The following is a 288,358-nucleotide window of genomic DNA, read 5'->3' as shown; positions in this document are numbered from 1 at the left end:
TTCAATACGAAAAAGTCGTACCGGCGACGAAAAAGTCGCGACAATTCGCAAAAAAGTCGCAACAGCGGCGAAAAAAACGCAAAAAATACGAAAAAGTCGCAAAATGTTCGTTTCCAATCCAATTTTTTCCCATTCGGATTCATGGATTAGTAAATGTTCCCCCTAGCGTATGGCGAATATTTTCGGCAAGCCTGCACCCAAATGAATGGAATACGCTCGGGTGCAGGCACATGTAGCCGATATCCGCCGAAAATATGAAGTCTCGGGGATATCAGCTATATGTGCCTGCACCCAAGCGTATTCCATTCATTCGGGTGCAGGCACAGGGTAGGATAAATTTACAGTAGCGGGGCGTATTATCGGCAAGAGTTTTTTGGCTTGCCGAGAGTGCCGCGTGGCATTAGGCTACAGCTATTACCATACTGGGCATTTCTCAGCCCAGCACACCAGGCTGTATCTTTGGGCATTTCCCAGCCATGAAAATGGGAGCAGCTGGAGGCGATCTCTGGTACTACTGACCCTACTTAAATAAGGTGGGCAATAAAGCACCCCAGGTGTCAGTAACCTGAGAGCAGAACAGCAGGTTTTGTAGGGAGGACCTGCCAAGTTGTTGACCGCTGCTAAAGTTTTTAGACCAATGCAGGATTTCATGCACAGACTGAATGAATTGGATGACTTAAAAGTAAGCATGCGATGGAGATAAGGGGCGAGGAAGGCAAATCAAAAATTGGGGGGGCATTTACTAACGTTGGTATTTTCAAAATTCATATTTTTTTGCCCAATACAGTGTTTTATGGAAAAAACACTGCGACAAATCCCAAACTAAAGTTTTTTCTGCATTTTTTAAAAATTCAGGCTGTTTTAAAGGAAAACTATAGTCCCAAACAATGTAGGTCTCTATAAAAATATATTGCATAAACAATCTCATATGTAAAACCCCTGCTTTATCTAAATAAAACATTTTCATAAAAATATACTTTTTTAGTAGTATGAAGTATTAAGTATTTAGTACTAATTAGAAAATTGCCATTTTAAGAATTATGGGCCTGGGATCATAGGATTCACAGTGCACACAAACAAGCCAAGGCACACATACATGCTAGGCCCCATCAGCCAATGAATGGACAAAGTCCTGCCTTTTGCTCCCACACTACTTCCTGTTACAGTTAGAGCTGCATTATTTCCTGTCAGCTGATCTCTGAGGGAGCACACAGCCCTAAATGGTGGCTCAAGGGAAAATATATAAAAGGGCAATATTTATTGATACTGTATATATATATTCCAGTTTGGTAAGATTCTTTAACAGGTAACTTAACATAATATAAACTATCTGTTGGTTAAGTATTCATTCTGGGGGTATAGTTTTCCTTTAATAAATCACTTGGCATTCATAGTTTTAGAGAAAATGAGCTTGTGGTTTTAAAATCCTCTAAAACCTGAGATGTATTAATGCTCAAGCCTTTGGGCTCTAGCAATTACTAAAACTCAAACTAAGACTCCCTTATAAGGATGACTTTTTTTCTCTGCAATAATAAAATGGTACCTTGTACTTGATCCCAATATAAAAAATCCTTATTGTTTTTTTAGTAGACCTAAAGTATGGAGACACCTTATCCGGAAAACCCCTGGCCCCAAGCATTCTGGATATCAGGTCTTATACATATATAGGTTTCCACTGGGCCTATGAGCACTGCACTCTGTGCCTTATATTGGAAGGCTATTAAAGGCAGCTATCACCCCTTAAGGTTGCTGCCCTAGGCACAGGCCCTCTGGTGCCTTTATACAAATACGTTCTAGGCCACAAGGTAGGAGTGCAAGGGCATGTATGGCATTGCAGAGCCCTAAACACAGTACCTGTTCAGGGCAGGGAATAAGTACAGGGCTCCCATGTGTCTATGGTGGAAGTCATCAGAGTCTTTTTAAGCTCAAAACCTCTTGTACTGAACAATAAATTAAGCTGTTCTTTAAAACATTGCACTTCAAATTCTATTTGCATCAGGCATCTGTTTATGATCATCGTGTACAACTGATCAACTGTTCTCTTTCTTTAGACATGGGACAAGAGGAAACAATGAGGCCAAAATGTCTCAGAAGGGTGAGAAGGTCCAAAGTAATAGTCATAATAGTCACAGTTGAAAGGATGCCTAGTATTAGGCAAAACTGGAGAAAGCAAACTACAGGTGTGGTCAACTTTAGTATTTACATAGTGTTATTATTGGACATTGTATTCAAGTCAACAGAAGCAGTAAACAATATCTCTGTGGTCCAAGCATTTCTAGATATGTTTCAATTCTACAACATCTATACACAGATATGCAGGGAGAAGTACCTTAGTAGGAAACCAATACATTTCAAAATGCTTTAAAACAAATATCACAGCTAACATTTGAAGGGAACTGACTAGAAAATCATCAGTGGTCTTGGAGACAAGAAGTGATATAACAGAAACCCATCAAGGTTTGATACTGAATTCCCTCTTGATGAACTGAAATGAATGATACATTCCCTTGGGGGTAAATGTCTTCTCTTGAAGATGTCTTTATTTCTGCACTGTACAAAACAAAGAGTAGTCATTCCCAACAATCCATGCAGGCCAGTAAATCCTAACAAAACATCCTCAAAAAGAGCCTGACGTGTTTCATACATAAGTTCATTTTATATGACACGAGGATTTTCTGAAAATGAGCTAATGACCAAGTGCACATAGACATTAGCAGTTAAATGAACATCACGTGCATTGAAAAGCACTTCTATTCAAGTCATACTGTCATGATTATATGGAAATTAAAAAGAATGTATCAGTATAACCAGGAATGAATAGTCACAGTCTTCTTTTACCAAAAAACTGCTCCAGCTGCCCGTGCCCAGCGTTTCTTATAAGACAAGATTCTTATATCAAAGAGCTGCTGTTGTTGTTCACCCTGGGGCACTGGGCATTGCAATCCTTCCACAGGCAGAAGTACAAATGCATGCAGTACTCCAGCCTATGGAGGGATGTTTGTGGACCCCAAAAGTCAGGGCCCCAAAAGATTGATATGCTGACATATTCTATCAAGATATAGTGAAATTGTTCATTAATTAGGGCCTTACTGGGCCCTCTCACTCTTGGGCCCAAGGCAACTGCTCTGTAGTTACACCCCTGCGAGACAAAATCACCTCTCTACTCATTAGGCACCACAATTTGGTTGAGTCTGATTAGTTGGTATGAACTATCAGACCTAATGAGACCTTATATTACATTACAGCACAATACTTATGGCACATTAATTTCCCAAGCTGTTGGATGATGATCATTCCTTTGTGCTGTAAGGCTCAGTTTTTCTTTCAATAGAAAATCAATGTTATCAAAGCTGCCAGTGTTCCATCACCTTTAGGCCTAACAGCTGTCTTCCTACTTAACTTTAACACATCATTTATTTATGTTCTTATGATTAGTCCCATTTTACTGCCTGTCTGTATGTTGCTTCTTCTAAATAAAATTTTATAAAACATTGTCAGTTCACAGCATTCTCACAGCATTCATAGGTCAATCACCTACTCATTTTCACCTCTGCCTCTTGTCATGTTAAATGTTTGCCACTTCAGTAATTATTTTGTTTTCAGTTGGAGTGGAAAAATAAAAACATAATTAGTATGAAAATTTTCTATCCATTTTGTATAATCATCTTAACTCCTCTTTTCTTTAAATACTGGTATGAAATGAGCTTTTATGGAGATGTGGGCTTAATAGGCACAGGCCCAGGCACAGATCCTTCTTGATGGGCAGGACAGGGCCCCACATGTTTTATTATGTGAGTGAACTGAAAAGTATATAAGCTTATGTGGAGGACTTATCCTGTTTACTGATAAAGATGTCCTCCCCAAAACAGCAATGATGATCTCACTGATGGGCCCATGCACAATTTGGAAACAGGCTACCCTCAAGGAGTAAAACTTAAAGAACTTGAAAAGAAATAAGGGGTCATTTACTTGAACTCATGCAAACTTCCAAATAATTAGATTAAAATACACTTTTTGCACTTTGGTGTAGATTCCCTTAGCGCCGCTCAGTCCTTCCTGCCTTCTATTCCAAACCGAGTGCAGTTACACCTATTGCAGGGGAACCCTCAGTTCCCTCAGTGCTGAGCAATAGGCAATAGGCCCAGTGTATTTGCATCTAAAGAATTAGCTGCACACATCACTTTTGCGCCTGAATATGGCGTCAACTGGACTGGAAAAATTTCAGCACAATTTACAGCAAGGTTCAACAGCAATTACATTAATATTGACACATTGCATAGGAGCAACACCGCCTTGCAACCATAACAATGCTGGAACTCTGGGAAAAATGCTGCATAATGGGAATAACATGGAAATTGCCCTCGAAATTGCACTTTGGTTATTGCACTCATGATCCTAAATGATCCCTATAATCTGAAGTAGACAGGAGGTTCAGACTAATCTCACTGGACCAACAGCAATGGCAGTAAATGGTAATGTTGAGCTCTTTATGTTGGGCTAATTAAAATGAGGCTGGCATTTCAGTCAAAAAAGTTATAGTAGATAGATGAAAGATCTGATTTTGCCCATTTATTAAAACAGCCCAAATGTAGGGCTCTGTTTGGCCCGCCAAGAAGAATCTGTGTGCCTCTGTCTTTTTTCTGCTGCAAAGGAATTTGATTTGTAGAGGCTTCTGGATGGCGAGCACCAGTGTTTTGTGGTGATTTTAAGTAGTGGCCATTCACAAGGTGCAATACAGGATGCAAAATATGGATGCTTCTTGCATACTTGCGCCATTCCCTGCCCTTTTCTCAATAGCAGGGGGACGCAGGATGCAATGCAGCCAGACTTATGGCACTGCAGGGTGCTCTCCTGTACACATGGAAATGCCCCTTTGGGTGCACAAGAAACCATAATACAGTGTAGCCCTACACATTTATATGCAGGCGAGACAATGACTTACAAACTGTCCTTACTTCATAAAACAGTTCCCCCTTCCCACAAGAAATAATAATAAGGTGGAAATTGTAGCAGTATTATAACTTTTTCTCCTGGGATGTCATTAATTACCGAATACTTGATGATCAATTTCAGCATTATAAATTAGAGCAATGTATATTAAATATTATAAAGGACACTGTGAGGTCATTTCGCCATCACAATGTTCTGCAGAGTCTCGCTGGGTATCGGCTGTTTGTGGAATTGCAGAGATGAAGCTGAAAGGCGCCCTCCATTAGCTGATTATACAAATTAATATCCAAAGTGTTTGGCTGCAGTTTTCCTGGAATTAACCTCTTCCCTGCTAAGCATTCATAAGATGGATTGATCTACCATTTACTGCAAATCACTTAGGAAAAGTGTCACCAGCTGGAAGTCATCCAGGCTTATCCTATTACTTGAGTCTAACTGTACATTGTATTCACAAAGGTTCAAATCATCCCATCCTTAGCTTCTGCTCATGTCATTATATTCAAGGCCTCTGTTCTGCATTCATAGTTAATGACAAGCACGAGGATTATGGGCCAAATTCAAGCAGATTCTTATCAAGTAGTCTATGGAGAAATCTGGAATTTAATTAGAAAGAAATATTTATTCATCAAATTGAATGTAGCCTTATATGAATTATGTGTTTTATACTTATACAGTATAAAAAAAATGTGTACTGCTTTTTACTTTCTTAATATTAACAACCAATTTTAGGGGGTAACGTTGTTTATTAAGGTGGCCATACATGGGCAGATTTTAGCTGCCGATTTGGGTCCTTTAACCGATTTGGCAGCTTATCTGCCCGTGTATGGGCACCCCCAGCGGTCGTACCTGACCAAGCTCTGGCCTAAAATTGGAAAGATCTCGATAGGCAACTTTGATTTTCTATCCAGTCAGAGACCACATTGGCTCGTTAATGAGGTCCTCTGTCCGACGGTACAGAAACAATGAAATTAGCCAGATATTGCCCACCTTAGGTCTTAGATCTTAAAGGAAAAGTAACACTAAAAATTTTTAACTAAAAAATCTATTCTACCCTGCCCCAATAATTGCCCTATCCTACAAACCATTTATTATTTTGAATGCTTTAGTACAAAATACCTGTTAAAAGTTGGCTTCAGGTCATTTGAAGAAAGGCGATACGGCGATGCAGGTGAACTATCAGGGGAAGCGTCCAGTATGCGGCTATCGATTGATCGAGCCTAGCCTTCCTTCTGTATAGGAAGGAGTCAGGCTAGGCTCGATCAATCGACCATGTGCCTTATTCTTCATATTCCATATTCTTCATTTCCCAGGGTGCCACAGCCATGTGACCTGTACTCTGACTTCAGTCACACTTTACTGCTGAGCTGCAAGTTGGAGTGATATCACCCCCCACCAGCAGCCAATCAGCAGAACAATGGGAAGGGAGCAAGATAGCAGCTCCCAGTAGGTATCAGAATAGCCCTCAATAGTAAGAAATCCAAGTCCGGCTTGGACTCCAGTTACATGGGAGTAGGAGAAACAATAGGTTACCTGAAAGCAGTTCTAATGTGTAGTGCTGGCTCCTTCTGAAAGCTCAGACTCAGGCACAATGCACTGAGATGGCGCCTACACACCAATATTACAGCTAAAAAAAATTCATTTGTTGGTTCAAGAATAAAATTTCAAATGGTAGAGTGAATTATTTGCTATGTAAACAGTATAATTTAGAAATAAAAATTATACCATAAAATCGTGACATTTTCCCTTAAAATTTTTATACCATGTTCCATACCACTTTATATTCCTTTTTCCCTTCCTCTACCTGTGTGTAAAATATTAAAATTATTAATTAAAAACACTTTAAAAAAATGGAAACACACACCCCTGAAAACGAGGCAGATAACTATAGAGGTTGCACAAAAAGATCTTTCTGACCCTCTGTAGCAAGATAGTTAAATAACTGGTGGTTGCCTCCTTTTCCTGATAGTTAATATTGGCCGTTCCCATTAATCATGTACTCACTAGAGACAAATTGAAACAGCCATGCTTCTTATATCTGTATGTGATAAATGGGAGAATAGTTCAACATTTATAAAATAGACAGAATAAAAACTCAGAATCCCATAAACATGAGTTATAGATACAAATGAACTAGTGGCTGCCAAGTGTGTTAAAAGCTGCCCATAATAACTTGCGGATTGTCACATAGTTTAGCTAAATGATACCCAGGCTTAAAAATTCCTGTGGACCTAAAGACCATAATTGGACTAATAGAAGAGCAAGTTTTTGTGCATTTTGTGCATGGGATCAGTTTCCACTCCGCACTCAGCGGCACTGAGTAATGATGTACAGCGCGATAAAAAAATCAACCCGCACCCAACCTTAACCTGCTTGTGTCCCATTTGCACCCAAACCTAAACCGGTAAGACTCAGTATTTATAGACCCAACCCACCCCTCTTTGATGTCATGAAAAGGGGCCGACATGCACGTGACGATCTATAAATACCAAAGTCTCAAAATGTAAGTGGGGCATAATATGGTCATGGGCATGGTGGGCCCATGGTAACATTCAGCCCAAACCCACCCGTTACCTGTCTGCAAAAGCTTTGTGGATGTGGCCTGAACCTGCCAAACCCATAGGTTTTCAGGCCGCTCCACACATCACTACCAGGGACCCAGAGATCTGCAGCAGAGCTGTCAACCTGACAGCACTGGTTTTTGGGGGTAATATTGAAATTTTTCACCTGATACCCGGAAGTGATGTCACAAATGCTTCTGGAAGTGACGTCACACACGAAAAATTCTACCTGCACATGTGCAAATGCACCAAATGACACCACCAAATGCTTATTGCACATGCAATAAGGCCTGTTAGTCTGACATCAGTAGTAGGAAAACTTTTGGAAGGGGTAATAAGGGATAGGGTACTTGAATACATTGCAGTTCACAATACTATTAGTTTGTGCCAGCATGGTTTTATGCGTAACAGATCTTGCCAGACTAATTTAGTCGCCTTTTATGAGGAGGTGAGCAGGAACCTTGATGCTGGAATGGCAGTTGATGTCATCTACTTGGACTTTGCTAAAGCGTTTGATACAGTACCTCACAGAAGGTTAATGATCAAATTAAGGAATATTGGCCTAGAACATAATATTTGTAATTGGATAGAGAACTGGCTGAAGGATAGAGTACAAAGAGTGGTGGTAAATGGAACATTTTCTAATTGGGCCAGTGTGGTTAGTGGAGTACCGCAGGGGTCAGTCCTTGGGCCTTTGCTTTTTAACTTGTTTATTAATGACCTGGAGGTGGGCATAGACAGTACTGTTTCTATTTTTGCTGATGACACTAAATTGTGCAAAACTATAAGTTCCATGCAGGATGCTGCCGCTTTGCAGAGCGATTTGACAAAATTAGATAACTGGGCAGCAAACTGGAAAATGAGGTTCAATGTTGATAAGTGCAAAGTTATGCACTTTGGTAGAAATAATATAAACGCGAACTATCTACTGAATGGTAGTGTGTTGGGGGTTTCCTTAATGGAGAAGGATCTAGGGGTTTTTGTTGATAACAAGTTGTCTAATGCCAGGCAGTGTCATTCTGTGGCTACTAAAGCAAATAAAGTGCTGTCTTGTATAAAAAAGGGCATTGACTCAAGGGATGAGAACATAATTTTGCCCCTTTATAGGTCCCTGGTAAGGCCTCACCTTGAGTATGCAGTGCAGTTTTGGGATCCAGTCCTTAAGAAGGATATTAATGAGCTGGAGAAAGTGCAGAGACTGCAACTAAACTGGTAAAGGGGATGGAAGATTTAAACTATGAGGTGAGACTGTCGAGGTTGGGGTTGTTTTCTCTGGAAAAGAGGCGCTTGCGAGGGGACATGATTACTCTGTACAAGTACATTAGAGGGGATTATAGGCAGTTGGGGGATGTTCTTTTTTCCCATAAAAACAATCAGCGCACCAGAGGTCACCCCTTTAGATTAGAGGAAAGGAGCTTCCATTTGAAGCAGCGTAGGTGGTTTTTCACGGTGAGGGCAGTGAGGCTGTGGAATGCCCTTCCTAGTGATGTGGTAATGGCAGATTCTGTTAATGCCTTTAAGAGGGGACTGGATGAGTTCTTGATCAATCAGAATATCCAAGGCTATTGTGATACTAATATCTACAGTTAGTATTAGTGGTTGTATATATAGTTTATGTATGTGAGTGTATAGATTGGTAGGTGTGGGTTAAGTGTGCTGGGTTTACTTGGATGGGTTGAACTTGATGGACACTGGTCTTTTTTCAACCCTATGTAACTATGTAACTATGCGTGCCTGAAATTCACCACAGGACCTTGTGAGACTTATAAAAAAAAATATGGGGAAAATGCTGCTGGGGGGCGGGAGAACGGGGGAGGTAACTCCCATAGAAATAGGTGGGGTTGACAGCTCTGCAGTTGAGATGAGGCGTTCTCTTCTTGTGCAAGTGTTAATATTTAAATCCCCTTGATATTGTTTAATTACTGTTCTCCCTTATTCTGTCAATTACATATTGCAACCAACTGACTCATTTATTCACTGTTTAAAAGTATTTGACATTTATAATGATTATAGGTTTGCAGACCAGAGAAACAGAACATAAGAGTGATTCATAAGAACAGATTTTTACTCTAGTTATTTAACCAGTACCAATCAGATGTTTGGGCTCATCATTCATTACCACATTATACCCGGTAATTAGCTGTTAGGTCAGTGGCCTGGGGAAATATTGCCTTTTTGTCTTTAGTTAAGTTTTCTTTAGGCTTGTCTCAATGCAATGCTGTGATATTTCCCACAACTCTGTAATGAATGTTTGTTTGAAATTGACAGAGAAGGCTCAAAATGGGGCATCCCATAACAACTGGACCAAACTGGGATATCCTTTTTACAACTGAAAGACCAAAATGAGATATCCCTTTAACAACTAAAGAAACAAAATGAGACATTACTTTAACTGAAGGACCGCCATTTAATAAGAGAAGGACCAAAAAGGTGCATCCCTTTTACAAATGATAACTTTTTAAAAGTAATAGGAAAGGGGTTGTCACTTATTATCAAGCAGGAAGTGAGGTTCACCTTAAAATATAAGCTGATGCTACAGGGCTGATTATTACATTCTGATGCTAATTGAGCTGGTTTTAGAGCTGCCATGTAATGTGAATCTGAATTTATTTTTAATCAGTCTTATGTTGTGCCATTTATATTCTATATATAGTATATTGTGCCATTTATATTCTATATATACAGTATATTGTGCCATTTATAGTCTATATATACAGTATATTGTGACATTTATATTCTATATATACAGTATATTGTGACATTTATATTCTATATATACAGTATAATGTGCCATTTATATGCTATATATACAGTATAATGTGCCATTTATATTCTATATATACAGTATAATGTGCCATTTATATTCTATATATACAGTATAATGTACCATTTATATTCTATTTATATTGTGCCATTTATATTCTATATATACAGTATAATGTGCCATTTATATTCTATATATACAGTATAATGTGCCATTTATATTCTATATATACAGTATATTGTGACATTTATATTCTATATATACAGTATAATGTGCCATTTATATTCTATATATACAGTATAATGTACCATTTATATTCTATTTATATTGTGCCATTTATATTCGATATATACAGTATAATGTACCATTTATATTCTATTTATATTGTGCCATTTATATTCTATATATACAGTATAATGTACCATTTATATTCTATTTATATTGTGCCATTTATATTCGATATATACATTATAATGTACCATTTATATTCTATTTATATTTTGCCATTTATATTCTATATATACAGTATATTGTGCCATTTATATTCTATATATACAGTATATTGTGACATTTATATGCTATATATACAGTATAATGTGCCATTTATATTCTATATATACAGTATAATGTGCCATTTATATTCTATATATACAGTATATTGTGACATTTATATTCTATATATACAGTATAATGTGCCATTTATATTCTATATATACAGTATATTGTGACATTTATATTCTATATATACAGTATACTGGGATATCCTTTTTACAACTGAAAGACCAAAATGAGACATACCTTTAACAACTAAAGAAACAAAATGAGACATTACTTTAACTGAAGGACCGCCATTTAATAAGAGAAGGACCAAAAAGGTGCATCCCTTTTACAAATGATAACTTTTTAAAAGTAATAGGAAAGGGGTTGTCACTTATTATCAAGCAGGAAGTGAGGTTCACCTTAAAATATAAGCTGATGCTACAGGGCTGATTATTACATTCTGATGCTAATTGAGCTGGTTTTAGAGCTGCCATGTAATGTGAATCTGAATTTATTTTTAATCAGTCTTATGTTGTGCCATTTATATTCTATATATAGTATATTGTGCCATTTATATTCTATATATACAGTATATTGTGCCATTTATATTCTATATATACAGTATATTGTGACATTTATATTCTATATATACAGTATAATGTGCCATTTATATTCTATATATACAGTAAAATGTGCCATTTATATTCTATATATACAGTATAATGTACCATTTATATTCTATATATACAGTATATTGTGCCATTTATATTCAATATATACAGTATATTGTGACATTTATATTCTATATATACAGTATAATGTGCCATTTATATTCTATATATACAGTATATTGTGCCATTTATATTCTATATATACAGTATATTGTGCCATTTATATTCAATATATACAGTATATTGTGACATTTATATTCTATATATACAGTATATTGTGACATTTATATTCAATATATACAGTATATTGTGACATTTATATTCTATATATACAGTATATTGTGACATTTATATTCAATATATACAGTATATTGTGACATTTATATTCTATATATACAGTATATTGTGCCATTTATATTCTATATATACAGTATATTGTGCCATTTATATTCTATATATACAGTATAATGTGCCATTTATATTCTATATATACAGTATAATGTGCCATTTATATTCTATATATACAGTATAATGTGCCATTTATATTCTATATATACAGTATATTGTGCCATTTATATTCTATATATACAGTATAATGTGCCATTTATATTCTATATATACAGTATAATGTGACATTTATATTCTATATATACAGTATAGTGTGAGTGGGTCCCTAAGCTCAGGTAAGTGACAAGAGCACAGAGCATGTGCAGGGAATCAGCAGAAAAGAAGATGGGGGGCTACTGGGGCATCTTTGGGGGCACAGATCTTTATTGTGGTTGCACGGGGCTGGTACAGAAACCTAAAACACAATGCACAACATTTCTAGCCTTCTGCTCTAGTTAAGCTTTAGTTCTCCTTTAAAAAAAAAATCATGGTGCTTATTAGGAACTTTATTCTTTTTGGTGTTTTGCTTGAGCTCATTAACTGCACGTAACTGTAACAGGAAGCGCATTGAGTCAGTTCCTGTATCAGTGTTACTTACCATACAGAAACATTTTATTATAAAGTAAATAACTACGGCACCATGTTTTATGTTACATTCCATGTATTCCGGTTCTCCCCCTCAAGTAGCCACACTGGGAATCACAAACTAAAGGGGGCCATACATGGGCCAAATTCACTACACTGACAGGCCTCCCCAACCAACACCTGGCCTGTAATTGGGCAGATCTTGAGCGGACAGGTTTGATTTTGTGCTCTGTTGCTTCTCAGACAAATATATGCACACTCATAAAAAATAGAAAATCTATTCAAGTACAAAAATACATCATAACAGATATAGATGTGTTTTTGTACTTGAATACATTTTCTATTTTTTATAACTGTGCAGATACTTTTTGTCCTTCTGGGTTATTTATGGAGTTGCTGAATGGGTCTTCTCCAGTGTTTTGTTTGTTACAATAGAAGGTGTGCGCTCTAACATTTTGCTATATTGCTTCTCAGAGAAATAGCTGAGGTACCTATTAGGTACAAGGATTGTGGCAGAATATTGTAAGAGCCAATATGTTGCAGCTTTATTGGGCAATGAACCCATGAGTTAATCAGTAATGGTATTTTAATGGAGAAATTGTATACTCCAATTTTTTATTTCATTATTTTTAAATATTTGTTTTTCTCTCTAAGCCAAAAACCAGACTCAAAAAAACATCCAAACAGCTGGATAGGGTGCCTTCTGGCTTAGAGAATCTACCAGCAGAGCCTGACAGGTTTAATTATTAACTGAGAAAGCTATATGCCAAATTAAAGGTGAATCCATATTGCTAATTGAATACATCATTCTCAATTAGATTGCTGCTCTAAATCTGAACATTGTGCCCTTTTAGCTGAGTCCACAGTCCCTGAAGTACAGAGAGATAAAGCTTTAGAGCCTTCATAATCTGCTTGCAAGAAGACTTATCCTGACAAATATATTCGCTGTTTTGGCTGGGGTATATTTGGCTACTCTTGTATTTGGCTGGGGTATATTTGGCTACTCGTGTATTTGGAAGAGGAGGTGCCACAGGAGAGAAATGCTTTCAATATATCGAATTGCAACTAGTCACTGTGTCGTCTTACTCTTCCAGTTTGCATTTAAGGGAGACTAAAACTGGATTTATTACCCTAGGAAAGTGGTACAAATTAAGGTAATTGTGCACCAGGTATTTACTAGTAATATGACAGTAACTCAATCATAGAGCCTTTGCTCAACTGTACCTATCCAGTGGGTGGGTTCTTGGGACCCATACAGTATATAATTGTTAAATCATAGCATCCCAGCACTTTCTACACTAAAAGAGAGACAATCTGGTTCTTATATTTAACCAATGGTAAACTGCTGATTAACCAAGGCCACCCCCTGAGCCCTTCTATAGTGCAGGATTCAAACAAGTCTTCCGGTAATAAATATGGAGGTACAATGACTTCTTTAGTAAGGCAGAATGAGCACACAAGGGTGGAAAACACATCTATGGGAACAGTGGGGAAAACGTAGCACAGAAGGTATACATAGTTATTTACATTATTTACAGGTGTGGGACCAAGTATGGAATTTCAAATTATGGAAAGACCCCTTATCTGAAAACCCCAGGTCCCCCATACCTGTAAATAGAATATATACCTTTTGTGCTAGGTTTTCCCTCATTTCCATGAATGTTCCGTATAATGGATCCCATACCTGCATTGTCCTTCCCCTACTTACATCATGAGTCTGCTCCCTCTATTGCTACACCACATGGGGGTCAGAAATGGCAGACAGAGGCCTGGGAAACGCTTTCTTTGCTGAAGGGCCAAGAGAGCTAATGTTATGTTAGTAGGTTCACTACTATCCCATTCTCTGTATAAACAAACCTAGGGCCCACCAACCCCTTCTCAATAAAGAACTTGACCATGAAAGTGAGGGATTATATAGTTAAAGGCATCATGATTTACAACTGGGTAACAAAAGCCTAGTTAACAACAACTTTTGATTCTCATATATGCGGTGATTAATTGTGGTTTTCTAACTATTCTCTTTTCTTTGCTATGAGTTATCGCTCAACTGGATGAGTAGCCATTAGCTCAGTTTCACTGCTTAATCTTTTAGTTGGTATTGGGAATATTCTAGGGTATACCTTGCAATAAGAATGGCCATATTTCATTGTAACATATAATACACTGCAAACTGTGACCCAAGAAAATCAATAGCACAGCATTGTAGTCATTAAAAATAAAAGCCGGATGTGTCTGTCTTTGTCTTCATAAGGAACAGAAGATTTAAAGAAGAATCATTTAATAGCTGAAAATGTATTCTGCCTACTTGTTTAATTCAAAAAACTATAATTTCTTGTTTTCTATAATGATCTTTGCTTTATTCATACCCCCATTGCTGTTATCAGGAGAGTTTGCATAAATAGAGATAATTGACCCTTCTGCTGCATGTGTTTTAGGCTTAGGGTGAAAACACACAGAGCTACTAGTAGCAGCTACTTTTTCAAGACTACTAAACTCCAGAAAATACCCTGCCATAGACAATAGTGAGAATTGCCTCTGCGAAAACACACACACAGGGACAATTATCAGTAAATGATCAGCACTGTCTTTTTTAGTAGCCGCAACAAGTAGCTGCTACTAGTAGCTCTGTGTGTCTTCACCCTTACAGTAGAGTTTATTTTACCAGAAATCTAAAGGGGGAATTGTTTATACTATGAATTTCTTTACAGGCGCTCTAATATTCATCTTTGATTCTAAATTTGCTGTTGCCTGGTTACCAGGGAAATTCATTCCTAGCAACCAGAATGCAGTTGAAATGCCTATTGCTGCAAACATAACTGTCTGCTGATGAAGTCTGGATGGAACTGAGTAGAAATGTTCCACAGAGCATGTCAGTGCTATATACAGTGCTTTATATTCAGACCCTCAACCATCTAATTTCACTAAATAAATCCTACAATGACATTTTTCTCCTCTGAATTTTGCTTAAAGGCACTGAAGCTCAAAAATACTTTTTTTCAACATGACATTATTATAACGTTATGAAAATAAACTAGATTTTTTTTTTTAAAAATGTATGTTAAGAAATGTGTGTTGAGTATTTCATAACTCCATATTGTGGAAGCAAAAACCAATCACAGTAATGGGGACACAACCACTTTACAATTCGTCTCCACCAGTCAGTCACTCACACCAATCATGGTTTCTGGATGAAAAGGTTACAGTTAAGTGATCATGAACTAAGACTAAAGCTGCCATACATGGTAAGATTCCCTCATTTGGCAAGGTCGTGAAACAAGTGGACCTTAACCTGATTTGGCCATTAATGCCGTGGGCAAAACTGGGATGATCCAATTGTTTAGCCCCTGAGAGGACTGTATCAATGTGCCAATGCTGTCCTTGTCTGATGGGATTTTTAAAATTGCCTGAGCTAAATCTGGACAATTTTCGGACAGAAATAAACCACAAATCGCCTCCTAATGGCTCCATACATTTCTCAATCAGTTGCCAACTCAGTATGGAGTGGCCAAGTCAGCAGCTGTTATGAGGCTGTGTATGGGCAACTCAGAGCTAAAGACACATGAGGGTTGATTCACTAAAGTGCTTAATTTTTATCGCACGCTTTTTTGCGGTAAAATAGACGCGTCAATTAGCGCGTGATTCACTACATTATTATAGCATGCGTTAATTTGCGTGCAACTGCGTGCGGTAATTTTAACGCATGCGTTAATTACTAATGCATGATTCACAAACACTTAGACGCACTAAATATCGCATTAGTCTATGCGAAAATTAACACCTACTTGAGGCAGGCGGTAATTATAGAAAAGTACAGTTAATGAGCTTTTGGCAATAAAATATGGACTTGCAGTGTTATTTATTCAAGTCTGTGTTGGCCCTAGAGTGATGTAGCCTCCAGTTTGCCGCATATAAATAGTAGCCACATATAAATAGTGCATATAAATAGTAGCATATAAATAGTAGCCGCATATAAATAGTGCATATAAATAGTAGCATATAAATAGTAGCCACATATAAATAGTGTATATAAATAGTAGCATATAAATAGTAGCCACATATAAATAGTGCATATAAATAGTAGCATATAAATAGTAGCCACATATAAATAGTGCATATAAATAGTAGCATATAAATAGTAGCCACATATAAATAGTGCATATAAATAGTAGCATATAAATAGTAGCATATAAATAGTAGCCGCATATAAATTGTGCATATAAATAGTAGCATATAAATAGTAGCTTATAAATAGTAGCATATAAATAGTGCATATAAATAGTAGCATATAAATAGTAGCCACATATAAATAGTGCATATAAATAGTAGAATATAAATAGTAGCATATAAATAGTAGCTTATAAATAGTAGCCGCATATAAATTGTGCATATAAATAGTAGCATATAAATAGTGCATATAAATAGTAGCATATAAATAGTAGCCACATATAAATAGTGCATATAAATAGTAGAATATAAATAGTAGCATATAAATAGTAGCCACATATAAATAGTAGCCGCATATAAATTGTGCATATAAATAGTAGCATATAAATAGTAGCTTATAAATAGTAGCATATAAATAGTGCATATAAATAGTAGCATATAAATAGTAGCTACATATAAATAGTGCATATAAATAGTAGAATATAAATAGTAGCATATAAATAGTAGCTTATAAATAGTAGCCGCATATAAATAGTAGCTGCATATAAATAGTAGCATATAAATATTTATATGCAGCTACTATTTATATGTGGCTACTATTTATATGTGGCTACTATTTATATGCGGCTACTATTTATATGCACTATTTATATGTGGTTACTATTTATATGCGGCTACTATTTATATGCGGCTACTATTTATATGCGGCTACTATTTATATGCACTATTTATATGTGGCTACTATTTATATGCGGCTACTATTTATATGCACTATTTATATGTGGCTACTATTTATATGCTACTATTTATACGCAGCGACTATTAGCGCACATAATTATAGGCATTAATTAGCGCGCATGTGGTAAATGGCAAATGCAGCATCGCGCGTAAATTAACGCAAGTATGCTTATAGTGAATTGAGCGTTAAGTGGCGAAAATTTAGACGCGATAAAATTTTTAACACACGCTATAAATAGCGCACGTTTTAATGCACTTTAGTGAATCAGCCCTATAGCCTTTTTTTCTGTGTGTTTTAAAATCACAATTACTTTCAGCAGTTTAAAAGTAAGTTCCAGAACTGGAAGTCTGAGAATGAAAACACTCAAATGCCTAATTGTTCTTTTACTTTCAGTTTAGGATTTGGCTCTATGGGAAGTGACAAGGGGTGATTTTAGGTGTTTTGGCAAACTAGGGCAGGTCATTTTTCCTAAATTTGACCCATGTGACATAGGCCTATTAATAACGTATAAGAAAAGGCAATACTTTGCCCACGCGATTCCTGCAGAGAAGTATGGAGAATCTGTGGCACTATTTGAAAATTTAACGCCAAATAAATATACAAAGGGCAGCTTTAAATGTGTTTTGTATTTTTGTAACATAAAATAAAGCAACATAAAAAATTGGTGTCTTAAAATGAAAATATTGTAGAAAAAAAGTTTAGTGCAGTATTAGTTATTCACTAAAATGAGAAAATAAGTCACGGTCCAAATATATTACAAGACACATATTTTAAGAATACAGCATAATAATTATACATCAAGGATGGCCACTCTGAGACCCTACAGTTCTTGTTCCTCTGCATCTCCCCCATAGCTCCCTGTGGTGCCGGCAGCAAGGAAACCACAGTGCCGGGGTGCAGTTCAGCAGACACAGAAATCCAGTCTCCCAAAATGAACCACACTCCCAAGGCTTATAGGTGCTTTAGGATTTATTGTACAGTCCAACATTTCAGCTGGATCCCCAGCCGGCTCCCAAAGCTGTGCCCCCTAATTGATTCCTTTGTTGTTTGCTCACTTGCCTAATTTACTATTATATCTTCTTTTAGAGTAAACAATGTAAATCACAAATGCATTCATGTAAATAATGGTCATTACCATTATTGACAAGACCATTGCCCTCTAGGGAAAGTGGCCGCCCCCTGGGTCATGACCCCTTAAGAGGTCAGGAAGGAGTAATAATGGGGTTGCAAATAATACTGGTGCTGGTTGTTTAGCTTTACATATGGTTTACATTTACAGGTATGGGATCTATTATCCAGAATGCTTGGGACCTGGGGTTTTCTGGATAAGTGATCTCGCCATAATGTGGCACACCATGCATAAAACATTTAATAATTCAAAAACACCAAAAATCTTGTTTTGCCATTGATAAAGATTTTTGCTTGCTTAGCCGCCATCAAGTACAATTGGAGGCTATTCGAAGTAGGAAAAAATACAGAAGTTATACAAATATGAATATTGATGAATAAGCCTCCATGTCTCCCTTTGAACTATAAGGGCTGTGACAGACGGGGAGATTCGTCGCCACTCAACAAATCTCCCTTGTCGCGGGCGACTAATCTCCCCAAAATGCCATCCCACCGGCTAGAATGTAAATCGCCGGTGGGATGGCATACGCGGCGCTGAAATCACCAAAGTTTCCTCTCAAGGCAACTTCCCGCGACTTTGCCAAATCGCGGTGCCACGTATGCCATCCCACCGGTGATTTACATTCTAGCCAGCGGGACGGCATTTCGGGGAGATTAGTCGCCCGCGACAAGGGAGATTTGTTGAGTGGCGACTAATCTCCCCGACTGTCACAGCCCTAATAGTAGTTTGCTGATCTCTTAAAGATGAGGCCAGACAAGAGACTTTCAAGCAGAGGCCTCCGAAAAGGAAGGGGGAGGTAGCTACATCAGATTCTATACTTATGGCTACAATAGTTGTGTTGGGAACACTGATGTTTGTATTTGTCTGTATTTCACTGAATACTCTTTTATTAATATAGTAGTTAATGGTCTACAATGTAAGGACAGAAATTTAGTAACTATGTATGCACGAATGTATATGTTTAGCTAACAAGGGTACACGGCATTCATCAGAGGGCAGTTCAATAAATGCAATGAATTGCTGTTATAGTAACCCTGGAGAGTATCCATGTCACAGATGGAAGGGTTTGTAGTCACAGTTGAAGTGCAGTGTGGGTAATCACAAGGCCATACACCTCGGCTGATTGATCAAATTGTTTATAGGTTACAACTGGCCAATCAGACATCATTTAAACATACAAGTAGACAACAAGCCTGGCAGTACCACTCTACTTGCAAATGTCTATTGGTAGAAGAACCTCGCACTACAGTAATTTGTATTATTACAGGGTGCACAAAGTGTAATGTATTGAATATAAGTCAAATAGTGAAAGGAACACAATTTCATTGGCACACCTGTAAAAATCTTAAAATATAACCTTTATTTTTTACTAACAAATAAAATATATCTTTAAAATTGGTAAAGCGAAAAGAAAAAAGAAAGAAAAATAAAATATAAAGTGACACACCCTAGATCTATCTATTGTACTAGGCTTCAATGCCTGTCAAAAGATTGGCAACTATTTTGCCGTTTTGTTAGTGTTGCTGTAAAATGTTTCATTAACGATTACAAGCAACTCATGTAGCGATTGTTAGAAATCTTTTATTGTTTCCAGAGATCACCATTCATGTCTTCGGGGAAATTTCTTTGCAATAGGGACAGTGGTTTTGAGGTAAGTATCATTAACAACCGTCAATGATTAAAATAAAACTTAGGTAGATGTATGGATCGGAAAGTGTGTCATTCGCAGCTGTTTCGACTTTGCTTATGGTTGTTGCTATTTAGTCGATTTCCTTATCAGCACTCAGTATAATTCAACATCTTGATCAATCCAGTTATTGATATGGACTGCAATTCCACTTCCCACCATTACAAATAGGTAAGTTTACATCTAACAATACTTTGACGGTGTGACCCGTCTTGGTGGTTGACTATAGTTATTGTTGCGTGTCAGTATGATCCTATATGTTTTCTGGGATGCTCTCTAGTGGCGACTTAAGGTAAGTATTTGGTATCACATCCGTCCGCCAATGAGGCTCTTAATATGTCACTTGCAGAGTTTAACTACTGCAAAGACTTCTAGATTTTCAACTAGATACAACCAATGAAACTCTTAATGTCACTTGCAGAGTCCAACTATTACAAAGACTTCTAGATTTTCAACTAGATATAAAATTAAATAGAATACGCTTCACGAGATATATTTACTTTCTAGGATTAATTATAGGTTCCCCCGTGCTTTAATTAGCTTTATTGCTCGCACCAAAATTATTGTACTGACATGATTATCCGGCGAGTCTCAATTAAAGCTCTCAAACAAATGGCCTTTGGGTCATTAATGGTCCAAACCGACCATATCTGGAACTTGTAGCGTTATATAGAAGTTTCCTTAGTACGCGGAATCCTCCATTCACTTAGTCATTATGACAAAAGTACTGCGCTCAACATTATTCGGGTAAGTCTCCCGCTACCGTTCCAGGGTATTACCCCGTCAGGAAAAATTCAACAGGAACATACGGTGCCCGTATCGCTGTGCTTGCAACTGCAATATTTCCTCAGCACAGGGAGAAACGAACTCCCTCGTTAATCAACCTTAGCCGTCCTTAATAAATACCCCGGCTTCATGTGGACATAAGCGAGCGCCTGTGCATATTCAATCCCTCGGCGACGGGTTAGTACAAATTCAAATTGTCCACAACGGATATTAACAAGAGGGGAAAGAGCCGGTGCCTACCACCTCAAAGTTTTTACCTCAGCACCGGCTTTCATAAGCAACAATTATTCGTTGCAATCACCTACCTCAATCCCTTGGCAACACGTTTGCACAAATACACATTGTCCACTGCGGATATCAACAGGCGGAAAAGAAAGCCGGTGCCTACCACCTCAGATTTTTTACCTCGGCAACCGGCTTTTTTATAAACAACAATTATTGATTGCGATTGCCTCTTTCATGTGCAGATAAGGAAGCGCCTATGCCTACTACCTCAATCCCTCGGCAACACGTTTGCACGAATACACATTGTCCACTGCGGATATCAAAAGGCGAAAAGAAAGCCGGTGCTTACCACCTCAGAGTTTTTACCTCAGCAACCGGCTTTCATAAACAGCAATTATTCGTTGCGATCAACACTGAACATTATCTAGAAATGCTGGCACCGATCAACTTAACCACGACTTCAAATACAAAGGAGGACCTGTGCCTACTACAACGGATTCTATACCTCGGCAAACCGGTTACCTTCGGTCACACATTGACCGATCACAAAAAGTCGCCTATACCTCCTAACCCAATTGTACTGCTCCCCAATTGGAACAGTAAACCTAAACTTAAAATATCACTTTGCCGCTACACGATCCGCTGTGCCTACTACCAGAAAGGTTATTACCTCGGCACAGAGATCTAGGGTGTGAGACGCCGACGCGCGTTTCGCTATTGCTTTTTCAAGGCGGGTCTTCTTGCTCTTTCTCTACTTGCAAAGGCAACCAAAGGTTTAATATAAAAATAGGAAAAAATAGGGAATCACAACAAGATTCACAAAGTTAAATGCTCTCCTGAAAGTGGCTGCACTCTTTAAAAAGAGGCGGTTGCCATTTTAGCAAGTGAGAAAATACCAAGCTATTGTATCTATGCTCTTGGTGCAATGCTGGACTAGCATTTTGGAGTTTGGAACAAATCTTTTCCCATACTGAGACAAGTTGGAGATGGGTTTATTTAAAACTTCCTCTGAAACTATGTAACATGATTCAGCTGATATACGGGTGCTAGCGGAAATGCCAAGCTAACCCACTCCCTGCCCTTCTGCGGAATTCTCCCAGTACCTGGTATTTACTTAACAGTTAATTAACAGGATTGTAGTACCTGAAAGGTTTAGTGAACTGTCAGAGAGGAGTCCCAAGGGCATTTTGTAGACAGCAAACTTTGGGATACCTTCTAGTTTCCTTCAGGTCAAAGTATGTCATTGTTCCATTGGATATGTGATCTATATCACCAGTGTTAATTTGACTGTTCCTTACACCCAAATAAATCTTAGTTGGGATACATTTTGGCTTTATGAGTTGTCACATATCTGCCATTAGGTGTTAGAAGGCAGGGAGCTGCAGTTCAGCAACATTTACCAAACAGAAATGTAACACAGCATAGCACTATTAAAGACAGTGTTCCTTTAATATAACTCATTTTAATCACTTAATTGGGAAATAAGACTGGACTGGAGTGCCCTCTTATTCTGTCCCTAGACAGTACCATAGACATGTACATGTTCAGAACATCTAGCATCTAACTTGAGAAATTACTCTTTATTAGGGAGTTCCACTGCCGCAGCACTGTTGTAGAGTATGGGGTGCTGTTTGTCCAATGCACATTTTGTCTACAAAAATACATTCTATATACAAAAAACAATCCCTACATGGAATTAATGTGTGGGTAAAGATACAGTATATTTCTAGTGAAGAATGAAAACAAAAATCAATTTTGTGCACAAAAGGATATTATTATATTACAAACTCCATTCTGTAAATTTTAACAAGCATTCTACCTCACAAATGTATAACATCTATACAACAAAATCAGTTAAGTGTAAAGTTACTTACAGCATGAATTATGTAAAACAAAACTTCGAAAACATATATAATGATAAAACTGAATACCATATTCCAGCTAGATTTTCATGACAAAATAGATACTTGTGACAGATAGCAAGATTCTATAGCACAGAATTAATTCTATCAACAAAATGAATATGCAGTTCATTTTGTTGTCTCACCACCTCCATGTCACCCATTTGCCCCTCAGGGTCCTACTCCCACTCCCTTAGCTTGAGCAAGAATCCTCTCAATATCAGGCCACACATCACCTATGCACTGGGGATGGTTCAGCCATGTGGGGCAGAGCTGGCAGTTTTTTTATCTTGTTAAATAAATCCTACAAACAAATCCTTATTTGTGTGTTTGTGTGTGTGTGTGGGGGGGCGGGGGCAAGGTCAACACTTTACAGAAACAATTCAAACAGTGGGAAAAAAGACCAGTAAATGGACTTCAGTTAAAACTTGCATGTAATTGGAAAATTAATATACTTGATTCTTATTGGTTCAGTAATTTGACTGGATATTTTATCAAAATTTTATCAAAAAGGATATTTTATCAGTTTTGATGAACTGAGTATTAATTTTCTTGATAGAATGAATTCTGTGCTACAGAATCTTCCTTTTTGTTGCAAGCATTTATTTTGTCATGAAAATCTATCTTGGAATAGGCTAGTCAGCTACCATTATATATTTTGTCAAAGTTTTGTTTTACAAAATGTATTCTGTAAAAAACTGGTTCTGCTGTATGGATGTTATACATTTGTGAGACAGAATGCTTGTTAAAATTTACAGGATGGAGTTTGTAATATAATAATATCCTTTTGTGCATAAAATTGATTTTATTCTCAGACATATGTATTTTGTACATTTGTTACCAGTGTATAGGGCCACACATTCATTCTGTGTACGGAGGATTGTTCTTTGTATACAGAATGTACTTTGGACAAACAGAGGAGTCATTTAGAAAATCCCTATTAAAAGGAAAGGTGATCTTAATTTTATATAGTTTTTATCTATAACAAAGGGTAAAGAATGAGTCTTATGAAATATAAAAGCAGTACACTATAACCATGTAAAGCTTAATGATATGGTATTGTAACCACTAAACATATTCGCCAAATAGTTTTTTGTAGAAAAAACAAAAGGACAGTGGGTGCTGAGTATCGGACATGGAAGAAGCATTCATTCTGCATGCATTCAGGAATGATAAATTGCTCTTGTCACATCTAATAACATCAGCTGGCTGGGATGTATGTCTTTAGATCATTGATTGTTCCTAGGAAAATACACCATCATTTGTTGGAATGGACAAAACAACTATTACTGCGGCCATATATTGTCATAGGCAGTATGGGGAAACGACTCTGCTGATAGTTATCATCCATAAGCAATATCCGCAATAAAAGAAGGTGCCAGAGGAGACTATAAAAATATTAAGAGATAGTTGGGTTGGCAGATTATATTTTGCTTTTGCATTGTCCTTTGAAAAAGGTTAAAAGAACAGCATTGGCTTTGTTACAAAAATAAACTTAGGACAGAACCTATTCTAAATATTTCATTTTTATGGACAGATGTAAATCCAAGGCTACAGCGATCTCAAGATCTACAGTTCAGTTTAGTATAGGTATGAGTATATACTTTTATATGTGTGAGTATATTGATGGGTTTGTATTTGTATGTGTGTATGTGTGTGTATATATAAATGTCTATTGACTTCAGTGCATTTGGCAAAAGAAACAAAATGCCTATTAACTCCAATGTGTTTGATAAAACTTTGCCTTTACGCAATTTTTTCCACGCTTTCACAAATGTTGCGGTTTGGCTCATCACTATCTATAATTCTCTTTTTGTCATTGCCTTTCACAAGTAATTGCATATATAAATGCATATTATGCTGGTTTTCCTAAATTCCACCCTCCACTTATTAGACATAGATTTTATATACAGCTGACTGCATTGGCAACCGCAGCTTCCGCCCACCACAACTCGCCACTCCTCTATCTCCTGGGGAGAAAGTGCCATAGACCAGCACTAAAGTTCTGTAGGATTTGCAGGAAAGGAAAAGTGACAGCTTGCATTTAATCCATGATATCTCTGTGGCTAGTCTGGATAAATACTTGTACTTTCTATGAATCTTGCCCTAAAGGGATAATATATTGCCTAAAACATGTTTGCTAGAAATTAGCCCATTAAATTGGACTTGTATTAACATTTCATTTTACTTATTGTTTTCATTTAAAAAAAAAAAAAAAAAGAACTAATTTCAAAGTTAAGCTATGTCTACTGAACTCTCCACCTCCCTTCCTTTATAAATTTGTTTAGAGCTCCCTAACTACCTTTACACAAACAAACCCCTCCCTTATGTTTTAAGGGGGGGTATGTCCCTTTATATAGAATTTTACTTTGCACTGGATTTTGTTTGCTGAAAATAATTTCATTCTAATGGTAAGTACAGGTATAGGACCCATTATCCAGAATGCTCGGGACTGACGGTATTCCAGATAAGGGGTCTTTCCGTAATTTGGATCTTCATACCTTAAGTCTACTAAAAAATCAATAAAACATTAATAATAGGATTATTTTGCATCCAGTAAGGATTAATTATATCTTAGTTGGGACAAACTGTTTTATTTTTACAGAGAAAAAAGAAAACAATTTTAAAAATCTGAATTATTTGATTAAAATGGAGTCTATGGGAGACATGCATTCCGTAATTCGGAGCTTTCTGGATATAGGGTTTCCAGATAACGGATCCCATACCTGTACTAATGATTTCATACAGAACTGTTTAATCAGTTTCATCCATTCAGTGATTTGTGTTACTAACAATCTGTAGTGGGCCCTTAGAGCTCACAAGGGAGCCTCAGCCTCAGAGAATCAATATACAGTATGTCTGCATGTACGTTGCAGTTTCTAAAACAGCTTTAAATGAACAACGGGTGAAACCATTAATGTAGAACAGCAATAGAAGCAATGGAAGGAACCATACAATCATGAAACAACTCCAGTACCATGACCAACAAGAAAGCCTTAAAGAAGTAAAAGCTTTAGGTCTCTACATGCAGATGCATATCTAAGGGGCAAATGGATCAATTCTTGTGCTTGAATTTTGAGCTAAAACTCAAACTCGAATTATAACTTCAAATCAAGTATTGGGTGGTTTGCCTTTAATGGAGAAGGAAAGGTAAAAACTAAGTAAGCTTTATCAGAAAGATCTATGTAAATACAGCCAGAAGTCCCAGAGTCCTCCATCAAAAGAAACACAGGATTTCTTGTCTTCTTTTTTGTATACATGTTCTTATGGTGTCTGACTTTCTCTCTCAGAATAATCCTTCATTACCAGGCTGAGTCTGTGCAGCTCCCTCCTCTCTCCTGCTCCCCTCTCCCATAAGAATTCATAAAACTCATTCCCTTCTCCCTTAGGGATGTGTTATCTGAGCAGTAATGTCTAGACTGCAAGCAGGAAGCTATGAAGATCAAGCTAAAATGGCAGCTGCAATTTTAAACAAACAGAGAAAGCTTCTAGGGCTCTTTACTCAGGTATGGTTATGCTTTCTGCTGAATAAATATAGCATTCTAGGTGGCACTAATGTGGCGAATCTATTGGCAGAAAAATGCCAAAATGACTTTCCTTCTCCTTTAAGTTAACTTTTAGTATGTTATAGAATGGGCAGTTCTAACCAACTTTTCAACTGGTCTTCATTATTCATTTGTTATAGTTTTTAATTATTTGCCTTTTTTTAAATGGGGGTCACTGACCCCAGCAGCCAAAAAATTATTGCTCTGTGAGGCAACGGTTTTATTGTTATTGTTACTTATTGTAACTTTCTTTTCTATTCAGGGCCTTTCCTATTCATATACCAGTTTCTCATCCAAATCACTCCCTAGTTGCTAAGGTAACTTGGATCCTAGCAACCAAATAGCTGCTGGAACTCCAAACTGAAGAGCTCCTGAACTAAAAATGATACAGGTATGGGACCCGTTATTCAGAATGCTTGGGACCAAGGGTATTCTGGATAAGGGGTCTTTCCGTAATTTGGATCTCCATACCTTAAATCTACTAAAAAATCAATAAAACATTAATCAAACCCAATAGGATTGTTTTGCATCCAATATGGATTATTTATATCTGAGTTGGGATCAAGTACAAGGCACTGTTTTATTATTACAGAGAAAAAGGAAATCCGTTTTAAAATTCTGAATTATTTGATTAAAATATCTATGGGAGATGGGCTTTCCGTAATTCGGAATTTTCTGGATAATGGGTTTCCGGATAAGGGGTCCCATACAGGTATTGTTAGTAATCCTATTAGCCAAACATAGATAATATAACAAATACATTTCCAATGTTCAGTTTAAAGTATCATTAAGGTATCATTGTGCTGTAGCAGCCCATCCTTTACTGCACTTTAACAGACATTACATTCACTAAATGGAAATACAGTTGCTAAGTAACCAGTTTTTGGTGAATAATTCGGCATTTTTATAAGTAACTTTGATGGTCCTAATTGCTTTTGAGATACAATGCATTTTCTTAAGTGTCTCTCTAAAATATTTATAAAGCTAAAGGTACATTTATGCGAGCCGGGGAAAACAGAGCCGCATTTTGAAAAAGTAGAGGCAAAGTAACAAGTCAAAGGAGTGTTAAACTTTAAAAACACATTTATATTTATATAATACGCATGGACCATGAATATCCTGTATATTTTATCCTTATAAATAGTGCTCGAGGATGTCATCAGTTGGTGATGTCATCAGTTATAACTGGTGCTTAGTGATGTAATTTCAGTGAAAAGTTGTGTATTATGATAAATAAAGTACTGCCTTTTGAAAAATATGAGGATATTCGAGTCCCCTCAGAATTCCAACATCTGTATAAAACCATTAAATGATCATGAAACATAAAAAGTCAAACTTTTTTCAATAAACACTTTGTTCTTTTCGCATTAAGTCCCTTCGTGTGCGGTTCTCTCTCTCTCTCTATATAGGATATTAAGACATTCTGTGCATTAAGCTACTAAGAAATATTCAAGCTGGTCAACTCCGTCAAAGTCAGCCCCACCCTCATTGCACAGCCTTGTTAAAGTTTAAAATTTAGTGGTGAGCGAATCTACACCATTTCACTCCGCCGAAAAATTAGCAAATCTTTCAAAAGATAATAAATAAAACTACTCTTCTTTTGACGCCACTACTATTTATTTTAACAACGCGACTATTTATTTTGATGCCACGACTATTTATTTTGGCGCCCGCAACTATTTTTTTTGACGCACGACTATTTATTTTGACGCCCACGACTGTTTATTTTGACGCGCGACTGTTTATTTTGACGCCCGCTACAATTTTCGAATTTTTCCGTGGCAAATTTTAGCATCTATTTCGAGAAACAATCCGCCAATGCTGAAACGCGTAAATTCTCTGCATATTCATGCCTCATTCCTCTCCTCACTAGTGGTAAGCACAACAACTGCAGACAGGCTAGCCAGATAGACGCATCTCTTTTAACCCTTTAAGTGCCAGCCGAATTCGTCATTTCGGTTCCCCCCAGTGCCAGACGTTTTTTAAGCATTTTGTACTCATTCACTTTAACAATGTTTTTTGGTAGGAAAACCTCCATGAAACTAGGGAAATTATATATCGTTTTTTTCGTCACTAATTGGGCTTCGACATACATACCAAATTTTATAACTTTTCTGGAGATATGATGTGTATTTTGGGTGAAATATGTAAAAAAAAAAAAATTATGAAAAATTTCTGTATATTTTAAGGTTTTTTTCCATAGAAAAGTTAATTTTACTCACTTTTTTTTATTGTTTGTAAAAGCCCTGATACTCCCAAGTCCAACGATACCAAATATGTGGTGGTACCCCACAGTTCCTGTCCAGAAGTAACCCCCAAACTAAAGCAATACTTAGTACAATATCACACCAGAACAAAGCGGAAAAGCGCTTGTAACAGTTAATGCAGCATAACTTATATGTAAATCTAAAATATCCCCTCATGTTTGGTATCTTTAGAAACTACAGACCTTCAGGTTTCTGGGTGCAATGTAGTTTTCACTCAAAAGCCAAATACCTTTTGTCAGTGCATTGTGAAATTTGGAACTTTTTATGACATTTTTTTTTTTTTTCTAAAACGTAAACTTGGACGCATGATCAAATGTGGATTTGACAAAAAAAAATCTCATAAAAATTTTCTAACAAAGGCATATTTGAAAGACAAACTTCTCCTGAATAAAATGATGCCCCATATGTATGGGTGCACATAAAGACATGGGCACCAAACACTCCAAAGCAGGGGCAATGCACAAGGGCAATTACAGCTAAAAATGTGGGGGCTGCGCTCTATGTGCACTTCCTGCAGTTTTTCAGTGTTAACCCCCCATACCTGTAAAATAAGCCCCACAAACTATATATTTCTGAAAAGTGCACACCATCAGCTATTCAGAGACGCCACTCTCCTCTTTCTACATGGAAAATTGCGGCCGCAGTCCCTTGCAGAAGTCGGTGCTTTGGTCAGAAATCAAGGAAAAAACAGATACAAACCTAGATTTCTCCCCAAAATCTCTATGGCAACTACCAAAAACTTACTAAACATCAATCTGCAAGTTCCCCTGAATAAAACGATACCCCATATGTATGGGTGCACATAAAGACGTGGCCACCAAATGCCCCAAAACAGGGGCAATGCATAATAATGGGGCTGCAATTTATGTGCACACCTCAAAGTTTTTCAGACAAAATTGCCCCTTAACTGTAAAAAAACCATATAAACTATACATTGATTAAAAATAGACAACTTCAGCTATTTAGAGACACCATTCTTGGTCTGAAAAAAAATATAAAGTTAGATTTCTCCCCAAAATCTCAACGGCAACTATCAAAAAACTTGCTCAGTATCAATTAGCAAGTTACCCTGAATAAAATTACACCCCATATGTCTGGTTGCACATAAGTACATGGCCGCCAAACCTGAAAATGCACTCTATGCACCCCTTGCAGTTTTTTACTTTACCCCCCCCCCCCAAATAAACCCCTAAATTGTACTTTACTCACCTATTTCTGTTTTGTGGAGCATCTTTGATTTGAGTTCCATCTTTCCTGTGGTGTTATGATACCAGTTTTTTGCTTCTTCCTACACTACTTTAGAAATGACAAAATCTGCACCACATTTAGAAGGATATTTGCCAAAAAATCCATAGTAATTTGGCCCATAAATGATGCAAATGTCCTTAGAAGTTGCACTAAAGGTTAGGAATTTAGGTGCCAACAATAAAGCTTGGGGCATTAGCATCAGAGATAAAATTATGTGCACCATTACGTGCCGTGCAGCAGTCACCAGTGGCACACCAGTATTACGCAAAGTATTTAGAGAGCCACTGCAACTTGTGTAACCTAACCAGAACATACAGTAGATATTCAATTTGTACTACAAGCACAAAAAACCATAATGTATCTGTCATCCTGTGCTCAAGAACCTTTGCAAAAAACTCAAGGCCTACACTTACAGTAGTTAAATGCTGCCCAGAAATACAAAGTAATATACAAAACTATGCACAGATAACTGCGCTGACAGGCAAGCTTTTGAGGTGCCAGTAAAAGGACTTGTGGCATCAGCTTTAGAGATAAAAACATCTCATTGATTCATCACACACCACAAGTTTTATCATGCGCCCTGTCAGTCACCCAGCACCTCAGTTCGCTATACCAACAGCACAATATAAGTCCTACCCCATAACCAAAGAAACACTGCAACTAGCCTGAATAACCATAGCTCAAACACAAAAATCTGAATGCCCAAGAACAAGTCTAAACAACCACAAGCTACAAGCACACTTTGTTTTTCTGACAACCTGTGCAAAAAACAAAATCACACACCATAAATCCCTACTTTACTAAAAAAAAAAAAACACTTTTGCCAATATGACACACCTTACCAAACTTTTCATCACATATATCTATAACCTAGTTATAAGTAAAGTACGGACCTGCCAGAATAGATAAACTCAATAAATAAAAAAACAGCGTCACTTTGCCAGCACAGCTAAGTTTGGAGTCCTGAAACCTTGTGCATAAAAACCTAGAACATGCCAAGTTCACTATTCTGATATGCTAAATCCTTATTCCACCAACAAACCCAGAGAACCATAACCTACCTATAAAAACACAAAATTCAAGTCCTCTCATAGTGTACCACAGTATGGTACACTTCAAAACATGGGTGGAAACACAAAGCAGGCTTGCTAGGACACTTGGGACAATAATACCGGACATCTCGCCTAACACCCTTGGAACGGCAAACCTTACATTTTCTCTGGGCATATGTTTTTTTAGCTGTTGGTGGAATTTGTGCTATAAAATGCTTACCCACCATTCGGGCAACATTGTCGTTACCTGGCATGTCAGGAACCTCCTCTACATCACCAAACAACAAGGCAGGGAGCAACTGCAGCAAATAATTGTAATAAGACAATCTGGGGCCTGGTACTGCCGCCTTGTAAACGACATAAGAATTATAAAGGGCCATTTGGATCATATAAATTGCTGCTTTTTTGTACCAGGCCCTGGTTTTTCGGGTGGCATTATAATAATGTTGTATTTGGTCGGATTTATCAACACCACCCATATGCTTACTATATTCTTTACTACACAGTGGCTTTGTTTTTGAGGGCCTACCGCCACTTCTGTGTTGGACAATCATGGTCTCATCGTGGATAGTAGTAAGCATAAAAACAACTTTGGTGTCTGAATATTTTATGGCCAAGAGCTCATTGCTTCTTAGAGCATGTACTTCTCCACGCTTCAGTTTCTTATCCAGCAATTCCCTGGGCAGTCCTTTGCGGTTACGGTTGACTGTGCCGCAGGCTGGGGTGTCCAAAGAATTTAGGGCTCTAAATAAAGGGATGCTTGTGTAAAAGTTATCCACGTATAAGTGGTAACCTCGGCCCAGCAGTGGAGTTATGAGCTCCCAAACAATTTTACCACTGGTAGTCAAGTCAGTGGGACAACCGGGGGGGTCCAAATTAGTGTCCTTTCCCTCATACAGCATGAAATAACTAGTGTAGCCCGTGCTGCTTTCACAGAGTTTGTAAAATTTCATCCCATAGCGAGAACGCTTACTTGGGATATATTGGCGAAATTTTAGGCGCCCTTTGAAGAGCAAAAGGGACTCATCAACACAGACATTTTGGGAGGGGGTGTAAACCTCTGCGAAGCGCTGAGACAGGCTATCTATAAGGGGCCTCAATTTATAAAGCCTGTCATAACCGGGCTCATTAGGGGCAACAGCCGTTGTGTTGTCGTTAAAGTGAAGAAACCGCAATAAAATTTGATAACGGTTTCTTGCCATAATGGCTGAAAAAAGAGGGATGGAAAGGACTGTATTGGTATCCCAGTAGGAAGCTAAAGAATTACGTTCTACGAGTCCCATTGCCAATGTAAGAGCCAGGAATCTTTTTATTTCGTTTATATTTGTGGGATACCATGCCTGGGCTCTTGAAAAACCCGGTAAAGGGTTGCTGGCAAGATACTGCTCAGCATACAAATTTGTGTAACGGACCATGTCCTGTAGGATGGCCTCTGTAATATAGAGATTAAAAAAATCTATAATTTCAAAATTAGTGGTGTCCACACTGAGGCCAGGGACTGCAGTGAAAGGGGGAATTTCAGGGACATAATTACAGGGAGGCCCCCACGCAGGCTCTCCAACTGCTGCATCAGTGCTACCCTCACCCTCTTCTACTTCCATGGGTACATCTTGGGCACTACCACCAGCCTCTGCCTCTTCAGCAGTAAGCGTGCCACCACTACTAACCTCTGCGCTAACCGTGTCACTATCGTCTATCTCTGATTCCTCAGTAGAGTGGTCAGATGGCACATACTCAGACCCAGAATCGCTAAATTCTTCTGAGCTGGAGTCCATGCAATACCTAGCAGCTTCCTCGGTGCTGTAAAACCGTTTGGCCATTGTGCCAGAAATATACCGACAACTGCAAATCTAGCAATCAGCAGGCAAAGTGAAAACAAGCAAGCAAAAAAAAAAAAAAAAAGCAGCAAGCAAGACAACACTTGTAATAGGAGAAGCTAGAAAAAAAAAACCTCACTGTAACCTTTTGATAAACTCAAGCCAGCAAGGGATGACAAGGAGTTAACCTTTGGCAATAGAAACTACTAGAACAATCTGAACTTAGCACCTCTGGATCTTTCTAGAACAACTGAAACCAAATGGAATAAAACCACTAAAAGCAATCAAAGAACAATAATTGCAATGAAATTGGTGGTCAGAGCCCTGGATCCACCAATGTCACTGCAAAAGCAACCTTTTAGGGGCACTAAATACACAATAAAGAACAATGCAAAGATAAAACACCATAAAATCAGTAAATTCAAATAAAACCACCCAAACCTACAAAAGAACAATAATTGCAATGAAATCGGTGGTCAGAGCCCTGGATCCACCAATGTCACTGCAAAAGCAACCTTTTAGGGGGCACTAAATACACAATAAAGAACAATGCAAAGATAAAACACCATAAAATCAGTAAATTCAAATAAAACTTCTCAAACCAACAGAAGAACAATTATTGCAATGAAATCAGTGGCCAGAGCCCTGGATCCACCAACGTCACTGCAAATTCAGCACCCAATAGCAATAAAAAAGTTACAGTGCAATAGAATAATTCAAAAACAGAAATCAATTATGAAAATGCAAAAAAAACACTAAAATGCAACCAAATAAATCAGATAATTATAGAGCAAGATCAGAAATAAAGTTTTAGTAAAAAAAAAGACTGCCAAAGAAAGCAAAGAAAGAAAGAAAAGAAAAGAAAGAAAGATTTTTTTTTTTTTTCTAAGTGTAAGTGTGTGTGTAAGTGTGTGTGTAAGTGTCTGTGTGTGCTTGGGAAAGTTGTAAATAAGTGTGTATGTGTGTAAAAGTGTAATAATGACAAAGATAGAAGAAGAAATGGGGAAAAAAAAAAAAATTTTTTAGACAGTTGAGATAGAAATAAGCAAAATAAACAGTGGTTAGAGAGTTGTAGTTCAGCTCACACAATGCAGACAGGCAATCAGGGCGACCAATCCAGCAGGAAGGCAGCAGGGGGGCTCCAGCAGTCACATGTGCGCAGCAGGAGTGAAGAGGCGACGCGGGGGCGGCGATATTTAAAGGGACAGCAGTGGACACGTCATCAATGCGTGTCCACTGCTGTCATTGGCTGAGGGACCGGATCGGTGCGGCTGGGCGACCGGATCGGTATGTATGTCTTCATTCGCTCGTTGCCTAGGGGGTTGTGAAGGCTTTACAAGCGCTGCGCTGCTTTAAAAGCGAGCGCAGCGCTTGTAAACCCGACAGTGCCATTGGACGTAGATTCTACGTCCCATGGCACTTTGGTCCCTTAGTGCCTTGGACGTAGAATCTACGTCCCATGGCACTTAAAGGGTTAAACCTGTATTTCTGAGAATCTGTGTAAATATTTTGTGTCTCCAGCAATGGAAATAATGCAGCCATAACCAACCTCAGAAAGTACATATAATATAGCATAAATATTTAAACAATATACACCATTCAAACTGTCCAATTCTTATTAATCAGTCTACAGCCTTCAGGGATTTGATATCACAGACCCCCAAAATAAACTGAATCCCATAGAAGGCTATGGGCAATGTTTACATTTTTCTCTGTTTATTTGATTGATATTTTGGGATATTATTTTAGAATGTATGTGAATTCTGAGACATCTCATAGAATAGGGGATAGAAATCCACAGAAGGGCATCAGTCCAGGAAAAGTCTTACAGACAAGATGATGTCATAAAGGCATAACTGTAAGTGAATGAAGCACAAAGGTAATGTTGCCATATATAGGGGCAGATTCATCAAAGTAAGAGTTCAAATCCCGAAATGGGTAAAATTCGGATTAGATACGATAATTTCTGATGATCGAAAATGTCATGAATATGTTTAAGAAAAAATCGTATTAGTCACGATACTATCGGATATAGTGATGATTTTGGAAGTCTCCCATAGGGCTCAATGGCACTCTGCAGCTCCAACCTGGCACAAGGAAAGTTACCCATAGGGCTCAATGGCACTCTGCAGCTCCAACCCGGCCCAAGGAAAGTCTCCCATAGGGCTCAATGGCACTCTGCAGCTCCAACCTGGTCCAAGGAAAGTCTCCCATAGGGCTCAATGGCACTCTGCAGCTCCAACCCGGCCCAAGGAAAGTCTCCCATAGGGCTCAATGGCACTCTGCAGCTCCAACCCAGCCCAAGGAAAGTCTCCCATAGGGCTCAATGGCACTCTGCAGCTCCAACCTGGCCCAAGGAAAGTCTCCCATAGGGCTCAATGGCACTCTGCAGCTCCAACCCGGCCCAAGGAAAGTCTCCCATAGGGCTCAATGGCACTCTGCAGCTCCAATCCGGCCCAAGGAAAGTCTCCCATAGGGCTCAATGGCACTCTGCAGCTCCAACCCAGCCCAAGGAAAGTCTCCCATAGGGCTCAATGGCACTCTGCAGCTCCAACCTGGCCCAAGGAAAGTCTCCCATAGGGCTCAATGGCACTCTGCAGCTCCAACCCGGCCCAAGGAAAGTCTCCCATAGGACTCAATGGCACTCTGCAGCTCCAACCTGGCCCAAGGAAAGTCTCCCATAGGGCTCAATGGCACTCTGCAGCTCCAACCCGGCCCAAGGAAAGTCTCCCATAGGGCTCAATGGCACTCTGCAGCTCCAACCTGGCCCAAGGAAAGTCACGATACCAAAGCTTGAATGATTCCGAAACTTTCGCACTCGGCGCGACAATACGATGAAAAAAGTTGCGCAAATTAACGATCGTAACATACTTTGATAAATATGCACCAAAGTATTTTAATATCTGAAAAGAAATTTCAAAAGTACAGAAATGTGTGTTTGAGGGGCTATACAGGTTACTGTACAAACAGGGTTTGGTGCGAATTTGTTATTTTAATATTGCTACAATATATTAGTTCATTTGAATGTAAAATATACTTAGCTCCCCATTTAGAATCTGGAAATTGGCTTTCGCTCAAAGGGAACATCTTTCAATAAATTATTTGAAAATCACATATCCAGATTAATGGGACAATGGAATCAAATTACAATTAGACAAGATTCACAAAAGTCAATGGATACCAATTCTATATTGCGGTGGACATTCAGCCGGTTACTATTTAGGAAGACATAAATAGCTGATTGTACAAATGTGTGTGTGTGAGAAACAACAATAGAGAATCAGAAGCAGAAAGGTTTGGCTACAATTCCACAGTAATTATTTATATATATATATTTGACCACCGTGATAAATCAAAATGAAGATATTTACCGTTATGCACAAAAATGAGCTTTGTGAAAGGGGTAATTCACCTTTAAGTTAACTTTTAGTACTAAACATATATAATTCCTCTATTACACATATATCAGTCCTCTCCTACACATATATCATTCCTCTACTACACATATATCATTCCTCTCCTACACATATATCATTCCTCTCCTACACATATATCATTCCTCTCCTACACATATATCAGTCCTCTCCTACACATATATCATTCCTCTCCTACACATATATCATTCCTCTCCTACACATATATCAGTCCTCTCCTACACATATATCATTCCTCTCCTACACATATATCATTCCTCTCCTACACATATATCAGTCCTCTCCTACACATATATCATTCCTCTCCTACACATATATCATTCCTCTCCTACACATATATCAGTCCTCTCCTACACATATATCATTCCTCTCCTACACATATATCATTCCTCTCCTACACAAATATCATTCCTCTCCTACACATATATCACTCCTCTCTTCTTTACATATATCAGTCCTCTCCTACACATATATCATTCCTCTCCTACACATATATCATTCCTCTCCTACACATATATCATTCCTCTCCTACACATATATCATTCCTCTCCTATACATATATCATTCCTCTCCTACACATATATCAGTCCTCTTCTACACATATATCATTCCTCTCCTACACATATATCATTCCTCTCCTACACATATATCAGTCCTCTTCTACACATATATCATTCCTCTCCTACACATATATCAGTCCTCTTCTACACATATATCATTCCTCTCCTACACATATATCAGTCCTCTTCTACACATATATCATTCCTCTCCTACACATATATCATTCCTCTCCTACACATATATCATTCCTCTCCTACACATATATCATTCCTCTCCTACACATATATCAGTCCTCTCCTACACATATATCATTCCTCTCCTACACATATATCATTCCTCTCCTACACATATATCATTCCTCTCCTACACATATATCATTCCTCTCCTACACATATATCATTCCTCTCCTACACATATATCAGTCCTCTTCTACACATATATCATTCCTCTCCTACACATATATCATTCCTCTCCTACACATATATCATTCCTCTTCTACACATATATCATTCCTCTCCTACACATATATCATTCCTCTCCTACACATATATCATTCCTCTCCTACACATATATCAGTCCTCTTCTACACATATATCATTCCTCTCCTACACATATATCATTCCTCTCCTACACATATATCATTCCTCTTCTACACATATATCATTCCTCTCCTACACATATATCATTCCTCTCCTACACATATATCATTCCTCTCCTACACATATATCATTCCTCTCCTACACATATATCATTCCTCTCCTACACATATATCAGTCCTCTTCTACACATATATCATTCCTCTCCTACACATATATCATTCCTCTCCTACACATATATCATTCCTCTCCTACACATATATCATTCCTCTACTACACATATATCATTCCTCTACTGCACATATTTCAGCCACTCATTCAAACTACTCCCTGGTTGCTAATGTAATATGAACCCTGGCAACCATATAACTGCTGAAATTTAAAAATAAGAATTGTTTGCTAAAAATGGCATGGCCTTCCTGTAATTAAGAGCTTTATGGATAATGGGTTTCTGGATAAGGGATCCCATACCTCAACTGAATTGTGGGATGGGAGGGGTAAATTTCAGTGCCACAAAGTCATCAGGGCCAGAGATACAAATTCAGGGTTCATTTCTGGATTAGACTAAGTCCCATCACATATGACTTTAAAGCTATGGGAAATTAAAGAGATTTTTTTAAATCGTATTATTGTTCTTAATTTTGGGTTCTGCTTTGGATTGGGTCCAGTATTGAACAACATTTTTTGTGGATAATTAGGTTTTTAGACACACCAAAAAGTATGGGTTTTTGTGCATCCCTACTATCACTCTCACGCTCTCTCTCTTTATATATATATACTGTATATATGTATATGTGTGTGTATTTGGTCTGGCATGAAGCTGTGATACCACTGACTGGCAAAACTTAGCAGACATGCTTGTGGGCAGCCCCTACACTGCCTTCCCCGTTCCCCGAGGCCAAGCTGGCCCTCTGCCGATGCTAAATGGTTACCTGCATGTTAAAGCAATGCTGCACACTGTGTTTTTGCAACTTGAAGGATGGTCGGAGAGTCACTGGCATTCTTGGCAAGTGCTAATTTTCAATCAAACACAAATAAAAGCCAATACTATGACTGCAAATAACTAATTCTAACACAAAAAGCGAGAGTTTTCATTGCACAAAGGGTAGAGAAGTGCAGACTTCACAGTGCAATAATGAGCGCTTGACTTTTTGAAAAGTAGTAATTTGTGGAATAAGTGGAGGCTGACAGACCAACAATGATTTGCTGCTTTCATTTCCCCAGAATTCCCTTTATATCATTGCTATCAAGCTGTGCATAATTAGGGGCTGCTTTAAATCAAATAACAAAGGCAGGGGTTTTTCACCACCAAAAGGACAATATAAGAACTATCATTTTTCAGTTGAATAAATGACCATAATCATGGTTAACACTTAGCACCTATGGTCTAGGTTTCCGAGGCTTTTTATGTGTAAATGAGCACCGTGATTAGAGCAACTGAGTTTCCTTTCTTTTTCAGTCACTTTTATGGAATCATTTTGAGGTTTTATACCGCTGTTTTATGCAATACTCAAATGGCATCAGAAAAAAAGCAACAGAACATTGGCTCATTTTATAATGTGTCGAAAGCTCTACGGCGCTATGAAAGAGCCCCTCTAAATCCTTTGCTATTGACAATATTTTAAGGAGAGCTAAGATGGCCATACGCATTATGATATTTTGTTCCCTAACGGCCAATTTTAGTGAGATCGGACGAATCCATCAAATTATCATAAGGTTAGTGAGTACCGAACAATCGTACATCTATCATACATCGGAAAATCAATCGGGCAGATTTGAACATTTTCTTCGTTAACAATTAAGTTTATCCATTGTTCAAATGTCTGCAGTGCCAAGCAGGCAGCTTCCCCCAGTTTCTTAGTTTGAACTAGACAATATCATTTCAAATGGTCGCTTTTGTTGATGGACAAATCATACTTTTAAATTATAATTTCAGGATAAGCTTGGTTCTGTGATAACGAAAAGATCTTTTAAAAATCGTAATGTGTATGGGCAGCTTTAAAGGGATTTTGTCATGGGAAAACATACTTTTTACATAATTCATCAGTCAATAGTACTCCTCCATTGAAATCCATTTTTCAAAACAAGCAAACAGATCACTTTTTATTTAATTTTTAAATGTTATGTGGGGCTAGCCATATGCTTCATTTCCCAGGGTGCCCTCAGCCATCTGACCTGTGCTCTGATAAACTTCAGTAACACTTTACTGCTGTGCTGCAAATTGGAGTGATATCCCCCCACTCCCTTTTCCCCAGCAGCCGATCAGCAGAACAATGGGAAGGGAGCAAGCTATCAGCTCCCTGACACTTGCATTGCTAAAAATGCTCCCATGCCCCACCTAGTGGTAGATATGATAACAGCACTCAATATTAAAAGTCCAAATCTGGCTCACTCAAATTATGACTCCTCCAGTTACATGGGAGTAGGAGAAACAATAGGTTACCTGAAAGCAGTTCTAATGTGTAGCGCTGGCTCAGGCACAATGCACTAAAATGGCACTGAGACACCAATATCACATCATCGCCATGTTTATTTCCCATAGTGCTGTGCTTTCATGGCATGAGACATACCTGCTTGTCCTGCGCAGAACCAGTTTTTGAAACCTGTACCTGACCTGTACCCATGGCCTACAACCCGCATTTTACTTCTTGGACCCGCTACCTGACCTGAACTGCAACTGCCTTATCCGTAGCCTGACCCTCGCTGAACACCATTAAACATTAAACACCATTATGTGCTGTTGCTGCAAACTAGAAGTGGCATCATCAGAAATGGGCGGGTTAATAATGCCTAAACAAGTAAAATATAGATTATATAGATAATATGAGAAATATAGATAAGACACACAACCCGCAGACCTGTATCTATGCCCATATCTGAAAATCCTACCTGCAACCCTCAGGGCTTTACTGTTCCCCCACAGGTACCCGACCCACTGCAGGACTCAGAACGTCACCTGAATGTCACATATTGGGCATCAGATACCTGGTTTTGAATTAGATGTTGGGGATGACATATAAAATGGTATTTGCTGAACACGGTTTTCTGTAGCGTGCTATCACCTCATTAATCTTTGGAAATCGTGTGAAATCTACAAATGAATTGCGCATACACCAAACACATGATTACATTCAAATCTGAAGTGTTGTTATTGATATAATTATTGAAGTGGTGAGGTTGCACTTATTGTAGGCAATATAAGCACATAAATATGCCTAATGCTGTTTTAGTTTACTCTAGGGAAAATCTTTCCCACCTGTGCTCCCTACCAAATATGTACTAAAAATGCCCCGGCTTATTATGAAGTTATTTATGTATATGTAAAGTAAGTCCATATAGACTGCAAACAATTGAATGTTAAAACGGTGCATAAGATGCCTCTGGGATAAATCAAAAGATTAGTATTTGCATCTTACCCAAAAAAACATTTCCCAGCCCATAGCTAATTTAGCGTAAGATCATTTTTTTCTCCAGGAATGGATTTGCGGAGAAATTATGTTTTTCAGCATCAGCATATTTTTCCGTAAACCTCAGCAATAATTTGCCACAAAAAAATTGCTGTGAAAAAAATGCCCATTTACTTCAATGCATTTGGAGTGAGAAAAAGACTTGAGAAACAGCACCCACTGAGTTCAATGTATTCTGTGAAGAAAAAATGCTGCAAAGAAAGCCTATTGACTTCAATACATTTTATACATTTTTCCAGATTTAGACTGAGGATAGGTGCGTGGTCTTGCCACAAATCCAGGCCTGCACATTTATCTGTCTTTAGTAGGGCATTAGTATAAATATATGGAGCAGGCCCAGGCTGGCAATCTGTGGGTTCTGCCAGAGGGGCTGCTGTAAGATGCCACAGACAGTCACTATTTATTGGGCTGTTTGGGCCTCTGTGTAGTTTGAATGCCAGGGCCTATTTTGAAATCTCCTTTATACTTACAAAACACAGAAAGCTGCTAAGAACTATACTGCTGTGAACCAAACAGTACTGTTGTATTTTTCCTCCTTTCTTCTCAGATTTTTGAACAAATCAGGAGCTATATTCAAAATATTTCTAGTATTTCACACCTCTGCTTTGACCTATTTCAATTTTATTACAGTTTAATTGCCTTCTTAAAGGTATTTGTAACTAATTTGTGCATTTCAGGCTTCTTTAACAGAAGTTCTCTCTACATGTAGCATCTATATTCCATCTAACTAAACCATTTTTTCAGGCCATCTTTGGCCACCCAAAAGTATTCAAAAAGTAGTGGAAATCCAGATAACTCTTAATATTATGGTTGGTATGAACTATAACACACAGCACCTACATATCCGTTGCTAGTATGTGTAGCTTTAGGATATAACAATACAACAACACGGTTTGTTTTGTGATGCTTTTTAATTATTATTCCTAATGTAACATTGTCAAAAATACCATTTTTCTCTTTGCCTGGGGAGCGCTGGCAGAATTTCGTGTAACACTGCGGTTGTTAGTTCCCCAGGCAGTGCATCTGAATGATGTGTGATGGCTACCGATTTGCCTTTCCATTTCTATACAATTCAGCTTGGGAAGGGAATTTAATAGATCAATTTCGGACCCCATGTGAAGAGTAATTCTCCTGGTGGGATTTTCATTACTCTGCAACCCCTTGTGGAGCATGTACTATACCACTTTAATATACAATAAACTTTTCCCCAAGCATCTGAAATAAAATTTTGCCTAGGTTACATGTTGCCAAAGGAATTCATTGTTGTGTGATCTTTTGTTCCAAAGGCTTCAGCTAGGGAAATGTCAGAGGGAGCATATTTGAGTGTTTTTAGGATCTTACTTAACCTTACGGTAATTTTTATGTGATATTCTGATTATTCATACGTACATAAGTACAGAGGGCAATGTACAATTTCAGATAAAAATTTGATTTCTTTTTTACCCATAATGCAGCATTTTTCCTGTGGGCATGTGCCATGCTGTGCCTGTGCAGTTGTGTCTGATGCATGTAAACAGAGACAATTGCACTTGCATTTTGATGCAAACTCGGTGTAAGTTACCTCTACCATTTTTAAAGTGGAGCAGGCATTCAAAATGGTGTTTGCAACCAATTTATTAGGCACAAGTTTTTTAGTGTGACGGCAAACGGTAATATTTGTCTCCCGTGGTTAAATCTGCGCTACTGCGGGCAACAAATCTCCCAAAAATGCCTTTCCCTTCACTAACATTAGAATCATTGCAAATAAATTGCATTACTCATGGCGATTCGGGTTACCCGTGGGAAAATGTGAAAAAAGGTATTTCCCTGCAGTGAAGCCAAATCACCGTAATTAATTGATTCCAATGTTAGTGAATGGAATAGCATTCTTGAGAGATTTGGAGCAGATTTACTGTGGGTGACAAATTTCATGTGCAATCACCCTTAAACTCAAAAAACACTGGGATCACCTGACTGCAGCTGGAAATGATGGGAGCTTCAATAAGGAGCTGGCCACTGCTCCTGTATAAACTATAGCAAAAAAGGTAAGTTGTTATCACCACTAAATTTTAAAGCATTAGACAGGGGTGCAATGAGGCTGTGACCACAAAATCCTTATAGACTACGTGTCAAACACAAGGCCCGCGGGCTGAATATGGCCTTCTGGCTGTTTTATGTGGCCCCTGATGACTTTAAACAAAACAAGAATTGAGAAAAGGGCAAGTGCAAAAAATGTCTTAATGTCCTGGATATGTTAATAATGGGTGAGTTAATTGGACTTCTTGTCTTTATATGAATTTTGTGGTCACAGCCTCATTGCACCCTGTCTAATTCTTTAAAATGTAATGGGAAGCACAACTTTCCCTTTTTTGCTATATGTATAATTGATAAAAATATAGAAGTGCTGAAAAAATCTGTTGCTCTTTTGCTAATAAGTTTATTTTTTATTTTAAAAGACGACGTGTTGGGAAGCTGGGAACACATACAAATGGAATGCACCTTCTGCTTTTGGAGTTCATCATTAATATTCCTTAGTGACGACCTGGGTACAGTTTGTTGCTGGGCTCTTTGATTTTGCAGAGGATGAAAAATGCTGCAGTTATGAGAGGAAGCACATACGGTGGCACTGTCAGAGAGGCCTAGTGCATTCGTTTGCAGAACGATTTCTCAGTAATAAACACAGAAGATAAATGCACTGCCTTGAAAAGTTACAGCACATTTTGACTCCTGCTTGAAATGAAATCTTTTGCTGCGTTTTGTTGTCTGAAGTCACGGATGTAACCCTGCCATGTTTTGTTTCACTTTTGGCTGATCATCTTTCTTAATGTATATGTAATATTTATTTTATGTAGATATTTGCAGAATAATATATATATATAAATATATATAGAGAGAAACTTTTCCTAAGGCTTGTTGGCAATAAGTTCATTTGTCATGGTTCTGTAGTTTATTTCATTCCACTTTGCTTCAGTATGTTACACTGTTGCTATATACAGTGTTATATATAAATATGGCACTGAACATTGCACCTTGCCAGGCACTATATCATATACTGTGCCACGCTGTCCTACAACTGTGCTTTGCATTCTGCACTGTAAATTCTACACGGAAATCTCATCGGCTTCTCTGCAAAGTGGAGGAATGTATTCAGCAGTTGCAGCTTGAGGCAATAGAGCCTACAGGGCCTGGGTAACTGCGTGTTCCTCTGTACATCTTCTGAAGGGCCCCAACATCCCAAAAGCAATTTAAAAACTAGAGAGGTTATTAAAATGCGGCGAGTAAAGTGACAAATAAATAGTGACGAAATAACCAATTTTTGGGCATTTTTCGCATTGTGTTGTGCCTGTGTAAAATGGTCGCAAGCCTCTGTGCTGCTGTGCGGAGCAAAGAGACCTGTGACTGAGCCTTGAATAAAGTGTTGTCTGCATTAGGTTAAGTTTATTCCAAGTGGTACAGACAGGGGGAAGCCCCTAGTTGCCCCCTTCTTACCCTCTAAATTGTGTGCCATTCAAGTGTACAAATTAGGGTGCATGAGGAGGTGCAGCTGCAAGTGGGCCCTGTCCTTACCGCTGCCCCACAGGGCCTCGTAACCCTGCTCTCTGCACAAAGTGCCCAGAACATCAGGAGGCACACAGGCTGCACTCTTGCCCTGGGAATTAAAAAGTTACCCTTTTTATTTTGAAAGGGGTATTTGTGAAAGGAAATGTAATTCTAAGCATAGTAACATAGTAAGTTGGGTTGAAAAAAGACATACGTCCATCACGTTCAACCATAATGCCTATATATAACCTGCCTAACTTCTAGTTGATCCAGAGAAAGGCAAAAAAACCCCATCTGAAGCCTCTCTAATTTGCCTCTCAATAATGTACCATTAACAACCACCCTCTGTACCCGATCCTGTAGCCAGTTTTCTATCCATGTGCAAACAACTTCATTGAGACCAATAGACCTTAGCTTAGAAAGCAGTCGTTTGTGGGGAACGGTATCAAATGCTTTGGCAAAATCCAAATAGATTATATCTACTGCATCCCCACTGTCCAGCTTCTTACTTACCTCATCATAAAAAGCAATTAAATTGGTCTGACATGACCTGTCCTTCATAAAGCCATGCTGATTACTGCTCATAATGGCATTCTCCACTACATAATTTTGAATGTGATCCCTTAACAAGCCTTCAAATAACTTGCCCACCACGGATGTCAAACTTACAGGCCTATAATTGCCAGGCTGAGATCCTACTCCCTTTTTAAATATGGGAATGACATTCGCCTTCTTCCAATCCCTAGGTACCATACCTGATGAGAGCGAGTCTGAGAATATCAGAAACAAGGGCCACTGCAATTCTGCCCCTAGCTCTCTCAGTACCCGAGGGTGTATTCCATCTGGCCCAGGTGCCTTGTTTACATTTATCTTGTGTAACCCTTTAAGCACCATATCCTGTGCCAACCACTGTGTAGTTGGAGCTGAGGCAACAGTGCAGCTATTGGGTGGGACTTGGCCCACTGGCTCCTCTACTGTATACACAGAAGAAAAGAACTGGTTAAGCACATCTGCCTTTTCTGTATCCGCTGTAACCATATTGTTACTATAACTCAATGGGGCCACACCCTCAACCTGCATCTTTTTACTATTAATATACTTAAAAAACTTTTGGGGGTTAGTCTTGGCCTCGGCCGCGATGCGCTCCTCATTTTCTATCTTTGCCTTCCGGATTGCTGTTTTACAACACTTCTTATAGTGTTTATAATCATTAAACGCAGCTACTGTCCCCTCTGACTTATATTTCTTAAAAGCTTTCCTTTTTTTCCCTATTAACTTCTTTACCTCAGAGTTAAGCCACATAGGGTGATTCTTAACACTTCTACTTTTTCTTATTAATGGAATAAATTAAGAACAGTAATGATTTAATATCATTTTAAATGACAACCATTTCTGCTCTGTGTTTTTATCAGAAAACATAATGCCCCAATCTATGCCCTGAAGCGCTGCCCTTAAAGTGGACCTGTCACCCAGACATAAAAAGCTGTATAATAAAAGTCCTTTTCAAATTAAACAAGAAACCCAAATTCATTTTTATATTAACACATCCAAACCCATTATAAAGGCATTTAAACATCACAGCTGTCAATCATATATTGCCTGCCCCGCCTCTATGCCTTAGGCGGGGCAGACAATAACTTTAGCTTTCCATTCAGCACTACCTAGATGTCACAGCACATCTCACTTTCCCCTCCCTCCTCATCATGTAATTGTGTAGCCAGTGCATGGGCCTGGGCATCAGGTCCCCCCATTCTGGCACAGAAACAAGATTTTGGCATAATACAAAGTTTACCTTCATACCAGTGTCCACAAAATGGTGCCTGCCTGCTTGCTTTGATTGAGTAATTCCAAGACAGAAGGAAACAAGATTTATATTATTTATATAGCGCAAGTAACATTTATTTTGCTTAAGTAATAATATAGAAAATAAATTGGAGTTATGACACCATGAAATTCTGAATCAACATATTGTTCCCTTAAAATGGTACATTTTCTCAGTTTAAACTTTTGTTCCGTGATTTATGTTCTATTCTGAATAAAATATTAGAAGTTGGCACCTCCACATCATTGCATTCAGTTTTTATTTACAATTTGTTTAGTGTCCCAACTTTTTTGGAATCCGGTTTGTAAATAGACAGACACATACAGCTTTCAATAGTCATTACAATTGCAAACGACTATACGACCATTGGAAAGTTGCTCAGAATTATATGTTGTTTTATTATACAAAAACAGTTTTTTTCAAATGGAGGAACCTTTTAACCCTTTTAGTGCCATGGGACGGAGATTCTACGTCCTGGGTAGCAAAGGACCAAAGTGCCACAGGACGTAGAATCTACGTCCTACAGCACTATCAGGTTTACAAGCGCTGCGCTCGCTTTTAAAGCAGCGCAGCGCTTGTAAACCCTTCACAACCCCCTAGGCAACGAGCAGAGACAGTCATACTCACCGATCCGGTCCCACGATCGCGTCGCCAGCCAATGACAGCAGTGGACACGCGATGATGACGTGTCCACTGCTGTCCCTTTAAATAGCGCCGCCTACTGTCGGCTCCTCATTCCTGCTGCGCACTTCGGACCTGATGGAGCTCCCCTGCTGCCTTCCTGCTGCCTTCCTGCCAGATTGGTCGCCCCTGATCGCCTGCCTGCCTTGGGTAAGCTGAACTACAACTCTCTACCACTGTTTATTTTGCTTATTTCGATCTCAACTGTCTAAAAATTTTTTTTTTTTTTTTTTTTCAATTTTTTCTTCTATCTTTGTCATTATTACACTTTTGTACACATACACACTTATTTACAACTTTCCCAAGCACACACAGACACTTACACACACACTTACACTTACACTTTTTTTTTTTTTTTTTTTTCTATCTTTCTTTTCTTTTCTTTCTTTCTTTGCTTTCTTTGGCAGTCTTTTTTTTTACTAAAACTTTATTTCTGATCTTGCTCTATAATTATCTGATTTATTTGGTTGCATTTTAGTGTTTTTTTGGCATTTTCATAATTGATTTCTGTTTTTTATTATTCTATTGCACTGTAACTTTTTTTATTGCTATTGGGTGCTGAATTTGCAGTGACGTTGGTGGATCCAGGGCTCTGACCACCAATTTCATTGCAATTATTGTTCTTCTGTTGGTTTAGGTGGTTTTATTGGATTTTACTGATTTTATGGTGTTTTATCTTTGCATTGTTCTTTATTGTGTGTTTAGTGCCCCCAAAAAGGTTGCTTTTGCAGTGACATTGGTGGATCCAGGGCTCTGACCACCGATTTCATTGCAATTATTGTTCTTTGATTGCTTTTAGTGGTTTTATTCCATTTTAACTTCATTTGATTTCAGTTGTTCTAGAAAGGCTAAGATTGTTCTGGTAGTTTCTATTGCCAAGGGTTAGGCTGATGCCACACATGGCGTAGGGCTGATTTTTTTCAGCAAGTGGAAAAACGCTTGCCGAAAATTCAGCCCTACGCCTGCTACTTGTGCCTGCACCCGAATGAATGGAATACGCTCGGGTGCAGGCACATGTAGCCGATATACGCATGAAAACGCGAGACTTTGCATTCTCACGCGTTTTCATGCGTATATCGGCTACATGTGCCTGCACCCGAGCGTATTCCATTCATTCGGGTGCAGGCAAAAAAAAAAGGGGTGCATAGAGTGCAGCCCCAATATTATGCATTTTCAGGTTTGGCGGCCATGTACTTATGTGCAACCAGACATAGGTATCGTTTTATTCAGGGGAACTTGCAGATTGATGTTTAGTAAGTTTTTGGTAGTTGCCATGGAAATTTTGGAGAGAAATCTAGGTTTGTATCTGGTTTTTCCTTGATTTCTGACCAAAGCGCTGACTTCTGCAAGGGACTGCGGCCACAATTTTCCATGTAGAAAGAGAAGAGTGGTGTCTCTGAATAGCTGAAGGTGTGCACTTTTCGTAAATATATAGTTTGCGGGGGTTATTTCACAGGTATGGGGGTGTTTAGACTAAATAACTGCAGGTAGAGCACATAGAGCACATACCCCCCTTATGCATTGCCCCTGTTTGGGGGCATTTGGTGGCCACGTCTTTATGTGCACCCATACATATGGGGTATCGTTTTATTCAGGGGAACTTGCAAATTGAGGTTTAGTAAGTTTTTGGTAGTTGCCATGGAGATTTTGGGGAGAAATCTAGGTTTTTATCTGGTTCTTCCTTGATTTCTGACCAAAATCTAGGTTTGTATCTGGTTTTTCCTTGATTTCTGACCAAAGCGCTGACTTCTGCGATGGACTGCAGCCACAATTTTCCATGTAGAAAGAGAAGAGTGGCGTCTCTGAATAGCAGAAGGTGTGCACTTTTCGTAAATATATTGATTGTGGGGGTTATCTCACAGGTAGGGGGGGTTAACACTGAAAAGCTGCAGGTAGTGCACATAGAGCGCAGCCCCCAAAATTTCAACTGAAATTGCCCTTATACATTGCCCCTGTTTTGGGGCATTTGGTGGCCACGTCTTTATGTGCACCCCTACATATGGGGTATTGTTTTATTCAGGGGAACTTGCAGATTGATGGTTAGTAAGTTTTTGGTAGTTGCCATGGAGATTTTGGGGAGAAATATAGGTTTGTATCTGGTTTTTCCTTGATTTCTGACCAAAGCGCTGACTACTGCAAGGGACTGCGGCCACAATTTTCCATGTAGAAAGAGAAGAGTGGTGTCTCTGAATAGCTGAAGGTGTGCACTTTTCGTAAATATATAGATTGTGGGGGTTATCTCACAGGTAGGGGGGGTTAACACTGAAAAACTGCAGGTAGTGCACATAGAGCGCAGCCCCCAAAATTTCAACTGAAATTGCCCTTATGCATTGCCCCTGTTTTGGGGCATTTGGTGGCCACGTCTTTATGTGCTCCCATACATATGGGGTATCGTTTTATTCAGGGGAACTTGCAGATTGATGGTTAGTAAGTTTTTGGTAGTTGCCATGGAGATTTTGGGGAGAAATATAGGTTTGTATCTGGTTTTTCCTTGATTTCTGACCAAAGCGCTGACTACTGCAAGGGACTGCGGCCACAATTTGTCATGTAGAAAGAGAAGAGTGGTGTCTCTGAATAGCTGAAGGTGTGCACTTTTTGTAAATATATAGTTTGCGGGGGTTATTTCACAGGTATGGGGGTGTTTAGACTATATAACTGCAGGTAGAGCACATAGAGCACAGCCCCCCCTTATGTATTGCCCCTGTTTGGGGGCATTTGGTGGCCACGTCTTTATGTGCACCCATACATATGGGGTATCGTTTTATTCAGGGGAACTTGCAGATTGATGGTTAGTAAGTTTTTGGTAGTTGCCATGGAGATTTTGGGGAGAAATCTAGGTTTTTTATCTGGTTTTTCCTTGATTTCTGACCAAAATCTAGGTTTGTATCTGGTTTTTCCTTGATTTCTGACCAAAGCGCTGACTTCTGCAAGGGACTGCGGCCACAATTTGTCATGTAGAAAGAGAAGAGTGGTGTCTCTGAATAGCTGAAGGTGTGCACTTTTTGTAAATATATAGTTTGCGGGGGTTATTTCACAGGTATGGGGGTGTTTAGACTATATAACTGCAGGTAGAGCACATAGAGCACAGCCCCCCCTTATGCATTGCCCCTGTTTGGTGGCCACGTCTTTATGTGCACCCATACATATGGGGTATCGTTTTATTCAGGGGAACTTGCAGATTGATGTTTAGTAAGTTTTTGGTAGTTGCCATGGAGATTTTGGGGAGAAATCTAGGTTTGTATCTGGTTTTTCCTTGATTTCTGACCAAAGCGCTGACTTCTGCAAGGGACTGGGGCCACAATTTTTCATGTAGAAAGAGAAGAGTGGTGTCTCTGAATAGCTGAAGGTGTGCACTTTTTGGAAATATATAGTTTGCGGGGGTTATTTCACAGGTATGGGGGTGTTTAGACTATATAACTGCAGGTAGAGCACATAGAGCACAGCCCCCCCTTATGCATTGCCCCTGTTTGGGGGCATTTGGTGGCCACGTCTTTATGTGCACCCATACATATGGGGTATCGTTTTATTCAGGGGAACTTGCAGATTGATGTTTAGTAAGTTTTTGGTAGTTGCCATGGAGATTTTGGGGAGAAATCTAGGTTTGTATCTGGTTTTTCCTTGATTTCTGACCAAAGCGCTGACTTCTGCAAGGGACTGCGGCCACAATTTTCCATGTAGAAAGAGAAGAGTGGTGTCTCTGAATAGCTGAAGGTGTGCACTTTTTGGAAATATATAGTTTGCGGGGGTTATTTCACAGGTATGGGGGTGTTTAGACTATATAACTGCAGGTAGATCACATAGAGCACAGCCCCCCCTTATGCATTGCCCCTGTTTGGGGGCATTTGGTGGCCACGTCTTTATGTGCACCCATACATATGGGGTATCGTTTTATTCAGGGGAACTTGCAAATTGAGGTTTAGTAAGTTTTTGGTAGTTGCCATGGAGATTTTGGGGAGAAATCTAGGTTTTTTATCTGGTTTTTCCTTGATTTCTGACCAAAATCTAGGTTTGTATCTGGTTTTTCCTTGATTTCTGACCAAAGCGCTGACTTCTGCAAGGGACTGCAGCCACAATTTTCCATGTAGAAAGAGAAGAGTGGTGTCTCTGAATAGCTGAAGGTGTGCACTTTTCGTAAATATATAGATTTTGGGGGTTATTTCACAGGTAGGGGGGGTTAACACTGAAAAACTGCAGGTAGTGCACATAGAGCGCAGCCCCCAAAATTTCAACTGAAATTGCCCTTATGCATTGCCCCTGTTTTGGGGCATTTGGTGGCCACGTCTTTATGTGCACCCATACATATGGGGTATCGTTTTATTCAGGGGAACTTGCAGATTGATGGTTAGTAAGATTTCGGTAGTTGCCATGGGGATTTTGGGGAGAAATCTAGGTTTGTATCTGGTTTTTCCTTGATTTCTGACCAAAGCGCTGACTTCTGCAAGGGACTGCGGCCACAATTTTCCATGTAGAAAGAGAAGAGTGGTGTCTCTGAATAGCTGAAGGTGTGCACTTTTCGTAAATATATAGATTGTGGGGGTTATCTCACAGGTAGGGGGGGTTAACACTGAAAAACTGCAGGTAGTGCACATAGAGCGCAGCCCCCAAAATTTCAACTGAAATTGCCCTTATGCATTGCCCCTGTTTGGGGGCATTTGGTGGCCACGTCTTTATGTGCACCCATACATATGGGGTATCGTTTTATTCAGGGGAACTTGCAGATTGATGTTTAGTAAGTTTTTGGTAGTTGCCATGGAGATTTTGGGGAGAAATCTAGGTTTGTATCTGTTTTTTTCCTTGATTTCTGACCAAAGCGCTGACTTCTGCAAGGGACTGCATCCACAATTTTCCATGTAGAAAGAGAAGAGTGGTGTCTCTGAATAGCTGAAATATATAGTTTGTGGGGGTTATTTCACAGGTAGGGGGGGTTAACACTGAAAAACTGCAGGTAGTGCACATAGAGCGCAGCCCCCAAATTTTTAGCTGTAATTGCCTTTATGCATTGCCCCTGCTTTGGAGTGTTTGGTGCCCATGTCTTTATGTGCACCCATACATATGGGGCATCATTTTATTCAGGAGAAGTTTGTCTTTCAAATTTGCCTTTGTTAGAAAATTTTTATGAGATTTTTTTTTGTCAAATCCACATTTGATCATGCGTCCAAGTTTACGTTTTAGAAAAAAAAAAAAATGTCAAAAAAAGCTCCAAATTGCACAATGCACTGACAAAAAGTATTTGGCTTTTGAGAGAAAACTACATTGCACCTAGAAACCTGAAGGTCTGTAGTTTCTAAAGATACCGAACATGAGGGGATATTTTAGATTTACATATAAGTTATGCTGCATCAACTGTTACAAGCGCTTTTCCGCTTTGTTCTGGTGTGATATTGTACTAAGTATTGCTTTAGTTTGGGGGTTACTTCTGGACAGGAACTGTGGGGTACCACCACATATTTGGTATCGTTGGACTTGGGAGTATCAGGGCTTTTACAAACGACAAAAAAAAGTGTGTAAAATTAACTTTTCTATGGAAAAAAACCTCAAAATATACAGAAATTTTTCATAATTTTTTTTTTTTTTTACATATTTCACCCAAAATACACATCATATCTCCAGAAAAGTTATAAAATTTGATATGTATGTCGAAGCCCAATTAGTGACGAAAAAAACGATATATAATTTCCCTAGTTTCATGGAGGTTTTCCTACCAAAAAACATTGTTAAAGTGAATGAGTACAAAATGCTTAAAAAACGTCTGGCACTGGGGGGAACCGAAATGACGAATTCGGCTGGCACTTAAAGGGTTAAATATGAAACAGAAGAGCTGCAGAGCAAAAATGTAAATAATTCAAACCCATTAACAATATGAAGAACATTTACAAATATGAAGACAAGTTGTAGCTGTCTGCTGTCTCTTTAATAATATAGCAAGTTAGGCAGAAATCAGACTTCAGCTATGTTCATACAAACAGAATAAATGTAAAAATGACTTAGCCCAGGAGATTTGGTATTGTTGTGAGTATTATGTGTTACTGTACTGTAGATGCTGATTGCACTTAAGTTACTCAGTGTTGTACAGGTATGGGATCTGTTATCTGGAAACACATTATCCAGAAAGTTCCAAAGTACAGGAAGGCCGTTTACTATAGAGTCAATTTTAAGCAAATTATTATCATTTTTAAAAATGATTTGCCTTTTTTCTGAAATAACAAAACAGTACCTTGAACTTGATGGTAACTGAGCTTCATGAATACATACTGGTGGCAGAACATATTGGATTTATTTATTGTTTAAATCATTTTTAGAAGACTAAAGGTATGGAGATCCAAATTACAGAATAACCCCTTAGCCAGAAAACCCCAGGTCCTGAGCATTCTGGAAATAGATCCTTTACTTGTTTATTGGAAACTAAGGGGCACATTTACTAATCCCCGAACGTCCGAAAAGTGTCCAAATGCGTTTTTTCGTAATGATCGGTATTTTGCGAATTGTCGCGAATTTTTCGAGCGCTCAATACGAAAAAGTCGCGACAATTCGCAAAAGTCGTAATGGCTATGCAAAAGTCGCGACAATTCACGAAAGTCATAATGGCTATGAAAAAGTCGCGACAATTCACGAAAGTAATAATAGCTATAAAAAAGTCGCAACAATTCACGAACGTCATAATGGCTATGAAAAAGTCGCAACAATTCACGAAATTTGTAATGGCAATGAAAAAGTCGCGACAATTCGCAACGGTTACGAAAAAGTCGCGACAATTTACGGAAAAGTCGTAACAGCGAAGAAAAAATCGCAAAAAATACAAAAAAGTCTCGCAAAATGTTTGTTTTACAATCCGAATTTTTCTCATTCGGATTCGTGGATTAGTAAATCAGCCCCTAACTGTTTTCTGTTTATAAAGTGTATTCAATCCCTCACATGAAATCAGATGAATGGGAAAATAAGGGCGCGTCGATTGCTTGGCACCTAAAGGCCAATATTTAGTAATGTTTTTTTATATCGCAGCAGCTCTCAAGGTTTACAGTTGTTTAGAGCCCCACTGGTTAAAGCAATTTTCCAATGGTAAACCTCCGTTATACAAGTACTAATGGTAACGCATTCTCTGTCCATTTTTAGTTTTTTTTTATGTGCTTTATATGCACCGGACCATTTTGTTCCTTTCTCAGTAGAACAGAGTGTAAACCTCAAAGTGATGGCTTTCCATTTGAATGTATTTATAGGGAAAGGACAGTAAGTGGGAGTGTGAGGCAGATCAGGGAAAGCTTAGATTTCAAGGTTATTGGCTTCCCCCAGTCGAGAAGCTAAGCATCTCACTGTGAAAGGGAACATTACAATCTGCGTGACGTGGGTATTCTAATGCCTAAAACATCTTGCTGTGCTTAATAGAATATATTTCATGAGATCACAGCGGTGACATCTTTACCCTAACCTTATGAGGAACATCAAAGAATATGTAATCCTCGTTTTCCCTCTCATTTTCTGGTAGACCCTGCTCATGCATGCAAGATAAAAGAGAAACTCCAAAAATAATATATTCGTGCTATATCAGGCATTGATGCTGGTTAATATAATAAATCTATGCAGTAGACGGTATCCCAAAGTCACAGCATTGCTTCTCACATAAAAGTATAAATATGTCTGATTCTGCTGAGCTGTAGATAAGACCAAATCAGCATTAGACTGACACATCCCTGTCTAATCTGTTTCCAAAGCCAGAATGTCTTTACTTGATGTCTAAAACGTCATTCTCCAACTCCAGATTCATCCTATGCCCTCATTACCAAGCACACTGCCTGATGGCTTCATTTACTGCTTAAATAGACTACAGAATGCCAGAATGTGACACAGACTTAAAGGACCCAGAGAGAAATATATAGGCCATTATATATATATATAATGGTGGTGGTAGATGGTGGTGGTAGATATTTGCTTTTGTTTTCTAACTTGTAGGTTGATTTTTTGCTATGGGCAACATCACTGGTGATGTTGGCTTCACACTATAATATAATGCAGTGCTGTCCAACTTCTGCGGTGCCGAGGGCCGGAATTTCTCTAGCATACATGGTGGAGGGCCGCTAATGGAAGCCAGTTTTGGCGACTCCCCTTTTTGAAACCACACCCACTTCAAACCACACCCATTTTGTCACAATGGTGGTAGCACAGCAAAATCCCAAATGCTTGGTGCTTACTGTGGGGATATCAACCATCATTCATATGTGAAAGAATTATGTCATATTAAGATATACCCTTAAATTCCATATGCCTCCTCCTCCCCTGGGGATAACAGAGCAACCCCCAGTACATAATTACACACCTTAGGGACCATTTAATGGCTATTTCCAACTGCTAACAAACTCCCACAAACTCCTGCCAGGTTCACCTCCCTCAAGCAGCATAGGGCAAGCAGAGTATGGCACACACAGGCAGCACTCTGCCTTTCCTATGCTGCCTGTGTGTGCCATACTCTGCCTGCCCTACCCTGCCTGTGTGTGCCATACTCTGCCTGCCCTACCTTGCCTGTGTGTGCCATACTCTGCCTACGCTACCCTGCCTGTGTGTGCCATACTCTGCCTGCCCTACCCTGCCTGTGTGTGCCATACTCTGCCTGCCCTACCCTGCCTGTGTGTGCCATACTCTGCCTGCCCTACCCTGACTGTGTGTGCCATACTCTACCTGCCCTATGCTGGCTGTATGTGCCATACTCTGCCTGCCCTATGCTGGCTGTATGTGCCATGCTCTGCCTGCCCTACCCTGCCTGTGTGTACCATACCTTCCCTGCCCTATGCTGCCTGTGTGTGCCATACTCTGCCTACCCTATGCTCCCTGTGTGTGCCATACTCTGCCTGCCCTACCCTGCCTGTGTGTACCATACCCTCCCTGCCCTATGCTCCCTGTGTGTGCCATACACACAGGCAGCATAGTCCAGGCAGTACCTACATAGCTACCTACAGTACCTATGTCTGAGGTGTGAAGAAGTGAACAATGGGGGTGATTACAACCTGAGCCTGAGGTGTAAACACTGCAGGGGGTGATCAATGCAGAAACTAAAAGGTGTGAACAACACAGGGGATTACATGTTTAAACAATACAGGGGGATTACAGCCTGAATCTGAGGTGAGAACCATGCAGGGGGGCAGTTAATCTCAGTACTGATACCATTTAAAGCTTACACAAGAGTAAGCCATCAAAGCAGCCAGACAGGTGGGGGGCCACACAGAGGGGGGTCACGGGCCGCCAGTTGGACAGCACTGATATAATGTATACATCAGATACAGTCATAGGTATAGCAGTATACTGTAACACCACTGGGGAGAGAGCTTGGTAGGTCAAGCTACATCTTTAAGTTACTGCTAGTGGTCCAGATCCCCTCCAGCAGAAATGGTTCAGGATGTGAAGCACAACATCCTGGTTCCCTCTTCAAAACTGCGGTCCTGTCACTTTAGGCTACTTACAGTATGCCTAAGGGAGAGCTACCCCCAGCTATAAATCATTTGGTGCAGCACAAGGACGCACTTTCTATCTTGTCTCGTGAATTTATGTACTTCTTACACAGCTAGTCCTGTAATCTGGCTAAATCTCATTCATAGTCTCTGTTCCCCAACTTTCACTAGAAGGGTTGTCCCTCTAGGGCAGAACTCAACTGGGCCTTGTTGACACCAGACTCCCCAGACACACCCTCCTGGAGAGAGGATGCAGGGCCACACAGTGCCACCCCTTCCCAAACACTATATTCAGGTGTGACAGGAAGTGGTCACTACATCTATGGGCCAATATCATAGATAAGTAAATGAAGTAACTTAGATACAATGACTTGTGTGCCTAGTAACTAAGGAAAATGAAACTAATAGGGATTTAGAGCCAGAGGGGCTATTAACCCTATGGCTCAATACATGTACATGTATATATGATCAACTGATTAATTTAGAGTTTGAAGTGTCAAGGTATAATAGTAAATAATAGTAAAGCACTGGAAACATTAAATGATTATTATGTTATATGATATATTATGAGAACTATATATATTTTTAGTAACACAAAGCTGCACAGCACAATGACTAGACATTACACTGAGATTTAAACTTATGTTTCTAAGGTTACGGCACATTAGGCATTCTGATTATCATTGATCAAAACAGTGGGGTGGTTGCTTATTTATGGCAAATGGAATTTGCACAAATAGTCTTCAGCAGGGGCCTGTTGTCTGAAAATGTAGCAGAGCAGGTGTATGGGTGGCAGTTGGGTGAGGGCAAATTTCAGTGTTTCTGAAGCCAATATAACACAACATGCAGCACATTTTTATTGATGATACTCAGCAGCAATGATAATGCCTTTTTGAGCCATAGATCTAAAAAAGTCAATAAACGGTCCATATTACAAGTATAGGTATCGGTACCTGTTATTCAGAACACTTGGGACTTGGGGTTTCTGGATAATTCGGATCTCCATACCTTAAGTCTACTAAAAATCATTTAAACATTAAATAAACCCAATAGGATTTTGTCTCCAATAAGGATTAATTATATCTTAGTTGGGATCAAGTACAGGCACTGTTTTATTATTACAGAGAAAAGGGAATCATTTAACCATTAAATAAACCCAATAGGGCTGTTCTGCCCCCAATAAGGGGTAATTATATCTTAGTTGGGATCAAGTACAAGGTACTGTTTTATTATTACAAAGACAAAGGAAATGTGTTTTAAATTTAAAATGGAGACTATAAGAATTGGCTTTCCTGCTTTCTGGATAACGGGTTGTCAGATAATGGATTCCATAAACATAGTATTATACAAGAAGCACAATGATGCAGCGGGTAGCACCGATGCCTTACAGAAATGGAGTTCTAGGTTTGATTCCAGCTGGCTTGCTATCTGCAGGTATTTTGTATATTCTTCCAGTGTCCGTATGGATTCCCTCAGGGTACTCTGGTGTTCTCCCACTGTCTGTCTATCTATCTATGTATCTATCTGTAGGGAGCTTATGTTGCCACAAAGCAAAACAAATTTAATTATTAGCCCTCCTTGGTTTGTTTTCAAAGGAAAAAAATGAAAAGAAAATTTAAAGCAAGGAAATTGGAAAAAGAGATTAACATTTGTTTCCCCTTGGCAGCTTGTGCTAGTACAGCCATTGCATTGCAATGTAACCATAGCCCATCATTTAGAGAATAGCTCTGCAGTGCTGCTGTATCAGTAGAAACATAAAAAACTGGCTCGCTAGACACAACAGGTTTATGAAGTCATTTATTCAAAATGGAACTGTTCAACTTTGCATGTACTCGCAGACATTAGCCTAAATGAATTGCCTTTCTCCTGCTGGAAATATATAATTATTTCTGCATTTTACTAAATGAGCTGCAGGAAATGAGAAAAGCCCTACAAATCAAGGTTCCCAGCATTAAACTTGTTGGTTAAGTCACTGAAGTAGGAAAAAGTGTTTTTAAAGTGATATTTCTGTAACTGGAGCTTTTGTCTATGGGACAGAAGAACAGCCTGGGCCATTGTGACCTCACCACAGATCCGGGCCTGTGTATGTGCACACACAGTGACACACGGGGAGGGGGGAGTGACAAGCGCAGGGGGGGAGTGACAAGCGCAGGGTGGGAGTGACAAGCAGAGGGTGGGAGTGACAAGCAGAGGGTGGGAGTGACAAGCGCAGGGTGGGAGTGACAAGCGCAGGGGGGAGTGACAAGCGCAGGGGGGAGTGATGAGTGCAGGGGGTTGTGACGGGCGCAGGGGGGAGTGACAAGTGCAGGGGGGAGTGACACAGGATGGGAGTGATGAGCACGGAGGGGGGAGTGGAGCAGGGGGTCGGGTGTTGGCACAGAGGCACCTAAAAAGGCTGGCACAAACATCTGCAGGGCCTGAGTTCACTCACCCAAGGTCAAAACTAGGGGTAGATGGCAAGAGGTAGCACCCCCTTACCATTATGCACTAGACACGCATCTCTTTTGCCTACCCCTAGTTCCAGCCCTGGCCAAAATAAAATCATTCTGTGAATAATGAGTATCTATTGGTGGCCACTGTAATCAGAAATTGTTTAGACTTGAAAAGAAAAAAGTCATATTAATTTTGTTGGTATTAATGAAACTGATTTATTCTTCCTTTTCCATAAACAGCACCAGCAGACTTTGTTTATTGCTGTAGATATTGCTATACAGGGAGCATGTCTCAGCTAAAGCAATTGCTACCTTCCTACATATAAATAAATCATTTTCATACATAGCCTTTCTTTGAGAAAGGCTGTGGATGCTGCCGAAACGTTAGATGTTGATTTGAATAAACACCTCTACATTTTCTGTAAGACCTGTGAGTGCGGACTCTCTCTACAGCTACTCCATCTATTATTTTGGGACTGCACCCAGGCTCCCTTGGACCTACTTATCCGTGAGTGCCTGTCTTCTTGCAACATACTGCTAAATATATACATATATATTTATCTTGGATGGGCAGGAATATTCTCAGTAACCAAGAGGAGACATTTGGCTCACTATCTAAGAAACAACTCCAGTCATTCTTATCATGCAGGCTGTTTGTTTGCTTTCAGCCTCAAGTATCATTATTAATAATTATTTATAATGTTTACAAGTTTTAAAGTAAAGGGAAGATATTAAACCAGTTCAAGGAGGAGATGTGAGCAAGGTGAGAGAATGTGGCAACAATAATAAGCTAAAAGTTGGTTTCTTTAATCCTAAAACAATTTTCCCAATTTTGGAATCTGACATTGTTTTTGATCAAGACTAATGAATGCAATTAGGTTTCCTGGTTTAAAGCTCTCAGCCATTCATTCAGCTCCTGATTGAAAACTTACTTCAATAAGTAAAACTATGAAAAATGATAGGGGCAAACAAGTCTGTAAATAGCCAAGTCGGGAAGTCCAAGGACTTAAAGTATTATAGAATCTCCTTAGTCATTACTTACAATTATTAGAAAAACATGAATAGGTCCTTGAACAGCCACACTGAAGTAATTACCAAGAGTACGAAATGTCGAAAGCACATTCTTAGCAATTACATATATTTATGAAATATATTATAAACAAACATGGGCAAAAGGCACAGGGGGGGATTGTAAACATTACAACATATTTTTAGTGGCAACTGGTAAAGTGATGGATGGAAGACCTCCCTCCCACAAGTACAGCTGTCGGCCATTTTACTTCTGACAAATCATCAGTGACATTTATATCTGCAAGCAGCACTTGTGCACTGTAAATAAAGAATGCAGGTTTACACAGGCAGAACATACGTTGATAAAAAGTCCTGCTTGGATTGAGCAATGCCATCTCTTCATTGGCTGCTAGACTGGAGGGTGTGTTTAGTAAACTGAATTGAGAAGAACTGAGCATGCCCAGTAAGCCAAGAGCCAAAGTCAGTTCCTAAAGGAAGGGGGCTGAGTGGGTTAGAGGAGGAAAAGGAATCCCAAGTAATTAAGGGGACGCTGCAGCCTTACTATTAACTTTTTAAAAACAGGATTGGTAGGTATTTAAAGATTTCAAAGAGGCTGTTCACTGATTACATTTTTGGTGGAAGGTTTACATGTCCTTTAAAGGAGAAGGAAAGGTAAAAACTCAGTAAGCTTTATCAGAAAGGTCTATGTAAATGCAGCCATAAGCACTCACAGAAAAAAAAACAACATGTCTGTTGGTTAGGCAAAAATGTGATCTATAAAGGCTGGAGTGGGCAGATGTCTAACATAATAGCCAGAACACTACTTCCTCCTTTACAGCTTTCTAACCTCTTAGTCAGTGACTGGGGGAGGGGAGGCACATGGGACATAACTGTTCAGTTAGTTTGTGAACTAACTTAAGAGTTATGTCCCATATGATTGTCTCACTGGTTACTGACCGCTAACAGTTTAGAGAGCTGTAAAGGAAGAAGTAGTATTCTGGCTATTATGTTACACATCCATTTACTCCAGCCTTTATAGATGACATCTTTGGCTGACTGACTATATTGAAATCAATTTTTATTCTGCGCAGACTAACTTTTTGGCCAGTTTCATTTTTTATACTGAACTGTTCCTTTAATGTAAGCAGCTGTTACTTTTGAGAGAGGGAAATTTACAAGTATGTTGGTGACCATAATTAACAACTGAAGGTGTTACCCATTTTATTGTGCTTAATCTGCTACTATTAAGTACAATAGTGGGCAAACAAACGCCCATTTGGAACTACTATCTAATGACTGTTGTAATGACTATACACCGAGTCCACTAAACCCCCCCCCCCCCCGTTACTTTTACAGAGCAGCAATATGCTGATCTAGCGTTAGCCCTAACAGTTTTGATGCCTAAAGACAAAAACAACATATATCAATAATTCATTAAAGGACTGTTGCCTTGTAACAATTAAAAGGCAATGTTGTTTTTTTCAGCATCATTTACAATTAACATCAACTTTAATTACCGAACATAAACTCTTGGTTATCTCTGTCTAACCTTTTCACTTAGGAGCTGAGTTTTGAAGATAAACTGTATGTGAAATGTCACTTATGCGGTTGGTTCAGCATGACCTTCTAACAGGGCTGCATTTATATAAAAAGATAAGATATGATGCTGATACGTTTTCACTATTCCCAATTTTCATATTTAAGGCTCTGGTTTTGTACACCGGCTTATCTGCAGGACAATATTGTATATATGACAGCCCAGTCTAGCTTTTTTGTATTTTGACAGATATCAGTCCAGCAAGATAATGACACTAATGCCTAAATATGTATTGAACATAGTCATTAAACTTTATAAACCGTTAAAGGAAAAGGAAAGGTAAAAACTAAGTAAGCTTTATCAGAAAGGTCTGTGTACCGTATTTTTCGCCCTATAAGACGCTCCGGAATATAAGACGCACCCAATTTTAAAGGAGGAAAATCTAGAAAAAAAAGATTCTGAACCAAATACTGTAGTAAAATATTTTATATCAACTGTATAAAGTTAATTGTCTCTGGGCTTGCACATAGTGAGGCTTCCCCCAGGGCCCCCCCCCCAAGCATCCTTCAGCTTCCCCCAGGGCCCCCCAAGTATCCTTCAGCTCCCCCAGGCCCCCCCAAGTATCCTTCAGCTTCCCCCAGGGTCCCCTCCAAGTATCCTTCAGTGTCCCCCAGGGCCTCCCCAAGTATCCTTCAGCTTCCCCCAGGGCCCCCCCCCCAAGTATCCTTCAGCTCCCCCAGGTCCCCCCCAAGTATCCTTCAGCTTCCCCCAGGGCCCCCCAAGTATCCTTCAGGTTCCCCCATGGCCCCCCCAAGTATCCTTCCGCATCCCCTAGGGCCTCCCCAAGTATCCTTCAGCTTCCCCCAGGGCCCCCCCAAGTATCCTTCAGCTTCCCCCAGGGCCCCCCCCAAGTATCCTTCAGCGTCCCCCAGGGCCTCCCCAAGTATCCTTCAGCTTCCCCCAGGGCCCCCCCAAGTATCCTTCAGCTTCCCCCAGGGCTCCCCCCAAGTATCCTTCAGCGTCCCCTAGGGCCTCCCCAAGTATCCTTCAGCTTCCCCCAGGGCCCCCCCAAGTATCCTTCAGCTTCCCCCAGGGCCCCCCCCAAGTATCCTTCAGCGTCCCCCAGGGCCTCCAAGCATCCTCCAGCTACCCCACGGCACCCCCAGCATTCTTCAGCTTCCCCCAGGGCCCCCAAGCACCTTCCATTTCCCCCCTAACCTCCCCCCAGCGGCCTCCAGCTCCCGTGATGTCTTCCTCTCTGTGCCGCGGCTCCCAGCTGCTTCTGTGCTTTTATAAGGTTGAGCCCTGTGCGTGTGACGTCAGTACGCACGCGCGCAACCTTATAAAAGCGAGGATGTAGCAGAGAGCCATGGCACATAGAGGAAGACGCAGAGAGCCGTATAAGGCGCACCAACTTTTCCCCCCCAGTTTTGGGGAAGAAAAAGTGCGTCTTATACGACGAAAAATACGGTAAATACAGCTATAAGCACTCACAGAAACGCTGCTCTGACTTCTCTGTCAGGATTTGTTGCCTGTTTGTTTTCCTGTGCCAGAGACACGCAGCTCTCTCCCCTCTCCTGCTTCCCCTTCCCTCAAGAATGCTAAGAAGAATCCCTTAGGAATGTGATATCTGAGCCAATCAGAAGGAAGCTTCCTCATATTCTTACAAACTGAGCATGTACAGGGGTCTTGGTCTTGGTGCAGGAGCGAGGCATTATGGGAACTTTCTTTACACAGTTCAGCATTTTTTTTTTCCTATGAGGCTTCTGATCATCTGAACAGGAGAAATATGGGGAGACTTAAGGGCACTATTGAGAGAACTGAAGGTATGCCTGCAGCTTGAGATTAACTCTTTATTAGCCTTTCCTTCTTCTTTAAAGATGACAGGTTGAAAGGTTACAAGCTACAGAGTCATATGTGAAGAGATAGAACAAAACATTTATAAGTTCATAGGAGCTGCCTAACCAGCTTGTTTCCTACACTACCCTTTAAAAATTATCTGTGCTTCTGAATAGACCGTAAACATCCATTTCCCTGGGGAGTGGGGCTGACAGTGTTGTTTTTCAGATGATTTTTTAGTGGTACAGCCACGTAAAGTTCCAGACATAGTTTATTTAGAAATTCAGGTTGTTGCATTCCAACATCTTTGTACGCACACATTTATGTCAAGCCTCAGTGAACCTATCCCTTTGGAATATAGGTACTAAGGGTGATGTACAAATGTTTTTTTTTTTACTCACTGTGCCTTAAATTTCTAAACAATTTAGGCACTACCCTTGTTGTAAAAAAAAGTTGTCCACTTAGTGGTGTAACATGCCCACCCGCAAAAAATTGTGTCCCCAACCACGATTGGAACCTAAGATGATGCATTGGATGATCATGGCCCCCTTCAACCCCTTGCGTTAGCACACCAACACTTGGTTGCCGGAAGACAGGCAAAATAATTGAACACAAATTTGATTTGAGTGAATGTGTAATATTACAAACAAAGGGGCAATTAACAGTAAAGTTCACCTAATTTTTACAGCATCATTGCATAGCCACCTAAAGGGGTTGTTCACCTATGAGTTAACTTTTAGCATGAGTTCCCCACACATATTTATTATCACATAGTTTGTTTGGAATTGGAAACAACCCACTGTATCAAACAATCAGATCCAGGCTCCTTGCCAGGTAACAGCCTCTCCAAGAGAGACCAATAAGGTTCTTATGCACTGGGATACCCTGTACATGAAGATAAACAAGGAGTTTGTAGGATGATAAAATATCTTTCTGTTGATATGTCACTTTCTTGCATTGTATCTTTTATCCACCCATTTAAGGAACTGTCACCTGTGTAATGTTTAATGGAATAAAGCAGCACAATGCACTCTATGTTTATTTTCTCTTCAAATGTGTTCCAAAGCCTAGAAGTTACAGAACATTCTATAATTTTCTTTAAACCAGAGTAGGTAACTTTACATTTTGCTCAAATTCACTTTAGTTTGGTTTATTCAGCGACAGCCTAATGCCTTATTTTATTGTCTGTATGAGCCCCTTGATTGCTATAGTTCTACTGTCACTGATGCCTTTGGGTGCTATATCTGTCACAAGGCAGAAACTACCTCTGTGAATGTTTATGTGTTCCAGCAACTCTCTACCAAGTATCTAGCCCACGGGATGTTTATTCCACGGTAACACTGTTTATTTTCCTATCTACCGTATATATTTATCCCAACTGTGTAACATGATGGAAAATGTAAAGTACTTTAGAAATATAATTGCAAGAATGGTTTCGAAGCTGGTAGCTAGATGAGGCAGCTTAATGGAATGGAAAGTGTATTCTATTGGCATGCAAGGTTTTAGTGGTCAGTTACTTTATAAAAAGCAGGGGGCAAAGTGCAAAAAAAAAGCCGCAGTCAGTCTTTTGTTTGCACACTGGGTTCTGCTCTTTTCATTGCAGAAACAGAGCACAGGGCCAAACCTCTTGCCCCACAAATACAACGCTCACTGCATTAATAAGTGCTGTTTTCATGAGGGGCAGGCATGTAGGCAACCCGGCCACCCACCCCCTAACTTGTCATTCAGATGCACAATTTAAGGAGGAGCAAAGGGTGCAGGCTGCATTGGGACCCTGTACATAACGCCTGCCTTATGGTAGATGGTAAGAACAAGGCTGCACCCCTGAAGCTGCTCCCTGCACTGCGTGCCGGATTTCTAATCCGGTGCTTGATTCTGCAGCAGGGCAATCTCCGGGAGCTAGGGTTTGTTAAGTGAGTGCTAAGGGGCACACTCTTGCATTCTGGGGTTATATAAATGACCCCTTTTATACTTTATAATTTGCCTTAAACAGAGAGTGAAAAGTTATTGTGTCTTAGCAGAATTTTCATCCTGTTATTCGTCAGCTGCTAATGGTAGCTTCCATAACACTTGCTTTGGTTAACGTGTACCCCAAAAACTTCTACAGAGCAGCACTTCAGCGCTCGCAGTTTTACTACTGTCTGTGGTAAATGCTTCTACAGCAGTGGTTCTTGGACATTTTAGCTTCAAGCCACCCTGTGTGGCCATAGATATAAAAGTATTACCGTATCAGCGCTCTTTATCCTCACTAAAAATCACCCTTACAGACCTTCAGATTGGGCTACCGTGATAGCAGATAGATATTGTATCATACCTTACCCCGGTTTGTGATCCACTGTATAGTTACACAAATACATGAATACAGAATATTGTACACATTAACCCACACCCAGGCTAGAACTGGAACTCTTTTGTAAAGGAAAAATAAATAGTGATTAGTGAAATTATTCAGCAGGCATGGAGCTGTGCTAACATGGTGCAATTGACTTCAATAAATTGTGCATGAAAAAAAAACCCAGCGAAAAAACACTTACTGAACAATGTATTTTTAGTGGGAAAAATATGCTGCGCAAAAAATGCCCAATGCCCAACATTTTTAGCAAAACTGGACAGATTTGCTCATCACTAGAAATAAATATAAGATAACTCTGTTACTGGCAACTGTACACATGCTATTGAATTGACTGATTCTCCAATCACTTTCAGTAAATCATGGCAATCGTATAGCATGTAGCACACATGGGCAACTATTACCCAAACAGCACACAATTCAGCATTTTGGGGCAATAACTGTTAATAACTGCCCCTTGTATACTTAACAATTTCAGTTTTCTATAAATGGAAGGTCATTTTGACATTCCTTCAGTATGAAAAAAAAGAACAAAAAACAAATCCATAAGTTTTTTTGCAAACTTTTATGTAGCTTAATACTGGGGGCTGGCCATGTCTTGTAGAAGCTCCATTCAAATCATCTTAATATAGAATATTAGTTGCAATACCACTTCTTACTAGTGTTAGCTAACAGCAATAAGACACAATACTTGAAATCTTTTGAATGAAACCACTCACACAAATAGCAGAGATCTCTCATTTTAGCAGTTGGAATATCTCTCCAACCAGTTTTCCCTTAACTCTTTCAGCTGTGCACATACATGTAAATACCATCTAGTAACATACAATATAACACCGGAATACAAAAAAAATAGCTTACAAACATATATTTTTGCTTATTAAAAGACAATACACAAAAAGAAAACATTTAGGTAGAACCCAGACGCGTACAGATGCCCGGCCTTACCAGCGCGCAAGAGTTAATGTTATTCTAAGCGGTGATTCTGTAGTGGATATTTTTTCTCTTTTTGCCCAGAATTACAGTATCACATGTAACTGGGAACAAAGGCTACAGGGAACAGAGTTTAATGGATTGTGATTACTGTTCTGGAACAGATTGAACCTCTTTATAGTCTATGAGAAGCTGATGTGAACTGAATTCAAACAAAAGAAACATAATGGATTTTACTGCAACTACTCTGCTGAAAAGGATGCAATCTCATAATTTTACAACTACAGTAGATATCAGAAGTAAGGTTACAGAGTAAAGAAAAGATGCATCTATTATATCTATGAAAAGGAGGTTTTGGAATTTCAATTAATCCTGAATCTTCTTCAGTTTAGTAATTAATCTTACGTGGAGCTAGCTGTGTGGTAATCTCACTATCAGTATCATTCAGTATTATTATTGCCGTTATTACTGTCTTGGTGACTTTCCAGAGTGGATTACGGCTTTAGTAAAACTGAAGTGCGTCTTCTTAATGTCTTCTTTGAATCTCAGCCAAGTCCTTTTATAGCATATTACACAGATTGCTTCAGTAATATATTTCTTACTCTGCCATCCTGCATCCCTGGCTCTGAAACAAGAATTTGCAGCTATTGGTCGTCGGAAGCTAGCCGCTATATAAATGCTTAGAGGAGGGCACACAGAATCTTAATGTGAGGCATAAATAACCTAAAGAGCTTTATTTTTGTCTGATTATTTACAGTCTTCAAATAAAGAAATACATTGCTCACATCACCAGTATTTAACTCCGTAAAACCCATAGCCAGAGTAAGATATGTATTAAAGTGAACAATGTTATTAAGTACCATGTAAAATAAAGACAAACACAGGGAAACTACAATGAATAAATACACTTATATTTTTATAGATTGCATCATCCTTTGAGAGTTTCCATTGAGAGGTTATTTGGCTCCGGAGAAGGACAAAAGTAAGAGTGGTGGAGGAATGAATGACATCCTGCTTATAGCTATAACACTGACTCCAGCCAGAGGGATGAGACCTTATTGAATTTCTTTATGTCTTCATGTGACCTTTATTTAGGGTATGACTTTACAGACTGTTTTGAGAAACCCCTATCCGATGTATTGTTACTCGTTTCCTGGCAGAGAATAACAATGAGCAAAATGTATTTTTGGCAGATTTTAGGGAAACCGCTGAGCCTGGAAACTCAGAATCCAAGGCAGAAGTGATAACAGTTGCGAGAATGTTGGGTTGTCTGATCAAGTAGTTATATTTGCAGACCAATATCAGGTTTCCTTGTCATAGAATAAAGTTTGATTGGACTGATAACTAATAGAATATTTTCATGAACAAATCTGTCCCTATAGGTGCTTTAATGTCATCTAGATTCAAACTCTGGTCTGTGACGTGACGGAGCTGCACTTCTCTGTTCAGCCACTAAAGGCTTTTCAACCTTATCCTTGTACAAAACTGTTATGGGCATTTGTGGTTTGATTTTGTTGCCTCCACCTCTTCTTTTAGATTAGCTGCTGGTAATTGTGTAATTATGGCCCATTATAAGCCTACCTCAAGCCACTCAGTTGGTTGATTATTAAAGAAGAAGTGAAGTTTAAATCAGAAGGAACATTTTGCCCCCCCCCCCCCCAGTGATTCAAATTGCTTACCTAATACCCTAGGCTGGTTCTCCTGTTCGCTAAGTCACTATGAGCAGGTGTTCATGGTCCCATTTTCTGGTGTTACTTGCACATAAACTACAGTCTGTCAATGTTCAGCCAGTCAATTCTGACATCAAAATAATGACAGTTATCAATGGCGTCCCCCCCAGTAGGTACGTGCACTCTTTGCCCTTCCTTTCTAGGCAGCAGTTAGGCTAATGCCAGATGAGGGGTAGGGCGGATATTTTCGGCAAGCGTAAAAGGCCTTGCTGAAAATTCCACCCTACACCTCCTACATGTGCCTGCACCTGAATGAATGAGATGTGCTCGGGTGCAGGCACATGTAGCCGATATACGCATGAAAACACAAGACTTTGCATTATCCCGTGTTTTTATGCTTATATCAGCTACATGTGCCAACACCTGAGCGTATCTCATTCATTGAGAATTTGTTTGTTAATGACTTTGGGGTTGACATTGGAATTTAGGATGAGAAGGTAATTTAATATGCAGTGTAGTGTTGGTGTCCTGAGCTCAAAAGGGACATTATTGAAGTACAAAGACAAACAACTTGAAGTTGATGATGGGTATAAAAAGTCTCAGTTATGAGGAAAGGCTGGCCAAGTTTGGATTTTTTATACTGGAGAAAAGGCACTTATGATTACTACATACTACATACATATCCACCAGTAGAATCCTCCTTCTGAAAGGAGGATTAGAAGAAAGGTGGTTCCATCTTAAAGGAGAAGGAAAGTCTCAATCACTAGTGGGTGCCAAATGTTAGGCACCCCCAGTAATTGTAATTACTTCCCTGACACCCTAAGCCAGTGCCAGTTAGTGTAAAAGCTGCATCGGGCCAGGGTGCTCTTCAGCAAGCACCAAAGAGTCATCCTCTTCCTGCTTCTTCTTTCTTAGTGCTGAGTGTACATGCGCAGTTGAGTGCAAAACCGAACTTTAACAGAAAAGCTGTATTTTTCACTATACTACATGTGTCTGCCCTGTGGGATTGAAGAAAGAAGAAGTGAAATAAGAGAATTGCTCCATGGTACTCACTGATCAGTACTCAGGGCCTGTTCAGTTTTGTGATAAAAGGAGCACCTGTCAGGGGTATCAGGTAAGTGATTACAATCACTGGGGGTGCCTAATATTTGGCACCCCCAGTGACTGAGACTTTCCTTCTCTTTAGATGTAATAAAGCTTTGTAGGCGAAAAATAGAAATCAATAACACACATTCCCGTAGAAAGTCCCCTGCCCAAAAAAGGCACACAGCAGTGCCAGGAGAAGACACCTGAACAGACTGCCCCTGGATCTGAGGGAAGCTTGGAAAACTCACAAAACGAATGTAAACTTACTCCAAAGTTGTAACGCAGAGTAACCAATTAGTATAATTTGCACTCGTATTATATTTGTACTCTGGGTAACTGGAGTTATGCTGAACAGCTGATGTTCTAAAAAGAAGCGGAGAGCCTACCAGAAATTTGCTGTTGCCTTGTCCAAACACTACATTTATTATGTTTTAATAATAGTTTTTCCTACAAGACAATTTGTTGCACAGATCATGCGGATCTTGTTTATCACATTCAAAGCCACATACAGAATTAACATTCTATCTGCTTCTGCATGGCAGATTCCATTTCAATTTGCATGCCATTAGTAACAAATGAGCTGGTAGCAAATTACTTGGCCAATATCTACAGTACCTTTTTCTCTAAGGACAAGCCTGTATGAATTTTAAAACCATGCTCTAAATCATGTTTTTATGTCTTGATTCTTATAAAGCAATGTACATACACCACATAACGCTTTGCCTGCTGTAATTTTGGTGTTTGAGATACAGGGGGATAAGGGCACAAGAAACTGACAAAGGGATAGAGCTTTAGCCTAATGACTTTATTATGATTATTTTCATTAAGAAGTATTTTTAAAGAATGAACTATTTTGTTGCACTGTGCAATAGGCTTATTCTCCATCCTAGAGACATACTATTTTGTTTACCACAAAGCCTGCATTTGAAAAAGTTTAACTGAGTATTTTATTTTTGATATAAAAATTGTTTACATTAAAGGACATGTAAACCCCACACACAAAAATTTAATCAGTGAACAGCCTCTTTGAAATCTTTCAATACCTGCCACTCTGGTTGTCCAGAGGTTAATAGTAAGGCCTTAATCACTTAGATGTCCTTCTCCTCCGGTAACCCACTCGCCCCCACCCCCTCAGGAATTTGCTTTGACTTCTGGCTTGTGGGCATGCTCAGTTGTTCTAAGGTCAGTTTATTAAACACGCCCCCCAGTCTAGCATCCAATGAAGAGATGGCATTGCTGGTACCCACAGAAACTCAGCTCTAGCTGTCTGCTTCGTTTTTTTTCTCCTAACTTTCTCTCCTGAGCTCAGCTCAAACAGAGCAGAGCTTTTATCAGACAGTTGTGCCTGTGTGAGCCTGTATTCTTGATGGAATGTATGCTGAATAAGGGTCTGTGTGTGTTTGTATGCTGTTTGCAGATTTAAATGTAACTGATTATGTATCAGAGGGAAAATGGCCACCAGGTGAAAGCTGCTATTTGCTTTAGGAAAATGTGATGGTGCTGGCTAACGGAGGGGATATATGCAGTACACATGATGCCATTTGGGTGGGGGAGACATGCCCAACTGATATACATTGTAGGCAAATGTAGGCTTTACATGTCCTTTAACTGTTTGTTTTTATGAATATTGTTTTATAGCACCAACACATTTCTGCAGTGCTTTACGCAAATTATTCATCAAACACCAGTTCCTGCCCCAGTGGAGCTTGCAGTCTAAGGTCCCTATCACATTCACACACAGTACAGTGAATTGTATCTTTTGCTATTTAACCTGCCTGTATATTATGAAGTAGAGCCGACATGGGAAAAACATACAAACTCCTTGTAGATAGTGAATCAAACCAGTGATGGAAGGCAGAAGTCTTACCCACGGAGCCACCATGCTCTTCTTTGAGTACTACATCCACTACTACTGGTAGTTTTTTAATTATTCACTTTTTGTTCCACAGCTCTTCAGTTTGGAATTTAACTGGTTGCTAGGGTCCAATTTACCTTTGTAACCAGGGAGTAGTTTGAGAGTGACTGATATATGAACAGCAGAGAGGCTGAATAGAAAGATAAGTAATAAAAAGTAAAAAGAACAATGAAAATGTAGCCTCGTGGGGCAATAGATTCTTGTCTGCTGGGGCCCATGTGAAAGCTGGAAAGAGTCAGAAGAAGGCAAATAATGAAGAAAACTGTAAACGATAAAAAATGAACACCAATTGAGAAGTTGCTTAGAACTGGTTATATAACATACTAAAAGTTAACTTAAAGGTGAAATACCCCTTTAAAGTGGACCTGTCACCCAGACATAAAAAGCTGAATAATAAAAGCCCTTTTCAAGTTAAACATGAAACCCAAATTCCTTTTTTTAAATAACACATCCATACCCTTTATAAGGACATTTAAAAATCCCAGCTGTCAATCATATATTGCCTGCCCCGCCTCTATGCCTTAGGCATAGAGGCGGGGCAGACAAAAGCTTTAGCTTTCCATTCAGCACTTCCTAGATGTCACTGCACTTCACACTTTTCCCCTCCCTCCCCATCACCTAATTGTGTAGCCAGCGCATGGGTATGGGCATCTGGTCCTAACAAGATTTTGGTGTGATGCAAAGCTTGCCTTACTAACAGTGCCCACAAAATGGCAGCTGCCTGCTTGCTGTGATTGAATAGTTCCAAGACTGAAGGCAACAAGATTTATACTATCTGTATAGTGTAAATAAGGTTTACTTGCTCGACTAGCATGATAGAAAAGAATTTGGAGTTTTTTCTCAGGGTGACAGGTCCCCTTTAACTGTTATCTGCACTGCAAAATGGGCTGTACAGCAGCATGGCTGCCCCTGATGTTATGAATAAAGCTTATCCACAGTATATAAATGATTTTCAGCTAGTGATTTATTTTCCCACCACAGTGAACACGGAGCCATAGCAGGCCTATATCAGCGCTAAAGCACTTGAGCATTTTGGTACCAGGCAGTTACATTACATGTTGTAGCAGGCAGCATGGGTAATGCTTTATGTTCAATAGTTTTAGGTGCAGAAACAGGTGGTAATGGAGGTCAAAATGTCCCATGTGCCTTTACCCTTAGGGATTATAACACAAACACACAATTTAGACAAGAGCAGGCTGTAAAAGTACATCCTATATAAAAGCATACAAAGCCCTTTCTTTTGTGTCTGGTTCTTTAAAGCCCTCAGAATTTGTACAGAACAGCATGCATTTGCCTCTGGCTTGTGTTCCCATCAAGTGCACTTGTGGTACAACTAGTTAATATCTGCCTGTAATGTAAGGATGTATTTTTTAGCTGTGCACCATGGACAGAATAATGAATGAATCCCCCGTGTCATGCAGACAAAAAGTAGTTTAAATGATGAGTGAATTCTTGTCACGGGGATCCTTGTTAGCTTGTTTACCATTGATATGAAGCTTGGAGAAGAATGAATGTTTCTGTAATATGAAATTGTATAAAATATTCATGGTTACACAATCTAGAAAGTTGTCTTATTTTGTGACACAGAATTGTACTGGGGTTACATGTGACATTGGCTTAAAGGAGAAGGAAAGGTAAAAACTTGATCAAAAAGGTCTATGTAAATACAGCCATTAGCACTCACAGAAACGCTGCACTGACCTCTATCAAAAGAAACACAGGATTTCTTGTCTCCTTTTTTGTAAACATGATGTTCCAGTGTCTAACTTCCTCTCTCAGAAAAATCTGCAAATAGGAAGCTATGAAGAACATGCTAAAACGGCAGCTGCTATCTTAAACAAACAGATGGAGCTTCTAGGTCTGATTACTCAGGTATGGTAATGCGTTCTGCAGAATAAATATATTGTTCTAGGTGGCATTAATGTGGCAAATCTATTGGCAGTAAAATGCCAAAATGACTTTCCTTCTCCTTTAAAACACTGATTTTCTTTTCTTTTCACATTCCATGCACTGAGAAATTTGTGTGAACACAACTTTGGTAGTGAATGTAAATTAGTCACACGGTGCTGTTGTGCCTGCAAGTGCTGGAGCCAGTTTAGGCACTGTGGTGCCATGGTTTGGGCTACTTTAAAACACTGTGTTAGAAGCACCCAGAATCACTTCCTGAGTCATTCCATAAAGAATACTCCTTTATTAGGAAACAACAAAGTGACTTATATCCTGTGAAGTTTATCTAATGTTAGTAGGCGAGTGCAGCTGAATGGGTTACAGGCAGCTAAGAGGATTTGGCAGCAATCAGAATTTCCCCCCATGCCAGGTTTAGGTTAGAAACAGCAAGTATAAATTTTTAAATGCAGATATTTGCTGTGGTCATGACCTCATTAGCGTTATTTATTAGATGTATTTGGCTCATTCTCAAGCTCAAATACTCCCACAATACACCCACTCTCTCTCAGATTTTGTGTACCATGCAGGCATAACACTCGTCAATAAACGAGGCTTAACTATTTAATGATGCATACGAGGCACAACAGCCCTTCTTGCTGAGATCCCCATCTCTATCAGGATGCGTTCTGCATGACTCATTATGATTAAAGCAAAGGCATTAAGACAATACAACATCTGAATTATAATAAGAGAGTGCTGCTGTTTCATTATCTGGTAGTGCTGCGACATGAACTTCCCGAACACAACAACTATTTGGCTATGATAACTACACATTTTAGAAGACTGTAAAAAGCTAAACACTTGCTCAAGTAACTGTAAAATACAAGTATGTTATTCAGAAAGCTTCAAAATACAGCAATGCCATTTCCTAGAGTGACCTTTTGGAACATCCTATTAAGAGGTGATTCAGACCCGCAAGCTGCCCTAAGGTGGCCTTGCTGATGCCATTCCCTCTCACACCCCATACTTACCTTATTTGAGCTTCTACAGGCATTTAGGGGCTGATTAACTAAAATCTGTTTTTTTTCTGGCCTTTAAAGAATGTCAATTTTTTTTTCTATGAGTAAAATTACTCTAAACAGCCTCCAGGATTACCTACCTTTGTCCCAGCATTCTCTCTGACCTGGTTCCTCAGTCAGAAGGTATTCTTTATCGTTGCTTCCTTGTGCAGAGTGAAGCCCCGCCCCCACTTCCTGTTCAGGTCTCTCATCAAAAAAAAAAAACGGCTAATGCACAGACTGTCTCCTGCTGCCTCCAGGCATGCGCAGAAGGCTCTCCACTCCGACAACCTTGTCGAATTGAAGAGAGAACTGCTGGGACAAAGGTAGGTAATTCTGGGGGCTGTTTAGAGTAATTTTACTCATAGAAAAAAAAAGTTTACTTTTTCTTTAAAGCTGTATAAACTCAACATTGTATAAATTTGAATTAAACTCTATCATTCGAAAATCCCGAATGTTTCGACCTGAAAGTATCATTAAAACTCGAAAAAACGGAGTTTAATCGGATGTTCGTTTCCATGAACCCTCTTTATTTTTCCCAGGAATTGCTCCAGCAGCCATTTTAGGAGCACTGGCAATCATTCTTGGAAAACAATAATGTGCTTAAGTTTCACTTGAAAGTGGGTGAAAAAGGAAACAGTGATGGGATTAACTTCCCCTTGAAAATGTGTGAAATTAGGTGATTAATTTTGAAACTTGGTGAAACAGAAAACAATAAGGGGTTTAACTTCCCCTTGAAATTGGGTGAAACAGAAAGCAATGACAGGAGCGTCCCTTATTCTGTTTGAACCTACTGGAATAATTGCTCATTTTGGGATTTATTTGATGTTTCTCTGTAGTAATACAGTACTTTGTAGTCAAAGCCAATGTGCAACTCAAAGTATAAAATTCCAGGAAATGAATGCCAGTACCAGCTGGGGTTGTTTTTTTTTAACAGTGTTTATTTATCATTTTAACCAGGAAAGGGTACAGAATAGAAGAGGGGGTAAGGGGATTAAGGATACATTGGTACAACATATAATAACAGGTACTGATCCAAAGCATATTAGTCCTGTACAGCAGTTGCAAATAGTTATGAAGTTTATTGGGTCACATCTGCATAGTCGGTCTTGTATTATACCCAGTAGGTACATACTAGTTTATTTAGGAAGTAGCTGTAATCCATTTATTCCAGATTTTATGGTACTTGTCCGGACAGCCCCTTGCCATGTATGTTAGTTGAATAAGTGGTAAATTCTCACAGGTAATTTCTCTCCAGTATTTAATGGAAGGGGGTTGTGCATCTAACCATCTCATAAAGATTGCCTTGCATAAAACAGCAGAGACCGCCATAGGTCTCTTTCTGCATTTTGTGGTACCAAATCATCTATTATACCAAGTAAGCAGACTGCTGGATTCATTATATTGGGGAAGGTTGTTTTGTCTTTTATATAGGTCATTACCTTGTCCCAGTATCTACTGATATGGGGACATGTCCACATCATGTGTAAATAGTTTGCATCTTGCTCCTGGCATTTGGGGCATTTAGATTTGGTAGTGTCGCCCATCCGAGCTGTATTGGGGTAATATGGAGTCAATGCATTACTCTGAACTGTATCAATCTATCTCTGGTTCGCTATAAGGAATTGATAGGCTTTCTGTATGCATTCTTTCCACTCCTCTATAGTGAGGGATGGGATGTCTGTCTGGTTTTTTCAGCTTTTTAGGTTGTTGTATACTAGATGATTAGGATGGAAGATTAAAAGACAATTTTGTTTATTATAATGACAAATCATGATTGTATAAAGACAATCAGTTGGATAATTAGTCTTTCAGTTTAAGGGCCCTTCTTAAAACATCCCTGCTGAGTAAACTGACAATTGCTGACTGTTTTTCAACAGCATCTTTATGAGAAATATTAATAAGAATTCAGGAAGCATACTCTGTAAGGCAACGTGCTTCAGTCTGTCAGAGGACAGAAATTATTCTTCACATCAGGACACCCCACCACTAGCTCCATAGGCATTCTCTCATAATAAATGTATAACTCCTTGTTCTATTCTCCCTTTATGAGTGTAAAGTTATGGTCATAAGAAAAATAAGCCTAGGGACCCAGGGACTACAAATATTAAGTAAAGCCCAAACTAGAAGCTAATTGAGGTAAACATCAGCGGCTATTGGCTATTTGCTGCTCTAGATATTGTTAGAACCATAGTAGGATGAGTGATAAACAAGGTTTTTATGCATCTGCAACATTATGAGAGTTTCTACTAAACGCTGAACTTAAACCCAAATGGCCCAGAAAAACAACACTGATGTAAGTCATCCAGAAAAAACATTTGAGTATCCAAAACCTTTTAATTATCCTGTTTGATAATTTTCAATCAGTTTGGAAAACCATTACAGTCTACAGTTAGACTTGTTTTTTTAGAATGGAAAAATCAGGTGAGACAATGACTTTCCTCTGTACATATGAGAACATAAGCCAGGGGTGCCCGGCCTTTACTGAGGTGGGGGGTCTACTTTAGCTATGCTAACCATTCCAGACCTAACACCAAAATGGTAGGTAGTTTTGTACCAGTTCATGAAATATATAACTTAGTATATGACAATGCATACTACTTAAATTAAACCTCTCTAAGACTGAATTGGTTCGCTTTCCCCCTTCCAACGCCAACGCTTTTTCTACATAAACATAGGAAATGTTTCTGCTCCACACAAATATCTTCCATAAATCATATTGAGGTCTTTAAAGAACTGTGGGGCTCTGTGACTTCTAGTTATGCCACTGCCATTGTACAACAGCTGCTTACATGCCTAAGTCTGTCACAGAATCCCAAAGCTGCCCCTTATCAGCCCTTTTTAGCAGGATTACAACCTTCCATTTCCCACAGCTTAATCCAGGGGGCCAGTTCATGGTCCCTCAGACTGTTGGGGGTCCGGACTATAGTCCTCAAGCTAAAGCAACATAATAAAATACTGGGAACACCCCAATGTGATTATACGGATATTGTTGCCTTTTTGTAATTTGGATATAAAAATAACTGGCCTGTTACACAGTTACTATTATTTTTATTATTACATATTTATAAAGCACCAGCATGTTCCATAGCACAGTATAATAGAATAAAACATATTAGACAAATTGCAAGTAATGGGAGATACAGAAGAGCCCTGCTTATTACAAGCTAATTTAGAACTGCCACCTTTTCTGGAAAAAGAAATACTTGTTGTAGGGACCCATAAGGTTAACATGCACCTATGGCTTTAAGCCCTACAACTTCCTTAGTCTGTGCTGTTACTGGCCAAAGATCCATGTATCAGTTTACAGTTTTGCATATGTGGCTTATTGGTTAACAGGGAGACCACTCCCTTGGCACTCTGATATAGTGTTTAGCAGGGGGATGGGTCTTCCTCTGGCTGCATCTGCTGACCCAGGTGGAAGTTCCACTGAGCCTGGGATCAACACGGCCCCAGTAAAGCCTTCAACCCTAGAGGCTGCATCTAACTCTAGTGAAGTCTAGGAAACAGGGACCCCGTGAATGAGGAATAGTAAGTGTGAGGATAATTTATAAAGAGCACTTTCTAGGAAAGTGAGACAATGAGATTAGCTAGAAAGAGCAGTTTCGGCTCCAACCAGGAGAGATTAGCTGGAAGTACTTCCCCTACAGGCACTGGTGCCTTAGAGCAGGACACTGTGAAGACGCAGGTATCAGGTCAGTTCCTATCCCTGATCCATAGTTGACTGTGAGGGATCCTTGGCTGCTAAGGGACACCCTGAGGATACAGATACTAGGCCAGGCTACTCTCCACAGGGAGGCTGTGCTGGTTGGTGGTCCTTACCTTCCCCAGCCTCGGCTGAGGTGGGCTATATGGGTGGACACCATATTTTTCTACCTTCTGTGCAATTACCTGATATCTCCTCTGTGGGAGTATATTGCTATTGCAACCCTGCATATCGATTGTCTCTGACAATAAACCAATTCTATTGTTCAACTACAAGAACCTTCTGGCGCCCATTTGTTACTCTGCACTGCACACAGTTCAGTGAGTTGTAGTTGCACTACACCACTGCTTCGTTTTGTCAGTTCCACTTAGCGAAGGCCCATCCTGAAGGATTAAGTCGTGTGTACCCCATGCTCTAACCCTACACTAGCCGTGCCATACCCCCCAACTGTCCAGCTTTAAGCGGGACAGTCCCGCTTTCTATAGCTCGTCCCGCTGTCTCGGATAGTTCCCTGAATGTCCCGCATTTCCGTAATAGATTACGGAAATGTGGGACATTCATAGAACGATCCGCGACAGCGGGATGAGAAGGTTTAAGCTGAGCGCTCCGACTCCTTGCGCTGCTTCTCTTCTTATGTGGCTCCTTCTCCGGCGGTCCCTGGCCCTTTTATAAGGTTGCGCCCGTGCGTAATGACGTCACACATACACACGGGCGCAACCTTATAAAAGGACCTGGGACTGCCGGAGAAGGAGCCGCATAAGAAGAGAAGCAGCGCAAGGAGTCGGAGCGCGTATGGGGGTGCTCTGTGTATGGGGTGCTCTGTGTATGGGGGGGTGCTCTGTGTATGGGGGGGTGTTCTGTGTATGGGGGGTGTTCTGTGTATGGGGGGGTGTTCTGTGTATGGGGGGGTGTTCTGTGTATGGGGGGTGCTCTGTGTATGGGGGGGTGTTCTGTGTATGGGGGGGTGTTCTGTGTATGGGGGGGTGTTCTGTGTATGGGGGGTGCTCTGTGTATGGGGGGGTGTTCTGGGTATGGGGGGTGCTCTGTGTATGGGGGGTGTTCTGTGTATGGGGGGTGCTCTGTGTATGGGGGGGTGCTCTGTGTATGGGGGGGGTGCTCTGTGTATGGGGGGGTGCTCTGTGTATGGGGGGGTGCTCTGTGTATGAAGGGCACTGTGTATGGGGGCACTGTGTATAAAGGGTACTGTGTATGGGGGGCTCTGTGTATGGGGGGGTTCTGTGTATGAAGGGCACTGTGTATGGGGGCACTGTGTATAAAGGGTACTGTGTATGGGGGGCACACTGTATGGGGGCACTGTGTATAAAGGGTACTGTGTATAAAGGGTACTGTGTATGAAGGGTACTGTGTATGGGGTGCACTGTGTATAAAGGGTACTGTGTATGGGGGGCACGCTGTATGGGGGGAACAGTGTATAAAGGGTACTGTGTATGGGGGGCACGCTGTATGGGGGGCACTGTGTATAAAGGGTACTGTGTATGGGGGGCACGCTGTATGGGGGGCACTGTGTATAAAGGGTACTGTGTATGGGGGGCACTGTGTATGGGGGGAACTGTGTATAAAGGGTACTGTGTATGGGGGGCTCTGTGTATAAAGGGTACTGTGTATGGGGGCACTGTGTATGGGGGGCTCTGTGTATGAGTCTCCCCTGTGTGGAGGGGCAAAACTGGTACATAGTTATAACTCACTTATAACTGACTGCCTTCTCTCTATATTTGTATTTATATGTAGGAGTTGCTATATTGTTTTCCTTAGGTAGTACAGTATGAGGGTATAGCACATTTGCATCTGATCCCACCATTTCAACTATATAAAAGGAGTATTTTTAGAAAACAATAGGGTGTGTTAATTGGGGCGTGGCCACAAAAGTGGGCGTGGTCAAAAAATTGCCGCGCTGTGCGGGCCAAATCTTTTTGTCCCTCTTTTCGGTTTTCAAATGTTGGGAGGTATGCCGTGCTGTTGGCTTGGTTACAGCCAAGAAGGGGTTACATTGTCTCTCTATATTATCTCTTGTCCCTATTAATAACCTTGCCATCAGGCATCATTTTTATTGGCCAGGCCGGTAAAAGCCAAGCCTGATGGCACCGTTAAGCAAAGCATACAATCTAAAACTTGATTCCCCCAAAGGCCCAACAATGTTACTATTTTACACAAAGCAGAGAATGGTTTCTTTTTGAATTGCGCCCCATACTAAATCTGGGTTTCTGCCTCAGGGCCCAATATGGTATAACTTTAATTCATTTCATTAACTATACACGGTCAATTGCACAATTGAATTCCATGGGATCACGGTAACCCGATTCTGGATCATTACTTATAAGTTAAAAATCACTGGTGTACAACTTTTACAGCAACTTTCTACCATATTCCCTAACTTTCTGAACATGGGATGTATACAAAACAGCGCTTTCCCAGTTACACAACGCTACTCGGCTCAGAGAAACAGCGCCTCAGTATTACTCCCGCCTTCCCCCTGGTTCCAAGCGCGTTAGTAGCGTTACCTAGGTTCCCCGGATATCCGGTAAATCCTAGCTGTCTACTCTATGGTATTTTAGTCACCGTGGAAACTACAGCCGCGGCGTCTAGAATCAACTGCTGCAAGTGAGACGGAGTGAGGCTTCAACCAACCGCCTCCTAGCTTTCAAAGAATACTAGCCAATCGGCATAAAGCTTGTTGCTGTACCGGTAGTTTGAAACTGACAGAACGCTGGAGCTGTCACACAGAGTTTGGAGGCAAGAGAAGAAAGGAGCAGCAAGGTGAGGCGGTCGCTGGGTATAGGCTCTATTTTATATATATGATTAATGAAGTCCCATTTTCACTCTGAGCCCCGCAGCCACTCAAGTTATCCCTGTGTGGGGCCCTTTAGCAGTATGTGAAGCCCCGGGAGTTGGAATTTAACAACAACAACAACTTGCCTGCTCTAAGCTGGAAACCTGATGTGTGTGTGTGTGTATATATATATATATATATATATACATACACACACACACACACACACACACACCATATATATATATATATATATATATACACACACACACCCCATATATATATATATATATATATATATATATATATAGAGAGAGAGAAAATAATCATCTGTGGCCAGCACACCCTTCAATGTTTCATCAAAAAAAAATTCGGTCCTTATTAGGACCTTTCTCAAGGATGAGATATATATAGTGTCAAAAAAGGGTAACAGGCACTCACGTCAAACAGAGTAAAGATGCCTGGGTGCAGTATATATATATATATATATATATATATATACACACACACACACACATACACATATATATATATATATATATATATATACACACACACACACATATATAGCAACAATGCCATGGTGTATTAAAACACGTTACGTCTCTATTTTCTTACCATCAGCTGCACAACTCTTAAAGGGCAAGTTTATCCTCAAGTTGTCAAACAGATTTGTGCTTAGTACAGGGACATACCATCACTAGAACAGGCTGACAGTGTCTTTGTGTACATGGTATACATGGTAGTCCTTGCTATGTAAAGTGCCCTGTACAGCTGGTCACATACCGCTGGCACCATGCCATCCCCTCCCCTCTCCTACCAGCCAATGGTTTGAACGAGAGACTGAAATAGGAGAGGGCCTGCATAGTAATATATAGTATAAGTAATTAAAACTAAAAAATAACAATAAAATTGTAGCCTCATAGAGCAACATTTTTTGGCTGCCGGGGTCAGTGACCCTAATTCTGAAGATGAAAAAAGGTAGAAGAGGAAGGCAAATAACTCAAAAACTATATATATATATATATATATATATATATATATATATATATATATATATATATAAAAAATAGATAATGAAAAGCAATGGCAAAGTTGCTAGGAAAGGGCATTCTATAACATACATATTGTTTTCCTGGCACATAGTGAATGGAAACCTCTAGCAGGAGGTTTAACCTGGGTTTCAAGTAGGGATACAGCAAAGTCAGGATTTGTTTTGGGATTTGGCTAGATCACAGCACTTTTTCCAGGATTTAGACAAATCCTTGATTGTTTAACAAAACTGAATCCAAATGCTCATATGGCAGTGAAGCTCTGAACAATTGAACTCTCCATTTTTCTGATTCGGCGCAGATTCAGTCTTATGTTTTGGTGTGGATTCAATTCAGTCTTTTGCTTTTGTATAGAATTTGGTATTGTGCTGAATACAAAAATTGTGCATTCTTCAGTGGATCCCTAATTTTTAAGGAAAACTATACCCCCAAACAATGTAGGTTTCTATAAAAATATATTACATAAACACGCTCATATGTAAAACCCTGCTTCATATAAATAAACCAATTTCCTAAAAATATAGTTTTTTTGGTAGTATGTGCTATGGTAATCCTAAATAGAAAACTGCTATTTTAAGAATAAGGGCCACCTCATGGGATCATAGGAATTGATCTAAAAGACCAGTATCGGCAGCTAGAATCGGCCTGTGTATGGCCACCTTTAGTTCGTGTGTATGCAGCAAAATTAAAGATGAACTAGAGGGGTGCAGTCTGTACATGAGGAAAGATCAGATCACAGTTAAGTTGTGCCATGCTACTCACCCCGGGCCACCCCAAACATCCAACATTTTGCTATGTTCTATCAGCTCAAGCATTCCATACTTTTAAAATACTGATTAATTAGGAGGCAGATCTCTAGATCACACATGCATTGCTTATCTACAGTTTACTTTTAAGGGCATATATACCATACATTTTTACAATGCACTAAACCATGTCAAATAATGTTAAATAGAAGGAAATGCTTTTATTTTAATACCTTTGGGTTCAAATATGTCCATAACTGCTTGAAAACTGTGCTCTACCCAGACCTTATGCCAACTTCCGGTTTAGACTTTTCAGTATGTGGCTGGGGCCTCTGGCCCTGATAGACTTAAATGACACAACCTCACCTACTTAAAGTGAAGTGAATATGCATAGAGTGGGTGGGGCTTAGTGATGTCACAAGCAGTCAGTTCCTGCTCTACTGGCTCCTTTAGCCCCCCCTTTTAGCAGCACAAGCAGAGAGACACAGAGGGAAGAAACCGGGAGGGGTTTTCCCTGCTGCTGCTGAGTAAAGCCTGTCAGTCAGTGCTGTGACCACTTTCTGTGGGAGACTGAAGCCACACTCCCACCTTTCATTTTGCTCTGGCTTCTGATTAAAGAGGTTGTGTGTGCAGCTCTCATATAATGACAATTTTAGGAGGTAAAATGCTTTCAAAACATCTTTCTTTCTGGATCATTTCACATTTTGAGGGAGGATGAATATTATAACTGAATATGAACTTTATATAAAATGTCTCCTTTAATAAATGTCTATGAGGGCCTGGGCCCCATATTAGAAATAAACACAGCAGTGGAGCAGGGCATAACCGTTTTACATTGGTGAGTAGGTCCCTCTTCAGTCAGTATGCTTCACTACTAGGTAACACATGGCCTGCAAAAAATTTATTCACATGAGCAAAAAGAAAGTTATGAAGTGTGATGTTTCCATGCAGATGTCTTCTGATGAGGAGTATCGTGAAAGTCCCATTTTGCCAAAAGATTCAGACCATGGCAGTTCAGTGTCCTCAGATCTTCAGGTAGGACAAAGGCATGTTTTAAAAAAAAAATTATAGCTTATTACATAGATTTCTAAAATTCCATTCACTGTAACCACAATTTTCAGTTCTTCTTTTACATTATTCTTCAGCAGTAGATTTTAAGGGTGATAATGACCAATGGATAGGTTACATGGCTCATACAGTCATTAAAATGAAACTCCAGCTTCCGAACCTACATTTGTTAAAGAGCCCCACACAACTAAGAAACCCCTAATATACCTATCACGGCAATCTGTTCCTTTAAAAAGTATGAATAAATACTATTTTTATATGCTGAAATCCAGCTGCAAAACAGTTCTTCTCTTTCTGCAACATTTGAAATCCTGGTAGGGGAGAAAGGACTAAAACACTGATGTTACATATAGTAACAACTTTCACTCCACAGCTTAAAGACAGCATGCCATATTTTTTTTTCCCCGATTTATTCCCATAGTGCATGCATCTTTTTAGGCGCAATGCGGGTGTTGAGTCGGAACCAGTTGTGCTGTATCCGATGCAACTGCTTCTGTTTGTCTGGCATAATTTTAGTTTTTCGCTTGCGCCTGTTCTAATGTTCGGTATGTAAGCGACATAAACCAGATCCTGTTGGTGCAAGTGGGCTGTGCCTAAAGGTGCAGCAGCACCTGATTTGGAACATAAGGCAAGAAGGACTGAGTGACACCAACTACAACTATACTTCAGCGCAGAGAGCGCATTTGGATGCATGTACCTTTAATGAAAGTGGTTTTAGGCGAAACTCACTGAGGTGAAAAGCACTATTTGCCCGCTGCATTTGCGGACGTAAATGATCCGCAGGCTATTGCACTGACCCCAATTTCTACCTGTCGCAGCACCAGGCAACCCTTCTTTTCCCAGGGATATTTTGTGCCTGTATTAGACTTACTTATGAACAGTATTGTAAAGTCAATAAATTGGCATCCCTTCATATTAAAACTGCTACCTAACTACATACCATCTGTATAGTAATTATACAGTCCTTCAGTTTACTGTTTTATATAAATTACAATATGGCTTTACGAAATAGCAACATTAGTTCATTATCTCTCTGACACCAAAAGCATTGATAATATTCTCCCAAACATAGAGATCTGATTAATAGCAAATCTGTGTTGTGATCTTATATAACACTCAGAATTAATTCTCATTTATGAGCAAGATTCAGTACTCGGGTAGCAGGGGAGATCCCAGCCGCTCCACAGGCCTCCCCACCCACCCACAACAGGGAACCACCAGGTATAATTTTTCCTGGCTGAGTTAAGCTGGCCATACACGCACCGATAATATTGTAGAAAACCTTGTTTCATACGATATTCGGTGCATGTATGGCAAGTTGGCGAGTCGACCGGTATCGCAGGAGGCTGCTGATATCGGTCGACTCGCCGATCGGCCAGGTCAAAAGATTTTGATCGGGCGCCCTCGGCAGAAGGAGGTAGAAATCCTATTGTTTCTACCTCCTTATCTGCCGTTTCAGCCCTGAAGGTTAGTGGCAGGTCTGATGATCTTTCGTGCGACCGATGGTCGCACGAAAGATCGCAGATCGCCACGTGTGTGGCCACCTTTAGTGCAGTTGGGTTGGCTAGTAACATCTTGCTTTGCTTCCATTGCCCTTCACTGTGCTAGCCAGCACAGACTTCAAGCAATGCCTTTTTCAGCCATGAAAAATTCTAGCTTTTGTTTCTAGCTAGCTGCTGTCTAGCTGCTGTTTGATGAGTGATGTGGTATGAGAGGGAGGCCCGTGGAGGGGCTGGGGTGCTTCTCAGGCTTTTGTTCTCTTTTAAGGTAAACTAAGGTTCCAGCAAATGTAGCCTGAAGCAATTCATTTGTGTGCAGTGATCTGTAGTCTCCTGTACGAAACCTTACGTGCCGTAACAATAATATACCACGTACTTGTTCCCATGTAAACCTTTTAATTAACAATAATTATGATTAAAATGTTATTTTTTTGTTTCCATATTGATGTTCTATGCAATTTTATTATCTAGCAATGTTTCAATGATTTTATTGCTTTTTTTTCTAAATGTGCTTGCTGTTGAAAACACTGTCTTTTCCTGTCTCTCTGTTTGCCTGATTAGAGAAACAATGTAGCCCAAATCAGCTCTTTTACCACCAAAGCTTTATTTCCAGCAATGCCTTGCAGGCGTCAGTTCACCTCTGGTCTATCAATTACAGAACAAGCAAAGTATTCTGGGAACAGGAGTTTTGGCTGGAGGAGAGCTGACTGTAGATGTTTCAGTAGTTTGTATGTTGGAAAGTTGCTTAGAATAACATTTCCCTCATTTTGCACAAATTACAAATCTTCTGTCTTCTAACCTTCTGTGCTGTATAATGTTATATTTAAATTCCAAAATTGTGGGTAATAAAGGCACCTATCTTTGGAATGTTGTTTCCCCTACCCAAGGTGTGGACTAAGCGTCAGAACTCTGGTTGGGGAAGACAATAGTTGGAGTTGTAAATGGTCCTCGCAATGCCGCCTGCACTAGTAGCACCTATTGGGGCACATGTGCATAATGATCAAGTGCTCTAGTTTGCTTATTATGTGCATGTGTGTGACATAAGATTTGGAGGCGCATCCACCTCCTATGTCACATACATACACATATGTGATCTGTGAGACTGAATCATTATACACGTATGTGTCACCAAAAATGCCACCCATGTCAGGAAGGATCTCCCTTAAAGAAACTATTGTTTCCCGACCCTGTTAGCCTACACCTCTTGTAGGGGAAACAAGTTTTCAGTGATAGGTGCCCTTTAACTCTATATAGGTTATAGCAAGGTAGTTTTCACTGAAGAGTGTAATTTACTGCCCCTTAGAGCTGACACACAGGGGCATTTACTAATGGTCAGTCATGAATTGGATTTTTTAGCTTTAAAACTCACCAGAAAAAATGTTGTGACTTTCCCAAGATTTACTATGCATCATCTTAAACTTGTGAAGATCTTGTAGAAGTCAATGGCAGATGTGCCATCCCTTTCCTGGAAGATCTTTCTTTGCTTCAAATCTTTAGAGGTTTTCATATTTTTTAAAACTGGCTTTTGTGCGACAATTCAAAAAAGCCATAGTTATCAAGCGACAAGTTGAAAGAGTTTCTGCTGCTTTCTCGGTTGAGATTTTTTTTATAAATTTCATACATTAGTGAGAGTTATAGTCAGAGTAAATCTGCCTCAACGTTTTCCGGTGACATCATACCTAATGCATCAGCTGCTAGGCCATCCCCCCTTTTGTGTGTAACCATAATTGATGTTTCAAGAAGGTATACCCTCCTCTAAATGAGACCAAGGACAGAGCTAGGGATAGGCCACAGTGCTCAGGCTGCAATGCTCAGAACAAAAAGTGGGTAAGGGGAAGCACCCAAATAGCGAGCGAAATACATACATCAGGGAAGGATGATAATGGGCTGTCATTCATCAGCAACCTCTCCGCTGTTTTTTCTGGCCCAACGATTAGGGATAGGAAACCAAAGGTCCCTTTTTAAAATTCTTAAGTTTATTCCAATTACCGTAGTTGTTTTTATTTTGTAGAGAATAGGTGGATCAATTTTATATATTATAATTTTTACTATTCTGTTTTAAAGCCAGCTGTTTCTTTTCCACCAAAGCTGTAGTATTTTAATTTCTCACTTTTGTAACTAATGTATCATATTATATAAGTTATTAACTGACACTTGTGTTCCTGTGAGTGCCTTACAAAGGTCATTCATGTAGCGATTTCCTTACACACTAACACAACCGTGTTATCTTAACAGGATGAATATGATGAGCTTCTCCGCTATGCAGTTGTAACCCCAAGGTTTGGCCCTCATTTCCTTGGGCAGAATCAGCTCATCACTGAACAAACTAGAATTGACAAGGTTTCAAGCCCAAAGGATCCAGTGCAAGATCAATCTCCAGGTAATCTGCACACAGGCTTTTACTCATGTGCATGTATGTAACAAATGTAAGTTCACTGGACTGTGAGTTAAAATGGTGATTTAAAGAGGATATAAACCTTCAAAACAGATCAGTGTACAATTGCTTAAAGAGAAAAGGCATTATAACTAGTGATGAGCGAATCATTCCCGTTTCGCTTCTTCATAAAATTCACGAAACTGCGAAAAATTTGCGAAATGCATTTGCCATGTGACTTTTTTGCGCATCCACAATTTTACTTCAGCGAAATTTCACAAAACAGTTCACCAATGGCGAAATTCAGAAATTCACTGCGAATCCATGCTGGTGAAAAAATTCACTCATCACTAATTATAACTGTAGAATTATATGGCTTTATGCCATTTATCAGTATACAGGTATGGGATCTGGTATCTGGAAACCTGTTATCCAGAAAGATCCAAATTACGGAAAGCCTGTCTCCCTTAGACTCCATTTTAATTAAATCAGATTTTTTAAATCGATTATCTTTTTCTCTGTAAAAATAAAACAGTGCTTTGTATTTGATCCAAACTAAAATATAATAAATCCTTAGTGGATGAAAAATAATCCTATTGAGTTTTATTGATTTTTTTTAATTGACTTAAGGTATGAAGGAAAGGAAAGACCCCTTATCCGGAATACCCTTGGTCCTGAGCATTCTCGATAACAGGTCCTATACTTGTATTAACTGTTACCAAGCAAAACTTTATGGTGCATAGCCCTTCATATAGAGTTGTACATTTCAAACACTACCTGCCCTACATTTGTGGGTCTGAGACATATATCTTTCTCTTCTGTAGAAGGGATCTACCTTCATATGCCAGCATAGCAAGGTCAAATTTTAAACATAAAAATCCTAGAAGGCTCGACAGTTTATATGGATCCTGTACCAGTAGCCAGAACAGTCTTTCCTACATAGTTACAATGTTGTGGCAGTAGCTTTTCTCGTTACCTGTTTAAAAGCAAACATCTTATTGGGTGGCTTCTCGTAGGCAAACATAGTATTGTTTATTACACATAGGGGTAAATCTGCTGAGCAGCTAAAATAAACTTCAAATAAGAGGAATTATACACTCTATAATCTATAAATAGTGCAGTAGTTATAAAAAGAGCAACTAGAACATTAAGATCATACATATAGGACACTATTTTCTGCTGTTACTGGACCTTAATAAAAAAGACCTAGCTAAATGCCACTGCCATCATACACCTTTTATGAATTGCTCTTTATTACTTTTAGCCAGTGTTAGCCCACATATGCCCACAGGCAAAGATAGATGCAGGAACTGTGAGTATTAAATTGTTTTATTTATATTGCTTAGAGCTTGATGTACACTAGGAAGCACATACCAGTTCTATGCAAAGCATAGTTTACATAATGCCTTATATTTGGCAGGTGTGTTTTTAGTATTTAAACTATTATTTATTTTTAAAAATGTTCACTGGGACTGTAGATTTCTGCTGGTGACGTTCTTTGCATTTGTTGGTTATTTCAGAATCATATTTCTTGAGCTGTTCCCATTACTCTTTTGCATTGTTGTTTTGTAGCAAGAAATAACTCAGAGGAAAATATTCCAGACTGTTCAGCAGTGAGCACTTCTCAGCGCAGGTCTCCATCAACAGCAAACGAGGAAGGTGAGGAAAAATGTAATTGAAAGTGCGTAGTTTGCTATAGGGCTCTGTAATCAGCTGATAGCATTTATTGGTCATCGGTTTAAACGCAAACATACATGTTTCACCATCATTTGTGTCTTCCCCAAGATTGTAACTTTTGCCAGTCAAAAACCACATGGCTTATCCTCCTTTATTTGTCCAGAAAAACATATGGGCAACCCCCTTTAAAATAAAAAATAAAATTCTGTCTACATTCAAAAGAAATGGTTTACCCATTGAACAATCTTTCATATAATAACTTTCTCAACCAGTTATTTTATACTATACCTCTTTCTTGCACTCGGTTTTTCACCACTACATTTTGTGAATATCTTGCCTCCAGCCCATCCTCACTGCGAAGGTTTCACAATTTGTTTTATGTAAGCACTTTATTGCAGATGCCTATGTACACCAGGTTATAATGTAGTATGTGTGCCTATTCTGCTGCTGAATATACATTTGATGTGATATACTGAAATAAGGTGAAAGTTGCCTTTATGTTACAACAAGGTATTTTATTGAGATTTCACCAACATAAAATATAGTTATGTTTAATAATAGCAAATAGTCATCACCAGGTTATCAGGCCTTACTGCTGAAAACTGTGCAATTAATTTTGGGAATATATGTTAATTTCTTCAAACTGCATGTTAATTGCAGAAAGGGTCATGTCGGAAAAGAAGAGCTTTCTGTCCGGCTTGGAGGCCTTCTCTCCCCTTCATTCTGAAGATCTTTCTCTTGGAGGCTCCACCTCTTCAGGCTCCCAGGTGCAGCAAGTCAGAGTAAAGGAGCTTCCAGTTCCTTCTGAAAATATGGACAAAGTGGAAGATGTGCTAGATCTATGGAGTGGCACTCTAAAGGTATAAACACAACTCCAAAATTGTTTTTTGTACTGCTCTTTCCGAAAAGAAAACCCTTTTATTAAACATGTAAAACCAACCTGCTTTTCCAAGTATATTTCAACTCTTTAAGGTATAATTCTGCCATTGTGCATGGAAATTGGCTATTCCTTTCTTATGGCTTAACAGCTGTGTTTTTGCAATGAATATATATAGATATGTAATGGCTGAATATGCATATCTTTAGGGTCTCTCTATCCTCAGATGTATCTGCAGAATTATTCTAACTATGGGGAAACCTATTTGTAGTGTTAAATGGATTTCAAATGCCTTTTCACCAGAAATTAATGTTGAAAACCTTTTCAGAAAAATGTTATCTGTGACATTATAGGCAGTAGGATTAGGAATTAAAATATACATAAAGTAGACATAACTGCACAGGACTAGAGGTTGTAGGGTTTTGGGGATTTTCAAATTAAACATGAAACCCAAATTCTTCTTTTTGGTAGCCAGTGCATGAGCCTAGGTCCCCCATTCTGGCACATACACAAGATGTTGGCATGATGCAAAGCTTACCTTAATAACTGTCCACAAAATGGTGCCTGTCTGCTTGCTGAAACAAGATTTGTTTTATTTATATATTGAAAGTGAAGTTTATTTTGCTTGACAAACACAATAGAAAATAATTTGAAATGATTTCTTAGGGTGACAGGTGCCCTTAAATGATTTACACATATCTCCTATTGGTTTAACTGAATTGGTCTCACATTCTAGTTCATATTTAGAACTGTGTAGATCTGTATGTTGTGCACCCCTATATCTGTTCTGCCCAGCTGATTAGACTGTGGATCAACCTACATTGTACCCAAAGTTATTCTCAGCGTATTATGTTCTGATGAAATTATTTAACCAGTGTTTTTGTGTATATAATGTTTTTTCCCCCAGACCAACATCATGGCGGAGTTAAGCAAGTGGAGACTTACCATAATTGAGCAACATAAACTGGAAATCAAAAATCAGAATGAAAAGCATGTTGAACAAATTTCACAGCTGAGCAACCAAATAGACAAATTGCAGGATCTTCTTCAGACATATGAAACATCCATACAGAGAAAAGACGAGGTAACACATTAATGGAGGTGGTGATACTTTGCACTAGTATGTGAATCTGTAACAAGATGTAGACCTCTCACTGATGTGTGCCGCTGACAAGAATTCAGCAGTCTGCTAATAGAGATGTGATCCACCGTTGGAGTACATTCTGCAGGCGTGCTACACCCCAGAACTAAACGTTTAAATAAATCACATTGATTTATGAAACAACAGGTGCAAAGTGTGGTCCAGATCCTTTACTACTAGCTTATGTCATCTAACTGCGGCAGCCAAATTGTCTGGCTTCTGTGGGGTTACTAGAGATTCCCCAGGCAGAGTTCTGCTCATGTTGTTAAATAACCCCAAAATCACCCTTGAAAACACATAATGTATATATGTGTGTGAAATGTAAGAAGAATTAAAATCTTGACACACATTAGGAGGAGGGGAGTTGGGTCACTACAATGCACAAATGATCAGGGGTGTGGCGACTAGTCAGGTGCAGCAATGGAAAATGTATCATTCTATACCCTAGCTGTAATACTGATTTATATGTGCTGCTATACATTATAGAAGTGGGTAAGATTGTAAAATTAAATAAAAAGACAGAAAGTCAATAGTAAGGGTCAATTATGTAAGCAAGATTGTTCTAGACCAGGGAACCCTTAACTTTTTTTTTTACTTGTGAGCCGCACTCTTCTTTGGGGATGTCAAATAAGGGCTGTGATTGGCTATTCGGTAGCCCCATGGCCTGCAGGAGGCTCTACTTTGAGTAAAAACGGCTTCTCTGTGCTTCTAAAACTTGCCTCTAGATCACTGGTTGGGGACCACTGTTCTAGACTATAGATGGTGTTTAATTCCTATATTTATCACTAGAGGGAGTGGAAGTGGAACTGATTATGTATTTCAAAAGACAAGGTATTCTTGAGCACAGAAGCAGAGGTATTGCCGGCAGTTTATATTTTATCACATGTATTAACATTTTCTTGACACGTGAAAAAAAAAAAAAGCTGATAAATATATTCATTAGAGACTAACCCCCCCCCCCCCCATATGTATTTTACCAGTCTAACATAAACTCTTATAGAATCTCAAATTCTCAGCCCATTATGATCACTGTTACATACCCCATTCACTTTTACAAGCTCTCCATTATACCATTAGTTGTTTGTCAAACTGGTAAAATATTGATGCAGAGCATTGGTTGTCCTTCTGTCTCCCCACCTAATGTAGTGTGGTGTTGCACGCTCACTCTTCAACTATTCCCACCAGCCTCCTCCATTGCTCTGGCCCATGGCTAAGCTGCTGGATAGACACACTTCCAGTCTCCCAATCAATAATAGTGTTACACTCATCTTTCTTTATTGTTTACCTGGAAGTATTTGAAAAACCTGAATAAAATATAAAACTTTGCCTGCAGTGTAGAAATCTAACATCCACCTGAACCCAGCAGCCTTGGAGCTGAGTTTGAGCCACAAACAGACAGTGCCTCTTTCTGTTTATAATCATATATGCAGTGTATATTTAGTGATATTGGAAAAGTGGAAGATTAGCATACTGTGCCTACTGTCTGCGTGGGTGCAGCAATAATTGCTGTGAGGCGCTACCACTGGGATTGATTAAGGCTAATGACAACTCTTTGTGGGCAATTTACATGCAGCCTGCAATTATCTCTTGAAATGTTATCTTATTTAAATGTATTGTATTTCTGGGGCATTTTTATTCTAGTCAGGGCTTACAATAAATGTCTTTTTGTTTTTTTCCAAAAGTTAAATTACAGAAAATTGTTTTGTTTAAGTAATTTGAAGCAATGTGTGGCCCCTAGGCTTGCTAGGCTTTCAGCTGCCTTTGCATTCGGTTCTTGTAGCGCAGCATCAAACTTAAAACTGGCAATCCCTGCACTGTGAGGGCATCATGAATGAACAGCATAAGTCAGGGGTTCATGATGCCTAGTGACCAGCCATCCATTTGTTCTTGGCATCAGAACTCAAAATTTTCCCTTATTAATCCTCTTTGATGGCCTAAATGTCTTCAGGCTTTGAATGGGTAAAGCTTAAAGATGCTTTATAATCAAAATGAGCTAAAATACAATATGGATGAAATGCCACATAGCATGAAGTCACCCTACTTTGTGCGGCAAGATCTTGCAGCTGATTGGTACTGGCAGTATCCTGAGCTCCCCTAACTCTATGTGCAGCAGAGGAGGGGGTATATTTAAGCACCAGGGCCCCCCTTTCCTCAGGAAGTGTAAGAGCCAAGGGGAGTTGCCTAATTTGGAGGGTCTGTTATTAAGGTGGAAATTATCTCAGGTGGGGGAAAGGCTCTTGCACTCATCCAAGCCCTTGTGATTGGTATCCCTGCTACAGTATATATCCTTCATGTCTTCAAAATGCCAGACTGGAAGCAGTGTGCTTAGTACAATTAGAATACCTATGCAAACCAAGCGTTACGGTCTCTGTATACAGGGTATGAGTAATAAAGGCATTGTTCCTCCTGTTGCTCTGCTTGGAGTTTGCTATTACAATGCAACACATGACATTGCCCAGGGTCACTGGCTGCATATTTATAAAGGCCAGCAATATGCTTTGCTCCTTTGGGTTTGTTGCCTTTTTTACACAAGACTAATGGAACTAATGGAAATAGATGCACAGACTGTCACTTTGACCCTCCTGTGAGTATGATGCGCACTTCATGGGCTCCATTGGTCTGCTTAGTCCTATGTCATTGGTAAACACTGAAACGTTGCTTCTTTCATGCACTTAGGGGCTGTTTTATCAAAATTTGAGTTTAGAGCTTAATACATAAAACCACGTATTTATCAAATTGTGAACTTTTCCCCCATTGATAAATATGTTTCTAAAAATCCCATAGGAATAAATAGAAAGTGGGTGAGCTTTCATATATTAAGCTCACAATAACTCACATTTATTCTGCCCCTTTTTGTCAAATCTACAGTCACAAATAAACTGCACTAATATACTACTACTAATGTTCTTTGCAGGTCATTTCTAACTTAACCCATGCTTTAGAGAAGCACAAGGAGAAAACAGAACTCATGAGAACATTTACACACTGGCGACTTCAGCTGACAGAAGCCAGACAAGAGGTAAACTTGTGTGTCTTTATTCTATATCATTGGGCTTGATTTGCGGCTGATTATCTGTATCACAATGTGCCTCAGAAATGTCATATATCAATAGTGTTCCAGTGGTTCTTACTTGGCATTAGTGGTAAGACAGAGATTTTGTAATAAAGAAAAAGCTATTTACTTCCTCAGCATCACAACTGGGTTCCCCATGAGCCCCACCCACTCTACCGTAGTAGAGCAGTTGTTTTAATCCATTCCTTTATAGGTGGGAGGTTAAGGCTTGATCCCTTTCTTACCCGCTCCTTGGCCAATGACTTGCCCAGAAAGAAACTGTAGAATTGTCTCTGAGGAAAGTGTATGACCAATGGACTTTCTGGTATCTCAATTTTGAGGTTTCAGAAGCTATGTGGTTGCTAAGGTCCAGTTTACCCTAGTAACCAGGCAGCGGCCTGAGTGGTAAACTGGATGATAAATGAGAAAGGGCCTGAATGGAAAGATAAGTGGTAAAAATAAAAATGGGGATTCACAATCTTGGGATTTGGCCAAATCATAGCACTTTTTGCAGGATTTGGATTCTGACGCATCCTAACGGGTTAGCTGATTAAAAACCTGAACACTTAGTCATGTGACTTAAAGGAATACTGTCATGAGAAAACATGTTTTTTCCCAAACACATCAGTTAGTAGAGATTCTCCAAAACACAAACAGATTATTTTATATTTAATTTTGAAATTTCACATGGGGCTAGCCATATTCTTCATTTCCCAGGGTGCCACAGCCATGTGACCTGTGCTCTGATAAACTTCACTCACACTTTACTGCTGCGCTGCAAGTTGGAGTAATATCCCCCCCCTCCCAGCAGCCAATCAGCAGAACAATTGGAAGGGAGCAAGATAGCAGCTCTCAGTAGATATCAGAATAGCACTTAATATTAAGAAAGTCCGGCTTGGGACTCCTCCAGTTACATGGGAGTAAGAGAAACAATAGGTTACCTGAAAGCAGTTCTAATGCGTAGCGCTGGCTCCTTCTGAAAGCTCAGCACTGAGATGGCGCCAATATTACAGCTAAAAAAAATACATTTGTTGGTTCAAGAATCATGACAGAATCCCTTTAAGCTCTGGGCAATTGAATGCAATCATTTTTGTTCCACTACACTGTAGGGACCATTTCCAAAGACCCTGTACCGAAGTTCAAGAGTATTAAGGGGCACAAAACATGTCCCTTATTGCACAGTCAGGGTGCACTACTCTATATCTGGCACAAGGTGCAAAGCACAACACCCAGTTGTACCCTCTGTACATAAGGGCTCCCTATCTTCTGAAAGAAAAAAGTTAGTGGACGTCTTCTTGCCCCCACCATCATGGATCCAGGCACTGCTGTATTTATGGGGGCGGCCACAGGTGTCTGTGCGTTTCGGAGCAAAGAGAACTGCGTTGATTCTTTTAGATTGGAAGGTTGGGTGCAAAGTGACAAAAATTTCAGATTGCTCCTGTTCTTTGCACTTTATACCATATATGCCATAAGTGCCCGTGTCATTTATCCATAAATTGAGTAATATTCTGTAGGCTCACTGACACGGATATGTTCATAGGATTATTCGCACAGCCTGGCAGATAGGCATTACAAGAGCACGCTGATGAAGAATGCATGGAAGGCCTGGCGCTCTGTCATTGAATCAAACTGGAAAGATAAAATAGAACAAGCCTGTCGGGCACGAGCTGAAGAAGTCTGTGTTGAATTGGCCAATGATTATGAATCCAAGCTGACTCAGGTGACTTTATAACCATTTTTCCTTTGTATATATATTTCTATGAATATTTATTAATCACCTTGTTTCTTATAAAAACATTATGTAAGTTCCAAAGAAAATAATGAATTACGACATTGCCCTTTAATTCAAAAACGGTATTTCTATTGCTCTAGGGGTAAATGTAATTGCTTTTGAAATTGCTATATACATATATGCCTTGCTATACTTTGCTGGGGGTTCTGACTTAAAACAATGTAGCTGCCTCACAGACCTGTAGCCATATGAGATGGTGCAAAATACTTACTAAAGGGGGCCATAAACAGGGCTGCAGATTTGGCCTTTTCAAAACAAAGCAGCATCTTATTGGCCCATATGTTATACCTGTGCAAATGATTACTGGCCAAATATCAACCAGATATTGATGCTGGTGGCCAAATCAGGTTAAGATCAGCTTGTCTGGAGACTTTACTAAACAATCAGATCTTATGAAGTATCTTAACACAAGTAATATCATTTCTAATTCAGAGCAAGTAACAGTCACTTACCTTGGGTCAGTCAAGTAAGAATAAGCTAGTAACCATCACTTACCTTGGGTCAGTCAAGTAAGAATAAGCTAGTAACCATCACTTACCTTGGGTCAGTCATGTAAGAATAATAGAAGCACATAGGTGACTGGTTGCTATGGGCTGGTTAGTTGTCATGGGATAATGCACTGGGGCACATTTAAATAGAATTAGTAAATAAGCCCCACAGTGCATTTGTGTCACTTCTCATAGCAACACATTAAGGTTTCTTGTCTTCTCTCCTTTTAGCTGAATGGCGCCCTTGGCGAAGCAAGAGCTGAAGTGCAGAGACTCCTGGCAGAAAGGGGGCAGTTTGAGGGCTCAATGAAAAAGGCCTTCATGCGTGGTGTCTGTGCTTTAAACATGGAAGCCATGTCTATGTTCCAAGGAAGAGAGAGTCGCATGGAGTATGGTCAGTAGTAGTGGCAGTATCTTGTGCTTGATCCCAACTAAGCTACAAATAATCATTATTGGAGGCAAAACAATCCTATTGGTTTAATTAAGGTTTACATGATCTTTTAGTAGACATAAGATCTAAATTCCAAAAAGACCCCTTATCTGGAAAACCCAAGGTGTCGAGTATTCTGGATAACAGGTCCCATACATGTACTCTCTTTATCTTGTAATGTACAGTCTGATAGAGGACTGGATGAAACCAAAATAACTGCAACTGTGCAAAATAAATACAGTATATATTTTATGTCAGTTTGCCTTTAGGCTGCTTGAAATCTGTCTGGAATCCATATTACTCCAGCACGCTTGTGTCATGTTCCACTATATTTCCCTAATTCCATCTTCAAATGTTATGTACATATAAACCCATTAATATACAACATAATGACAAACGTGCAGGTATGTGTACATTTTGTTATTATTCATGCAAAAGAAGTTTGGTCACAAGGTGGCGCTGTAGTGCAGACTACATGATTGTATGAATGGGTAAAGCACTTTCTTTTTTTACATTCAGCAGAGATGCAAGAACAGCAAATTGGACTTGAATTGTCCCTGTATCCTCTGTGTCCCATCTGTATTCTCTGTGTTCTACCCGTGTCCCATCCATATTCTTTGTGTTCTACCCGTGTCCTATCCGTATTCGCTGTGTTCTACCCGTGTCCCATCCGTATTCTCTGTGTTCTACCCGTGTCCCATCCGTTTTCTCTGTGTTCTACCCGTGTCCCATCCGTTTTCTTTGTGTTCTACCCGTGTCCCATCCGTTTTCTTTGTGTTCTACCCGTGTCCCTTCCGTATTCTCTGTGTTCTACCCGTGTCCCATCCGTTTTCTCTGTGTTCTACCCGTGTCCCTTCCGTATTCTCTGTGTTCTACCCTTGTCCCATCCGTTTTCTCTGTGTTCTACCCGTGTCCCATCCGTATCCTCTGTGTTCTATCTGTGTCCCATCCGCTGTATTGCCTTAACTTTCCAAAATGCATTGCTGGATGCAGTCACATTTATGCATTTCAGGGACTGTATCTTCCTGCCATAGGGCTGCCTGTTTCAGGGGAGATCTCAGAGGGAATCTTCCTTTTTGTCCTGGAATGAATGTGTAAATCCGTTTGTATTGGGGCTGGCGTTGCTGAATGCTCTTACTGATTAAATCACAATTTATGGGACACTCGTCGCTGCAGCTAAAAGTAAAAAGAGAGAAGAGTCAGGGACAGACTGAACTGGGGCCACAGACAGCACAAGGCTGAGGGAATTATGGGATGTAACTGGCAAGCCTTATCCAACTCCCTGCCATTATTCATGCATTAAGGTCAAATGTCCAACATTTTCCATGAAAACCATCTGCGGGTTTGATCTATTTATTTCTTTGTACAGCAGATCACCCACCCAGAAGAGAAGAACGGGACCCCAGCCCTTCAGTTACCTTCCAGAATCCCCCTGTTGGCACCACTCACCCCAGCACAACCTCTGCCCTGCACTCGCCGGTTACCTGTGAGCCAAATGTAAGTGTCACCGCTGGTTTGTATTCTGCATAATGCCGGTACCCACAGTGTTGGGATTGTGCCAGGAGACGTGTTGCTATGCACCTCTTCTGGGGCATTACTGCTTATCTGCAAATGTATTAGCCTTGCGTATAGTCAGCCAAAGGGGAATGGCAGAAGCGCCTCCTATTAAGTTTGGTATAAACTGCCTGGCACCTCAAATACAGGCCGTTCACTGGCAGATTTAGGCTGAGCGCTACTTACAATGTCGGCTGGTTCCCTTTGCAGTCAGTGGGAGAAATTAGGCGCAAATCGTGCTCTTCGACACTGACCCAGGCAGGGAAATGCCCACTGTGCCAGAACCCTATGGGGTTATGTAGTAAAAGGCACTGAGTTTGCCCAGGAGCAGTAACCCATAGCAACCAGTCAGGCCACCTGTTTAAAAGCAAACATCTTATTGGTTGCTATGGGTTAATGCTCCTGGGCAAACTTAGTGCCTTTTGATACAATTTTTTTTTTGTTTTTGTTTAGTTTATCCATGCCTTGACATGGCACGTGAGCTTACATATTTTGGCCAAAGTGTGGTACTAACACCTCATTTTTTGTAAAAATTATTTTTAAAGGCAAACTAAGTGCTGGCAATCCTTCTTTCTCTTTGTGTATAATTAATGGCTTTTTATCGTTTCTAGCAGCTGGTCAACTCCAGATTGTGGGCTAGACCGAGCGCTGGCACAATAGTGTGTTTCTAGCAGCTGGTCAACACTACAGCGTGGGTTAGACCGAGCGCTGGCGATTTCTTTCTGTGTTTTGTATCTTATTGGTTGCTATGGGTTAATGCTCCTGGGTAAATTTAGTGCCTTTTGATACAATTTTTTTTTTGTTTTTGTTTAGTTTATCCATGCCTTCGGCCAATCAAGTGTTTCCCAGTCTAAGGAAGATGTAAACACCCCAGCTGTCATCTCTTCTGTAACTTCAGCCTCAAGTGCATTACCAACCCAGAAGCTGGTAGGTCTCCTTACTCACTATGCACTGGAATATATGTTGTTCTGACCATTTTCATTAAAATATAAATGTAATATTTCTAAGCTGTAAGTAAATCAGTGCTTTCCCCTCACTCTGTCTCAGCCCATGACCAGAGTGGTCACATCGTGTCAGCAGAAGGCCGGAAAGACCATCACTGCACGGATTACAGCTCGGTCGGATCTGGCTCAGAGGAGCAGTAAGATTGGCAGTAACATCACCTCTATGGCTGTGAACCCACCAATGAGCTCTATTGTGGTTGAAAAGCATCACCCAGTCACACAGGTTGGCTCATTCCCATTGTCTCCATTTATATGAAATGTATCATTATTGTTTTCCTTTATATATAGCGCTCACAGATTTACTCACCATCACCTGCCCCAGCGGAGCTTACAGTCTCGTCTAAACTTACAAACTGGGGTCATTTTTATTAGGAGCCAAAAAACCTGTCTGTACTGTATGTTATTGGCGTGTGGGAGGAAAGTGGGGAACCCAGGGGGAATCCATGCAGACATGGGGAGAACATATAAACACCCTGCCGATAGCGCCGGGCCCCCAGCTGTCCCTGGTACTGGGTGTATCCAGCCCTGAAACTCACCAATAAAGCTCATAGTTTAACTTCTATGTAATGTCATTTATTTTGCTTTTGTTTCCTTAGCAAACCATCTCTCAGGCTGCTGCTGCTAAATACCCTCGGGCAGCGCTGCAAAGCACTGGTTCCATTGGTGGGAGGAGCAGCGGCCAGAGTGGAAGAGTATCACAAACGCACGCTGGAATTCACTCCATTAAAGTTGTCGACTGATTGGCTGGGAAGCTGAACGCAAGGAGCACAGAGAACACTATGATGCCAAAACCTGCAGGTTCCTGTGTACCAAGAACTAACCGGCCTATTGATTCCAGCTTCCATACACAGGTGGTATCATGTGTAGCGATGGCGTGCAGATCAGCGTGGTGCATGTACAGTATTTATACACACACATCTATATGTCAGTTTTCAGCTTGATTATTATCCCACAAATGTATCACTTGTGCCAATGACTGTCTATTCAATTCACCATTAATTGGATCAGGGCATCAATCAGAATGTAAATATTTATTTTTCAATTCTGTTTTGTAGCTTTTTTATGTAAATTTTAATAAAGAATGATTTTTGTATTTCTGCCTGAGGTCTCTTGTTCGTAAGTGGCGGTTCTGCCTGCAGCCATGATTATTATGATTAAAGGAACAGTAACACCAAAAAATGAAAGTGTATAAAAGTAACTAAAAAATAATGTGCTGCTGCCCTGCACTGGTAAAAGTTGTGTGTTTACTTCAGAAAGTCTACTATAATTTATATAAATAAGCTGCTGTGTAGCCATGGAGGCAGCCATCACTTATCAGTAGATACCCCGGCTGAGCGATGCTTCCCACCTCACACTGCACAACTGTCGCCCATGTACTCCATGCTTGTTCCGACTGATTATTATCCTGGTGGATCGAGAATTAGCAGTTATGATGGAAAATTCCCATTGGTTGGCCGCAAGAAAGTGGAGTTGCATTTCTATGGCTCCTCTTTCCTTCCCACTGTTCTGATTAGTTGGCCTGAATAAATGCAAAAGGCACCAAGAGCGTTTATGGCCCCTTGTGTGGTATCTGTGTGACCTCTGGGGGCTCTGGGGGCCAGCCGCCCATGTACAGCCACTTAAAGGGGACCTGGCACCCTTAAAAATAATTAAATTCTTTTCTTGTGTGCAAAATAAACGTTACTAACATTATATAAGTTATATAAATCTTGTTTCTTTTGGTCCTGAAACTTGATGACTAATTGGAAGGCATTATTTCTCCTTGTATTGTGTTCAAATAATTATCAAATAATAATAAAAGTATATTATAAGGATTCCAAAGTAAGACAGACTCTGCCCCAGGAGAATCCTCAGAGTTTGAGGCAAATTACAGAGGCTACAGAATGGGGTTTTGCCTTCCTCTGGATCAACCAGCAGTCAGGCAGGTTTCACTTAGGGGGTGATTTATCAGTGTTCAAGTTTGATATTTCATAATTCAAGGTTTTTTTGCTACTGTGCTGGTTACTGAGTTCTATATAATCTTAGCACTCAGTGTATTGAAATATATACAATTTGCACATTTAAATGACAAAAATGACTTTTTTTTTAAAAATATAGAACTTTATATATAAAAATACACAGACACAGTCCGAGAGTTTGTAGTCATATCAGCACATACAGCGCAGCCCATAGGCACAAAGACCAGGTGACCTGTAGGGCTAATAAACCGATGCTCAGAAGCTAACAATCATTCCAATGTAAAGGGAAAGAACATTGGGAACATGGCACCCTGTGCAGGGAATAATACAAGCGGTATCTGCTCACCCTGTGTATAAGCACAGCTAAACTGGGTCTTCTGTATATAACAGTCATGTTGCCAGGGAGGATACTGTACGGGGTAACCAAGATTTAGTTCTGGTCGGATTGTGTCTGGTTGCTGAAAAATATCTAAATTTGGTGATATTTTCCCAAAATGCAAATGATGCTGCTGCTGCTGCTGCACTCGTTCCTTTCATTACTGTGGGTTGGTGCCACTGGATCATGGCGGGCAGTAGATCCCATGAGAGGCTCGTTACGGTTGGGGGGGTGCAGGGACGGCAGCCTTCTGTCGCTGGATTCCTGCTTATGAAATGCAGCATTTCTTGGCCTCTGTGTTACTCCCATTGGTGCATTCTGCTCGGAAGTTTTCTGCAGGAAAAGTGCAATTGTCATTGTTCTTATATTGGGGGGAAATTTAAAGGGGCAGTGTTAAATGAACCTGTAGTATAAAGATTGGGGCTCATTTATCAACAATAGGCCAATTTACCCATGGACAGTAAACCATAGCAACCAATAAGTGATTAGCTTTTTTTGAGTAAAAACAGTAAAACGATAAATGCAACAATTTGGTTGATATGGGTTACTGGCCACGGGCAAATTTGCCCAGTGTTGATAAATGACCCTCAGTAATGTGTCACTGCCCCTTAGTCATCATCTGTCTGTCTATCTATTTATCCATAGGGGTTTAAATAATTACCTGCTGTCTCCTTGTGCCCCATTTCTACCAGAACCTCATAGAGAGCTTTAATCGGGTTTTCCTTGGCCAGCAGAACCCCATGGAGCCAGATGAGTAGCATCCTGTGACAGTGCTCTTTGTAGCTTTCTTTTCCTGTGAGAAACAGGGGGGGGGGGGGGGCTATTAGTGTTTGTATCATTTTATTGTAACACAGGGCAAAATGGCATTGTCATGCTGCCCACACTTGGTCCCACCCACTCATCCAACCCAGCAGCCTAATAAGTAGGTTCAGTTATTCCCATGGATATAAATTCAGCCCAGGGAAACAGAGGAAGAAAGGGTCCCTGGCAATGCAGGGGGCTGGAGCCCCTTTCTGAGGCAGCAAAACAATAAAAATGAGGGGCATCCAACCCACCACACTCAGCCTACCCCGGGCACCAGAGCTCAGCCCCACCCCTCGGCCCCTGATTGGCGCATGAGTAGAACTGTGTACTGTGTTTGCACTTATCTTGGGGGTTCAGGCACTCCCCCCAACTCTGCTGCCAGATTTAGTCAGTAAGTATCCAGCAGTAGCAGAGGAGGTTTTGTTATTTTTGCAAGTTTTAGCTCCCCATATAGGTATTTGAGGGCTGCCCTCTTAAAATTGCTGCCCTAGACAGGGACCTTGGGTGCTTATATGGTAAATACGACCCTGATCCCACCAATTATATCTAATATCTAATATATATATTTAATGCCTAAATGATTTTGTTCAGCATCATTTGTGCCTTTATATTGACTGACTATGGAGTCAGCTGGGCCTCATACAGCAATACAGGGGCAGATAAGTGAATATTACAGGTTCCAGGTACAATAAGGTGCGTGGGTGCCCATACCAGTCCACTGTTCCTCTATAGCTTTAATCTGAGCCTCTGTGAACTTCCAGCCCTGAGCCATCTTTTTCCATTCGTCCGGCTTGAGATGTTTATACGCCAGGTTCCAGAGCGCTGATCGGATCAGCCTGGTCTTGGAGGAGTGGTCCTGTTTAAATGTTAGAATCTCCTCCTGATCCCCCTGCTCGCTGTTCTCATTGGGCCCCTGAACAAAAGACAATAAGAGAGAATGCCAAGGATGTGCCATGGAAAGCCTGGCCCTGGATTCCATCCAATTAAATCACAACAATTCAGCCCTAATAGTGATCATAAGAAAAGAATGCGCTGTGTTGTGCACAGACTGCCGCAATAATGCAGCCTGGGTTTGGGAAAAAGGGAAAATAAAGGAATGCCTCATTTATTTAAAGGATAAGTAAACAATTAATGAGAGTGCTATTCTAAGCTCTTTTGCAATTTACATTCATTACATTACTTTCTTTTTCAAGATTTGAAGATATTAAGGGGAATGTGTACTGTTAATTTAAATAGATATTGTTACATTAGCGCCGCCTGCTGGTCGTTTTCTGACCGTGACATAGTTGCGAGGAAACAGTTCTTCTGGTTAGAAATTATGTGAGAAAAGTTATCTGAGGGTTTTTAATGTTTTTTCTACCCAGGAGAACATCAGATCCGCCCTTTCTTCTTCTGATCACTGTCAGAAACAGACCGGCAGTTGGCGTTGTTGTAACAAAAGGCATTCATATTAACAGCACACATTGACACATTGTTAAGGTTTACTTATCCTTTAATAGGCTACAAAGTCCAAATTTCATTACAAGGTTTTCACCCACAATTAAGTGTTTTTTCCTCAGTAAGAACTTCCATTACCAATACAGGATCTCCGTGAGTTGAGTTCCTATAACCAGTACCAGCTCACGTTATATCACATTCCCTATAGCATACCTCCCAACTGTCCGGATTTTGGCACAGAGCCCAGAATACTCAACACCTATTGTAACTAATAAGCTAAACAGGTCTCTTGGGGGAACTGAGACTTGCAGCTTAAAGGGCAATTTCACTTTCATTAGCAACACTGTAATTACACAGAAATGTGTTTAACATAACCTGGCAAATTGAGTAAAATGGGAGTGGCATTTAGGGGGTGTGGTCACACAAGTGGGTGTGGTCAAAACACTTTGCATTTTTCAAATGTTAGTAGGTATGTTATAGAAATTTCTCATTGAATGACCTGGCAAGCAGATTAGAGAAAAAGAACCCAATTTGCAACCTGCAGTGAATCCCCCTGCTACTGTCAGCACTTGTGCCCCTTACCTGTATCAGCCCATAGTATCTCTCTGCTTTGATAATCATATCCACGATAAGGATGTGGTTACTCCGAGCGGCAGTACCCAGGGCGGTTTTCTTTTGCTGCAGTGGGTAATAAATGCACCAATAAAGATGTTACTATGGCATTTAGCATTTATAGGAATCCTATGTTTATATAGGAACCGTGGGGGAGTCCTTGCCTGCTAGCTGATATTTGTGGGAGCAGTGTGATGCTGGCAGAACTCAGAACATTATAGGGTCACTTATCCCATGGGCAGAATTACAGCAGATAACCCCTACACAGGCAGAACAGGGCCCCCTGGTGGCCCGCATCCTCTGCTGCTCCTTAACTTTCATATCAGATGACAGGCAGGGGTGGCAGTGGGGGCGCCTATATGACTCCCCACTGACAAACGCAGTAAGTGCTATATTCATCACTATATTCTTCAGGGCAGCCCCAGAACTCGGTGCCTGAAACAGAGCATAGTGCATTTGGCACACTGCCTCAATGGGGGTATATAATTCCTAAAAATCAGTGGGTCTTTTTGCATCAGACAGATAGAATCATCTGAGCAAGGTACATGGAAGCTCCTATTTGAAGGAGGCTCTCAATGCTCTTTCCTTGTGCAGTTATCACATTTGCAACAATGGCCTATGGGGGTGAGCAGTTGTACCATGTTACCAGATCATCAGAAGAATTGGGTGCCCTTCTAAAAGCCTATTATTTTACATTCATTTAAACCCAATAAAATTATCTGCCACCCTTACAGCAGTGCATCATGGTAATAAACATCCGGTGACAATAGCAGAGGGACAACTTTATAAATGATCCCCACTATCCCTGGGGCTGGAACGCTCTCCTTGTAGCTCGACAGCTGTTGCAAACAAAGGGATGCTCCTATGCGGGTGCGATTTATTAAACCCAGATACATGACTCCCAACCCACATTTTTAACCAACTGGACCAACTACCGACCCAACTTATAACTGCTTACATAAAGACCCATGACCCCCACCCATAACTGCAAGTCCTACCCACAACCCAGAGGTTTTTCTGTGGGTACACGAGCCAATCAAGTATAAGAGATTGCAGTACCTTATCAGAGATTGTGAGATCACATCCCGCTATGAGGAGCTTTTCCACCAGCTCCGTGTTCTTATATTCAGCTGCCAGGTGCAGGGGGCTCTGTTGCCTCTACAGTTAAATAGAATAAAAATCACTAAATTGTTGTTCATTAAATAGAACCCTCTTTAAAGGAAATGTAAACTTTCAAAACAAATGAATGTAAAATTGCTCTTCTGAGCACTTTTGCAATTTACATTATTTTTTTTTCTAGTTTTCATGGTAGTAGGAGTTTGTGCAGTGCTCATATAATGAAACAACAGCGCCACCTGCTGCTCATTTCAGCCAACTAGACAGTCAGTAGGAATTAATTTAGTGCATGTATGTATGTATATCTTTATTAATAAAGCGCTACTTATGTACGCAGCGCTGTACAGTAGAATAAATTAATACAAACAGGGGGTTACAGATAATAATAGATAAATACAAAGTATAACAATAAATACAAGGTACAGTGGCAATAAGTTAAGTAAAAGAGACAAGAGGATGGAGGTCCCTGCCCCGTAGAGCTTACAACAGGAATGTCATGTGACCTTGCTGTGCTCAGCCAGTAAAGTTAGTGAGCGGTTAGTGTGACATTTCTCTGGTCAGTTCTAAGCAGAGCAACATCATGAGACTGAGTTTATTTTTCCATCTTGGCCTTTGATAAATCGTGCTCCCGGGTGTCTGCTGGGGGAAACACTGCATTGTGGGTAAAAAAATATAATTTTCATCATATACCTCAGGCTGCTGTAACGGCAGAGGCAATAAGGTACTTACTGCGTTTGTGGCGTTAATGTCGTACTTTCTCTCTAGCAGAATGTCAATGATTTCCATGTGGTTATTTAAGAGCGCGAGGTGGAAGGGGTTGTTTCTCTCCTGCAAAGATGAATTCCTATGTCAGACCAGCTGAGCTGTCCCAGTTCTGCCCCTTCCCCTTAAACACCCGCCATCAGTACCGGCAGTAAATTCCTTCAGTACACACAGGGACACACAGTTATATGGTTTCACACGTGGGTTTCAGGGCAGTCATTCTGCACCAAGGGGCATATTTATGAAATTTTGCCATGACATTGGCAATTGGCGATTAACTGGTGAACATTGGGTCTTTTTGCCTGGTGTAATTATGGCACGTTACGCCCTTGGTGATGTAATTATGATTTTACACGGTGATGCTGGGAATGGTTGCAGAATTAAACAAGGAGAAAACTTGCCCTTTCTTAAATATGCCCCTTTGTCATCTGAATGCTGGCAGTGAGAAACCATATATCCTGGCACACAGCGGCCCTTGGGGGAATGCTCACTGGTGGAACTGGGTGGCACTATTACAATGGAAACCAGACACACACAAACATAGGCTTTGCCTGAGATTCCCTATCATTGCCTTTTCTGGTCACTTCTACAGTCCAGCCATACAGGCTGTGCCCCATTCAGGGTTCATATATCTAGGCCTGGGTGTGAATGCACAGACGCACAGACATTTATAAAATAAGGATCCAGGGATCTCTTTACTGCTTTATCCACCAGTCAAGGGTTGGGGGACAATAATGTTCCTAGCACCTATTTTGTTCACATAGAAAGATAAGCTATGGCTTGGATTACTTCTTGAACAAACAGAATATCCAAGGCTACTGCGATACTAAGATCTACATAGATAGGTCAGTATACGCACAGTAATCAATGTGAGTGTATTGATAGATCTTTATAGTAAGATACATTTGCCCCTGGGATCATTTGCAGAAATTGTACTTAATCTACTTTGGGTTTTTTCAACCCAGATTAACTATGTAACTATATACAATGCATATGCCACACAGTAGACAAAAACAGTAGGAATTGTGTGCCGCTATCTGAGGTTTCAGTCTCCAGTGAGAACACAGTTAGTGGAGAAAAAAGTTCAGTATTCAGTATGAGGGACAACATGGCGGCACAGAGGTTAGAACTGCTATATTGTAGTGTCGCAGATTTAGCTCCAATTCCAGCCGTAGCATTATGTGGAAGAGTGGGTGTGTTCTCCCTATGCTTGGGTGTTTTACTCTAGGCCAGTGCTGTCCAACTTCTGTTGTACCGAGGGCCGGAATTTTTCCGACCTTCATGGTGGAGGGCCGATAATGGAAGCCAGTTTTGACCACTCCCCTTTTTGAAACCGCACCCACTTGAAACCACACCCATGTTGTCACATGACCATACCCATATTAATGGTTGTAGTACAGCAAAAACCTGCCATACTCTGCCTTCCCTACCCTGCCTGTGTGTGCCATACTCTGCCTTCCCTACCCTGCCTGTGTGTGCCATACTCTGCCTTCCGTACCCTGCCTGTGTGTGCCATACTCTGCCTTTCCTACCCTGCCTATGTGTGCCATACTCTGCCTTCCCTACCCTGCCTGTGTGTGCCATACTCTGCCTTTCCTACCCTGCCTGTGTGCCATACATTCACTGTGTGTGCCATTCTTGGCTGGTTTGTGCCATACTTGGTCTGTGTGTGCCATACTCTGTCTGCCCTACCCTGCCTGTGTGTGCCATACTCTGCCTTCCCTACCCTGCCTGCGTGTGCCATACTCTGCCTTTCCTACCCTGCCTGTGTGCCATACATTCACTGTGTTTGCCATTCTTGGCTGGTTTGTGCCATACTTGGCCTGTGTGTGCCATACTCTGCCTGTGTGCCATACTCTGCCTTCCCTACCCTGCCTGTGTGTGCCATACTCTGCTTGCCCTATGCTGCCTGTGTGTATGGCACACACAGGCAGCCTACAGTGACACAATGCTGGCACTGCTCCTACAGTCTGCAGAATAACTATATATTAAAAAAAAATTTAATTGCAGTACTACCTCAGTATATGTTCTTTTTGTAGTGTGCAGGGATTATTTGTGGGTTTCTACTGCTCCTGAGGTGTGAACAGGGGAACAATATGGGTGATTACAGCCTGAGCCTGAGGTGTGAACACTGCAGGGGGTGAACACTGCAGGGGGTGAACAATGCAGAGATTAAAAGGTGTGAACAACACAGGGGATTACATATTTAAACAATACAGCCTGATTACAGCCTGAATCTGAGGTGAGAACCATGCAGGGGGGGCAGTTAATCACAGTACTGATACCATTTGGAGCTTACACAAGAGTAAGCCATCAAAGCAGCCAGACAGGTGGGGGGCCACACAGAGGGGGGTCGCGGGCCGCCAGTTGGACAGCACTGCTCTAGGCTATTGGCTTCCCCCAACCCCAAAGATATACAGGCAGACCGGCTTGTGATAAAACTGCCCATAGTGTGTGAATGTGATAGGGAATTATATAAAATCTCAGGTTATGTTCTTTATACAAATAATGAATAATAATAATAATAATAATAAGATCATGCTGACACAAAGTGAAGGCCCCCACTGACAGACTGCACTGCCAAGCATCATGGTGTATCAGGTAATCTAGCTGACATTCAGAGCTGTTGTTCTGAAACTGCCACATTCCCTAGATTGTAAAGCAGGAAGAGAGGCATCTATCTGGTCCCAGCTTCAGGGGGAATTGGTTGCAAGCTAATAGAATGGCATCCAGCCAGTCATTCATCTCCCATGTGTCCTTGCATTCCTAGCTTTATTTATATAGTTATATAGAACTGGTTCCATCTACACAAGTACTCAATTATATCCCCTATTAAAAAGACATTATGCAGCTAATACCCAATCATAAGCTTTGTACCATGGGGCTATTGGTTATATTGTTCTTTGTATTGGGTATATTGTGACTTATTGACAGATAACTATAGAATGGGGTTTTTATGTGCATGGAGGACAATATCACAATAGGCTCTGGGTTATTGTCTGGGTTATTGCCCTCTTCATCTCTTGTATCGGTTATTGGTTGCTTTATATGTTACTCTGTATGTCCAATGTATGAAACCCACTTATTGTACAGCGTTGCGGAATATGTTGGCGCTTTATAAATAAATGTTAATAATAATAATTGCACACAATACAATTCATCACTGCAAAAGGAAGGTGACAAGACCAGGGCAGTACATGCCTACAGAAATCACGTGTTCCTCCGTTTGTGTTAGTAGCTTACTCTTGCACATAATGTGCCAATAAACAACTACATCACAATTTTCATTATTCTATAAACTTGTATTCGAGACAAGGCCAAGAATTTCATTGACAAGTCTAAACAACCAAAACAAAACAGAAAACTTCAATCCTGTGCCATAAACCTTGGCATGTCAGCTTTCCCATGGCATGTAGCTATGCTGGTACCAACCTCAAACCCAACCCACTCTGTAAGGCATAGGAACATTAACTGTTTTCACAATCCCTTTTTCAAACTTCAAAATAAATGTCTATGTTTAAAGCAGAAGAGAATGGATTCTTCCGGCACTGATCCGTACTTACATTAGGCTCGGGGTTGGACTCAATTGCATTGTTTAAGAGAAAGCTGACAAAGGAGGTGAAACCATTCTGTGCTGCAATGTGCAATGCACCATAGCCATCCTTCAAAGAGAGAATCAAATAAAAAATAACTCATAATTACAAGCATTCTTTATAATAACTTCTATTATTTATTTAATGAAAAGCCAGTGAATCAGCAGAACATACATGTGTTGTAGTGTTGATATTGCTTCCTTTATGCAATAGTAATTCTGCACAAGCCACGTGGCCTCCTCCAGCTGCCAGGTAGAACGGCGTTGCCCCACTCTAATTTAATACAGGAAAGAAACATAAACATTTTACAGTCTTTTATCTGTATGTGGTCAATTACATTCTATTGCTATTAATTTTAATCAAAGGAGATATTCACTGGACCAGGATTCTGTGGCACTTGGGTTTAAGTGATGTTGTGGGATAAAACTGTTGCATGTTATTGCTCAGATCATTTTACTTTAGTTGTTTGAGTAACAAACACATAGAAATGAAAGAAACCCAAGGGATACAAACAAATGATCACTCAGGCTTTACTAGAACTTGTAGAGGCACAAAATTATTGATGTGCCAGTCAGCAAAAAGTCAACTCGCACCTGACCCTAACCCGCCCGTGCCCAGCCTGGCAAGCCACCTCTGTTTATAGACCCATGCCAACCAGGCCCATCTCTCACATCACAAAAAAGACAAGGTGTGCCCATATAAATAGAGGCTTCGGGTGTTGGAAGCTGGGCACTATAAGGTAATGGGCAGGAAGGGCAGAAGGAAGAGCTAAAAAAAAAATTGTACAGGACAGCAGCCAATATTCCAATAAAAATAATTCTTTATTTGCTCAGCTTACATCAGAGCCATAATGCCTTACACGTTTTGGGTTCTACCACCCTTAATCAGGGGCACAAAGTAAGAGCTCAGCCCAAACCCACACAAACCTGCCACAACCCACACATCACTAGCACAGATCCCCCTGGGTGGTGGTTACTGCACCCCAGAGCCAGTAAGTGCTATTGCCAAGCAGTTACTGCTACAGCTGGCAGGCACACAAACTCTCTTTATTCTACATGTCAATAGCTGCTCTCCCTTCTTTCCTCTGTCACAGGGCAGATTAGCTGCCAACATCTAGTTTTATCTCTTCCTGTTAGTGCACATGTAGGCACAATTTATTGTAGTTTATTGAGTTGTATGACTCAGATTAGAATCTGGGAGCTTATGCAGTAGGTTTAAATACTTTAGTGGCCTCTTCTGTATTTACGGCTTCTCGGCAATAGATCTCATAATCAATAAAGGTTTTGTCTTGCTTTTGCTATCTATGTTTGTTTTTGCTCCAGGCCCTTATCTACTTATCTATGTTTTACCATTGGGGAAAATATTTTCTGCTTTAAATGTTCTATTCTAATTTTTAACTTTGGGCATGACACTTTATAGTTTTGTTTGTCATGCAATATAACCAAACAAAACCCTTGAACCTCATTTTACATTGAAGAGGAAAGGTGGCCATAAAAACTGAAAAAATATTACCAAAAGCTTTTATCCTGCTGCTGACTAAAAACAATGCCAAAAATATGACTGTTGATACCCTGGAAGGAACCTTATATGGAATAATAACTGGAGAAGTCAAATCTTATGGTGATCACAGCATACAATGAGATATGTATGCAATGGAATTTGCCAAGGAGAGACTGGTCCAGTGAAATGAATTCATTGGGGGGGGGGGGATATTTTCAGGATTTGATGGATTTTTTGCTTATGTTTCAAGACCACAATTGAAGTGTCCCGCTGACAATATTCTGGGGATAGGCAAAATTCAAGAAGTCAGTTGTTGGGGGGGGGGGGGGGCTGCAAATACCACAGGCAACACAGGCACAGACAAGCACAGGTAACCCCCCTGCACTATGGTACAGCCTGAAAAATGTCACAACTACGAACAGTATCCCACCCCCTAGTATTTGGTAAAAATGGAGAAATGTTGCATGTAGGTTCCCATATCTCTGCAGGGGCTGTGTGACCTACCTCATTTGGCTCATCTATTTCATTTTCTTTCCATATTTCCAGAAGAGTCTCAACAACACTGCTATGGCCATTTTTTGCTGCGTAGTGAAGAGCTGTGTTACCCTCCTGTGAAAGGCAAAATATAGAGAATAACAAAACATAGAAAGTTCAGTATTAGGAAGGAAAAGCATTAAATTGAATACTCGACCATCCAGTGATGCAACATTAAATTACAGCTAAATAATTTTAAAAAACGCCACCAGCCAAAGAGGAAACACAGCAATACAATGCCATCATTTTCTGAAATTGCCTTCTATTTTATACAGTGAGAATGGGAGGCACATTACACACTACAGCGAAACTGTCACCAGTATAAAGGAGATGTGTGCAAAGCTTTCTGCTTGTACTAGGGGCAAGGGACTAAGCAAGGAGAACTTTGCCGTGCATACATTTACCCAGTAGTCACAGCCATTTTTGGGAATTAATCCTAAAATACCTACCATTCTATAGGAGCTCTGATTAGGGCCTGAGCTATATTTATAAAAGTACCCAGGGGTTATACCTTGTCTTTTTCCAGAGTGAAGAGTTCAAACTCAATGAGTTTAGTAACCATGTCGATATGTCCCTTTTCAGCAGCCAAATGAAATGGTTTTCTTTTCTTCTGTAATATAAAAGGAGAAAATGTTGCTGTTGAAGCTGAATTCTATAATGTCCATAAAAGTAATCATTTACCCTGTGTACAATGCAATAACCAGAGCAGCAACTGTTGCACTTGCTCTGTGCCGTGCAGGGGATAATAAATACTTATATTAAATAAATACTAACGCTTATATTCCATTGTAACGACAAACAAAAAAAGTGTATTATCTCTGAGAAGACAGTGTTGATTTAGTTGACCATATGACCCTGAAGATGGACACCTAGGTCAGGGTGGGCATTTCCACAGACCTAACATTTAGGATTGGATTGCCGATGTTCTACCATGTTGGAAAGTTCCGTTGATGCACCGTGTTGGCCACTGTATGGTTAATTGGCAGATAAAGTGAAGAGGAGCCTCAATTTCTTTCTTTTTTCTACTGTTCTGATTGTTCAGACCTTTGGGGATACTGAACAGAACCACAGGAAAATGATAATATACATGTCATACACATGCATATACAGGTATATGATCCATTATCTGGAAACCTGTTATCCAGAAACCTCTGAATTATGGGAAAGCCATCTCCCTCAGACTCAATTTTAATCAAATAATTCACATTTTTGTAAAAAATGTCCTTTCTCTGTAATAATAAAACAGTAACTTGTACTTGATCCCAAGTAAGATATAATTAATCCTTATTGAAGGCAACACAATCCCATTGGGTTTAAATGATTTTTTAGTAGACTTAAATGAGACCCAAATTACAGAAAGATCCCTTACAGGAAAACCCCAGGTCCTGAGCATTCTGACCAACAGGTTCCATATCTGTATCTGTTTAGCCTGTGGGATGATATCATAGAGGACTGGCCTGTGAATACTAAGGATTTAGGAGAAACTGAATCTTGCAAAAATGCTGGAATTCAGCCTAATGCTGTACTTCTTTGGTGCAGCCCCAATATAATCTGCTGCCTTTTATTATTTCTTGTTCCCAGGGCTTTATTCAGGCCCAGACCATTGGCACTGGAACTCTGACCTCCATCAATAGTGGAAGCAAGGGGTACCCCACTTTCCTTCAAGTCCATCTCCAGAATGAGATTGCAGAAACTGGCACACACTCCTTTAGCCACTATAAAATAAGTATTTTATTGCAAAAGTCTAAAACAAAGTTTTAGACTTGCATTTCGTATTGAAAAATTTGCAATTATAGATATTTCTTCTATATAGACTATCCTAGGCATGGGCCTTTAGGTGCCTACATAGAAAATACAACCCTGATTGGTTCTTTATTGCTATGACTAGAGGTGCTGAACCTTGTACAGCCTTTGTAACTCTATTTTGCTCTGGGTAAATATGTTCTCTGAAACACACAGCACCCTGTTTTGTAGTTTTGACTTCTGGTTTAGCAGGTTTGAGTTACCCAGCCGTGAGAGAAGAACTTGCTGCACAACCCTGAGCCATTATGGCAGCATCTGTGTCGGAGCGGCACATCCAGTTCTGATTAAAGCCATGGCATATCCTGTGGGTTTACAGGCAGGGAGGGTTTCTTTTGGTGCAGTTCAAACAGAACAAGTAATATATTGTGTTGCCACATTTCTGGCTTCACATCAGTCACATTTATCTCAAACACTCCAGGCTTCCAATTCCACAGAACAGGGAGGAATTCGGTAGATAATAGGGCTTTAAATCAGGGTCTGCTGGTTCCAATGTCAGGTGGCTCCCTTGTGTCATCAAACAGGAGCCAAGAATGCAAAGTGTTGTCGTTAATTCCTAGGAAAGCTTTGGTTAATTGGATACATTTATACCCAGTCGCTGATCCACAATGGGAATAACAACTGCTGGGTGGTGCCTTAAAGGAAAATGTGATTAGAGTTAAATAGACAGTTTGGGGGGAATATTTAAGAAGCAGGTGTAACGTGCACCAATCAACATGCATAATTTTACCCAGAATTCCAATGCCGTTGTGGATTCTTGCATAAACGAAATACACAAGATGCTAAATTCGGATTTTAAAATGAATATAGATTTATTTCAACAGCATGGTACTAAAATATTTACACCTTATCAGCACATGATCAATCACATTCGGGGTTAATGCATAAACAAAGCATGTGGGGGGAGGGGTTAATGCATTGGGCAAAACAATACAGTGAATAAGATGCTGGATGGATTTGCTTGCTGGCTGGAATAATGCTGTTATAGTAGTAATATTGCACAGCATTCATCATTTTTTGCTTTGCTACAGTATCAGTTTTATATATATTTATGTTCACTTTGGACTAATTACATCAGGTTCCATATCAATTCCCCCATGTGAGAAAAAATCCAATAAGAAGAACATTCATAACAAGTAATATCTAGTTATAGTGCAGCCCTGGGTTGCTATAACTTAGCATGAAAGGTTAATAACAGATTTACTGGTGTATTATTGTCCCTGTAACCTTGCCGGGACATAGTGGTGCCTGTACTGCTGAGATAACAATACTCTTGTTTGATGGCCCATCTGCCTGAATCTCATGTTTCTTTATCGGCACTCAGATCCGGGTTATCTTATGTGGTGGTGCCCAGGCAAACAGGTCTGGCATAGCCACTACTACTATAGGCACCATCTCTCCCTACTATACCTGCTATCCCACAGCCACAGTCCCTTCCCAGAGGCTATTATCCCCCACTGCTACTATAGGCACCATCTCTCCCTACTATACCTGCTATCCCACAGCCACAGTCCCTTCCCAGAGGCTATTATCCCACTGCTACTATAGGCACCATCTCTCCCTACTATACCTGCTATCCCACAGCCACAGTCCCTTCCCAGAGGCTATTATCCCACTGCTACTATAGGCACCATCTCTCCCTACTATACCTGCTATCCCACAGCCCCAGTCCCTTCCCAGAGGCTATTATCCCCCCACTGCTACTATAGGCACTATCTCTCCCTACTATACCTGCTATCCCACAGCCACAGTCCCTTCCCAGAGGCTATTATCCCCCCCACTGCTACTATAGGCACCATCTCTCCCTACTATACCTGCTATCCCACAGCCACAGTCCCTTCCCAGAGGCTATTATCCCCCCACTGCTACTATAGGCACCATCTCTCCCTACTATACCTGCTATCCCACAGCCACAGTCCCTTCCCAGAGGCTATTATCCCCCCACTGCTACTATAGGCACCATCTCTCCCTACTATACCTGCTATCCCACAGTCACAGTCCCTTCCCAAAGGCTATTATCCCCCCACTGCTACTATAGGCACCATCTCTCCCTACTATACCTGCTATCCCACAGTCACAGTCCCTTCCCAAAGGCTATTATCCCCCCACTGCTACTATAGGCACCATCTCTCCCTACTATACCTGCTATCCCACAGTCACAGTCCCTTCCCAGAGGCTATTATCCCCCCCACTGCTACTATAGGCACCATCTCTCCCTACTATACCTGCTATCCCACAGCCCCAGTCCCTTCCCAGAGGCTTTTATCCCACTGCTACTATAGGCACCATCTCTCCCTACTATACCTGCTATCCCACAGCCACAGTCCCTTCCCAGAGGCTATTATCCCACTGCTACTATAGGCACCATCTCTCCCTACTATACCTGCTATCCCACAGCCACAGTCCCTTCCCAGAGGCTATTATCCCCCCACTACTACTATAGGCACCATCTTCCCCTACTATACCTGCTATCCCACAGCCACAGTCCCTTCCCAGAGGCTATTATCCCACTGCTACTATAGGCACCATCTCTCCCTACTATACCTGCTATCCCACAGCCACAGTCCCTTCCCAGAGGCTATTATCCCCCCACTGCTACTATAGGCACCATCTCTCCCTACTATACCTGCTATCCCACAGCCACAGTCCCTTCCCAGAGGCTATTATCCCCCCACTGCTACTATAGGCACCATCTCTCCCTACTATACCTGCTATCCCACAGCCACAGTCCCTTCCCAGAGGCTATTATCCCACTGCTACTATAGGCACCATCTCTCCCTACTATACCTGCTATCCCACAGCCACAGTCCCTTCCCAGAGGCTATTATCCCACTGCTACTATAGGCACCATCTCTCCCTACTATACCTGCTATCCCACAGCCACAGTCCCTTCCCAGAGGCTATTATCCCCCCACTGCTACTATAGGCACCATCTCTCCCTACTATACCTGCTGTCCCACAGCCACAGTCCCTTCCCAGAGGCTATTATCCCCCCACTGCTACTATAGGCACCATCTCTCCCTACTATACCTGCTATCCCACAGCCACAGTCCCTTCCCAGAGGCTATTATCCCCCCACTGCTACTATAGGCACCATCTCTCCCTACTATACCTGCTATCCCACAGCCACAGTCCCTTCCCAGAGACTATTATCCCCCCACTGCTACTATAGGCACCATCTTCCCCTACTATTCCTGCTATCCCACAGCCACAGTCCCTTCCCAGAGGCTATTATCCCCACTGCTACTATAGGCACCATCTTCCCCTACTATACCTGCTATTCCACAGCCACAGTCCCTTCCCAGAGGCTATTTTCCCACTGCTACTATAGGCACCATCTCTCCCTACTATACCTGCTATCCCACAGCCACAGTCCCTTCCCAGAGGCTATTATCCCCCCACTGCTACTATAGGCACCATCTCTCCCTACTATACCTGCTGTCCCACAGCCACAGTCCCTTCCCAGAGGCTATTATCCCCCCACTGCTACTATAGGCACCATCTCTCCCTACTATACCTGCTATCCCACAGCCACAGTCCCTTCCCAGAGGCTATTATCCCCCCACTGCTACTATAGGCACCATCTCTCCCTACTATACCTGCTATCCCACAGCCACAGTCCCTTCCCAGAGACTATTATCCCCCCACTGCTACTATAGGCACCATCTTCCCCTACTATTCCTGCTATCCCACAGCCACAGTCCCTTCCCAGAGGCTATTATCCCCACTGCTACTATAGGCACCATCTTCCCCTACTATACCTGCTATCCCACAGCCACAGTCCCTTCCCAGAGGCTATTATCCCCCCACTGCTACTATAGGCACCATCTCTCCCTACTATTCCTGCTATCCCACAGCCACAGTCCCTTCCCAGAGGCTATTATCCCCACTGCTACTATAGGCACCATCTTCCCCTACTATACCTGCTATCCCACAGCCACAGTCCCTTCCCAGAGACTATTATCCCCCCACTGCTACTATAGGCACCATCTCTCCCTACTATACCTGCTATCCCACAGCCACAGTCCCTTCCCAGAGGCTATTATCCCCCCACTGCTACTATAGGCACCATCTCTCCCTACTATACCTGCTATCCCACAGCCACAGTCCCTTCCCAGAGGCTATTATCCCTACTGCAACCCTTGAATACATATGGTGCCCAAAACCACTGAACATTCAGATAACAGTGAAAAATGAAATACCTTATCAAGAATATTTAAGTCTTTCAGCTGCAGATCTTTAATAAGATATTCCACAATGTCGTTCTTATCATTCTGAGCTGCAAAATGCAAGACATTCATTCCATCCTAAAAGAAAAAAAAGGCAAGCTTGGAATAAGTTATACATTTGACCAAATATGCATTTCTGTCTCTGTTGATAAAACAGTTACCCCATATGTAATAAAAGTCACTGGGGGTCATTTTTAAACACTGGGCAAATTTTCACCTTGGCAGTTACCCGTGGCAACCAATCAGATGTTTCATTTTATTGTTCTACTTGCAGCTCACTCAAAAAGCTTATCACTGATTGGTTGTTATGGGTTACTACCCAGGTGCAGATTTGCTCAGTGTTTATAAATGAGCCCCACTAATTTTGCCCAGTAGCAGTAACCCATAACAACCAATAATCACATGACCAGTAAGTCTACCTGCAATTCAGTGGAAATAGCTAGGAAATATCTTATTTATGCTCAGTTAAAATGAAAAACTGTAACTCAAACAGCATGAAAAGAACAAAACCATTTAATTTCCACGTAACGGTGCATTATTTAAGATGGTGCCTAAAAGAATTCATCCGTCTGTCACCGTCGTGCCCAGGTCTGTCTTTACATGGGATTTCTTTACAGTACTGTACAATTAATACTTAGGAAAGAGTGAAGATTACTAACCTGATTAGTAGCCTTTTGGCTGATCCCTGCTTTGATCAGCATTTGTACAATAGTCAGATCTGCAGACCATGCCGCCAGGTGAAGAACAGTCAGGCCATGCTATAAAGTATAAATTAGACAGAGAAACGGGTAGGTCTGTTATTAATATGAATTACTGCTGCATATTTAGTGAAAACACACATACTACCCTTAGGGGCACATTTACTAATCCACGAACGTCCGAAAGCATCCGAAAGCGTTTTTTTTCGTAATGATCGGTATTTTTACGATTTTTTTCGACGCTGTTGCGATTGTTTTGTGAATTTTCGCGACTTATTCGCCGCCGTCGCAAAAAATTCGGATTGGTTTTTCCACCGTTTACTATAGTGCAATACAAAAAATAGCGACGGCGACGAAATAATCATGCAAAATACGCTTAAGTCGCAACGGCGCCGAAAAAGTTGCGACAAATACTAAACAATCGCAACGGCGACAATCCGTTTTTTTCCCATTCGGGATTCGGATTCGAGGATTAGTAAATGTGCCCCTTAGTCTCCAAACCCCAAACATACTTTTGTGAAACACTGGCCTTCCCACAACCAAATAGAAATGTACCTTATCAGCAATATCTACTCGTGCTTTGTGGCTCAGGAGGAAGGACACGGCCTGCATTTTATTTGCAGCTACAGCAAAGTGAAGCGCTGTCCTGTTGAGCTGAGGAGGAGAGAGGGAAATTAGGGCTTCATATGTCCTACGTTATTCACATGTATCCACACATACTGTTATAATATGGCTATACAGTTATGGGACCTGTTATCCAGAATGATTGGGACCTGGGGTTTTCTGGATAAGGGATCATTCTGTAATCTGGATCTCTGTTCCTTAAGTAAAACTTAAAAATCAATTAAACATTAAATAAACTCAATGGGATTGCTTTGCCTCCAATAAGGACGAATGATATCTTAGTTGGCACCAAGTACAAGGTACTGTTTATTAGAAAGAAAAATTAAATTTTTAAAAATGAAAATGATTTGCTTATAATGGAGGCTACAGGAGATGGCCCTGTAATTCAGAACTTTCCAGATAATGGATCCCATACCCATACAGAGAACAAGCATATCAGTTATTCATTACACAACCATTTGCTGTGAATCTCTTGTTTCCCAATTATGTATTTTAAGTTAAAGACAAAAAAGTTTTGGAGAGCAACATAAGCATGAAGAAGGTTCCTGGAGGTACCAATGAAAGCCATAATTGGCTATTTGATGATCCCTATGTTTACTGGAAGCCTACACAAGGCTCTTTTTGGCAATTACACTGGGTTTTCATGTAACCAGAACTTGCCTCCTAACCAGAAATTAACAAATAAGCACCTGCTTTGAGGCCACTGGGAGCAACATCCAAGGGGTTGGGGAGCAACATGTTGCCCACGAGCCACTGGTTGGGGATCACTGCCATGCAGGCATCACTTGCTCCTGTGGCACTGGTGTGCACAATACTGTAGGAATGCCGGAACAGGGCCGGAACTAGGGGTAGGCAGAAGAGCCTCTCCTGCCTACCCCTAGTCCTCCTTCTTTGTCATTGCAGCCCGCCACTTGTCATTAGCGGTGGGGGCAATGACCCATCACATCGCACCCCCTGAACTGTGCATGCGCGCCAAAGCATGGGGAGGGTTGCCTAGGGTGCCCAGTCGACTTGGCCCGCCCCGGATGCCAAGGTGCCACCCCCTACATATACAGTAATGCTGAGGCACAACATGTAAAAAAGTACCCCAGAATTGTGGTATTAGGTGGTTGTTCTATAGCTGTTGGTGGAGATCTTTTTCTCAGGGAACCATTATTTTTTAAGGGAAATATATCAAGTTAAACAGATTTATACAAAGGGTTTGTTTACCCTGATGGCAGCATCGGCTCTGTTAGTATTACACATGGCACTTTTCAGTCCAAGGCGTTGGTGAGCAACGTTATGCTTGCGAGCCACTGGTTGGGGATTACTGGTCTTGGTATGGTAAAAGGAACATTCTGCCCTTCAGGTAGGCTTGCCAGGCAGACGGGGATGGATGATGTTGCAGATGGAGCTGGTATCAGGGGCGGGATGATGAAGTTTAGTGTTAGGCGGTAACGCGGGGGTTCTATGGCATGTCAGGCAGTGATTGGCTGGATTCCACATAAATTAAGCCAGAGTCCTCTCTGGATTTCAGACTGCAGACTGTGAAAACTGTAAACAGTGGGTGGGAGGATAATGTGCCAACAGCCCATTTATTGATGTACAGCTGATGGATATCAGGGGTAGCTGCACTTAATATAAATCTCCCATTTTCCCCTGATAGGTCAGAGCTGTTGTGAAGGGTTGGCAGCTGTTATTAAGTTACAACTTTCTGGTTAGAGATGCCTTATTTACATGCAGTTACTGGGCTACTCATTCTCCATCTCCAGCCCCGCTCAGATCTCTTCTTCCCTTCCACTACTGCTCCCAGCTCCTCACCCCTGTCCCTAGGCTCCATTATTATATCATTACAATTTAGTCATTCTGGGAAAGAGACATTTATAATTTACACTGAATATTCAACCTAATGCGCTTCTGTTTGGAATCCGTATGCATCTAGTGTTTGCATCATAAGCAGCACATGGGAGTTAATACTCCAGCATTACACACAGTATGTAGGATTAAATACTCTCCCAGCATCACATACAGTACATGGGATTTACTTCTGTCCCAGCATCACATACAGTACACGGGATTTACTTCTGCCCCAGCATCACATACAGTACACGGGATTTACTTCTGTCCCAGCATCACATACAGTACATGGGATTTACTTCTGCCCCAGCATCACATACAGTACATGGGATTTACTTCTGCCCCAGCATCACATACAGTACATGGGATTTACTTCTGCCCCAGCATCACATACAGTACATGGGATTTACTTCTGCCCCAGCATCACATACAGTACATCGGTACAGTACATCGGAATTGTTAATCTCACAAGATCACGCACAGTATATGGGATTTAATATTCTTTAAAACTCAAACATATTATTACTCTCCCAGCATAACACACAGTACAAAAGATTTAACACTCTCCTAGTAAAAAGGAACCGTATTACATACACAGCTTATACTCACATTATTCTTGGCATTAATGTTAGCTTTTTGTTCCAGCAGCCGAGTCATGGCTAGCACATCATCCTTTTTAGCAGCGTCATGAAAGGCCATTTCTTTATGCAGCACTGCAACAAATATTTACACATTATTAGGCAAAGCGTGTTTAATTCTCATTGCTAAATCAGAAAAACAACATATACTGAGTCAAGGTTTGTTCCTCCATTACCCAGGGTACCATCATGGAGCCCAGGCTAAAGGCAAGGCATTGAGATAAGACAGCTACCTACAAAGTAAAGAATCAGGGCTATTACATGCCAGAGGAAGAGCAGGATGGAATGGCAGTCAAAAGTTTAACACGCAGAGAACATAGAACCCAAGAACTCAGCCGGACGTTGCAATCCCAGGAAGAAATCTTGCTGCAGCCACACCCGAGATAACACATAGGTTTTACTTTAGCTTTGTGTTTGCTATACACAACTGGTCAGTTTCCTGTTGCCAAATATCCTTGTAAAGCTTTTTTAGCCATCTTGGTTATGGGTGAGAGGGTTTTTCTCAGGTTCTGGGGGTTTATAGCAAACTTGTCAGGCCAAGCAGACCAGGATTATAGTGTCTTTTACAGACTATGAGAAAACTTGAGATGTCCCTGCTGTGGGTTGTACCATCCAACCCCTCTTCCCCTGTGACATCAGTCTTCTAGTAAAACCTCCTCTGGCTCCTTGTTAGGGGTTTATATCTCCATAGGAGGGCCATGGGAAGTAAAGGAACAAGAGAAAATGTCAGGTTAAGGTGCCCAAAAATGGGTGGATATCTGCAGCCAGTTAAGCCTTTTTTGACCTCATTAGTTGCATATGAGCTTATGTATTCAACCGAAATCTATTTCTCATTTTCTGAAGGGTGGTTCTAAAATATATTGCAACTGTTCATTAAAGGAGAACTAAACCCTAAAAATGAATATGGATAGAAATGTCATATTTTTACTACACCAGCCTAAAGGTTCAGTATCTCTCTAACAGTAATGATCCAGGCCTTTACAGTTGTCACAGCAACTCCCCGTCTGGGATTTTGTAAGAAGTGTCAGTGACACTGCACATGCTCAGTGGGATCTGGGCAGCTGTTGAAGAACAGAGCTTAGGGGTTGTTGCAAATTATCAAGCAGAAAACAAGCTGATGCTACAGAACTGATTATTAAATTCTGATGCTAATTGCACTGGTTTCAGAGTTGCCATGTAATGTAAATCTGAATTAATTACTAATTTGCTTTGTATCATGACATTTATATTATATTTATTGTATATATACAGTATATTGTGACATTTATATTCTATATATACAGTATAATGTGACAGTTATATTCTATATGTAGGGGTTTACCAAAAATGGGCCCTTAGGACAGGAACCCCTAGGACAGGCCACAGGGTGGTGATAGTAAACAGGAACACTGGGATGACTGGGTTGTTAAACAGTTAACAGGGTGTATACCTGCAGTTCGGGATATGGCCACAGGGTGGTGCATAGGCCCATATAAGGGGATGCAGCCATGTGCTGGTGGTGAGACATTTTGGGGACTGCTCCAGTGAGGAGTACCCCAGGTATAGCTTCGTGTTAGAAGTTATATAATAGATTGCTCTAGGAGTAATATGTAGGACACCAGGAGTTTAGAATGGGCGGACATTGCCCCTCCAGGAGTGGAAGTGAGGTTAAGACCTCCTGGCATTACATCAGCCGGAGTGCAGGGCCATAAGTGGTTAGGTAGGTGGACAAGGTCACCGCTAACCCAGGAGGCTGGATCTGAGGGAGCTTAGGCGTGAGTACCGGAGTGGGCTGCCTGTGGTGATGCTGCCTAGCGTGAGTACCGGGAAGGGCCCCAAGAGGGGGTGCCTTCTGGCGTGAGTACCGGGGAGATCACCTAGAAGGAGACACTTGGCGTGAGTACCGTGAGTTGCCCAACAGGAGAAAGCTCTCAATGAGTAGTGAGGAGATAAAGCCCTGCATGCTGTGTATCAATAATATGTGCCACTCCTGGAGAGGTCCTGCCCTAATAAACTGATTCATCTAATTCATCATACTCCGTGTGTATCTGACTATTTCCTGCACAAGGATCACCTACCTGCCGGTAAGCTACTACCCCAGGGAGGGGCAAGGTACTGGGGGCTGTGTGTGGATCCCAGGCAGAGGTACTAGAGACTGTTAAGTTCCCAGGGGGTGGATTATAGTTCCACAACACCATCCCTGGGTGGAGGCACGCCTTTAAGGGAGAAATCCCTGTTAACCCCCATAGTAAGCGGGGGCTCAGGACTCCTGTAGCGCCAAGGATAGTGCTTCAGCAGGTAGTGCCACACAAGCATTTAACAGGTGGGCTACATATATATACAGTATATACTGCCATTTATATTCTATATATACAGTATAATGTGCCATTTATATTCTATATATACAGTATAATGTGCCATTTATATTCTATATATACAGTATAATGTGCCATTTATATTCTATATATACAGTATATTGTGACATTTATATTCTATATATACAGTATAATGTGCCATTTATATTCTATATATACAGTATATTGTGACATTTATATTCTATATATACAGTATAATGTGACATTTATATTCTATATATACAGTATAATGTGACATTTATATTCTATATATACAGTATAATGTGCCATTTATATTCTATATATACAGTATAATGTGAGTGGGCCCATAAGCTCAGGTAAGTGACAGCAGCGCAGAGCATGGGCAGGGAATCAGTAGAAAAGAAGATGGGGGGCTACTGGGGCATCTTTGGGGCACAGATCTTCCCTGCTAAAGGGACACTATCATTAAAGAATTATCTGGTGGCTTTGCATTGATATACAATAGATTAACCCAATACAGATCCCTTGGAGATTTCATAGTTGCATAGCTATCAAGGCTAGACCTGTTCTGACTAAACCTCATTCTAATGGTCCCTTCACTGACATAGACTGGAGTTGGTGCCTACCTTTCTCAGCTCTGGACATACAATTACTCTCAAAGGCATTTAAGAAAAATGCCTATACTGGGCAATAAACACTGCCATAAAGGAAATTCTTCACTAGTGGGGCTACCCTATCACATTCACACTTTTTGTTTTGCCAGGAGTCAGTTAACCTGCCTGTATGTTTTTGGAGTGTGGGGAGAATCCAAAGTACCCATATAAAACAAGCACATTCCTTTTATATAGTACCATAGCTGGAATCAAACCTAGGACCCCAGAATTGCAAGGTATCACTGCTAACCAGATCCACTAAACTACAAAGGATGAGTTCATTGAAATAATGGGGTGCCCCATTGTACCGTTGGGCAGCAGGTAGCTTGGAGCAGGCCTGCATGGCTATCACACTCTATAGAACCAGATATCGTGTTTAAATGTTACTTTATGTGTGAGTTATTCAAATAGGCAGAAACCTGTTCATCCAGAAAGACTGGGCAGTAATGTTATTTACAGTCTTGCCGAAGGCAGTCTTAGCTTGGGGGCTAAATTACTGAGCAAACTAAGGATCTGTCAGTTTCTTCTGAAGTGCTGTGGTTTGGATGTAAATGCAATTTCATATAAGAAATCTCCCTGGGGTAAGTGCATTCTTGGTTGTGTGAAATTTCCCGGCCTTCACATACTGAATAAACATCAGCAAACTGATCATAGTGCTGGGTCCTGCCTCTGCAAATCAAGTTGTGCCAGAAAAATGTGCCCAAACAACACATTCTGGATACCTGCTATATCGTTTCACAATAAACATTCAAAATACCAGTAAGAATACAAGGATTGTATATTTATACTCAGTATTTTAGTTTTTCTCAAGCAGCCTTTACATGGGATGCTCTATTTGGTAGCAGTTTGAGGGCATTTGTCCCCCTACAGATGTGCTCTGGATATGAGGTATTTGCTATATACCACTCTAATTACATATATGCCAAGGCTCTCTATGCACTAAACCATTTCTTTCTTAAAAGCAATACTGCTAGGGGTTAATCAACAGGGGGTGCAGGGAAAGTCTTACTAGTTGCACTATCATTTACATGTGCACTTGGTTTTGCCCCCTGTCCCAGCCAACATGCCTTTCCAGATAGGGTGCAGCAGTAGCAGAGGTGGAGGTTCATCTTTAGCTGTGCCATAATGTGAAATATGAAATATAGAGACCCTTGGCATACAAGCACCAAAAGAAAGGCACACCTGAATGGCTGGGAGGGGAGAGCAAGGTGGGTTCTTGTTAGAACAAATTTAGGAAAAATTGCAAATACACAGAAACATAGCAGTCTTGGTCCTTTTTATTTTGTGAAATAGTGTGAAGTGTGGAATTAGTACATTCAGCTGCACAAATATACAAACAATAAGAACTTAAGTGACCTCTGCCTGACAAATAAAATAGCCTAAACAAATCCATCACATAAATGTTTACATACACATATATAGTTATTATTAAACTATTTTTGGATAGAGGCCAATGTTCTTATTTAATGAGCTCCTTGCACTAAAATTTTGTCTTTTGAGCACTGCACCTTGAGCCCTGTGCAGTGTTAGTGAAAGGGACCCTTGTGTTAAACAGATGTTAAGTGCAGGACTCCCCATTCTGAATCATGCACAATTTAGAGGTGTTTTGGGGACACAGTCTGTGCTGCATACACAGTGAAGTGCAACTTTTTGTATGATGATGTCTGTAAAGCCTAGTGCTGTGCAGTAATTGCAGTGCAGAGGAGTGGTCTGGCCTAAGCATTGTACCTAAATGTAGATTGTGATATTCTAGTAGGGCCACACAAATAAAGCACTGGCCATACACACACACCAGGTCATCCTTATGGGTGCTATTGCTTATTTCATTTTTTGAAAATGTATAAACTAAGGCTTGGTTGCTGACCATATTAATATATGATTTGCTCTTTGTTGCATATTGGACACAGTTGCAGCAAATATTTTCTATTGGTGCCCATTGTACGGCATGTATAGCGCAAGGTGCTGAGGGAACCGTGGAGCTACCGCCTGGTTAATTTGGTGGTGGAACGCAATGCAGGAAGGACTGAGCGGTGCAGAGAGCAACTATACCAAGTGCAAGGAGTGCAAGTACCTCTCATGAAAGTGGTCTTTCATGAGAAACTGACAATTGCACTTGTGGACTTAAATGTGCCCTACATTATTCTGTTTTTCTTGTAAATATCTTCCCATGTTAACACCAGTTACACTGCACTCACACACTCCATGGCAACTAGTATGACTGGCTGGGCACTTAGCAAGGACCTTTCTCCTATTGCTGTACATATGATACTTGGGGACAGTTATGCTATGATGGGTGCCAGTGCAAAAAGGGTTGCAGCCCAAGGGGGAAAATACAGCGGCCAATGGTGCCCATACTGTTACTCATCTTTAACTACCAGTAGTTTCTGTTGAAACATTTCCTTTTGATGTATATATAAAATATTTTCTCTTCTTCAAAGGTTTATATATTACATAGATGTCAGGCTTGAAGAGAAAACACAAAGACACTATATCTGGTCCTATAACACCTTCTTCACATATAAACATTTTATGAGAAGGAAAAAATCCTTTCCAGTCCTGGGAATGAAGCAAAAAAGATGCCCGTAGCAGTGTTATGTGTATGCGGGTACAGATGTGCAGAACCACAACTAACTGCGTGTTCTACCATCCAATTCTAACACTGCTTCAAATGACCCTGACTTACACAGAGCCAGTAAGAGACATATCCTGGGCACACATCTCATTTCCCTGCCGGGTGGTGTTATTTTAAACAGCCAAAAAACACAAATCTGCAGGTTTTTGGTTTTATAGACTTTTAATGATCTGAGAATGCATAAAGAACATTTAGTTTATAAATGAAATTAAATCATTTTCAATGGTTTTAAAGTTATTTGTAATTGTAAGGTGTCTGGCTGCTGATATTCTCTGCACAACTGCAACATGTTGCAAACGCTCTGATTAACAGACCTGGAGCAGACCCCTATTACATAAACTGCATTCGGTAGTAATTACATTTATAAATAACTTTAATGAATCTATTTTGCTGAGGTATTCTACCTTTATGCAAAAAAACAACTTTGTGCACCAACCTGTTTAAGCATACCCTATTTAGTGCAAACATACACATATACACACACACACATATCCCTGAGCATATATATATATATACACTTACATATTTCATGGTGGTCTCCTGAGTCATTTTCAGTGACATTTCTATTGCGTACAGACTGTACGAGCCCAGTCACCGTATTCAGCACCTTCTGAGCATGGTTCTGCTTGCTTGGTTCTTCCTCCCCTGTTTCTGATGCCCACTGTTCTTGCTGGGCTGTTGCTTTTTTTCTCATAACCATTTTCATTGGCTGCCTCCTATTCCATGTACTAACAGGATCCTTCTCTTATTGCCGTCTTCTGGCCCTTGCATACCACTTAATCCTCCCAGTCCTGCTTCACTCTCTGATGTTGTCACCTTTGCCAGAAAACAAAACTACTACTGCTGCTCCCTATTCAGATTTTGTCCCAGAAGAGGGCTGGGCCACATACCTGACATTAATTGTTATCACTGTCACTTGCAGCCAGGCATGCCAGTGTAACTGTAGCTTGGGAGTTCCCTACAGGCACAAAGAGCTCCAAGTGACTCACAGGCAAGCCTAACTCCTTCTGTGATGTCAAATGTTCAACTGGTGTCCCTCTGGGTGTAAGCAGGTTAACTGGAAGCAAAAGGTGATAACATACAAATAGAATGTATACATAAAAATAACAGGAAAATAAAACCACCACACCTTGGCATTCTAAAGACGTATGTCTTTTTTCAACCCAACTAACTATGTTACTATGTTACTATGTAATCTTGCTGAGAACAGAAGGATATTCTAGGGTTGGAAATGTACCATAGGTGGGACAGGTAGTAACAGGGTCAGACCTGAACTAAACCAGTTTGAATCAAAGTCAACGTAAATGTTTAAAACTTTTATTTAAAAATTATATATTTTTATATATCATTCAGCACTGACAAGTACACATAAACACCCACTCCTCACTGATGCAACACTGGAGTTCCATTACTGTATATAAGGTAAGACCCCTGGCTGTTGGGAACCAGCTGCTTTCACCAAACCCATGCAAGAGGTCATTTCTTACACAATAATTCTTCATAGTGACTATATGGTGCCCGTTGTGATACCAGAAATGGACTTTAGTGGAGGGTGAGAAAATGCCTATGTAGATAGAATAATTCTATGTGGTCTTTCAGCTGTCATTGTCTTTAGGAGAAACAGCCATCTGCCCAGAAATACAAACAGAAAAATGAAGAGAGAGTCATATTGTCAGTTTGCCCATGATGAGCCCCATTTATACAGGCATTCCTGTCAGTACCTTGTGAATGATAAGAGCCATCCATGGCGTTCCCTACATTGCACACTCACAGTCAGGAGAACTTTTTGCATCTTATAATGGGGCACAATGGTCTGTGTGTAACCTCAGAAGATGGGAGAAGGAAAATTGTGCACTTTGGGCAAAAAACTGTGCCTTTTTTGTGCCCTAACTCCTTTAATGCTGGCAGGGTTGGACTGGGCTGGCGGGACATCAGGAAAAAACCCGGAATCGAACCCTGCTGGGCGCTCCGTGGTTCACAGGTCCCCCTTTCCCAATACGCCTAAGTATGCACTCTCGGGGGAGGGGGTTGGGTGGGCAGGAGACTCACTGGGGCTGCAGAGGCAGACAGACACGTAGAAATCCACATTTTCCGTCCTCAATACACGCTCCACCTGGACCCTTTTTGAATGAACTAGAGAACCCCACCCAGTGCTCTCAGGATCAAGGGACAAAAAAGGGGGAACAAAACAAAAAAACATTATCTCTCATCATTGTAACAAACGTTAAGCCCAGTCAGAACTGTTCTCTGTTCCCCTCCCAGCAGGGCTAATGCCAAATTCTCAGAAATGTGCTCAACATTCAGTAATACTGATGAGTAAAAAATAGTGAAAAATCCTTACAAAGTTCTATACCCAACCACTTGTGACCTTGACCCAGGCCCTAAAGCTCCATTACTAGAAAATATGGACCCCATTTCCCCAGCAGTAAAGTGGTCTCTAGAAACAGGCATATTTCCAGAAATACTTAAGGAAGCAATTATCAAGCCTTTACTAAAAAAAAAAAAATGCTCTCTGGACCCAGAGAACCTGGCCAACTACATACCAGTCTCAAACCCTCCCTTTCTAGGAAAAGTAATAGAAAAGGTTGCCACCAGGTTTGAAGCTAGACTCTTAAACAACAAAATGTATGACATGTCCCAGTCTGAATTTAGAAGGAGACACAGTACAGAATCTGCACCAGTCTGTATACTGAATGACCTGCTGACAGCTAGAGACAAGGGAGAGTGCTCCATCCTAATGCTTCTTGATCTCTCTGCTGCATTTGACACTGTAGACCAGGGATCCCCAGCGTTTTATACCCATGAGCCACATTCAAATGGAGAAAGAGTTGGAAAGCAACACAAGCATGAAAAAAGTTTGGGGGGTGCAAATAAGAGCTATAATTGGCTACTTAATAGCCCCTATGTGGACTGACAGCCTACAGAAGGCTCTGTTTGGCATTATACTTGGTTTTTATGCAACCAAAACTTGCCTCCTTACCAGAAATTAAAAAATGAGCCCCTGCTTTGAGCCATGTTGCTCCTGAACCACCGGTTGGGGATCACTGTAGACCAGTGCTGTCCAACTTCTGTGGTACTGAGGGCCGGAATTTTTCCGACCTACGTGGTGGAGGGCCGATAATGGAAGCCAGTTTTGACTACTCCCCTTTTTGAAACCGCACCCACTTGAAACCACACCCATGTTATCACATGACCATACCCATATTAATGGTTGTAGTACAGCAAAAACTTGCCATACTCTGCCTGCCCTACCCTGCCTGTGTGTGCCATACTCTGCCTTCCCTACCCTACCTGTGTGTGCCTACTCTGCCTTCCCTACCCTGCCTGTGTGCCATACTTGGCTGGTTTCTGCTATACTTGGCCTGTGTGTGCCATACTCTGCCTGTGTGTGCCATACTCTGCCTTCCCTACCCTGCCTGCATGTGCCATACTTTCACTGTGTTTGCCATTCTTGGCTGGTTTGTGCCATACTCTGCCTTGCCTACCCTGCCTGTGTGTACCATACTCTGCCTTCCCTACCCTGCCTGTGTGTGCCATATTCTGCTTGCCCTATGATGCCTGTGTGTGCCATACTCTGCCTGCCCTACCCTGCCTGTGTGTGCCATACTCTGCCTTCCCTACCCTGCCTGTGTGTGCCATACTCTGCTTGCCCTATGCTGCCTGTGTGTATGGCACACACAGGCAGCCTACAGTGACACAATGCTGGCACTGCTCCTACAGTCTGCACAATAACTATATATTAAAAAACTTTTTAATTGCAGTACCACCTCAGTATATGTTCTTTTTGTAGTGTGCAGGGATTATTTGTGGGTTTCTACTGCTCCTGAGGTGTGAACAGGGGAACAATGGGGGTGATTACAGCCTGAGCCTGAGGTGTGAACAGGGGAACAATATGGTTGATTACAGACTGAGCCTGAGGTGTGAACATTGCAGGGGGTGAACAATGTAGAGATTAAAAGGTGTGAACAACACAGTGGATTACATATTTAAACAATACAGAGGGATTACAGCCTGAATCTGAGGTGGAACCATGCAGGGGGCAGTTAATCATAGTACTGATACCATTTGATACCGCCAGTTGGACAGCACTGCTGTAGACCATAACATATTAATGGAATGGTTAAAGGAGAAGGAAAGGCTAATAAAGAGTTAATCTAAAGCTGCAGGCATACCTTCGGTTCTCTCAATAGTGCCCTTAAGCCTCCCCATATTTCACCTGTTCAGATGATCAGAAGCCAAACAAGCCAAACAAGAAAAAACGCTGAGCTGTGTAAAGAAGATTCCCATAATGCATCGTTCCTGCACAGACACCGGGACCAAGTGTACATGCTCAGTTAGTAAGACTAGGAGGCACATTTACAAAAGCACGAACGCACGAGCGTTCATGCGAATGCTCCGAGCGTATTTTCGCCGATTTTTTCGGGCGTCCACACGATTTTTTCGTACGGCGCACGACTTTTTCGGACGTTTGCACGGAAAAATCGGAAAGGCTTTACCGCTGTTTACAATTGTTCGGTACGAAAATTTCGTGACTTTCGTATCGCCAATACGATATTATCGTGACTAATACGATTTTTTCGTAAGCATTTTCGTGATATTTGCAATACGATTTTTTCCCATTCGTGATTCGGATTCGTGGATTAGTAAATGTGCCCCTATGAGTCAGCTTCCTGCTGATTGGCTCAGATCCACATTCCTAAGGGGGGGGGGGGAGTGAGTTCTTAGCATTCTTGAGGGAGGGGGGAGCAGGAGAGAGCAGAAAGCTGAAAGCTGCGTGACACAACTAATCTTTTTTCAGAACTCAGTGCAGCGTTTCTGTGAGTGCTTATGGCTGTATTTACATAGACCTTTCTGATAAAGCTTACTTAGTTTTTACCTTTCCTTCTCCTTTAAAAACATTCCGTGGTGCAGAAGGTACAGCGCTCAACTGGTTTCAATCCTTTTTGCCAGGTTGGTCACAAAACATAACAGCTGGATTACACTCATCAACCTCATTCCCATTAGTTTATGGGGTTCCACAGGGCTTCATCTTATCACCAACACTATTTGCCATATATATGCAGCCACTCAGAAGTATCATAAACCACCATCTCTTAATAATGAAGGCCATGTTTATCTGGAAGATCTTCTGATTCCCCACATGTCCTCTTCGTTCTTCATACTCAGGAATAGACAAGGTGCCCATAGTAGCACTAAAATCTTTTGGATCTTGTGTTTTCTGTCACTCTGCACACACAGTATGGAACTCTTTCCCATATGCAGTCCGAGAGGCATCGTCTCTGAATGTTTTTAAAAGAAGACTCAAGACATATCTGTTTACCCAGGCTTTTTGAATACAATACGAAGCAGATCTTCAATCAGTAATAAATGAAGCACTTTGAGTCCCACTGGAGAAAAATGCTATAAAATATTTATTATTATTATTATTATCTGTTTACATTATCAGGAATTTTGACTGAACTTTAAAGATATTACTTCGTTAGATAACAGGATAAGATATGAAAGTTAGAACTTTCCCTGGTTGGATTCATTCCAGTTCTATAGAGCCCAATATAAAGACAAAGTGAGTACAACCCTTAAAACAGATTTCTTAAGTATATTCTAAACAACTGAAACTTCAAACTGGAGAGCTCCTGAACTTAAAATTAAATAACTAAAAAAACTACAAATAAAAAATGAAGACCAATTGCAAACAGCACTCTCTACATCATGCTAAAAGATAATTCAAAGGTGAACAACCCCTTTAAATGAAGAATTATATGACTGTGTGTATTTTGGGGGTTGTCCTCAGTAAATGGAATGCGCCAAAGACCGTATAGTGGTTTAGAAATGTGAAAAACAAATAATCTATTGCTAAGCGAAGTGAGTTTTGTCTCCAAGTAAAACTGGATGAGCCAGAATTACAAGTTGAATGGAGAATGTCTCCTTATCTTGTCATGAAATTACACAAACACATAAAAGGGAATTCACAAAATGTTGCTAAAAATGTCAAATAAAATTGTCGTATTGGTGGCGACTCATTCACAGACCACTTTTTTGTTATTTTTCTGCCTCTACCAACAATTTTCAAAAAATGTTGTTTAAAAGTGGGCATAGCTATTTTGGTGTCACATGTACAACCTTTTTGAGAATCGTAACCACAACATTTTACAGACATTTTTTAACACCAAAATTTCTCCGCCATAAAGAAAATGTCAGGGGAAAATGTTGATAGGTTAATGTGGCTTAAGTCTGTATAGAGAAGGATTTTTGGTGCACAAAGAACATTTTCACAGAGCAATAACAATTGTTTACAGTGTATACAACACTTTTTAAAATTTGCCAGCATCACAACAAATCGATTAAACGATAAGACTCCTTTAGTGAATTTGTCATGCTTATGAAATTTTAAAAATTTTGCAACCGACACTTTAAAATTTATGTACTGACACTTTTGTGAATTCGCACCATCCTGTCCCGTGGTGTAGAGTAAAGGTGCCCATACACGTTAAGATCCGCTCACTTGGCGACATGGCCAAGCGAGTGGATCTTCTCCCGATATCCCCACCTACAGGTGGGCAATATCGGGAAACTGTAGGTTGATTCAATCACCCTGGGGCCAAACGATCGAATTCTAACGGCGGCAATGGCACAGTCGGTTCGGGGTCCGCATCAACAAGCCAATGCGGTCCCCAATCCGACTAAATCTTTTAACCTGCCTGATCGATATCTGCCCAATTTCAGGCCAGATATCGGTCGGGTATGGCCGTCGTTTCTGCCCCTACATGGGCCAATAAGCTGCCGAATCGGTCCAAGGGACCGATAACGGCAGCTACAATCGGCCTGTGTATGGCCACCTGGCCATATAGGAGAAGATTTAAACCGGCAATTTGCCCACTTCAGACTGGGCTAGCCATCAGTGTATAGGCCCTCCTCAACAGATATCTGGTGAAAATCAACCAATATCTATCAGGGCAGATTTAAAAATCCCATTGAGCAAGGACTGCATTGGCATGTTGAAGTAGTCCTCTCCCAATGGGCCTGCACAGATGTCCATTATTATCTGATTTTGTGCCCTGGAGCCAACTGATCAGCCCTTGTTTGGTACACCACGTAGGCAACCAAATCAGGTAAATATCTGCTTGTTTGGTGACCCTGCCAAATTAACTTGTTTACTGGCTGGTTTATCATTCAAGGTGGCCATACACCAGCATTCTTAACAACCACATTTCATGATATTCGAGAAAACTGCCCATTTGTAGGTTGGCTAATGTCTTCCTAAACCCACCATGGGACAGGGCTGTTTTTAGTGGTGGTGGGGCCTTTTTTATTTATGATCCGACCTACCCCTCCAGGTCCAGTTACTGCTCTACATCACCAAGTATTCCCTAGCTTGCATGCATGAGAATGTTTAATAACAGATTATATTCTCTACGGTCGTGCCAATGTTTCATTCCCACGGAAAGGGTTTATTTACTTTCAGTCAATGTATGGGATTTCCATTATGAGATGGTGATGAGTGATATCTAGCTAGATTTAAAAATAGTCTTGTTGCCTTTGAATAAAAGAAAGGCATTTGTAGGCTTGATAATATAATAAAATAATTGGGGGAATGTAATAAAACTCATTTGAATTACAATACAAACTTCATTAGACAGTTATAACATTGCATTAACATTGTGCAGAGCAAAAGTTTTAATACCTGCTTTAGGGTTGAAAATGTTTGTGCTAATTAGGGAAATCTTTGGCACTGGCAAATGCCAATGCTGGCAGGTGAGGCAGTAAAGGATCACTTACCCTATATTCAATAGGAAAAAAATACTCACATATATTTACACTTATATTTTCTTCTGTTAGAGAAAGATCAAGGCACACGTGTGACTGGCAGTCTATTTAGAAATTACCCAAGAATGTATCTTTTTTTCACAAGAAAGAGGTAAAGCAATCTGAAGAATCTATTAGTTTATGGGAAAACATTTATATAGTTAGGAAGTAAAAAATGTTATGCAAGCAGCTTAAAGAACTCTGATTTCCCTTGACATAACGCCATAATCCAGTAAAAATAAAAATAAAACATGCTGCTAAAAGCCCAGCTGGACTAAACAGTTTTTAGCACACACAGAGATGCTGTAAGCACAAACCCATCTGCCAAATAATCCAACATGTGATCCCTATGGGAACCTGAATGGAACTGAAGTTGACAGGAACGAGTGTAATGCAAGCGGAGCTTTGCCCCTGTGTGTTTATTAAAAGTGTAGCAACATGTACTTTGCTACACTTTCATTAAACACCCAGGGGCTAAGCCCCGTTTGCATTTCACTTGTTGTGCCAGTCAACTTTTACCAGTTCTGGTGAGGGTGCCGACCCTCTAGGCTGTGCACTGGGTTAAAGTTCCGAGGAGGCACGGGTGTGCAGGTGGAACTTCCTGGAACCTGAATGAAACTCACAGTTGTGTAATTAATTATAGACATGTAGAGATTCATCGTTTTAAAACAGGATGAATATAGAATCAATCCACAGAATGTCAAATGCATGAGCCTTATTTGGTCCCTGGAGATACACATGCCTGCCAGAGCCAGGGCTTCCACCTTTCCTTGAAAACAATACCAGCATTCCCATACATTTACTTTTCTTCCCTATTAATCACATTGGGATCAAGTATAATTTTTACTGGCCAGGCCAGTAAAATACCAGCCAGATGGCAACCTTAGCCAGAGCAAACAAATATAGTTTAAATGTGGTTAAACCAGAAAGAGAGAACGAGAAGAATGTTTCTAATTGCCCCACTGTATGCCAATTGTGATAGAGATGGCAAATAAGGAATAATGAACCTGTGTGATGAAACTATAAGTATATTACAAGTCATGAAGGCATTCCACATACACTACACAATACAATATATATAGGCACAAACCTGCTGGCAAGTTCATCAAATTCAGGTGACTACTAAAATCATATTTTAAAGTAAGAAGGGTAACATTATAACTTATAATATGTGTCTTTCAATGAGAAAAATAGAGAACAGAAGGAAAATATTTTTTATTTTGTTGTCTTAAAATGAATGCAGAATATTTTTAAAAATGTATTTCAATATCTGACCATAAAATACCATCCTGTAGGTTTCAACAATTACAAATAAGAAAAAATATACCAAATGAAGCCATTATATAAATAATTCCTTTAGACAACTATGCATCCTGGGCATGATAATAAAAATAGAATCTCTTACAAGGCGCATAGCTTCCCTCTGTACCATCTGCCTATCAGCAGCACAAACACATATAGCTGCAAACACAAATAAATTACATACATATATATTATTGTTACTTTCCCAGCATATAACTTTACAGATAGAACACAAATCTTCACTCTTTATCTAAAGCAATATAGGCAACAGGTTCTATGCCCATTTCCTATAGACTGTTTTACTAAACTCTGTATAAAGTCAATGGAGTTCAATAGGTGTTACCAATCCTTCAGCTTTTATTGGTTCCCCATATAACCAAAAAAAAAAACAATTTATATACCTCGTTTAATGGCTAGGAAAAAACAAATATTCATCGGGATCATGAACACCCTAAACTGTTTGGGGGCTGATATTTGGGTCCCAGGGGAACCCCTACGTTAAGAACCTGCTTTAAGGTCAAGAAATAGCTGATGATGATATTTAATGATATTTAAGGAATCTAGTGCAAAGCAGTTACAGATATAAGCATGACTAGCTATAAGTTACCCTGTTATAGTAATATCTAACGTAGAAGTTGCTTTCAATACCCAACTTCATTAGTTGTATTCTCTGCTTCAGGATGTCAGGGTCAGCACAACAGCTTGGGACAAAGAGCATGTGGCAGCAAATCACAATACAGCACAGTTATAAGTACCAATTGTCACTCCTTGCACTAGGAGTGAGAGCAGAATTAGACTCTCCCACTGTGATTCTGCCCCCCTTGTGGGGTTGAGCTAAGGTTTGCACTTTTTATTGCATTACTCCATATGAATTTTATTCATTGGAAGTTGTTGCCCTGCAAAATCTCCTGTTACTAAGTGTTTTCATCATTGCCATAATATTTACTGCACAATTTGGTTTCACGTTTAACTCCTCAAAGAGAAATTCAATCAGAAAACAAATATAGGTCCCAATTTCTGGTACAAACTTCCATAATTGGTATTTTATATACAAACACAATGTAAACAACATTTACATATTAATTACTATATAAAATAGTCTTGCATAATAAATTAAGTTTAATCAAATGCCTCGTCAATAGAGTCGCGGAAATTCTACTTGAAGAATCTGTCGATGGTGTTTTTGGAAGGGTTCGGCTTGGATTTCTTGGATACTGGATTCTGGTTCGTAGCTGCAGGCCTGGAAGAAAAATATGATTTATTTTGACATCTTAACTTGACAGCAACAATGCATTAAACCAGACGACCAAGAAACGCCATACAGGATAATCAATACCTTGGGTCTCCGTTCCATTTCATTTTCACCTATTATGTTTATGAAAGTCTTGTACCACTCAGAGTTACAGCACCTGGGCAGTCAGTCTAATACACATCCCCAATCAACTCTAAGCAGCTGCCTGGAAAGAGTATGTGGCCTAATTTCCATGGATTCACTGATCTGACAATTTTTCTGTAATGCTTTTCATTTCCTCACTAGAGTAGAATACTTTATGTTCTTGGACTATTGGTCATGGCATTATATCACATTTAGAATTGTGGTATGATTTCATTGATGATGGTCAGAAAGTAAGGACAAAGCACAATAGTCTCTGTCAGATGAGATGGATACTCTAAACACTGCAGGCATTGCTTTTCTGGTGCAAATGGAAAAAAGTAAGCTGCAGAATTCCATTCTTGTCCCAAGATGGGTGCTAAAGTAACATGGTACAACCATTTGATCAAAAAAGGGGTGGGCAGCGCAACTGCCAACTCTTCCCACTTTTGCCTCCTACAGAAAGTGTCGTATTAAAAGCAATCGGTTGACACCATCCAAACAAAAATATTTTAAACATCAGTGATAAAATTACCAACTAACATGCTGTCCTTTCCAGTCAGTCTGTGACATCAGTGGATGAGAACAGTAAGAGGCAGAGCTCTGAAAGTACTTCTTTTGCAAAGAAATAATAAAAGGGCCCTTGTCCTAACCGCCCTACCCTGTCAAACGATCCCTTAGGCACTTACTCTTGGAATAATTTGCAAGTGAGACTAATAAAACTGAAAAAGTTGAGCAAACGTAAAGACTAGAAAGGAATTACCTTTTTGTGCGTAATTTTGTATTAGTATTAGTACCACTACGTCCTCTTCCTGCGCTTCCTGTAACAAAAAGTAGCAGTCATTAACAATTAACTCATTGACAGTGCTGTTTGATGAGTTTAGTCTTATTGCAACTTCAAATAATCATTCAAACCCAGAAGCTCAAAGGTGCAGTACAGTGTGATTATTACAAAAGAGCTGGGCACACAGTAATAATTTCATTTAATTAAATCATGTCTAACAGATATAACTATGTTTGTGTCCAGCCTGGACCTCCAAAGGAGATTTCTAATTTGACCAATCACACATCAGGTTGTACAGTAGGATCAGTGTGATTGGCTTATTTCTGAGTACTGCCACACTGTATAATATACAGTCTAAAGCTGTGGCTAGTGCAACCTGATTAGCAGGCTTTGTAAGCTGATCCGTGTTTACAATCTGTACAAACATTTGGATTGCTCAAGCTGTCTGGCAATTGCAAATTAGTTTTGGATTAGCTCCTTATGAATTTTCAGTGAATCTGCTTTGCGGAACCATTATTTGCTGTTTATTTTTTACATTCTGTCTGTTCATTTCATAAGCATTGTGACCACACAGCCCAGCTTATAAAGCTAAACATACAGTATCTAGATGTTTCTTCCTGCTTGCTTCCATACACACAATCACACAATGTTATTCAGTATATCTGACTACTTCAAATTAGTGTAGAAATCCTATGAAAGAAACAGATTTGCTAAAGAAAGGTTTAAGTGTTTGTTAATAAGTCTCCAGATAAGTTTATGGATTTGCATGTGTTGAATAATGTGTTGAATGTGTGATTTATTGCATTAAACATTGGAAAATCTGAAAATGAAGTCAAATAAAGGAACATGGGGGAACAAATAGGGAATGTAAAAGCATCAAGAAGTACTTTTATGGCAAAATTCTAAAGCTCATGCAAAGTGTTCTGATAGATGTAAAAAAGGTTTATTTCTGGTGTCAGTATCTCTTTAAGAAATTTGTGATTAGCATAACCCTCAAAAACATGACGTTTAATAGAAATGGTCTGCGCTTACTGAAGCAGTCTTGATGCCTAAAGGTGGCCACACACGTGGCGATTTTAGATCGTACAATAAGCCACTAACCGTTCAGGGCTGAAACAGCAGATAAGGAGGTAGAAACAATAGGATTTCTACCTCCTTCTGCCGATTCAGCCCCGAAGACAGATTTTGCTCAGGCACCTTCTATGGCGCCCGATCAAAATCTTTAAACCGGCCCAATCGGCGAGTCGTTCGATATCAGCAGCATCCTGCGATATCCTACGAGGTTTCGTACGATATTATTGGTGCGTGTATGGCCAGCTTAAGTGTGCCACCCTGGACCAACCCCTGGGAACAGAAAAAATGACAAAACGGTAATGCTACAAGAAAAAGGACAAAGAATTGAAAACCAAACTAAACTGTAGAGCTCCAGTTGCTTGAAATAAGGTGCCCCTTTTGCACATTTATTAAAACGGCCCTATTAGGGTTACCACCTGTCCAATTATGAACCAGACAGTCCGGATTTTGGTAGGACCTGTCGGGTCAAAACTACCTCCCTGTTTTTCCCAATTTGGACAACTGGGCAGGATTCTCTAAGAATGATGCAGCAATTGGCCAATCGGTGATCACTGTGTCATAGCCCTATCCCTGCCACAGCATGGCCTGCCTCCCTGCCTGGACTTCCAGGGCAACCCTAGGCCCTATTCATTAAACTAATGCTGGAGGGGGTACATACTGCCTTTACGCTGCAGACTGCCCCTACTCTAAAGAGCAAAGCTTATGAGTTCTTACCTATATGGATAATAAGCCATAAAGATTTTATAATTTTGACCCTATGCTTAGCGTGTCAGTGCTACTCTAGAGCTTTAGTCATCCCAATCTGCCCAGCCATATTTCCATGACAGTGTGGTTTGTTTTGACTTATATTATTAATATTAATATATTAATAACAGTGACTATTTGTCAATTCCTGCCATTCTGTAAGTGATTCTTCTAAATGTCACTAGTGATTCCTCAACCTTTAGCTTTCTTCCTGTATATTGGATAAAGCTGTATTAATTAGCTATAAATAAGACTAAGATTCCGATTTAAAAAAAGGCCTTAATGATTACTTCATAATGACAGGAATTGAGTTTAGTATCCACAGCAAATGGGACTGTAAAGCTCACTCCTCTCTTCATTGCCTGTGTGGATTATTCATGCTTTGCCCAAAGGAACCAAACTATAAAATAAACAGCATTTCTGACCTTGGTAAATTACATATGTACCATGTGTTTCCCAATGATAACTTTCTAATGATCACTATGATGGACCAATTAAAAACACTGTCCTACACTTTAGCATTTCCTATATGGATCACAGATTTAAAAAAAAAAAAAAAAAAAACTAACTAATTAGATAGCAATCATGGAACAGAAGTAGAAAAAACTAAGCCTGGCCCCCTGTTCTCCTGCTGATCTGACTGACTACTCCAAGAAAATAAAAATGTAACTATAGTCGATGCTCCTCAGCCTGCATCCTCCAAATCCCACAATTCCCTGCACATGTAATGTCAATAAGGAAAGGAACATCCCAGTGCAATGCATTTTGGGTTATATAGTTCCTGTATGCTGTCTGTAAGCTATGGAGAAGTTAAGATTTGTGACATCAGTGTTTTAGTCCCTCCTCCCCTTCCAGGATTTTAAATAATGCAGATAGAGAAGAACTGTTTTGCAGCTGGATTTGAATCATACTTTTTGAAGGAACAGATTACAGTGTTAGGTATATTAGGGGTTTCTGTGTTGTGTGGGGCTCTCCAACAAATTTTGGTTCAGAAGCTGGAGTTCCGCTATAAATGACAATAACTCAAAAGCCTTTGTTGTCTATCAGGTAAAAGCACTGGTGCTTTCAACAATTGCCATTTAAACTGAATGGGGGTGATTTTCAACATTTCTCCCCTGCTCACAGAGCTACAAAACCTTTGGGCAACAAACAATTCACAGTCTCCCTGTGCGCCATTGCCCTTATAATTATTAACAGTTTCTGGCACTAGATAAAGCATGCAGTGAAAACAGTACAGTGAATTGCAATTAGGCATTGCTGCAACTCACTTGCTGTTCAGCTAATTTTATTTAGCCACAGACTAGTGATGAAGTTCAAACTTTTGGGGATTACCCTCCCTGCAACAAAGGGAGAAGGTTATCGCCCACAAAACATTGAGCTTGATCACATTTGGTCAAGAGACTTAAAGGAAAACTATACCCCAGAATGAATACTTAACCAACAGTTTATATTATGTTAAGTGACCTATTAGAATCTCACCAAACTGGAATATGTATATCAGTAAAATCCTTTCCCTTGAGCCGCCATTTAGTGATGGGCTGGGTGCTCCCTCAGAGATCACGTGACAGGAAATAATGCAGCTCTAACTGTAACAGGAAGTGGTGTGGGAGCAAAAGGCGGAACTCTGTCCATTCATTGGCTGATGGGGCCTAGCATGTACTGTATGTGTGCCTTGGCTTGTTTGTGTACACTGTGAATCCTATGATCCCAGGAGGTGGCCCTTAATTTTCTATTTAGCAGTGCCCAATAGCAAATACTACCAAAAAGTATATTTTTTTTACAAATGGTTTATTTAGATGGAGCAGGGTTTTACATATGAGCTTGTTTATGCAATATATTTTTTATAGAGACCTACAATGTTTGGGGGTATAGTTTTCCTTTAACACCTATAAAAGGCACTTTATATGTTTATTGCTAATGTTAAATCAAGAATACAATGTATTATCCTAAAATAAATTGATATTATCAGTCATAAATCAAGGACCAATATTTCTTTATTTTATTTACTCTAGTTATTTTCCTGAAATATTAAAGCTGGGGGTTAGTACAGGGGTTATTCCCCCGGCATTATCTAGTAGAACAATGTTAAAGTTAAGTACTCCTGTAAAGAATCAATGAATAAACAAGGAGGCATTATGTGATCCCTCTCATATCTAGGTGTGTTTTTCCGAATCGTATTTGCTTAAACCAGGTGACCCACTGAAATACAATGATATTATGTTTATGGGTGAAGCCTGTTTTAAAAATAAATGCTACCCGTGGGTGATTCATGCTGCTAGAAGTTTAAAAACAAAAAGTATAACATTTTCCTCACCCATTTATTTATACAGGTTATATTAAGGATTCTTATGGTCAGCAGAGGAATAATATCCACATAGCAGTGATCTCTCCTTGTAGAAGAGGTTATATGGTTCTGTCCTGAGTGGAAATATTTTTAGTGAAAGTAGTTATGGATACTATATGTCAGGGTATTCTGTAGCCATTAAATAAAGTGCCTGCTTACCACTATCACATTAGTATCTGTTATCAAAACATAAAAGGGAGTAACCCACTGAAAATGTTTCAACACTGTGCTTAAGAGCCGAAACCATTAGTCAAATGGCAATTTTACATTTAAATCCAACAAGTGCTGCATTAGTTTCTACTCCATATTTCAGCACATTAAGGGATGCTAATCTCATGTATACTTTAGTTACATTAACTGTCCACAAATTTCAATCAACCAATTACTCATCTTTTACTATATGGAAGTACTGGGAAAGCAAACAGTGCAAACAAATCTTATTTCTGAGCAGGGATGTTCTATTGAATGTCAGTCAGCAAAGACTTGGGGGTCCACAGGGTCAGACTGGGTCGGCAGAACACACTCCACACCCCTTCCTCTCGGTCACAGGCACAAGTACAAAGTAACAGGTAAAGCCTGTGGGGGATTGTTTGAGACTGGCCTGGAGGTGGGTTTCAGGAATTCGCAACTAAGGAAAAGTCTTGGTCATTTAGTCGGTGTCCAAACCCCCCTCTCTAATAGTCATCGCTCAGTGGCAGCAGTAAACTAAAGACCCCATATGCCATGGGGCAGGGCAGGTATAACAAGGACTGCAGAAAAAATTATTAACACAATAATATATATATCTATGCCTGTTATTTATATGGATGGTACATTATAGGAGCAAAAATGATTGTGACAACAGAACAATGCTTCTCTGCAAATGCACAGGCAGACTGATAGCAATATAGGCAGCTAGCTAAGAGGTGGCATACTGATTGCCATTGCTGCAGCAGGCTTGAAACTTCAAGACAACAATAACCTGCAACCAATAGTCATGAACAGATGGGGTTGTTCTTTGCCATCCTAAGGGAGGTCCAAGACACTGGAAGGCAGAACCCAGCCTGAAGGACATATAAAATATAGAGGTAAAAAGACTAAATCTTCTGTATTAGTGGATCAATGGACATTTCAAACACAAAATAACATAGAAGATACCCATCCAATATGGGGGACCCAAATTCGCTGCCTTGAACCTTTAGTTTGGGTAGTGGACAAACAGAAGGCCGGTCAGCAGGCACTTACAAAAAGGAAAGCCTGCTTTGAGTGCCTGTGCTCACTACAGGGGACAAGAACAACTTGTAGACAGCAAAAAAAAAGGTTAAAATTGTGTGGTAATCTGTGTGAAGCAATATGGCAGCTATGTGATGTGAAGGAATATTTCTGCAGACAATGAACTGAGCCCCATACTTTACTGAGTGAACTGATGATCTTATCTCCAGGCTATATTTACACATATATACTCACCATTTAATGTTCAATCTCCCTTTATCACTGGTTAATAATTCTTCCAAATACTGGAAGATTCTGCTTGTTCACAAAATTCTCGCCCTGCCCAGTGCTCCACTCCCTAGATTTTTTATAAGCTCAAATAAGCAAAGATTATTTGATCAGTGTGAAGAAAACAGTGACCTGACAGCCCTGCTCAGAAAGCTTCTTGCTACCTTGCTACACCCAAGCTGTTTCTTTAAGGGGTCAAAGCATGTTTAGTTCAGCAAGCATGTGAGAACCTGGATTATGCTGACACACAGGGGACCAAACTGTAGTAACTGGCACACACTCCTTTAGCCACTATAAAAACATGTCCTTTATTGAATAGGTCTAAAACACATTTGTCCTGATGCATTTCGTATTTAAAAAATACGTATTTTTTAATGCTGGTTACTACAGTTTTGTCTTACGTTACACCCTCAGCTAGGGGTTGGGGGCACTACACCTGGGCCACTATATCTCTCCAGTGAGTACATTTCTTCCCTTGATTTTGCCACAATTGATTGAAGTATTGGATTGGAGGCGGAGGGTCCGGGGTTTTCCCACCCGGACCAACTGTGTTATTGGGTGAGCTACAGTTTTGAAGTCTATGAGAGTGTTCTTCATGTGATGAGCCCAGGATTTATAGTCCCAGGCTACAATTAATTCACTGTCAGCACTCTTAAAAACTCCTCTTGAACTGTGCCACTCTTTGTTTTCCTTTATGTATAGACACACAGGGGACCCCAACATTTAGCCTTGTTCCTTAAACAGCTCCCACAAATAGATCAGTAATGCTACATAGCTGGCAGTAAACTTGTGTTCTTACTATTTGCAGTCTGCAACTGATAATGATCTCTAGCTGTTGTGGGTCACTGACCCTGGCAACCAAAAACAGTGTGACTGTGAAGGTTCCAATTTACAGGTATTCTTTGAGCTTTATTCTCTGGCAACCAGATAGCAGTCGACATTGCCAGTCTGAGAGTTGCAAAACAAAAATGTGCTGATTGAAAAAAATGATAATAGTCTTATAAAACTACTATCTATATCAGTTTTACTTTTAAGTTGATCTACCCCTTTTACAAATCTGATTTGGATGACAGCTTACACAGACTGTACTTATATTTGCGTACCATAAAATCTTTGTGTGCGACCTCTATGCACCACTAAGGGCTCTGGTACACGGGGAGATTAGTCGCCCGCGGCAAAACTCCCTGCTCGCGGGCGACTAATCTCCCCGAGTTGCCTTCCCCCTGCCATGGGCGTCCGCAGAAAATTTTCCAAGGGGGGGCAAGTAAGCTAGCATCATCCTGCAACAGATAAATATATATATATTTTTTTTTTTTTTTGCAGGATGATACTAGGGGAGGCTAAATATGGCCCATACACAGACTGACCTACAGCTAATGTGACACTTAGTGGATTCGCTGCTGACGTAAAAAGTTAACCTCCCAACTACCTCTTGCCGTTCCCACTGACTTCCAGGGATACTGTACAAAAGTGCGGGTGGGGGTGCTTTTTTTTTTACCCTAAAATGTTTAGTATTAGTAGTAAAAGTATTCATACGCGCACTTCTGTTAGGGGATCTGCAAACATTTGTGTTTGTGATCAGTTAGCTTAAAGGGGTAGTTCGCATTCGAATTCACTTTTATTTTTAATGGTTTTTCAGTTATTTAGCTTTTTGTTCAGCAGCTCTCCATTTGGTATTTCAGCAGCTATCTGGTTGCTAGGGTCTTATTTACCCTAGCAACCAGGTAGTGATTTAAACAAGAGATGGGAATATGAATAGTTAAGGGGCCTACTTGGAAAAATAAGTAATACAAAATTATAATAATAATAAAATTGTAGCCTCACAGAGCAATATTTTTTGGCCCCCATTTGAAATCTGTATAGAGGCAGAAGAGAAAGGCAAATTATTCAAAAAAATTAATTAGGAAGACCAATTGCAAAGTTGCTAGGAATAGGCCATTTTATAACATACTAAAGGTTAACTTAAAAGTGAACCACCCCTTTAGATGTGTTTATGTTAGTTTTATAGCAAGAAAGGCAGTGGGTACTGACTCCCCATTATATACAGTGAGACGCAGTCTGTATTTACAAACCCAGCACATTATATACAGTGAGAAGCAGTGGGTACAGATGGCAGATATTCAGGCCCTGGCACTATAACACTGGCACTGATACACAACATTGGCCCCACTGTAACTTACTATAAATGAACAAAACAATGACAAAAAAAAAAAAATAGTAAGTGCAAAAAACAACAACACATATATAAACACACAATGAGCTTTTTCAGAGGGAAAGAGTTAACTTACCCTCCATGTGTTAGGGTAGGGGATAGATTATATATTATTATAGATGTCAGGTCAGGCAAAAAACAATTTAATGTCAGCTAGTGATTCTTTAGAACTGTATAGTACCTGGGTATAGTGCCTGGGTATAGTGCCTGGGTATAGTGCCTGGGTATAGTGCCTGTGTATAGTGCCTGGGTATAGTGCCTGGGTATAGTGCCTGGGTATAGTGCCTGGGTATAGTGCCTGGGTATAGTGCCTGGGTATAGTGCCTGTGTATAGTGCCTGGGTATAGTGCCTGGGTATAGTGCCTGGGTATAGTGCCTGGGTATAGTGCCTGTGTATAGTACCTGTGTATAGTACCTGGGTATAGTGCCTGGGTATAGTGCCTGTGTATAGTGCCTGGGTATAGTGCCTGTGTATAGTGCCTGGGTATAGTGCCTGTGTATAGTGCCTGGGTATAGTGCCTGAGTATAGTGCCTGGGTATAGTACCTGGGTATAGTGCCTGGGTATAGTGCCTGGGTATAGTACCTGTGGGATGAAAACTGCAGCAAAAGTTGAGAGTTGGTTCTTAGGTAAAGTTACAGGGGCAGATTCTTCTTTTCAGTCTTTATTTCTGTTTCCAGTTTGCAAAATCTCCCGATCCCTGTGTGCATGTGTGCTCTGATTGGTCAATTTTACTGTCTGTCAAGGAAGCTGTGCTCTGATTGGAGAATCCACAAGAAGAAAGATCCAATCGGAGCACAGCAAAAACGGGCTCGAGGGGACTGCAGAAACGGAGTAAGGTTTTTGTTTTTTTTGCTACTTTTCCAGGGGGGGGCAAGTGCCCCCTCTTGCCCCCTTCTGTGGACGCCCATGCCCCCTGCCATCCCACCGGCGAACATGTAAGTCGCCGGCGGGATGGCAGACGCGGCGGCGCAATTTCGCGCAAATCGCCGAAAAAGACTTGCGAGGCTTTTTCGGCGATTTCCCGAAATCGCCCCGCCGCGACTAATCTCCCCGTGTACCAGAGCCCTAAATCAGAGACTAGCAATGAAAGGGAAGGCATTTTCATGACATTTTGTGCTAATTTTCTATGCTGGAATCTAATGCTTTAACTCAAGCAGTACAGACAACTACAGCTTTATTGCTCCCAGGATACAAGCCAGTAATGAAATTTTGATACTGTGCTTTTATTATCCTTTCTTTGATTATTCCCCAAGGCTACTATGATACAGACAAAAATAGATGTGACTTTTTGCTGCACATAGATTGTTGTTTTAAATGGAGAGGGAGAGTTACCTGTAACAAATAACATATAATACTCTTCACCAGTGATCCCCAACCAGTGGCTCGTGAGAAACATGTAGTTCCCCAACCCCTTGGCTGTTGCTCTCAGTGGCCTCAAAGCAGGTGCTCATTTTTGAATTCCTGGCTTGGAGGCAAGTGTTGCAAAAAATCCAGTGTAAAGCCTTCTACAGGCTTTCAGTCAAAATAGGGGCTACCAAATAGCCAAGTATAGCTCTTATTTGCACCCCCAGAAACATTTTTCATACTTGTGTTGCTCCTCAACACTTTTTCCATTTGAATGTGGCTCATGGGTATAAAAGGTTGGGGATCCCTGCTCTTCAGTATCAAAATCAAGCATTATTTTTTGATAAATTACACTACTGAAAATATTTATTGCAGGAGAAAAGTGAGAAAAGTAGCATTAGACAATGCACTGAAAAAGCTACCCATACATACACATTTTTTGGCTGCTTGAACCACCTTGCGCCTCTTTTGATACACCTCACGACATGTCTGAAAATTCTATCTGTATCATATTCAAGTGTTGGTGAATCAGCACATGCACAAGCAAAGAGGAAGCAGAGCTTACCTTTGCTGCCCTAGACAATCTTGGAACTATGGCCGAATGTTATGTGCTATAGAAAAATATGAGCAAAAGTTAGACCTGCAAGGTGGGGCTTGAAAGCAGTGGAAGCACTGCATTGAGATGCCAGAGCCCAAACACTAAACCAAACACAAGGGCAAACTTTTTCTGCTTCAAAAGTCACATAGACTAGGTCAGTATACAGATATATTCCGATAAAATGCAGGTCTGGAGGATTGCCAATGACACCATCAATATGTCCAATGTCCTTGAATATATTTGTTTGGCTATAGGTAGGGATCGCTTCTTCAATTAGTCTAAATTAAGGGTTCGAGTTTTAATACCTGTTTCTAATTGGCACTGTTATTACCTACATACTGACTGACTGCATACTGACTGGCAGAAGGAATGAGTGAGTTGAGTACAGGTGCTGGCGTGTTTCATATAATTTGACCACTTTCTAATTAATCTAGAACACTATAAAAGCTAAATTAAATAATAGATAAATAAAAGTTAGATATTGGAGCTCTCTAGAAGAACATTAAATCATCATGATCATAAGGCCTCAATGATTCTCTGTAGGCAGATGGTGGAGTACTCACCTGTGTGTTGAGAACTTGGTGTTGGGTGTTTTATAATCACTGTTTCCTCAGTAAGCTTTTCAATAATTCCTTTATTAAGGCACACATCTACATGTCTGTTAAATGCTGCAAGATCTGCTGTGTCTTGTCTTATGTTACAGACTGGACAAATAAAAGATTGTTCTTCACAGGGGGCAGCTGAACTTGGATGGGCCACTTCTGTATCGCTGAGGTTCACTTTACATTCTATTAGATTTTCTGCATAGATAGGCTCAGAAGCCATCTTGTACTCATTCTTTATACTTGTGGCAATAATTGAGTGATGGCTTTGGTCCATGTTTACGTTCATTTCAACATCTTCAACTGTTGTGGTTTCAGTATTATTAATACCAGAGTCATCAAATGCATCCAAAGGCCTTGTATGTCCTATTTGCTTCTTCGCACAAACATCAGCATTGTGTATGCCTTCACACTGGATTTCCATATCACCAACTTCATTCCTCATCATAACAGCACCTTCTTTATATGGACTTTCAAGCTCACTAGATATAGGTGATCGACTTAAACATTTGTCAATGTGCTTATTAAAGGATGCAAGATCCCAGTCGCTTTCTTTCAGAAAACATATTGGGCAAGTAAATTCTGGTTTTTGGCTCACATTTTCTAAGTCTAATGTTTCTGTTTTTCCTTCTGAGTCTGATATTGTTGCATCCTCACTTTTAACAAATCCACTACAAACTGCATGCTTTTCTTGTACCATATGTTCCCTGGCTGCTCGCTTCTGATTGAAAAAACTCTGTCTCTGAGGACCTGTGGCCAGTGCAGATGGATTTGCTTTATCAGACTGTCCCAATGAAGAAGAGCTTCCAGGCTTGCTTACATGCAGAAAACCAGTAATACTCTTCTGGTGATGTTTTTTCTCTTCTTCAGTTAAGAAACCTGACACTCGAACACCTAAAATCATGGATAAAAACAACATGAAAGCTAGCATGTCTGGCAATGAACTACGGTCAATTTCATCAAAAGCTTATTAACCTGCAGGTTCTTAGACTGTAGAAGGAAACAAAAGCATCTCTAGAAAACCCACACAAACACTTAGTTAACATGTGAATTCTATACAGACGGGCAGGATCAGAACCTACCGTAGCACCTTTGTGCTGCAAGTTAACCAGGCTAGCCACTGTGCAACCTGATTTTTACCAATACCTATTTACCAATAAATAGGTACTTATATAACTAAGCCCAGTGCTCCTCTGGAAACTTTTTTCTTTTTCAATGCATGATATGTGGAAGAGTGAGAACAAGAATCACATTTCATGTTCAATATGTATACTACTGTCATGGCTACCAGCCTTACATAACAACTTAGTAAACTTAGTATTCTAGTAAAGGACACACAACTTGTAGTCTATACAACTACAAGCACCCCCTAACACTTGGGACGTCCAACCTGTAGTCAACAACAGCTGGAAGTTCACCAGTTGGACATCCCTGATTTAAATTAGCTTAGATATTTTTTTTCTCAGCTTTGTTATCCAGATTTCCTTTATTTCTTAAATCTTATTTCTTATCAGAAAACTAAACTATTCTGGAACTCGGGATCCCAGGGGGTATATGTTTCCTCATACATGCATTAAAAATCATACATATGATGTTGTATACTAAAGTTTTGCCCTAGATAACAATTACCCATTAGCCTTAGCCGTAATGGCTCTGGCGATGCCAAATCAATTTCTGCTTTAAGAATTTCTTTAGCAACAGCAAAGATCTCCTCTTCTGTGGAAACTGTGGATCCAACCGTCAGGGCTCTGGTTCGTACCTCAAATTTAACATTTTTCAGTTTTATTGTCACAGTTTTACCCTATAAAAAATTGAGAGGTAAGTTACCGTACAGTTCTGTCATGGTTTCTATGAATGACTTTTAGCTGGCTAATAGGTTTCACTATAGCATAAGGATAGCTTAAAACATATTTCTAATTGCAGTATGCAGGGTCAGTGATGCAAGTGCTCACAAAATGATTGTCAGGCCACAGTAGCCTGATAAAAATATCTGTACTCTGTCACAAAGGGGTGTTTTAAAAGTGAATCGCCGGTGGAAAGGCATCCGCGATGCTTCCTCTTCCAAAGTTGCGCAAAGTTGCCTGCAGGAGAAAACTGGAAGAACAAAGTGACGCGTTTGCCTTTCCACCAACAATTTACTTTGTTGCCGGCAAGATTAGTCGCACGCGGTAGCAGAGATTTATCACAGGCAACTATTCTCTCTGTGGGGCATTAGACTTTGACTGCTGGGGTCAGTGACCCCCATTTCAAAGCTGGAAAGAGGCAGAAGAAGGCAAATAATTCAACAGTATAAAAAAGAAAAGTTAGCAAAACCAGGACATTCTGTAACATACTGAAATCTAACTTAAAGGTTAAAATCCTGTATGCTATTATCCGGAGATGAACTACTCCTTTAATTTGAGCTTAGTAGCTGTAACTTTCCCAAAAAAAAAAAAAAAAAAAATCAGTATTTGATTAGACAGCAGTTCCAGAGATTGAAAGAAGGAAATAGCTGTGGGCAAGAAAAAAAAACAGGAAATGGGAAGAAAATTTTTAGCACAAGCGTGTTCCTGGATCTGAATCTGGAAACACAACAATTCCACCCCTGTCAATAGAAAAATCTCAGTGGGAAACTCAGGCTTGCTTGCACTTTATAAACCAAGGCTCTTAGATAAATAGACTGAATGAGAGTAGGACGGCAGGGATCCAGGAGACCAAGCTTAGGCAAAAGCACAAGGGGCTACTAGAATTAAAACTTTAAAACTCTATAAACTTTATAATTTCAACAAAAAATCCAAATATTGGACGGGGATTTTGCTAATATAGGTATGGCATCAGTTATCTAGAAATCCGTTATCCAGAATGCTCTGAATTACAGGAAGGCCATGCAATTTTTAAAAATAATTTCTATTTTCTCTGTAATAATAAAACAGTACCTTGTACTTAACTACAATATAATTAATCCTCATTGGAGGCAAAACAATCTTATTGGATTTAATTAATGTTCAAATGCTTTTTTAGTAAACTTAAAGGAACAGTAACATCAAATAATTAAAGTGTTTTAAAGTAATTAAAATATAATGTACTGTTGCTCTGCAAAAAAATGGTGTTTTTGCTACAGAAAAGCTACTATATAAAGAAGCTGCTGTGTAGCCATGGGGGCAGCCATTTAAGCTGGAAAAAAGGAGAAAAGGCACAGGTTACATAGCAGATAACTAGTAGATAAACTCCAAATAATGGGCGTTTGTCTGTTATCTGCTAAGTAACCTGTGCCTTTTCTCCTTTGAATGGCTGCCCCCGGGGCTACACAGCAGCTTACTTATATAAACTATAGTAGTCTTTCTGAGGCAAACACACCAGTTGTAGCAATGCAGGGCAACAGTACATTATATTGTAATTACTCTTATACACTTTCATTTTTTGGTGTTACTGTTCCTTTAAGGTATGCAGTTCCAAATTACAGAAGGACCCCTTACACAGAAAACCCCAGGTCCCAAGCATTCTGAATAACAGGCCCCATACCTGTATGTTCAGCAATATCTGAAAATAATCAAATTTTTTTTAAAAAATGATAAATGCTATGAAACAGAATCATCACAGGCAGAAGCTTGTTCTTGGACTGCTAACACCAAAAAATGTAAATCATGCCAAAATTCCCAAAATTGGGAAAATTGGGATGATTTAGGCAATGCCTTTTACCCACCATGATCATTTATGCCAGAAAAAAAGAAATTAACCAAAAGTACGTTTTTAACATTATTATTGCTAACCATGCCAGCATGTTACCCTTGTTACTCAGAGTGGAAAAAATGGTTATTCAGAAAACACTGTAATAAAGTACTACCTTTGTCTAGTAATCTATAGCATTAAATGTGACATTTATCTGCTTATATTTTTATTGTAACTACACTTGATTACTAAAAGCTAATCATACATACCTTGAGCCCTTCCTTCTGTAGGTCCTGGGCGAGATCTCTGCAAAGCTCCTGGCACAGGCCATACTGCTCCTCAGAAGAACTAATTTCACTAAAGGTTCTGCAAAACACAATTTAGTCACAATGCAGCCTACAGCACTAAACATACGAATATGCTTTAGGTTCTTTTGTTATAGGAGCATTTAAAATTCCTGCATGCACTAAGGTGAGAACCTAAACACATCATCCATGAATATGAACTATACATTGATGCATGCTGGCATAACATGGCCCATTGTCACAGCCATTTTTCAAGTGCAGAAAACAGTCTTGCTCCTATATTTTAGTTATATAACTACTGACGCATGGGTCACTCAGGAGGAAATTCAAGAGACTTGAACATGTAAAGGTAAACAAAGGTCCAGGACCGGATGGCAGGACTGGCAAATGCTAATGTGGTTCCATTATTCAAAAAAAGATCCCTGAAAATTATAGGCCTTTTAGTCTGACATCAGTTGTAGGAAAGCTTTTGGAAGGGGTAATAAGGGGTAGGGTACTTGAATAAATTGCTAATCACAATACTATTAGTTTGTGCCAGCATGGTTTAATGTGTAACAGATCTTGCCAGACATAATTTAATTGCCTTTTATGATGAGGTGAGCAGGAACCTCGATGCTGGAATTGTAGTGGATGTCATCTACTTAGACTTTGCTACAGCGTTTGATACAGTACCTCACAGAAAGTTAATGATAATGATAAAGTTAATGACAAGGCTATTGTGATACTAAAATCTACAATTAGTATTGATGTTGTTATATATAGTTATGTATTTGAATGTATATATATTTATATATATATATATATATAGGTCAGTATAGGTTTGTGTGCCGGATTCACTTGGAACGGTTGAACTTCATGGTCTTTTTCAACCCATTGTAACTATGAATGTAGTTCTGATTAGTGATGGGCGAAATGTTTCGCCAGGCATGGATTTGCGGGGAATTTCCGCGTTTCGCCATTGGCGGATTGTTTCGTGAAACGGATGAAAAAATTTGCTGCACATCCAAAAATTGGCGCCTGCGTCAAAAGAATAGTTGCGCCCGACAAAATAATAGCCGCGGGCGACAAAAGAATAGCCGTGCGACAAAAGAATAATCTCAGGCCACAAATAATAGCCGTGCAACAAAAGAATAGCCACGCAACAAAAGAATAGCCGTGCAACAAAAGAATAGCCGTGCAACGAAAGAATAGCCGCTGTTTCGCGAATTTTCCGCCATTTCGTGAATCTTTTGAAAGATTCGCCAATTTTTTGGCGAAGCGAAACGGGACAGATTCGCTCATCACTAGTTCTGATTTTTAGCTTTGCCTGACAGCTTGTTAATAAATGTAATTAATCCTAGAGGAGCTTATTTAATGTTACATACCACCAAATAATTAGATCTTTACCTGCTTCTGTCCCCAACATGCTAGGCCAATAAGGGCTCATTAAAACATTCAGTCTTAGGGTCAACAGTGAGATCACATGGAGTGCTAGTGCAATAAAGTTGGCCACATTGGGTGGGGAAGCCATTTACCAGCTGAGCAATGTGTACTTTGACCCATACAGATACCTCAGTACATATAATGTAGTAGTAACATATTTAGTGATTACTTATCTTTACAGAACTAACCCTAGGTGTGAATGGGTGTTGCAGTAGCCTTTTGTGATAAACAAATCAAAGTGCCAAAGTCCACCAGTTAAGGCCTGTGAATATGTCATTTCTACAATGACAATGGTACACTGGGATAAGCAAGCTTTCCCCACCTTCCAGAGCCAGTGTCTTACCAGGGTTGCAACCCAGCCTAGCCAGTAAAACACCTGCCAAGGCCAGGGCCGGTATTACAAATTTATGCCAAAGTAGTTGTTGGTAAATTTGTAACCCCTGATCCACCCCAATCTTACCTGTTTTCTTCCCGGATTCACTGCATAACCCACCCTCCTACCTTCAATGTGTCTTACACATGGCAAATTGGCAACCTTATGTCTTACACAGGTTACCCATTTTTTTGAACTTGTGACAAGAAAAGAAGTTTTCCAACAATACCATATCCTTTGACTTTCTTTGGACATTATACCATGTTCTGATAATGCTGATTAAGCTATGCTTAAACTGGTAATTTTCTGGTGATACAGATATAATCTGCAAGATAGTGGCCTCTGTACTCATTTCCAGTCATGTCACTTTTTTCTGTTATTATTATTTTATAAGGTGTGTTCGGTGTCATAATGCTGCTGGACAGTAATATTGCTATTGGGAGTTTTTCTTTGAACATTATTTGCTAAGACCGCTATATATAGCGCTGTAATATTCTGCAGCCGTGTGCAGATTTTACATTGTTCTTATTAGTCCCCTGCCTAGTGGAGCTTACAATCTAAAGTCTCTATCATATTGATAGACACTAGAGGGTTTAGTTTATCAGGAGTCAAACAACCTGCATGTTTTTCAATCATGAATGTACAGTACAGAAAATTGATTAAGCAATCCATAATGTACATGTACGTGTCTATCTCTGGTGTTGCGTATAGCCTTCACCTATTTATATAAAGCCAAACAAGGAACATACAATAATAAGTGTATTATGGAGAACAAAATGTCTGAGTAATAACTGTAACATACCTTTCTGTACTCATGCTTTTTCTTTCTCCATCTCTAAAAAAAATACAAAGAATTGCAATAAGAAGTGAATACAGAGAAGCAGAGAAAATGCATTTTAAAGATCTGTAAAGAACAATAACTCTATTTTACTTGCAGGTACCATCGATAATACATCTGTGACTTTCAATACCTAGAAAAACTGAATTTAAGTTCCCCATGACAAAATGGTTTCCTTTTGATTTTTTCGGAACATTCCATAAGTCAACCGAATTGGATGTGCTGGAGAAAGAGGAAAAACTGGCATTTCAAAAGTTAAAGGGAAACTATACCCCTGAACACCCTGTACTTAATCCTAACTAAGATATAATTAATCCTTATTGGAGGCAAAAAAATTCTATTGGGTTTATCTAAGGTTCAAATATTTTTTTTTATTAGACAAAGTTTGGATATCCAAAATCCAAGTTCCCTTATCTTGAAAACCCCAGGTTTTGAGCATTCTGGATAACAAGTCCCATACCTGTAGTATGTGCTATTGGATAATCCAAAATAGAAAAACAGCCATTTTAAGTACTAAATGATACCCCCCTGGACTATACTGAACCACTGCATAATTGTTGTGCTTGCTGTAAAACTAAAAAAAAAATCTGTTGGCTAAGTATTCATAATGAAGTTGTAGTTTTCCTTTAAATCTTTTGTATTGTTCCAGTAAAGATGTAACCAGCTTTCTCTTGTAGATAGTGTACTGCCATGATACAACCTACCAAGTTAATAACAGCCTATAATAAAACCTATGGAGTTTGTTGAGAGGTTTGCCTACCTTTGCTACCCAAACTTTAAGCTGGGAATGTCGTTGCGATTACATATATTGGCTTACAATGGATGGAAGAATGTTAATCAATACATACTGTACATCAAGCACTGCCTTCCCAAGTAATAAAACAACAGAAAAGGAACACTATTTCTTACATATAATTCTCAGATAAATTATATAATGCACTCATCTGCATGTGTATTTTCACCCTTCTGCCAGTTCTAACACCTAGGCTATAGTTATTTATCAGTAGATTAGTCATAACTCGTGGGTAGCAAGAGAAATACTGGTGCTTTTACAGCCTCATTATAGTCTTTTCAGAACACAGTAATTATGGACCAGGAAAGCCACAATTAAGTAAAGTCATTAGGGTTGGGGTAAACATTGACATTACACTGGTTAAATAGTAATAGAATTGCCATTTTTGTTTTCCAGTTTTCTGGAAAGGAAATACCAGCCTTCCTGTATTTTTTTAAATTCTTCCCTAGTAATAACATTGGTATCAAGTATAGTTTTTAACCCCACCAGGGTCATAAATGCTGACCAGGTGGAAACCCTCATAGTAACAGGATCATTATGTACTACTGGTCAATTTGCATAGGTGACTTCTATTAGCAGTGCAATGATGGATGCCGGGGTATCAACCCTTTATCTGAGAATTCTTCAGTATATAGTACAGCTTTGTTTGAAGTCTTTACGTGATTTCAGGTCAAATTGGAATTGCATTATTCCTGTGATCAATCCTGACTAGAAAAGAAATGTGTCGAAAGAACTAGTTATTAAATCACACAGATGCAGTGCTAATAGTTTTTACAATTGGTTTCCATCATCATATCGGCTGACAGCTCACCCCAGTGGTTACATAAATCTACAGACAGATCTTTTACTGACCATTCACTTGACTAGTTTATGCAAGCAGGCAGAGCAATTATATATTGTTCTACAACAACAGCCCAGTTTCCAAGTGAATGCCCAATACTTCCTACAGAGCAGCTCAACACTTAAAGGAGAACTAAAAAAGTAGAGTAGAAATGTTGTACTTTATGTTTTGGGTTTCTGTACCGGCCCAAGGCAACCACAGCCCTGTAGAAGGGAAGATATGTGCCCCCAAAGATGCCCCAGCAGCTCCCCATCTTCTTTTCTACTGATTCACTGCATTGTCTGCGCCGCTGTCACTTACCTGAGCTTAGGGATCCACTCACAATATACTGTATACAAAAAATAAATGTCACAATATATGGCAGATTGGTTCAGTATATAAAAAATCCGTTCTCCTGTAAGCATTGTTATGGCTTTCAAAGTTACTGGATGTATTATACAGAAAAAATGTCTAAGTGAGTTATGTGGGATCATTTCTGTCTTTTTTGTGTGTGGAAACAACTATGTGTATTGTGTACATGTGTATATGTGTACTATGGTTGCTTTGCTTCAAAGAGTAGAGGTAGATATATGGGTAGTAAATCCAAACAGGGAAATGATGTACATTAGCAAAATATTCCTCTCCTTGCATTGGACTTGCACTGACATAGGACAAAGACGGATGAATGAAATCCTGTGAATACAGCACCAGCACACTCTTACCTTTCTACATGTGTTGAGCCAAGCCCCAGTGATATGTGCACAAAATTCTGCCAAGAAGTCTCAGAGAAGAGGAGTGAGAGCAGTGCCCTCTGCTGGTAGAGGTCTGTACAAGTTATAATTCCCAGAGCCTTCAACATTTTCTCTGTTACTTTGCCAATGCCAGGTACCTAGAATCCAAACATGCTGCCCTATGTTATTTACGGTTGATTTGTACATTTTGAAAGAGTAAATAGAATTTATAAGCAATTACAGGCTGGCATTTGTACGGTTATGTTTAGCATTCTGTGATCTCGTATCAGTGATTTGCAGACAAAATTTTATTTAGATGCTATCCCTGTGCATATCTATATACACAGCATGCAGCAAATGCAATGTGTTTGGCAAGAGAGAGGAGATAAGAGCCCAAGGTTTCTACAAAATATTTACATAAAGTTTTATTACTTTATCTATTGATGTATCGTTTTGTTGTGATAAAATAATAACCTGAATGCACATTTGATGAAAATTTCCACTAAGTAAAAAAAAAAAAAACCACATCGCTAAAACACCCAAAACCTCCCCTACTAACTCACATTGTAAGTCATTTACATGAAAGTCATTCTACAAGGTCTTTGCCTATGTACACTGGAGTCAAGGTTACACTACAGTTCTTTAAGCAAATCATATTTACTCTCTAATTATACAGATAGACTGAGGGCATACCAACTTCCAATATAAGCGAATTAATACCTTAGTTGCAGTACAAGTATTGACCGGTTATCCAACATGCTCAGGACCTGGGGAATGTTCCAAATAAGGAATCATTACATAATTCTGATCTCCATAAATCCAAAAGGATTGTTTTGCCTCCAATAAGGTTTAAAGGCATGGGCGTCCACAGAAGGGGGCAAGAGGGGGCACTTGCCCCCCTGGAAAAGTAGCAAAAAAAACCTCAGTCGGACTTCTGACTTGCCGGCTGCAGCATCTCCCCTGCACTTCCCACTCGTGACGTCAGAGGCAGCACCACCTACGGCCAGCAGACAGTCCAGCGGCAGCTGTCTGAGGAGGGTCCATAGGCGCTTACATGGCACAGGGTTATGTTGGGTTTGAGTGCAGCTGCTCAACCCTCATAAAATAAAACACTGTCTCCTGTGAATGTTTCCCGCACCGATGTTGTTTCCATACAGGTTGGAACTGGCCAGTGAGTCCAAACACAGGAATGTAATTTTAGAGGCGATCCCGGGATATTATTAGTTATATTATATATGTGCAACACTATATACTGTTCTACTCCAGTTGCCCTCTGTCTACATGTACATGTGCAGCACTATCGCTGCTCCTATCCATTTGCCCCGCTAAGAGAGAGCCTGCCCACCCCAAGCATTCCTACACATACACACTCCCATGCCTCCCCCCCAAATCCCAAACAAATGAAAGGGTGCCCCGCCTCTGGCCGCACAACTGGACGCATCACACCGGCCGCTCCCTGAAGCCCTTTTTGTAGCTCCTGTAGCCGCTCGGTACGACCCTCACACCCACCCCAGTTCCGTAAGCGCAGCTCCACTCGCAGCCCCTCTATCTGTACACATCTGCACCGTCCATGCCCCCTATTACTACAACCTTCACCTCAACTCCTCTCCCCGTTTCTCATGTGGCACTGTGAGGAGGCGGGCTTTTCCCTAGCAGGTACAGGCGCTGGACACGCCCCTAAGTGACTTTAAACTGTCCCCGCCCACATTCTGGTCACGTGACTGTGACATCACGACCTCCTGAAAGCCGCTCCAGTCTGGCACCCAGTGAGAGTTTACATCATGTATATATATATATTTATCTGTTGCAGGATGATGCTAGCTTACTTGCCCCCCATTGGAAAATTTTCTGCGGACGCCCATGTTTAAAGGGGTGGCTTATATGGCTTTCTCTTCAATAAACAAATATTTTTTTAATATTTTTCCCATGCACTGTAATACCATAAAGTGAAATATCATAAAGCCATAATTAAGGGCTTGCTTTAACCACTGAAGCAGTCTACCAAACATAAAATATATAGGGGACATGCACAGGAAGTGCCCGTACTACGTGTGATAAAAGATGCACATAACTGCATCAGTGGTAGAGAAGAAAAGGTAAAAATCACTGAGGGGGTGCCAAAAGAACCCCCAGCAATTGTAATCGCTCCTGTTAAGAAAACTGGATTTATTTAACGTTTAAATTATTATTTAGTATACTTAAAATATAAAGATCCAAATTACGGAAAGATCCCTTACCTATAAAACCCCAGGCCCCAAGAATTATGGATAATGGGTCCAATACCTGTACTGTTTTATTATTACAGAAAAAAAGAAAAAAATTTGAATTATTTCCTTAAAAGGAGTCTGTGGGAGATTTCCTTCCCATAATTCAGAACTTTCTGGCAGGGGCGGGCCAAGCCGACCAGGCACCCTAGGCAACCGGGTCAGCCACCTCGCCCCTGCACCTTCCGCTCCCCCTCGCGTTTCAGCGCGCATGCGCAGTTCCGGGGGAGGGAGGGGGCGGTGGCTACGCGATAGTTCATTGCCCCCACCGCGTATTGACAAGCGGCGGGGGCAATGAAAAAGGAGCTAGGGGTAGGCAGAAGAGGTTCCTGCCTGGCGCCCCCCCGTGTTTGCGCCCTAGGCAGCTGCCTCTTCTGCCTACCCCTAGTTCCGGCCCTGCTTTCTGGATAACAGGTTTCCGGGTAACATATTATATACCTGTGCCCAATTAGCTAGCTAAATGTGTGGGAGGCTTTGCTTTAGTTGTTAAGCACAGGGACCTCAAATATGTGCAAAATTGATAAAATACCAACCTTTCTAATTGGCAAGTCTTTGATGAAGTCCTTGATGGCTTGCTTGTCATTAAAAATCCTGTATTGTCCATTGGGCTTATTCTTATCACTGCAAACTTTTGCCAGCATCATATTTGGAGCAATGCCTTAAAGGAAAGAAAACCAAAAACTGCAAGGAAATAAGTATTTACTAGGTAATGGCACACAGGGTGATCCTGGGAGTTTTTTGCAGCAAAGTGGACATGCAACAAAGTATCAGGAATCACTTGCAGATCCCAGTGACTGTTCCAATGACAATCGACAAGCCTGCAATTATGACACTGTAATCAACAGGGACCAATTCTGGGCTTATACTAAGAAAGACTTATTAGTTTTCCTGGTAAGTATAAATGAGGCCAAACTGCTGCACCCACAGCACTGAATATAGCTGGCAGCATGCAATTAATATATGTGAGAGGAAGATATTGTGATCATGCACAGTGCTCCAGCATACACAGTATCTACATCTGAAGGTGACACTTCACTAAAAATAGCGAAGTTTGAAAAATGCAAGAGGGTATTTTTAAACCATAAACTGATCCCATAAGATTAATTTATTGCAAAATATCGAAATGAAACAATGGCTGGGACCTTGAAAGAAAGATTGTCTCGGAAATGTTCTTGCTGAGTGTAATACAAAAAGGCACTAAAGCATGAACTGAAATTGATGTAAGGCTACTGGCTCTTCATCCTGGTTACTGATAACAAGCATATTAGAAAGAATAAGCAGTCGCAGCACCAGCATTTGACAAGGTTAAACTAAAGAACAGCATTTTGTAGACAATAAGGAATAATGTTTTTTGCCGCTGCTGAGGTCCTGGGGTGTACTGTCGTGCTCAAAATGTCCTTCCTTTTTTGTTAGCTTCCCATTCACAGGAATAGGAAACATTGCACTTATTGACAAGAGAGGCATTTCTTACAAATGCTAAAGTTTTTGAGAGGTGCTCACCTGTTGCCACCAAGTCTTCACCATACATTGCTTTGCATTTATTTAAATGGAAAGCGAAACAAGTGGTGAAAGAAGTTTTGACTTTCACAGTTGTCCCTGACAGACCGATAGCAGTCAAGCCATTACATGTGATTTTAAAAGTGTTTGGTGGCAATTTCTTTCAAGGACAAGTAACACCAAAATGAAGTTCTGGGATTCTGTTAAAAACAACTTCTCAACAGGGATTGATATGGATAACCAAAGATACCATAATAAATAGGCATAACTGGCGGATATATTAGCTGCAAGGATCATAGCCTCTGGAAAGGGACTGTGCCGAGGTCGGCCTAATATCCGCGGGTTTACCCTCCTAGTAGCAGTGGGATAATAGCCTCTGAAGAGAGACTGTGGCAGTGGGATAGCAGGTATAGTAGGGAGAGATGGTGAGTAGAACAGTGAGTGTTAATAGTAACTAAGAAGAGACTGTGGCTGCAGGATAGCAGGTACAGTAGGAAGAGATGGTGCCTATAGTAGCAGTGGGGGGGATAATAGCCTCTAGGAAGGGACTATGGCTGTGGGATAGCAGGTATAGTAGGGAGAGATGGTGCCTATAGTAGCAGTGGGGATAATAGCCTCTGGGAAGAGACTGTGGCTGTGGGATAGCAGGTATAGTAGGGAGAGATGGTGCCTATAGTAGCAGTGGGGATAATAGCCTCTGGGAAGAGACTGTGGCTGTGGGATAGCAGGTATAGTAGGGAGAGATGGTGCCTATAGTAGCAGTGGGAATAATAGCCTCTGGGAAGGGACTGTGGCTGTGGGATAGCAGGTATAGTAGGGAGAGATGGTGCCTATAGTAGCAGTGGGGGGATAATAGCCTCTGGGAAGGGACTGTGGCTGTGGGATAGCAGGTATAGTAGGGAGAGATGGTGCCTATAGTAGCAGTGGGATAATAGCCTCTGGGAAGGGACTGTGTCTGTGGGATAGCAGGTATAGTAGGGAGAGATGGTGCCTATAGTAGCAGTGGGGGGATAATAGCCTCTGGGAAGGGACTGTGGCTGTGGGATAGCAGGTATAGTAGGGAGAGATTGTGCCTATAGTAGCAGTGGGATAATAGCCTCTGGGAAGGGACTGTGGCTGTGGGATAGCAGGTATAGTAGGGAGAGATAGTGCCTATAGTAGCAGTGGGATAATAGCCTCTGGGAAGGGACTGTGGCTGTCGGATAGCAGGTATAGTAGGGAGAGATGGTGCCTATAGTAGCAGTGGGATATTAGCCTCTGGGAAGGGACTGTGGCTGTGGGAAAGCAGGTATAGTAGGGAGAGATTGTGCCTATAGTAGCAGTGGGATAATAGCCTCTGGGAAGGGACTGGGGCTGTGGGATAGCAGGTATAGTAGGGAGAGATGGTGCCTATAGTAGCAGTGGGATAATAGCCTCTGGGAAGGGACTGTGGCTGTGGGATAGCTGGTATAGTAGGGAGATATGGTAAGTGGAACAGTGAGTGTTAATAGTAACTAAGAAGGGACTGTGGCTGTGAGAAAGAAGAAAGTACATTGTAGGGCAAGATGGCAGAAGTCAAGGGCCAAAGAACATGGAAGGGGAAAGTGCAATAGGTAATTGAATAAATGAACAGTTTAAGCTAGGGATATCTTTATTTTAAAACAGATCAGTGTTAAGTGAGTGGAAACTATGTAATGTTTAATAATATTACACAGTGTAGAAAAAGTTGATAATTTTTGAGAATGTTACAGCTGATAACTAATGCTTAATTACTTGCTTTGCATTTGTACTTCCTGTTTTTCATGTGACTTAAATCAGCTTCTATCAACTGACTTTAAGTCATGTTTAGTCATGCTTTATTGCATAAATGGACACAAAGGCCAAAAGTAATATGGAAGAATGCAGCATAATTACCGGAAGTGGGAAACAGCAGGTGACCCAAAGAAGAAATAGAATTTTGCAAACCGTTATAATGTTTCTTTCATGACCATCACATACCTAAAGGCTTCTATAAATCAATAATATGGCATTTAACTTTATTATAAAAGTGCAACAAAAAAAAAAAAAAACTAATTTCAAGACAAAACTGCATCCCTGGTTTAAAGCAGCATAGTTCCCAATTTAATCCAGTAATGAATAATGCACCCACAGTCTGCTGCACCCTATACCATCTGCCTTTTCACCTGCACACTATAGAGAAGCTCCCCATTGCCCTGGTGAAAGGACACTTCGCTTTTCTTGGTATCAGTAGTTGCCTTCCTTCTGTGTCTTATTAAAATGCACCACTTAATCTATGTTACTGTTAATAATGCGTATAGCTGTATTTAATTTAGTGCAATGTTTGTTCCCCTGTTGCACTCCTGCAATTCTGTAAAAATGTACAGAGCTGCATAGGCAGTTGCACTAAAGAACTAAGACATGCATACCTTTGACATGAATAAAAAGCATTAAACTGCGACAATGTACAGTATGAGTGGCCTAGGTTATAGGACAAATAAGTTCAAAACAAACTTTTCACTGTTATGTTTGCAGGGGTTGCTAGCAACCCAAAGCTATTTTCTATTAGTGGCCATCTACCTACTGTATCCTCTACTGCAGTGCTGTCCAACTTCTGTTGTACCGAGGGCCGGAATTTTACCGACCTACGTGGTGGAGGGCCGATAATGGAAGCCAGTTTTGACCACTCCCCTTTTTGAAACCGCACCCACTTGAAACCACACCCATGTTATCACATGACCATACCCATATTAATGGTTGTAGTACAGCAAAAACCTCCCATACTCTGCCTGCCCTACCCTGCCTGTGTGTGTGCCATACTCTGCCTGCCCTACCCTGCCTTTGTGTGTGCCATACTCTGCCTTCCCTACCCTGCCTGTGTGTGCCATACTCTGCCTGCCCTACCCTGCCTGCATGCCATACTTTCACTGTGTGTGCCATTCTTGGCTGGTTTGTGCCATACTTGGCCTGTGTGTGCCATACTCTGCCTGCCCTACCCTGCCTGTGTGTGCCATACTCTGCCTTCCCTACCCTGCCTGTGTGTCCATACTCTGCTTGCCCTATGCTGCCTGTGTGTATGGCACACACAGGCAGCCTATAGTGACACAATGCTGGCACTGCTCCTACAGTCTGCACAATAACTATATATTAAAAAACTTTTTAATTGCAGTACCACCTCAGTATATGTTCTTTTTGTAGTATGCAGGGATTATTTGTGGGTTTCTACTGCTCCTGAGGTGTGAACAGGGGAACAATGGGGGTGATTACAGCCTGAGCCTGAGGTGTGAACACTGCAGGGGGTGAACAATGCAGAGATTAAAAGGTGTGAACAACACAGGGGATTACATATTTAAACAATACAGCCTGATTACAGCCTGAATCTGAGGTGAGAACCATGCAGGGGGGCAGTTAATCACAGTACTGATACCATTTAAAGTTTACACAAGAGTAAGCCATCAAAGCAGCCAGATAGGTGGGGGGCCACACAGAGAGGCCCGCGGGCCGCCAGTTGGACAGCACTGCTCTACTGTATACTGTATCTTAACACCAGCCTTTCAAATCTTTCCACTGTCTTATTGTTTTCAGGTCATGCTCTTGCTGCCAGATGAATGCAAACATAATTAGACAATTGTTCTCCTGATACAATGAAAAATAAATACAGATACAGTTCAACAGTTTCCCTTTAACAACATTTAGCCTATTTTGGTTTTAGGTAACATATATGTTTAATGCATAATATTTTAATAAAGCACTGCACTCATATTTTAATAATTAAATGTTAAAGGAGAAGGAAAGGCTAGTAAAGAGTTAATCTCAAGCTGCAGGCATACCTTCAGTTCTCTTAATAGTGCCCTTAAGTCTCCCCATATTTCTTCTGTTCAGATGATCAGAGGCCTCATAGATAAAGGAAAAAAAATGCTGAGCTCTGTAAAGAAAGCTCCCATAATGCCTCACTCCTGCACCAAGACCCAGACCAGTGTACATGGGCAGTTAGTAAGACTATGAGAAAGCTTCCTGCTGATTGGCTCAGATCACAAATTCCTAAGGGGGGGAGTGAGTTCTTAGGATTCTTGAAGGAGGGGGGAGCAGAAGAGGGGAGAGAGAAGAGAGATGTGTGTCTCTGGCACAGGAAAACAAACAGACAACAAACCCTGTTTCTTTTGAAAGAGAACGCAGCGTAGCGTTTCTGTGAGTGCTTATGGCTGTATTTACTGTACTTTCTGATAAAGCTTACTTAGTTTTTACCTTTCCTTCTCCTTTAAATACTACCCTGTTCTATTTCTTTACATGGCCGTCAGACTATTCCAGTCAAGTCTGTGACTTCACAGGCTCAAATTAATACTAGCATATAACCTACTTGCAGTGCAAAAAAATTAACTATTATACAAGCAAAACATTTCCAATATAAGGTGCTATTCAGTCTGCTAAACTACAGAATTACATAAGAATGCTCTTTTATGTGTACTCTACACGTCTTTTCTTTCTACTTCAAAAGGTTTATATGATTAGATTTGTTTTCATCCCTTTTCAGCCAGTCTTTTCTTGAATCTTCGACCATATTTCTAACCATAATTTCTGCTTTGTACTAACTACAAACACATAGCCGAGATCTTGATCTCTGTGTTTAGACATATGCCTTACTATAATTCCTCTTATCTTTTAAGGACAAAAGAGTCACAACAATCCCAAAATAAAAGAAAATACAGGAATATCTTGCCTATCCAGTTTGATGTAAAGTTACTTTATAGCTCAAAGATTTTGGATACATTCCTGTGTACTACCTGGATGAGTCACCTCTATTCAGCTGGAAACCCCTAATAGTTTTTTGCTTCTGCTCAGCTAACTTAGTGGAAGAAACCCTGTGTGTGTGTGTGTGTGTGTGTGTGTGTGTGTGGTGTGTGTGTGTGTGTATAGTAGAACAGAGTGACCGCACTCACGGGAATTTTTCATAATCAAAAAAATAGAGATAACAAAAATCGAGTTACGTTGAGGTGAGGTTTTATTGATCCTACGTTTTGGATATATATAAATGATATAAGGCAACAGGCACTCACGTTAAAAAAGATATAGCATGCCTGGGTGCAGTGTCAGACAAATATCCACATGCAAATATATGAGCCGCACTCACAGGACTTAGTATGAAACAAAAAAAGAAAATGTATTAAAGCATATAGCTTTAATAGCTATATGCTTTAATAAATTTTCTTTTTTTGTGTCATACTAAGTCCTGTGAGTGCGGCTCATATATTTGCATGTGTATATATATATATATATATATATATATATATATATATATATATATATATATATATATAAATAGTCAGGTAAGTAAGTAAACCCAAAAGCCCTTTAATCCCTCTATGTCTCCTCTAACCCCTCTTCTTGAGGCAGATACCTCCTTTTTGTTCTAAAATAGTTACTTGAACCAATGCCTAGTTTTATGGTCTTTCTGCTGAATGGTTCTGTATATGCGATGTGGATACATGTACACATACATACCCGCACTTGCAGTCAATGTTGTTTTCTGTTCAATGCGAAACCTCATTTCCTTTACTGCTTCCTCAACTGATGTTCCAAACACGACCACATTCTCTAGAGATGGTTTTCTGTTCTCTTCAGTTGTGCCTAGCCCTGGTTGGCTGAAATTTTGGTCTGCTACAAAGGAAGGGCTGTCTTCAAAAAGTACTGGTGATGTACACTCTACTTGTTCTTGTTTACCTACAAGATTTTTTGCACCAACATATTATTACAAAAAAGGTCTTTAAGATTACAATAATAAAGAGATGTCCTAAAACCAGAATCACTTCTTCTCTTGTGTTTTATAAACATTGATAATTCTAACTAAAGAAATCAAGTCTAAAGACTCTTATTCAACCATAACCTAATTATGACAATGTAATTTCTGAAATTCTCATTTTGGCTGTTTATACTGCTATGCCACACAACTCACATTTAAATATAACCAGCCAAACTGGCTAAATGTTTCAACTTTAAGAATATGCGAATATGATATAATATAAAAGGTAAACACACTGCAGGTAGTAGTCAGAATTATAATGATAGTGGAAGGTGGATAGGATGTTAAGCAACACTGTTTGGGCACCTAAAAAATGTAATTGGGGTTGGTCCTCCACTTGAGGGTAATAAGAAATAGGCAATTTTGACTGCGTAGTCATCAAGCAGAAAAGATTGGTGCTAAAAAATTTCACGATAATCTATGGGAAATTCAGTGCCTGAAGCATATCTAGCAGTAACAGGTTGGCATCAGCTTACAAATGAGTGTTACAAGTAGTCTCTTGCTGCTATAGATACAGTATAGGACCTGTTATCCAGAATTCTCGGGTCTTTCCGTAATTTGGATCTCCATACCAAGTCTACTAAAAAATCAATAAAACAGTCATTAAAACCAATAGGAGTGTTCTGCCCCCAATAAGGATTATTTATATCTTAGTTGGGATCAATTACAAGGTAGTGTTTTATTATTACAGAGAAAAAGGAAATCAGTTTTAAAATTCGGAATTATTTGATTAAAATGGAGTATATCGGAGACGGGCTTTCCGTAATTCGGAGCTTTCTGGATAATGGTCTTCCGGATAAGGGATCCCATACCTGTACTTTATTGCATTTCTCATAGATTACTATGACAGGTGGAGAGGGGAGGTTTGACAGCTTAGGTATGCATATCGGACAAAAGATCTGCTCATTTGATGACTTTGCCAAAGAAGCAGGTCTTATAGCGTATGGCCAACTTAAGCAATATGTGCAATTAGCTCAGAACCTAAGTCAGAATCTAACCTGGTGGTGTCTATAGCAGAAAAATGCTCATAAGATACATCTAGCTGCCATCTGACTGCTAGGCCACTGCCAAAGCAAGCTCATCTCTTCCCTAGCAAAATACAGATTAAAGGGATATAAATATATACTCTGTACTGAGGCTAAAACTTTAATAAAATATAAAAAAGTGTACATTTAAAAACAGACTGAATCCCATGATATTATTTCATAGAAGTGTTTTTCTGTGGAACATTTCTAAAGATGTTCAAGAACTTTTTTGGGACTCCATAGAGCGTTATCAGACAGTTGTGTGTCCTGAACATCCAAGAATCTATTTTCCTGTTCTAGGAGGATCAGCATAAATCCTTTATTCTGTTTTTTTTACCTGGTAGAGGTTTGTTTCCCCCTGAGTTGTTAGTTCTGATCATAAATGTCCTCTTGTCCTCTGGCCAAGCCAGGCGCTCACTCAGATGATCTGTGATGTCCAGGTAAGCTTCATCAAGACTCATAGGTAAAAAATTTGGGTCATACTGGGCTAGAATTTCACGCACCTAAAAATAATAAACTACATTTAGGATGGTCCCCTAACAGAGTGTTGCTTCTGAGCAGATTTTCATGACAGTGCTTAGTTTATTTTTTACAATGAGTTGCTTATCACAAAATGTCAAGTTATTCTGTGAAATACCCTCACAAATTACATTACTCTTTCTGGGCAGAACACCAGTTTTATAGATATTTCTGGGCTTGCAGCTTTCAGAGTAATGCAAAAAGTAAATATAAGGGTAACTGACAGGCTGATGAGTTGTAATGTTATATGGCTTTAGTAAAGTGTCTTTGCTGACCCAGTGTTTTTGTGTGGTTTGGACTGTATATTAACCCTTTTTCTGCCAGCAAATTTTCCTTAGGTAAACTCCCGTACTGGGACTAAAGTCTACTCCTGGGACTAAAGTCTACTAGTGACTAATTAGTGACATTAGGCACAAAATAGCTCAATTAAAAAAAAGGGAGAAAGCATTAAAGAATTCTCTCTAATGAGGAAGCTGGGTTGGGCTTTTGATAATTTATTGGATGGCTTTAAAATGGGTTATAGGTCTATCTACCACACAGGGTAAACATAATAAAGATTATTAACTAAAATAAATACCAGGGTCTGTAGATTTTTTTTAACCTCCTCTCAGGCTAAATCAGGAAATGTCTTTAGGGGGCAGAGCAGCTTGTTCAGTGCAGCTATTTAGGGGTTTTAAATAAAACCTTGAGTATTAAAAGAAACGGTTATTCTAAGCTACATTACAATATACATAATATACTTCATATATATAATTAAATTAGCAAAAATGATGCACATTATATACTGTTTGCAATAGCTACTGGAAACAATACTGGCATGTACTTTTTCACACTGCTGCTTTTGGTTCTAGAAACAATACAGCAAAAGCCAGCTCTCCTCCAGGCAAATACCTGTAAATCCCTACAGTGCTTGCATGCTGCTTCACATGTCTGTTAATCAGCTAGCCTCTGCTACATTGTTTCAATGTTCAAAACCAGCAGTGCACAAAACAAAAAGCAACACAGAGGTACTTCTTTCAATAGCAGTTATATCAAGGTTGCTTTAGATGCTGTACTGCCATAACTCTTCCTCCAGTAGGTTGATTGTGAGTTTAAAGATTACTCAACTTCTTACTGCTCAGGTAAAGATAATTCAAATTCTATTTATTTACATTTTAATTTAATACTTATTAGGCACAGTGGTGCAGTAGGGAAGCTCATAACTGCAGGTGGCTTCTTATAAAATCAGAGTTTGTATTAAACCTCTGCTGCGGTAGGAACTGATGAAAATCTTTTTCAGACTAAAAAAAAAGAATAATATAATTTGCTTATTTGCCAAAGCAAGACTAGTGTCACATAATAACTAGTAATAACTGGCACTCAATTAGGAGGCTAGAACCAAAGCTACCATAGTGGCATTTAACTACCACAAAAGCAACCCTTTCCTCTACTGACCTTACATTTCCATTCCAAACTGCATTCTATTCTTCATTTCTGTAATTATTATACACAGAATCTAGCTATCTGTCCATCCATCCACTGCAATAATCTTAATGTGGGCACTTTTTTTTCTTCTTACTTTGTATTTGATAACAAAGCCTTCACTCTCAGATATTGCTTTGATCATTCTGTCCTTATCATATCCCTGCCATAATAACTGCCTCAAACTGCTCTCTTGAAAGCTCCATAATGTTCTCCTCCCCTGAAAAGAACAAGCAATTTAAATCTAACCAGGGTAATAATATAAATATAGACATAAGCACATTACATGTACTGTACTTTAAGGTAAAGTAGTTGTTTCCTGCCATTAAGAACAACAAATGGAAATGCTATTAGCAAAGGTAATATTTGGAGACTTGTCATACATACAATCAAGACCAGTTTAATTGCAGGGTATATTACAACAGCACATTGTGAGTCCCAGGTGGCAAGTGGCTTTCCAAGTAGATCAGCAATGACATGAGAAACCAGTGCAAAATGATTTTGATGTAGGAGTAAAACTAAAAGATGCAACATTTTGTGACTAATGACAAATTCTGTAGGTGTGTTCCCTGTATTGCAACATTGCAATTTAAATGGTCCATTCTTTTATACCGACTACTGTAATATGACCAAACATAGTGTGATTTTGAAATATAAAAATGCACCGATTATCATGTCCAAAAATCTGTGCTTCTTCCAAAGTGTAATGTATTTTACACAGTGAATTTAACATAAATGAGGAGACCTCTACTCATAATCAATGCATCCTTTTTATCTGTTCGTGCTCAAACATAGGGGTTGATTCACTAAAGGTCGATAAAACAAGCGCCCTTTACAGCATGCGTTAAAAATGTTATCGCTTCTTATTTTTTGGGACTTAACGCTCGATTCACTAAAAGGACAGGCGTCATAATTAAGATGCAATGTTTTTTGCGTTATTTAACTTGCGATGAGTGTTTTTCTTGCGTTAATTCCCGTCGCGTGCATTATTTCCCGCTGCGCACAATATATTTCGCACAATTTTACACACGTAACCATTACTTTCGGAAAACTACTGTTCTGAAAATGACCATTTCCCTGAAAACTGGAGGATGCATCACTCTAGGGCCAACACATACTTGAAAAAATCCCACTGCAAAGTCCATGTTGTGTTGCCAAAAGCTCAGGAACCACAATTTTCTTTAAGTACCGCCTACCAAGTAGGTGTTAATCTTCGCACAGACTAATGCGATATTTAGCGCGTTTAACGCTTCATATGTGTTTGTGACTCATGCGTTAGTATTATTTCTATGCGAGAATTAACGCAATGCGAGGTAATGCGTTTTTTTGCGCATGCGATATGCGTATTAACACATGCGTAATGACTTTGATGAACCGGGACTTAATTATCACATGCTTTTTAATGAAGAAAGCATGCGATAAGTGTTATCGACCTTTAGTGAATCGGCCCCATAGTGTCTATAATTTTTCTTTGGATAAGTATCCCCTTACTACTAGAGGTATTGGACCTGTTACCCAGAATGTATGGGATCTGGGGCTTTCCGGATAAGGGGTCTTTCCATAATGAGAGAGAGAGAGAAAAAGGGAGAAAAAGGGAGAGAGACACACACACACTAAGACAAGAAACTGACAAAAGAGAACAGGGAAAAAGTCACGGAAAATTTTCGAAACCTTTACATTTTTCGTATTGTCGCACAAAAGCCAGTGTCAAAAATCTGAAAACCAAAGCAAAGAAAAATCTTTCAGGGAAGGTAAGGGACATCTGTCACTGACTTTTACATGATCTTGACAAATTTTAGATGGAGTATTTATGGATTCCGAATTGTCTCAGTTTTGTCACATCTTGAAAGAGTCAGAACATTTTTTTCGGTGACTTTGAGCACTAAAAAAAATGGATGGGAAAAAAAATTTGACCATTAGTAAATGGCCCCCTAAGTCTTCTTTGAAAACAACTGAAATTCTCTATACTGCACTTATTTTAAAATATGGGCACTAACAAATTTTCAGGCAGGACCAAGACCTACAGGGGGTCAAGTCCAAGAAAGGTGAACATATAACAAGATGAGAAATTTAAGACTGGGTATATTTGCCAAAGAGTGAGATCCCACTGCTCCCTATTTATTTCTATTGGATTTTTAAAGATGTATATCTCAAAAGGGTAACCTCTCACTTGTACCCTGATAAATCTGCCCTCCAAAATCCAACAGAAATAAAAAAAAAGGAGTTAAAGGAGAACTATAGTTTCATCTCACTCTTTAAAATATAACCCATGACAAAAAATGTGTTACATGGGGATCTTGCTGATCAAAAATTAGCCCACAAAAGCACACAAAGCCAAACAAAACACTAGGGGGCCCATTTATCAAAGTACGATTGGAATACGAATTGGGTATGATTACAAAAAATTCATATTTTTTCTAACTTTTAGAACTGTGCGTATTTTCTACAATATTTTTGTTAATTTCCGCAACTTTTTCATACTTCACGACAGTTTGTGCAACAAAATCGTATTTGTCACAACAAGTATGAAAGTTTCGTAATTCATTCAAGCTTCGGTATCGTTACTTTCCTTAGGCCAGGTTGGAGCTGCAGAGTGCCATTGAGTCCTATGGGAGACTTTCCTTGGGCCAGGTTGGAGCTGCAGAGTGCCATTGAGCCCTATGGGAGACTTTCCTTGGGCCAGGGTGGAGCTGCAGAGTGCCATTGAGTCCTATGGGAGGCTTCCAAAATCATGCACTGAAGGTTCAAAGTCTGAAAGTTTTTCGCACCGTTTACGATCGTTTGGATACGAAAATTTCGGATCGTACCACAATATTTTCGGAACGTAACAATACAAATTTTCCTAACATTTACGCACATCAGAAATTATTGTTAAGAATACATATTGTCTGAATCTGGCCCTAGGTGAATCAGAAATGAAGTCCTTAGAACTATAATAACTACTTCTTGTTCTTATTACTGAATTGTAATAGAGGATGGTAAACTGGCCATACATACCTCCGAACTTACTGCTCGATATTTATCAAAGTTTGGTGGAACAATTTTGAGTGTGGGACACAACTTCTTGGCAATAAATCCTGGCATTGCAGCTCTTACACCAAACCTCCTTGCAAGATAGTTTGAGGTAGACTACATAAACAAAACAAAAGACATAATGTTGTAAAACAATGTATAGACATTTAAATCTTATTAGCAATATTTTAAATATTGCTTTCCTCAATTTAGTTTATTTTCATTTACCATTCTGTCAGCCATATTCTTCTCTATTCCTGTTTATTTTATTGCCCTTCCTTTAGAACATTTAAACAATAATATTTGTTTTAGCACACCTCTCTTCTATCCCTGTCTGTTGTCATCTGACTTTTGGCTGCCTTCTGTTCCGCTCTTTAACGTATTGATGCGTTTGCTCTTTTCTCACCTTACTTTTCTTCAGTTGTTTTTGTGTTCCCATTTATTAGCCATTGTTATGTCCTTCAATTACTTCTTCACTTGTGCTCTTTTTTTGCCCTTTTTTTACAACAAGGCAGCCCAACTATATTGTGTTTGCTGGCATTCTTGCCGATAAAAGGCAGTACAGTTAAGGAAGATCTTTGAACAGTTTCTTTTAATATGCGTCCACCAGATTGTTAGGGTTATATGGCAAAAACTGTCTGCCACTATTGCGCTTGGGCAATAGTCCTCTGACTACTTCCCACTGCTTTGAGTTTAACAAGGATTGTGTATAATTGATGAGACACAGATTAATTTAGAAAGCTTTCAGTTAAAGTGCCGGAACGTTTAAGCCAAAATTAGCAAATTACTAATTGTTCTCCTGCTTGATTCAGTTTTTAAGCAACTGCTGAAGAATCTGGGAAAGTACTGGCCAATTTTACTCATTGTGTGTGCAGCCAAAATGGTCAGTGATCTGCAGGTTTAGCTATAGGGCTTAACAGGCAACTTGGCCCATATGCACCCAGCTTTACAAGTTTTAGTCTGCTCAAACTTATATACGGTAATTACGAAGCTTGTGATTTGTAACTAACACAATAATGCCACATAATGCAAGGCTCTCGGTTTTATTCTGAAGCTCCTATTAGATCTAAACTCTGATGGATGCACCCAGAAGCCAATTTAGCCAAAAAGAATGATGACTGTTTGCACAGTAACGGCCCTCAGACCTTGTGTCTTGTAATTGGTTTCCATCTGTATGTCATAATGTTTGTATTATCCCCCAGTTCACTGTATAAAATCGAGAAATATGTTGGCCCTTTCTAAATAAAAAGGGCCATTTTTTTCTAAATAAATTAATCGCTCACAAGTGGTCAAAATGAACAAGTAAACTTCAGTATATATACCCCATAATCAATTAAAGAGAACAGATAACTAAGTGCAATATACGGTTCCACTACATTGTAGCTGAAGCACTGGAAGCAGCTCTCCTCCTTAACTGATTTGTTTTCTTTATAAATATATTTATTAATCCCAAAGTATCCACATTTACACCTTAGCCACTGAAACCAAAGAAAAATGCAATTACAACAGTTTAAAAGACAAAAGACATTTCTGTCTCTTACCAGCATGCTATTTGAGCCAACAGCCATTGGCTTGTCTTTCAGCTCTGGGCTGTCTCGCATTTCTACAGCTGCATAAAATGCATCCATATCAACATGGACAATAATACGGCTTAAATCACGGTTCCTTTCAAGTTCCAAGGCAAGTCTATCCACCTGTCAAATTCAGAATAGGATCATTGTTATTAACACCCCACATATTGCATATGTAATCTTAACAATATGTTATTGGATTATACTATTGAATACATTATAAATACATAAAAAAACATAACTGCCATGCTATAGATTTTTTGTCTCTAAACCAGATGTTTGTCTGATGGAGAGAAAGAGGCAGATGAAATACCATTCCACTGTCGGCAGACAATAGCATGGAGTGGCCTAGCAAGAGGAAAAGGTTATAGTTAACAGTCATAAGGATTATTAGTGGCAAACAGTGATCTTTATAGATTCCAATACAAATAAAATTTTACATGCAACTTAATCAGTCAGTTTGCTCTGATTTCATGTGTGGCTCAATTTAGTTTTCCCAATAAATGAATACTGTACTGTTATAACAATAGAGGAAGACTGTGGTAGCTTTAGGCCAGAGTAAAGGACTAAAAAGGCTAAAAGTCCAAAGTGAGTCAGCAGCATGTGCAATTTAAGTAAAACAAGCAAGAGAAAAATCCATGGTTAGACCCCTTATTATACATTAACTGCCAGGGTCGGACTGGGCCGCCGGGACACCGGGAAAAATCCCGGTGGGCCCCGGCTCTAAGGGGCCCCGGTGGCCCAGAGCTGACCCTTGCCGGTGCTCCCCCTGCCCGACTGTTACTCCCCTGATGCGTTAAATGTATGTGCTCGGGGGAGGACATCGGGTGGGGCCTTCACACCCCAGTCCGACCCTGTTAACAGCTACGTATATTCATTAGACAACTACAAAAAGACAATAAAAATTAAAGTATCAGGCCTAATTAAGTAGCACAGACAGAAAAAACAGCTAAAATACAGGGAGGAACGCATTTAAAATATAATGTATTGTTGCCCTGCACTGGTAAAAAAATGTGTGTTTGCTTTAGAAAGACTACTATAAGTTTATATAGACAAGCTGCTTTGTACCCATGGGGGTAGCCATTCAAAGCTTAAAAGGGAGAAAAGGCACAGGTTATCTAGCAGATAACAGACAAACTCTGAGAATACAATGGAATTCTATACAGATCATCTGGTATCTATGTAAACTGTGCCATTTAGCCCTGTCTCTACTTGAATGGCATGCCAATACAGCAAAATATTTATATAAACTATAGTAGTCTACACATCATTTTTACCAGTGCTGGGTAACAGTAGATTAAATGTTACTTTTAAACACTTTTATTCTTTGGTGTCATTGTGCCTTTAAAATGTGTGTGAGATGAGCCGATTCTTACAAGGGGGGTGCATGGCATATACTGCTCAGTGACAAAGAAGATCAGGAAAAAAGGTTAGGTGGCTAGTCTAAACCTTAATAACAGAAATAGAAAGTATGACCTGCTTATAAGCAATGTGAAATACAAATCTGCCCGGGGAGTCTTCGTTTCACATTAACATCAGGAGGAGATGCCGTGGTTCCTCTGATACTTGTCATTGCTTTGTAACTACACCTGGCAAAGGGCAGCTGCTGCTCCTCAAAGACATAGCCAAAGATAATGCCAAGTTGTTTTTATACTAAGCAAACAGATTACCTCATTAGACTTGTTTTATACATTTCATGCATTCCAGGACAAGCGCATGATGTCCAACAGTCTCATGCTTTGCTTAGAAAAGCTCCTGACACAGGCATGACCACAAACTGATGACTGCCCATTAAAAATCTTTAAGAAGGTTGAGTGAGATCCAAAATAAGCCCTTCAGCTTTAACTTTAATATTATTGTGCAAAAAGCTGGTCATTTAAGGAAACCACATAGAAAGCCATTGTCCCAAATTCCTATTGACACCCTTTATGCCACATAATTACAAGGTTTGTTCCAAAACAAATAACAAAGGGTTTAAAGTGTTGGGTAAAATAACAAAATGTATTACTTCTAGTACATTCCATATTACAGGACACAACAAGCATTTCTTGTAGCAACCTAGTTTGTTACTTTCTCACATATATAACGTTTAAATATAGAAGGGATGCTGTCTCCCATCTCTCATCAACTTATGTGCTACTGTGCAAAACAATTTTAAGGGCCTGCAGAAATTTATATTAACTATTTAATATTAAAATAATAGCCTCTATAAATGAAAGTGAAAGTACAGGCATGGGACCTGTTATCCAGAATGCTTGAAACCTGGGGTCTTCTGGATAGGGGATCTCTCTGTAATTTGGCTCTGCATACTTTGAGTCTACCAAAAATTAATTTAAACATTAAATAAACCCAATAGAACTATTTTGCCTTCAATAAGGATAAATTATATCTTTGTTGGGATCAAATACAAAGTTTTATTGTTACAGAGGAAATCATTCCTAAAAATTAGAATTATTTGTTTAAAATGGAGTCTATAGGAGATGGCTTTCTGGATAATGGGTTTCCGGATACAGGTTCCTATACCTGTATAAAAAGTATGTTAAGTATGGAAGACAGGGTAAACCTTTTGTGTCTTTACCATCTTTCTGGATTGCCAAATGGACAGATAATTGACCAATTTAAAATCATGTAGTGGGTGAAATTGGCTGATAAAACACCCCTTCAATACTTTGGTGGTCACCCGGGGGGGGGCAGAGAGAACAGCAGAATTCAAATTTTTAAAAGGTTTAACAGAACTGCAAGAACTACAAAAAAAAAGTATTTGGACAGCTTTTTAAATGGAGCAATATAGAAGAATTAAAATAGAATACAGAATAGAACTCATCATATTACTAAAGCCCCACTCAAATCATCAGTGGGTTAATAGAGTGCATACCCACTATCAAATGCCATGAATCCAGGAATTAAGATAAGAAATTAAACAGCAGAAAAAAAGGCCATTTATCTTTAAAGATAGGTGATCAATAGCAGGTAAAACACAGTATACGGTGGTGCTTGAAGGCTCTGTGTTTAATAGCATTTTAATTTCTAGAACCCTAGAGCTCCAGAATTAAACAGCAGATAATTAGAACCACAAAGGGCTCCAGGACTAAAGGTGGCCATACACCTTCAGATCCGCTCGCTTGGCGATGTCGCCAAGCGAGCGGATCTTCTCCCAATATCCCCCACCTATAGGTTGGCGATATCTGGCGAATCCAGGCTAATTCGTCCTTTGGCCCTGGGGCCAAACGATCGAATTAAAACGACGGTCCCCGATTCGACTACATTTTTTAACCTGTCCGATCGATATCTGGCTGATTTCAGGTCAGATATCGGTCGGGCAGGCCCATTGTTGGTACCCCTACATGGGCCGATTAGCTGCTGAATCTGTCTAAGGGACCGATAATGGCAGCTAGAATCGGCCCGTGTATGGCCACCATATACAGACCTATAGAAAGTAATTGTGCTACCACAACAGTCTTTATTGTGACTCACAGGCCTTAAATGTAAAAGTGATCCAATCAACTTGACATCAATTTGACCACACACACTTGAAAAAATCCAGATGTACATGTATTTGCTATGAAAATATAGGAAAGATACAAAATCTTGTGGAATGACTGCTAAATATGGTACATGGCCCAACCAGTTGGTATGCTCAGAAAAACACCCCCCAAATTTAAAATGACCAGTGTCATTACGTTCATAACGGCAAGACTGGGCCCAGGGAATTTTAAACAGAGACTACAGCCATTGTTGATGTTGAAGAATCTTTATCATGGACCAGCTTAGCAAACAATAGCTGAGTTTATAGGCCTATTTTATGGGACACTCTCAAGAGTCAAAAAAAATATGTAAACAATTGTATTTTGCAATCTTCTTGTGTTGTTAAAAAAAAAGTGAATTCTAAACAGGCAAAAATAATACATTATCATGCCACACAAATATTTGACTGCCAGAGTCCTCTCTATTAGAAGTGTAGTGATTAAAATACTGGATGTGAAATAGTAATTCCCAAGCACTATTCACCTCATTCTTGTTTCTAAAAGGTAAATCGAGGCAAGCACCGTTGTGCTAATGCACTTTTACCTTTTGCAATCCAGCAGCGCTTTGTTCTATTGCCACTTAGAGCAGCAGTTACACTAAAAAGTTAAACATTTTATTTGCATTTGGTTGTTTGTACTTGGAAGTCTGATAGCGAAGAACATATGTACAAAAAGAAGAAAATAAATTCTGTATTTCTATTTAATAGAGGACTCAGTGCAGCTATTCTGTGAGTGCTTTTGGCTGTATTTACATAGACCTTTCTGATAAAGCTTACTTAGTTTTTACATTTCCTTCTACTTTAAGTTATGCTCGTACTTTTAGGTGAGCATTTTTAAGAAAAAAATGTCATCCAAGGAAACTGGATCCCAGAGGTGACGTGTTCAGACGCACTAAGCGGATATATAGGCACTGAGACACAAAACTATGCATTTTTGTGTTTGTAAGTGCAGAGGAACAGATGAGTGGATGGGAGTGCATTGGCTTCTCTCCTCCTGTGGGGAAAATGCAGGTGGAGATAAGCTAAGCCTGCACCTCATGTGCCCTTAGCCTTATAATTAGGAAGGAATTGTCAGGAAGTCTTAGCTATTTCTGATGCGTCAGAAAACAAGGTAGCACTATTAAAGTTTCCGTAAAAATTAAATGATAATAAAGTAGGGATATATGCATGATAATAGTAAAAAGTATAAAGTGCCTTAATATGATTTCCAAATTAGTAAGTAGCCCTGGAAGGCTTTAGACAGATCAAGGTTGTTCAGAAAAAGGCCCACAGGCCAAGTTTAGACCTCCAAGAAATTGATATGCCCCTCAGCCTACCCAATGACCATGGGGACTCTTTTGCATCATATTATTATTTGATTACAAAAAGACCCAGTAAAGTGGATAATTAATTCAATATATATCAAAATTGTAAATCAGTGTGACAGATGTAAAAATACCTGAATCTGAGCTTTCTTTATTTGTTGGTCTGTCAGCTGAGATTTTTGTTGCATCAGCTTTTCAATACGCTGATTAACTTGCTGGTCTTTCTTCAGTTCGTTGTCATAAAATCTTGAGCCCTGTAGTGTAGTGATACTCTCATTAGGTTAGCATGCATAAGGCTTAATATGATCTATAACGTGCTATTCCATTCCAAAAATATTGGTGCTTGGTTTCCTGGTGTAGTTATTCTTCCTAAAGATCACCCTGCTCAACAGCACAGAGATTGCCAGAGAATTTCTTTACTGCACTGGCCCAGGATGACAGAGAGGATCATTGGTAAGAACAAAACAGAAAAGGAGTTGGAACTATCTGCAGAACCTACCAGGTTTGCAATAAGAATGACTGAGTGTTCCCTAACAAACCGACGCCACCAGCTTAAAAATAAGATTTTATGGGTAGCAAGAAACATATCTATACTTACAGTATGTATCTTTACAAACCTAAGCATCCATTTATACTTATATAGTAGCGTTATCAGGAAGACAGTTGTGCCTGTAAAGGAAACCTGTGAATCTTGGTAAAGACACAATTAAAACAACATATTTATAGTTCTTCCACTTACTTTGGTTGCATCCATTATGATCTTATTGATTTTTTCCTTATCCAGCCCTTCCATCCCAGCTTTGTTGTCATTGAGACCCATCCTAAACTGAAAGGCTTCCTTGCTGGGAGCAAGCGCTGCTTCTTGCTTGTTATCCATTTTGCAGATTTGTAGCTCATAACCTGGAATCAGAGTTGCAATAAATATGAGACGGTCCTCTCTTTCATGATATTATTTCAAATATCATTTTAAAATTCTAACATATTAAATACTTTATTTTTAGTTAGATGTACCTCTTAGATTACTTAGCAAGCTGTTTTATTACAATATAAACTTCAAATATGGGATCTGTTATGCAGAAAGCTCCAATTTACTGAAAATCCATCTCCCACAGTTCATTTTAATTAAATAAATCAGAATTTTAAAACATATTTCCCTTTTTTTATAACAATACAGTACATTGTACTTGATTCAAAATAAGATATAATTAATCATTATTGGGGAAAAACAATGCAGTTGGGTTTATTTCGTGCTTAAATGATTTCCAGCAGGCTTAAATTATGGAGGTTCAAATTAACAAAAGACCCATTTTCCAGAAAACCAAAGGTCCCAAGCATTCTGAGGAACTTTTCTCTTCCCCAGTTCATAACTTGTATTACCAAAAACTTCAATAAACATAGAATTGCTAACAATAGGACATTAAGAGAAAAACCAGCAGAGCACTAATTCGAAACAGAGATTATATTCATTTTAAACTAAGAGGCAAATGGGCATCATTTCCCTGAACATCATTATGCAGCATTTGCATTCAAATCCCCATATAGCTGTTTGTGGTTCCCCTTTGGTAACAAAGCATTGCATTTGCTTTTAATGTACATGAAACAAAGTTCAAGCACTGCTAAAACCCTGCAATGCTAATGTGATGCTTCACAGCACAAACGGTATGAGCTGCAGGCAACACATTGCCAAATGGAGAAAAAGGCAACGGAGCAGGTTTCCATCTAATCAAGGTACAAAAAAGGAAGAGGAAGCTTGTTGGCAGAAAACATAAAAATTACATTTAAAAGAAAAGAATTTTACTCTTTAACTTTCATTTTTAAAAAAAGTTCTTAATTAAATAGTAAGAAAACGTGGGCACATAAAAATGAGGTCTCTACAGAGTATGGCAAGTACGCGCAGCAGTGCACACACCTGCAGCAAATTAAACTGAAAGGGTGTAAACTTTTTTTTTTTTGCCCAGTAAAAGAAAGAAAATTCTAAGTAACTTTCCCAAAGTTAGTTGTAAAATTTGCAATTGCTGTTTTTAGACTGTAAGCTCTGTCTCTTGGTTTTCTCTGCACTGCTGGTTCTGACTATTGCACAAGCTGGTTGATTAACAGATCTATGAACAATCATGCAACACATTCTGGAAAACAAAGTAATTTATAGAGGGAATTTGATTTCTGCTATGTTGTTTGAAGGGTCAGAATATTGATTCAACTTTTAATAACTTTTAATAACTTTTACATGAATGTAATAATGGAAAGTTGCCTATAATTACATTTTCTTTCATTTTGCAACATTTTACTTTTGGGTTTACATCCTGTTGTTAAAGTATTTTTTCCAGCTCTAAACAGCACAATTCAGTATCTGTCTTTATAAAGTGTTTATAGAAAGAATATACAGTAAATGCAGTGAGGAAACTGGTATTCACAACTTATTTCAATAGAAAAAGGGATGTGGCCATGTGTGTTAGATGCTTTAATGTATTTTCAGTTTAAAATACAACTTTCTAACTGGTGCAACCAAGACAACATGGATACATAACTCACCCCTTTAGATTGAGTGTGACCGACCTGCCATAACTAAACACAGTCACCTATATAGCGACAACTGCAATGCCTAGTGATACCATCCTTGCTGGTATTGACCTGAACTTGACTTGACACCATTCCAATGTCAGTATATCAAACACTGTTTTGTATTTTATTGTCCTGTGATGTTGTAAAATCAATAAAAAATTACCTTTAAAAAAAATACAACTTTCTTTGGTGGTAATAAAGTAGGGAAGCACTAAATTCAGGCTTCAGCTGAATCCAAATCCTACAAAAAAAATCGGGTTTAACCGAGTTATGAACCAAATCTTAAGCTGGCCATACACATAGTGATAAAATCATACAAAACCTAGTTTTGCATGATTTTGGGACCATGTGCGGACTCCAAATTTTCTTCCCGCTAGTTTTCGTACCAAAGCGATCATTCTTTTAGTCAATCGGTCAGGTTAGAAACTTCCAGCTAACGAAAAAATCTATGCATGTATTGTGTATCGGACGATATCCTTGGGGAACCTACAATGGAAGTCCATTTCGTACGATTGGTGTCTGACAACTATTTCATGTTCAGAACATCCTCCTATTTTTATTTTAAAGGGGACATGTCACCCAGACATAAAAAGCTATCTAATCAAGGTCCTTTTTAAGTTAAACATGAAACACAAATTATTTTTTTATAACACATTCATACCCATTATAAAGGCATTTTTAAAATCCCAGATGTTAAACATATATTGCCTGCTCCGCCTCTATGCCTTAGGGGGGCAGACAATAACTTTAGCTTTTTTTCAGCACTTCCTAGATGCAGTGCACATCTCACATTTCCCCTCCCTCCTCATCATCATCTAATTGTGTAGCCAGTGTATGGGTATGGGCATCTGGTCCCCCATTTAGGCACATAAACAAGATTTCTGCATGATAAATAGCTTGCCTTACTAAAAGTTCCCACAAAATGGCAGCTGCCTGCTTGCTGTGATTGAATAATTCCAAGACTGAAAGAAACAAGATTTATATAATTTAGTGTAAGTGAAGTTTATTTTGCTCAACTAACATGACAGAAAATAATTTGGAGTTATTTCTTAGGGTGACAGTTCCCCTTTAAATGCTTTATCCTACAATTTCAGTCCGAATGTTAGTTTCAGATTGTTGCATTTAAACATATGACCAATATCTGAACGTTCCTCGGAAGAAGACTAAAATCTGAACATGTAAGGCCACCTTTAGATTCCACCTACAGTATATTGCCTTCATTTAAGACTCAAAATCCTGACTCCAAACCTTATGGGCTCTTACACACAGGCATTTCTCTCTGCATTACCCTGCAGTAGATCTCTCTGCAGGGGAACATAGGAAAAAAAACCCTACACATGGGATTGTGATTAAGTCCAGTCAAAGTGATTTTTTTTCATTCTTTCTTTTGTCTTAAGAAAAATCTATTTTTTATGAGCATGATTACTTCTCAGAGACACCAGCTGGACTAAAACCTCTGTACCTGCTAACCAGTATTTAAACCCCAGACGACTACCTGAGAATTAATCACATGGATCCACTAAGCAACAAATTGCATGCATCAGATTGAAAGCAAATGCATTGTTACAAACAATAGCTTTTCAATGGGTTGATCGAAACGCGTAGACGTTTTTGTGTAAATAAATATTTTCTTTTTTCCCAAATACCGTGAGTGCTTTCTTAAGGAGGATATGTTAAGTTGTGGTTAGCACCCGGTTTATACTTTTTTGTTTTGGTGAGTGCCGATTTTGGGACTATATATATATATATATATATATATATATATATATATATATATTATATATATATATATATATATACAGGCCATTCTAATTCTGGGATTCAACCTCAAGACCCAAGAGCCTGTACAGAATTATCCCCACTTGACTTACCTCCATTTTAATTAATATTGTCTACTGAAAAAGAGAAATGCACTGTATTAAAAAAAAATCATGGGGTTCCACCTTAAACAAAATAGGGACCCAATCTTAGGTCCCAACCCATCCCTGGTCTAAACAAAACAGAATTAATTTAACATGCAACTAAATCATGTTACATGCCCTGAAAGTGACATATTGCAGGCTGACTTTTAACGGAAGTCCCTTGAGTAGCCCTAATTCATTCAGTGTAATATTTATTTTTACTACAAAAAAAACAAGCAAAGGGCTCTGAGAATGGCTGCGTATTTCCATCCTTTTGTGACCCTGAGGGGAACATATTCTGGCCTGCTTTTCCTGCTCGGTTTCCTGACACAGCACCTAAACTATGCCTTTTCTTAGTACAGGTACCTGTAACAAGGACTTGTTATCCAGAACGCTTGAGACCTGGGGTCTTCCAGATAAGGGATCTTTGGGTCTCCATAATTAGACCTAATAGGATTGTGTTGCATCCAATTACTATTAAAACTGTCTTAGATTGGATTAAGTAAAGTATTGTCTTATTATTGCAGATAAAAAGTTCAATTTTTTGATTAAAATGGAGTCTATGGGAGGAGGCCTACTGTCATTTGGAGCGTACCTGTACTTCATTCCACAGGGATGTATTTGATTTTTGCAGCTATAGTAATAATTTCCTTTTCAAAATGTAAAAAGATTTGTAGCCAATGCACAGCTACACTGCAGGGTAAGATGTTCAAGAAGCAGAATCAGATGTCAGAATAATTGAGACAGCTCATGTGGATTTCCAGAGAAGCCCAGCAGTCAAATCTGTTAGAGTCAGCCTGGGTGCATAGTTTTGCCAAGAATGATTTCTAAGTACAGACACACAAGAAATTTAACTTATGACTTGAAAAGAAGATATTTACAGTGGTGTGAAAAACTATTTGCCCCCTTCCTGATTTCTTATTCTTTTGCATGTTTGTCACACTTAAATGTTTCTGCTCATCAAAAACCATTAACTATTAGTCAAAGATAACATAATTGAACACAAAATGCAGTTTTTAAATGAAGGTTTACGTTATTAAGGGAGAAAAAAAACTCCAAATCTACATGGCCCTGTGTGAAAAAGTGATTGCCCCCCTTGTTACAAAATAACTTAACTGTGGTTTATCAATTTCAATTTTCAATTTCAATATCAATTTCTGTAGTCACCCCCAGGCCTGATTACTGCCACACCTGTTTCAATCAAGAAATCACTTAAATAGGAGCTACCTGACACAGAGAAGTAGACCAAAAGCACCTTAAAAGCTAGACATCATGCCAAGATCCAAAGAAATTCAGGAACAAATGAGAACAAAAGTAATTGAGATCTATCAGTCTGGTAAAGGTTATAAAGCCATTTCTAAAGCTTTGGGACTCCAGCGAACCACAGTGAGAGCCATTATCCACAAATGGCAAAAACATGGAACAGTGGTGAACCTTCCCAGGAGTGGCCGGCCAACCAAAATTACCCCAAGAGCGCAGAGACAACTCATCCGAGAGGCCACAAAAGACCCCAGGACAACATCTAAAGAACTGCAGGCCTCACTTGCCTCAATTAAGGTCAGTGTTCACGACTCCACCATAAGAAAGAGACTGGGCAAAAACGGCAAAACCACTTTTAAGCAAAAAGAACATTATGGCTCGTCTCAATTTTGCTAAAAAACATCTCAATGATTGCCAAGACTTTTGAGAAAATACCTTGTGGACCGACGAGACAAAAGTTGAACTTTTTGGAAGGTGCGTGTCCCGTTACATCTGGCGTAAAAGTAACACAGCATTTCAGAAAAAGAACATCATACCAACAGTAAAATATGGTGGTGGTAGTGTGATGGTCTGGGGTTGTTTTGCTGCTTCAGGACCTGGAAGGCTTGCTGTGATAGATGGAACCATGAATTCTACTGTCTACCAAAAAATCCTGAAGGAGAATGTCCGGCCATCTGTTCGTCAACTCAAGCTGAAGCGATCTTGGGTGCTGCAGCAGGACAATGACCCAAAACACACCAGCAAATCCACCTCTGAATGGCTGAAGAAAAACAAAATGAAGACTTTGGAGTGGCCTAGTCAAAGTCCTGACCTGAATCCTATTGAGATGTTGTGGCATGACCTTAAAAAGGCGGTTCATGCTAGAAAACCCTCAAATAAAGCTGAATTACAACAATTCTGCAAAGATGAGTGGGCCAAAATTCCTCCAGAGCGCTGTAAAAGACTCGTTGCAAGTTATCGCAAACGCTTGATTGCAGTTATTGCTGCGAAGGGTGGCCCAACCAGTTATTAGGTTCAGGGGGCAATTACTTTTTCACACAGGGCCATGTAGGTTTGGATTTTTTTTCTCCCTAAATAATAAAAACCCTCATTTAAAAATTGCATTTTGTGTTTACTTGTGTTATCTTTGACTAATAGTTAAATGTGTTTGATGATCAGAAACATTTTGTGTGACAAACATGCAAAAGAATAAGAAATCAGGAAGGGGGCAAATAGTTTTTCACACCACTGTATGTTTTACAACTACATAAAATTGACTTAGTTTTGCCAAACTAGGAGGCTCAAAGCAGTGGATCAAGCCCACTTAAAGAACCAGTCAGGATGAAATTCGAAGGAGAACTGATTTGTACTGAACCTCAAATCTATTAAAGCTATAAAAGAGGTTCTTACAACAGTACTGGTTGTTAACTGGGGTTAAACCAAACCAAAAAAGTCTTAAAAACTCTTGCCTAGCCCTGCTTCTGCCTGTACAAACCACCAACTCCTAAGACCCCTTATCTAGCAAACCCCAGGTCCCAAGCATTCTGAATAACATGTCCCATACCTGTTTTGCAACTAAACATTACAAACTGATTATTCTGAGGTCACAAAGAAACTGCATGGGCGATACAAATATTATGTTTGGACCAAGAGAAAAGAGCAAAAATATGGGCACTGACCCGGCATTAAAATAGTTAAACATTTATTGGGGAAAGTGTAAAAGTTGCCAAGTAAAAAATCAGCAGTGGAAAATATCTCAGTATTAAAACAATGGCAAGAGAAGGTTATGTACAGCATGAAGGGAAATACACAAGGTTTAAACACAACAAAACCCAGATGGGAGCTTAAGATTGCTTACAAAAATAGGGCCCATCCATCAGAACACAAACACAGAGCAATATAACACCGTAATGAGTAAAAGCCAACCTGAGCAGGAGATATAAACAAAGCTTTTAGCCAAAGTGCTCAGCCTGTACAGTTTTATAAACATACATATCCTCTGCTTGAATGCCAGGAAAGCGAGTGCGATCCACATGTCCCCTGCACTTGACTCCCATCAGCTGAGACCTTGAAATGGTTTATGCTGCACTAATGAACTATTAGTATCCCCATTCGATTATTATTAAGTATCCATAATAAGCAACATGCTGGATCAATAACTTTGCAGGTGCAATTTCCTAATATAAATCATTTTTTATACAGTGGCATTCCTTTACAGTTAAAGTTCAAGTACCCCACAGCAATAATATTTTGGACCCCCCAATATTTGTGAAGATGACCTTTATTTTCAAACATATATTGAAAAGTCAATATTTAGGGCAAGAATCATGTATCCAGGAGAAAGCTTGCCTCTGTGCAGTCTATAATTATATACAAACACTCCTGTACAAATCCACACTCACAAGACTCACACTCACAGAATCTAAAAGGTGAGTTGAGAAAAAAACCTAATGATATGGAAGGATCCCCAGAAACTTTAGGTTTGTTTTTAAATAAATCACCTTTTTCATTCTTAAGTCCTGTAAGTGCAGATCTCTATAGTGTATATAAACATATACTGAAAAACAGTCAGGTTCCCACTTGCCTCTCTACACTCCTAAACACCCCAACTTCTGGGTCTGCTGTCCTTACTGTTATATCTCTGGGGGCCCGTTTTGGAACCCATCATGTAATTGCCTCAAACTGCAATGTACCTGAAAGGTTATCTTTTAAGTGCAAGGATAAGGACATCCAAGGCAGATCCCCCACCGACAGTACCCCAGTACCCACCAAACTCGGCCTCTAAGCCACCTGGAGCAGATTTCAGGCCTAAAGATAGGATCCGCAACACATACCCTTTGCCTAAAAATGACACTCAGTACTGGTTAGCCTTCCCTGTGAATGGGGTATCAGACAGAAATAGACCATTTAGCCCAGAGGTGACTTATAATATTAGAGCTAACCCCTCTTTGGCTGCATTAATCCTGAGGCACGTGGACAAGACAGACCAGCCCAGCCACCAATAGTTAAATTATTAGAATTGAGTCTCTCATCTGTGTAGATGGAAGAACAGAATGTAACTGTTTGGGACTGTGCACTGAGGTTATATTGTGTATGAAACCCCTTGTGAACATCAGAAAAACAACAACCTACCCCCACAACGCTGTCTTTATTGAGGGATTTCTGCAGGTACCCAAACTCCTACAGGACCCAAGCCTATCCTGCACTCTGAAAAAATCATTCTGTAAACCCCAGGCAAGTTATTTTCTTCAAAGCGGGTATTTTCAAAGGATAACATCTGTAACTAAACTCAGAGCCCCACCTCCCCTACGCCTTACTAATAAAAGATTATTCTTGGAATAGCAATAGAAAGAACAGCGTCTGCAAGCTTTTCCTGCAAAATGAAATGCTAGTGATCTGGGCACTGATACCACTACATCCTTCCAATTCACCTAAATTCAATATTTTAAGCATATCATATAACTGAAAATCCGTTCCCAAAACATAGAATACGAAGGATAAAACATGTATCCTATTTAATATTGAAATGTAAACACATCTCCGCTTTCAGGAGGCAAAGGGTTCTGGCAGGCTACAGCAGACTACATGGAAAATAAAGAGGCACATGTGCATATGCAGTTACAAAGTCACCCAAACTATCTTCATAGACTACTAGTGCTGATAAAAGGAGAAATTAAACTTTCCTACTTTCCTTAATAAAAGAAACTTATTTTAAAGTTATTTGTAAATAAAACAGTACTACAGTCTCTGTAGTAATAAAACAGTGCCTTGTAATTGATCCCAACTAAGATATAATTAATCCTTTTTGGATAAAAAAAACATCTTATTGAGTTTAATTAATGTTTTATTGATTTTTTTTAGTAGACTTACTAATGGGTCCTATACCTGTACCTTGTACTTGATCCCAAATAAGGTATAACCAGTCCTTATTGGAGGCAAAACAACACTATTGGGTTTATTTAACATTTGTATGATTTTTAGTAGACTTAAGTTATGGAGATCCAATTTGTGTAAAGACTCCCTTATCCAGAAAACCCCAGGACCCAAGCATTCTGCATAACAGGTCCCATACCTGTAGTATGAATAGTCAGGAATAAGAGAAGAGTGGATTGTATGACACTGCTTTCATTAGCAAATGCTGTTTCAAATAACTTTAAAACCACAGGAAAATGTTTAATGATTGTATATTGGAAAGCTGCTTAGAATTACATTTACATAGTTACATAGGGTTGAAAAAAGACCATTGTCCATCAAGTTCAACCCATCCGAGTAAACCCAGCACACAACCTATACTAACCAATCTATACACTCACATACATAAACTATATACATACAACCAGTAATACTAACTGTAGATATTAGTATCACAATAGCCCTGGATATTCTGCTTGTTCAAAAACTCATCCAGGCCCCTCTTAAAGGCATTAACAGAGTCTGCCATTACCACATCACAAGGAAGGGCATTCCACAGCCTCACTGCCCTCACCGTGAAAAACCACCTACGCTGCTTCAAATGGAAGCTCTGTTCCTCTAATCTATAGGGGTGACCTCTGGTGCGCTGATTGTTTTTATGGGAAAAAAGAACATCCCCCAACTGCCTATAATCCCCTCTAATGTACTTGTACAGAGTAATCATGTCCCCTCGCAAGCGCCTCTTTTCCAGAGAAAACAATCCCAACCTCGACAGTCTAACCTCATAGCTTAAATCTTCCATCCCCTTTACCAGTTTAGTTGCACGTCTCTGCACTCTCTCCAGTTCATTAATATCTTTCTTAAGGACTGGAGCCCAAAACTGCACTGCATACTCAAGGTGAGGCCTTACCAGGGACCTATAAAGCGGCATAAATATGTTCTCATCCCTTGAGTCAATGCCCTTTTTTATACAAGACAGCACTTTGTTTGCTGTAGTAGCCACAGAATGACACTGCCTGGAATTGGACAACTTGTGATCTACAAAAACCCCTAGATCCTTCTCCATTAAGGAAACCCCCAACACACTACCATTCAGTAGATAGTTTGCGTTTATATTATTCCTACCAAAGTGCATAACTTTGCACTTGTCAACATTGAACCTCATTTTCCAGTTAGCTGCCCAGTTTTCCAATTTTGTCAAATCGCTCTGCAAAGCGGCAGCATCCTGCATGGAACTTATAGTTTTGCACAATTTAGTGTCATCAGCAAAAATAGAAACAGTACTGTCTATGCCCACCTCCAGGTCATTAATAAACAAGTTAAAAAGCAAAGGACCAAGGACTGACCCCTGCGGTACTCCACTAACCACACTGGCCCAATTAGAAAATGTTCCATTTACCACCACTCTTTGTACTCTATCCTTCAGCCAGTTTTCTATCCAATTACAAATATTATGTTCTAGGCCAATATTCCTCAATTTGATCATTAACCTTCTGTGAGGTACTGTATCAAACGCTTTAGCAAAATCTAAGTAGATGACATCAACTGCCATTCCAGCATCAAGGTTCCTGCTCACCTCCTCATAAAAGGCAACTAAATTAGTCTGGCAAGATCTGTTACGCATAAAACCATGCTGGCACAAACTAATAGTATTGTGAACTGCAATGTATTCAACTATCCTATCCCTTATTACCCCTTCCAGAAGCTTTCCTACTACTGATGTCAGACTAACAGGCCACATTATCTTTCATTATGCAAAAAAACTGTTTTATGCTTTAGATATTCTCCAGATCAGTTTAACAGTTTATGGATTTTCTCTTTGCACCAGGCAACAAGGAAGAAGAAACAAGGAAGAAATTTAATGCAACTAAATAATAATTATTCATTTCTTATCTCACTTTGTACATCCCAATTTAAGCATTAAATGTATTTCAAACTGCCATGTTTCCATCAACAGAAAAATGCTATTATGACATTAGAGTAATGTTTCACTGAATGTTCTATGCCACTCTTTGCCACCTACCATTCAGATAAAAACACAACATTTTAGTAAATTTGCCCAATAAGCAGATCTGATCATGTAAAAAGCAGATATACTCATGTATGGCCATATTTACTGCAACATTGCTGCAAAGCCTCAGAAGGGCAAATAAAACCACCAGCCTAAAGGCACCTATACATATATAAATCTGGTCATTTGGCAAGCAGTGCTATGGAACAATTTTGGGTACCTGGAGACAGAGGTACCATAAACTGAGGGGTCGGAGTCGAAGGATTTATGTACCGACTCCAAAGCCCTGTTGGCATCACCAAACAAGCAGATCTTTGCCCAATTTGCCCACCCGTATGAAGGGTCACACTGGACTGGACTGATAAGCTGACTCATTGGGAAAGGACTGCATCAACAGGCTGATGTGGTCCCCACCCTACAATATTTTTAAACCTCTCCAATAGATATCCATACTATTCTCAGCCACATTGGCTTGGCAAGCCTTCAGAAGGAGTCTGTACACAAGCCAATAAGCTCCTGACTTTTGGTACGTTTTATTGGCCTGTGCATGGCCACCTCTGTAGTGTCTGGATATTGTTGAAAGGAAAATGCATTCAAATGTACACCACACATAAAACAGCATTCCATGAATAAAACCCCCCTCCAATGTGTTCCTGGCTATGTACACTGTATGCCTTTCAATAAGTAATGGCTATTTTCTTTACTTCCGTACAAAGTAACATAGTCTAGATTGAAAAAAGACAAAAGACCATTAAATTCATTCTTCCTAAAAGATTCTGCAAACGATACATTTATCTTGAGATTAACAGCAAAGATGTTTCCAAATTTCAGAAAAAGAAAATACTAATTTTCACAATACCTGTACTTGCAATTTCTCTTAACAGACCTAAGAAGAAGTAAAATAACCAAAGCATGGAAGGCAGCTGATTTCTGCTTCATTTTATGTGATCAGACAAGCAGTTACAGGGGTGGTTCACCTTGATGTTAACTTTTAGCACATTACAGAATGGCCTATTCGTTTTTCATTTTTGTAAGTTTTTGAGTTATTTGCCTTCCTCTTCCTCCTTTTTCTAGCTTTCAAATGGGGGTTACTTGCAGCCAAAAATACTATGGCTCTGTGAGGCTACAACTGTATTGTTACTGTTAATTTTTATTACTTACCGATCTCTTCAGTCGCCCTACTATTTATATTTCAGTCTTTCATTCAAGCCACTGCCTGGTTACTAAGTTATATTGGACCCTAACAACCAGTTACAAACCAGAGAGCTGTTGAACAAAAAGCTAAATTATTTAAAAAACATAAAAATAATTACACATACAGATATCTTGAAATCACCAAGTATTTGTAAGTAACATATATTGGAAATTTGTTTAGAATTACGTTTTTTTAATTATGCAAAAACAAACACAGATTTGTGTGGACATCTTTCTAAAAGCTCTTTTTAACCTTTCTATCATGCCTTGTGACTGTGGATACAGTGACCACTTTTCTATTGGGCACAGAATTCATCAAATTTCAATAAATCTTGTACAAAGCACTTCGGAACCATAATTTGTTTATTCAAATTGAAAAAATGGCATTAATTGTGTCACATGACTCACGAGGGTTCATAATCATATAGGGCTGAATACTTAAAATTCTGCAAATCACCTAACTCTTGTCCTGTATTTGGTGCATCCTACTTTTATCTCTCTTCATTCCTTACAAGTTATGACAAAGCACACTTGTTAATGCAACACATGGGGGCTGATTTATCAAAGTCCGAATTTCGGGCAGCAAAAATTTTGTATTAGATATGAAAATTTCAGATTGCATTGTGGTCGTACAAAAATATCATGGTGCGATCCGACAGTTCTGAAATTTTCGTATCCGAACGATCGTAAAAAGGCGCAAATAAACTTTCTGACTGAACCTTCTGTGCATGTTTTTGGAAACCTCCCATAGGACTCAATGACACTCTGCAGCTCCAACCTGGCCCAAGGAAAGCCTCCCATAGGGCTCAATGGCACTCTGCATCTCCAACCTGGCCCAAGGAAAGTCTCCCATAGGGCTGAATGGCACTCTGCAGCTCCAACCCGGCCCAAGGAAAGTCTCCCATAGGGCTCAATGGCACTCTGCAGCTCCAACCCGGCCCAAGGAAAGCCTCCCATAGGGCTCAATGGCACTCTGCAGCTCCAACCTGGCCCAAGGAAAGTCTCCCATAGGGCTCAATGGCACTCTGCAGCTCCAACCCGGCCCAAGGAAAGTCTCCCATAGGGCTCAATGGCACTCTGCAGCTCCAACCCGGCCCAAGGAAAGCCTCCCATAGGGCTCAATGGCACTCTGCAGCTCCAACCCGGCCCAAGGAAAGCCTCCCATAGGGCTCAATGGCACTCTGCAGCTCCAACCCGGCCCAAGGAAAGCCTCCCATAGGGCTCAATGGCACTCTGCAGCTCCAACCTGGCCCAAGGAAAGTCTCCCATAGGGCTCAATGGCACTCTGCAGCTCCAACCCGGCCCAAGGAAAGTCTCCCATAGGGCTCAGTGGCACTCTGCAGCTCCAACCCGGCCCAAGGAAAGCCTCCCATAGGGCTCAATGGCACTCTGCAGCTCCAACCTGGCCCAAGGAAAGTTACAATACTGAAGCTTTAATGAATCCAAAACTTTCGAACGCTTTGCGACAAATACGATTATGTTGCACAAATTGTCGCAAAGCACGAAAAAGCAGATAATGAAAAAAATCGCAGAAAATAGACACAGTTCTAAAACTTCTTTTAATCGTACATTGATAAATGGACCCCATGGTGTTAAAGAAGAAGGAAAGGCTAAGTCACTTGGGGGTGCCAAAATGTTAGGCACCCCCAAGTGACTTTAATCGCTTACCTTTTACCCCGGGGTAGCTGAGAGCGCTTCCTTTTTCCTTGTTCGTGCGCATGCGTAGTTTAGCAAAATTTTAACAACAAAGTCAGCTTTTCACTCTAATACACAGGCGCCGGTCCAGGGACTTTGACGGCAGAGTGAACACGGAAGAAGGAAGTGCTCAGTGCAGGTACCCCGGGCTGGTGCTGTTTTCTCCTAACAGGGGCACCAGCCCGGGGTAAAAGGTATGCGATTAAAGTCAATGGGGTGCCTAACATTATGGCACCCCCAAGTGACTTAGCCTTTCCTTCTCCTTTAAGGGTACTTTTTGGATGCTAATTATCATGTTTTTACCCCAAAATTCCAAGAAGCATATACCTTTTGTAAATTGTGTTAATGTGTAAAAAAATTTCAGTCAATATTAGCACGCTGCTCTTATGGCTGCACAAACAGATTAGTGGCATTCAATCAAGGGGGATTGCTGAGTTGATTGTATGACTTTATAGCATAATGCTTTATATTATATGCTTTATATTATAATGCTATATATGTAATTTTTTTTTTTTCATATTTCCCTGGTACATCATAAAAGATATTTATACACAGTGAAAAAAGACTAGCAACCAGAGGACTTAATGTCTGTATTATGTGAACATGTATGTACAATCAATTTATATAATTCAAACCTTTTCTTGCAAATGAATGTACAGACCAACCCGCCTCAAAGCAAATAAAATAACACTGCCACTGCATTCAAAACCGGGTTCCACTAAACACAGAAAAACTCATATACATGTAAACAGCAGGAGCAAGTACAGACATGTCACATCATGCAGCTGTCACTTGTGCAGAAATCATTGAAAGCATTTCCACTCACACAGGCAGCGCTTCTGCTCACCAAATGTGAGCTTTCAAATCCTGTGTGAGGCCCTTTCATTTCTTTCACTTACCAACTATGGCTCAAGCCTCAATAGACAGAAAATAATCTCACTTTCTTTTTCCCTCCTCCATTCAAGCAACGTTCCGTCTTCCTCAGTCGGCTACAGCCGGCCCCTCTCTACTTCCTGGAACTTGGTTCTAACTCGGAGAAGCCAGTTCCGCCATCTTTGTGGAGGGAATACCTATCAACCCTACTTCGCAAACAAAGTGAATTTAAACGCAATGATACCTGAGTGAAGTTGGCATTTGGTGCTCAAAGCAGAAAAATAAAGTGTGCTACAGCATAAGCTGTCAGTTGCATGCAAATACAAGATACTTTTATATTTTTACAAGCAAAAAAGTAAATCTGTCAAATGTGAAGAATTATTATCATCATCATCATCAGTTAATTATAATGTGCCAGCAAATAATGCAGCACTTCACAATAAATGTAAACAAATAGAAACAAGGATTATTTGTATTAACATATGGGAAATTATAAAAAAAGAAATAAGGGAAATGGCAATGCTAGACAAAGCCTCTATCAAAAATCTTGGGGCTCCTTACAAGTTATTTGTCTGCAGTGCTGGGCTTAAAGGAGACATATCCTATAAAAATTATGAATGTACCAGTGAATTATACTCCTCCAGATATAGAAGGAATGTGCTTTAAAAAGTTGTTTTTCTGACTGATTTATTGAGAAATTCCACCAAAACCCCACTAGTCCCGCCCATCTGTTCCACTTCCTGCTGGCTGAATTCTCTGAATGTGCAAGGGAGCCGGGGCCCTCAGTACACTGCACTGTAGGATAGGAACCAATCAGCAGCTAGGCTGACCTGATAGGGAACTGAAGTCTGGCTGTGCTTGTGTGACTGCAGGGCTGTGATTGGCTCTCCCCCTCCTACTTTGCTTCTGGCAGGGACCGTTAGGACACACCCACTCTTCATTTCACACTGGATAGAGAAGTGATACGATCTATAGGGAGCTCCAATAAAGGGGCCATTTTTACAGAGAGGATTAATTTTTAGAACAAAGGGAAAACAGCACCGTGTCACGGTCGGCACCCTAAACCAGAACAGATGCCAAGTTCCCTTGTCTCGGCTTCACCAGTATTGTGACCGCCTTTGGCTTCGGGAGGAGCCCTCAGCTACTCAGATGCCACCTGGACTTAACGAGAGAAACAAGGCAGGAGTTCTGGCAAGCAAAGGGGCACGACTGTAGTTAAAGTCAATTAGGCCGAAGATCACGGTACAAAAGGATGAGGCAAGTTCGTAGTCAGGCAGGCTGGGTCGGGGCAGGCAGTAAGAAGGATCGTCAGACAGGCAAGGGTCAAACCGGATAATCAAAACAGCAGGACGAGACGAAATCGGAGTCAAAGTACAAGCCGAGGTCAGAAATGGATTATCAGAATAGTCAGGAGCAAGCCGGGTCAAAAACACAGGAAGGCAACAAGCAGGACACAGGAACGAAATGCACAAGGCTCAGGAAAGCACCAGGATCAAAATCCTATCACGGGCAATGAAAAAGTAAACAGAAGCCCTTTAAATATTCAAACTTCGCGCCATTGCGTTATGACGTCAGCGCGAATGCGCCTATAAACCACTGCGGTGCGCGCGCGGCGCGCACTAGGAAGTAGCCGGCACCAGGGAAGGGCAGCGTGGCGGGCGTCCCCGCCGATGGCAGCGCGGCGGGCGTCCCCGTCGCGCCGGTAAGCCTGCTTTTATTACATTACCCCCCTCTCTAGGAGGGGCCACTGGACCCCTAGGTTTCCCAGGAAACCTTGAATGAAACTGTTTCCTGAGGCGATCAGCCTTGATGTCCTCAACTGAGACCCAAGAGTTCTCCTCAGGGCCAAAGCCTTTCCACCTGGTGAGATATTGCAACTTACCTCTCACCAGGCGGGAGTCGAGGAACTCCTGGATTTCATACTCGGGCTGACCTTCAACCAACACTGGGGGAGGAACGGACAGACAACGAGTATTAGAAGCAGGTTTTAAAAGAGAAACATGAAAGGTATTAGCAATCCTGAAATTAGGAGGTAATTGAAGACGGACAGAAGATGGGTTAATTATTGAAATGATGGGATATGGACCAATGAACCTGGGACCCAGTTTGGGAGAGGGAACCTTCAACTTAATGTTCTTGGTTGATAACCACACTAAATCCCCCACCTTGTACTGGGGAGCCTCCCTACGGGATTTGTCAGCGGCTTTTTTCTGGGCTAGAGAGGCTGCAGACAACGAGTCATGAACTATTGACCATATCTCAGAAAATTTTAAGACGGAGGAATTGGCAGAAGGTACAGGAGAATTAGAACCGGAAAAAGAAAATGCTTTGGGGTGCAAGCCATAAACGACAAAAAACGGAGACCTCCCTGAGGAGGAATGGGTAGCATTATTATATGCGAATTCTGCCCAGGGAAGCAGTTCAGACCAAGTGGACTGGTTATCGGATACATAGCATCTGAGATACTGTTCAAGGGACTGGTTAACCCTTTCAGTTTGACCGTTAGTTTGAGGGTGATAGGCAGATGAAAAAGACAATTCAGTACCAACCAATGAACAGAAAGCACGCCAAAATTTTGAAATAAACTGAACCCCCCTGTCAGAAACAATGTTTTCAGGAAACCCATGAAACTTAAAAATGTGAGTAATGAACAGGTCCGCTAGTGTTTTAGCAGAAGGGAGTTGTGGAAGAGCAATAAAATGAGCCATCTTACTGAACCTATCGACCACTACCCAAATCACCGTTTTACCCTGCGAAGGGGGTAATTCCACAATAAAGTCCATGGAAATATGAGACCATGGTTTCTCCGGAATGGGTAAGGGGTTTAACAGACCCTGGGATCGCAGATGACACATCTTAGACCTTTGGCAGACTGGACAAGAATTAACAAAAATCTTAGCATCCTGTTTACATGATGGCCACCAAACATGACGGGACAACAAAGAAATGGTTTTTGCAACACCTGGATGGCCTGCTGCTTTTGAATCATGAACCTCTCTTAATACTTGTTCCCTAAGTTCTTCAGGGACAAACCATTTACCTGATGGGGTTTCAACAGGAGCAGAAGATTGTAAGGGAGACAATAAGGAGGAAAGATCGGACCCCAGGCTTGCAACAATAATTTCCCTGGGAATGATGGGAGTACACTCACTAGCGTCAGAGGAAACAGAATTGAAACTCCTAGAGAGTGCATCTGCCTTGATATTTTTTGAACCCGGCCTGAAAGTTAGGGAAAAATTGAACCTTGAAAAGAATAAAGCCCACCTGGCTTGTCTTGGGTTCAAGCGTTTAGCAGACTCAACATAAAGTAAATTTTTATGATCGGTATAGACCGTCACTGGATGCTTGGCACCTTCTAGCAGGTGGCGCCATTCCTCAAAGGCCAACTTAACGGCCAACAACTCCCTGTTCCCAATATCGTAATTTACCTCTGCGGGCAAAAATTTTTTAGAAAAAAAGGCACAGGGATGCAATTTGTTGGTTATCGGGTGTCTTTGAGAAAGAACTGCCCCAGTTCCTACTTCAGAGGCGTCTACTTCTACAATGAAGGGGAGTGCAGAATCAGGGTATTTAAGAAAAGAGGCAGAGCTGAATTTTCTTTTGAGGGTTTCGAAAGCTTGTACCGCCTCAGGAGACCACATGCTGGGATCAGCGCCCTTCTTAGTTAGATTCGTGATGGGGGCTACAATAAGAGAAAAATTCTTAATAAATTGACGATAATAATTGGCAAAACCAAGAAACCTTTGTATTGCACGTAATGAGAGAGGTTGTGCCCACTCCAGTACCGCTTTTACCTTACCAGGGTCCATTTCTAGACCTTTACTGGAAATAATAAACCACAAAAACTGAACCGACGAGACTTCAAAGGTACATTTTTCTAGTTTTGCATACAGGTTATTTTCCCTTAGCCTCTTTAAGACTTCACAAACATGGTTACGGTGTTCCTTGAGATTAGAAGAGAAAATAAGGATATCGTCAAGGTAGACTACTACGAATACCCCCAGTAAATCACGGAAAATGTCATTGACAAATTCCTGAAAAACTGCTGGAGCGTTACAGAGCCCAAAGGGCATTACTAAATATTCGTAGTGACCGTCCCTGGTGTTAAATGCAGTTTTCCACTCATCCCCTTCTCTAATACGAATGAGATTGTATGCCCCTCTCAGATCGAGCTTGGTATAGACTTTGGCCCCCTTGACCTGATCGAACAACTCGGAAATTAGAGGAAGGGGATATCGGTTTTTTACAGTGACCTTATTTAAACCTCTGTAATCAATACAAGGACGAAGACTACCATCCTTCTTACCCACAAAGAAAAAACCCGCCCCTGCAGGAGAACTAGAGGACCGGATAAAACCCCTTTCGAGGTTTTCCTGGATATATTCCTTCATAGACTGAGATTCAGGTAGAGAAAGAGGATATGTGCGACCCCGAGGAAGAGAGGCACCTGGAATCAGATCAATGGGACAGTCATACTGTCTGTGTGGAGGTAAGGTCTCGGCAGCTTTTTTGGAAAAAACATCAGAAAAAGCCGAATAGGCTGCAGGTAAACCCTCAAGTGAGGTGGTCGCAATAACAGGAGGAATACAAACACCCCTACAATTATCACCCCATTGAGTGACCTCCCCTGTAACCCAGTTAATTAGGGGGTTGTGAGCCTGGAGCCAGGGTAACCCCAAAATGAGAGGAGAAGAGGCACCTTCAATGAGAAAAAGGGTTACCTCCTCACTATGAAAATCATTAACACATAAAGATAAGAAGATGGTTTTCTTATTTACCACCCCAGAACCTAGAGGCCTCTTGTCCACCGCTAAAAGTCTCATGGGAACCTCCAGAGGGACCACCGGGATGCCATGACTGGCTGCGAATGTGGCATCTAAAAAATTACCCTCAGCCCCAGAATCCACAAAAGCGGACAAGTTTATAGAGCCCGAAGGCCAGTTCAGTTTGACTGGTAACAAAACTTTAGAGGCTAATTGGGGAGAGGATACGCCTGCACCCAAATGAAGCTCCCCCTCTTCATTTAGGCTGGGGCATTTCCCGGCCTCTTAGCGCAGTGTTTGAGAATATGACCCTTATCTCCACAATATATACATAGCCCAAGGGACCGTCTGCGACTCTTCTCCTCGGGAGAGAGATGGAATAAGCCCATTTGCATAGGTTCTTCCTGAGAAGGAGACACAGAGGAAGCAGACGAATTAGCATTGGCCCCAAAATCTGGTTTCACATGAGTAACCCCAGAAAAATTAGCATGACCCCTCTCACTCCTTCTCTCCCTCTGCCTCCTATCAATCTGGATGACTAGGGACATGAGATCATCTAGACTGGACGACAAGGGGTAATTCACCAGGCTATCTTTAATGGAGTCAGATAGCCCGACACGGAACTGACTGCACAGGGCCGCATCGTTCCACTCAGTCTCTCCCGCCCACCGGCGGAATTCTGTGCAATATACCTCTACCTCCCGTCTCCCTTGGCGCAGTTTACGAATCGCCGAATCGGCTGATGATGCACGATCTGGGTCATCGTAAAGAACTGCCATCGTATCAAAGAATACATCAAGGGAAAAACGGGCAGGATCAGAGGGAGGCAGTCTAAGAGCCCAAACTTGGGGATCCCCCACTAGGAGGGTCATAACGAATTTTACTTTTTCCACACCAGAAGGGAAAGAATGAGGGAAAAAGCTAAGATACAATTTACATGCTTCTTTGAAGACGAAAAATTTGGACCTGTCCCCAGAGAATTTCTCTGGAAATGCAATTTTGGGCTCTTGGGGCCTGCAAGTATTACCCCCCAAAACGAACGAACCCACAGGAGGGGAAGGACTAGGAATTGGCTGCTGCTGTGAAGCTTGCGGGGTCTCCAGCTGGCGGGTTAAGTTGTGAAAACCCTGCAGGAGATAATTTTGCTTTTGTTTCTGATCCTCCAAGCGCTGTAGCAGGGCAGTAAGAAGCGCTTCGGTAGTAGTAGATGGAGTGGGAGGAGCAGCAGCGGACTCAACGTGATCTTGGTCCTCCATGGCCCGTGATAATGTCACGGTCGGCACCCTAAACCAGAACAGATGCCAAGTTCCCTTGTCTCGGCTCGGCTTCACCAGTATTGTGACCGCCTTTGGCTTCGGGAGGAGCCCTCAGCTACTCAGATGCCACCTGGACTTAACGAGAGAAACAAGGCAGGAGTTCTGGCAAGCAAAGGGGCACGACTGTAGTTAAAGTCAATTAGGCCGAAGATCACGGTACAAAAGGATGAGGCAAGTTCGTAGTCAGGCAGGCTGGGTCGGGGCAGGCAGTAAGAAGGATCGTCAGACAGGCAAGGGTCAAACCGGATAATCAAAACAGCAGGACGAGACGAAATCGGAGTCAAAGTACAAGCCGAGGTCAGAAATGGATTATCAGAATAGTCAGGAGCAAGCCGGGTCAAAAACACAGGAAGGCAACAAGCAGGACACAGGAACGAAATGCACAAGGCTCAGGAAAGCACCAGGATCAAAATCCTATCACGGGCAATGAAAAAGTAAACAGAAGCCCTTTAAATATTCAAACTTCGCGCCATTGCGCGCTGACGTCATAACGTCAACGCGAATGCGCCTATAAACCACTGCGGTGCGCGCGCGGCGCGCACTAGGAAGTAGCCGGCACCAGGGAAGGGCAGCGTGGCGGGCGTCCCCGCCGATGGCGGCGCGGCGGGCGTCCCCGTCGCGCCGGTAAGCCTGCTTTTATTACACACCGTATATTATTCATAATTGCCTACAAAATTAGCTGTTTTCCCATTTATCCAATATGTCTCCTTTAAGGTTGATGGTGCACAAGGTAAGCTCCGCTTCCAATTACCTGAATACCCTCTCCTGGTGCTCATCTTCTCAGCACGTGTCTCCTTGGCACGACTTCTAGGCCCAATTACTAGTCATCCAGTAATGAAAAGTTAATAGCTCATAAAGAACAAGATCTGCCTCTTGAAACTTGTAGTTAAATTCAGTGGCAGAAATGAGGGGGGAAGAAGTGTACCTCCTCATTTGGTGATTTGCAAGTTATGTAAGTCTGTACTATTTGGCCAGACTCTTTCGGGTCAAAATTTGACCAGGACCTTGATTTCCCCTGATGGCAGCCCTGCATTTATATATCCAAATAAATAGTTGGCTAGTGTAGCCAGAGGTGCATCTAGGTTTGCTGTGTGAGGCAGCTGAACCAATGCAGCCCTTAGTGCTTACCTACAGTTTGCATACATGGGCAAGGGAGTTTATATGCTAGTGTAGAGAAAGCAACAGTGCTCCCTGCACAAAAATAGATGCATTTCTGGCAAAAAAAAATGGACATTTTCATCTTTAAGGTAACATGTTTGTGTAGAGACATCATTTATTCCAGAAATATAGTGGATGGAACAATTGCTTGCATGCTTCTTTTGCCTTATTAAAAGGGCAGTGTACCCCCTTGTTCAACAAGAGTTCAGTAAATACGGTTTGTGCTGATCATACTTTTTGCTATTGTTTTATTAATGAAAAATCTGTAGTTTTGTTACTTCTTTAACTAAACAGAGCAAATGGGGAAATTTAATTAGATTACCAGAGCAAAGATAATGCCCTTGCAAGAGAAACACTACTACGTGTGGTCAAAATAATTATCTTCAACAAATCTTCAAAAAATTATTTTTTTGGATATTATTTATAACATATCTATAATATGTCAACATATTCCACAGCACTTTACAGTAAAAGGATTTATGCATCAAACATACATTCACATTACATACAAACACTGATTAAAAAAGGAGTTAAAGAGGGATCTGATGGTGCTGCAAAATAGATACTAGCAAGTAAAATTAAGTCCCAATGCATAAAACCTAATATGCTGATCAGCTACTTTTTTTGAAAATACTAATACTACAACAAACAAACTTTATCACCTATACCAGTTTAAATAAAATTTTTAACTTTAGATATCATATGAAGGGTCAGTAAAACCATAAAGTGAATATATGTTAGATACATAAATTCTAACTCCTCCTCCTTCCTACTGTGTCTCATACCACATGGCACTTATATATATATATATATATACATATATGTATTTATTGTATTTATTTATTATATCACTTGTCCTCCCTGTGTGTAATTTTGTATTCTGTAAGACTGTACAGCGCTGCGTACCCTTGTAGCGCTTTATAAATAAAGTTATACATACATACATACATACAGGTATGGCATCCCTTAACCAAACACCTATTATCCAGAACGCTCTAAATTATAGGAAGACCATCTATCATAGAGTTCATTATATGCAAATAATTCTTACTTTTAAAAATTATTTTCTATTTGTCTTTAATAATATATCACCCACCTTAGGTAGGCATTTTGGTGAAAATGAGCAGATAGCTACCTTAACTTTTGTCAGATACAATATGGTTCATTACCAAAGGGGACAAGGAGAAAAATGAAAAACAGGCACAAAAATCACCCTCTTTTATGCACTTTGTACCTTGACCTAAGTGGTGCACCCTGAAGTGTAATTCTTTGTACTGTTAGAATGAAGAGCAAAGAGTTGCACTTATTTTATGTACAGTGCTGCCTGTGTTTTGCAATCACCTGAAATGCCCCCTAGCTTGTGCAGCATTCAGAAATTGAAAACTGTGGACTTCTGTACTTAATTCCTGGGTTTCTGTGAGTTGGATTTTGAACCTTGCACAAGAATATTTTAGTGTTTTATTTATTAATTTTTTAACATCTCACAAAGTACAACAGAATATATCAGTAAGAAAAGTGAAAAATTAATTAGGAAAGTTGAACATGCATTGAGAAGGCAAAATGGAATGTGGTGATTGCACAGGTGCAGATATAGAGGGGGCTGGGGTTTGATACAGGTACCTACTGGTTCCAGGCCACCAAGGGGAATCTGCTGCATAGAAATTATGCTACTGTATGCACCTAAATCTAATGCACGCTTGCACCTGCTACAGCCAAGGTCCTGTATGGATTCTATAGGGGGCAGGTTTGTGTCCTTTAGCACTTCAGCACTTGTGTCTGTAGCATTGATAAATTTGTGCAGCACCACTTGCTTTGCTGGATTCCCTTCTACAGGCACTGATAAATGCCTATTACAGTCTCATCCCTAGTCAGAGATATATTTCTGTCCAGCACTGCCCCAATCTGGACCTCCTACTCGTCACCCCCTTAGAGAACATCTGAGGGTAATCTTATTTTCTAAAAGCTTTTTATATATATAGGTAACATCGGGCCACCCTCGGGTACCCAGCACACGGGCCTCTGTTGCCTGTGTATAAATATGGACCTGTCCCTTTTCTTCTAGGTGAACACAAATTGAAAATGGATTTATGACATTTTTGTAACCCCTATTTGGCTGCATGGGCGTCCGCAGAAAATTTTCCAAGGGGGGGCAAGTAAGCTAGCATCATCCTGCAACAGATAAATATATATATATATATTTTTTTTTGCAGGATGATACTAGGGGAGGCTAAATATGGCCCATACACAGACTGACCTACGGCTAATGTGACACTTAGTGGATTCACTGCTGACGTAAAAAGTTAACCTCCCAACTACCTCTTGCCGTTCCCACTGACTCCCAGGGATACTGTACAAAAGTGCGGGTGGGGGTGCTTTTTTTTTTTACCCTAAAATGTTTAGTATTAGTAGTAAAAGTATTCATACGCGCACTTCTGTTAGGGGATCTGCAAACATTTGTGTTTGGGATCAGTTAGCTTAAAGGGGTAGTTCGCATTCGAATTCACTTTTATTTTTAATGGTTTTTCAGTTATTTAGCTTTTTGTTCAGCAGCTCTCCATTTGGTATTTCAGCAGCTATCTGGTTGCTAGGGTCTTATTTACCCTAGCAACCAGGTAGTGATTTAAACAAGAGATGGGAATATGAATAGTTAAGGGGCCTACTTGGAAAAATAAGTAATACAAAATTATAATAATAATAAAATTGTAGCCTCGCAGAGCAATATTTTTTGGCCCCCATTTGAAATCTGTATAGAGGCAGAAGAGAAAGGCAAATTATTCAAAAAAATTAATTAGGAAGACAAATTGCAAAGTTGCTAGGAATAGGCCATTTTATAACATACTAAAGGTTAACTTAAAAGTGAACCACCCCTTTAGATGTGTTTATGTTAGTTTTATAGCAAGAAAGGCAGTGGGTACTGACTCCCCATTATATACAGTGAGATGCAGTCCGTATTTACAAACCCAGCACATTATATGCCATGAGCATGGGCGTCCGCAGAAAATTTTCCAAGGGGGGGCAAGTAAGCTAGCATCATCCTGCAACAGATAAATATATATATATATATTTTTTTTTGCAGGATGATACTAGGGGAGGCTAAATATGGCCCATACACAGACTGACCTACGGCTAATGTGACACTTAGTGGATTCACTGCTGACGTAAAAAGTTAACCTCCCAACTACCTCTTGCCGTTCCCACTGACTCCCAGGGATACTGTACAAAAGTGCGGGTGGGGGTGCTTTTTTTTTTTACCCTAAAATGTTTAGTATTAGTAGTAAAAGTATTCATACGCGCACTTCTGTTAGGGGATCTGCAAACATTTGTGTTTGGGATCAGTTAGCTTAAAGGGGTAGTTCGCATTCGAATTCACTTTTATTTTTAATGGTTTTTCAGTTATTTAGCTTTTTGTTCAGCAGCTCTCCATTTGGTATTTCAGCAGCTATCTGGTTGCTAGGGTCTTATTTACCCTAGCAACCAGGTAGTGATTTAAACAAGAGATGGGAATATGAATAGTTAAGGGGCCTACTTGGAAAAATAAGTAATACAAAATTATAATAATAATAAAATTGTAGCCTCGCAGAGCAATATTTTTTGGCCCCCATTTGAAATCTGTATAGAGGCAGAAGAGAAAGGCAAATTATTCAAAAAAATTAATTAGGAAGACCAATTGCAAAGTTGCTAGGAATAGGCCATTTTATAACATACTAAAGGTTAACTTAAAAGTGAACCACCCCTTTAGATGTGTTTATGTTAGTTTTATAGCAAGAAAGGCAGTGGGTACTGACTCCCCATTATATACAGTGAGATGCAGTCCGTATTTACAAACCCAGCACATTATATGCCATGAGGAGCAGTGGGTACTGATGGCAGATATTCAGGCCCTGGCACTATAACACTGGCACGGATACACAACATTGGCCCCACTGTAACTTACTATAAATGAACAAAACAATGACAAAAAAAAAAATAGTAAGTGCAAAAAACAACAACACATTTATAAACTCACAATGAGCTTTTTCAGAGGGAAAGAGTTAACTTACCCTCCATGTGTTAGGGTAGGGGATAGATTATAAATTAAACAATTTAATGTCAGCTAGTGATTCTTTAGAACTGTATAGTACCTGTGGGATGAAAACTGCAGCAAAAGTTGAGAGTTGGTTCTCAGGTAAAGTTACAGCTGCAGATTCATCTTTTCAGTCTTTATTTCTGTTTCCAGTTTGCAAAATCTCCCGATCCCTGTGTGCATCTGTGCTCTGATTGGTCAATTTTACTGTCTGTCAAGGAAGCTGTGCTCTGATTGGTGAATCCACAAGAAGAAAGATCCAATCGGAGCACAGCAAAAACGGGCTTGAGGGGAAAGTGCAGAAACGGAGTAAGGTTTTTGTTTTTTTTGCTACTTTTCCAGGGGGGGGCAAGTGCCCCCTCTTGCCCCCTTCTGTGGACGCCCATGTTTGGCTGTAAAACAGTCAAAGCACGGCTAGTATAGGTTTAGAGCATGGGGTACATGCAATTCAATCCTTCAGGATGGGCCTTCGCAAAATGGAAGTAACCAGCAGAACCAGGGGTGTACTGTAACTAAAACTCACTGTAGCTGTGTGCAGTGCAATTACCAATAATGGATGCCAGAAGGTTCTTGCAGTTGAACAATAGAACTGATTCATTGTCAAAGACAATCAATGTGCAGGGTTATTGCAATATACTCACATATGATACACATATGATATTACTCCCTGAGGACAGCAAAGAGAGGATGCACACCGGTTTATCCCACCTCCTTTAGAGTCTGGGCAGGGTAAATGCACCTGGTCAGCTTGGCCTCCCTTTGGAAGCAGTCAGGATAGACACCTCAGTCCTCAGGTTCAATACCTCTAACTTTAAGAGTCCTACAGTCAACTGTGGATCAGGGTTTAGATACTGCCTGTCTCCTAAGTCTTAACCGTAGCCATATGCTGAGGCAACAGTGCCTGTATGGAAGGGTACTTCCAGCTACTTTCCTTGGTGGAGCCAAAACTGCTCTTGCTTCCTTCCCTCTCCATCTCACTTTCCTAGAAAGTGCTCGACAAGAGTAACTATCGAACTGATCCTCGTTCACGGGGTCCCTGTCCCGACTTCACTAGAGTAGGTGATGAGGGTAAATTATAGCTTTACTGGGGCCCTGTTGATCCCAGGCTCAGTGCACCTTCCACCTGAGACACAGAGGCAGCCAAAGAGGAAGACCCACCCCTTCGCTAAACTCTATATTAGAGTGCAAAGGGAGTGGTCAACCAAATAACCAATAAGTCATAAGTGCAAAAGATGAACTAAATACATGGGTCTTTGCCCAGTAACAGCATAAACTAAGGAAGTTGTAGGGTTTTAAGCCATAGGGGCATGCTAAGCTTATGGGTCCCTACATTTTTAAGTGACTTTTTAAAAGTAATTTACATTGAAGTATTAGTATTATAGTTTTATTAGTTTTAAAGAGGCAGTACATCTCAAGACATACATAATATTCTAAGAAACACATATTGAATTTTTTTGTATTCTTGTCTTAACACACTCAGTTCTGGAACGTAACCCCTTCTTCCCCGCTACTGTCCAAGGCAACTCTGGAACACGCTACAGCCATTGATTCATACCCCCCAACTGTCCCGCTTTTTGCGGGACAGTCCCGGTTTTTACAGCGCGTCCCGCTGTCCCGGATTGTTCAATGAATGTCCCGCATTACGGATGCACCTGGTGCAATTGGGGGGCTCTGTGTATGGGGGCATTGTATGGGGGGACACTGTGTAAGGAGGGCTACTGTGTATGGGGGGGCACTGTGTATGGGGGGCACTGTCTATGGGGGTGCTGTCTATGGGCACTATTTTAAAAATGGGGTGTGGCAATTGGGGCGTGGTCACAAAGTGGGCGTGGTCAAAAAATTGGAAACATTGAAGCTTCATTGGCACTTTGTTATTTGCTAGTGACACAGACTCTTCTTCACTGGCGTTCCATTTTCTTTAATCATGCAAAAAAAAAAAACAGTTCTTCCCCCTTAAAACATTTGCTCATTAGAAATCGATGTAGAAGCAGCCCTGCGCAAGTGACGCAGACGCAGAGTTCCGCGCCCAAAATGAAGATGGAGCGTTGCCTAACAACGTAACAGGTGCTTGAGGAGGCGGAGTCTGACACGTCAATGTAAACATTCGAAGCCCATGCCTTCCTGGAGGAGCCTGTTTGGCATGGGCGTGGTTCCGACCATAGGTGACAGCCTACTATCCCCGCCTTCATTTGGGGCGGTAACCTCTCAGAAGGAAGATGGTGGGTTTGTGAGCTCGGCGGTTGGTCTCCTCTGTGCCGTGCAGTCGGTGTCTATACATCCGGGTCCCTTACACGTCGCTTTTCCCCACATCGTTGGGTGTGTGCCAGGTAGAGCCGTGCGAGTGAAAGCTCCTTCTCCTATCCCGCCGGTGCCTTGCCGTGTCCCCGCTCATGTCGGATAATCAGAGCTGGAATTCCTCGGGCTCAGAGGAAGACCTGGAGACTGAGTCCGGGCCGCCGGTTGAGAGGTGCGGTGTCCTGTCTAAGGTAAGCCAGTTTGTAGCAGCCTTATCCGATTCAGTTCTTCTGGATGGTGTCAGGCAGCGCTCACTGCTCTACTTCTGGGGCTGCTGGGAGTTGCAGGTCTCTCAACACTTGTAGAAGCGAATCAGAGAAACCTTTTCCTCAACACAAGTCATCGCTGTGTTTGTCATTAGTACGCTGGGCTAGGGAGTCAGGCTCACAGGTTGCCAGTCCCTTGTTAGCGTTTCTAGTGACAACATTTTGGGATCCCTTTCTCTAGTCAGCACCTACTAACCTTGTCCAAATCACTCTGGAGAGTGAGAAGTAGTAGTTCAAACTTTTGTTTTTGGCCTTTTATTTGATCATGACCCATTATATGTGTGTATAATGTATATGCTACTTGCAGACTTTACATTACATAAACATTTATTTATAAAGCGCCAACATATTCCGCAACGCTGTACAATAAGTGGGTTTCATACATTGGACATACAGAGTAACATATAAAGCAATCAATAACCGATACAAGAGGTGAAGAGAGCCCTGCCCAAAAGAGCTTACAATCTACGACTTCCAGCTGTTTCCAGAGGACAACTCCCAGCATCTTGTGACAGCTACAGTGGGAGTAAGGAGCAGAGCTGCTGCTGCAGACTGAACAGATACATGTATTTATTTCTGTCTTGCTGCTTTAACTGATCGACTTTTGGCCTTCCAGAGAACAAGCATCTGCATACATGTACTGTGATATAAAAGCTGCAGCTATATAGAAATGCTTGTTTAACCCTTACTGGTTAGATTATTTTGGGGCAAACAAACTCATCTTGTACTGACCTGTATTTCAACCCCTTGGTTAATGGTGTTTCCATTTTACATAAACCTGTGTAAATTTGCTTGAGGCCATTAGTATAGGAAGTAACCCAATGCTACCTAGCCATTAGTGCAATCATGGGTGAATCTATTATTGTGTGTGTGTAATATGTGTGTGTGTCACCAGTTAGATATGTGCTGCTTTGTGGGATGCAGGGTAGGGCTGATAGGTCATTTTCCCAGTGCTTTACATTTCCCTTGGGAGACAAAGGTTGATAAAAGCTCAAAGTGCAGGTTAGGTTGTGTTATGCTGTACTTTTGTTGCACACCAGCAAATGTAAAACACAAACATGAAAATTTTACCTGGGGGTACCAAATAAGGGCTATTTACGAACCCCTATGTGTACTAGCTCTACAGTGCAATACACCACACCTGGCTTGTATGCACCCAAAACTTGCCTTCAGGTCAAAAATCCAAATAAAAAAAGCAGCTTTGAAGCCACTGGGAGCAACATCCAAGGGGTTGGTGAGTAACATATTTCTCCCAAACCACTGGTTGGGGATCACTGATGTAGAGAGTGATATTCTGAGATTTCATTTTTTATTATTTAGTTTTTTTTTTTTAGCAGCTCTCCAGTGTGAAATTCCTGCAATTCCAATTTACCCTAGAAACCAGGTTGTGGTTTGAATGAAAGACTGGAATATGATTGTAAAGAGAATAGAAACATAAGTAATACAAACTGACAATAAAAATGTTGTGTCACAGAGAAATAGTTCTGCTGGGGTCAGAGGCCCTCTCTAACAAATGAACAAAAGTTGCTAAAATGTGATCAATCTATAAAATACTGAAAGTTAACTTCAATGTGAACTACCACTTCAAGGCAATTCTTTGCTTTCTTTCCAAGAATGTAAATCCTGCAGTAGATAAATGCCTTGCTTGTCACCACTCAGACTGTGATCAATAGCAGAGCATTAGAAATGCAGGCTTTCTGTTACTAAGGTTCTGTTTCTGAACCTGCTGCTAGCCCTGGAGTGTAAATAAACAATACAGAAGCGCTCCTACACAGAGATAGGAGATGTTAGTGACCACTTTTTTTCGAATGCATATGCAAAGTGCGGGCGTAATGTTTCAGGGCATCGCGTGCCATCTGTTTTGGATTGCATGCTGTAGATAGGTGGTTAATACTTAGTATAATTGCTCCCTGTGTTGCAGGGTGTCTGTGAGCAGCAGTTATGTATGGGGTCCAGGAAAGAGAACGAGGGCTGTCTCGTATATCTGTCCATATGCTGTTTTCCATGATATACAATTAAAACCTATAGCAAGTACGAGTATTTTGAAATAAAGCTTTTTTATTATATCTGCTTGGTGCAGACCCCCATTGCACAGAGCTGTTGGGTGAACCTCACTGGTTTCTCCGTTAGATGCTGCTTAGGGTGTGGAAGACTCGCTGGGTGATTAAAAATGCCCATGTCTCAGGGGAGATGTTTAGTTCAGAGTTATTGCACAATGATACTAAGGCTATAAAAATGTATTCCCTGTTTACAGGGGAATAAAGTGACTTTAAATCTTATATACGTAGTATATAATGTCAATATTGTCCATTAACACACAACCACTTTAGTACACATTGGGTTTGTAGTGTGCCAGTAGTTCTATAACAGCTTGACGGCCACAGGTTTACATACTTTTACCATAGCCCCAAGATTTAAGGCTTGTGTTTAAAATGTGTATTTTCTTAAAGGAGAAGGAAAGGTACAATCATTGGGATGTTCAGCACCCCCAGTGATTGTAATCACTTACCTGATAACCCAGAATGGTTGTTAGCAGAAAACTGCACTAGCCCGGGGTACCTGTGAGTGATCCTCTTCTTTCTTCTGTCTATGGGCCGGTTGTGTATGCGCAGTATAATGAAAAGCTGAACATTAACAAAAAAGTCAGCCTTTTCACTCTACCACACATGCGTCTGCCCTGGGATAGCGAAAAAAAAAGATGAAAGGAAGAGGGTCGCTTGTTCACAGGTACCCCTGGCTGGTACAGGTTTCTGGTAACAGGGAGCTCAGGCTTTTAATTAAACTTCCAATGTAATAGTGACTGGTGCTTTATACTGGTTTCATTGAGGTTGTTTGTGTATTTAAACTGCCAAGGCTTATTTTGAAACATTGTACCCACTACTGCGGGTATCCCCCAACCTATTTGTACCAGTGAGCCACATATAAATATAAAAAAAAAAAGTTGGAGAGCAGCACAAGTTCCTGGGGTTGCCAAATTTGGGCTGTAATTGGCTGGTGGACTGGTAGCCTACATAGCCTACAAGAGGTTCTTTGCAATACACCTGGTTTTTATGTAACTAAAACTTGCCTTCAAGGCGGGAATTTAAAAAAGGGCACCTAATCTGAGGCCACTGGGAGCAACTTCCATGAGGTTGGGGATGTTGCTCCTGAGCCATTGATACGGGGAGTTTCTAACCATAAAGAGAGTTTAGGGGGCAAATTATATCTTATAATCATGAATCACGTGATACAAGTGACATTAATGAACACTAGTTATAAAAAGCATTAATATCCATTAAAATAGTGCTTGGGGATGCAGTGACTTATAATTGTCACTTTGGAGTTCCATGAGCTGCATAAATACATTCAGCCTGTTGCCTTGTACCTATCTATGGTCCTGGAACTCCTCTGTGGCTGCTTATGTCTTGCCGGGGGTGCTTCTACCATAAGATCAGTTGAGAAAAAAGCCACTTGTGGTGACTTTAAGAGATGAATTTCCGTTTTTAAAACAGAAATTAGTCTTTGCTAGTTCTTTTGTGGCACAAGTAGCAGATCCAAATATTGCTGCTCGGGGAACAAATATTATCCTGCCACCTACATTTGTGGATGTATCTACAGCAGGGATCCCCAACCTTTTATACCTGTGAGCCACATTTAAATGGAGAAAGAGTTGGGGAGCAACACAAGCATGAACAATGTTCATGGGGGTGCCAGTAAGAGCTATAATTGGCTACTTAATAGCCCCTGTGTTGACTGGCGGCCTAAAGAAGGCTCTGTTTGGCATTATACTTGGTTTTTATGCAACCAAAACTTGCCTCCAAGCCAGAAATTCAAAAATAGGCACCTACTGAGGCCACGGGGAGCATCATCCAAGGGGTTGGGGAGCAACATGTGGATCACTGATCTACAAGGTTAAGAAACCTAGATGATACCTGGTTACCACCTTGTCTCTTAGTATAAATCCCAGCTCTGTCGTAGTCTTATTCCCGCCCCACCCATTTCCTTCTTAAACTCACTTAGTCACCTACAAACTAACTAATACAGATGGGCTGCAGCTTCAGTGCCCTTTCTCTACCTGTTTGGCATGTTCTGAACTAAGAACACAATGTTTTATAAAGATATGATTTATAGTATTGCCCATTTTAAAATGACTGTACTGTAAAACATGTATTTCAAACAGTTTGTTAGGGGCCATTGTTGCTTGGTATGGAGAAGTTTTCGGCCCCACCTTATGCAATTGTCTAGTGTCCTAATAACTATTCAAGGAACTTGGCATGATGAAATACATTGGGGAAAGACTTGCAACACATCCATACACACTTCCTTTATCCACTGTACATACCGGTTTCTCCCCCTTCCCTTTACCTAGACAAATAGTGACTCCTTTGAGTAGTTCTGACTTTGTTCTGTGCAGGGTGTATTAGACACATTCAGGAGCCATGCTGAATGGATATTATAGGCTTATTGTGCTAGGAAATGCACAGACCCTTCCCTTTCACAGTTGGAAATAATCAGCTGTCCTCTGTTCTCTCTGGAATGTGTCAAGCCCACTAGGGTGTGTCTGTGATACTGTAATGCAAGATCATTTAGTATACAAAAAAAGCTGCTTTATTTTATATATGGTGGGAATCTTTTTGCTCTGTACATGGTCCATCGCTAACTGTCCTATAGAAAATATATATAGTTCCTTGCAAAAGAATTCTGCCACTTGAACTTTCTTCTCAGTTTACTGCATAACCAGGGCTGTGGAGTCGACACATAAACCCTTCAAATCCGACTCCACATCTCCAGGTACCTAAAATTGCTTCCAGCTCCACAAACCTGACTCCACAGCCCTGCCAGGGGCTTGTTTACATTACATTAACATATTATTGTAAAGGCCCTCTGATTTTTATCCCCTGTCTGTGCAATTATTGGAAGACCCCTGTTATGAATTAATGCCGAAACAATAAATTATAATAGAACAGCTCTTTATTTCAGCCATCACAATTGCAAGGACATTCGGCAGTTGCACTGGAGAATGAATGGTGCTGGACCCTGCAAAAAATAATAGTTGTCACAATTCACTGCACATTTGTTCTCTGGATAGGAACTATTCTATTATGCAAACTGTATATAAAATTAACTTGTTATAAAGTGCTTCCATGGGACTATATAGAATCAAAAGCAGCTTATAATTGCCAGGCTTTTCATATCCTTTAATATTTTGTAGATCAATTTTTGTAGGAAATAACTGTCCCTTTTTAAAAGAAAATCCCCTAAACTATAGTGAATGTTTAATGATTATTTCTCACAAGTAGGTTACTATTTTTCTTATAGATTTTCCGGCACCATTTTTTATTTGCCAACTGTTTGGACAGCAGTTTCTCCTTATGGCATCGCTGATTGCTGATTCTTACTCTCACTTCTTATTTCTACGAAAAGCATAGCTGTTCATTTTATTTCTGTCGAATGCATTGGATTTAGATGTCGCCCTTTCTGAAACTTGTGGGAATGTGGATTTGTGTGTATTTATATATTGCAGTCCCTATAAAAAGCCCTATTTTTGGCAGTCTGCAGGAATGCAGTCCTTACTAAACCCTACCATATTGTATATCTTTTTTTTTTTTTTTTAATCTTTGAGTCTTATAGAAAGTTATGTTAAACTGTTCTGCCAAGACACACTTCCCTGGGGGCTTATACAAAAACAACTGTACTGCACATGATAAAATAAATAACACTGCTTTCCGCCCTAGCTAACTTGGCTCTCAGAAGTCTTCTCTCCTCAATCCTTGCTGAAATTGTATTTACTAGACACTATTTTAGTTGCACCCATTTGTATATTAAAATGTGCTTTGTATGGGGGCTATAAATCCAAAAATACAATTTTGCCTAATAGAAAAAATAGCATTTTATGTCTCCCCAATAGTGACTGCTCCACACTGTGCAAGAGTTCCTTTCCCCCATAGGATGAAAGTGCTGAGCAACATTTTCTGGACTGTTGGAAGGAGAGTGAGCTTTGGGAATCATGGGCCATATAGCCACGTGCCTTTCAGCCATAAGGCTTTCCTTGTTATATGGCAACCACAAGGTTGTACGCTCCCTGAGGCCAGTCAATAAGGCATTATAGGAAAGTACAGACATTCTGTTGTGTTTGGTTCTGCAACACAAGGCAATGAGATGATCAGTGCAGCAGTTATGAAACAAATACAATAATATGTGTTAAAACATGGTTTTATCGTCTCTCACACCCTTAAGCCACAAGCAATGTGATTCCCTTAAACTAAATGATCAGATCTGAGTTACAGAATCTCGTTGTCTTTTAGTCATATTTTTGCCCAAAACCAAACACCACACAGACTGTTGCCCAAAGTGGTATAGCTTAACTAAACATTTTTGCAGTCAGTATTTGCCAGGCATTCAGTCATGCCGCCCAAGTTGGAGTACTTTTTTTTCCTGAGGTTCCTGTATATCCTATACCATGTGTTTGCATCTAATTAATCCTGAGGGGGAAAAATAGAATTTTTGCAGATTTTATGCCCCACTAGAAATCCAGTGGCTCCACAACTTGTTAACAGTGTAGTTTACCCCTGGACATTAATGTGTTCAAAGTTTGACATGCAAAAATTAAAGGTGTGGGTCACCTTTTAAGATACATTTTAGTATCCTAGTAACTTTGCATTTGGTCTTCATTAATTATTTTTTATCATTTTTGAATTATTTGCCATCTTTGTCTAAAACTTTCCTGCTTTCACATAGGGGTCACTGACCCCGCTTGCCCAAAATTTTTTTGCTTTTTGAGGCTACTATTTTATTTTTATTGTTACTTTTTATTCCTTATCTTTCTAATAAGTCCTTCCCTTATTCATATTCCAGTCTTTCATTTACCCCACTGCCTGGTTTCTAATGTAAACAAGACCCTAGCAACCAGATAGCTGCTGAAATTCCAAACTGGAGACCTGCTAAACATAAAGTGAATAACTGAAATACTACAAAAAAAAAAAAGACCAATTGCAAATTGTCTCAGAATATCGATGACTGCATTATACTAAAAGTTAATTTTAAGTTGAACTACCCTTTTAGGGCTTTGGCACACGGGGAGATTAGTTGCCTCGCGAGGCAACTTCGGCGATTTGCCGAAATCGCCTGCGCAACGTGTGCCATCCCACCGGCGACTTACATTTTCGCCGGTGGGATGGTAGTTCGGGGAGATTAGTCGCCCGTGACAAGGGAGATTTGTCACGGGCGACTAATCTCCCTATGTGCCAGAGCCCTTAAAACTTGTATTTTCATTGGTAGGTCATCACCCTTGCTACTATAAACAAAATATTGGATATGTGTAACTATAAAAGATAAGGGTTCAGCACATCCCATACAGCCCTAGTGTGACCCCCACAGTCAGATCTGCTTCTCTGATGCATACTGTTCTAATTCCTATCAATATGATATTTAATATCTTTTGGAATGGGGATGTTCACCTTTATATTAACGTTTAGCATTTTGGCAACAGACCTATTCTAAGGAAAATTTCAGTAATTCTTGTATATTGTTTTTTTTATACATTTTAGTGTTTTAGTTCTGCCTCGTTCACCCTGCAACCTTAAGGGCTCTGGTACACGGGGAGATTAGTCGCCCGCGGCAAAACTCCCTGCTCGCGGGCGACTAATCTCCCCGAGTTGCCTTCCCTCTGCCATCCCACCGGCGAACATGTAAGTCGCCGGCGGGATGGCAGACGCGGCGGCGCGATTTCGCACAAATCGCCGAAAAAGACTCGCGAGGCTTTTTCGGCGATTTCCCGAAATCGCCTCGCCGCGTCTGCCATCCCGCCGGCGACTTACATGTTCGCCGGTGGGATGGCAGAGGGAAGGCAACTCGGGGAGATTAGTCGCCCGCGAGCAGGGAGTTTTGCCGCGGGCGACTAATCTCCCCGTGTACCAGAGCCCTTAATGTTCTCTAGTTATTGGGATCGCTAACCTCAGCAACCGAAAAACAGATCAATTGTTGGCCACTGGACGATAAAAACTGCCCCTCCAGATAACCAGATAGAAAATAAGCTATACATGAGAAGCAAGGACCGAAATTAGTGCATTGTCCTCTTCCGACTAGTCTGCGTAGGCCCACAGTATGGTACGATCGCTTGCTCAGGAGCTGAATGATCGTATCGGCTTGATTTGGCCCAGCCTAAGGCTTGCCAGATGAATGGCACAATACATGTATGGCTAATGCAAGACGGCATGAGCCCCGGTGCTGGCACACTGAGCAGATTTCAGCACTGAAATGCATACTTATGGGGTTTGGTTTCAATATCTGCTCCATGTGCCTACACCCAGGCTGCTCCGGGTGCAGGTACGGGGAATGGCTGATGCCAGTGTAGGGGCTGATTCTAGACCTGCATTTATCTGCAGGCTAAAAATCAATCCTGTATGGCATTAGCCTATGCCCAGCTTTAGGTTTCATTTTTAATTTAAAAAAAACAAAACAGCAAATTGTCTGCTTCATACTTAATTACTAGTTGAATTATCCCTTTAAAGCTCTGTAGGTACATTGTTGTCATAGGGCCCTTAGGAGAAGACCATTTCAGAACTGCATTTTGCAAGTTCTCGTTCATGGTCATTTATAAAGAGATGTCTGAACAGAAATAGAGGCTGTGGGTCAGCAGGGGCAAGGCAGCTTTAAAGATATGGAACCTTGGAATGTGGAAGGACTAACAGCTTGCAATCCAGTAATTCACCAGGCTGGGGTGTGCAGACAAAACTTGCTGGGGTCTTGTTTACTTGCTAATTATGGCAGTCAGGGAATGTAGGTAACATTATATGTAAGAAATAATTTTTTAGAAAAATTCCCACATTCCCATGGTATCAATTGACTACTACAATTCCCAGCATCCTGAACGTTGGGCAGCCTTGCTCTAGTTGCTCTGGCTTTAGATGCAAGTACTCTATAAAGCAATGATATTCAAGACCATTATAAATGTTTTATCCATACTATATTAGTATGTGGTCACTTACACAGACCTTATTTCCTTATTTTAATTCTCTCTCATAAATATGTAATTTTTTGCTGCTTGATATATATCATAATTACTTTTTTTTTCTTTTTAAATCCCTTTAGTGGACCAACTATATTCATGGCTGGCAGGATCGATGGGTAGTCTTGAAAAACAACACATTAAGCTACTACAAATCAGAGGATGAGACAGAATATGGCTGCAGGGGATCCATTTGCCTTAGCAAAGCTGTTATCACGGTAAGCTTCAGATATTCTGATGACTTCTACATTTTATTATCAACTTATTTAACCTGGAGTTGAATCATAATTCACATAAGGTGCGTGTTTGGATCCATTAATCAATACTTGAAGCTGTGATACCTGCCAAGTTTCTCTTTCATTCCCTCAAATGAAACCATGGCATCCAGGTTGTTGTAGTTGTACCTACAACTTGTTTGCCAGGGTAATTAATCCAGCTGAGTATTGCCAAATTTGCCCACATGCAGTGGCCCGTGTTTCACTAGTGTGACTGAAGGAATTTTAATCCTGGACTGATCCATAGAAGAGAAGTTTTTTTGAGGCATTGTATGTATGGCTAAACTGAACATTATTGTTATTGTATAGACCTTCTGTGCATATAGCCATGTGTACAAATTTAATACAGAATGCATACTATGAGAGTGTGCATTTACGTTTGCAAGTGCAGTGAAATTTGGGGTGCAGTGGCCATGTTTTTTCCCCATAATGCAGTATATTTCCCAGAATACCATCAATAATTGCAGACGCAAACAGGTGATTCTCTTGATGCAGTTCTGCACTGGGTGCAACTACGATTGTACTTTGCCGTAAATGGTATGCATTTATACTGTATATTTTCTATGTTTGCCTAGCTTCATTTCCGTGTTCACTGGTGTCATTTCTGGGGTCCTGTGTGCAAATGACTTGTGCACCCTATTTGTTTGGTGCAAGGACACTGAGGGAACCCTGGAGCTACCTTCTCTGCTCCGGAGGGTTCCACTGAATTAATAGACACAGTAGTGCTCCATTTGGGATGGAAGGCATTAATAAAAGTGCTTTTATATGCAACTGACTGTGGTGAAAAGTGCAAGTTGCTCCCTACACTTGCAGACAAACAAATAAGGAAAGCTGACAATATTTTCTCTTTATTTTGCCTAGTTACGTATTGAGGCAAGCTCTTTATGGCATGTGTATGTAAGTGAGAATTTGGGGCCCTTCAGCACTTATATTCTGAAAGAGTTATTCAGTACAACAGTATCCGTGTAGCTCCCAGTTGTATGAGCACAAATGACTCTGGCTGTATATAATCAGTGATGTCTCTCCATGAAACTGTGTATTCAGAACATTGATTTGTGACCTTGAACGTTGCTGCCAGAATGAATTGTGAATTCCTAGGCAGTTATACCAGTATGTATCTCGCTGAAGATTTTTCTGTGAGATGTGCCGGTTCACCTTCAGTTAGAATAACCAGCTGGCAATTATGGCCTTCTCTGCGAAGCTTGTAGCAGTTAGAAAGAATGAGTTCTGTATTATAGTTCAGAGATACTGTAAACTGTGCCTAACTGTATAGTCCAGACATCACAATTGGGCATTCTTTATTTGTATTCAGTTAATAGGCTAGATAATAGACTATTATTATAAATGTGATAAATGTAACAATAAATGTAACCATAAAATTGTAGCCTTTGTGAGGCTACAATTTTATTGTTACTTTTTATTACTTATCTACAGTACCTATTTAGTCCCTCTGTTAAACTCTCCAAACTGGACTGAACAGAAAGCTCAATAACTGAAAAACCATTTAAAAAAAAAAAAGACCAATTGCAAACGCTTAAGTCTCTTAATATCACTGTTAACATCATACTAAAAGTTAACTAAAAGACGAACTACCCTTTTAATTTAATTTCTAGAGGCAGGTTTATGAACTCCAAGACATTTTTACAATAGTTGCAGCTCGGCAGAATATTACCAACCTTCCTACAGAACTAACTTAAGCTCACCAGCTGAATTCGGTTTAATGTTTATGTTGCTCCCCAACTTTTTTTTTTTTTTTTTACATTTTAATGAGGCAGATAAAAATTGTGTCTGGACTAGATCTTCACAATGGTAGGTAAGGGGGCCCAGAAGTGTTTATTTTGCTGGGGATCAGGAACCAGGAAGTTACATCCCTGCTCAATGGATTTGTATCTAATCCACTGTACAGTGCGAGGTGTAGAGAGTAGTTATAGGCAACTGAAATAACTAGGGGTCCTACAGGATTCTGGGGAATGAAGCCAACCCATTTGAAATAGAGAACTGCATTTTCCTCTATTCCCTTCACAGCCTAATTCGTTTCAGACTCCTTTAAGCAGTCTCTCTCATACTCGCTGTGTGGATTGCCGCGCACGTTTGCTTTCCAAGTAGTATGCTGGAAACAGGACTTTTTCCTGTGCAACCCTTGGATTCATTTATTGGCTTGTATCCTGAACCGAGATGTTTCCATTGTGCTTCTAACATCCTCTTTTGCTCTTAAGGAAAATCATACGATACTTTAGAAAATGGGTGTTTGACTCCATAATTGTTACCATGTGCCGAGGCACACAGTTAGCACATGCGTGACCCTGCATCTAGGGCTAAGATTAAATGAATCGCACATTTATCTGTTAATAAAAATAAACCACTTCATTATTGCAGTTTTGGAGGTTATAGGAATGCTTCAAATGAAAACACAATTGCTAGGCTATGTTATTAATCAGAGTCTCAGCTTTCTATGGGGGGTGGGGGGGGTCTTGCACGCTGGAATATCAATTAACTGAATAATTATGTAGTGGACCTCTGTTTGGTTGAGCTTGTTCCTGGAGCACAGTATCTTTGTGTGAAACGTGGGTGGCATAGTGCAGACCCAAGCTACAACTTTTTATATACACCAATTATCCATTTAAAATAAGTATTTCTGGGTTTTTACCCCTAGTAATTCTTCAAAATGCCAATCTATAAAAAGAGAAATTTGGATATAAATGGTTTCTTCGCAGGAGAGACTAAGCTGGTCTAAGCTAGTGAACCTGCAAATAAGACCTTCTATAACATACTAAAAATTAATGTAAAGGTGAAAATGACTTGCTGCCTTCTGCCCTTCCCAAAGCCAGTAAAGTACTTTATAAAAGTGGGAACAGAAGAAAGAAAGGAACCTCTTTTGAGAAAACACTGCAAATCCAATTCCACTACCCTTAAAATACCCGCCCTACTTCGTAGGAACCTTTGGATTTCTATCCTACTGGACTTTATATCTGGAGCAACAAGTACCTCTGCACAGCTTGTTTTCATTGTATTAGTATTGCTGTAAATCATTATATTGTCTGATTTAGGGATAATCATGTAAATAATAAATTGTAGGCGGTGGGGGGTGGATTTTAGGGAGAGCGGGGCACTTGTTCAGAAGGAAATGTGACAGAGCTTCCATAGCACCGTGATAGAGAAGATCAGCACCAAATATTTCATCCATAATATTTAATAAAATGTATTCAAGTTAAAATTGTCTGTTCCTTAAAATTAAATATTTAGTGAAAGTAGAATCATAATGATCTACTCTAGACAACACGACAACCCATATTTAGGTGCTAAACAACAGGTCAGGAATCCAGGGGGCTAAAACAGACTCTTAAGTAAGCAGCATTACATGTATGTATGTATTTATATAGTACTGCTTATGTATGCATCGCTGTACAGCAGATCAATAATTTAGTACAACAGGGGGTTATTACAATAACAGATAAATACAAAATATGATAATACAAATAAATAGGTATGGTTGCATAAGTTAAATTTCAAAGAGACAAGAGGATGAAAGGTCCCTGCCCCGTAGAGCTTACAATCTAAATGGGAGGTTACTTACAGACACAAAAAGGAGAGTAATTAGTGCTATGGATTACAGTGGGTGACACTGCAATATAAATGCTAGTTCCCAGATCAGGGGCTGTGCGAGTGCTCCAAGAGGGAGTCTTTAAGTTTAGTTTTAAAAAGTCTGAGGGAGGATTCTCTCCGGAGGAAATCAGGGAGGGCATTCCAAATGTAAGGGGCAGCAAGGCAGAAAGGTTTAAAGGAAAACTATACCCTCAACCAATGTAGGTCTCTATACAATATATATTATATAAACAAGCTCATATGTAAAACCCTGCTTCATCTAAATAAACCATTTTCATAAAAATATACTTTTTCTTTTTTTTTCTTTTTTAGTAGTATGTGCTATTGGGTACTCCTAAATAGAAATTTGCCATTTTAAGTATTAAGGGCCATTGCTAAATGGTGGGTCAGGGGTAAAGGATGTAAAAGGGCAATATTTACTGAAATATATATCAGCTTGAGATTATGTAGGTCACTTAATATAATATAAGGTATCTGTTGGTTAAATATTAATTCTGGGGGTATAGTTTTCCTTTAAGGTGGGAAACGGCAGTAGTAGTGGGAGGTGCAACCAGTCGGTTGCTCTGTGAGGAGTGGAGGGGGTTGGCCAGGAACGTATGTAGTGAGGCACAGAGAAATGGAGGGCTTTGAAGGTTTTTGTAAATAATTCTCTGTTTTTATGGGAAGCCATGATAAAGACTTTAGCAGTGAAAGGGCCTGAACTCTCCTTGATGAGAGGAGGAGAATTCTGGCTGCAGTATTTAATATAGACTGCAAGGGGGAAAGATGGGAGTTACGGAGGCCAGTTAGCAGCAGGTTACAGTAGTCTAGTCGGGATAGGATGAGAGCATGCATGAGCATCCTAGCTGTTAAATGTAGTTGCCGCTGTAGTTGCCAGTGTGTTTTGGCATAAATTCTGATTTCTTTGAGCATTACCAGCTGTCCTTAGGCAGCTAAAAGTTATTTTACTGTCTTGTCTTATCCACATTCCTGGGGCTCACACAATCCTCCCTTGGTGTCTTCAGTTTACAGATTTTAGGCAGTAACACTCCATTCCTAATCCTGAAAAGTAAATATTTTCTTAAGGTCATTTGTCATAATTGTGGCTGCTAATTTTATGAAACTGTAGGCACATGACACAAGTCTCTGATAGATAACTACCTTGGATTGGTTGTGAAACTGTCTGCCTGATTTGTGTTGAATTTGACACTATCTTTGCCTTGCAAACATCCTCCATTCCGTATCCCTGCTGGGTGTGTTAGGAGTCAGAACATTTTCCATTACCGTCATTTGTAATGTAAACCTTAGCTCGGCTTTTCTTTCCTACACACTTATCTTGTTTCGCCATAACTAAGCCTCTAGTATTTGCACTTGCCCGTTGGGCCATTTTTTGTGTTACAGTATCTTGGCTTATGCAGTGACATGGTGCATATATACATAGCAACAAATGATTAGGCTTAGAATTTTCTAAAAGCACATATTTGGTTGCTATGAGTTACTGCACAACAACAAACTTAAATGTGTGTTTATGAATTTCACCATAAATATCATCTTTGTTTGGGAATTCCAGTACGAAAATAACAATGGAAGTTTATTAAAGCTCTGAGTGGAGCTTTAAAATTCTAAAAGCTCTAAACTCCCTGCTATACTCTCAAATGCGTATTGATTGGTTTATTGGTTTTTATCAATAAGCCATTAATGTACTTGTATTGTGGGGCAACCCCCTCAAACTCAAGGTGAACATACAAACTGCATGCAGTTACTATCCATGTAACAATCGAACTTGGGGCTACAGAATTGCAGTGCTAAATTTTGGCCCCCATACTGTGCATTGCTTCTCTAGAAGCCACATGCCATTAGCCTACAGAACCATTAACGAACGAAGGAACTCCAAGCGCACCGGATGAAGAAGTTTGCTAAAAGCCGGTCTTTATTGTTCCATTTAAAATCAAAGCGCCTACAGAAACATTAAAGGGCAGTAACAGCAAAAGTGAATGAACTTCATGTGCATCTAAATTTGGGTTTTATGTTTAATTTAACCCTGTATTGAATGATAAGCAAACAAGGGTGAGTTCCAGGGGTGCCCAGGCCCCTGCTAAACAAAGGAAGCAATGCATTCAGAGCAATACTTAGCTCTTAATTCCATAAATTTGCATCCAAAAGTGCTACTCTTTGTGGAAAAAGCAGTGCTCTATGCCCATTTATTGCCTATAGATTTCTTTTCCAATAGCCCATAGCAACCAGTATTTCTCAAAAAAAATTATAGCAAACTGCACTACACTAGTTAAAGGCAACACCTAATCAGTGGGGTAGTTTAATAGGCGAAAACAAACATTTTCCATTTCAGTATACGACCCATATTGTTCCTCTTAAATAAGACGATTGATGGATAGTTGGCTGTTATTGTCAGTGGAAACTTTTAAGATTAGAGTGACAGAAACCGACTCGGTCTCTCATTGCTTGATGAGTTTGTTTGTTTTTTTTGTATTGTGGAATGTGGTAAAACCCTTCTACCTTAATCATCTTTAGACATTCTGTTATAGTAATTATAAAATACAAAAAAAAAGTTTATGGTTTGTCCTATATTATCTCTATGGGTAGGCATTATCAGTTTATATCAAGGAAATGCTGAGCAAGCAGAAAAGTCAATACTTTGTTTTGTTTGTATTTTTAAGTGCGACAGATGTTAGGCACAGACTCACTTTTCAGCTTTCCTTTTGTTAACTGTTTTTGATTTAGAATCATGAATTTTTTTCAGTTTCAGGAAGGAAATGCATGCTGTTGGGTGTTTAAATACAACGAGTAGACGTTGACACAAGATGGGATTGATGCTGGCCATGTTTAAAGATAGAACAAAGCTTCCTGTTAGATATGTTATGGAAGCACCCCACAGAGACTGCAGAATGTCTGATAGGGAAACGGTGGCTTTCCAGCTGCTGCCCCTGCACCACTCCCATCCAAGGTAATTCAGCCCAGATGCTGAGGATTCTGGAATTTGTACATCAGCAGATTTGCCCTTCTCTCTTACCAGGTTTTATAAATCAAAGGCATAGTGCGGAATTCTTGGACAATTAAGATAAATTTTTTTTTTTTTAAACTTTAAAATTAACTGCCATATTTTTCTGCTGTCACTCTCAGCCATATTAATGACTATAAGGGCGTCTTTGTAAACTATTCTGCAGCAGCCATCGCACATTTGCTTTTTGTTAGGTTCAAGGCAGTCATACACAGACTAGTCTTCAGTTGTTTGTTTGCCCTTGGTGTGAGCATACAATGCAGCGAGACACAGTGATGTGCAGGTTGCACTGGTTTAATGGTACGGCTGATGTTGCTTTCAAGTGAAGCTGGCCATACATGTGAAGATCCACTTTCAAAGGAGCAGATCTTTCACAATATGCCCACCTTGAGAAGGACAATATTGGGCCGAACCAATCGTTTGGCAACAATTGAATCATAATTTGCGATATACAGGCGGTTGGATTGCGGACCACATTAATGTGCCTACTGCGCATGCTTGGGATGTTATTCTGGAGGCTGTATAGAGTAATTTTAGAGAGAGAATATATTAGGTTTACTTATTCTTTAAGGTCCAAGGAAAAATGGTGACCCCCGCTTCCTGTTACTGTTAGAGCCTGTATTAGTTCCTGTCAGATGACACACAGATCATCAAAATAATGGTGGGCCAAAGTAAATGGTGCTTAAGGGAAATATGTGTATGCCAATGACATAGTATTATTTGATTGGATACCTGTTAGGATTTAGTTATGATTTTGTTGAGAACATATAGTTCTTCTTAAACTTAAGCCGCAAACAACATCAGAAATAATTTTTACTTGAAGCACGGGCAGGCTATTATTGCATAACTACATAAACATATTAATATGCTGTTTCTTCATTAATTTCCCCATCCGGAGTGTAAGTGCTGCTAGCCGCACCTCCGGTGGGTGAAACAAATTTTACATGATAGTTACCCTTTAAGAAACATTTTGCATTTTATATCCCCAAAGCTGCTTATATAAGACATGGTTTTGTACATAAATGCAGTGGAATTATCAGAGGAGTTAAACATCTATGCAATGAAGAGTACATTGTGTCTCACGTGCCGCTGGAGTTATAAAGTGCAGGTTCTTTACTACAAGAGAACTTAAAATGTGCTCAATGCCTTAGAAGTGACACGTCCTTAGTGATTCACATGATCGTTTTGCAATATTTCCTCCGTGCTCAACTTTGTATCATTGCCATGTGTTTGTTTTCCCTGAACCTTTAATCTGCTTAGAAATTTCTTAATGGCAGTCTATCAGTAGTAAGGAACATTTTATCAGAAAGCTTTGGTTGTTCTATGACAAATGGGTAAGCTTCACAGAATGTGTCCTTCACAGGTGGCAACAAGTGCCCTGCTGACAAAGGCAAATATGCCATTGCTTTGCTATGCATTGTGGGGCGTGTGTCCGTATAAGTGACATTTTTTTTCCCTGGCTGTGTAGGTAAATAAGTGATTGAGGTGCACTCAGCGGGTGTCTTGTCTTCTGTTGAAAGCCCTATAATTCTGATATTTCTGCTCTGAATTGCACCCTGCCCCTCTGTGTAGCTCTGCTCTAATTGCTTTGTGTGTGGGAAAATTGGTACAGACAGCAGCACCTTGTCCGGTAGGAGACTGCACTTGGCTGGACTTAGCACATTTGTCTCAAGCCTGGGGGAAGAGACGTTTGTAGATGTTTGTAAATGAGACCGTGGTGGTGTTACACTACAGGAGTAGGGGGTAGAGTGCCCAACTTGGTGCAATGTTTGTTACCCTGTATTGGGTGCATGTGTTGTTTTGCATCACCTGCCTGTTTTAAATAAAATACATTTTCCCACAAATATATTTTCTGGCAATCATGTGGCAAGTGTCCCTTTGTTTCAAAGTTTCAGGGTTTGTTTTTTTATAGTTAACTTTTCTCTGGTTCTGACTCTTGAACAGCATTGAAGAATGTATTTTTCCTTTAGGTCTGTTAATAAGCTGCCTTCTGCTATATTTTAGGGCCTCGGTGGACAATATATCTGACAAGTTTGATAATCTGATTGCTGAGGTCCTTTCTAAACTTGGCTGCACATGGCACATACTACTTAAAGGAGACATATCCTATAAAAATGATGAATGTACCAGGGAATTATACTCCTCTAGATATAGAAGGATTGTGCTTAAAAAGTTGTGTTTCTGACTGATTTTTTGAGAAATTCCACAAAACCCCCACTAGCCCCGCCCATCTGTGCCACTTCCTGCTGGCTGAATTCTCTGGATGAGCTGGGGAGCCGGCGGCCCTCCATACCCTGCACTGTAGGATAGGAACCAATCAGCAGCTAGGCTGACCTGATAGGGAACTGAAGCCTCTCTGTGCTTGTGTGAGTGCAGGGCTGTGATTGGCTCTCCCCCTCCTACTGTGTATCTGGCAGGGACCGTTAGGACACGCCCACTCTCCATTTCACACTGGAGGGAGAAGTGAGAGGATCTATAGGGAGCTCCAATAAAGGGGCCATTTTTACAGAGAGAATTTATTTTTAGCACAAAGTGAAACCAGCACCGGATATTATTCATAATTGCCTACAAAATTAGCGTTGCTCCCCATTTATCCAATATGTCTCCTTTAAGAAGTATATTTTGTGAAAATGTTTTATTTAGATTAGCTGTTTTAAGCAATATGTTTGCATAGAGACCTACATTGTTCAGGGGTATAGTTTCCCTTTACGTGAGCCAAAGGGTTTCTTCCCTGTGGCTATTCAGTGTAAAAGGAATTTGCCAGGAAATGTACTTTGAACTCTGTAGGCAGAATCTTGATGCACTTGTGTGTCATCATGAACACTCAGTCTGTCTTGGTTAGCACAGTGACAGTGGGGGTAATGCAAATTTGCTTGTGGCACTAAACCATGGCAACCAATCAAATATGCATTCATTGTTCTACCTGCAGCTGGCTGTAAAAAGATGATTGGTTGCTATGGGTTACTGCCCACGGGCAAATTTGCCTAGTGTTGAGAAATAAACCCCAATGTCTTTTTTTGCTCCTCTGCTTCTTCTCACTGTTGGTAAATGAGCCAGATATTTGCAGCATGCTGTCTTTACTAGGGGCCAAAGTCGACAATAAATATCATACCCAAAAGCAATGCTCTGATTCAAAGGACCCTTCCACCATCATCCCATTCGGAAAGGACAGTTTCAATGGGCAATTGGAGTCCTAGCCCAGTAGGACTGGTGGCATATAGCTAAAATGTGTTTGTGCTCTAACACTAAAATGTTTGAACATCACCAATGACCCTTAGAGACCAATCAGATTTTTCCTATTTAAGTGTTAAGTGTTAATTCTCTAAATCATATGTGTCACAGGACCAGGGCCAGACATTGCATGTATTTGTGTATAACCCTGTGTGTGATAAGCTGCAAGGATTTAATTGCTTATGGTAAACCTCTTGTGTGAAATTGCCCTTAATAGTCTATTGTTAAGAGTCTGGGTTAGAATATAATTGGATTGCCCAGTCATGGAAGGAAACAAGAGCTTAGATTTTTTCTTTTTTTTATTTGCAGGAAGAAATAACTTAGGTTGCTATTGAAATAAACTGCTTCTTCATTCCAGTAAGTGCCAGCTGCATTTATAGGAAGATTGGTCAATTCTGTGATGATATTGAGATTTGAGATATTCCTGGAATACAAAGAATCCTTCCTTTAACAGCTAGCTGACTCAAGTGTTGAATCAAGTATTGAGTCAATATTTGCCTCAGCAGTTAATAGGTACCAGTGCTACAAAGGCAGGTTCTTTGGCAAAACCAAAAACATAGATTACACGATGGATAAATATATTACTTTATGCAAGGGGCCAAAGCAACAGATCCTCCAATCAATATCTGCTCTGGATTACCAGATATGTTTTGGGATGACTTTAAACACCAGGACTGCAGTTTTCTCTACAGAAAAACAAACACAGTGTGTGGCAGATTGGCATAGGTGTACAGTCTTCCCACTCTGTTAAACCTGTTCTAATGAGACTGCAGAAGTTGGGCAGGATTTGAGGTGGGAGCAGAGTGGGACAGGGACTGATCTGAAGGATGACCCGTCTCTGTAAAGTGCTGCATACTATGTCAGCTCTGTATAAATTAAGGGTAAAAAGACATGAATTGGCAAAAGAATATTTCAAGTGGTGTGTGTAAAAAAAAAAAAAAACAAAACAAAACGTGGATCTGCATCATATGAGTAAGCTGTAAAGCTGTTAAACCTGTTCTCCAGAGAGTGAATTATAGGACAGCCATCTCTCATAGATCTTGTACTTGATCCTAACTAAGATATAATTAATCTTTATTAGATGCAAATCTGGGTTTATTTAATGTTTATTTTTTAAGTTACTGGAAGAGGCTGGAACAGGCACTTGTTTCTTACAGTATATGGATATTGTTTCCCCTTAAATCTACAGAGCAAGCAGCGTTGAAACACACACTCTATTTAAATATTAAATACAAGTACTGTATGTAGCTTTTAGATAATGATAACCAGTGATCTTATGTTCTGCATATTAGCACATATTCTGGTGACAGTCACCTGTTAACTTTTTAAACATGTATAGTCAGTGTAGTGCTTGACCAATAGTGCCTTATATTGTTTCTTATTCTCAACGTGCAGCACTTCTCTCCTGCTTAATTGCTGAAATTGTAGCAATCTTTATACAATCTACAATGTACCAGTGCTTTCTAACCACACTAAATATAGATCCTGTCTGACACCCATCATTAGCTACAGCCTCTAGAGACCTTAATTTGTTGAGAGATGAAAGCCCTGCTGTAAAGCATCCCAGGAAGCACCCCTAATCCTATTTTTTCTGTTTGTTTGCAGAATTGATTTGTTTTATTGATGTACTATACCATTTCTTACTAAACGATGGACATGGTTCTCATTTAAACAGCTCTTTACATATCCTTATTCTTGTTTTTCTTAAATTAATGTAAATTAAAAAACCAATTGTGGTTTCCTGTAGGCTAGAATGAACTGTCTAATAGGCTTGAGTTCTCTTTCTGTTCGGAGCCTGTGTGCTGGCTGGGTGGCAGTACTATTCTGATGCACTGAAATAGCTGTGCTTTATTGAAATGACAGGAGCCTGATTTGACCCCAACAAGAGCAGGGTGTGACAGTGCAGACTGGTCTGAATTACACAGTCTGAACCTACAGTTCAATGTGTATTTTGTTAAAAGACTAGATAATATTATTTTTACAGAAGCCCATAGCAAAATGCTTTATACATGTATAGTAATTAGTAAAAGTAGTATTTTTTTTCTGTAGCAAACACACCAATTTTGGCAGGGCATGGCACGGGTATGGCTGCCTTTCTGCAGCTCCTGTTCGGCAGGTGAAATTTTCATACCCAGTCCCAAACCGTCTGATATCTATAATATGTAGGTTTTGGTCTGGGTCAGGGGGCCACCATACACATACCAATAAGCGTTTTACATGAAAGTCTTACATTTGCCAGCTAAAGTAACAATGTATGTTAAATGAGCTCTCTTCCTGGCGCAACAATTATACTTTGCACACTTCTGATGTTCTGCTTTTTGACTGGTCTGTTAATCACAAAACATGCAAGTTAATAGGAGCCTTGGCTGCACAGTTACTAATACAGTGTTGCAATGGTATGAGAAGTCAGGGAAAAGAGAGGAGGACTGGATAGAAACTGCTTTTAGTTGCAAGTACATTTGGAATGATTTGTTTTTATTAGAATGCTCCGTAGAATTACGGTTTAATTTAATTCTTCAGCATTCATAAAAATAAAGAAGTTTCCTCTAAGCTCCTTTGTGTGCACATACTAATTTTGAGGCCAACACACACACAAACTGTGGTTAACACAAATATTTTTGTATGTAAACACAAGGTTTTGCATTTATTCTGCATTTCACAGTGTAAAATGTGCACACAAAAGAAATTGTTTGTGAACATCAGGCCCAGACTGGGGTTCAAATAGACCCTGGCATTTCTAGTAAACAGAGGCCCAAACAGCCCCCCACTAAATAGTGACTGTCTATGGAATGCTATAGCAGCCCCTCTGGCATTTGGCAGAACCCACAGATTGCCAGTCTGTGCCTGGTGCATAAAGCCAAGAAGGAATTAGAGTGAAAATTTAGATACCCCCTTTATAAGAAAATTACCTTCAGAATGGCCACTTAAAGTGATACTAAATTGACAATTTTAGTGACTCTTAAAAATGACTTTTCAAGATATTCATGTACATTAAAGTTTCCATATAGGTCATGTTGATCATTTTTCCACTGATAGACCTACATTGTTCAGGGGGATAGCTTCCTTTTGAAGGAGACCTATTGGATAAATGGAATAAACCCCTAATTTTAAAGGCAATTGTGAATAATATACAGTGCTGGTTTCACTTTGGGCTAAAAATGAATCCTATCTGTAAAAATGGCCTCTTTATTGGAGCTTCCTATAGATCCTATCAGTCCTCAGTCCTTGTTTCAAATGAAGGGTGGGCATATCCTAACAGTCCATGCCAGAAGCACAGTAGGAGGGGGATAGCCAATCACAGCCCTGCATTCACACAAGCAAAGACATTCTTCAGTTCCCTATCAGGTCAGCCTAGCTGCTGATTGGTTCCTATCCTACAGTACAGTATAGTGAGAGCTGCCGGCTCCCCAGCTCATCTAGAGAACTCAGCCTGCAGGAAGTGGAACAGATGGGGGGACTAGTTTTTTAAGCACAATCCTATATCTAAAAGAGTATAATTCACTTATATGATATGTCTCCTTTAAATGCCTCCTTGGAGCTGCTTGAATACAAGAAAAATATTTAGTGAGTGCCAGCTGAAATTTGTTTTTGTTAAAGGTAATAGCTAATGCAGCCATAAGAGCCCACAATTGACTGCCTGCATGCTGTAACCTGCAAGGAACCATTTAACCTTTTGCACTGAGGCGCCTGCAAGCCAAAATAAACAGATCAGTGCCGTGGGAGCTGAGACTGTGCAGACTGGTGGGGATCAAATGAATATTAGAGCATTAGGAAAGTGTACGTATAGGTAAGCTTGCAGCAAGCACACATTTCACTAGTAGGCTTCACTCAGCAGCCCAAAAGGTACATTGTTGACTGTTTTCTTTAATCTTGGTATGATTGCTGTTTATTTCTGCATTTTTTGTTTAGTTTTAAACTAAAAAACCAATTCACAGCTAGGGATGCTGGGAGCTCTACTTTATCATATATAAAGTTTCCCAAAGCATTTTCAGTCATCGGGTCTTCTGTTAACCAGAACCTTTCTATATGTATAGTCGTCATTTTACGCAGAACCATAATAGGCTTCTTTTCATACTTCTTACCCACAATCCACTGCTCAGTGTGAGACCATTTAGAACCCTCTTAAGCTTTCTCTGAAGGGTTAGAAGTACATTGTGTTGAGCAAATGTGTTCCTTTGTGGAGACAAATGTGTTCTCTGTCTGCCTTTCAGATATATTCAGTGTGTGTGTGGGAAGATAACGTTGAGACTTAATGTCATAGTGTAGAATATCATTGGGTGTTTCATTTTTTTTTCAATATACATAGTGTGTGTATGTGTAGAGACAGGCTCAGTTGAGATCTCCAGAACTCTCTACCTGGTGCAATTCCTTCAGCATATATGGTGCACATCAGCGGGTTTTCCCCCTGCATTTATTACATTTGTATCAGTTCTTAAGTAGAACTAGAACCTTTCTCAGACTTAAAAGGAAACTCTGGCTTCTGAACCAAAATTTGTTGAAGGGCCCCACAAAACACAGAAACCCATAATATACCAATCTCTGTAATCTGTTTTTTCAAAAAGTATAAATAAATAACCATTTTCTTCTCTTTCTGCATCATTTGAAATTATGGATGCACCGAACCCCCGAATCCACCCCAAGGTATTAGGCCGAATACCAAACTGAATTCTAATTAGCATATGCATATACTTATTGTACAGCGCTGCGGAATATGTTGGCGCTTTATAAATAAATGTTAATAATTTAGGGTTAAAAGGGTTAAAAGTTGGAAGTGAAATTTTTTCAATTAGCATATGCTGATTTATTCCATTCGGCCAGGACCATGGATTCGGTCGGATCTGAACCCTCCTGAAAAAGGCTGAATAACGAGCAGAATCCTGGATTCAGTGCATCCCTATTTGAAATCCTGGCAGAGGTGCAGGGGCTAAAACATTGACGTTACAAATTGTAACAACTTTTCCTCAGCTTACAGACAGCATGCAGGAACTACATAACCCACAATGCATTGCACTGGGATGTTCCTTTCCTTATTGACATTTCGTGTGCAGGGGATTGTGGGATTGGGAGGATACAGGCTGAAGGCAGGCTGAAGGCAGGCTGAGGACAGGCGACTACTGTTACATTTTATTTGCATCTCCAAGCAGTCAGCCAGATCAGCAGGGGAACAGGGGACGGGGCTTAGGGAACTGTTCTAAACTATATTATTACATTAAAAATCTTGAAAAGGCTGCATATTTTTTTTAATTGATGTATATTGCAAAGTTGCTTAAAATTATATTTAATTTTCAAAAAGCTCAAGTTTGGGTGGAGTTCACTTTTTAATATAGGATGCAAACCCCAAAATAACTTGTCATATGAAAGAAATGTAATTGTAAGCTACTTCCAAATATACATTAGTTACATCTTTTCAATAAATTTTATGTTATTTGTAAATATATTGAAAGCATTGTCTGCCTATATTCTGGTAGCTCTGCTGTTTAAAACAATGCAGCCAACAGCTAAACAGACCTGTGGAAAAGAATGCAAGGGAAATTCTGTTTCAAGATGCACAACCGCCAGTGCAAAAAGGGGACACAGATACTGCTTTCAATTGCAAGCACATTTTGAAATGTTTTAAGCTTTATTGGGAAGCTGTTTATAATTACAGTTTTTGCGTTTACATCCCATCTAAGGCAGTGATGAAAACACCTACTAATCTGGCACTTTGGAAGCTTTGGAGCTTTCCCCAGATCAGCCTTTGCTCATTACAAATGTTTTATGATGTATTTTTGCAAGTGATATGAGTATGGGTCCAAGAGGCAAGTGCAGGTAGGGCACCAAGCAACTGGGAAGAGCAGCAGGAGTGGAATATGGCCGCTTTAAGTCACCATCCATATAGCATGCTGTGTGATGGGCAGAAGGCCTTCAGATAATGGTTCATTGGGCTGTGCCTTTGGCTTCTCAGCATCTGAAGAGAAAACACAGCCCAGTGTGCTGTTTCCTTTGGAGCAGAAAGCGCTAGTACTGTGCAATGTTCGTACTCTTCTGTGTGTGTGTGTGTGGAATATTTTATACTGTGCTAGTCTGTAATCTTGACGCTGTTTGGCAGAGTGTGATTTCCCCCCCCCCTTATTTCAATGAATATGCCTAAAGCTCCATGAACAGCTTTACCCTTTATTAGGGTGAAGAGACACGAGCTACTTAGTAGCAGTTACTTGTCACAGCTACTAAATGCCAGAAAATACCCCGCCGTAGACAATACTGAGAATTGCCTCTGCTAAAACACACGTAGAGACAATTATCCGTAAATGCTCAACATTGTCTATTTTAGTAGCCACGACAAGTAGCTGCTACTAGTAGCTCCATGTGTCTTTGCCCTTAAGGCCTCTGGCACACGGGGAGATTAGTCGCCCGCAACAAATCTCCCTTGTCACGGGCGACTAATCTCCCCAAACTACCATCCCACCGGTGAAAATGTAAGTCGCCGGTGGAATGGCACACGCTGAGCAGGCGATTTCGGCAAATCGCCGAAGTTGCCTAACAGGGGGCCACTTATCTCCCCGTGTACCAGAGCCCTAAAGGAGAAGTAAAGGTAAACGCTAAGTAAGCATCAGAAAGGTCTATGTAAATAAAGCCATAAGCACTCATCAAAAGAAACACAAGATTTCTTGTCTCATTTCTTGTGAACATGCTCTTTGGTATCAGACTTCCTCACCTTAAGGGCTCCTTCAGGTTTGGGGCTTGAGTCTGCTCAGTTCTCTCTTCTCTTCCTCTTCCCCTCCCTTCTCCTATTCCCTCCTTCTTTAGGGTGAAGACACACAGAGCTACTAGTAGCAACTACTTGTCACGGCTACAAAAAAAACCAATGCTTTTTACTGATAAATGTCTCTGTGTGTTTTAGCAGAGGCAATTCTCAGTATTGTCCATGGCAGGGTATTTCTGGTGTTTAGTAGCCATGAAAAAGTAGCTACTACTAGTAGCTCAATGTGTCTTCACCCTTAGGAATATGTGATCTGACCTTCCTGCTGCAGAATGGCTATAACTGCAGCAGGAAGCTACCAAGACCAAGCTAAAATGGAAGCTTCTATGGCTCTTTACTCATGTATGGTAAAGCTTTCTGCTGAATAAATATAGCGTTCTAGGTGGCATTAATGTGGCGAATCTATTGGCAGTAAAATTCCAAAATGACTTTCCTTCTCCTTTTAAGGTATACACATGAACTTGAAAATATTGTTGATTGGATTTCTGTTCTCTCTCTTTTAGCCTCATGAATTTGATGAGTGCCGTTTCGATATCAGTGTTAATGACAGTGTGTGGTATCTCCGTGCTCAAGACCCAGATCATCGGCAAAGATGGATAGATTCAATTGAACAACACAAGGTAAAGCTGGAGTGCAGCTGTGCTGTCATGGGAAGTGTGAGATTGCATGTTTCTCATAGGAACCAAGTGCTTGTCACATGGTGGATATCTTGATTGTTTTGGAATGTGTTTTTTGGAAGCCTAAAGTATTACCCCATGAGAAGAGGTTTTTGAAAGGTTGATGTTAACATACCCAGTGGGGAATTGCCTTTCATTAAATGCATTGGGATTTGCTGGGAGTCACTGTGTACCCACTATCATCAGTCAAAATGCATCAGAATGCATTATTAGGGGATAATCACTTGTACATGGTGACTGGTACTAATTGACAGGGGACACTTTAAAGATGAACTTTCATTGATATAAAAAGCACACAAACTGTAATGTATACAGTTTTCGTTAATAGGTTTATGGTTCTACTTCTTTACCCTATCATTGTTTCCTACTGCAACGCAACCATGTTGTGTGTCGGCAGTACTACAAATTTCTGACTTTTGGTACAACCAGCCAGTTAGAGCAGGGAAAATCTGTCAGCGACTCACAGCCAAGTGTGTTGGTTTCAGCTGGTAAGAAACATGTTTGGTTGAGTAACTTGCAAATAAATGATTTCCCCCTACAGTGGCATATATAAATTAAGACTCCTTCTGAAACATTGCTACATATTGGCCTGGATGTCAAAATCTGCTTTGCCAGATAACCAGGTTGAGAAACAGCCCTGTGCAGCATTAACCTTAAATTAACTTTTTTATGTATAATTGTAAGATTGTCAATTGTTGTCTGAAACCTGGGCCATCCCATTCCATCCCTGTATACCTTTCTCATCTATAAGTGAGCATGTATGTGATTTGTACAGTTACAGTTGTGGAGTTTATCATACCATGTTCCTAGCCTGAGGGTATATTTGAGAATGTGTCACAGAATATGTAGCCGAGAGGTGTGATTTAACTGACACCAGTTTGCAACTATTAGAGTGATGTGCAAATAATTAGTGCATGCATGCTAAAACCATGTGTAAAAAATCACAAGCTCGTTATGACTTAGAATATATTAAATACAGGAGGCTTATAATGGAGGCTTTTAGTTATAGATATATTGACTGGATCAATAATGTGGCCAGCAGTACTAATAGAAACATATTTATAAACATGCTGTGACACAGATTGCCACAGGTTGTTGAGGAGCTGATTTGATCAGAAATAATGCTATATTGGATTTACTGATAACAATCCACAGCCAATCACAAATGTACATGTATTTAAACATATGACTAATAGCAGCCATAATTTTAAAACTTTTAATATTTGTTGACCCAATGTAAATTTTAGAAAAGTAAGCTTTAGCATCTTAAAATAATTACTAGATTGTGACAAGGAGTTTTCAGTTAAAAACACAGAACCGAAATAGATGTCATTTAAAATTATATTAAACCATTACCTAAATGTATTCCCCTAGAAAAAGTATTTTATGAAAACACATAAATGTGTATTTTATGAAAACTGTATATATAATTTATTCAGGACAAAACATGGCACAATAAAGGGGATATTTGAGCATGATCGTATTCTTCTAAATCTGTGTGCTGAACAAATTATAATTTGACTTCACTGTGGCATGTAAATGATTATAGGAACGTATTTTCATTTTAAAATATGGCAAGAAGACCCTAGTACAGCAGTTAATAATCAGTAAATAAGTCACAAAGAGCAAAGGTCTATTACTGTTTGTCACAGCCACATTATTCTCTGGTCAGGTCTTTGGGAATCAGACTGCTGCTTACCAAACGGAGAAACATTTTAAAGGAAACATTCAGAACAAATACTAAATTGACAGACAGATTGTTTATATGATATGTGACCAATTAAATTAATCTTGTCAAATTTGTATGGACATATCCGTGAATGTTGCCCTTTTACTGCAAGTTACCATTTTTTTGGGTTGCTATATATGTATCCTAGTAACCTGATGCTTTAAGAGAATTATTGCAATATTTACTTACCAGTTGTATATGTTGAATGATGTTGGTTCTCAATAACATTTTAGTCTGTATTAGAGATATATATTTGATGTTGTGTAATCTCCATTGTTGTTTTGATATTAAGGAGATTGTATTATGAATGATATTATGGAACGCACTGAATTCCATTTAACATCAGATATAGGTATATATATATATAAGTGCGCGAGGCGTATTTTCGCAGTGCACAAAATAGCGCTCCTGGGTAAAGGGGCAAAATATATTCTACAGTGAGTGATTTTTTTTTCTGCCCCCTTTTTTTTAATTTTTCCCCCTGATGAAGACCCTTTATGGGTTTAAATGCATTGGGCTATACTTGTTGTGATATGTTTTTTGTATTGAATCAATTTCTTCTTTTTTTTTTTATTTATTGGTTTTGAGTGTGCTGATACTTTTTGCTCCCTGTTTGCTCCCTCAACTGATCACCTGACATGATGTAATGCAGGTTCTAACAGAAACAGGTTGAATTGTTGAAGTAAAAGGCACAGCTCTGTCTATTCATTGGCTGATGTAACCTAGCATGTATGTGTGCGCTTGGTTTGTGTGTGAGCACAGTACCTCCTACAAGCCAGAGATTTTAGTACATAGCAGTTTTACAGTGGCATATCAGTTCAAGTAGGGGTACTGCCACTAATAACAGGTTTGGTGGATGTCCCTGTGCAAATAACCAGAATAGAAAAGATACTGTGCTGGAGATATCTAGATGTGGCGTGGTGCTGCTGAATCTTCTGAATCATTTACTGAATGCCCGTAGTGGACCTGGCAGAACAGTGCCTGTCGGGATGTGCTAGAAGCAGAAACCTTGTGTGACAATCCATTACTTGTTACATTCCCACTCTAAAATCACTCAGCATGGAGGCGTTCCACTGCCTGCACTGCTGTAATGCTGCTCTCCACTGCCTGTTTCTCTTTCAGCAGTTCTTCAGTTAGCTGAGACTGCCAGGTTTGACTTTGAAGTGGTGTAGAAAAAATAAACAGTGTAGTGTTGGGCTAAAGGTTGTGCTCCAGGATTCTCATGGAAGTGATAGAGAGTGTTCAAACCCTCCTTCCAAAGTGCAGTGTCTTACTGCCCTCAATACATTAGACCTGCTGCTGTGCTGAATGGTTTAGTGCTAATGCATGAAGCACTATGACAAAAATTTATAGAAAATTACCAGTATTCTACTAAGATATTCTTGAAGAAACACATTCATGCTGGCTTTATTCATTGAATGTGGCGCCACCAATTTGCCTTGTGCTGCATTCTTAATAGTGTAAACTCAGTACCTGGCAGTGATTGGCACAGGGCTGTAGTCCCGCTTTTTCCATTACTATTAAATGTAATAAATGTAATGTGCAGCAAAGTGAAGTGACTGCTTACCTTTAGATATTAAAGGAAATGTAAACTCAAAAAATTCTGCCTAATGGAATAAAATGCATTTCTAAGCAACTCTCTCTTTTATCAATGGGTAAATGTATCTTCTGTCTTTTTCTTGCCTCTGTTCTGGTATTTCTGATTTTATAGCAAAGGTCTTGTGATTAACAGAATTGTGAAGAAGCATACAAGGCAGAGACAGTACCAGCAGTGCAGGAACAGATAGATACTGCTTTTGGTTGTAATTAAAATAATATTAATTGGATGCTACTAATGTATATTGAATAGTTTAACATTTTAATTTGACATTTTTTTGTTTTAGTTTTACATGGCACATGGTTATATAATTACATAGGGTTGAAAAAAGACCAGAGTCCATCAAGTTCAACCCATCCAAGTAAACCCAGCACACACAACCCACACCTACCAATCTATAGACTCGCATACATAAACTATATATACAACCACTAATACTAACTGTAGATATTAGTATCACAATAGCCTTGGATATTCTGATTGTTCAAGAACTCATCCAGGCCCCTCTTAAAGGCATTAACAGCATAATGGTGCATTTTGTCCACAGCTATAATTCAGCAAAAAAATGACATGTAACAAAATATGCCCATTTCCAGCACAAACTATTGTCGGTGGAGGATACTGAGCTGCCAGAGTGGATTTTACCTATTTGGCAAACCATGCAGATTTGGCTAAGGAGCACACAGTCATTTATGTTCAGATTTTTGCAACAACCCCCCCCCACAATATTAGGCGTGACACTAGTCTGTGTGTATGTGTGTGTAGATCTGTCCTTTTTGTTGTTGTGTGTGTAGCCCTGTCCTTTGTTGTGAACATTTTCATGACAAGTTTTTATCCCTGCCTAGTAAGTATAACACAAATGTGTGTTAATAGATTTAACTCTGTGCTAATCTCTCTAATCCATGTAATCCATGCCACAGATGCACAATCTGGTTTGCTCAATTACTCACTTTATACACTGGATGTTTACATCTAATCTGTCTATAGACTGTAAACCGTGACACAATTTGCACACTTCCCTCCGAAAAATGCATTTTATTAGCTTGTGTTGGTGGAAAATGTGCATTTGTGCTAATTTAGAAGACCTGTTAATTGAAAACATCAACAAGGACATTCTGAGGATACGCAGAACATATCTGTGCATTATTGGCTATGGGATTCCCATTCTATGCACAAATCTGTGACTGGAGCTAATGATGAGTTTAGCTATATCTGTTGACCCCCCCCCCCCCTTCCTGTAGGAAATCCCTTGTACATGAGTGACTGTACTAAAAGGAATGTATATTCACTATCGGTGTGCCCCACATGACTAATGAGTAGTGTGTGGAGTGGGGAGTGTTGAGCAATGAGAGTTGTGAGTCTGTCAGTAAGAGAGCAGAGTTTCCTGCCCGTGACTCAGTGTGCCCATGGCCCTAGCGAGGGCAAAAGCATTGCTCACTTTCACATGTTTTTTTATTTTGCAACAGTTGCTAAGGTATAATTCACTATTTTGGGAAACAGTGACACAGAAATCTTTTCCCTCTGCTTGGGGTGGGTTAAGTATCATTGCATTAAAGAGTCAGTATTGCCAAATAATGAAAGGGTTTGCTGTGCTTTGATATATAATGTGCTATTACTTTGCACTGTGTGTATGCTGCAGAGGCTGGAATCTAGTTGATATAGATAAAATGCTGTGCAGCCATTAAGGTTAAAATAGGGCTGAAATTAGGGTGATTAGTAATTACACTTCTGCCTCTACCGGCAACTAACCTCCCCGAATATTCCTTTCCAGCAAAGTAACTTGTCGGTGGAAAGGCATATGCGTTGCTTCAGTTTCCAAGTTTTCTCCTGCAGGCAAATTTGCGTGACTTTGTAAAACTAAGTGATGCGTATGCCTTTCCACCAGCGATTCACTTTATTGCCGGTGGAAAGGCATTTCAGGGAAATAGTCGCCCATGGTATCTGAGGTTAAATGCGGGCAATTCATTTCTCTGTGGGCCATTGCCCTTAGGGAAAGAGTTCACATAGGAAATAACAGGTAAGCTCTGCAGAATACAATGCTTTAATACTTAATCAGTGGGTTAAATGTAAGTCAAATTAGTCTGTTTGAGGCATTCCCCACCCTAGAGTTGTTCATGTCTGGCTATTTACTGTTTCTGCTATGCTGGCTCATTTCTGGTTTGTATTGAGAAACCCAATTGCTGCTATACTGCAACCCCCCTACAAGGATACGCAGAGCTGTACAATCTTACAGTATGCACAATTACACACAGGGAGGACAAGTGTTATAATAACTACAATAAATAAATATAAATGCACAGATTGTGCCACATGGTAAGAGAGACAGTAGAAAGGAGGTCCCTACAGGATACATCTTCTCTTCTGTGCTTAAGAGAAGAGGTTGTGCATTGGAAATTATCCAGTAGTATTGTTGGGAAGCAGTGGTGGCTGCTGCCCATCTTTAAACCCCTTAGTGGGTATCTGCCTTGCCCCTTATCTATATGTTTATGAGTTTGCACCCAAGCTTGTAAACAGTAGAAATTTAGTTTTACTTTCACTCTTTACACTGTTAAAAAAAAAATGCTGAAATCTTTACTGATATCCCACATTATAAACAGGTACCCAGTCTTCCTGCTTCGGCTTATAGAAGCTGCAGTGGTTAGGGCTTAAGGTTCGAATTCAGCCAGAGGAATAGTTGTCTCATTCCGCACTATAGTTCTTCTTTAAAAACCAGGGGCATCAAAACCAGGCACTGTCAGTAGGAATAAGGGACAGCTGGTTTGTGTTGTGGATAATCGTAATGGTTTGCAGAGCTTCTATGTTAATGTCCAGGACCTAATAAAGTTGCTGGCTGCCAGTCACTTAGCAGTGCTGTTCTAAATATCCCCTAGTGTTGCATGCATAGTGCGTCATTCCTTTTTCAGACTTCATGGGTTTAATCAGCTTTCCTAGTGAACATCCGATCCTGCCTGGCTTTCTTGTGCATGGCACCCTAATGAGCACCCCAGCTAGCAGATGCTGCCAGCTCTTAATCATGCGAGAAGGTATTTGTCAGCAATTACTTGTTTACACCTGCCTGCTAAAGGCCATGCATCTCCAAATATTTGGCACAATAATACTATGTATTTCCCAGTGCCCTTTCATCTTTGCTGTATGGTTCATAGTTGATAAAAGACACATGCCCACCCATACGCCCAAATAAACTCTAACTTACCAGAAATCCCAGACTGGAAAGACAGGAAGTTTTAGCATTGCCCTTCATGTCAGTGTTTCTTTCAGGTAAGTTTTGGAGAACTTTTAAAAGTTGTTGTTGAGGCCAAAACCAGCCACACTGTTAGTTCTTACTATCTTGCACACAATCAGAACTTATTGATGCTGATAACACTCCTCTCTCTAACTATGAAGACCTTAAAGAGGTGCCATCTGAGCATGCTCACTGCCTGCTCCAATTAAAATTAATCATCCATGTGCAGTAGTCACCTCTTTGAGGTCATCATAGTTGTAGAGAGAAGGAGGGCTCGGAAAGCAAAAGGGCATGGAGCTCCATGCTGTGGAAGTAACAAAAAGAGCTGTAGTTGAACTGGCTGTACTAGAGAAATAAAATAAATCTGGATGCAGGAAAAATGGTATGTTCTGGGTCTGTACATAGTAATTTGCTGACAGAGCTGCTACTATATGTGTTACTTGAAGTTCTTAAACCTGACTGTTTTGCCAACCTGGCTGTCTCTCCTCAGCCTGTCTGTTATAGTTTCTAAAGCCCCTTTATAGAGGAATGTACCTATGGTTGCTACCTCACCCCTTTAATACCGGCCACATATTGAATCCACATCCTGCATGGCTAATTAGAAATTAATTTAAATGCTTGTTGCATGGCTGCACATAAATCAGTTCAGTCTGCCTCTAAATGTATTGCTAATTAGCTATGAAGGATGTAGAATCAATATATGGGCAGTATTAAAGGAGAAGGAAAGGCTAAGTCACTTGGGGGTGCTAAAATTTTAAACAGGAGCAGCCCGGGATACCTGGAGCGATGCGCTTCTTCCTTCCTGCTTTGTTTTGCTGCGACTAACACAATAGGCGCATGTGCAGTAGAGTGAAAAGCCGACTTCTCTGTTAAAGTTCCACTATTCACTCTACTGCGCATGCACGTGTGATCGATCAGGAAGGAGGAAGCGCTACAGGTACCCGGGCTGGTGCTGTTCTCTCTGAACAGGGGCACCAGCCCGGGGTAAAAGGTATGCAATTCAAGTCACTTGGGGGTGCCTAACATTCTGGCACCCCCAAGTGACTTAGCCTTTCCTTCTCTTTTAAAGGTATGAGATGATAACCCTAAACATGGGGGATCAGATGTGTAATGTAAAAGCTTCAGGCAAATACTAAGACAATGTTATGATAAAAAAAAGTGTTAGTCTCTGGTGCCAGTATCTCTTTAAGGAACAAGGAAAGCCTGATTCACTAGTGCAGACTTAAATCCAAATATTTGACTCATGCATCTAAATCTGCCATGGGATGACTGGGAAGGTAAGATGGCAAGGCTGTGCCCCCCCCCCCCCAAAGTTAGCATGTACCCGTAGATAAAAAGGTAGCGATTGGATTCACTGGGAAGGGGTGCCCCACTGAATCAAGCTTTTCCTATTCTCTAAACTTTTTTACCATTCTACCTGGCCTCCTCCTGGCCAGAATAGCAGAGGGCACCCCTGTAGCACATTTGTGATATTAGCACCGCTAATTACAAATGTAAAATGTCGAATTTTACTTGCACCCCCCACCACCACCACCATTTCCCTTACATAACTGATTGGCTGCTCTGGTGACTGGGCAGCTGTAAAAATCTCCAGTTCAGTCTTCAGTGCAGATGTGGGTGACATACAGCCCTAAGCCTGGGCCTTTGTGGCCTACCCACAGATTTGAGCCTGATTATTATTAACACATATTTATAAAATGCCAACATATTCTGCAACATTGTAAATACATACATTAAACATACAAGAATACATACAAAAACAACCAATAAGCAATATGAGAGATAAAGGGCCCCTGTCCAAGAGATTACATTACATTATGTTCCCTTTAATATTATTGTTTTGTCCTCTCAATCTGCCTCTCTGGGAGACAATATGATGCTCCTGGCAATAAAAGCATTAATAAATCACAGCATGGTATGTATATATGTATATCTTTATTTATAAAGTGCTACTTATGTACGCAGCGCTGTACAGTAGAAATTGTCTCACATATATCATTGTCTGCATGCATGTTCCACCTGAACTGAGTGACTTAAAAAGTAAAAGCCCAATTTTGTATGAACAAATGATTGTAATTAAATTTCTCGGATTAATGAAACTGGTTTGGTTTGTATTAGGGAAGGGTTACTTTTGGTCTTTGACCAACAATAACCTTTGGTGTAAGAGCATGCTCTCCTCTCTTCTAGCTCCCTCTAGTGCTCCATTGGGGCTTTCACTCTTCATTATTTAGTCTTCTGCAAACATAAATAATTCATGTGTAATTCTGCATTAAGGAGAGCATTTTAAGTGATTCTTAGCACTTATATCCACTTGTGTGAACCAATTACAGTTGCAATTATTATTTATAATAATGTGTGCCGCTTTATTAGCAATGAGCTATCGGTTCATTAGGTTATCTCCTATCCATTTCCTAATCACTTTTATTTTTCAACCAATAGGCAGTAAAATATGAGGGAATAATAGTTATTGCCAAGCTTACTTTCACAGAAGCTGGCAGTGCTAGGGCTCACAATTATTTAGGCATAGCATATAATCAGTAATGCAAAAGCTACTTCCAGCAGAATTTATATTACTGACCAATTCTCTGATTTTACTGAATTACAAATCCGGAACTGAAGGCTTGTTATCTATGAATCCTGCATCGTGTGAGGTACCAGATGAATGCCTGCAAAGTGGGCAGTCTGTGGGCATCCAAATGAGGGAGCTGGGCAATAGCAATAAAGCTTTAAAAAAAAAAAAAAAAAAAAAAAAAAAGTGCTTCCTGACAATGCACCCTGTTATTAGTATCACTTTTGTTCTCTCGACCAAGTGGTATGACTTCCTGTTCCCCTTGTCGGTCGGTCTAAGTGATTAAGGAGATGCTGCAGCCATACTATTGACCTCTGGACAACCAGAGTGGCAGGTATTGAAAGATTTCAAAGAGGCTGTTCACTGATTACATTTTTGTGTGTGGGGTTTACATGTCCTTTAAGAACAGCAGCGATAATACAGAAATATGATGTTTGATATATATTTCATTTGATACTCTAAAGGGTTGTTTGGTTAAAGTATGTACCCGCTTTGGTCTATGTGACATTCTTCCAACTGAATTTCTGCGGGCTGTTTGGCATTGCTGGGTGAAGCTTGTACTCTCATTTGCTCTGAAATCAGGGCTTTATAGAACAACTTTTTTGTTCTTGAGCAGTTCCAGTGTTAGTCATTCAATGGCATAATGAAGCCAAACAAAAGGCCAAACTAACATTCAGTTTTCTGTGGCTATAAAGAGGTTCTTTTGCAGTAAGTATTTCACTGTATGTTGGACCACTCATTCTTCTTTGCCTTCTAGATGACCCATCACTGCTTACAAAAAGCAGCCCCACGGCACCATGCCACCACCATACTCCACTGTAGATATGATATTTTATATAGAATGGGCAGTGTTAGACTTGTACCACATAGATCACTTTGCGTACCTTCAGGCAGTTTAATTGACCTTTCATCTTTTCCTCATCTCAAAGACGTGATTGCACTAAACCAGTGTCCAACAGAATTTTTGGGGTTCAAGCTCTCTTTGAGGTCCAAAATATGGGCAGCTCTCCCATACAGAAATATGTAAATGTTGTATCAGCAATGATTTGAAAATATCTGGGGCAAAATGTATTCCCCCCCCCTACAAATTTCACCCACTTTATTAACAGGAAAATCTTGTAATAAAGGTGCTTCCCACCCCAATTTCTGCTCAGGAACCCCATAGTGGGTAACCCCCCAGTATTGTGCTAGGGTGTTGTGGTGTTCATACCATATGAATAGGTATTTGGGGGTGGTTGCTGCTGCGTGAGTGTTAATGCTTATGCACTTGGTGTTCAGCTCAGATGACAATCATTCTTTAAGTCAGTGTGCTGTCTGATGTGTCCAGTCTGACCATCTGTTTGGCCGTGTGTCCGGATGGATTGCAGCCTCGCGGCATCTGCTGGCTCGGGGTGTGTCATGTTGTGCAGCTGCCAAGAGAAGCACAGCTGTTGGAGCACATTCCCGCCAGCCCTGTTAGGCAAACTGCTCGCTCTTATTTCTCTTCAGAGAGCTGGGGCTTTCCTTTAGCAGCTGAACTATGTAATGCATCTGCTCCGCTCTCTCCGGGTTGGCCATGAATAATGGAGTAATATGCCCTGATTTGAGAGGGACACTGGGCGCTGTGTCACTGACTCTGCAGCAAAGTCACCTCATCTTTAGGGGTGGCTTACAGCCCTCCAAGTGCTTGTGATTTACAGCTTGGCTGTTAGGGGATGCTGGGAGCTGTTGTTCATGAGTCCATGTAGCGTTACAGTTCTACAGTACTATACATATCTTTAATGTGAGGATTTTTTTTCCCACCATCTGTCATGCCTGTAAAACTGTGTGAAAGTATGGACAATACTTTCACCCCCAAATCAGGGTCTGTGCTAATCTCTTTTTATTTATCTATAATTCTGCAGACTAGACCTGGTTGATTAGGAGTTATATAGTACATGGGCTAGTCTCTCCACTGGCTCAGATGCACATTTTTCTGCCTTAATCTGCCTGTCATTTCTAAATGTCATTGAATCAAATGACAGGCTGAATTGGTGCATTCAGGATCTTCTCCACTAGCAGAAAAACACCAGAGGACAATAGGTGTGCCATAGGCACCTATATCCAGTATGCAGAGGTGGCCAGACCAGAATCACAGAGACCATTAAACATGGAAGGGCACTGGATTAAAATGATTTAGCCTGGGAATAACTGCTTTACATTGGGAGTCATACAGCAGCTTAGTGCATTTCAAAACTGATTGTAGGCCCTGGACATTGTTCAGCCCAAGCCCCACTCCTTTAACATGATGCTGGGCCCCTTTTACCTATGGGCTTAGGGCAACTGTTCAGGCAATATGTAAATCCTCCGCTAATAGCCGCAATATACAGTACATAAAAAAAAAAAACAAAATGAAATTCACAATAAAAGGCTAATTAGTAATTTATAGGTAATTTAGATTCACATTACATGACAACTCAGAAGCCTGCTTTAGGATTTAACAATCTGCCATGGAGGATTAGATTCTATGACAAACAAACATCAATATCTACTAAATAATTTCTCATGACGCTTAGGTTTAGTTCGCTACTCACCAGAGCACAGTGAGCATGTGCGGTGTCACTGACACAAGGATGGCCTCACAGGATCCAAGATGGTGAGCTCCTGTGGAGAATTTTAAATGCCTGGATCATAACTATTATAAAAAAGCTGCTGAGCTGGTATGTTAATATAAAAGTCAGCATATTCATTAGTTAGTTAGTTATTCTGTAATTGAAGGTAAACAGAGTTAAGATGCCATTCATAGCTTGCTAAAAGCCTATCGGGTGAAAACCTTTCTTATGCAAAATATTATTTACTTGCATGTGTTGGTCACACTGATTGTAACCTTTAAATGCCATAACATATTTTCACTATAAGGTAAGACAACGAGACAAACACAAGCCCTATTCTAAATTTAGTCCAGGAGTTCGGCCTGTTTGATTGTAACTTACGAATGTCTATTGAAAATGTCTTGCCATACCTCTGTTTGTGCTAAAATTAAATTTTTAGGAGAAATTCCCAGTTTTTACATTTTTAGGAAATATTAACAAATATGTTTATTAAATGTTACATTTCGATTACTCTTAAAAATTCTGTCTTCCCATTAAGCTTTATAAGCTAAATGGTTTATTCCCCCCCCCCCCCACCACATTGTTATGATACTGCCATTTGAAACAGCAGAGAGAAATAAACAAGGCCACTAAGTGCGTTGCAGAATCGACACCATCGGTTTGTGGAGAAAAGTGGTAAATAATCTAGGAGCGAGGAGTTTCCCATGAGCCTCTGCCTGAACATTATTGACCCGTTTCAAGCTGACAGGTTGAGCGAATGGTGTGTGTTTCACTCGTGTCCTCAGATTCATCCTTTTCGAGACTAATTTTTCTATATCGCCGACGAGGAGCTGAAAGAGCTGTTTGGGATTCATGTGCATCTTTCCATCTCTCTTATCTCTCTGACAGTCCTGAAGGAAAGGGAAAGCAGATGGATCAGGCATGGATCGCAAAAGTGCTGGAGAAGGTGACGCAGTGCAGCAGGTCTAAGGCTGCCCCGTGAATATTAGCACCGGGCTGGTAATGGCCAGCCCCTCACTCATGCTTTAATATGCATATCTGAACTTACTCAGAGTCGCCAGAACTGTATTCTGGCTTGCGAGGAGTTAAGTAAGGCTATGGTTGCAGAGAGCAAGGTTTGCTGTAGTGTCACGGCATGGTGTATGTCTGAATCCAATTGGTAATGATGACGGGCAAGGGTAGCAGCAGTCGTCTCTGCCATACATGTTCCAGTACTGTGTAGTGTTTGTTGTGCGCTGTCTTTTCTTTGTGACCAGTTCATTTTTTTTTTTTTTTTTTTTTTTTTTTTTGCTATTTCCAGAATGATGTCTTTCCAGATCGGCTGTTGCCACTTAAGGGAGTGGTCAGTTTAGCTTCAGGCTAATCTATTAAGAGTGTGCTCTTGTGGTTACATAGATAGTAGGGGCAGAACCAAGTGGAGTGAAAGAGAGAGCTCATTGTAAGTCATTTATTCCTGTAACGTATCTGGTTGGAATGAAGGTTCCGTGGCACAGCAGGGCACTCCATGGTGGGCTCATCACTAGCCTGCAGAACTATAAGCCTCCATCTTAGCAACAGTGAATGCACAATATCTGTCTGTATGTTTCTTGCTGTCATTTCCATAAAAGCAGTGTAGGGTGCTAGTTCAGCACTTGGGTGCTTGTGTCACTCCTGCCTATACAATGGAATAAATGATTTTCTGGTCTTTCTCTCTCGGGCCGTGAGTAATTCTACAGGTTGAGTGTTGTATATAAACATTGTAATGCTATATTTGCTGCCAGACGTAAGACTGTGGGATGATTGGGTGTTGTGTTGCAGATCGATATTGTCAGCGGTTGTCCCCATATAGCTACAAGGCTGATCGTATGTTCTGTGTTACGTCAGTTACTGTAATGCATCTCACAGCCCATGTAGGAACACTCGCTTTAGAAAAACTTCTAAACACAACATGGAATCATTCCATTACTGTTCCCATTGGATAAGTAAGGGGCAAATATTTTCATCTTATTTTTGGTGTTTTCCTGCAGGGAAGAAATTCATCTGTGAAAAATTGTTGCCTTCACATGGCCAGAGCTTTAAAGTCACATGAAATTGAGGGTTTGGTTTTGCTAAATCCTACTGAAAGTGCTAGGAATCCTGGTCTGAATCATGGGTTTGGCATATCCCCAGAATTTGGTTCTATTACTATTACTGTGTTAATTTTGTGTTAATTTTTTAGTTAAAAAATCCGATTAAGGTTTACTCATTCTCACAAAAAAATGTGAATTTTTCTCAGCTAAATTCGTAGTGTAAATTTGCTACAGTTTTGCCATAGATTATAATTGTTACCACTGGGGATGCACAAAATACAAGCAGTTTCTTACGATTTAGATTTCACAAAAGAAATTCCTGGCCAACCAAAATCCCAAACCCTTATATCATGAATAGAAAGCACTTGACTTGGAAGTACAAGTTTCTTTCTTTTCTTTATATGATGCCATTTTTTGGCTTTTTCAGTTCAGACCTTTTGATAAATGTGCCATTTGTGGAAATTAGTTAGTTTCAAAATTATATATAAACCTAAAAAAATGGACTTTAAATAGATCCCTCCCCTAAAATGTATACAATATTTTCCTGATTTTATTTTGTGGCTAATACAAAGTTGTGAGGTTACTGCTAAAGGCTGATGAACAGCTAGGGAACATGTAATGTTAATAAGTAGGCAAATGGCATACTCAGATCATTGTCCAACTACAACTCTCACCATCATGCTCACAGCTTTCTTTGAAGTTGTAGGTAGCCAACATCTGGATGTGCACATACCCACACTGTAATAGTTTTCCTTCCATGATTCCCTAGCTGACAGCCAGTGTGCATCTGTGTGTGGCTTATGGCCCAGTTGGACGGCTGCCGTAGAGCTCTCCTTCCTGCAGCCCGTGCTTACTTCAGCTTCTTATTATAGAAGTGACCTCAGCTGCTGCTCGCACAGTGATGCTGGGAATGTCTCATGGCTCCGGCACAGGCCTTTGCTCTTAGAAAGAATATGACTAGAGTGTTCAACACGCCTGGTTACATACAGTAAGGATGTGCAGTTACATAGTAAGTTGGGTTGAAAAAAGACATATGTCCATCAAGTTCAACCATAATGCCTATATAAGTTGTCTTTGTTATAAGCTGGGGGTTTGGTGAGACAAGAAGAAGGGGGTCCAATTTATATTGGATGTTTGAGTAACCTCCCATCATACAGGGCTGCGTTTGAAAACATGAGGACCAATACAACCAAATGGCCACCACAGTGGTAACCAGTGCAGCAGGCATTAGATGTACTACATTCACCCACAGAAGTCAAAAGGCAACTTTGTCTATATTGTGTTATTGGCCAACTTGGTGCAAGATTTAGTTGTCTACACAGTGTCTGCCTAAAGGTGCTTAGAATGACAAGATAGACATGCATTAAGGCTTTTGATCCTATTTAGGCCAGTTTGCCTAACACTAAGCTTCCTAATTACAGTGCAGTGCCCTTCTCTGAGCCTATAATGCCTTTTAACAGAGGGTTTTAGCTTGCAGTGAAGGTTACACAGTATCACACACCTTCTCAATTGTTAAATCCGGGCAATCATGGCCAAACCCTTGAATTACCCAGACTTGCACCAGAGCCTTTTGGGAACCTTTCACATAGGAGCAGCTTGCCTTCTGCTCAGAATTTTTAGAATGTGTTAGAATGTTTTACAATGTAAGTCACCGGTGGGATGGCAAGGCGAGGCAACTTCGGCAATTTGCCGAAATCGCCTGCGCAGCGTGTGCCATCCCACCGGCGACTTACATTATTGCCGGTGGGATGGCAATTCGGGGAGATTAGTCGCCCGCGAACAGGGAGATTTGTCGCGGGCGAATAATCTCCCCGTGTGCCAGAGCCCTTAAAGGTCAATCGCTTGTTAGAATCCCTATGCATTATTCTTACAATTGGACTCCTCATTTTTACTTTCAAAGTCTGGCAGAGGTAATTAGGTAAGGTTGGCAAAGGTAGTCTTATTCAAAGTCCCAGCCTCAAGTTCATAGGTGCCGCAGACCCTGAAACTGCTGGGCTGCCTTCCTGGTTCCTTTAAATAATACCTAGGGGCTTTTTCTGTAGCCTTGCTAAATAATTTCAGCCTTTGGCTGCCAATCCACATGCATTGTGTAGGTCAGTAATCTCACATGCTTTGGTTACAAAATGTTAGGAGTGGCAGTGGCGCTGCCATTTTCCCCATCCCTGTCCTGATGATAAAATATCTGTTTATCGAATTTGCTCCAAAATCTTATTTCACAGAATAATATATTGTAATACTGTGTTATGAGTAATATGGTAAAAAGACAACATATTGAATATTATAGGCTCCTAGTAGTGCAGGCATGTGTAAAACTGCACTGTACATTGTTATTAAGCAGCTGGCAGCCTAATGTGCCATCCAGTAGATACATATGGGCACATACCGCATTATTACTCATTTTTTCTTACTATTTTGAACATGTTATATTTGTGTTTCTAATGCTTCTTCTCCTAGCTCAGTCAGCTAAATGTATTCTGTAAGGGAAAGGGATAGTGATTAAGTTGGCTTTGATAGATAAATGATATGTAGAACTCAGTCATTTATAGAGATTTATATCTTGCTAACAGAAAAAAGAAACTGTCAGTGGCGCAAAGGAAGTGAGCACATAGGAGATGGAATAACGTTCTGTAAATCCTTCAGGCTCTCATGGTGACACAACTACTTCAGCCTGCATATTGCCAAACTTTATTCCTCAGATTTCATATGTTAGATATCAGTTGTTAACTGGTTGCCAAATTTTTTCAATGAACCATAACAAACCAACCAAAACAAGAATGGTGTCTTCATTTCCTACAGATCATCACAAGAGGGCAGTGCAAAACACATTATATACATTCAGCATACTAGCTTCATATTACCATTACTTTTGGAAGTATTGCTTGTGAAACGTTTGTCCATACCTCTCAGAATTTTCCTGTGGTGGAGGGAGGAAGCAGTCCTTCAGGGTGATTCTATTTCAGTTTTATTATCTGTCCAAAGAGCCCATACCTTATTAAATTTTTTAGGGCATCCCCATCGCATTTATTTGAGTTTATATAGTGATATAGATTTCTCTAACTGTTCCCAACCTTGCAGTGTCGGTTCCCCTCTAGACTTCCTGTGTATTACTTTTACTTAACAAGGTATGTTGAGCTTGTATTGGGGTTAATTTCTGTACTCGATTGAGCAGCTACACCCTAGGTTCTATCAGTAGAGCAATGTCAGTCTTTTCTAGGATCAGTTGTGTAGCATCTTCCCAAAAGACATGAATTCTAGGGCATTCCCATACTATATAGAAGAAATCTTCCTGGGAATATTGACAATGTGGTCAGTTCTGATCTATGGTTGGGATTAATCTGTGTAATCTTTCAGGGCTGAAATATACCCAGTGAAAGTAATTAAGGACTTCAGTCATGGCAACATGTCTCAATTGTAAGTTTCTAAAGAACACTGGGGAGTGAGAATTTTTGTTTAAGGTCCAGAAATGTCAGTAGGTTACCCTCAGTTATGACATCTGCTGTGCACTTTGTTATAACTTGCCCACATTTGTGGACCTGGGATTTCTGTCAAGTGTTGCAAGCAGGGGTTACACCACAGTGGGGTAAATTCTGAACAGTATTGCTGTAGTCTAGGGTAGAATTGTAGTGTAGTTTGCCAGGGCCACACTGTTGCCTTCATCAGGGGGGAGGCTTTAGTAGTGTATGAGGTGCCCCTATATACTGTATGAGCAGGGCATTTTAATGGGCGAGGACAGACGGGGTGATTAGTCACCACAATTTATTTTTGACTAATTTTTGTGCAAAATGTACTGCGCAGGACTAGTCCCCACAACTTTTGAGGTGGGCAATTAGTGACTGCGAATGAATTTTAAAAATCGCGGCAACTAATCGCCCCATCTGTTTTCACCCTAATTTGCTGCCTTGATAACTGTTATCTTTTTGTTTCCCAGCTAAGCATCACCCTGGAATATATGGGTAGTAATATAGTTAATTGGAATGTGCTTCAGACCTATGATATAGTTAAGAACATATCTGATATGTTGTAAACTGCAAATGAAACTGATCAGTGCTGTGAAATAGAAGGCATTAGCCAGGGGCTGCATCGTGCAGCTGCAATAAGCAGCCAGTCCTTATCTTTAGTTATTGGAAGTTGAACTTTGTGAGTGGAAGACAAGGAACTATGTAAGACCTGGGTACAGTGAGGGATAACAACATATATAATTACAATTGATGATTTGTGCTGTTGAGAAGAGTAACGAGGTGAAACGTTTTCAAGAAAAACTCAGAAAAGTCCAGTTGTTTTAGACTTAATTCTACTAGATACTGTATATCATGACCTGGATGAATGAGAATCTTCATAGACACGTTGAGAAGAGTACATTTCCTTTACTAATGTCTGTTTTCTTTCTTTTGTGTAGTCTGAATCTGGCTATGGATCAGAATCCAGTTTACGGCGGCATGGCTCAATGGTGTCCCTCGTGTCTGGGGCAAGTGGTTACTCTGCCACATCCACGTCATCATTTAAGGTTAGTAATGTATATTATACAACATACATAAACAGTTGTAAATAAGAATTGCAGCCTATTTTATCTGTATTTGTGTGTAACACAGACTGAACCTTGTGCATTCTTTTAGGTGCAGTAACTAAGCCAAAAGTTAATAGCCAATTAGATAGTGTGATATTTGTTTCATATGCAGCATCATTTTTTAAAGGAAAACAATACCCCCAGATTGAATACTTAACATAATACAAACTATCTGTAGGTTAAGTGACTTATTACATCCTATTGCCCTTTTACATCCTTTGATTCACCACTTAGTGATGGGCTGTGTGCTCCCTCAGAGATCACCTGACAGGAAGTGATGCAGCTCTAACTGTAACAGGAAGTAGTGTGGGAGCAAAAGGCAGAACTCTGTCCATTAATTGACTGATGTGGCCTAGCATGTATGTGTGCCTTGGCTTGTTTGTGTGCACTGTGAATCCTTTGATCCCAGGAGGTGGCCCATAATTCCTAAAATGGCAATTTTCTATTTAGGATTACACAATAGCACATACTACTAAAAAAAGTATATTTATATGATAATGGTTTATTTAGATAAAGCAGGGGTTTTACTTATGAGCTTGTTTATGCAATATATTTTTATAGAGACCTACAATGTTTGGGGGTATAGTTTTTCTTTAAAGGAAATAAAGACAAAAAGTTGTACGTTGCCCTTTTTGGCTAAGGTGCTGTGCATCAATACAGTTGAGGAATGGAAAAGGGGCCACTGCTCATCACTGCATCAGACAATTCTGATAGTGTATAGCCACCTAATAGCTATGGGTTTGTGCAGATAGATTAGCTATGTTAGTAAATCAGCCCCAGCATTCATCCTTTAATGTATTAATCTAATCTGTATACTGACAGCATGTGTTCTTGTTTTATATAGAAAGGACACAGCCTGCGGGAGAAACTGGCGGAAATGGAGACTTTCCGAGACATCCTATGCAGACAGGTTGACACGCTGCAGAAATATTTTGATGCGTGTGCAGATGCAGTTTCCAAAGATGAGCTTGAAAGGGATAAAGGTAATGTATGTTACTGGGAAATCAATAACCCCCATCATTTGGAATGGCAATATATAAAAAGCGAAAAGCACCGCTAATTGATTGACTTTTGAGCGCTCCGTTCCATCCTGTTGAGAGATTCATGCACATTTGCTTTAAGAACTCTTGCGATACAGTACTTTGCTATGCAGGTGATTGAAATTTCAGCTCAATTCAAGTTCTCCTTTAGTCAAGCTGCCAAAATATCTGGCTCTGGGATAAAACGGTGAAAACAGATGTCAGTATTAAGTTGTACTGCTTTGGCTAAAGTTGCTGTATGCATTGCTATGGAATATTTCTCTAAAAGTAGTATGTAGTCAGCTTGTGGCTTCCTGGCCATTACTGTAGTGACCAGAGTCCATAGCCAGCTGTTTTAGCTCTCAAAGAATTGTGGTAGATGCTAGAGCTTTTAATGTTGGTTTAAAATCAAGTTTTACCTATAACTTGTCAAGCTTGTGCTGTATAATAACCTTTGTTCAAAAGATTAGGCCAACACACGCCCTGTTCTCCTCCAATCGTCGCCCAGGGCTTAGCTGGTGGGATCAGCAGCCCTCCCTCAGTAGTCACAAAGTATAAAGCTGGCTGACCAATTATTTGATATAAGGGGTCTGTCCCTGAAACAAAATGCAGGAGCACTACTACCATTACGTGATAGCATATTCCCTTGTCTGACATGGGACATGCATACATTTAGGGTTAGACAGATGTGCAAAACAGCAGGATTCCTTTTATTGCTGAAGCTTACACTGTAGCTGATAAACCTGGGTATAATAACAGGCATTTTGTTTTGTTCATTAGTTGAAGACGATGAAGATGATTTTCTTCATAGCCATCCCAATGGAGATTACATTCATAGCAGTATTGGGAGTAAAGATAAATGTAAGTTGTTCACTTTATTTATAACAAATTTATTGTCAAGATGCTGCATTGCTTGTCATATCAAATGTTCTTTAAAGGGGTGGTTTACCTTTTAGTACATTATAGAATAGCCAATTCTTAGCAACTTTAAGTTGGTCTTCATTTTTTAATATATTTTTTTAAGAGTTTATTTGCTTTTTTCTTCTGATTCTTTCCAGCTTTCTAATGAGGGTCACTGACTGCATTAGTCAAAAAATTGAGGCTGCAAATTTTTTTTTTTTTTTAACTTTCCATTCAGATCCTCTCCTATTTATATTCCTGTTTTTATTCACATCACTGCCTTGGACGCTAGCAAAGAGCTGCTGAAATTCCTGCTCAGCAAAAAGCAGAATATTAAAAAAAACACAAATAAAAAATGAAGACCATTTGCAGAATATTGCTCAGTATTTTAAAGGTGAACAACACCTTTTAAAGGGGTTGTTCACCTTTAAGTTAACTTTTAGTATTAGGCCAGGGTCACATGGAGTAGATTGTTCTCTTTCCTAAAAATGCAGGCAGAGTAAAACTGATCCATATTCATGTAGCTCAATTGAAAGGCACAGTGTTGGCCAGTATGGAGCTACACTGAGCAAATATAGGATTTGTGTTTTTTAGGCCGATATCTGTCTCAGAGTAGCCCAATGCAGACCAATGCCGTGCCTGTCAGTAGAGATAAAGAAAGGAATACATAAAGCCGGATCCACTTTCCTCCACCTGTGTACAGGCAGAGAAAAGCAGACATTCGCTCTCTGTGCCCCTGGCATTGCTGTTCTGAGATCATTAGCATTAGGTCTTTATTTTCTATTTGTTTAGCTTTTGTTCAGCATCTCTCCAGTTTGGAATTTCAGCAGCTATCTGGTTGCTAGGGTCCAACTAATCCTAGAAACCACATTGGCCTACCAGGTGTGCTGTCCACCCACTTGTTGCATACAAGGGAAGGGCAAGGGGCCACACAGAAAGACCTCTTTCTTATTGTTCCAATCGTTTGACAGCAGAAAGTGAAAAGAAGCTGTGGCTTCTCTTCACTTTATCTGCTCTTGCACCATGAACTGGATGACATGATACATCAGCAAATTAAATTTTCAAGACCTGTCCTATTCCTGAACCGACCTATATCTACTGAGCATGGTTATTGGTCTGGATCAATGCGCTGCGCATCGTTTCAATATTATTAGTTTGTGTATGGCCTGCTTTAGAAGACTGCCAAAATTAAAACCCCTCAGGGCTGACTTATAGACTAAATGAAACTAATTGCTGAATGTTATTGGTAAATTAGGCCTTCTCTTCATTGATCCAAATTACAGTACAGGGCAAGGCTGCCTGCTATACCTAGCCTGTTGATTATTTAAAGCATAATAAAAAGTCAGATTCAGAGACACTTCCAAGTTAGGAATATTGCTCACTTTTCCCTGGGCCAGTTTTCCTGTTCTGTTAAAAAGTAAAAAAAATAAATGCAAAATAAGACACCATCCAGGAGACTTTCCATCTCAGTGCTGGTATTTCAGTTTTTCAGGGGTCTCAGGCACAATACGTAGACACATGCATTCTGTAGAACAGAAGTGACCTATTGTCTTTTTGTAAGGGCAAGCAGAGAAATACATTGTACATTCATGGTGTAAAGAAGTGTTCTGCTCCACTCGCTGGAGCCACAGTACAGAAGCACACAATACTAAAAGGTGACAGTCAGAGATTCAATCTACATTCTCTAAGGCCTATTCTGTGTAGGAAGATATCATTTTTATTATAATGTAAGTAGAAAAGGAATGTATAAGACACAAAATATCTCCAGAATATATAGTACATAATGTTTTATTATCAATCTCTGCTGTTTTTCACTCATTAATGTTCCCAGTTATAATGTATCTTAGAATTGAAAGATCATCATGTGTTTGTATCTGGTATTTTAGTATTCCAGCACGTGTCTCCAAAGGGCATTAATGGCATTGACTTTAAAGGAGAAGCCATCACATTTAAAGCTACCACTGCAGGAATATTGGCTACTTTGTCGCACTGCATTGATCTCATGGTGAAGCGGGAGGACAGCTGGCAGAAACGGCTTGATAAGGTGAGATGGTGGCATTATCCTGTGGTCTCTAAAGGCAGCTTAGGCTTTATAGAATTCACTGCAGCTTATATACCGCAAATTATTAGACTTTATATTGGACCTAAATGCTCCAATTGGAGCTTGCATGCTAAAGCCTTTTTCAAATTCACACAACAGATGCAATGACAAGGCACACTTTTGTCAGGAGCCAGTGAACCTGTCGGCATGTAATGGGCCAATATTACTACTGTTACCAGGAAAAAAAATCCTGTGCCTTGAAACATTTACTCAAAGGACTACAAATGCAAGTCAGCCCAACAACAGAGGTCACCTTATGGCCTGAAATGTAGCTGTATGCATAGTTCAGCCCCAGACCTATGGATAGGTATTCTTAACTCTAAGCAGGACTAAACAACTATCTAAATTAACTATCAAGTAAATTTGTTTAGGGTTATATTCCATCTCGTTCAGTATAAGCCATATTTTTGCCAGAATTTTAACAGTATGTAAGTTGGATATTTTGTTATCTGTGACTGATTATATTGTGCATTATTTACTATAAGAATATGTTCCTCTGAACATATGTAACACTGATAGCCAATGTTCCTAACCAGCAGCCTCTAACATTACATTATTCCTTTAAGGAAATCGAGAAGAGGAGGCGAGTAGAGGAAGCCTATAAGAATGCAATGACTGAACTCAAAAAGAAATCTCATTTTGGTGGACCAGATTATGAGGTATGGGATCAAACGGTGTGTTTTTATGTTGTGTGACCCAAATTGCTCCTTGGTCTCTGTCACTAAGTTACAACTCTCAGAACTCTTTTATGGCATAGTGAAATAACTACATGTTGCCTATGCATACCTGCCATTATTCCTGGCCAGTCCTGTCATTTCCCATCCAAAAGCTTACCCGCTGTCAGGCAGGCTATACCTCTTTTGGGTCTGTACATCAGAATTGTTCTTTACCATCTGCAGACGATATATGATGTTATAATTTCTATAAATTTATTATATTGACACTTTACAGAATTGTAATGGTGAAATATAACTTGTTTTTAAATAAGGTCTGCCCTATAAATAATGCATAGTTGTTTTACTTCTTACTGCATTTATATATAATATGAATGAGTAGTATAACTGTCCCTAAATCAATTTCTAGGTTGCAAAGCTGATTTCCCCAACTCAATTTAAGATTTTAGGTACCCTGAGAGAAAGGTTAACAGACTGAGCTAGGTTTACCATGAAAACTAGTTCATTGTATAAAAATCAGGTTTAAGATAATATCCTATTCTATGGCTACCAATAAACCTTGTTGTTTAAAGGGGCAGTATACACCCCTTTTTTGACATAAGGGCAACAAATAAAGCTTGTTCTGAGCATACATTTTGCCTACTGCTTTAAAAAAAAAATCTATTTTTTTCATTTTAGCTAAACAGGGCAAAATTTTAAATTCAGATTAAAGTCCAGTTCTCCTAACTGTTATGAGCATGATTAAAACAAATTGGCAGTCAACTGAGAAGCCCTTTGTATAAACAACCCCTTCCCTTAGCTGCATCCTGTTGTGGTTTTAGCAGAGGGCCAACATGAAGTTACTGATACACTGTGACCCCACATTGATCTACTTATCCCTTTCTATAAAGTTGCTATGCACAATGGACACACACATAGCATATACATAAGCATGACTGGGACATTATACAAGTAAGTGCCAAATAGAAAAATCCATACAACAGACTGCTAAATTTTAGTTTTATTAATACTAGACTAGTATTGTTTACCCTGTTGTTGTTTAACCTTGTTGTTTATAGGGGCAGTATACATCCCTTTTTTGTCATAAGGACAACGAATAAAGCTTGTTCTGAGCATACATTTTGCCTACTGCTTTAAAAAAAAAAATTCTACTTTTTTCATTTTAGCTAAACAGGGCAAAATTTGAAATTCAGATTAAAGTCCAGTTCTCCTTATTGTTATGAGCATGATTAAAACAAAATTGGCAGTCAACTGAGAAGCCCTCTGTATAAACAACCCCCTTCCCATAGCTGCATCCTGTTGTGGTTTTAGCAGAGGGCTAACATGAAGTTACTGATACACTGTGACCCCACATTGATCTACTTATCCCTTTCTATAAAGTTGCTATGCACAATGGACACACACATAGCATATACATAAGCATGTTTGGGACATTATATGAGTAAGTGCCAAATAGAAAAATCCATACAACAGACTGCTAAATTTTAGTTTTTTTTAATACTAGACTAGTATTGTTTACCCTGTGACTAGTAACCATTGATAGATGTTTTTCACCTCTGCGCATGGTCGTGAAAAAATATTGTCAACTTTTTATTAAATTATTAAATAATGAAAACCAAACAAAACGAAATCTCTTTAAGCCCCATTATCAGTTAACATGAGATGAAACCAATGTCCCATGTGACACAGTGCAGCTTTCCTTATTACTTGGTTGTTTTTGTTATTTTGCAAATTAGCAGAGTTTTTTCTTGTTTGCTGTAGTTCTTTGTGCGGTGCTGGTTGTCAGGGCAGTGCCTTATAAACTCAAGTGCCTGTGACACGAGTGCTTGGAATCCTGTTTGTGTGTAGCAGTTCATAGAGGGAGCAGCAGTGTGTGAGCACGGGGTTGTTATAGAAATGAACATACTTGACCCAGTAGCTGGTATTCCTGTTGTTCCTAGCAAGGTTGCACGGCTCTTGCTTTCCTGAAAAAGCAAATGTGTCAGGGATAACTATCGGACTGCTAGTGTGTTTGGTTCTGGGAAAAAAATTCTATTAATTGACCGCTGAGGAGGCAGAAGTGCAGAATCTGAATCAATGAATTTCCTTCCTTGGCTAAAGCTCCATTCTAGCAAAAGATTAGCCAAGCGAGAAAAGCTTCCCCCACTGCAGGACAGAAAGGTCAGTACTGGAATAGATGGTGGCAGTACCTTTATTTTGAGGAGAAAATCCAAAGTTTATACTTTTTCATTAGACTCTCTGTGTGGCAGCAGAACTTGTTTCTACATTGTAAAGTTGATTATTTCTGATTTTTTATACCTGTTTATTAAACCGTATGTGCCTTGGGGTGCAGACCACTTCAGAAATGCAAGGTGGCTGTGATGTTACTGCTGATGATGCCATTACTGACAGCTAAAATAGACAATTTGGCATCAAAATTGCATCAGTCAGTAAAAACAATAAAATTGGTATTTCTCTTTGACCAGTCCCTGTTCTTCTCTTACCATATTAATAAACCTGCCACTTTTTTCCTCCACAGTATTGCCTCGATGCCCCCCTTTATTTATCTAGTAACAGCTAAAAGACAAAAGTTGGCCAAACATGCACTGATATTATCATAAAATTCTACCTTCTGGAGCACTAAAACATCATTTTGTCTAATCCTGCACTTAAGGACCAATGCCCATACCTTCGGCTGGTGAGATATTTGTAGAACAGAATCATGAGTCTGGTGTAGCAGGCAAAAACTTGGCACTTACCACCGATATTACCTTTCCTTTATTACCTTTTCCTTTTACCTTACCTTATTCCTTTCTCTAAATTTTGGCTGCCAGCAGTTGGAGAGCTGTGGTTCTGACAACTGGCAAGTACATATTCATGGTGCACTGTGTATATGTATGTGGTAGCTGGATTGTAAGGTATTATTTCAAAAAGTCCACAGGGCTCATTTATGAGCGCAAAGGGACAGCGCTACATGCTAAAAGGAATGCAGAATTGTGGGCTTCAAACGTTCATCCACTTGTAACACCCATACCTGAAGTAACTGAAGTACCTAAAGGACACAGGTTTTGACTAATGTTGTGCCTATTCCTACTATTATAGTTCTATTATACAGTACACTGTTATGCAATGGGGTGGTGTTGTATACAGTGTATTGGCTTACATGACCCATATCAGCTCATGTTGCGTGCATTCATAAACTTATTTTCCTATTTATGCTTTTTAATAGGAAGGCCCCAACAGCCTGATAAATGAAGAAGAATTCTTTGATGCGGTTGAAGCTGCTCTGGACAGACAAGATAAAATTGAGCAGGTATTTATTAAATCCAGTCTCCATTATGTATTTATTTTATACATAGTATAACATCCATCAGGTTTAATGTTTTATGCCTGTAAACCTGCCTAACTGCTAGCTGATCCAGAGGAAGGCAAAGTAACCCTTCTGAAGCCTTTCTAATTTGCCTCAGGGGGGGGAAAAATTCCTTCCTGACTCAATGGCAATAGGACCAGTCCCTGGATCAACTTGTACTATTAACTATTTCCCATAACCCTGTATTCCCTCACTTGCTAAAAAGCCATCCAACCCCTTCTTGAAGTTATATAATGTATCAGCCAGTACGACTGCTTAAGGAAGGGAATTCCACACTTCACAGTAAAAAAACCCTTTTCTGGATATTTAGACGGATACTTCATTCTTCTAATCTGAGTGGGTGCCCTCGTGTAAGTTGGAAGGACCTACTGGTAAAGCATTGGAGAGATTATTATGAGATCCCCCTTATATATTTATACATATTTATCACATCACTTCTTAAGCCCCTTTTCTCCAGTGTTTAGAACCCCAACTTGCCCAGTCTTTTCCCTTAATTTTCCATACCTCTTACCAGCTTAGTTGCCCTTCTCTGGACCATCTCTAACTCAATAATACTCTGTTTGAGCACTGGAGACCAAAACTGCACGGCATTTTCTAGATGGGGCCTTACCAGTGCTCTGTAAAGTGGAAGAATAAAACCCTTCTTGCCCCGAATTGATGCCCCTTTTAATACAACACAAAACCTTGTTTGCCCTTGCAGCTGCTGCCTGGCATTGCTTGCTACAGCCAAGTTTATTATCTACAAGGACTCCAAGGTCCTTCTCCATTATGGATTTGCCTAGTGCAGTCCCATTAAGGGTATAAGTGGCTTGCATAATTTTACATTGGAGGTGCAGGACCATACATTTATCCACATTAAATCTCATTTGCCACTTAGCTGCCCAGATTGCCAGTTGGTCAAGTTCTTGCTGCAAGGATGCCACATCCTAGATAGAATTGATTGGGCTGCAGAGTTTTTTGTAATTTGCAAACACTGATACATTGCTTATAATATCCCTAAATCATTAATAAACAAGTTAAATAAAAGTAGACCCAATACAGAACCCTAAGGGATCCCACTGAGAACCTTACTCCAAGTAGAGAATGTACCATTAACAACTGCCCTCTGTATCTGATCCTGTAGCAAGTTTCTATATATGTGCAAATGGCTTCACTAAGACCAACAGAAAGCAGTCATTTGTGGGGCACTGTATCCAATGCTTTGGCAGAATTTTCTGGTGTTTTGCAGCTGTGACAAGTAGCTGCTACTAAGTAGCTCTGTGTGTCTTCATTCTTATGTACCTTGTCCTGCTTCAACCACTTGTCCATAGCCAAGCCAAAAGAACAGCTATCTGGTGGGTTTCGGCACTCTGGCTCTTCTATTGTATACACTAGAAAAGAAAAGAACTGATTTAGCACATTTGCCTTTTCCTCTGCCACAATGCGCTCCTCATTTTCTATCTTTTCCAGACTGCTGTTATAGTGTTTATATTCATAAAATGCAGCTTCTGTCCCCTCTGACTTTTATTTATTAAATGCTTTCCTTTTTCCCTTGGGTCTGTGGTATTTTCTGGGAAAAAAACCCTGCCCTGCTCTATCAGTAGTGTTTTGAGCCATGTCCTATAAGTCTTGTCCATTTCCTTTGCACAGTGTGTGCTGTGCATGGTTACTGAGAGAGGGTGAATTATTCTAATTTTTCTTGCAAATGTTCGATATAATATTTAATTATGTAATTATTTTACCTTTAAAGATCAGTTCTTCCTGCAGTTATATGGAACCACAATGAGGTCCAGTGTCACCCCCTCATATGCCAATGCCTTTGTTTGGCCTAGTGGAGATATATCAACAATATTTTTGTGTTATGACAGGGTGATGCGTAGTCCCTATCGCGTTCCACAAAAGACTGGAAGCTATGCTATTTCTTTTACGTTATCATACGATATCCAGTGATCCTACTGATCGTAATCAAGTTTTACATTATCTTAGTAATCATCCACCACATATTTAAAAAATATGTCCTTTAGTGAGACCAGATAATATTGGAAGTGACCCACAAGCGAAGGAAAGACAACCGCTAGTTTGTGTTAATGTTTACGTGTCAAAGTTAATGTGTCAAAAGTTTCATGCAAGAGGTTATCCAAACAATGTTACAGAACAAGCACCAAAGAGACTGAGCAAGATAAATAAGAAAAAGGACAAAAACAGGCGTATCCCTTTTGTAACACAGTATACATTTGATGCTATTATTATGGATTTAATATACTTTGCTGCAGAGTGCTGCCTATTCTTGTTTATGGACTTTATACATATGTGTGTGTATGTGTGTGTATATATATATATATCATGTCATAATAACCTGGTATTTGTTTTCATTTCCAAGTCTCAGAGTGAAAAGGGCAGATCACACTGGCCATCTTCTCTTCCTTCAACTGAAGCATACACAACTGCCGGCAGTCACAGATTTGTTCAAGCTGTAAGTGATATTTTATTTACTCTTTCTGTAGAACCCTATAGCTCCATCCTATGGTTCAGCTATTGCTATACTACAACTTTCAGCATGAGAAAGACTGTTAGGTGTCGCCCTGGATTTGTAGTTTAGCTGGAGAGCCACAGGTTCAAGAAGACTTGTTCAGTTGGCCAAGGCATAAGAGGCACAAGAACTATGAGTATAGGCAAGGCAACAGGACTCATTGTGCCCATTTATTAATTATGGGATAAACAATACCAGCACAGTTAGCAATAGCAACAACTAACAGTTTCGAGCAGACTGTTTAATCATGTGAGCCAATAAAGCACCTGTTTTGGCTAGTTAAGTCTCTTGTATGAATTATGTTTCTTTGTATCAAGAATAACTCCCCATGGTATAATCCTGTGAGGTGACATAAGGGCATCACTTTTTCCTTCATTTCTCTATTACCCTTTGTTCTCTTATCTGTTGCTTAGAGCATATGTAGTTCCCTGTCTCTTCTCATCACCCTGTTTTTCTTTGTCTTTGTGGTAGCCCCCTAGTTGTCCACCTCCCACTGATCTAGTCAGTTCCTCTGATGAACACAGATTCAGGATCCAGGTACTGTATTCCTGTTAGGAGTAAAGGCTCCGTTTTAACCCTATATCCTTAGCTCAAATGACATGATGGAACAGATAATACCAAACTATTAACAACCCTAATATGAAGTAACTGACTGGAAAGGCAAAAAAATCAAATGCATATGGTAGTGCAGTTCTACGAAACCAGTCGGTTTATAGAAATTGGGATAGCAAACTTCTGAAATGTGCACCTTTTCTTTGTCCTCACATGGTGACAACTCGCATGAAATGGTAGAAATGCATTTACACTGAATAGTTTACTAATATACGTTTTTTTCTGCATCAAATACTTTTTAGAGTTTTTCAAAAGAACTAAAGGCTAAAGTTGAATACGGCTAGAAAAGCTGTATGTTATACTGTATCAGCCCAGGGGTTCAGCAGCTGTATAAAGTATGTAATCCATGCCTTCAGATTATCCATGGGCACTGAACATGCCCAGTGTGCTCTGTGTTATTGTTGACAGCACAGAGCATGTGATGAGAATCACAAAGTATATGGGGAACTCCTAGGGGCATATTCAGAGGCACAGACCTTCACTACTAAAGGGCTCTCAGGCTGGTACAGGAGCATAATGTGCAGCATGTCTAGACCGTACCTTTTGTTGAGCTTTTATTTCCTGTAAATCAACTTGTTTCTGTTTGGCCTGCAGCATGTTTCGCATCTGATAATACATGGTGTCTCACTTGTGTGATCGTGTTGATCGAATCTGTGCATTTTGTATCCGTCATCAACCTTTTCTATTTTAAAGGTCGAAGAAATGGTACAGAACCACATGACTTATTCTCTGCAAGATGTCGGAGGGGATGCCAACTGGCAGCTGGTTGTTGAAGAGGGGGAAATGAAGGTAAGGTCCAGGAGATAATGCACTCTGATTCTGGAGCGAATGGGCCCTGCCAGGCTCAGGCTGGCAGTCTGTGGGTTCTGGCAAATGGCAGAGGGGCTGCTGTAAGAAGCCATAGACAGTGAGATGTGCAGTACATGTTCTTATGTCGCTTACTTGGTGTTCCCTAAAAGGTCTATAGGAGAGAAGTGGAAGAGAATGGAATTGTCCTAGATCCCCTGAAAGCTACACATTCTGTGAAAGGGGTGACCGGCCACGAGGTCTGCCAGCACTTCTGGAATGTAGATGTGCGCAATGACTGGGAAAGTAAGGCAGCTCACACTTATTCTTCCTCAGCAATCCCGTTTCTTAACTATATAACTTTTAAATATTATCTTCTGATTTTGTTTTGCAGCGACCATTGAAAATTTCCATGTTGTTGAAAAGTTATCACCAAATGCAATCATCGTATACCAAACGCACAAGGTAATAAAATGTAATGTAGCATTCTCCAGATACGGCATTGGCACATGTGTCTGCACTTTACCCTGGTGTCTTCTGTCAGCTATAAAATGCTTTGTATTTCTGATATATAGGGAATAATATACTGCCTTTTGTAAAATATAAGGATATAATAAATGAGCCATTAAAATCCTGTAAATTATATCCTTTTAAACAGTGATTGATGATATCCGCATTTATATCATCATTTTACATCGGTGCTTAGTGATGTAATTTATTTTACATGATTAACTGCAAATTGTGTATATATAATAAATAATGCACCCCCTGTTAAAAAGAAATACGAGCATATTAGAAGTCACCTCAAAATTCTATGGCTTCAGCCTTAATTTTGATATGGTCATGGAACTCCTCCTGGGCTGCCAACTCAATGCAGTGTTCTGTTGAAAATAAAGGTGAATTTGAAGAGCTGTCACTTCCCCAGCTGACCATTTTAGAGACTGACCTTCTACCTGCCAGTGAGCTTTTGTACCTCTAGGCTCATATGGTAATATGAAAACAGTTCCAATGTGTAGCGCTGGCTCCTTCTGAAAGCTCAGGCACAATGCACTGAGATGGCGCCTACACACTAGTATTACAGCTGAAAATACATTTTAATGGCAGAGGGAATTATTCACTACGTAAACAGTGTAACTCAGAAATAAAAAGTATCCCATAAAAATCATGACAGTATCCCTTTAAAAAGAAAATCCCAGCTTATTTTGTACTGATATAGGCACTACTTATGGTAAATGCCAGTATTACTTAAATGATACTGAAGTTGCCCTTTTGCATCAGGGGCAAAGGTTCTATGCTATAAGGCAGAGGTACCCATACTGTCAGTCTGGCCCACCAAGGGGAGGCCTAAAGCAATGTGTGGGACAGAGGTCGGCCTGATACCAGGTATGGTATCTGGGGTAACAGTTAATAGGGTGGTCCCCCAAATACTCAGCGCTTCTTGGTGGAGTTCTTTGAAACCAAATCTTCAGTATAGTAGAAACTGTGTGATCGTGTGCTGCCTCCTCATAAGAACAACCCTCCCTTTTTAGATGGGTCTCAGATGTGTGTAATCGTGTTGATGGAAGCGCATGGAATTAGAGAAAAACAAAAGCAAAACTAGTGCAATACGTACAAAACTTTCTTTGTGACTAAAACGCTAAAAGATTTTTAGCGTTCTAATTTGGTGCAAAATGTGCAAATATATTAAGTGAATCGAACAATCAAAAGTGCTTATATATCAGCCCAATGCAGTGTAGTGCTTATATATCAGCCCAATGGTATCTGGGATGAATGATTATTTTTATGTTCTGGGTATTCCTGGAAGCCCACCCAGAAGGGCAGTTAGAGTCGGGGTGACATGCATTTTCTGTCCTGTATATTCTTAGAACTATAGAACTTTGACTGACACTAATGCATCTGTAACCCTTTCTTATATTGGTAACCTTATTATAAAGCAAGTGATCCCTTGAGCAAATGCTGACCCTCAAAGGGATTTAAAGCGGACCTGTCACCTCCCATGTGTTTTTAAAAAAAAACATATTAATGTAATCCGCATCTAAAAAGGACTTCTAATCCCCCTCTGTTACCTATGAAAGATTATCCATTGACGAAAAAGCCACCATTGCTTTGACGTACCGACGATGAAGGCGCCATCTTTATCTTCCATCTTCTACCCTCAAATCTCGCGCATGCACAGTACACAGTTCATAGACGCCCGATACAGAGGTCGTGCTCATTAGAGATATGCGCGTGTACTGCACAGTCACATGTGCGCGTTCCACTGAAAACTGCGCGAGATTAACAAAATGAACTACGGGGGTTGAAAGGAGCAGTGACGTTTACTATTAGAAGACGCCTCTATGCCTAAGGCATAGAGGCGGAGCTAATTGCATTTGATTGACAGCACTTAAAAATGAGAAGCTATATCTTAGAAAATATGCTACAACAAGAAAAAAAAAAAAAAAAGCGATGGTTTACTGGAATGTCCATTCTACCTATAGGCGATTTTTAAGGTAAGGGTGACAGGTCCGCTTTAAACCAAAAAGCCTAAATAGCGCTGCTACAGGGTGTGGAAAAGTAACATTTTGCCAATTTGTCACTATTTAGGTATTAAGCCAAATGAATTAAAAAATGGCTAACCAGCTGCTTGGTGCGTGCATTGGGCCCCAGAACTCCACAAGTATCATTCTAAAAGTTAATTTAAAGGTCAACTACCCATTTAATAGAGGGACCTTTTTCTGTTTGTAGAGAGTTTGGCCTGCTTCCCAGCGTGATGTGTTGTATTTATCTGCTATTCGGATGGTACCAGCTGCCAGCGAGAATGAAATGGACACTTGGATTGTCTGCAACTTCTCAGTTGACCATGACAACGCTCCCGTAAGTAATGGATTACATAACTCTAATTAAATCATTATTAGACAAACAGAGTGTGTGTCTGCCAGAAATTCACTGCTCATGTCCAGCGCATACAAATGGCCAGTATGCGGCATGTCACAACTTGCCTGTGTATCATCACAAGGTCTGGACCTGCAATCTGTGGGTTCTGGCAAATGCCAGAGGGGCTGCTGTAAGATGCCACAGACTCACTATTTATTGGGCTGGTGGGGGCTCAAAATGCCCAGAGGTCTAGGTTTAATATATAACATATATTGCACAAAGTAATCTCTAAATATTGAGCATCAAAACCATGTGAGCATCCCTTTATAGATGCGTTTTGACTTCAGGACACACCTATGCTGGGTCGCTCACACTCTTTTGGTGCAAGTGCAGTACCGAGTTGGAGACGCTATGGAGTTGAACTTGCATTAAGCACTAAGCTTTGTGAGATGTGCAATATTTTAGAGATGACTTTGTGAGTGTAATATATTATATAAATAAAGTTTTTAAATGTATTTGCACATGCCTCTTTTATTGTTCCTGAGATTAAGGAGGATTACTCTATATCTCCTCTTTGTACAGAGTGCTGTGTTCATTAAGTCTGTTTGTATAATGAGGCACTGAATTTAGAGTGGAGATTATTTTTTTAACTTCACCAAGACCTCTTTACCTTCTCTGGCTATTTTGAGTTGCACTAGTGGTGTGATAATTGATTTTCTTGGTGGACTTGCAAACACTTTTTGGGTCTCTCAAAGAGTGAGTGTTTCACAGAGGGGATGAATTGTGTATGCTACAATATATTTTATTATTCTTGTTTTTCCACATGGCCCCTTGTGGAGTTTTCCAGTTGCACATATTTTGACTTTGCCTACCTGTTATTATAGTACTGGCAGTGTCCCCCATGATGGTATGATGCTCCCACCTGATGGTGCCTAAATTCAGACAAGCCACGCTTGGGTTACACAAACCCAATTATATAAAGTCAATGGTGCTGTATTAGAGCCATTCCTGATGGATGGTGATTGGATAGGTAGCGGTTACAGGGAGTCCTGCATTGTGTTTATTAGAGCGACAATGAAGCATTACTGCAGTGTAAAGGCAACTTGCCTGTAGGGTTGTGCGGGCTTTGCTTGCTGCAATGTGAAAACTTAAATCATGGGGACCTTATATTTTTAGCCCAACTCTGTTCCTAACCACTGTAATTAGCAGATTGACTTGATTCCTCATTTTTCAGCAAATCTAGCACACACCCTTATATTCTAATACCTGCATTATGTGTATATTTTTCAGCTAAACCGATGTGTTCGTGCCAAAATCAATATTGCGATGATCTGTCAGACTCTGGTTAGCCCACCGGAAGGAAATAAAGAAATCAGCAGAGATAATATTCAGTGCAAAATAACATATGTTGCTAATGGTAAGCGGGCCTTGCAGATCTCCATTGCCTACACTGGCATACATTGAGCTAGTAATGTGATACTTCAGGAATGGGATCCATTATCCAGAAAGCTCCAAATTATTTGGAAGCCCATCTCCTAGAGACTCCTAATAACTCAGATTTTTAAAAACAAGTTCCTTTTTCTCCGTAATTATAAAACAGTACCTTGTACTTGATTCCCACTAATATATAATTGATCTTTATTGGAGACCGAACAATCCTATTGGGTCATTTAATGTTTAAATTGTTTTAAAGTAGAATTAAAGTATAGTGATCCAAATTATGGAAAGTTCCCTAATCCAGAAAACCCCAGGTCCCATGCATTCTGGTAACAGGCGCCATACCTGTATATTCTGCCTTACTGCCTTAGCAGTAAGGCTTCCCCCAAACAATGTAGGTAAAACTATATTGCCTATACAAGTTCATATGTATCTAAATAAACCATTTTCATAAAAATAAACTCTTTTTAGTAGTAGGTGCCATTGGGTAATCCTAAATAGAAAATTGCCATTTTAAGAATTAAAATTAAGGGCCGCCTCCTGGGATCATAGGATTCACAGTGCACACAAACAAACCACATACATGTTATGTCACATCAGCCAATGAATGGACAGAATTCTGTCTTTTGCTCCCACACTACTTCCTGTTACAGTTAGAGCTACATTATTTCCTGTCAGCTGATCTCTGAGGGAGCACACAGCCCATCACTAAATGGTGGCTCAAGGGAAAGGATGTAAAAGGGAAATATTTACTGATATTTACAGTCATCCTGTTCTTAGCATAGCCATTCAGATTTATGAACACTTAATGTATAGCCCTGGTCATTAATACCTTTTAGCTTTCCCTTTGAATAAAATATATGTTTAAAATGTCCTTTATAGGCTAATTGCAGTTTTACCCTTCTGCTTTCAGTCAATCCAGGAGGATGGGCTCCTGCCTCTGTACTTCGGGCAGTAGCAAAACGGGAGTATCCTAAATTTCTGAAACGCTTTACATCATATGTGCAAGAGAAAACCGCTGGCAAGTCTATTCTTTTCTAGCTGCTGCCTGGTAAGATTCGGCTTCATGCGCATTTTCAATTGATTTGAAGTTACTGGATTCTTTATAATTTAAAGTTTAGTCAAAATAAACAACCGAAATTATTGGTCGTTTTATTTGTTACATTGGTTGTTTTATCTCTAAATAAATAATATTGCATCCTACTAAGGTAGTTCATCTCCTTTAGCTGTTAAAAAACAGGGCTGGTTCTGTAAGATTTGGTTATTAAATAGATTTTCATGTAGTTTAGGTGATTAGAAGGCACAGAATTTGAATGCACTTTATTTAGCCCTGTAAGTAAGTTGTACCCTATAAGTCGATCTAGGTTTGTAACTTTAAATGCTGTAATAGGTTACAGGCTGATTTATAACATTCGAATGCTGTGATAGGCTAAAATATGGTCTACCAATGTAAACCCTTTTCACTAAAAAATGTTTACAGGTATGGGATCCTTTATCTGGACACCCATTATCCAGAAAGCTACAAATTGCAGGAAGGCCATCTCCTATAGATTTCCTTTTAAGCATATAATTACAAGTACCTTGTAACTGATCCTAACTAAGATATAATTAATCCTTATTGTTGGGTTTATTTATGTTCAAAAAGTATTTGTTTTTCTTTTACAAAACTTAAAGTAGAGAGATCTGGAGAAAATGATCAGAAAAAGCCAGTACCAAATCGGCTTTAGGGCTCTGGCACACGGGGAGATTAGTCGCCCGCGACAAATCTCCCTGTTCGCGGGCGACTAATCTCCCCATGTTGCAGTCAGTTGCCATCCCACCGGCGAACATGTAAGTCGCCGGTGGGATGGTACACGCTGCACAGGCGATTTCAGCAAATCACCGAAGTTGCCATCCCACCGGCGACTTACATGTTTGCCGGTGGGATGGCAACACGGGGAGATTAGTCTCCCGCGAACAGGGAGATTTGTCGCGGGCGACTAATCTCGCCGTGTGCCAGAGCCCTTACTGTGCGCACTCATTATTGCTGATCAGTTAAAAACTCAGGTTGAGGGTTTTGTTCTCCTTTAAACTGACTCCTGCAGAATGAGCTTTGCCACATGATACCTCCCAAGGTGATGTGTCTGGATTCTCTGTAAATATTGTAGTGGCAATTAAAATCATAGGAATACCCAGTGAATCTCTTTGACTTGACACAGAAGCACCACTAGGGGCCCCTGGACCCATGATTATATTATATTATTAAGCATTCCCCATTACAGTCAGTAGGACCTATCCACGTTGGCATTCAAAATTCCTGGTGACTATAGGGTGTGTTTTAAAATATTAGCCTTTATCCACTTTCTAATGATGTTGTGTTGATTGCAGTGAAATGAAGGCGGTATGAACATTCCACACTGGATGGGAGCGTATCAGATAACATGGAATCTACAGCCTTTACCAACTTCCTACAGTTAAAGCCCTTCCATTTTAGTAGGAGTTTCAGTACCCTCTGCTGCTCTGACGTTTAGTTTCATCATTGGAGGGTGGAGACTTACAAAGGAGTGAACATCAAACACTAGATAGGGGGTTTTGTTTTTTATTTTTTAACCCCTTGTCACCGAATATGTATGTAGTTCTAACGTAATGTACGGCTACAAGTACCGCTCTGTGTCCTTTATACCCCCCCTGCTTGCTTGCTTTTATGGCTCATGGGAGAACAAGTCTCACAAATACAAATGGGTTGAGGCTTTAACATTGTTTTCTTTTGTAAGTGAAACCTGTTCATGTACAGGCCAATAATAAAAATGACTAATAAAGCCATAATATTTTTAGTTTTGTGCATATAAAGAGCAGGACCCCCCAAGCGCACACTATGCTCTTTCTGCACAAAACTCGTCAGCCATTTCATTAAAAAACAAAGGTAACTGTTTAGCAGAAAGTTCCTTGTTTATCTTTCTGTAAAAAAACAGAAAAGAAATGTTTTTAGCTGGCTTCTTGCTAGTTCTTTCCGTGGTTCTGTAAGACTTCTCATTAATATCTGAGGGCTGTTATAATCTTTGGCTATGCCTTTCCTGGTGTCTCTCCTATGAAGACGTGACGTCTGACGGAGGAAATAAAAAAAAAAAAAAACTAAGAAAGCTTTATTTTTTCCAGAAATCTATATATTTCTATTGTATTTTTAGTTGTGTTAATAAAGTGGAGAAAAATTGTGTTCTTTGACACGATCCAGAGATTCCAAGATTGGTTCTTGAGGAGATGGCAATTTACTTTGGTTGGACTAGTGTGTCTTTGGGTTCGGAGGTTCAAAATTGACAAGGCCCAAGGCTTCATCCATTGGTGTGAGGAACATGAATCTGTCCCATAAAGCTGGAGTGGGTTATAGAAATGTAGTTTGGGATGTGAGTATTTAGTGAATATAAAGACTGCATACCCTCAATGAGGAATAGGCAACCTTCTGCTCTGCAGACTTTGTACAAGATGTTGCCTGCTCCCACACTAGAATACTTAATATATGGTTGCTTGGGGGTGTTTTGTTTTTGCTTTATAAGGCTATGAGTGGGTTATGGTTTGTACTGGATAAGGAAGTGTCCTGTTCTGTAGCTCAATGTATCCCAAGGGAATTGCTGCAGAGCTTCCCACCAAGGTAGCTTTCTCTTGGAAGCCTTTTAGTCCAGGGTGTGTTTATCATGGCTCCCAAATCACATGGTCACCATATAATCATGGTGCAGCCTTGCCTTTAGTATGACATTCCTAGTACGGAGCCAGTGCTCACCTCTGGATTTTACGCCAATTGTTTTTGCAAATGCCATGTTATTATACAGTAGGAAATTTGGCCCAAACAAATACTGAGCAGATTTACTGTTAAATATTTATAATTGTGTCACATCCATAACAATAAAAAAAAGTCTATATTTGTTTTAGTAGAAGTCGCCGTCCACATTCAAATAAAATACATCCATGTCTTGTACATCCAATATTAAAGATTTACAAATATATATATATATATATCAAATTGTAGTATACCAAATGGATATGTTATAAAAAGCTATATTGAAACACAGATGTATATAATCAGAATTTTGTGTACAAATGTCCCAACATTTTTGGAAGATGAAACGACTACCTACCTACGGATCTGTTGCCTTGGGCTTTGTTTGCGCATTGGCTTGTACAAAGGGCCAGACGATGATTCTCATTGAAATATCCATTTCTTGTCGTCGAGCGGAATACTCAACAATGCACTTTTTTTTTTTTTTTTTTTTAATTTGTCTTGCCATTAAATAAGCTCTGTCATTGGTCGTTAGCTGTAGTGCCTCAGTGGTAACGAGCATCTAAGTAGACACAGAAAGCAATCACTACATCAGAAGCGTTTTAGAAAAATGAGTTTATTTTAATATTTAATACAAAAGGTTTCAGGGTTTTTTTTTGTTTTTTTTTAATTCGTTCTCCTAAAATATATTAAAAAACCACTAAAAATTAAAATAAAAAAAAAAAGATCCACAGAGGTTGAATGTTGGCCGTTTGATTACTTTTGTAAACACGTTAAGAACCTTTTCTTGGCTCTTGCTTCCAAAGAAGCCGGTGACTTTTATCCAACGTTGCTCTCCTGCCCGGCGCTGAGAAGGCTACACGAAAAGCTTTATTTTGCAAAGGTCTATGGAACGTTTACAAACAAGAGAAAAACTGTAAATCTTAATATCATTAGTTGCATTTGCACTAAATGTGATGTACTTTTGTTATTCTGTAAATAAAATGTATTACACTAAGGAATCTTTGCTTCTGTAATTGTCTCCTTTTGCAATTCTCTCTGGTGGTTGATGCTCATGAGTTTGTGCTCCCTCCATAGATCACTTCCACACTTTTGGACCTGTTGGTACCGTCTTTTGAGTGGGACTTGGTTCTGCAGTTTGGGGAAACATTAATGTGTCTTAAAGTACATGGAAAACACAATGATACATAATCCACAGTATTTTCAGTAGAAACCCATATATAGCTGCACATAAATGGAGTTAGGCACTCGGAAAACCAAGTAGGTTACCAAAAAAGAGGTTAAAAATGTTATTGTAACAACTCTGTTGCATTTTGTGCTCCACTAACCCATAGGCTCATAGAGTCTGAAACACGTAAGGCAATAGAATTGTTTCAATAACGTTTTTTTGTTTAATCTTCCTTTGATGACCTACATGGTTTTCTGATTGCCCAACTCCATCTATGTGTTGTTATATATGCGTCTTATATGTGTATATATATATATGTCTTAAAGGACCAACAGTGCCAAAATGGGTGGAATGAAAATGATAACGGTGAAAAAAACGATTTTCTTTACATTCCAAGCCCCCAAAAATTCCTCCATGTAATACAATGGACGGTTGTGTAGGATTTAAGACAACTGTTCTACCTGGGGAGGATTTTGTCTCCTCATGATATCAAATATCTCATAGTTTTATGAAATTAACAAATCTGTGTGAAAGTCTGTGACATTAAGGAGACTGTGCGTGGGCTGTCAATGTACCATCTGGGCCCATGGGCTGCTAGCCCTATCCTTATGGCCTTACAGGGCCCTGATGTGGGTTGCGCATCCTGCCACGCCTACCTCACGCCTCAGAATAACATACTAGGTAGGAGTGAGAGGGAAGGACACCTACATTCCTCCCCCCAGCCACCCCTTTACAATTGAGCATGTACCCCATGTAACGCACGTTGCACTCAATTCTCAGCACAGTCTGTGGGTCTATGTGCTCCGAAATGGAACACAGAGGCCTGTGGCTATTTAGAGAACAGGAATTTGAGAGAGCTTTTAACTCCTGCTAACCCGGTGGGCAAGTACATAATGACAACTGGAAATAGTTCCCAGAACTGTGGGGTGTTTAAATGTAGGAGTTGTGTGCAGCACGTTGATTGTTGGCGACAGATTGTATCACCCCTACACTGGCAAATCTTATTCTGTCAGACAGAGAATAACATGCCTGTCACAAAATGTAGTCTGTTATAAAATGCCCGTGTGGGTTGTCGTGGAAAAACTAAAAGACAATTAAGCGTTTGGATCCGCCTGCAAAGATCCACAATACGGGCAGCACTGGATACCAATTACGACAAAAAGAAGGTGAAAAAAAACAAGATATCTCAAAGCAACTGATTGCACAACATTGGGTGAATGCAAAACATTCTATTTCATCATTTAAAATGTTTAAATTCATTTAAATGGATGCCAATAGACTGTGTGTTTCCTGCAGGGGTGGGGATGTAAACTGGTTGCTTTTACACAAGGAGGCCTTCTGGACTTGTGAATTGGGATGTGTGGCCCCTAGGGGACTCCGTACTATGCTCCAGTCGAACTGCTTCTTGACAGAAGGATGATGCTTCTAATGTTGTATATTTTGCTCCAATAGGGTATACCCAGTTAAAGTAATCCATTTGTTGTGTGTTATGCGTAACATTAGTTAGGAATGTCACTAATCGGTTAACCTTAGCAGAAACTTTAAATATCGGTCACAGGGTAGAATTTATATGGCTACAATTGGTTTTAAACGTTTAATTGTGCAGAACTAATATTTTAATAATATTATATCACTGAGATATAAAATGAGTGTAATTGACCTAATTGCACTGGAACTGCACTTTACCACTGGAATGTTTTTTTAAAAAAATATTTATATTCTATGATGATCAATGTTAGTTGGTATTTGGCCATATGGGGTAACTGAATTTATGTATATGTACCTTGAAAAAGATCCCAAAGGGGTACATAAAATTGAGATTTTTGAACCATAAGACCCTTGGTGATGGCTGTGATATATAATATATATATATATATATATATATATATATATATATATATATATATATATATAATCTCAAAATAAAACAGCCAGCACCAAGGGTCTTTGTGTTTCAAAAAATCTCTTGTGCATTATAATTGCATGTACAACCGACGTTTCGGTCCCTTTTGGGACCTTTTTCAAGGTGCAAATACATACAGCAATAGCCTCCTCCCATGAATCCAGGGAGGGCCAGTGACATCATATGCACATTAACCCCATAGTGACCATTAATACCATATACCAATTATATATTGTATAAAAGTGCATTCATACTTCATAATAAATCTGTTGCACATATTCAATACCCCAATCTAGTTAAAACTGCAACGATATTAAACAGCATACATGTGTATAAAATTGCCCCCACATCTATAAATACTCGTGCAACATTGTATATTATGTGAACGTTATGTGAACCATATAAAGTGCAATTTTGCTAAAATAGTAAAATTTTTAATTTTCAGCAAAATTTTTTTATCCTTGAGAAAGGTCCTAATGAGGACCGAAACATTGGTTTTAACAATATATCTACAATAAAAAAAATTTGATAAAACATTGAAGGGTGTGCTGGCCACAGATGATTATTTTCTATATATATATATATATATATATAACAGTTCAAACGTTAGGCACTCACGAAAATTAAGTCATCCAATGCCTGGGTGCAGTCCTCCAAAATCTCAAGGTAGATAAATGCACAAACGACCCCCTTCACTCAGTAAAATAAAATAAATTATCAATAAATAATTATATTTAATATTTATTAAAAGTACAACATGACTGATGATTCAGCTGTGTCAATAGCCGGAACGTCAGTCATGTTGTACTTTTAATAAATCATATTTATTTTTTCATAAGTCCTGAGCGAAGCGGGCCATTTGTGTATTTATATATAAATATATACAGTATGTAATCTAGTGTATATGTGTATCTTCCCACACACATTTACTGAGGCACCACTAGATGGCAGGATTGTAAAATACATTAATGTGTTATTTAATGGTTTGTAGGGAGCCCTGTTATGCTAATAATCTGAGCACTCACACCACAATCCCAGAGGTTAAAAACGTAAAACTTTTTTATTTAGTTGCATTTGGAGGCACAGAGATTCTAGAGATTCATTGGGCTTAAAGCCTGTGCCAAGTTATGTGTGTGGGAACTGGTTTTGGTGATGGTGTCAGGACCTCAGATCTTTGCAGTGAGGCAAAGCAAAGTGGTCATATGGTGGGGTGTGGGTAGCCGGTATGTAGGCTCCAGCCATGTCTGATCCTGTGTTTGCTTCTCTTAATCAGCTGTGGGCATTGACAAGAAACATCCCTGAGCTGGGCACAGAACTAGACTGGCAATCGGGATTCTGGCAAATGCCAGAGGGGCTGCTATAATATGCCATAGACCAGTGATCCCCCAACCAGTGGCTCAGAGGCAACATGTTGCTCACCAACCCCTTGGATGTTGCTCCCAGTTGCCTCAAAGTAGGTGCTTATTTTTGAATTTCTGGTTTGGAGGCAAGTGTTGGAAGCACAGAGACAGTTTTACTCCAAGCAGGGCCTCCTGCGGGCTACCAGGGGCCACCAAATAGCCAATCACAGCCCTTATTTGGCATCCTTAGGGAAGTTTTTTCATGCTTGTGTGGCTCCCCAACACTTTTTACATCTGAGTGCGGCTCACCAGTAAAAAAAGGTTGTGCATCCCTGCCATAGACAGTCACTATTTATTGGGCTGGTGGTGGTTTTTTGGGCCTCTTTGTTCATAAAATGTCAGGGAATATTTTGAATCCCAGTCTGGCCCTGGCTGGGCACAAACTGAGCACCGGCAGTGCCACCTACTGAGTCTGTATTTGTATTGAGGAGAGTGTGTTCTGGCTATTGTACTTTTGTGTGTGTGATAGGTTGGAGCTTGTCTGTGGTGTGTACTGCCAGAACATGCAGTTCCAGTACTGCCATTTGTTTGGACTGAGCAGTATTTCAGGGCAGTACCGCCCATGGCAGAATGGTTGCTTCCAAGAAGATGTACCATACTGAATTAATCTCTGCGTAAGGGCATAACAAATAGCACAAAGCCAAGCATTCCAATAATCTTCCTCTCTAATGAAATAGGAGATTAAATAAAATGTGTTTAATAACAGCTCCCAATAGCCATAATTAAAATGCCAATATGTAATAAAGCACAAGGCTCCCTGGGGCTTATTAGATGATGTGTTCCATAAACATACAAAAGTGTTAACCTAATGGAAAGCATTCTTCTAATACTGAGACAGAAATGACATATATAAACCAGACACAGGTATTTATTCATCCATAGCCTTTTGTATATTTGTGTTATTATAGTACATGGATATCAGTTGGGATTGGCAGGTCACTATATACATACAGTAAGATAAGCACAGAGAGACATTGTCTGGATGGCAGTATATGTTGGTCCAAAACCTGTAGATATAGTTCAGCATTGATGGTGCCGTCCCAGATGTGCAAGCTCCCCGCGTTATGTGCACTAATGCGCAGGGTCACCACCAGAAATCACGGGGCCCCATATGACTTACACAGTACAAAAGCCAGACAGACATGAGCGCTAAACAGAAAATAAAACACTTGTTTTAGGATTATTAAGCCTAGCATCACTTAAACAGCCTTCTAAGCCTCTGTAGCTTCTTCTCTTCCTCCGTCCTGCTCAGCGACATCCTGCTCCAGCAATGGCTCGCTTCTTTCTGAATTGGGGCCACAGGTCCCGGATGTCATATGCGCAACAAACTAGATTGTCTGCTGGCCACCAATGAATTTTAACATGGAAAAAGGTGAGATAGATGTGCCCATATTAGATTGATTAGCCCGGCTAATCAAGGATGTGCAGCACAGCCAGCCAGCCACCCCCCCTTAAAACTAGAAATCAACCAGGCCTTGGACAACTCTCCCCCCTGAAGGCAGCCCTGGTAATGCACCCCCATACCACAATGGATGTTGCAGCAACCAACTTTGTTTCCAGGCATTGGTTTCAAGAAGTGTTGCTGAGCCCCTGCACTGCTTTTCACTACAGAATCACTGGATGGGCTGAAGCTCATGGCCTCCTATTATTGGCCTTCACCCTTGCGTACATAGATTTCTCTGGATACTCCTAATCTTTTAATTATATTATGTACTGCAAATGCTAAAATATCCAAATCCTCCAGATTTAAAGGACAAGGAAAGGCTAAGTCACTTAGGGGTGCCAAAAGAAGGAAAGGCTAATAAAGAGTTAATCTCAAGCTGCAGGCATACCTTCAGTTGTCTTAATAGTGCCCTTAAGTCTCCCCATATTTCTCCTGTTCAGATGATCAGAAGCCAAACAGAAGAAAAAATGCTGAGCTGGGTAGAGGATTCCCATAATGCATCGCTCCTGCACTGACACTACGACCAGATCCTTAGATTGTACATACGCACACATCAGGAGCGTCTGGCTTGGCTTATGCTTTTCAGCCCATACAGACACGCTGGACAAGATGGCGGCGCCGTTCACTGAAACAAGTATGTAAGTTCTAGTATGTGTATCTCTGTAAATCTTTCATTAGGCAAGCCAGGAATATAGCATTTTTACACAGCAATAGTAGTACTATTTAATAGTGTGCTTAATAGGTTTTGACTTTCCTTGTCCTTTAATTGCTCACCTTGTACCCCCGGCTGGTGCCCCTGTTAGGAGAAAACAGCCTAACATTTTGGCACCCCCAAGTGACTTTGCCTTTTCTTCTCCTTTAAGATGAGGAACGTTATTCTTAAATTGTTGCAATATTTGCCCCACCATGCAGTGTTTCACAGAGTGGAGTACCCCTCCCTATTAGTGATAAGCAAATAAAGCAATAACATTTCACAGTTTTACACATTTGCTATGTTGTCTTTGTACTATTTGCAATTAAATATAGGGTTTATATGATTTGTATATCATCCCATTCTCTTTTAATTTGCATTTTACAGTGTCCTACTGCTTTTCATTAGATTAGAGTACTGCGATCAACACCATCAGGCCAGCTCATTATTAAGCTTATTGCATGACAGTTTCATGCCACAGGTTGTTGGGGAGCCAACCAGAAATGATGCTGTACTGCAGGGGTGGGCAAACTATGGCCCGCGGGCCACATCCGGCCCGTTGGCCTTTTTAATCTGGCCCGACTCCGGGTCCCTTTAAATAATTTCTGGGCCCTGATTGGTTGCGCTTCGTGCGTGCTGTATACGCAGGGGGTGCAACCATAAAAAAGGATGCAGCGGGGAGCCGCAGGTCGGGGAGATGGAGGATGCTGAGGGGGTGGGGTAGCTGGTGGGAGGACGTTGGCCCAGCCTGGCCCGCCTGTGAGTCAATGTGGCCCCCGAGCCAAAAACTTTGCCCACCCCTGCTGTACTGGATCTAGAGACCCAGAATGTAAAGCAACCGTGCAAGTAGTGGAACCCCTGGGTAATAGTGGCCATAATGTTATCTCATTTAATGTCTGGTGCAGAAAGCAAATATACACTGGGGCAACAAAGGTCATAGATTGGGGTGTTATATTTTCCACTAAAAAAACAGAACAGAAATGGTTGTCATTTAAAACCATTATAAATCATTACTGTTCCCAATCAATAAGGAAGTTAATACAAAAGAAGAGGGAAGCACTTAAACTACAAGTCAGTATGGACAGAAGATGCTTTTTAGTACAAATCCAGCTACACATACAACTACAAATCCAAGTACAAAAATAAAAAATGATTGGTGAACTTTGTATAAAATACTTGCGAAAAAAAGCTTTAGTTCCTAGTTGTTGCTCTGTGCTGCAACCAAATACAATTGTAGAAATCCAAAAAATAGGAAAAACACTACCCACAATAAATGTTTTGCAGTAAACCTGCTGAAGCTTTTTTCCTATTTTTTGGATTTCTACAACTACAAATCCAAGTGTTGTAAAATGGAAATCAGGAAGGCAAAGATAGAAAATGAGTAACTGATTGTGGCACAGGCTAGGGCTAACCCCCACAGTTGTATATAGCATATTAGTATATATAGAATGTTAATAATAAAAAAAATAAGGCAAAGGGAGAAGGAATAGATCTATGGTGATGCCAATCCATACTATGTTAACACAGTGAGATGGTTACATTGATGTTTTCATTATGGGATAGGAAAGTGGAGGATCTCTGTGGTTTTCTGCATTTGATTAATGATAATCTATATGAGATAGTTTAGAACATGATTTATAGTCAATTAACTTTCCGGACCTGACATTTTATACAGAGGGAAATCAAATGTGTTCCAAATTGTGTAGGAAAGAGGTTGCATGGAATACATTTAATAGAATGGACTCATTTCATACGATAAAATCAATGTGCTCAGTTAGTGAGAATTTATAGAACTTGTTCAATGCACAGGGAGGGGTTATAAGCTTAATGATCTTATGGCAGCACTACACAAAGTAAGTGAATTTAAAAAAAAGTCAATAAGAAAGAAAATGATAGAAAAAATAGAAAAATCTAATAAAGAAGAAGGATTTTAAGCAGAGGATGTGAGATGTATATACCCTCTAGCGCTCAGTCAGTTCATTTTAACTTTTATCAAAGTTACCTTTTATGACTGACCAATTCTTGATAATACTGCTACACAATTGGCCCATTGGAGCGGGACAGGCCAGACTGGCAATCTGTGGGTTCTGGCAAATGCCAGAGGGGTTGCTGTAAGATCCAATAGACAGTCACTATTTATTTGGCTGTTTGGGTCTCTGTGTACTTGGAATGCCAGGGCCTATTCTGAATTTCAGTCTGGACCTGGAGTGGCATAATATTGTTCATAATATAGGGAAGTTATTATTACATATATATACATCAGTTTTCATTATGAAAGGAATATGTATTTAAACATGTTAGTTATAACTGAAGCCTTGACTTTGTAGTTATTCATTGATTGGCTTATTAATAGGAGGGGTGTAATTATGTATATATTCAATTATGCATTAGTGGGCTGATTAATTAGGCTGTTGGTATTATGGGTATGGGTGAGCAGGCAGGCAGCAGGGACCCTAGAGGGGGTGTGCGGGCTCCTGGGGTCTTTCCAGTGGCCCTTGCACACCCCAGCATGTATGTATCATAATAAAGGGGCACTATCTTGTTAAGAGGAAGAGAGATGATGCTTTCAATTTTATATATATATATATATATATATATATATATATATATATATATATGTTTGGTAAGGACCAGCACAATCAAATATAAAAACAACAAATTACCTTTATTTCACATACCACTTTTGTTTCCTATTGGAGATGAGTGCAGACACATTTTCTTTGATATATATATTAGGGATGCACCGAATCCCGGATTCGGTTTGGGATTTGGCCGAATCCGGGTTTTTTTTTCATGGATTCTGTGTCGCCTGAATCTGTGGTCCCAGGCAACCGAATCTGAATCCTAATTAGCATGTGCCAATTAGCATTCAGAAAGGGTTAAATTGTCAGGTGAAAATTTTTTTTAACCCCTTCCAATCCTAGTTACCACATGTTAATTAGGATTCGGTTCGGGATTCGGCCGAATCCTTCAGAGTGGGTTCGTGGGTTCAGCAAACTCAAAAAAGTGGGTTTGGTGCATCCCTAATATATATATATATATATATATATATATATATATATATATATATATATATATATATATATATATATGTATAATATGTGTGTGTGTGTGTGTGAACTAAGGACACAATACAATTTGTTCTAGCTTAACACCCTGCAGGGGAAAACAAAACTAAGCTGCTTTAAATGAGAAAAAATTTAATTAATATAAGTAATTAAGCAGATGATTACAAAGTGATTACTTTGAGGAAGCACCTGAGAAACATCTAATCTCTGTTTATGTGTTTAGCTAATTTGGCTGCTGCTACTGCTGAGCTTTATACAGTATCTTTCCTATTACTGAATTATTGAAATTATAAATAGCTGTAAAATCTTCAGAAGCGGACAAAGACTTATATTTCATAATGCATAATCTGCCCCCCTCCGGCCCTGCAAGCTCAGCTAGTCTGGCTATTCTCTGGTGAGAAGATCAAGTATTTAATTGCCACTCTCCCCAATGCACTTGGTCTGGTTGCAGGTTCAGGTACCTGCTCTGAGTGCTGCTGGATTCTTGTTGCCGGACCCTTGCCTGGACTTTGACATTGAACTTGTTTAACCCTTGACTACAAAGATTTTCATTTATTGGGGTCATGGTATAGCTACTATTAGTAAATCTAAAGCAACTGGTCTTGCTGAGTAATCACTGAAGACGTTTCACTACTCAAGCAGCTTCTCAAGTTGAACTGAAGAAGCTGCTCGGAAGAGTAGTGAAAAGTCTTCAAGAAATATTATTTAACCCTTGTTTCTTTGCCTGGAATTTTGCCTTGTATGCCCAGGACTTTGACCTGTGACCAATAGTAACATCAGCTGTTTTCAGTGGTGGAATGACTGGTTATTGGGCCCCACAGCAACATCATTGGGCCCATAAACTCCAGGAAGAAGACATTTTCCATGAATATTCCATATATTGCAGCTGCTTATCAGTCCCACTAGGTTCCCTATAGTTCCTGTATCCCCTGTAGTTGCAGAGCCTGTTTGTTCTATAGTATAGTAGTTAAATGATTGGTGGGTTTGTATCATAGCTGTGTTTGAAAAAAATACATCCAACCAGTTTAACCTTATGTCCTAGCAAAACCTACCTACCTGCCATTTGACTGTTTGTGTAGTACACATAAGGGATGTGGCCATAAATTGTGGTACTGTGCTCTTGGGATCATGGGGGGCCCCATATAAACACCTTGTTCTAACCCATGGAGATTGCTATATTCTGCAAGGTGGCTGGGAATTCAGTTTATAGGTAGCCAGCCTACAGAACATATACCAAACTGGACCTGAGATCTGAGGCTTAGTAATGAATCCTTGCATGATTTCATAATTATCTGTTATTCAGGATTGTTCCTGGTATCCATGGTATCCATAAGGGCAATAACAATAATATGGTAACTGTAGCAGTACCTGGGAAATGCCGATGTGCATAGCTTTGTACTTGCCTTTAGTTACTCCACAAAATCTAGAGAGCAGTGTTCTGTTACATGCGTGCCGATCCCTAGCAGCTGTATGTGACGCCAACAGCCCCAGTCCTAGTGCGCTCACTGTAACCCCAGGGGAAAGCAGGGGGGCTAATAGAACCAGCATCTCTGTGCCAATTGAGAATAAGTAGAATCTAAAAGGAAGAGCAGAAAATAGTCAAACCGTTAAATAAAGTAATAAGATAGTCACTCCATCTTTTTAGACTTATCTATAGCCTCATGGGCCTGGAGTAAATTTTTTTATGTGAAAAAAAGCAAGCATTGGTTTTTGCATATATAGATGTATGCTTTTGTGTATTCATTAGAATCAAAATGTTATTGTGTTTAATGTTTTGGTCCCTACCTGAGCCATGGTCGGGTGTGTGTGTTAGAGTCCTGCACGGGTTTGGTTGGACAAAGCTGTGCCCAACCTGGACCTGCTGACCCGCTATACCCCCTGTCCCGTCCCTGCTACCTGACCCTATCCGTCCAACCTTTGCCTTTAACCCAACCCAGGGATCTGGGTACATATACATGTGAATATATATATATCTATAGAAATACATCAATAAATATAGAACATATATACAGTATTTGCATTTGTTTGTATTCTGCGTGGGTTTCAACATACAGGCAGGTTAATTGGATTCTGACTAAACTGACTATAGTGTGTGAATGTGATAGGGACCTTTGTAGGGATTGTAAGCTCCTCTGGGGCAGGGACTGGTGTGAATATACATTTCTCTGTAAAACACTGTGAAAATGTGTCAGCACATTATAAATAACAGAAAATAAATTTGGGGGCTAATTTGATAGGACCCCCCCCCCACTGACTTTAATTGCTAACCTTCCTCTCCGGGCTGGCTCCATCCCACCGGATGGGGGTTCTTCCTGCTGCCATCTTCTTTGCTGTTGCCAGGTGCCCCTCCCGCCTCTTAAAGGAACAGTAACACCAAAAAATGAAAGTGTATAAAAATAATTAATATATTATATACTATTGCTCTGCACTGGTAAAAGTTGTGTGTTTTCTTCATAAACACTACTACAGTTTATATAAATACCCTGCTGTGTAGCCATGGGGGCAGCCATTTAAATTGAAAAAAGGAGAAAAGGCACAGGTTACTAAGCAGATAACAGATAAGTAGCAGATTCCCATTGTATTCTACACAGTTTATCTGGTATCTTCTTATGTAACCTGTGCCTTTTCTCCTTTTTTCAATTTAAATGGCTGCCCCCATGGCTACACAGCAGCTATTTCTATTAACTATAGTAGACTTTCTGAAGCAAACACGCAACTTTTACCAGTGCAGGGCAACAGTACATTATATTTTAATTATTTTAAAACATTTTTATTTTTTAGTGTTACTGTTCCTTTAAAGTGGGATGCCTGCGCCATTCAGTGACCAATGTGTAAGCCAGCATTACTGGTGAAGTTGCCCCTACTAATAAGCGATTCAATTTCAACGGTCAACTACAAGTTAGAAAACAAAAGCCAAGATCTGATTGGCTGCTACAGCACAATCCCCGGTGATGTTGGTCACACACTATGATAAATATGCCCCCAAATGAATTTATTAACATTGAAGACAAAAGTCACCAGTAATGTTGCTCATAGCAACCAATCAGATCTTTGCTTTTGTTTTCTAATTTGTCGGTGACCATTCAAACCTAATTGCTGATTGGTGATATTTGTCTTCATTGTTAATAAATATTTCCCTTACAATACTGTGCTATGGGCAGTGGAAAAAGGCTAAAGGAAGGGGAAGAAGGTTGTGGTGTTAAAAGTACCCTTGACCATAGCTGGTTAGTAATTAGGATCACTGCAGATGCCTAACAAAGTTTTGTACTTGTCCTTTAAATGTAAAAAAGGTAGCACGCTGTCTTTATCCTACATATTTGGCTTGCTTTGGTTCAGAATTCAAAGTATGTGTATATATATGTATATAGGAAGAGAGAGACAGAGAGAGGCATGAAACAGTAGAAAGTAATTTGAATTCCCCCCCCATAATTAGAGTTTGCTGTATTTGAGCGAGCGGTAGGCCGAGGGATCAGGCCATGGGCTGGGGAGATGTGATGTCGGCAGTCGCTATTGGCTCACACAGCTCTGGTGAGAGCAGTCAGTAAATAGTCAGGAGTGGAGGGAGGGCCTTCAGGAGTCAGAACTTTCTTTCTTCTAAACGTAAATGATCAACGGTAACAGAAAACGGAAAGAGAAGCAGCTGTGTTTATTTCTGAAATGTGCCATGTAAATACGGCAGGCATGCAGAGTAACAGATGTATATATACATGAATTCACATGCAGAGATGCCCAGGCATTGGGCAGAGGGGAGGCTTCTTATAGTGATGGGATTATGGTTCCACAATTAGAGCAGTATGACTTACAGTTACACTTTATGTGCTACAAGAGAAATTTTCCAGGTAAAAACCTGAAATTTGGTTCCTTGCTCTTAAGGCAAAGTTCTTCTCACTTTGCTTCATGTCAAAAGTGCCCCTTACGGAAGAAGAAAGTCTAAAGGCCCCCAGAGTCCGGGGTTTGCCCCTATGCAGGTACAGTTGTTTTCAGAACAATAGAAGTCAATCACTGTTCCATTTTCATGATATGCACGCTGCTGATTCTGTGTAAATGAATCATTAATTGATTTGATTACACAGATTGTTGTTGAAAATAATAGATTATTATATGAAATATTAAATGTGGCGTTCAATTACGACGACCCCCAAACGCTTAGTTCAAGCCACAGTACACTGTGCAGCATGGTGGCGCAAGCATCATTATATGGGGATGTGTCCCATACTGTGGTGTTGGGCCTATTTATCACAGACCAGAGATCACGGATCAGTTTGAATACATCTAAACACTTGAAGAGGTCATGTTGCCTTATGCTGAAGAGGAATAGAGCATGTTTTTTTCACAACGCATCAGTTAAAGGGAAACTATACCCCCAAACAATGTAGGTCTCTATTAAAATATTAGATAATAGAATTAAGGGCCGCCTCCTGGGATCATAGGATTCACAGTGCACGCAAACAAGCCAAGGCACATATACATGCTAGGCCCCATCAGCCA

The 288,358-nt window shown here is 40.1% G+C and overlaps 4 protein-coding genes and 1 long non-coding RNA gene across 10 annotated transcripts; 2 read left to right on the top strand and 3 right to left on the bottom strand.

Annotated features, from left to right (window-relative positions):
* Positions 1-80,503: 80,503 nt before the first annotated feature.
* On the top strand, positions 80,504-100,588 carry poc5 (POC5 centriolar protein). Of its 3 annotated transcripts, none has more exons than XM_004910394.4 (13): positions 80,504-80,728; positions 83,491-83,574; positions 87,342-87,486; positions 89,053-89,139; positions 89,818-90,017; positions 90,942-91,118; positions 94,090-94,194; positions 95,768-95,947; positions 96,739-96,901; positions 98,310-98,434; positions 99,305-99,418; positions 99,539-99,718; positions 100,092-100,588. In XM_004910394.4, exons 2-13 carry the CDS (start codon positions 83,491-83,493, stop codon positions 100,233-100,235), a joined length of 1,704 nt encoding a protein of 567 aa, XP_004910451.1. In that variant the 5' UTR covers positions 80,504-80,728; the 3' UTR covers positions 100,236-100,588. The 3 variants fall into 3 exon arrangements, with proteins under 3 accessions (XP_004910451.1, XP_002934872.1, XP_004910452.1); XM_002934826.5 differs by having other exon boundaries at positions 98,307-98,434; XM_004910395.4 differs by lacking the exon at positions 83,491-83,574 and having other exon boundaries at positions 80,506-80,728; positions 98,307-98,434.
* Positions 100,589-101,573: 985 nt separating this feature from the next.
* On the bottom strand, positions 101,574-128,424 carry ankdd1b (ankyrin repeat and death domain containing 1B). 3 transcript variants are annotated; one of them, NM_001127008.1, is made up of 15 exons: positions 128,135-128,424; positions 121,984-122,087; positions 119,470-119,568; positions 118,876-118,974; positions 118,190-118,294; positions 112,699-112,797; positions 112,158-112,262; positions 110,328-110,426; positions 110,124-110,222; positions 106,528-106,626; positions 105,742-105,840; positions 104,653-104,748; positions 103,345-103,546; positions 102,491-102,622; positions 101,574-102,162 (listed from the first exon to the last, which is right to left on the bottom strand). In NM_001127008.1, exons 1-15 carry the CDS (start codon positions 128,310-128,312, stop codon positions 102,098-102,100), a joined length of 1,680 nt encoding a protein of 559 aa, NP_001120480.1. In that variant the 5' UTR covers positions 128,313-128,424; the 3' UTR covers positions 101,574-102,097. The 3 variants fall into 3 exon arrangements, with proteins under 3 accessions (NP_001120480.1, XP_012811780.2, XP_017946552.2); XM_012956326.3 differs by lacking the exon at positions 128,135-128,424 and adding an exon at positions 122,274-122,550; XM_018091063.2 differs by lacking the exon at positions 128,135-128,424 and adding an exon at positions 122,250-122,268.
* Positions 128,425-136,611: 8,187 nt separating this feature from the next.
* Positions 136,612-195,711, bottom strand: polk (polymerase (DNA directed) kappa). Its single transcript, XM_012967421.3, has 15 exons — positions 195,562-195,711; positions 180,891-181,051; positions 180,286-180,405; positions 175,295-175,447; positions 173,739-173,870; positions 169,099-169,264; positions 167,439-167,657; positions 161,000-161,124; positions 158,194-158,360; positions 155,823-155,855; positions 153,190-153,286; positions 150,902-151,073; positions 149,234-150,166; positions 138,853-138,910; positions 136,612-137,957 (listed from the first exon to the last, which is right to left on the bottom strand). The coding sequence occupies exons 2-15, from the start codon at positions 181,026-181,028 to the stop codon at positions 137,873-137,875; spliced, it is 2,598 nt and encodes an 865-aa protein (XP_012822875.2). The 5' UTR covers positions 181,029-181,051; positions 195,562-195,711; the 3' UTR covers positions 136,612-137,872.
* A 13,170-nt stretch (positions 195,712-208,881) lies between these two features.
* Positions 208,882-275,197, top strand: cert1 (ceramide transporter 1). Of its 2 annotated transcripts, NM_203513.1 has the most exons (18): positions 209,058-209,321; positions 218,466-218,600; positions 235,729-235,845; positions 254,035-254,142; positions 255,047-255,185; positions 256,002-256,082; positions 258,008-258,165; positions 258,789-258,881; positions 262,105-262,188; positions 264,605-264,697; positions 265,226-265,291; positions 266,060-266,155; positions 266,326-266,458; positions 266,547-266,617; positions 268,880-269,008; positions 270,299-270,425; positions 271,359-271,496; positions 272,813-273,651. In NM_203513.1, exons 1-17 carry the CDS (start codon positions 209,226-209,228, stop codon positions 271,484-271,486), a joined length of 1,854 nt encoding a protein of 617 aa, NP_988844.1. In that variant the 5' UTR covers positions 209,058-209,225; the 3' UTR covers positions 271,487-271,496; positions 272,813-273,651. The 2 variants fall into 2 exon arrangements, with proteins under 2 accessions (XP_012813440.1, NP_988844.1); XM_012957986.2 differs by lacking the exon at positions 265,226-265,291 and having other exon boundaries at positions 208,882-209,321; positions 272,813-275,197.
* On the bottom strand, positions 247,403-248,822 carry LOC116407786. Its single transcript, XR_004220556.1, has 2 exons — positions 248,639-248,822; positions 247,403-248,480 (listed from the first exon to the last, which is right to left on the bottom strand). It is a non-coding gene; the product is annotated as an uncharacterized LOC116407786 (long non-coding RNA).
* Positions 275,198-288,358: the final 13,161 nt, after the last annotated feature.

The sequence above is a fragment of the Xenopus tropicalis genome, chromosome 1, assembly GCF_000004195.4.
Source record: "Xenopus tropicalis strain Nigerian chromosome 1, UCB_Xtro_10.0, whole genome shotgun sequence".
Taxonomy (NCBI): domain Eukaryota; kingdom Metazoa; phylum Chordata; class Amphibia; order Anura; family Pipidae; genus Xenopus; species Xenopus tropicalis.
This window is presented reverse-complemented; position numbering and strand designations above follow the sequence as displayed.

What these genes read in the sequence shown, in the direction of transcription:
- poc5 (XM_002934826.5), top strand. Translation starts at nt 83,491, where the DNA reads ATGTCTTCTGATGAGGAGTATCGTGAAAGTCCCATTTTGCCAAAAGAT. An exon ending in AGTGCAAGATCAATCTCCAG is followed by an intron (nt 87,487 to 89,052) that starts GTAATCTGCACA and finishes GTTGTTTTGTAG; the next exon opens with CAAGAAATAACTCAGAGGAA. An exon ending in TATGGAGTGGCACTCTAAAG is followed by an intron (nt 90,018 to 90,941) that starts GTATAAACACAA and finishes TTTTTCCCCCAG; the next exon opens with ACCAACATCATGGCGGAGTT.
- ankdd1b (NM_001127008.1), bottom strand. Translation starts at nt 128,312, where the DNA reads ATGGTTATGAGAAAAAAAGCAACAGCCCAGCAAGAACAGTGGGCATCA. An exon ending in GCCAAAAGGCTACTAATCAG is followed by an intron (nt 118,295 to 118,875) that starts GTTAGTAATCTT and finishes TTTTTCTTTTAG; the next exon opens with GATGGAATGAATGTCTTGCA. An exon ending in AGTCCAACCCCGAGCCTAAT is followed by an intron (nt 106,627 to 110,123) that starts GTAAGTACGGAT and finishes TCATCTTTGCAG; the next exon opens with GAGAGAAACAACCCCTTCCA.
- polk (XM_012967421.3), bottom strand. Translation starts at nt 181,028, where the DNA reads ATGGATAACAAGCAAGAAGCAGCGCTTGCTCCCAGCAAGGAAGCCTTT. An exon ending in GGGAAACAAACCTCTACCAG is followed by an intron (nt 167,658 to 169,098) that starts GTAAAAAAAACA and finishes AAAATCTTGTAG; the next exon opens with GTAAACAAGAACAAGTAGAG. An exon ending in AAGACTTGCCAATTAGAAAG is followed by an intron (nt 158,361 to 160,999) that starts GTTGGTATTTTA and finishes TTTGGATTCTAG; the next exon opens with GTACCTGGCATTGGCAAAGT.
- cert1 (NM_203513.1), top strand. Translation starts at nt 209,226, where the DNA reads ATGTCGGATAATCAGAGCTGGAATTCCTCGGGCTCAGAGGAAGACCTG. An exon ending in GGTGCGGTGTCCTGTCTAAG is followed by an intron (nt 209,322 to 218,465) that starts GTAAGCCAGTTT and finishes AAATCCCTTTAG; the next exon opens with TGGACCAACTATATTCATGG. An exon ending in TTGACCATGACAACGCTCCC is followed by an intron (nt 269,009 to 270,298) that starts GTAAGTAATGGA and finishes TATATTTTTCAG; the next exon opens with CTAAACCGATGTGTTCGTGC.